General features: G+C 36.1%; 1 non-coding gene and 1 pseudogene across 1 annotated transcript; both read right to left on the bottom strand.

Annotated features, from left to right (window-relative positions):
- Positions 1–12,250: 12,250 nt before the first annotated feature.
- Positions 12,251–13,512, bottom strand: LOC123943174 (annotated as a pseudogene).
- Positions 13,513–75,595: 62,083 nt separating this feature from the next.
- On the bottom strand, positions 75,596–75,702 carry LOC123945340. The gene has a single exon (XR_006819182.1). It is a non-coding gene; the product is annotated as a U6 spliceosomal RNA (small nuclear RNA).
- Between the last annotated feature and the right edge of the window lie 212,656 nt (positions 75,703–288,358).

Raw genomic sequence — 288,358 nt, 5'->3', positions numbered from 1 at the left:
TTGTTCCAGCTCAGCTGTAGTGAACTAGTGTGCATGTGATTTACAATTCTATCTCATGCCTTCTTCTCTTCATGGGAAATTTCACTCTTTCCTTCCCATAATATTTCCAGGACATGTGTTCCATAAGCTAGGTTTTACATGGTTATCTGCAGGAATCAGTTTTATTTACTTTATTTTCTTTTAGTTTTTTGTATACGTGTGGGTATGTGTGTATACATACGTGTGTGCCCTTCTTCCTAACATGTGACTTTCCATCCCTCAGTCCAAGAGCATTTGTTCTATCTGACCACTGGATGGTGATTAAGTTTCTTCTCCATGAGCAGGTAGATCATTAAGGAGCCAGTAGCCAGTGCAGATTGCTTTTGATTCAAGGACAAGATTCCAAGAGACCTTATTAACAAGAAAACAGAGAAGCATTTCACCTTGTCTTCATCAATGAAATGATTTATTAACAAAGCTCACAACTTTGTTTATTACCAAATGCAAGAAATCAGTAATTTATACAATATGTTTAATTCAAGTACCTGGTTGTACCTTTGAAATAAACTTGAAGCTTTTTCTCCTGACAATCCCTACCTTCTATGCCTTCTGCCAAATCTTAGTCTAAAGAAAAACTTTGGGAAATACATTGAGAAATGTACATAATCTCTCATGATACTGCATATAATTGTGTAAGATCTATTAGTTTTGCTTCTCACTGAATCTGGAACACTTTGGAACCTGGTAGTTGGTAAATACTAGTTGAGTAAATGGAAACAACAAATGATTTTTCCTTTCTTCCTGGTTATCCTTACCCATTTGGGAACTAAGATGAAGCTCAAGTCCATGAAATAAAGGTCTTCTGCACATGAAGATCTCCAGGCATTGAAGGAGGGGACAGGTGTATCTCAGCTAGTTAACTGATCTATCTACTCTTCCCCTACTTGAAGAACACCCCCACTATGAAGTATAGTGTTGGAATGACTTCCCTTCCTCTGAGTTTACAGAAAAACTTGCTTTCCCTTATTCTGGCCCTTCTCAATCATACTAGTCTTTAGCTCAAAAGACGAATACTCTAAAAAATTCAAGCTTGCTTACCAAGAAATGCATATGGGCTTTAAAATCCTATTGTCTATACATCAAAAGACCACATTGGACTGAGATGATGTTTTCCATTTTTTAACAAATTTGGACATTTATTTGAGAACATTTCAATTCACTTATCAATTGAAAAAATATTAATGCAAGTTTTTCAGAGTCTGTGTGCTCATTGTTTTCTCTATAGCCAAGCTATAAATTGTACTTACACCACTGGCCTTAATGAAAGACAGAAAAGCAGTGGCAGCAGGTAATGTTGTTAGGATCTCAGAGTGTAACAGGAGGCAGAAGCATATGGATTCTGGAAGGAGACACGAAGTTCCCAGGAGAATTTTGAGTGAACCATGGGAGCCACACTGAAAGAAATCAGGGACTGATCAAGGTCTGTTTGCCCAATGATATAGCAGTCAATCCATGGAATGTGCTCAATGAAAGATACTTTTACTAAAAGAAAATGCTTTTTTTGTCTTGTCCTCAACATCAGGTTCCTGTGCTATTTTTGGTTTCAAAGCCAAAGCTGGGCTCCAATGTGTGGAACATTTCATGCTGAATGATTTCTCTCTTTCTTCTCCCCGCCCCCACCCCCCACTGGCTGGTAGAATGAAAATGGTATGTTAGTCTGGTTGTCTGTATTGGTTCACTAAGGCTGCCTTACCCACTGGGTGACTTAAACAGCAGGAATATATTTTCTTAGTGTTCTTGTGTCTAGAAGTCTAAGATCATGGTGTTCACTCTGCTGATCCTTCTGGGGGCTGAGAGGGAGGAGAGTGTCTGTTCTAGATTCTCTCCCTGGCATGAAGATGGCCATCTCCTCTTTATGCCTTCACATCATCTATTTTCTATATATGTTTCTTTCCTTTTACATGGCATTCTTTTATAAATTCACAAGTAATAGTGGATTAGGACCCACCCTACCAGCCTCATTTTAATTTAACTAATTTCATCTGCAATGACCCTGTTTCCAAATCAGGTCATATTCTCAAGTACTACAGATTATGACTTTCAACATATGAATTTAGCAAGGGGACATACCAAGATCCATTTTCTCTCTACCATGCTGCTTTTCCTCCCCTGTTTTTCCATTACCAGAAGGTGCACTGGTTAAGCTCCACACAGTGGAGCAGGACTGCTGAGGCACATAACTTAGTGGTTATATTCATTTGTTCTGGAAGCATACAACCTGGATTTGCATCTCATTGTCGTCACTTCTGGTGCTGTGAACTGTATTTCTTCATTGATAAAATGGAGAAAATGACATATATCATGTAATGTGCTCAGCCACTTTGTCAAATGGTACACTTAAAAAATATTTATTATAAATATTACCGAAGAAGTAAACTGCCTTCTAAGTACAGGAAGTAATCCATATGCTTTGACTATGAATGCTTGCAATTCCAGCAAAGAATACAGGGCAAGTTTGGAAGATAGTTAGACACAAGTTCACCTCTAGAATATGAGGATAATCCTGTCAAAATTGGCAATGGTTCAAGTCATTCAGATGCCACAAGTAATCATAAAAGACATTTCAATTTCAACTCTTTTGTATCTCTGAAATTAGGTCCCAGAATCATTAGGGAGTCATTTGGACACTTGTGTCTCTCAAAGGTGGTCTCACCAAAAAATCCCAGATACAAAGTAGGGGAACCAGTCCCCAAGAAGTGAATAGCACTGGGACATTGTTCTGCGTGTGCCAGCCAGGTCCTTGCTCTGTTACCTAAGGACTTCAAAAACATGGACCAGATGTCAACTCAACCTAATATGTTCTTCTCCACATTTTCACAGTAAGAACATGCTCATTTCTGCCTGCTTCTTTCTATTATTTGGGCACTTAATTTACAGTCAACCGCTACTGATTGTCAGCTCCTGACTGAGAGCTGGGTGAACTTGGGTCTGGGCTCCTCTTCGTCAGGATAATAACACTGCAGATGTCATCTAAGTATTTGACATGTACTATCGGATTTAATATTCAGAACACATTTTTTAGGGAAGTATTCGTGTTATCATTAAAACTTAAGGGACAAAAGATTTAGAGTAAGTTCATATTACTCGACGTCACAAAGTCAGTAGGTGGGATAAAACCTGAATCTTGATCAGTATGACTCTAGTGCCTGAGCTCTGTGACAAATCTATTCTCCTACACAAATAAACAAGGAAGTCAAATCCCTAATAGTGCCTTTTATGACAATGTGGTGGGGCTCAAATCAACAATTGGACAACTTTGATAACGAGATTGTCTCAATTTCCAATCCTAGATTCTCTTAATCTGAAACAGTCTCAAGTCATAGCCAGATATGGGTATGAAACCAGTGGGTCAACACAAGGTTTCTTCTCATACATTTGAAACACAGCCTCAGATTAATTAAAAATAAAGACATCTTCTGTAGACAATTCTTAAATGTATATTCACATATATTCCAAAGATATCAATGACTAACTACACAAACGAAATTCACATCCTAAGGTTCTGGCATTATTTGCTTTGAACTAAAATCTGTGATGAAACTGAGCTTTTTGTAAGTTCTCAGATATACTTGATTTACTCCAAAATTTTTCTTTAAATTGGCTTTTTAATATCTAATCACATTTTACATTTATGGAAGGGCTTACCAATTCTGGATTTTGTACTCTTTGAATAGTGTGTCCTAACTCAATTTTTATAATTTTCTATACTTGAATTCAAGTTCTCTGAAAGTGGGGCTTATGTTTAAAATACAGCCAAAGTATAAAATTGAATTTAAATAAACACGTACACATTAAGGAACTAGAGGAACTACCATGTGTTGAGTTTTAAAGATGTAGATAGATCAGTAGATATCTGTATAGATATAGATATGATTTGAGAATGATGTAGATAGATATATCTGTGTGTCCATCCATTTGACATTGAACTTTGGACAAATATGATGATCTTTCCATTGTAGCGGAGGTTAGCATTATGTGAAGGATGGTCTTTAAATAACGTCTTTATTCTTGTGAAAATACAGAGCATAGAACTAAGAAATCTTGGGTAAGTTGAAAGCAAAGTGAGAAGATTTTAATGGAATCCTGAGGTTTTTTTGTTTTTTTGTTTGTTTCTCCTCATTTTCCTTTGTAAAACAAAGTGGATTCATAAAGTAAAATCATTGTTACTAAGAATATAATGAAGGGTTATTATGAAACAGAATTATGTTTTCTGAGGAAATGAGAAATGATAAAGGTTAATAGAAAATAGTAGGTAATACTGGTACCACCTTCTCCAAAGCTTTATATTATATTCCCATTTATTTTTTATACAATAAGAGTATACTCAATCTAAAATTATAACTATTAATCATAAGTAATAACAAACTGTAGTTCTAAAGCACACCTAGAATGTGATTTCCCTATTATTTTGCCTTTTGTCTTATTTACAGTTTTCACTCCTAAGCTATGAAGACATATTTATAATTAAGAGTCTCAATCTTCAGAGTTTAATCAACACATTTGACATATTTTATGTCGGAATTGTTTTCTCTGTCTAACTTAGATTGTATGCCTTAAGGGTAGGGACTGTGCCCATGATGATTTATATAGTACTGCATACTGGTGTTCAATAAATAATAAACAAAAAAGAAAGATTGCATAGCAAAGCTACAACTTTCATGCTAAGGACAAATTGGTTAAATGACTTGGAATTATTATTTTTTTATATTGGAAAGCAATGACAAGATATTGCCTTTGAATGGTGTAACACTTTCCATTTTCATATCTCAAATTAATCTACTTGTGTATGCTCTCTTGCTCTCATTTGAAGCTTTAAATCCAGCTTTATACGTATTTTTAAATGCTATCATTTTATTGAATACACACTTTTGAGTAAGATTTAATGAGAACATCAGTGAATTAGCAAATGATATACTCTAGTTCATCTGCTGAGCACAGTATAGACAACAATGTTTGGAGCCATTCCAAATTAAACTTATGTAATGAAGGTGAAAATATTTCATTTGCACTTACTTGTATTTCTGGCTGTCATGCACCATTGCCTTTCAGATCATGAACTATTCAGTCTTTTGCGTTGTTCTCAGTGTTCAAGTCTTTGGCATGCTATACAGTCATTGGGATGTCAACTGGAGAAGAACAGCCCGTGCTCTTGCTTCATTATGAAATCCATCTGTGCTCAAGTTTGATGGAAGAAGAACCTCATGAAGCAGCAGACTATCTTGTTCCGTCCCACCTCAGGGCCTCTGACAAGTGTCTTCTGCATGGAACCCCTTTTTCACTTCTTTTATAATTTTCTCTTCTTCTCTTTAGCAATTTATTTACCATCCTTCAAGTTTCAGAATAAATGACTGCCCCTCAAGAAAACCTTCTCTTCTTCCTCAATGTTCTACTTGATTAGGTTAGTACCCTGGGATCAATACCCCTAGTTTCTATACTATCCTTAACACTGCATTCATTGGATGCCATTTCTTATCTGACATGCATCTTCTGGATCAGACCAAACAAACAAACAAACAAATCCATAAAGGAATTTATTCCTTCCTGAGTCAACCCCTGTTGTACCCAGAATACCAATCTCAGTGCCTGGCACATAGTAATCATTCAATAAAAATTTGCTGAACAATTAAAAGACCATGGTTTAGACTTTCAAGACCTGTATACAAGAAAATCACAAACTCTCAGAGCAAAGTAAAGTTTACTTTGGAATTTGGCTTGTAAATCTTACAAAGCATTCTATCCTCACAAAAAACTTCGAGACTCAATCAGTGTTTGGCACAAATCATGTGCTTTTCTTGAGCAAAGGTAATATAGCAATACAAAATGTTCTATAAATTTTTATTTTTTTTTAATTTTTTTAAAAGATTTTATTTATTTATTTAACAGACAGAGATCACAAGTAGGCAGAGAGGCAGGCAGAGAGATAGAGGGAGCAGGGTAGAAGCAGGCTCTTTGCTGAGCAGAGAGCCCGATGTGTGACTCGATCCCAGGACCCTGGGATCATGACCCGAGCCGAAGGCAGCGGCTTAACCCACTGAGCCACCCAGGCGCCCCTGTTCTATAAATTTTTATACAGACTGCACGTTTCTAGGTTGACAACCTGTTCTTAGCTGATCTTATGAAGTTAACTTTGATTTTTTTCTTAAAATCGATATGGGGTATAATGTGTTGGCAACCTAGGTAGGAAAAAAAATTTCATCAACTATCTCCATTTAAACTTAGCACACACTGAGAACAATCCAAGATGAAGCTTTCTTTTTATTCTTTTGGGAGACCCCCAGAACAGCTCTGTGCTGGTTAAGGGAAAGGGTTCTACAGATAAGAAGAAATGGCTACAGATGTTTGGGAGGGAGGGCTGAATGTCAAGCCTGGAGCTGCTGAACACAAGGGGAAAGAGCTTTTCAATCTGAGATAAAAACATGAGCTGCAGTATTGAGTCCCATAAACTTATCCTTAATAATCCATCAGAAGACAGACTACCAAGAGGCACCTGGAATGCCTGGGGCACAATAAAAATGTGTGTAATTGGCAGAGTCACGTGTAAATTGTCTTATGCATGTGTTTGTTTGTTTGTTTGTTTTGGTGATTTAAAAAATCTCCAGGCCCCAGGAAGTTTAGAATTCTTCTAGACCTGTAAATATTTTACGAGGAGAAAAACAAAGTGTCAATACAAATTGGTATTTCAGGATGACACAGATCTGGATTCTCTCACTCTCCATCCATGGCTGCAGGTTTTCAGAAATTTAATCTTATTTGTTTATTTTTAAATACTTTTTTCTTGTATCCAAAATTTAATATGAAGGATCAAGTAGGCCTCCTGTCCTAGGAGATATAGGAAATTGTCTCTACATTTTAAAAAAATCCTATGTCTACCTATAAGAAATCTAATTTAATTTATTTACTTTAAGGGAAGATTAAATTATTGCAGGGCTTTCTGTAATTCAAACCACCTGTCTTTTTTTTTTTTAAATAAGTATAGCTTTAACAAGAAAAAGCTTTCACTAATGTGAGAGTATGAATAATCCATAGATTTAAACTATCTGAGAATAATGCACGTCTTGCACTTAGCCCCATTTTAGCCCACCAAACAGTTATTTTAGAAGGAGAATTCATGTTTGATTTATGGGCCATCATGATTTAGTAATAAAATCAAATTTAAAAGTTTCTATTAAAAAAACAAAACAAAACTGGAAAAACAACTGGTTGGCCCAAGCATTAAAAATATTTGCTCTTTTCTTTTCCCCCGCCTAAAATGTTAGCCTTGGTTGAAATCAGTGGAAAAGATTCTCCCACTCTTTTCACTTTATTCCCCCATTGCAAACTTCATCTGACAATATTTCCAGTACAGTGGTATGGGTTAAACTAAAAGGGTAGTATCTTTAATTATATTTAGGCAGTCACTAGTCTCTGTTGATTTCATCTCATTAAATGCCAAACATTTATGCAAACTGTTAGTGCATTTTGAGGATATTATAAATACACGGAATTGAAAAAACACATTTTAAAAATGTGAAACACAGCCTTGAATTTCATTTTATTGTGCCATCTCTGTCTTTGTACTGTTTCATATCATTTCACAGTATTCAATATTGTGTGTTTGCAAAACAAAGACTACTTTTGAATAATCCTATAATTTTAGTTTCAGAGTGAAATGCAGTTGGAAGAAAAGCTAAACCTTCTACTAATTACTTTGAGGTATAGCAGTAGTTTAGATTGTTCCAGAAAAATAGTTATTCTCCTGAGGAGTTACAGCTTCCAGAATGCTGAATGCAAGACTAACCAAGCATAAAGTCTTTTATTTTTGGTCTTCTGAGCACTTGGGAAATGGAACCAGTTGCTTTAGAAGTAAAGCCCTTTTTAAACAAATCAAATTTAAAGGAAATTGAAACCTAAATGCTATAGAGGGAATCTGTGAAGAATGTTTGAGCTCAAGAACACTGGAATTCTAGTGTGAAATCCATTATTCAACCATGATTAAGGCAGTTCATCACCAATTACAGGAGGGTGTTCCTAGGTGATCAATGGAGGTTAAAGAGGTTTTTCTTTTCTTTTTTTTTTTTTTTTTTTTTCTTTCTTGAATAAGCTTCCTAATTAATAAAAGTGAATTTTACAATGACCTCTGTGGAACAGCTGTGTTATCTATTGTTTATGAAATAGGCTTATACTCATGCTTATTTTTTGGTATTGAAATAGAAATGAGAATGATTTGCATAAGTGGAATATGAGTAACCTTGTTGATTATTTTACTCCCTTTTCTCTTGTTGTACATTCTTCATTTCTATTATTCTAATGATAAGTGACCTTTAGGCAAAAAACAAAAACAAAAACACCTGCTATTTTTTTTTTGACCTTTCAAAACAGGCTAAAAATATGTTCATATAAAATTAATATTAGATTAAACTTAGTCTTAATTTAACCACAATATGTTCATTGAACAAGAGTTAAATTTAGCCTAAATCAGTTCAAGATATATAGAGAGCACATAATATTAACATACAGAGAATTACATTTTCATTTGAAATTGGACTTTACAGAGTAGTTTTAATAGCAAAATATGATTTTTGAAGGACTTACTATCATTAACTCCCTTAAAATCTAGGCGTTTTAAATACTGTTTATTTAAAATTTCAAATGGATATTCATTCAGACTATACTTCTTTTTTTTTTAATTTCTATTTTAAAAATTTAATTTAATTTTTTTTCAGTGTTCCAAAATTTGTTGTTTATGGACCTTACCCAGTGCTCCATGTAATACCTGCCCTCCTTAATACCCACCACCAGGCTCACCCAACCCCCCACCCTCCTCCCTTCCAAAACCCTCAGTTTGTTTCTTAGAGTCCACAGTCTCTCATGGTTTGTCTCCGCCTCCGATTTCCCCCAGCTCACTTCTCCTCTCCATCTCCCCATGTCTTCCATGTTATTCCTTATGATCCACAAGTAAGTGAAACCATATGATAACTGACTCTCTCTGTTTGACTTATTTCACTCAGCATGATCTCTTCCAGTCCCACCCATGCTGATACAAAAGTTGGGTATTCATCCTTTCTGATGGAAGCATAATAGTCCATTGCACACATGGACCATATCATCTTTATCCATTTGTCTGTTGAAGGACATCTTGGTTCTTTCCACAGTTTGGCGAGTATGGACATTGCTGCTATGAACATTGTGGTACAGATGGCCCTTCTTTTCACCACATCTGTATCTTTGTAAATATCCAGTAGTGCAATTGTAGGGTCATAAAGTAGTTCTATTTTTAATTTCTTAAGGAATCTCCACACTGTTTTCCAAAGTGGCTGCACCAACTTGCATTCCCACCAACAGTGTATGAGAGTTCTCCTTTCTCCATATCCTCTCCAAAACTTATTGTTTACTGTCTTGCTGATTTTTGTCCATGCTTACTGGTATAAGATGGCATCTCAATGTGGTTTTGATTTGAATCTCCCTGATGACTAGCGATGATGAATATTTTTTCGTATGTTTGTTACCCATCTCTATATCTTCTTCTACCCATCTCTATGAAGTGTCTGTTCATGTCTTCTGCCCATTTTTTGACGATACTATCTGTTTTGTGTGTGTTAAGTTTGAGGAGTTCTTTATAGATCTTGGATACCAGTGCTTTGTCCGTAGCATCATTTGCAAACATCTTCTCCCATTCTGCGGGTTGCCTGTTTGTTTTGCTGACTGTTCCCTTTGCTGTGCAGAAACTTTTGATCTTGAAGAAGTCTCAGAAGTTGATTTTCAATTGTTTCCTTTGTCTTTGGGGACATGTCTTGAAAGAAGCTGGTGTGGCCAATGTTGAAGAGGTTACTGCCTGTGTTCTCCTCTAGGATTTTGATAGATTCCTGCCTCATGTTCAGGTCTTCTATCCCATTCAGACTGTACTTCTTAAAAAATGAATATTCCCTTTAAAAGAAACACAAATTTCAATCTAAACTTCACTAACGTATTGTTTATTCTTTACTCATGGCAAGTGTTATGAATTAAATTGTTTTCCTCAAAATTCATATATTGAGGTCCCAACCCTCAGAATATGGCCTTATTTGGAGATAGGATCTCTATAGAGGTAATCAGTGTAATGTGAGGTCATTAGAATTAACACTAATTCAATAAGACTGATGTCATTATAAAAAAGATGAAATTAAGATATGGAAGAATACACATAGAGGAAAGATCATGTGAAAATACAGAGAGAGGACAGCCCTCTGCAAGCCACAGAGAAATGTTGGAACAGATCCTTCCCTCACAACCCTCAGAAGGAACCAACGTTGCCAACTCCTTGATCTTGGGCTTCTATTCTCAAGAGCTGTGAGATGATAACTTTCTGTTGTTTAAGTCCTCCAGTGATAGTACTTTGTTGTGGAAGCTCTAGAAAACTAGTTAAGAGATATACTTACTGCCAAGTAATCTATTTTTAATCAAAATATTTTAAAACTGTCCCTTAGTTGTCAGTTAAATGATGCTGTTCAAATGTATGATGCAAATGCACAGAAATCAGTTGCATTTCTATACACCAACAGCAAGACAGAAGCAACAGAAATTAAGGAGTTGATCCCATTTACAATTGCAGCTAAAACCATAAGATACCTAGGAATAAACCTAAACAAAGAGGCAAAGTGTCTGGACTCAGAAAACTATGAAGTACCCATGAAAGAAATTGAGGAAGACACAAAGAAATGGAAAAATGTTATATGCTTATGGATTGGAAGGACAAGCATTGTGAAAATGTCTATGCTACCTAAAGCAATCTGTACATTTAATGCGATCCTTATCAAAATATCATCTTTTTTTTTCCAAAGAAATGGAACAAATAATCTTAAAATTTGTATGGAACCAGAAAAGACCCCAAAAGAGGAATGTTGAAAAAGAAAGCCAAAGTTGGTGGCATCACAATTCCAGACTTCAAGCTCTGTAACAAATCTGTAATCATCAAGACAATATAGTATTGGAACAAAAACAGATACATAGATCAATGGAACAGAATAGAGAGCCCAGAAATAGACCCTCAGCTCTATGGTCAACTATTCTTCGACAAGCAGGAAAGAATGTCCAATGGCAAAAAGACAGCCTCTTCAAAAAATGGTGTGTGGAAAATTGGACAGCTACATGCAGAAGAATGAATCTGGACCATTTCCTTACACCACACACAAAAATAGACTCAAAATGGATGAAAGACCTCAATATGAGACAGGAATCCATCAAAATCCTTGAGGAGAACACAGGCAGCAACCTCTTTGACCTCAGCCACAGCAAGTTCTTCCTAGAAACATCGCCAAAGGCAAGGGAAGCAAGGGCAAAAATGAGTTATTGGGATTTCATCACGATCAAAAGCTTTTGCACAGCAAAGGTAACAGTCAACAAAACCAAAAGACAACTGACAGAATGGGAAGAGATATTCACAAATTACATATCTGTTAAAGAGCTAGTATCGAAAATCTATAAAGATCTTATCAAACTCAACACACAAAGAACAAATAACCCAATCAAGAAATGGGCAAAGGACATGAACAGACATTTCTGCAAAGAAGACTTCCAGATGGCCAACAGACACATGGAAAAGTGCTCCACATCACTCTGCATCATGGAAATACAAATCAAAACCACAATGAGATACCACCTCACACAGGTCAGAATGGCTAAAATTAACAAGTCAGGAAATGACAGATGCTGGCAAGGATGCCGAGAAAGGGGAACCCTCCTACACTGTTGATGGGAATGCAAGCTGGTGCAACCACTCTGGTACAGCATAGAGGTACCTCAAAAAGTTGAAAATAGAGCTACCTTACGACCCAGCAATCACACACTGGGTATTTACCCTCAAGATAAAAATGTAGTGATCCGAAGGGGCACATGCACCCAGATGTTTATAGCACCAATGTCCAAAATAGCCAAACCCTGGTAAGAACCTAGATGTCCATCAACAGATGAATGGATAAAGAAGATGTGGTATATATACACAATGGAATACTGTGCAGCCATCAAAAGAAACAAAATCTTGCCATTTGCAACAACATGGATGGAACTTGAGGGTATTATGCTGAGTGAAATAAGTCAATCAGAGAAAGACAATTATTGTATGATCTCTCTGATATGAGAAATTTGAGAGGGAGGGCACGGGGTTGTGGGGGGTAGGGAAGGAAAATGAAACAAGGTGGGATCAGGATCAGGAGAAAGATAAACCATAAAAGACTCTTTTTTTTTTTTTTTTTTTTTGGCTGGGTACAGTATACTTTATTGATGGTACATGACAAGGTAGGGCTCCCCAAGCCCCTCCCCTTCTTTGGGGGTCTGGGATGGAAATAGTGGAGGTTGGGAGATTCTCAGTGTTTTGGGGGATAAGTTGGGGCAGGGATTCCCCAGCAGCTGAGGGCCTCTCTCTTCCTCTTGCTCTGGCTGGGGCTGGTGGTCCAGGGGGCTCTTACTCCTTGGAGGCCATGTGGACCATGAGGTCCACCACCCGGTTGCTGTAGCCAAATTCATTGTCATACCAGGAAATGAGCTTGACAAAGTGGTCATTGAGAGCAATGCCGGCCCCAGCATCAAAGGTAGAGGAGTGGGTGTCACTGTTGAAGTCGCAAGAGACAACCTGGTCCTCAGTGTACCCCAGGATGCCCTTGAGGGGGCCCTCTGATGCCTGCTTCACCACCTTCTTGATGTCATCATATTTGGCAGCTTTCTCCAGGTGGCAGGTCAGATCCACGACAGACACGTTGGGGGTGGGGACACGGAAGGTCATGCCAGTGAGTTTCCCATTCAGCTCAGGGATGACCTTGCCTACAGCCTTGGCTGCACCAGTGGAAGCAGGGATGATATTCTGGGCAGCTCCTCAGCCGTCACGCCACAGCTTCCCAGAGGGGCCATCCACAGTCTTCTGGGTGGCAGTGATGGCATGGACGGTGGTCATGAGTCCCTCCACGATGCCGAAGTTGTCATGGATGACCTTGTCCAGAGGAGCCAAGCAGTTGGTGGTACAGGAGGCATTGCTGACAATCTTGAGAGAGTTATCATACTTCTCATGGTTCACACCCATCACAAACATGGGGGCGTCAGCAGAAGGAGCGGAGATGATGACCCTCTTGGCCCCGCCCTTCAAGTGAGCCCCAGCCTTCTCCATGGTGGTGAAGACCCCAGTGGACTCCACAACATACTAAGCACCAGCATCGCCCCATTTGATGTTGGCGGGATCTCGCTCCTGGAAGATGGAGATGGACTTCCCATTGATGACAAGCTTCCCGTTCTCAGCTTTGACTGTGCCGTGGAATTTGCCATGGGTAGAATCATACTGGAACATGTAGACCATGTAGTTGAGATCAATGAAAGGGTCTTTGATGGCGACAATATCCACTTTACCAGAGTTAAAAGCAGCCCTGGTGACCAAGCGCCCAATTCGGCCAAATCCGTTCACTCCGACCTTCACCATCGTGTCTCGGGCACGCGGCTGGCACTGCACCTGAAGATCCGGCTGTCTGTCCAACGGGGAAGAGCAGAGAGCCCATAAAAGACTCTTAATCTCACTAAACAAACTGAGGGTTGCTGGGATGTGGGAGAGTAGGGATAGGGTAGTTGGGTTATGGACATTGTGGAGGGTATGTCCTATGGTGAGTGCTATGAAGTGTGTAAGCCTGATGATTCACAGACCTGTACCCCTGGGGCAAATAATAAATTATATGTTAATAAAAGTAATTTAAAAAAAGAACAAATGATGCATTTTAGAAGTAAATCCAAGCAATAAGAGTTTAGGTTTTAGTATCCAATACTTTCAACCTCTAGCTCTAATACACTGGGCAATGTGTTCAACTTCCTTGTGTGTCTGTTTCATCATTGGTAACACAGGAATAATAATGTTCCCAACTCAACACAGTGGGAAGTACACAAAGTGCTGATTACATGTGCATGGTCTCATCAAGGTGAAAATTCATCAATATAAATTACTGTTGGAGTTTTCACCATTGTGAAACATAGCTAGAGATCTGTTTGTATTTCCAATGTACACCTCGCAGATGCACCACTTCCGTGGGATAGACATTACCAGTACTTTGTGCCATACTATCAACTTTAACCAATACTCCTGCAAAGTTTTCTTCATTGAACAATATATGTGAGCTACATACCATTCTGCATGGTCTCAAGGACAAAAGATGCATCAGTTATTCATTCTGATGATGAGATACTGCAGTCTAGTTAGAGTGATAACACAAGGATACACACAGTTCTAATAAAAAAAAAAGAAACAGCAACGACAACAACAACAACTTCCTGCTATAAGACAACTGTTGTTGAAGATGAATCCCACATCTAGATTGTAGTTGCCTGTTACCTGTGACTGCATCATGATCCTGACTTTCCCAGTCTTGCTTGTTCTCCTAAGAGAACACTTTTCTAAATTACATTTCACACACACTTCGATCCTTTAGCAAGTCATCCTTTTTGAATTAATATATTCATTCACCATATCTTTATATACATCATGTATGTCAGGTTTTATGCTAGGCTCACACTAGGCATGTAGGAGGAAAGGGTAAGGCACAGGGGTGTGCTTAGTACTCTCTCCTTGAATTGTTTTTGTGTACTTCCCTTGTTTAATAACTATTGAAATATTAGAACAGAGAAAAATGTTCCTAGGTACCCCCCAAACAGAATTAGTCCCACTTGTTTACATTTGCATAGAGCTGTGCTTACTTTAGTCATTGCATTTAATTATTCTATATTACAACTAGTTCACAAGGAACCTGTCTTTCTACCACATTCTCTAATATGTGAATTCTTACAAGAAACATGTTATTCTGCATATGTGCTCAGAACCTAGCATAGTGCCCAGCATGAATCAGGTGCAATAAAAATAAAAGAGTGAATTAATTACTATAAAAGAGGGAAGGTGAGGAGTAGGCAAATAATCATGAAGAACTCAGTATTCATGCAGAGCTTTGAATAAGGGAGGATAGAAACAAGGAAAATATGATGGGAGAACAAAATTCCAGGCAGATGGAAAATCAAGAGCTAAAGCACACACGTGGGGAAAGGAATATGTACTGAAATTGCAAACAAGTCAATTTGGCTAGGGTTTAGTGTATATGAACATGAATAAGGTAGAATTTAAAAAGGCAAATCCCATCTGCATTGTGGAGGCTCATAAATGCAAGGCTAGGGAATCTAGACCTTAATCGTTACAGCTCTGAAAACAACACTCCATGATTCTCCATTGCCTCTGGCATAATCTGTTAACAGTGTGTAATTTGGAAAAGGCATGGGAGAGAATTTTGTTGATGTCTTCATATATTAACTCAAATTACTCCATGTTTAATTCAACCTGAATATGCTTTAATCCACTAATAGAATTTTTTTTCTTAGTTGCTTTATGATATTTGGAATGTATCACTTAGTTGAATATATTAATTACCATATCTTAGGTTCTTTTTTCTTAAGCGGACATTAACATTTACCTGATAAATGTCCTAGAGATGCTGATAACTTTAATCCATTTATGCACATTGAAATCTCCTGAGAAATGTGAGACTTATGAAACATAAATACATAACCAGTAAGAAAGTAGGATCAAATATGCTATCCATGAGGTCAAAAATAATATTTATTTACTTAAATATTCATCTAGTTCTCTATAAGGCTTTAAGTAAAATGAAATTGGAATGCAAAAGTTGAGCTAAAGCTATCTAGTGCCAAGATCATTTCAAGACGGTAATACAGAAACTCAGTATAGAGTTGAATATAAACGTGGACACCTCATTGCAAGATACACTTCTCCCAGCGTGTCAGTAAAAAAAAATTCTCTGAAACAACAAAATGCTGCATGATTCAGGCATTTCAAAACACATATATATGTTTATATGGAATAAAATTTTGAGGGCTGTCATGGGAAAATGCTCATAATACTTTAACTATATATGTCAATAACGATAAATTTCAAAAATATAATGCTGCATTAAGAAAAAGTTGAAAACTATTCCTAAACTGAGATGCCATATAAAGTGTCATCTAAATTCTATTTATTTATTTATTTATTTATTTATTTATTTATTTTAAAGATTTTATTTATTTATTTGACAGACAGAGATCACAAGTAGGCAGAGAGGCAGGCAGAGAGAGAGGAGGAAGCAGGCTCCCTGCTGAGCAGAGAGCCGGATGCGGGGCTCGATCCCAGGACCCTGGGATCATGACCTGAGCCTAAGGCAGAGGTTTTAACCCACTGAGTCACCCAGGTGCCCCAAATTTTAATATGCGTAAAGCAAAATGTGTATTCTTTATTGATAGGGACATATGTACTAAAATTATACAATTCTCCTTGTATGATCTACACTAACCTCAGGGAATGATCTACGCTAACCTCAGATCATAAATTTCTATAAGCAAGGTGGAAGAAATATTACAGAAGGTACTGAGGTTCTAGGGGTATTGACATGTATGTTCTTAAAGCAGATATCTGCATTTAAAAAAATAAAAAAGGTATTTGAAGGTAATATGAGTCACTGGGATGAGCATCTTTGTCAAGACAAAACACTAACCCTTAACACTTTTGCTCACCTAAAATAGGGGCCTAGTTGCTTTAAATTAAATCGCATCCCAAGACATTTTACCCAGATTACAGCAATAAAGTGAATATCTCAATAAAGAAAGTCAAATTAATTTCTTGGATTCCCAGTACCTATAATACCATAGTCTACAAATTGTGCAATAACATTTTGTCTAGAAAAACAATGTACATACCTTAATTTAAAAATACTTTGTTGCTAAAAATTGCTATTATCTGGGCTTTCAGCAAATTGTAATCACTGGTCACAAGTAACCATAACAAATGTAAAAATAATGGAAAGGGTTGAAATATTGTGAGAATTACTAAATATGACATACAGACACTAAGTGAATGAATGTTGGAAAATTGGTTCCCATAGACTTGATTGATGCAGGGTGGCCACAAATCTGTAATTTATAAGAAATACAGTATCTCTGAAGAACAGTAAAATGAAGGCTGGTGAAACTGGGTTTGCTAGGAAGGGTAAATATGAGAGAGTCCTTTCTCTGCACAAGCTCCGGATGCAGTAGGGAAGACCACAATGTACACAAATAAATGACAGTGGGATAGAGCTTATATGGTAATAAAATCTTTATGTTGAATGCTGATCTCCTAAATGGGTCAATAGGGGTGAAGATCAATTTAAAATATGAATGCAGAAATGCCAAAGAATACCCTACTAACAAAATCCTTGTTTTGGAGTGCCTGGGTGGCTCAGTTGTTAAGCCTCTGCCTTTGTCTGGGGGCATGGTTCCAGGTTCCTAGGATTGAGCCCTGCATTGGGCTCCCTGCTCTGCAGGAAGCCTGCTTCTCCTTCTTCCACTCCCCCTGCTTTTGTTCCCTCCTTTGCTGTATCTCTCTCTGTCAAAAAAATAAAATCTTTAAAAAAAAAAAATCTTGTTTTGGTATAAACTAGCAGAACCACTCTCATACATGCCTAACACCTATCCCTTTCCACAAAGTAGGTAATTTGGGGAGTACTGAATGTTTATACTTCCTTCTATTTATTTCATTTTAAATTTATTTTTATTCCCTTATTTATTTATTTGGTGGGAGATCAGCCAAACCAAAAGAAGGGGAAAAAAAAAGGAAAAAATATATTTTTTCCTTTATATATATATTATATATATATATATATATATATATATATATATAATATATATATAATATATATTTCTTTTTTTTTTCTCCTTTTCATGCAAAATTTTGGGCTAACCAAGTCTGGATCAGAAAATCTACAATTTCTTAAGGGCCACTGGTTCCCTCTGTCTTTTTATTTCATCACCCTTCATGTGTGGCTCCTGTGTTCAAGATCAGCTCATGGTTATCAGATGGTCTTACAACTTCAGCCACCACATCTTCTTTCTGGACAAAAGCAAAAGAACAGAGGCACCAAGGAGCTTTCTTTTTAAATACACTGTTATTAACTATATCATATACATAAAATAAAACACACACATCGAAGTATGCTGCTTCAGTTTATTTTCCGAGATTACATGCTCCATGTAACCAGCCTCAAATCAAGAAATAGAACATTATCAGCTTCCAGAAGACCCTCATTCCCTTTGCAAATAATGATCTCTAAAGGAAACTACTGCCTTGTAAAACACTATTCTGATTTCTGAAAGCACAAATTAATTTTACCTGTTTTTAAAATAAAATATATGAAATCTTACAATATATGCTCATCTGTGTTTTCTTTTATGCAATATGATGATAATGGGATTTAGTCATGCTGTTGAATAGACCCTTTACTATTTTTTGCCATTGTTGTGTAATATCCCATTGTGTGCTGCAAAATTAATTATTTTACTGTTGATAGGCACTTAGATAATTTCTACTTTTAGGATAAAAACTTTTTTGCCCATGTCTTTTAGTGAACCTATTTATTTATTCCTGTTTGACATATGACCTCAAGTAGAATTCCTGAGCCATGGGCATATGCCAATTTTCTCAAGAGATTGTACCAATTCATATTACCACCTACAATAGAGAATTCCAGTTGCTTCTCATTCTGATGAATACTTCTAATACTATTACATTTCTTTCTTCTATTTTATTTTATTTTATTTTAGTCTTCTGGTAGAAGGGTGATAGTATCCCATTATGATTTTAAATTTTCATTTCCAATAAACTTAAGCACTTTGTTAATGTTTAAGGTTCATATCTACACTCTCTTGTAAAATGACCCAGTATTTTGCCTATTTTCTGTCAGGCTGTCTGATTTTTCTTGTTGATCTGTAGGGTTTTTCTAGGATTCTGCATATGAACGTTTCATCACATATATGTGTTAAAATGTTTCTCTCACAATGTAGGTTATTTTTCACCTTCTTTATTGTAGTAGGTCTTCAGAAAAATCAACATTTTTCTAAAATAAGGCAATACATACAAAATAAATATTAAAAACAGGCAATCAACATTGGAAAACCAAGTGCTCACAATAAACAATTAATATTTTCTACAACTTGAAACAGAACAAACATTTAAAACATTTAAATGGAGGGGCACTTGGGTGGCTCAGTGGTTTGGGTGATCAACTCTTGATCTCAGCTCAGGTCTGGATCTCACGGTCCTGAGTTCAAGCCCTACACTGGGCTCCAGGCTAGGCAAGCAGCCTACTTAAAATCAATCAAACAACTAATCAATCAATCAATCTATCATTTAAATGGAATAGCTCATTGAAAGCTAATTAAAATATTAAATGGAATAGGCTGGTTGAAAGTGGAAACAAAACAATCAAGAGTTATATAGGCATGTGAGTTTTTATTCATTTGATTAGGTCCATCTCTTTATGCAACTATAAAAATTTGGTGAAGTTGGCAATAAGAAGGCATGAGAATCCTGATTATAGTTATGCACTTTCTTTCTAAAAACTATATGTATATGTACACACATATTTTGATGTGTAACTTTAGAGATTTTTTTTAAACCTGGAGACACATTAGACACAAGAGTAAAACCTGTGAATCTAGTATATCCAAGTTGAAGCCATCTTCTTACCTCTAGAAAAAAAAAAAAATGTACCTTGCAATCCTACACAGATGGTTCCTTCTTAATTATGATTTCTGTCCATCTGTGTTGTTTACTAGATAACGTGAAACAAATTATCTCAAGCCTATGGCAAAGCATGCACTTATAAAACCATTTCACAGGTAATCAGTGAAAAGAAACAATTTTTTTGGAAACATTTTACCCCACGTTTTACTCATGTCATGTGCTATCTCTCTGCTGCTCATTCACATTCTAACTTCCCCGGCAAAATCATTGAAAGACGGGAGAAAATGTCTTTCCTAGAAACAGTGTTATGAGTGACTATCTTTTACAACTCCCTCCCTGTCTGTAAATTGTACATTTTAGGCTATGAAATATTCAACAAACACAATTTTGATGCCCTCTCTTCTAGAGGCCTCTGTTTTACAAACAGATTGTTTACAACTGTGCTCCCCTTCTGCCTAATGGGTACCCTGGGGGAATGTTGTTGGCTTTGAGATTCAACCACATATTTTCCACAAATAACAGTGTTGAAGCCAATGAAATCTGAGACTAGCAAACATTATTCAGTAATCTCTGAATAGAAGAAGCTCATATTTCTCTTCCCTTTGGGGTATGTATGAAAGAAAAGGACACAGTGGGATATGTGAACTGCAGCATATAAGCAAATGATTTCAAAAAGTAGTGGGGCATTTCATGTCCTTTGGAGTCAAATGGGAGTCCTAAACTGTCAAGCTTAGCTACAGTGGAAATGGGTTTCTCTTTGGGGACAAAGATACACATTCACTTGCTTCCCATTTGGTTTGCTGATGCAGCAGCCATCCCATGGCAGGTGCTGCCTGGGACTGCCAGAGGGATGAAAGCACAAATATATCACCTTGCTCTGTCGGGTTCTCAGACCAATAGCAGGACTTAGTGTTGTTCCATGAAGACCAAAGTGCTTCCAAGGAACCTGGGAAAGCCAATACATCACTGATGATACAAACAGTGTTCATGCTGAAAACAAAACTTAGCCCAGAGCAAGATGAGAAGGGACAAGGAAGGAAACTGCTAGTAAGGAACTGGAAATGTCATGAATACTGAGACTAACAATTTTAACCAAGCTGATTTAACTAGATTAGGAAATATGTGCTTTCAGTTCAATGTCATTTTTTAATTTAAAAAAACAAAGATTTTATTTATTTATTTGACAGACAGAGATCACAAGTAGGCAGAGAGGCAGGTAGAGAGAGAGAGGGAAGCAGGCTCCCCGCTGAGCAGAGAGCCGGATATGGGGCTCCATCCCAGGACCCTGAGATGATGATCTGAGCCAAAGGCAGAGGTTTTAACCCACTGAAACACCCAGGCGCCCCTCAATGTCATTTTTTTTTTAATTTTTTTTAAATTTTTTTTTTAAAGATTTTTAAATTTATTTATTTGACAGAGAGAGATCACAAGTAGATAGAGAGGCAGGCAGAGAGAGAGAGAGAGAGGGAAGCAGGCTCCCTGCTGAGCAGAGAGCCCGATGCGGGACTTGATCCCAGGACCCTGAGATCATGACCTGAGCCGAAGGCAGCGGCTTAACCCACTGAGCCACCCAGGTGCCCTCAATGTCATTTTTTAAACTTAGCATCTACTCCCTGTTTATCTATTATGTGCCATACATTAGGAGTATCGTGCACAAAACACAGTTTCTGATATCTAAAGCTTGAAGTCTATTTGGGGGGAAAAATAAGGTATAAAAATAGTTGCTGGATGGTATATTCGATAAAAGGTCAAGCAAAGAACGTTGTGAGAGTGACAGGAGGAACACTGCTCAGAATCTCAAGAAAACTCAAAGAAAAGACTCAGAGGTGGTTACTGCTAAGTCAAGTTCTAATAGAAGATCTGGGATAAACCAAAGTGGTGGGAAGAAGTGAGGCAACCATGGTAATGATTTAAGAGTTATTATGATGGTACAGTTAACAGAGTATATGAAATGAGTGGATGTTAAAGGGAAAAAGAAAAAAAAAAGGGAGAATCTAGTAATGACCTAGCTATAAAGGAAGTCTAAAATTAAATCTACTGCTATATATGCCTTGACATCCAGAGGAAACCAAGGGCCTTAGAATGTCCTAACCACAAGTTCATCTCATCACTGTACTCCTATTGATAAGGCTCTGTAGCCAGTCTTCTTTTTTTTTTTTTTTTTGTATTTTTTTTCCATTTTATTTATTTTTTCAGCGTAACAGTATTCATTCTTTTTGCACAACACCCAGTGCTCCATGCAAAACGTGCCCTCCCCATTACCCACCACCTGTTCCCCCAACCTCCCACCCCTGATCCTTCAAAACCCTCAGGTTGTTTTTCAGAGTCCATAGTCTCTTATGGTTTGCCTCCCCTCCCCAATGTCCATAGCCCGCTCCCCCTCTCCCAATCCCACCTCCCCCCAGCAACCCCCAGTTTGTTTTGTGAGATTAAGAGTCATTTATGGTTTGTCTCCCTCCCAATCCCATCTTGTTTCATTTATTCTTCTCCTATCCCCCTAACCCCCCATGTTGCTTCTCCATGTCCTCATATCAGGGAGATCATATGATAGTTGTCTTTCTCCGATTGACTTATTTCACTAAGCATGATACGCTCTAGTTCCATCCACGTCGTCGCAAATGGCAAGATTTCATTTCTTTTGATGGCTGCATAGTATTCCATTGTGTATATATACCACATCTTCTTGATCCATTCATCTGTTGATGGACATCTAGGTTCTTTCCATAGTCTGGCCATTGTAGACATTGCTGCTATAAACATTCGGGTACACGTGCCCCTTCGGATCACTATGTTTGTATCTTTAGGGTAAATACCCAGTAGTGCAATTGCTGGGTCATAGGGTAGTTCTATTTTCAACATTTTGAGGAACCTCCATGCTGTTTTCCAGAGTGGTTGCACCAGCTTGCATTCCCACCAACAGTGGAGGAGGGTTCCCCTTTCTCCACATCCTCTCCAGCATCTGTCATTTCCTGACTTGTTAATTTTAGCCATTCTGACTGGTGTGAGGTGATATCTCATTGTGGTTTTGATTTGTATTTCCCTGATGCCGAGTGACGTGGAGCACTTTTTCATGTGTCTGTTGGCCATCTGGATGTCTTCTTTGCAGAAATGTCTGTTCATGTCCTCTGCCCATTTCTTGATTGGATTGTTTGTTCTTTGGGTGTTGAGTTTGCTAAGTTCCTTATAGATTTTGGATACTAGCCCTTTATCTGATATGTCGTTTGCAAATATCTTCTCCCATTCTGTCAGCTGTCTTTTGGTTTTGTTAACTGTTTCCTTTGCTGTGCAAAAGCTTTTGATCTTGATGAAATCCCAATAGTTCATTTTTGCCCTTGCTTCCCTTGCCTTTGCCGTTGTTCCTAGGAAGATGTTGCTGCGGCTGAGGTCGAAGAGGTTGCTGCCTGCATTCTCCTCAAGGATTTTGATGGATTCCTTTCTCACATTGAGGTCCTTCATCCATTTGGAGTCTATTTTCGTGTGTGGTGTAAGGAAGTGGTCCAATTTCATTTTTCTGCATGTGGCTGTCCAATTTTCCCAGCACCATTTATTGAAGAGGCTGTCTTTTTTCCATTGGACATTCTTTCCTGCTTTGTCGAAGATGAGTTGGCCATAGAGTTGAGGGTCGATTTCTGGGCTCTCTATTCTGTTCCACTGATCTATGTGTCTGTTTTTGTGCCAGTACCATGCTGTCTTGATGATGACAGCTTTGTAATAGAGCTAGGCTATCATTGAAAATAGAAGGAGAGATCAAAAGCTTCCAGGACAAACAAAAACTGAAAGAATTTGCAAACACCAAACCAGGTCTCCAGGAAATATTGAAAGGGGTCCTCTAAGCAAAGAGAGAGCCTAAAAGTAGTAGATCAGAAAGGTACAGAGACAATATACAGTAACAGTCACCTTACAGGCTACTAATGGCACTAAATTCATATCTCTCAATAGTTACCCTGAATGTTAATGGGCTAAATGCCCCAATCAAAAGACACAGGGTATCAGAATGGATAAAAAAACAAAACCTATCAGTATGTTGCCTACAAGAAACTCATTTTAGACGCGAAGACACCTCCAGATTGAAAGTGAGGGGGTGGAAAACAATTTACCATGCTAATGGGCATCAGAAGAAAGCTGGAGTGGCAATCCTTATATCAGATCAATTAGATTTTAAGCCAAAGACTATAATAAGAGATGAGGAAGGACACTATATCCTACTCAAAGGGTCTGTCCAACAAGAAGATCTAACAATTTTAAATATCTATGCCCCTAACGTGGGAGCAGCCAACTATATCAACCAATTAATAACAAAATCAAAGAAACACATCAATAATAATACAATAATAGGAGGGGACTTTAACACTCCCCTCACTGAAATGGACAGATCATCCAAGCAAAAGATCAACAAGGAAATAAAGGCCTTAAATGACACACTGGACCAGATGGACATCACAGATATATTCAGAACATTTCATCCCAAAGCAACAGAATACACATTCTTCTCTAGTGCACATGGAACCTTCTCCAGAATAGATCACATCCTGGGTCACAAATCAGGTCTCAACCGGTATCAAAAGATTAGGACTATTCCCTGCATATTTTCAGACCACAATGCTCTGATGCTAGAACTCAATCACAAGACGAAAGCTGGAAAGAACCCAAATACATGGAGACTAAACAGCATCCTTCTAAAGAATGAATGGGCTAACCAGGAAATTAAAGAAGAATTGAAAAAATTCATGGAAACAAATGATAATGAAAACACAACAGTTCAAAATCTGTGGGACACAGCAAAGGCAGTCCTGAGAGGAAAATATATAGCGGTACAAGCCTTTCTCAAGAAACAAGAAAGGTCTCAAGTACACAACCTAACCCTACGCGTAAAGGAGCTGGAGAAAGAACAAGAAAGAAACCCTAAACCCAGCAGGAGAAGAGAAATCATAAAGATCAGAGCAGAAATCAATGAAATAGAAACCAAAAAAACAATAGAAAAAATCAATGAAACTAGGAGCTGGTTCTTTGAAAGAATCAATAAGATTGATAAACCCCTGGCCAGACTCATCAAAAAGAAAAGAGAAAGGACCCAAATCAATAAAATCATGAATGAAAGAGGAGAGATCACAACTAACACCAAAGAAATACAGACAATTATAAGAACATACTATGAGCAACTCTACGCCAACAAATTGGACAATCTGGAAGAAATGGATGCATTCCTAGAGACATATAAACTACCACAACTGAACCAGGAAGAAATAGAAAACCTGAACAGGCCCATAACCAGTAAGGAGATTGAAACAGTCATCAAAAATCTCCAAACAAACAAAAGCCCAGGGCCAGATGGCTTCCCAGGGGAATTCTACCAAACATTTAAAGAAGAACTCATTCCTATTCTCCTGAAACTGTTCCAAAAAATAGAAATGGAAGGAAAACTTCCAAACTCATTCTATGAGGCCAGCATCACCTTGATCCCAAAACCAGACAAGGATCCCACCAAAAAAGAGAACTACAGACCAATATCCTTGATGAACACAGACGCAAAAATTCTCGCCAAAATACTAGCCAATAGGATTCAACAGTACATTAAAAGGATTATTCACCACGATAAAGTGGGATTTATTCCAGGGCTGCAGGGTTGGTTCAACATCCGCAAATCAATCAATGTGATAGAACACATTAATAAAAGAAAGAACAAGAACCATATGATACTCTCAATAGATGCTGAAAAAGCATTTGACAAAGTACAGCATCCCTTCCTGATCAAAACTCTTCAAAGTGTAGGGATAGAGGGCACATACCTCAATATTATCAAAGCCATCTATGAAAAACCCACCACAAATATCATTCTCAATGGAGAAAAACTGAAAGCTTTTCCATTAAGGTCAGGAACACGGCAGGGATGTCCATTATCACCACTGCTATTCAACATAGTATTAGAAGTCCTAGCCTCAGCAATCAGACAACAAAAAGAAATTAAAGGCATCCAAATTGGTAAAGAAGAAGTCAAACTATCACTCTTCGCAGATGATATGATACTATATGTGGAAAACCCAAAAGACTCCACTCCAAAACTGCTAGAACTTGTACAGGAATTCAGTAAAGTGTCAGGATATAAAATCAATGCACAGAAATCAGTTGCATTTCTGTACACCAACAACAAGACTGAAGAAAGAGAAATTAAGGAGTCAATCCCATTCACAATTGTACCCAAAACTATAAGATACCTAGGAATAAACCTAACCAAAGAGACTAAGAATCTATACACAGAAAATTATAAAGTACTCATGAAAGAAATTGAGGAAGACACAAAAAAATGGAAAAATGTTCCATGCTCCTGGATTGGAAGAATAAATATTGTGAAAATGTCTATGCTACCTAAAGCAATCTACACATTTAATGCAATCCCTATCAAAATACCATCCATTTTTTTCAAAGAAATGGAACAAATAATCCTAAAATTTATATGGAACCAGAAAAGACCTCGAATAGCCAAAGGAATATTGAAGAACAAAGCCAAAGTTGGTGGCATCACAATTCCGGACTTCAAGCCAGTCTTCTTTATCACGAAAGTTTAAGGGCACAGCCTGCTTATCTCTGAGTGGAAGATTTTAGTTTCCTACCAGCCCACAGAATTATTCAAACAGGCTAATCCCATTTCCTCACAACAATTAGGTGTCTCTCCAACATCTTTTTACTGACTGTATGTTAACCTCTCACAGCCTCTGCTGATTCAGTTATATCCCAAAAGCAAGCACTGGGAGGCCCTACATGACATGATGTCCTCATCCCCCAGCTGGGATTATATGTGACAAAAGAACTGCTGCTGATCTCCTCTGCTGATGTTGGGTATTATGTTTTTAGCTATTTCCATAATCCCAGCGCAGAGATTTCTCCTTCACCAGTGGGATGAAGAGAAGATATGTAACACACTAGCTTGAGCAATGTTTTTGTCTGTTTGAACTGCTATAACAGAATACCATAAACTGGGTGGCTTAACCAATAAACATTTATTTCTTATAATTCTGGAGGCTGAGAAGTCCAAGATCAAGGTATCAGTAGATTGAGTGTTTGGTGAGACCTGCTTCTTGTTTCATAAACAGCCATTTTCTTATTGTGTCCTCGCACAGTAGAAGGGAAAGTGCTAGAGAACTTTCTGGAGTCTCTATTTTAAGAGCATTAATCTAACTCATGAGGGCTCCAGTCTCATGACCTAATCACTTCCCAACAGCCCCACCTCCAAATTATATCACTTTGGAGCTTAAGATTTCAACATATATAAAAAAAAAAAAAAATCAGCATATGAATTTTGAGGAAACAAAATTATTCCATGAAATTCTCCCCCTGCTCCCTCCTAAACTCATGTTCTTCTGGCAAGCAAAATATATTCACTACATCCCAACAGTCCCCAAAATCTTAATTCATTTTAACATTGACCCTAAAGTTTATGTCTAAAATCTCTTCTAAAGATAGTCTAAATTAGGGGCACCTGAGTGGCACAGTTGGTTAAGGGTCCAACTTGTGATTTCAGGTCAGGTCATGATCTCAAGGTCATGAGACTTAACCCTGTGCCTAGCTCTGCACCCCACACCCAGCTCTGTTCTCAGGAGGAATCTGCTCAAGTATTCCTCTCCCTCTTCCCCTCACCTCCTTCTGTCTCTCTCCAATAAATAAATAAATCCTTAAAAAATAGAGATCATCTAAATCAGATATAAGTGGGATTCAAATACTAGGCAATTTTTTTTCCTATTATTGATCAAAGGTACACTTAAGGAAGAGTAGGTTTCTTTTGGTTTGTTCACTTGGTGAAGGCAAGAGCATGGGTAAATGGGCAATGTAGCAAATTCAGTTTTGGAGAAAATGAAAACAGGGAGCCATCCAGTCTACTATATGTATGAGGAAGGAGGAAGGATAAAAGGAAAGGAGCATGCACATGGAATCAAAACATTTTCAGGTCGCTTGGCATAAAATCAAGCAAGATCCCACCTAACAACTTCCATTTTCTACTTATGGGAGGAATTAATGAAATCCTTGAGAGTGATGGAGATGGTTAGGTAGGAGATTTGGGGAGAATTGATAAATTTGGATATAGGTGAATAACTATAGATATAAAAGACATTTGGAAAACTTCCCGTTTCATTGGAAGATCTCCTCTTACTATGTGTGTTACTTTCCATGTTTCCACTCTCACTCTATCATGAGATCCTGCATCAAAAGTTGTTTTTTAATTTTTAATTTTTTAATGACATGTGAATTTTCTTTCTTTCTCTTTTTTAAAAAGATTTATTTATTTGTCAGAGAGAGAGAGGGAGCATGAACCGTGGGAGCACCAGATAGAGGGAGAAGCAGGCTCCCTGCTGAGCAAGGAGCCTGATGCCTGACTGATCCCAGGACTCTGGGATCATGACCTGAGCCAAAGGCTGACACTTAACAGACTGAGCCACCCAGGCATCACAACATGATAATTTTCTAAATGGCATGTAGTAAGTGGCAAAGGATACAACATTTCCCTGAAAATGCAAGTGGGTTATTCTGTTTTTATTGGGTTTCAAGGAGTATCTAGAAGTATCATTGGCCATAATTGTGGGCTAAATTATTGACACTAAGCTAAAACTTCTTAGAAAGATTAGATGGAATTTAATTTAGTTTTTCCAACTCAGCTCCTTGACTCCTACTGGGAGATATGTTTGCCTTTTAAAATGAACCTAAATTTGTGAATCACCCACTTGACACTTAATCATGTAAATTAATGACACTTGATAAACGCATCTTTTGCAATTGCAATGATGACTAAACTGTGTGTTTTGTTAATTGTGCTTTTATAGCTCAGTGACTTTGGAATGAGCAGAATACAAGTTCATTTGTTCTATAAGTGTTTATAATGCCATTGTTCCGTCTTTGAGTTGAAAATAACTTTGATTATCTATTCAGGGGACTTTTTTATTTTAAATTGTTGATCAAATATCATCTCTTATCTACTTCTAATATAATTGATGTGCCCTGCTTAGTACAGACACAGCCAGACAGAACTCAGAACTGGAAGTCTGTCAAGTACATCTAGCTCCGACAGCTTGGACAGTACTGTAACTTTCCTCTCCACAAAATAAACAATATGATAATAGCTGAAACACCATTGTTTGGTGGACTCTGTCACCTTTCTTACAGAAAAAGTTCTTATTCCTTTGGATTTAACTTCAGCCAATCAACTTTTGGCATCTTCTCACTGGTTACCCCCTGAGATGCAGGTCATTCCTCCTTAGTCATCAGCTGGCTTTGTTTTAGAAAGACAGTGTTTCTTTCCAAGCCCTTCCTACCATTATTCTGACAGATGTCCCCATTCATGACAATAGCACATAGTTTTCTAGCTTCATCTGTACCTTAGGAATCACACTCACCCTCCCCGCACTGGCCCAAAACCTTCACCTCTAATCTTTTGCAACATCCCTCCCCATAATGACTATTAGCTGCACCATCTCTAAAACCCAAAACCTCATTCATTGACTACTTTTTACTTATCATTTTATTATCATTATATTATAATCTCTGATTCAGTCAATGGTAACATTTAATTCTTCTCTCTGAGAAATAGAGAAAGGAAAATGTTTGCATAGATTGGCATCACAGAAAATGTTTCTTTTCTAATCTTGGGTGGATCTTCATTGCCCATTTGGCTAGATTCTTGCGTATCCCTCATCGATACTCCCATTCTTCTCAGAAGACAGATTTTTATCACAATCTTCAAAATACCCATACTAACATTTGGTATATTAATATATAATATGTAATAGATGTATTTGCAAAGGATGATGAAGACATTGGGATATTATACATTTATCTTCTCCTTACCTATAATAGACTCCTTTTCATCTATACTTATAACATCTTCTTTCTTGTGGAACCAGTATCTTCTGTCTTTTCTCTGCTACTCTCTTCTGTCTGTTTACTCCTCCTTTCTGAATATAAGAGTAGATTCATATCCCTTGAATAAAAGGATAAGATGTCTCCTTTTAAAACCATGTGTCCCTATCTGGACTGATACTTTAAAATCAAGGTTCTGAATAGTTTCAGTCAATCATGGTTTCAGCATTTCTGTGATTTTATCCCCTCCCAAGGCTTGCTGGACTCTGATTTTTATTATTCCTATTCAATGGAAAATGATAATAAATATTTTATAATTTCCTGAACTGACATTGTTATGCCAGAGTTTCCGTGTCCGAGAGACCACCAAGGAGCCAAGCACTGATGCAATCACACCACACGAGGGTTTATTTGACAAGCTTAAGCTTGGGCCCAAGTATACCCGACACAGCAGAGTAGGGACTTGGACCCCCAGCCAGATTACAGTCAGAGTTGTTTTTTTTTTCCCCCCCTCATCTTTTATTTATTTATTTTTTTTTCCAGCGTAACAGTATTCATTGTTTTTGCACAACACCCAGTGCTCCATGCAAAACGTGCCCTCCCTATTACCCACCACCTGTTCCCCCAACCTCCCACCCCTGACCCTTCAAAACCCTCAGGTTGTTTTTCAAAGTCCATAGTCTCTTATGGTTTGCCTCCCCTTCCAATTTTTTTTTTTTTTTTTTTATAAACATGTAATGTATTTTTATCCCCAGGGGTACAGGTCTGTGAATCGCCAGGTTTACACACTTCACAGCAGAGTTTTTAAAGACAGAGTAGGTGTGGACTCGGTGGTGGGTGAAGACAAAGGGGATTAGGGATGGCGTAAGTTTCTAAGGACTTTTGGAAGCAAGGTCTCCAGGACCTTGAGGGGCTAGCTATTGTTGGGAGAGAGGCTATTTATTACCAATAATAAAAATCTCTTCGTGAGACCCTTTAGATGTATATCAGTGGGCCATATACTTGGGAATGATTCTCGACACTATCCTGGAGGTTTCCTAAAGGAATTGTTAAAGTAGACTTACAGGATTCTGGTTGGACCTGTTGGGGTAGGGGGTCAGTCAGGCTATGATTGTCCTTAGCAAAATCTCAAGATGAGGGCAGTTAAGTCCCCAGGGGAGAGCCACTCTTTCTGTTTCAAGGGCTTGTCAATAGGAGAGGAATTTTAATGATTTTCTTCTGCCTCTGTTTCCCACATCAGCTAAACTTGAGGTGGGATGGCCTTAATTTTCTCGGCCTCAACAACATATATTCACATGTCACTTTCATAACCTTAGACACAGCTGACATTTCATTTTTCCTCAAAATTCTTGCTGCTCTTCAACAGCAGTTTGTTTTTGTTTGTTTGTTTTGTTTTTGTTTACTTCTAGCGTAATGACTATTACTTTTTTTTTTTTTTTTTATTTTATTTTTTTTTTTTTTTTATTTTATTTATTTCACAGAGAGAAATCACAACTAGGCAGAGGGGCAGGCAGAGAGAGAGGAGGAAGCAGGCTCCCCGCAGAGCAGAGAGCCAGATGTGGGGCTCGATCCCAGGACCCCGGGATCACGACCCGAACCGAAGGCAGAGGCTTTAACCCACTGAGCCACCCAGGCGCCCCTGACTATTACTTTTTAATACATTTGTTAGGTTCTCTCTCTATTCACTGACTCTGTGAGATTGATTTTGGGGGGTCTGAACAAAGTTCTTTTGTTTATTCACTGGCAAATGAATGTCCTTCCTCCCTTCAACTGTCTTTTGCCAAACACCTTATATTTACTCAAGATCCTCATTTCCATCTACCTACTGCACACCTTTACTTGAATATGTATATCTCAGTCAAAGCTTCATCTTCTCTCTATACTTCCATCTTCCTCCTAACCCTACTGTGAGAAAAAAAATAATTCCTCCACCTTCTGTATTTCATATGAAGGTGTTTGCCACAATCCTATAACTACCATATTAACCACGGTGGTAATATGTTGAGAAATATCTAATTCATGGTGGGAGGAAGATGACTGGAAGTAGTGGTTGGAAAGCAAACAATTTCCAGCCACCCTTAACAGAAGATAGCAAGATACCAATTTTTCTAGTATGATTGTTCAATAATTTCTTGACTAGGCCCTAGAAACCACAGCTCAACATCTTTAGAGGAGAGAGTATAGTAAAGGGCCTTACATTGGTCAAGGCTATCTAGTCAAGGAGTTAATGGTTTTGTATTTAAGTGTTATCCAGGGTGAGCATGGCCACAAGGGAGCATGGACTTACAGTAATGTCAATATAAAGTCTTTATGCTAGAGGTCAGAGCCTCCTGTGCAGGCAGGAAGCAAGTTTCATCCAGTTTAATCTTATTTGAAATCAATCAGATACCACATAGAACCAGACTAAGATGGTGAGGCCTAGAGTATCTGAAGTGTTGCATTAGAGTTGTTTATATCAGCTGTCTTTACCCAACAACCGTATACTTCTCCTGTGTTTATAGCACATGAGGAGCAAAAGGGAAGAAGAGCAAGAATCACCCTTCCTGACTATATGGTTGTAGTGACTTAGCCCTAGTGTGCTCTGGAGACAGTAATGTGAGAAACTTATAGATACTACTATAAATTCTATAGATATTAAAAGATAAAGAAATACTATCAATGATTGTATGTCAATAATTTTCATTCTAGAGATTTAAAATATTTTCAAAAGAATTCATATTATCTGAAGTGTCGCAAAAATAAATAAGAAATCTAAAAACCTCTTTATCTATCAGAAATTCAATTCTAGATTATATACCATTCCACAACTGAAAGTTGCAGACGTAGGTAGACTCAGTGCACAATCCCACCAAATATCTTAAGAAAGAAATAACATTAATATCTAATTTTTTTCCCAGCATAAGTAGGTATTATCTAAATTTTCTTGTAATGATTGCTTTATAATTACTCTAAAATGTTTGATGTGTTTTAATTATAATTTAACTCAAAATGTTCTAAGTTTTCTTGTAATTTCTTCTTTGACTTGTAGATTGTTTTGAAGAGTATTTTTTAAATACTTTGGGAGATGTTACAGACACTTGTTTTCTAATTTTCTTTTCCAAATTTAATTCTGTTGTAGTAAAAATAAATAGTTTTTATTATTTAATTCTTTTGAAATTCATCAAGACATTATATGACCCAGCATATGGTATACCTTATAGATATTCCACGTACATTTGGAATAAATGTATATTCTAAAAATGTGGGATGTATTGCCCTATGAGTGTCAGTAAGATTAAAGTGTAGGGAATAGTATTCATACTTTTTAATAGCTTTACTGATTTAATTTTTTCTATGAAATACTGAGAAAAGGGTATTAAGATTTCAAAAATAATTCTCAATATATCTATTACTGCATTTAATTCTTCTCTTTCATTGCTTCTTATATTTTGAGACTCTGTTTTTTGGTACATATGCATTTAAGACTGTTATATATTCCTGATGAATTGACCTTTTCTCACCTTTGACCTTTTCTCACATTTGATGAATTGGCCTTTTCATTTCTCTTAAAATGTTCTTCATCTTTGGCAATATTCCTTATCTTGAAAGCGACTATGCCGTTAATCAATGTAGCCCTCCATCTTTCTTAACTTGTTGGAATTACATATCTTTTTTTCTTTCTTTGTACTTTCACTCAATCACATGATTTACATTTAAAATGTGCTTTTTAAAGACAGCATTTATGTGTCATATTTTATGTCTCATATTTTATCCTATTAAGATGTGGGTATAATTCTTTTGCTATGCAAGCAAAATGTATACCTTCAAATCTTTTCAAAGCAGACTTCTTGGGTACTTGGGTGGTTCAGTCGTTAAGCGTCTACCTTAGGCTCAGGTCATGGTCCCAGGGTCCTGGGATCCAGCCTTGCGTTGGGCTCCTTGCTGGAGGGGTAGCCTACCTTCTCTCTCTCCCACTCTCCTGTGCTCCCTCTCTAGCTGTGTCACTCTCTGTCAAATAATAAGATCTAAAACAAAACAAAATAAAACAAACCAGACTTCCCCCTGCCTTTGGCTAAAAGTCAGGGTCTTTTGGAAAAATTCCTTAGAGAATCTTAGAATATTTATTAGCTAGCCAAAAGACAGAAAAAAAATAAGATCTAAGGATTATTTGGGGAAGATTTCCTACTCAGCTGGGAGAGCCTATGTGGTCCTAGTTTAAACCTTTATGGGATTTTAACAAAGGACTTTGTAACTCCACCCTTGAAATCTTTACCTTGAAACCAAGTTTTTCCTAGTCAAACTCTGGATTTGATCTTTGCCTGAAGCCATTTCTTCTTCCTGAAAAGCTGAGAATGAGAATTAGTTTTAGTCTTTCAACTCAGTAAATCATTGTTTCATGATGTTTCCTCTAGATTCTGCTTGAAAACTGAATAACCCTTCTTTAATTCATCTCTCAATATCCATACTTCATCATATGCCACTAATATAAACCAGTTGTAACTTTAAACATTTTTCCTGGAAATGTCTTCAGCCACATCACCAATTTTACCATTTTTGCCCTTTTTCCCCTATTATTGACATCTCACAAGATAAGTAGTCTTTTATTCTGGCCGCCAATAAAAATATTATTTCTTCCCCAAACCATCCTTAAGACTTCTCAAGATCTTCCATGTCCTTCCAATGTCCAGTCCCAAAGCCATTATTTTAGTTTGACTTTTTTTTAAATTTTTATTTATTTACTTGATAGACAGGGATTGCAACTAGTCAGAGAGGCAGACAGGGAGAGAGAGGAGGAAGCAGGCTCCCTGCTGAGCAGAGTCCGATGTGGGGCTTGATCCTAGGACCCTGGGATCATGACCTGAGCTGAAGGCAGAGGCTTTAACACACTGAGCCACCCAGGCGCCCCTTTAGTTTGATTTTTATTATGACATTACTTCTTGATATTTATTTTATATTTTAGTTATTTTATGTTGTGGGGGAAAAACAAACAAACAAAAAACTTCAATAGATTTGTAAAAATAAAAAATGCATGGAACAAAATTAAGCAGAGAAGGAAGATTTTATTCAAGATTGTTGCAATATGGGACACAGACTAAACTCGACTGCCTTGAAACAAAGGTCAGTAGAGCTTTTATTTTGATTTTTTAAAAAGATTTATGCATTTATTAGAGAGAGAATGGGAGAGAGCCTGTGAGTGTGGGGAAGGGCAGAAGGAGAGGGAGAGAGAGAATCCCTAAACATACTCCCTGCTGAGTGTGAAGCCTGTTGCAGGCTGGATCCCAGGACCCTGAGATCATGACCTGAGCTACAATCAAGAGTTAGAAGTTTAACCAACTGAGCGACCCAGGTGGCCCAGGAAAGTTTTTACGAATGGGACAGGGGATGGTGGGGGTGGTATTTTAGGCTGCCCATGCTTTCTAGTTGGCCTTAACCAAAGGAAAACTAATCCTTCTCTTATCTCCATGAGAGGAGATAGTTTTACAACTTGCATCAAGGCATGACTGAAGTTAGGAGCCTATTCTCCTGCAGACTTGGTGATTACATTAATTAAGGAATGTAGATCCTTGAGAAAGACATTCCCTGGGTGTTAAACTGATACGAGGCTTTTAAGGAAAGAGATATATATTTCAGGTGGGTAGAAAGAATTTGCAATTACAAGGTTTCTTACATAAATATTCTAAGAAAACGGAAGTCAAGGGTTATGATGTGGAATAAATCTATCTACAGTTTAGTCAGGTTAAGGACAATGTTAAGGCTGTCTTGATCAGATTACAGCAACAAGCTTCTTTTCTCACTCTATTCTATCGGTTGACGTGGAACAACTAGGTGGTTCTTCTTTTTCATATGCTGGGGGATAGTGTTGCAGTCGTCTGGTGGTTTGACTGTCATGTGAAGATGTCACAGTTGCCTCTCTGCTGCCACAGTGGGACAGTTGGTAGGCTGAACTCAGAGGGTAGTTGGAATAGCTGGTCCCCACAATTTCACTATGTGGGCTTAGGCATTCCTTGTCTTCATGCAGTTTGCCACTGTAATCCCTCAGCAGAGGGGCCAGAATTCCTATATGGTGTCTCCAGGCACTGCTAAGACTTCTATCTGGGGCTGTCATTGCATCATTTCCACTGATTCTACTAGACAATGGAGGCACAAAGCCATCAGAAAATTGATCCAGAAGTGTGAAAATAAGGAAGCATAGTTTATTGGGGGCCATCTGGCAAAACAGCTACAATACATATAGTAAGCACATACAACACAACAATCATTTATATTGATAATGAAAAATGAAAAATATAAAACATGAAAAATAATAAAACATCCAAAAACAAAATTTTCATTTTTAAAAAATTTTCTGTTTAGAAATATATGCACCAGTGAGGCAAACAATGTATTCACTTTCACATCAGCAGCATTATGAATGTTGTTTGAGGTCAGTCCTTTGAATATAAAATATTGATTAGGTGAGTAGCAAGAGGTACTGTTCTTGGGCAGCTTAAAGGTCTTTAGGTACTGTCTAAACATGTCTTCTTGATGGCACTTTAATATTGTTGATGCCTAACAAGAAAGTCTTCAAACTTATGAAAAAAAAATAGTTATGCCTGTAGGAAATTAGTTCTGAGAAAATATTTTGTGGAAAAAAAGTTTGAAGTTCTAATGTAAAAAGATAATTGTGATTGCTAAATCAGGTCAGCTGTTCACAGCACAGCACACTTATCTCTCAAAATTCCTCAGATAGCCAACATAAAGTGAGAATATGCAGTTGACACTATGTAACTCTCATGACTATGACAATTATAATTATTCCTTACCAGCTATGATTAAAATTGATCTGATTCATCTTTTCAATTAATCTCAATTTTCAACTGCTATTCAATATGAACTTTATATAACACACACAAATACACATAATACAGAATCATATAGCACAGTATAAAGGCAATGATTTTAGAAAGGACTAATTTGTATAGAACCACATTTGTACATTGGAATAAAAAACCACATGAATAAAAACATTTCCTTATGAACTTGTCACATGTTACATTTTAATGCCAGATCTGGTATTACCCTATAAACAGACCACAGCATGACATTGGCATTACTTGCTGTCTGGAAATAAAGCAACCACCAAGAGAGATCTAAGATTAGAATGCCTGTGTGTGCCAAAGTGGAATTCTGGTATAAGACTTATAGAAGAAATGTTATTTCCATGATCAGAAGTCTGGAATTAAAGTTTCTGTTCTTTCTCATGTTTGCCACTATAATAGTTGTGCTATCTCGGGAATATCATTAAAAACTATCTTTTCCAAAATTTTATTTAACATCCTTAAATATTGTCATAATGGCATAACCATACCTGGGACTTAAAAAGTTTAATGGTTATATATATGCATTATCTAACTAGAAAACCATAACCATGCTTTCAAACAGTTACAGTTTATTATATTAATCTTCTTTCAGATGCCATTCAGCTTCAAGGCTTTCTGAGCCATTTGCAGTTAACTTATGAGCTCAAGACACATTTCTTCATGAATAAGATATGATCTAGAAAAATCTCAACTAAAATAATTGCACTAAATGATTTCTTGCCTTTTCCATTAGAGATTTCCCTTTTCTCCTCCCCAAAAATGATTAAACCATGGACCATAATAATATATCGTTTAGATTAACCTTAGATTTCTAATCATGTAATAATTATTGGAATTACTGAACCAAACTAGGTAAAATCTTACCACCTTATAGATAGAAAATTAAAAAAAAAATAAAATGAAATGAAATAAAAATTCTAGGGTGTTTTGCAATTAAATACAAAGAATTAACAATGTTTTTAAACATATTTCAACAATCCTTTAAAAATGTATTATTTATATAATTGACTATAATGCTATTTCGCAGTTCCTGAATCTATTTTTTAAGTAGACGTAAAAGGAATTCTAAAGTTAATCTGAAATAATTATTATGATCCATGAAAGAAATAACTGTTCATGTGAAAACCCTCAGGTTATTTCAATTAAAAAGCATGAAATGTACACATATATTGGAAGCTGAATTTTAAGTAAATATCTTAGTTGATTGTTGTTTCTCTATCATACCCCAAAGGTACAAATTCGCATTATGCAATCTAGAAATTGTCAGTTTGAACAATGGAGTAATTTGTGAGTTCATGGAATGCCATAAAAAGGAAAAAAAAATATGAGATTAAAAATGGCTAACTTGGGGCACCTGGGTGGCTCAGTGGTTAAAGCCTCTGCCTTCGGCTCAGGTCATGATCCCAGGGTCCTGGGATCGAGCCCCACATCGGGCTCTCTGCTCATCGGGGAGTCTGCTTCATCCTCTCTCTCTCGCTCTCTGCCTGCCTCTCTGCCTACTTGTGATCTCTGCCTGTCAAATAAATAAATAAAATCTTTAAAAAAAAATGGCTAACTTGTAAGAAATTCAACATAATGCACACTTGCTAAACCAACTTTTTAAAGAACGGATGGACTCCTACATGTGCCATTATGAAACGGCAAAAATTTACAAAGAAATCTAAGCACTGACAATTCAACAGTCACGAAAAATTTTTGGAAATAACTGCTGAATCTTTTATCCCTATTGAATTCACTCATCCTTTGATATTCTAAGAATAGATTAGTCACTTAATTTTCTCAACTCCCTAACCTACTGTTATCATGATCTTAACCATTAACTAATCTTTCATAGGTGATGTTTAGCAGTTTTATATATACCATTGCCTTGTGTAGAAGCTTTTTTTCATTGCATAACACATTACCATTATCAATTTTTTTCATACGCTAGAGTATTTTTTTAATTAATTGATTTTTTTTTTTTTTTTTTTTTTTTTAAGAGAGAAAGAGTGAGTGGGTGAGCAGAAAGGGGCGGAGGGAGGAAGAGAGAGAATCTCAAGCAAGCTCCATGCTCAGCACAGATCTCAACACAGGGCTCTATCTGATAATCCTAAGATCATGACCTGAGCCAGTAACAAGGGTCAGATGCTTAATGGACTGAGCCACCCAGCTGCCCCTACATGAACTTATGTAACTGCTCATTTTAATTCTTATTTCTGCCTGGACAACCAATATTTTTCCAGTTTACAATGGGAACTTGGAATTGACTCCTTTCTTACGGTTACCTCTATACAATTGTTTTTTGTTTGTTTGTTTGTTTGTTTGTTTTTTAAGATTTTATTTATTTGATGGAGAGAGATCACAAGTAGGCAGAGAGGCAAGCAGAGAGAGAGAGGAAAGCAGGCTCCTTGCTGAGCAGAGAGCCTGATGGGGGACTCAATCCCAGGACACCAAGATCATGACCTGAGCTGAAGGCAGAGACTTAACCCACTGAGCAACCCAGGTGCCCCACCTCTATACAGTTTTAAAACAAAGTTTGCTTCTCTTTATTTAAAATATCTTGTACTTTGCCTCTTTTCTCTAGCTGACTTGTCATCGCCATAAACTTTATAATCACTGTCATTATCATGTGATGATAACACATAACATAACAGCAGTTATGAGTTAAGAACTTTCTAGTACTTTAGAAATAATGAAGTTGAATCAGGAAAGTTGGGTGGAATTTGTGCAACCTCTGGTAAATTGCTCAAATTTTCTGATTTCTTTTAAATTTCTTCTATTTTTTCATCTGCAAATAAAGATAACTGCAACCCCCTCTTCAGGGTGTTTTGAAAATTAAAACTTAATTCACATCAAGTCCTGAGAACATTGGCACAGAGTTTAACAGTTTGATTTATTTTGTTTGTTTTGCCCGAAGTTTGGCTAAGAATATCAAGCTTATTTAATACAACCAACAAAAAAAAAAAAAAATAAAAAAAAAAAAATAAAAAAAAAAAATACAACCAACAAAACAATTTCATGAGACGGATACTGTTCCTATTCCACAAATGATGAAATAATATTGAAAAAGCATTTTGCTCAATGACACCAGTCAGAGATGGGAATCATATCTGGGTATATGCAGTTGCAAAGTCTAAATTCTTTTTTTTTTTTTTTTTTTTTTTTTTTTTTTTAAGATTTTATTTATTCATTTGACAGAGAGAGAGATCACAAGTCGGCAGAGAGGCAGGCAGAGAGAGAGGAGGAAGCAGGCTCCCTGCGGAGCAGAGAGCCCGATGCGGGGCTTGATCCCAGGACGCTGAGATCATGACCTGAGCCCAAGGCCGAAGGCAGCGGCTTAATCCACTGAGCCACCCAGGCGCCCCGCAAAGTCTAAATTCTTAATGTGTTTACTTATTCATCTGCATCTCAATCATATTCCTTAGCCTTGACACTGACTTATAGCAAAGTCTGTACTCTTAAGTGGTTCTCCTGTTTCCATTACCTGCTTTCCAATAATTTCTCATATTATTAAATAACCTTCAATTAATGCTGCTCCTTTATGACTTCCATATACAAGACTCTTAAGCATGTTAATTGATATCTAATTTTAATACTAATTATAATCTCATTTTATAAACCTTGGAGTCGGGTGTAAGCTAACAGCTAAGTAACTCGTTATGTTGAGAAATTACACAACATCCCTGACAGTGAGCCTCAGTTTTCTCATGTGTAAAATATGAGTAGTCCTGTAGCATTTAAATGGAGATAATTCCATTTTATTACTGAGGAAAAGTATCTAGCATGGTATCAGACACAGAGTATGAGGAAATTAGGTGCCATGGTGTTTCTCTCTACTTCCAGCTCACGAATTCTATCTATTCCTGTGAGTCTGATCTAATAATACCAGGATATTATTCTCTCAGACTTTGATTATCGATTTGCTCAAGAATCCTTACTGATCAGTTATTGTCCTAGTGACTCTATGAATATGTAGATATTTCCTTAAACCCCACTTCCTTGAACTTACCACTGTTAATATTTTAGAGTATATTTTTCCAGATATTTTTCAATTCATATAGCATTAAAAAACGGATACCATGGACACACTATTTTTTAACTGAAATTCAATTATACTATAATTATTTGAAACATTCTTAGTTAAAGAAAATCCTAAGGAAGGTCTTCTGCATTTCTATTCATGTCACTACATTCAGATACATTCCTTGTGTCAGGTGCACAATGTTTATATAAAAAATTTTACAACATTTTGACCAACCCAGGTACTTATTTATTTATTTATTTATTTATTTATTTTTTCCAGGTACTTATTTATTATGGATACCAAATGTATACATCCTTGTGTATATAATTTTGTGACAGCTTTGTTGATATATAATTCATAAAATTTACCTTTTTGAAGTTATAATTCATTGTGTTTAGGATATTAGCAGAGTTGTTCAACCATCATTGCAATCAATTTTAGAACATTTATATCATCTCAAATAAATATTCTACATCAATTAGCAGTCACTCCCCATTCCCTGTCCAAACTCCCTAGCCCTAGGCCAATACTAAGCCATTTTTTATTATTATAGTAATGTCTAAACTGGGCATTTCATGTAAATGGGATATGCATTATGTGGTCTTTTATGATTACCTTCTTCTATTTTGCAAAACATTTTAAAGATTCATCTATGAGGTACATATACCAGTACTTAATTTATTTTTATGGCTGGGTAGTAGTCCATTAAATGGGTATACCACTTTTATTTATGTATTCAGTTGTTGATGGACATTTGTTGTTGAATTTTGTCTGTTTTATGGCTATTTTGAATAACGTTGTTATACACAATCATGCTTTGTGTAGGCAAATATGTATATGTACATACTGTGGTTTTAGTTTACATCTCCCCGATGACTAATGATGTTAAACATTTTTCATGTTCTTATTGGCCATTTGTATGTCTTATTTGGATAAATGACTATTGAGATCTTTAACCATATTTTTTTATTGTGTTGTCATTTTATTATTGACTTTTAAGAATTATTTTTGGGGGGAAAGTTTTGGAGTTCTCTATTCTTAAGAACTCCTTCTCTCTGGGCAGTTTCTGAACTACTGTCCAGGGCATTTGATGAGGATTGGTTTCTTCTGGTTTTCTCATCTTATTTTTCCCTGCATAGAACTTCTGCCTTGTGAGCAAACTAGAGTGAAGGACGCTGGGTCACAGTAATCTTAAACTCTTATGTCTGAGATAGAGTCTCTAACCTTTGAGTAGGGCTTGGTGGTGGAAGGGAGCTCCTCACTTCTCAGCTGCTTTTGTCAGGATGTATCTTCTTCAACTCAGAGATTAAGTAAATGATACTCAATATACTTATCGAATGATACTTAAATCCTGACTACACATCTCTCAGTGAGAATCCATAGCCTCTGATTGGAGCTGAGAGGAGAAGCAGGCCAGTCTTCTTGCTACACCTGGCCCGATTAGAGCTTCTGTCAATCTGAGTTGGGTAGTGGGGAAGGGGTGGGACATGGTTCAAGTGCCATAGATTTGCTCTTCCTACTGAGTTTCAGACAGTCTTAAATAAATATGTCTTCATTTGCTGTATGCCCGTAGGGCACTTTTCAGAGACATTTAATCATTGTTTTTTAAGTAATTTTCACCTGTTGTGGTTGTTTCACTATGGAATGGGTCCATGGATCTCCTCACACTGTAATTCTGGGGGTACATATAAGTTATGTAAATAATATAGAATAATTATTTCTAAATATTTCTAAATATTTTTTATTTATTAAATAAAATTTATTAGTATATTTATTAAATATACTCTAAATAATTTTCTAAATATTTCTAAAATAATATAGAAATAGAATTCCTGCGCAAAAATTAGTGATGAGTTTAAATTTTAATAAATATAGCTAGATCAACCTCCAAATGTTGAAGGAATGTATATTTATATTAAGAGTGGGGAAATCTTTTGAGGGAGGGGGGAATGTTTGTTTGTGATGAAAATGTATCCACCTCCGAGATATGAGAAAGAAACTGTAGAGAGTTACTACTTGAAGCTAGCTATATTAAAAAAGATCATGGATAAACCATCTGGGGAAGCATTTTGAGAATGAATACAAGTATAAATAGGTAATTGATCTTGGATTAGAAGGCTGAAGGAATGGAGAAAAGGTTGTGGCCAGTAAATACCTCTTGTATTGAAGTTCTAAACATTTTCATGGTTTAGAACTTGCATGGCTCCCATTTTCGCTCTTGTGAACAGTGCATGATCCCTGTCATTAATAAATATGGAACTTAGTGATTTTGTAAACATAGCACACTGATGTCTCTAACGATTTATAACCATATATGATCATAAGGTTTTGTTTTATTTTGTTTTCCTAGAAATAAAGAAAGCAAACTATGAGTCTTGGCCATCTGGCAGATTGAGATTTAGAAAAAGTTCTACAATGTTCTTAGAGATCTGAAAGCTGCCTTAGAGATATTAAACACTGTTGTCATATTTGTTGGCTTTCATTAGAAAATCTCTCAATAGATCCCATTGATGTCATTAATGAAAATGCCATTTTATGAACACAGAGATTGCAAATAATGGCAAACTTAGATGGGCAAAGTAGATGGGGCATCTATTTCCCAGCATAACTGTTCATTTAAGGTTTTTAATTTTACTTTAATGTGTTTCATTCAATCCTTGTCTTCCATCTTTAGTAGTAGGATGTGACTGTGTAACACTATGATTTGAAACTCTAATTTAGGCAATTTCAATACAAAATATGCATAAAATGCTGCATTTTACACAACAGGAGTTAAATCTATTACTGATACGTGCTATACTAGCCTGTTTTATTTTCAAAAATTTGCATGTTGAGCACTTAATATGCTGCTTTCAAATATATTAAGTATTCCACTTCTCCGTATTTTGGAGTTGGGCAATCACCAACTGGAGAACATCCAGAAAAAGGCAATCGGAAGACTGAATGATGTAGAAATGATCTTTTTAAGCACAGAATTTAAGAAACAGCAAATATTTATCCTGGAGAAGAGAAAGCTAGTGGTGAGCATTAAAATTGTCCTTAGATGCTATGGGGTAAAAAAACCATTTGATTTAGTCTTTATAGAACCGGAAAGTTCAACAAAGTTATTGAAAACCTACTTTAAGTTAAAGCATTTTTAGATGTGTATCTTTTACTAAATAGTTCTTCACTCTGGGTAGAAGTTTTAATAAAACCAAACTTCTGTCCACACCACCCACTGCTGTACCAAAAGGCATGTGCAGCTTTAAATGCTCAATTCCTGTAAGGGTTTTCATTAGACAATAATGAAAAAGGATACCATTATGCACTTACTTGGTTGGTGCAGTACTTTAGTGAAGCAAGATGTTATGTAAGTCATCTGTTCCACTTACCCCTACCTCTACTAACAACAAAACTAAAAACAATGGCTAAGGTAACAAGAGCAACAAAAAGTCAATCCTTTGTTTAATTCCCTATTCAATCCCATCGTCCTTTCAAGTTCTTTCCAACTAACTGCCTTTTGGAATTATGGTTCCACACTTATTGAGTCACTGATGAAGCATATTATTACAAATTATTAATTTAGCCAGTTCAAAGGAACTATATATACACAGATTAATGTCTAACAGAATAGATGTTAATAGTGATAAATATAAACTCCTGACAGCTATTTTTTTTTTATTTTAAACAAAGATCTTCATGAGTGCAGGCTTATTTATTATTTATTATTATTATTAACATTATTATTATTATTATTTTTATTAACAGCCTATGGAGGAGAAGACCTAAGGGTAATAGCTGATGATAAAATCAATGAGAATCTATAATGGAGTGTGGCAACCAAGATAATTAATCTTAGATTTTACATGTGCTCTAAGTATAGTGCTTAAAACAAGATAAATTCTGGCCACATGCTACCCTTATTTATTACACCATATTGAATTATTATGAGCAATTTAGGGAACTTTTCTTTAGAGACTATAAATACATACATTTTAAAAAGGTAATGAAGAGACTGCAAAACCATGCCTCATAAGGAACAATTGAGAGAAATAAGACTGTTTGTTTCCAAAAGAGAAGACTTTGGTAGGAAAGAAAGGGAGAAGTTCATAATAGTCATTTTTGTGAAGTTATATGGAATGTAAATTGTTCTGTAAGGCCTTAAAGAACAGAAATAAAATCATTTTATAGTTTTAGAATGGTTTGAATTTATTTCCATAAAATTCAGGTGTATAGGAAAAAAAATCTTTATTTTCTTTCGTTTAATTTACAAATTAAACCCTTAATCATAAATCATACATTTATTTTCATTCATTTCAGAAAACTACAATATATCCCACATTTGTCAAGAACTCTGTTTAAATTCCAGGAGCTTTTATGGATTTAGGGTGCTGCAGGAGGTGGAATGCTTTGCTGTGTGATTCTTGGTAAACTGTCCAACCAGGTAGCCCCTAGAACTCTTGTCCCATGTGGTCTTTGATCTGAATGTGTAAAGACCCACAAGTGAGGTATGGCTTCTTTCTAGCTGCTTGGCCCCCTCACCTCAGCTCTGATAACTCTTTGTACTGCATCCTTAACATTTTTTTTTTAATTTTTTTTTTTCTTTTTTACAGATTGAGAGAGAGAGAGAGATTACAAGTAGGCAGAGCAGCAGCCAGAGAGGGGAGGAAGCAGGCTCCCTGCCAAGCAGAGAGCCCGATATGGGGCTCGATCCCAGGACCCTGAGATCATGACCTGAGCTGAAGGCAGAAGCTTAACCCACTGAGCCACCCAGGCGCCCCCATCCTTAACATTTTTAAAAGATCACTTTGTTCTCTCTAATGCATCTGTGCTGGGCTGGGGCACAAAGGTTTCTGCAAGGCTAGGAATGATCCTATCATTCTAGTAACACCAGACATTTATTCCATTTCTGTAATCTTGTTACCTCCCTGTTCTCCAATCTAGAAATAGGTACAACATTGATCCCCTTCTACTTTTCTGCTCTGGGATGCTTTGAATATTCCAGGGAGCATCTCGCCTGAGAGTCTCAACATGGTGATATCTTTCATAAAATATATTCTATTTTTTCCCTTCAATTTGGAGAAATCATTTCTATTCTCACCAGAGAAGTCTCTTCTCTCTTCTTTGAGAATTATCCCTTAGAGACACTTTCTTTGGCCTTAGAAATATTGAAATGCCTAAAGATCCTGGCCAGTTTCTGAATGAATTGAGAAATGAAAAGCAGATGAACCAAAATATGCCTATTATTACCGATAAAGGCTAAATAGGAAGACATAGCTTAATGCAAGAGACAAATGAATATCCTAACTTCATCCCAAATTAGACTCTATTACAACCTAATCAAAATCACATTGGACAGAAGAGCCTCACTTGAAGACTTGCCAAAGAAAAACTTGAGAACGTGGAGAAGTAGAGGGGAATGCCAGCTCTCTGTGAGCATGCTCAGTTGCAAGAGAAGTATAAATGAAGATCTTGGTTTTAGTCTTACAGGATATATATCAGTCTGTGCTGATTATCAGGAATCCAATTATTACATTTAAATTTAACAGGGAAAAACTTCCCCATAAGTGTTTAATTTAGCCTACTGCTTTTAATTTGTCTGAGAATAAGACTCATCTATACAAAAAAATCTTCATTTGTATTTTCCCTTTGAATCTATATTTCTGGTTTCCAATTATTAATCAAAATGTGTGTTCTAACTAGTGACATAATATCACTGCCTTTTTTTTTTTTTTCAGTAGGCATTTTCAGTTTTGTTCCAGTGGTAGATTTCATTGTTTTTTCTCTGAAATTGCTTGGACCTAAGGAGGCTGCTTCCTAAGCATAAGATCATCTCTTAATGTGAAATTAACACAACCAGAAAGCATATTTGGGCTTTGTGTACACAGTGACTCCTAAGTCTGGAGACAGAGAAATATAATATAAACTCTATGGTACCCCTTTTGGCCCTAAATGCAAAAAATGTGTTTTGGGAACAGATCCCGATTAGCCTAGCTAGGTATATGAACTAAGAATGAAAGCCAAATTCTCTGTGATTTGAATGTAAACATGAGGTCACGTTCATAATTATTCAGATGGAGATTATATGGCTGGAAAATCTTTGGATATAAAGTCATAAAGAAATGAAATAAAGATTCCTGAAAGGACTGGTCTGAAGTAGGAAACCCTTCTCTGCGATTTGAGCAAAATCCTAACCCACAAAAACAAAAGGTTGGCTATAATTATAGAAGAGGAGCACAACTAGAGGCCCTAACATATGTCTGTTTTTGAATAAACCAAAGTTCCAAATTACATAGACTGCTTGAATCAAAATAGACTTTTTTTAGAGGAGTCTTAGGTTCACAGCAAAATTGAGTGAAAGATACAAAGATTTCCAATATACTTCATTTCCCCACATACATACAACCTTTCCCCATCAATATCCCTTATGAAAGTGTAATTTGTTAAAATCAATAAACCTACATTGACACATCATTATCACCCTAAGTACATAGTTTACATTGAGATTCACTCTTGGTGTTGTACATTCTATTAGTTTTAACAGTTTTATACACAATTATAGTATTCCACAGAATAGTTTCATGGCTTTAAAAATACTCAGTGTTCTATCTATTTATCCCTCCTTTCCCCTCTACCACGTAAGAACTATTGATCCTTTTGCTGTTAGCATCCTTAGACCCATCCCAGAATAATGCCATAGAGTTGGAATCACACAGCATGTTGCCTTTTCAGATTGGCTTCTTTTGGTTTCTCCCTTTGAATACAAGATTCTTCTAAGTGTTTTCACAGACTTTTTGGTCTGTTAGTTTGTGTTAGCAGTGAGATTATTCCCTTGTGTGACCCTTTTGTTATCTATTTGCCTATCAAGGTATCTTGATTTTTTCCCAGTTTGGATAATTAAGGATAAAGTTGCTATAAACATCTATGTGTAGGATTTTGTAAGGACATAAGTTTCCATCTCCTTTAATAAATACCAAGGAGGAGGGGCGCCTGGGTGGCTCAGTGGGTTAATGCCTCTGCCTTCGGCTCAGGTCATTATCTCAGGGTCCTGGGATTGAGCCCTGCATTGGGCTCTCTGCTCAGCAGGGAACCTGCTTCCTCCTCTCTCTCTGCCTGCCTCTTGCCTACTGTGATCTCTGTCAAGTAAACAAATAAAATCTTAAAAAAAATATATATACAAATAAATACTAAGGAGTATGATTTCTGGGTTGCATGGTAAGACGATATTTAGGATTGTAAGAAACTGGTGAATTGTCTTCCAAAGTGGCTCTACCTCCTTGTATTCTCACCAGCAATAAATGAGGGTCCCTGTCCCCACCTTCTCACCAACATTTGCTGTCATCAGTGTTTTGGATTATGGTCATTCTAATAATTGCATGCTGGTATTTTTGGTTGCATGTAAATATAGACTTTTTGTTTCCAAATACAAACCAAGGCTTTGATAAGAGCCAACTTCAGATCTTTTAATTAGGGCATTCTGTTACATAGGAAGTGAAAAACAAAATGGGAAAAATATGTAGGAGAGCAGGTGTTTTATTTTTAATGTCAGTTTGAAAGGTGAATGTTATAATTGCTAGACATTATGCACATTCTCATTGAGAAGCTATAACATTGTGGGTCTATAGACTTTAAAAATAAAATAGCTTATGACTTGTAGAGTTGTAACATTGTGTTCTTGACTGGTTATGATATTTTAAAAATTCAATGAAATATTTACATTTATTTATTTTAGATTTATTTATTTTATTTTAGAGTGAGAGACAGAGTAGGGGCTAAGGGCAGAGGAAGAAGAGAATCGAGCAGACTTCCTGCTCAGGATCAAGCACACTCCCCACATGAAAGGCTCTATTTCACAATGCTAAGATCATGACCTGACTGAAACCAAGAGTAGGAAGACTGAGCCACCCAGCTGCCCCTGAACTATGTAAATTTAAAGGTACAGATTACCAATTTAATTTTGCATTTGTTGCATGTTATAGATAAATACAAACAAAAGGAATGAATCTGTTCAAACAAACAAAAGTGTTGCTACTCTTTCTAAATAATGTGCTACACTCACCACAATCCTGTGACATAGAAAATATAATTTTCCCAGTTTAATGGCCAAAATAATTTTTCTCTGTTAAATCACCTGTGACTTGTCTTTAATCAAATATTTTATAGTTGATATTCTTTAATCTTATTTTTGTTGGTATTTAAAACACAATTATTTGTGATCTACTTAATCTTGTTTTGATATTCAATACAATGTTTCTTCTCAGTTTCCTTAAACAATATAATTTAAGTAATTTTATTTATTAACTTTGAGGTTTACTTAATTTATATTATATTGTTGATTTTTACCACTGCCCAGTATAAACACATTTCTTTTAGTTTTTAGTTTAAAAAACTGAAGTTTATTTTAAGGAAATTTGGTGACAAACTGGAATTTCTAAAATTGTATTCCTCATTTCTTTAGGTCTATTTCTACATTTCTGAAAACAGAATAGTTCAAGTAAATATCCTAATGTCAGTGTTAGATTAAAGTGCTCATGTTGGCCTGTCTCCATTGCTATTTGTTCGGAGCACCTGAAACACTGGATTTTTGCTGACCTTGACAATGACCCAAAATGCACACTTTGAGGGAAAAAAAAAGCATAATGAAAATGGAGAAACTGTTCGCTGCAGAGCTTAACATATAAATTGACCACTTTCTTCCAAAAGAATGTTTTATGAATATGAGTGATGGTGTTATTTATTATGACCTAAAATCAATTGGTTATAACATTTATTATTCAGTAAATGTAGGGTAATTTAGTTTTACTTATATCCTTCCAAGTGATTGATCAATTGTTGCACTATAGTAAACAATGCCTTAAACAAGGTTAGATAAGAGTGATAAGTTACAAATTCAGTGAAAACCGATACGAACCCCAAATGGGAATAGAAACAGAGCCAGGATTGATAAGGCATGCAACTCTGAGTACAGAAAGATTCAAAATATTGTTTTGGTCTTAACATTCATTCCCTTGAAAATGGCATGTTGTAAACCCTTACCTTAGTGGTACAGTTTGCCCTAAGATTTCAGAAAGGGGTTAATGAAAAGGATCAACAGTAGCAATAAATAACATTGGGTGACAAAGGCGGCATGCAGGTAGAAAGGAGCGATCAGCATGCACTAGGGAACAGCCTCTTTCTGCTGTGTGTGCAATGGGGTACAGGTCAGTGAATATAAATAATGTATGAAAGAGTCCCAACAGAGCCTGAGATTGTCCTTTTTGCCAAAGTAGTAGCTGGATGCTTGGGAGAATTTACGTTTGATTTTAGTGGAAAAGCATGTTTGTAGCATGTTTTGGCTTTCAAAATTACTGACTCATTTTTATACTCACTAGTGCAACTTCCCGTGAAGATTTGTCACTGTTACTGATGACGGTAGATAAAACCAAAATATGTTAGTTCCTTACAGTCAATCAAAATTAACCATTTCCTAAGGAGAAAATTAATATCATACTTGATTTGGACCTTATAGTTTGAATTTTTTCTTGAATTTTCATCAATCTATAATATAAATTTACCTGGGAAATTTATCATTGTGTGTTAAAATATTTCAAGTTATACTGATGTTATGATCTCTGTGTTTTCCGAAGAAGGTTACCATTGAAGATAAAGTCAAATGTACTTGAGTGAAAAAAGTGAAAGATACAATGAGCGTAAGAGTCAATTATTTCAGTGGAAGTGTCAAAACATAATACATACACCGTATGATTCCATTTATATAAAATTTTAGAAAAGGCAAATCTGTTTTTGGGTGACAGAGGGCATCAGTGACTGGTGGGTGGGGAGGTAGGTAGAGCATTGCCTCAGAATGAAGCTGGAGGGATCTTTTGTGGGTAATGGAAAAACTTTTTATCTTGATTATGGTTATATTTTCATGCATGCATAAATTTCTAATCAAAATATGCTTACATTATTATATGTAAATAATATTTTGATAAAGTTAGGAAGAAGATATAAATCACTATACTTTTTTCCTATCTTTTTTTTTTTTAAAGATTTTATTTATTTATTTGACTGACAGAGAGAAATCACAACAAGGCAGAGAGGCAGGCAGAGAGAGAGAGAGGGAAGCAGGCTCCCTGCTGAGCAGAGAGCCCGATGCGGGACTCGATCCCAGGACCCTGAGATCATGACCTGAGCCGAAGGCAGCGGCTTAACCCACTGAGCCACCCAGGCGCCCCACTTTTTTCCTATCTTTTTAATTATTCTTCATTCATCCTCTAGCATTTGTAGTGAAAATATTTCTTTAAAACTGTTATATTTCCTAGTATACTCAAATTTCACTTATAGTGTATGTCCACATAACTATTGCAAAATATGCATTTATATTTATACACAAAAACTGGCATCAAACCCATGCTATCAGATATGTAAGTATCTAACTTCTAAATCCTCATTTTCCTACACAAGCATGGATTTGTAATCTTGTGGCTATCAGCTACAGGTTTCTCCCAACGCTATTTCTTAAACTAGAATTAAAGGGCCTACTCCTTTGAGAAATACATGATGCACACTTCTGATGCTTCTTAATATTAATATTAATAATAAATACATTTTTTACATATTTTTAAAGACTTTTTAAAGTAATCTCTACACCCAATGTGAGGCTTGGACTCGAAACCCAAGATGAAGAGTCACATGATCTGAGCCAATTGAGCCAGTCAGAGTTCCCTATACACAACCTATTAGATAACGAATAACAGCAACAATAAATATAATACAATATGTCATATTATTATTTGTGTTAGTAGATGCAACCTATATATACATATATATATGTGTGTGTGTGTGTGTGTGTGTTTGTGTATATATATATATATATATTTTTTTTTTTTTCTCTAACGGGGATAAACAATGACTCTTTTTATTGGGTACCTGAAGTTATGAGAACCACATATTATTGATATTTGCATCTAAATTAGTAAATACAGAATAAGCCCTTACAACAAATGTACTGAATGATTAAAGTCAAATAATAGGGGAGCCTGGGTGGCTCAGTGGGTTAAAGCCTCTGCCTTTCGCTCAGGTCATGATCCCAGGGTCCTGGAATCGAGCCCCGCATCAGGCTCTCTGCTTGGCAGGGAGCCTGCTTCCTCCTCTCTCTCTCTCTGCCTGCTTCTCTCCCTACTTGTGATCTCTATCTGTCAAATAAATAAATAAAATCTTTAAAAAAAAAAGTCGAATAATATATATTCTTTGAAAGGTAGCATATTCATTAAGAGTATGCCTTCTGCAATTATCTCCCTTTTAGTATCCTAAGGATTTGTAAATCTTACTGACATAAAACTTAAAGAAGAGTAAAACCATACTGATGCACTGTTCATCATATTACCAATCTTAAACTTAGGGGAAACTGAAAATAATATAATCTCATCTACAGCATGTATATCTATCTATCCATCTGCATATATAAGGAAATAAGACTCCTTGAAGATATGCCAGGTTGTAAGGGGCACTTAAAAAGTAAGACAAGTCTGGAATATCTTGAAGTACTAGAAAGTAAAGAAATATGAGGGTATGTCAAAGGGACACAGGAACCAAACTAACAGAACTCCCAATGACCAACAGTGGAGCAATTGCAGCAAAAGATGTATAGCATAACAGTAAATTAAAACCCAAAGTATCTAATTTAATAAACATATATTAGTCCACACTGATATAAATAAATTATTGAATAAATATATAGATGGGGGAGAAGATACAATTAATTTTATAGAAAAATTCCAATTAGTATATCTAAATACTCATGTCCAATAGGAGATTCAACTTAACCCTTCCCCCCAGGTTTGCTAGGTGTCCATTCCTTAGTTGATAATTTAAGGTGTTAAAAATGGGGAAACCTGAATAAAGGCGTATAGGATGTCTCTTTACCATCTTTGCAACTTTACTGAAAGTTTAATATTATTCATAGTTTTAAAAATTAGTAAAAAAAATCTACATAACACCTGTGATAAAATGTAAAGATAAGCATAGAGAAATATTTTAGAAATGTGGATATATTGATAGAAGACTATGCATACACACATATATATTTATATACACATATATTATACACATTTATATACACATATATTATATACACACATATATATATAAATAAACATATATATATATGCATACATATATACCAGAGAGAGAAAGAGAGAGAGAGATAATGGATATTTATATCTGCATCTATGTATGTATGTATGCATGTGTGTTTTTATGTTTGTGTATGCAGAGATTAAGAGAAGTGAATTCAATAAGAATTTTTTTAAATCAAGAGAAAAGTGAAATAATTTACTTCTGGTAATAAATAAATAAGGATTTTTTTTTTTTTTTAAGTAAAGTTACAACATATGGATGGGTCCTGCCTTTTTATCCAGTCTGCAACCCTATGCTGTTTTATTGGGAGCATTTAGACCATTCACATTGAGAGTGATTATTGAAAGATATATAATATAATAAACAAGCAGACGAATAAGTGTGAATTTACCATTAATTATAAAAAAAAGAACAAATCTCACTTGTAATGACTGAAGTGCTAATTAACACACTAATCTTAACAAAAATTGACTGTAATCTAGCCCATAAAACAAATCACATATAAGAGATGTAAATGGTAATTAGAAGTGTTAAGAACCAGTTCCCCTATGGAGGGACTTTTGGGGTATATCAAGTGGGAAAAGATTACAATCTTAAAGGGATGGTTTGGATTATGTGATGGATACTGAATCCATTAACAAACATCATGCTTACTGAAGACCCATTTTATTACTGCAGACATACTGTTTTCCTCACTACAACTATTTAAGCCCATTGCTGAAAAGACAAGACCGCAGGATAGGTGAATAATCCAAATATCATTAACATTAAAGTGATGCTGCTGGGGCACTTGGGCTGCACAGTGGGTTAGGATTCTGGCTCTTGGTTTTGGCTTAGGTTATGATCTCAGGGTTCAGAGATCAAACCCCACATGAGGCTCCTCACTCAGTGTGAGTCTGCTTAAGACTTCATCTCCCTCTCCCTTTGCCCCTCCCTACCCCCTTCTCTCTAAAATAAATAAATAAATCTTTAAAAAGTAAATAAAACGATGCTGTTAAAAAATAAGAAAAGGAAAGTGTTGACATATTCTGAAATTCATAGGTAATGTATTAGAATTCTTGTATTCTTGCATGATAGCTACCAGTAGACATTGCTAATCTTTTAAAATTTATGTATTATTTTTAATAGTTTATTAGCTTTAGAATAATACTTTTATATAATCTTAACTATAAAATAGTTGTAAACACAGGAAAAGTATTAATGCAGAACCATTTATAAACTATAAAAAATGACTTTAAAAAATAATGAACTAAAGCACCAGAATAAAGTAAAACATGGGTAGTAGTTCTTTAGATATAAAATAAGATATAAAGGGGGTTATAGGTGGTTCACTCAGTTAAGCGTTTGCCTGGGTCTCAGTCATGATCCCAGGGTCTTGGCATCTAGCCCCATCGGCTCCCTGCCCAGTGGCAAGTCTGCATCTTCTTCTTCCTGGTCTGCTCCTGGCCCACCCCCATACTCTCTCTTGCCAGGTCTCACTCTCTTTCAAATTAAAAAAAAAATGAATCTTAAAAAAATAAAGGCATAGAAACTTACACACATATCCCTAGAATATTTTATTTTTATTCTTTACTTGATATTGTACATTTACTCAGATTAGTAAATATTCTCTCATATTGTGATCTTTATTGGTGGCATAGTTTTCCACTTAATACAATGGTATAATTTGACCATTCTTACATAGTAAGATTTATTATAATATTTTTGTTATTATGACTACAGTAGCAATTAATGCACTTCTTTTACCAATAACAGCTTCTAAATAACCACAATGAGTAACAATTTTAATGACACATAAGAATATTATAAGAGATACTGTAATAATAACATACTACATTATTCTTTTTCAAATAAGTAATTAGTTTACTTTCAAAATATATGGCTATTTTAAAGGTTTCTAGCATAAATGATTAGGTTAATTTTGAAAGTTAGCTTTAATTTACATTTACTAATACTGAATATTATTTTTATTAAGTATTAAACTTCTGTGAATTACCTTTTCCACAAAGTTACATTTCTTTTTTTTTCTCTCCTCTTCTTATCCTCCCCTCTCCCTACTCATTCTTCCATATATGTGTGTATATAAATATATATGTATGTATATATGTATGTACATATAAACATATATGTATATATAAACATATAAATATATGTGTATATATGTAATCCCCAATCATAGATTGTTTGAAAATTTGCCTGTTTGCTAAAATGTCTTTATAATTTCAAAATCAGCACTCATAGAACATTTGCAGTCATTCCTGATTGAAAAATTTGAGCTGTCCCACTTGTAAATTCCAGCTGAAGCTACACACTCTACTTTCTTATTTCAGTTCTCCCACTGTAAGCTAGTATCTTTTTCCAGTTTATTTAGTGCAAAGCTTTTGGCATTTTGTGCTTTTTGCTGTTTAAAATGGTTCCCAAGCATAGTGTAAAGTGCTGTCTAGTGTTGGCCAACTCAAGAAGGTTATGATACCGTGAAGAAAGTACATTTGTTACATAAACTTCGTCTGATCATGAATTGAGTTGTTGGTCATCAATCCAATGTTAACAAATCAATGATATGTATTAAATAAGGCATCTTTAAAAAGAAACACACATAAATAGTTATGAATTGTTACCAGAGGCTTGAAAAAAGCTAATTCTACAAACAGTGGTTCAGTACATATTCCTATACATACATATGTGGTGTGAATGTATGTATGTGTATAATAGTTACTGTGTATTCCACCATTTTTAACAGTTGTTTCTTGATTTTCTTGTTTGTTTGTTTTTTTAAAATTTTTTATATGTTATTCTTTGATGACTAGAAAAACTTGCTGATTTTTTAAAAATTTGCTTTACATACAGGAAATTTCTGTCTCATGAACTAATACATATATGCCCATATTTTTATAGTTGAATGATTTATTACATTCAACTCTTTAATACATCTGGATTTTATTTTTTCATGTAAGGTGCATTACACTGTCATTGAAGAAACCTGCTCTGTAATTAAAATGTTTCCTTTGTTTCATATGCCAAAGGCAAATGGAACTAATACCCATGGGTCCTGTCACATATATTACTCCTTTTGAAGATATGTCTCTGTTAATTAAATAAAGACACTATGATTGGTAAAAGATGGCTACCAAGCTCTCTCTTTCCAGAAGAGTCCAGTTGGTAGCTAACTTCACTTGAAAACAACCAGATAAAATATTTTAGTTTTTGTTTATTGTTTGCATGGACATATTTTGATTGTTTTTATTTTGCTTGGAACATTTTATTTGTTATTTAGCTGTATGGAAAATTCTGAAGCCTTCCTTTGCATTTTAATGATGAGACTAAGTCTTCAGCCATTAAGGGAAAGCTTTTTGCCTGGGTGGTCTTGGGAATGTGACCCTGGTGTGCTGCCTCAGACATTAAAGTGTCCCTGGCAGGTAAGACAGGAATTGACATTGACCACATTCTTTGAGTCTGGCTACAGAGCAGAGACAAGACTCATTCCCACTCATCTGCCTAGTTCATGGATCAGCCTATCAAAATTCTGAGTTTGTTCTTAGAAATAAACAAGCTAATCCACTTAATCCTTGTTTCTCCCTCCCCAATGAGTCCCTCCTTTGGAACAACAAAGGCAAGATGAAAAAGTACTTGAGAGAAGTCTTTAAGACATGCTGCCTAAGATCAAAAGCCAAAGAACACTGTGGTCTCCTTTTGAATGTGTATGTCAACTTGCACTTGGCAATTACTATAAACACCTCTGTGTGCTAAGAAACCAGTCTTCGGAGAACAGCATGAGCATCAGTGTATATACTTTGCAGGACATGAAAGTTCTCCTGCAATGCACAATATTGTCACTGTGTATCTAGAAATCTTCCACACATTAAAACATTCTTACTTCAGTGCGTTTTAACTTGTCATTATAATGCAGGAATTCTCCTTTTAATGTTCTTAATCTTTTCTCTTCATAGAAAAGGGGGAAAATGTGCTTTATCTCAAGTTTTTAAACTACCCAAGACAACAAATCCTAAGTAGGGAATAAAGACTCTGGATATACAGAATATAATTTTAGTATTTCTCAGAGAAAAAGGTCACTATATGATTAAAATAAGGTATCAAAACAAGATAACTACTCAAATGTCAGTAAGAAACTATCTGCTGTCTTTGAAGACTCTCAGGCTGGCTTACTATAACTGGGAGAGAACCATATTGGAGTTTTGGTCTGTTTCTGCATTTTTTCAGCTCGAGCTTATCTCCAACAGCTTTCTTGCTGACCAACATTGATTTAAACTCTTACTCCTTCAGACTATCAGACTACTCTTACTGAACACCACATTCTTCATGTTGTTCCACTACACACAAAAAATCTACAACAGATGCCAATTATCTAGGGCATTAATTCTAAAATCTTCTGACTACATGTCACTGCGCATCACAATACAGATCCCCTCTCCTGACCCTTCTAATTTTCCACAACCTCAAAACTGTGTCCTCTCGTGAGTCTCCTCCTATTCTATCCATTCCCTGTACTCGTTTATTTGTCCTGATCTCTGGTAATCTGATTTCCATCTTTAGTTGGTGTGCCACTTACTTTCTCTGCCCCTTTTCACCATCAAACACTGGGGTGCTTGCGTGGCTCAGTGGGTTGGGCCTCTGCCTTCTGCTGGGGTCATGATCTCAGGGTCCTGGGATTGAGCCCCTCCTTGGCCTCTCTGCTCAGCAGGGGGCCTACTTCCTCCTCTCTCTCTCTCTGCCTGCCTCTCTGCCTACTTGTGATCTCTGTCTGTCAAATAAATAAATAAAATCTTGACCATCAAACGCTAATCACTAATCGCTTTACAATTTGGTAGTGACAGGATTTGTTATTGTTATGGGAATTGGGTGTGCTTCTCCAAATGAATTAAGTGCTCTGAAGGTGTGAATTACATACTATAATTTCTCATTTCTAAAACACATTGACATCTTTCATTTAGGAAAATAGAGAAGAGGGTACATGATAATTGATGATGATGGTAAGAATTGACAAATAAAATTAATTTTTATTATAAAGCAATTATCAGTAACAAAAAATCTTTCTGGAAACAACTTTTCAAAAATCAGTTCTGATATTTTAAAATTTGCTCATCAAGGGTACTTTGGACAGAGTTAGGGCAAGATGGAAAGAGTTACTAAGGATGATGATATAAGTGAGATAGCCCAGAAGATTTATTTAGTTTTTCCCCAACTCCTTGTGTTGTTTTTCACTAATAAAAATGCATAGATATTTAGTAAGTAAATGAGATTACTTCAACCAAAAGAATGTCATATAGAAATTGTTCCTTTGGCTGGTTGTAGCAATTAGAGGAGTACACGGTGGGCTGGGAGGATGCAAAGGAGATGTGTCCAAGTGTCTATCCTCTATCCCACTTGAATCTATTTTTGCCTTCCATTAAGTCCAGTCTTTCACAGAGACTTGAAGGTGAGGATTGGCCATATTCACCACAAAAGAATTAATATTTGGAAGGGTTAATGGAAGAAGCCCTTACCCCAGCTATAAATTGACTTGAAATCATAGTTGATATCCTCTCACTCCTCTGTCATTGACCACGTACCCATTGGGGTCATCCCATACTTGCATCATTGAGTATTACAAGTCCTTGGATGCTTTGCTCTTGTCAGGTTGTGATTATTACAGTCGACAATTATAACTGGGCACTGAAACAATAATAGATACACAGTGGATCTCATGAGTTCCAGATTAACCCAGGGATCATTACCCACTTCTGTTTTCCTGCCACTCTGCTGACATGAGGAGACCAAAATTATCATGGAGGGATTTTTAGCTGCAAGATTAGTAGAACTCTTCCTGTGTTATTTCTTGGGAATATTTCCTCTTCAGGAGCTGTGATCTCAAAATGAGCTGATGGTCACAAGGTCCAACAATACAAATCCTGAAAATGAAACTCTGAAAGTTCTGGTTAGAATGCCCAATTCTACTTCAAACTCTTGGTTTGGGGACTTGTGTGTTCTAGCAATTGAGGACACAGCATCATCCATTAGATACTGGTTCAATATAGACACTGGTTCAATATAAGCACTGCACCCCAGAGAACAATGCCCAGGGTTTTGCTGGAACCAGATCATACTGCATTAGGAAAGGTCATCTCATACATCTCTCAACTGCACCAAGCTTTGCCCAACTGATAACTTTCAGTGATACAGGATTGGTGGCTTAAAATCAGCCATGCTGGAAGCATTAACACTACAAAAATTTGTTAAGTATACAAATTAAGGTTTTATCTACCTATCATCGATCTGTCTGTCTATCAATCTATCTTTCTATCTATTGGAAAGCCAGTTCCTAAACCTTTTGTTTTGTTGTGTTGTATTTTCTCAATTGTTAAACTTTTACCAGCATACCACTTGTATGGCTTCAATTACATATGGAATTGTGGTGCTGGCAATTTATCTGATCCTCATTTCATCATTCTACCAGGCTTAACAGCTTCTGGATAATAGAGTATATTCTGGAGCAGTAGATCTAATGGCAAAGTACCTTTTTCCATGTCTCCTTAGCTATGAAAAAGGTCACATGGTCTGGGTAAATGATGTGCAGAATCCAGTGTTAGAAAATCAGGAAATTTATAAGTGATACTGATAAATATCCAGAGAAGTATTAGTTCTGGTAAGGACAAATCACAGTCTCCTTTTAGATAGAACATATGCGGTGCAATCAACCTGCTCTTAAGTGGCTAGTTGAACAATTCTGCAGTGCTGCCTTATCAAGACACAGCTTTGGCTTCTGCTGCTGGCAGGCTTGGTTGGGAATTCAGCAGTGGTGGTAGCTTGGCAAGAATTAATGATAGGGAACCCATTGATTCGGCTGATGCATACCCATCCTTTCCATCTTAGTCATTTCATATCTGGCCGCAGTAGCTAGATTTTGTGATCCCAAGGAGAGAGGTTGGTTGATTTCCCCTGGAGTGATTCTGCCTAACTGGCTTTTTTTTTTTTTTTTTTAAACATAAAATGTATTATTAGCCCCAGGGGTACAGGTCTGTGAATCGTCAGGTTTACACACTTCACTGTGCTTTGAAGGTTATTACTATGAAACTCTAAGATCAGTGAATATTTAACTCACTTCCATATATTCATCCACATCCCTCTTCCTCAAAGCTTTTTTACCTCTGATCTTTCAATCCTGTTCCTTCCAGAGCCCTAGGACAAGTCAAGCTTTATTCTATTGCTTAGGATTCTGTGTACATGCATGTCCTTAGGCTACTTCTATCTTTCTCTAAAGTGCATACAACTAAGTTCTTTGCTTAGAATTTAGCTAAATGTAAAGATCCCCTTTCATCTTTGTCCTTAAGACAAAGGCCCCAGGAATGAAGAGTGATGGAATATTCACATGGGAGCAAAGAAGCCAGTGTGGTGAGAACTAAGGGGAAGGAGGAAGAGAAGTTGAAACATAGTTAGAAAGAAGACAGGCCCTCAAATTATAAACAGTCTAAAATATTATGAGTATTTTTTCAAATTTTAAATATTATGAATGCCATTTCAATGTTTTTTTATAGTACTTTTTAACCCTCCTTTTATCCCTCATGTGTTTAGAATTTTCTCTCCTTCAGTCCTTCCCTCCTTCTTCCTACCCCCATCTTTCTTTCTTATCCCTTTTTTTTTTTTTTTTTTGAAATGTTTTTGTAATACCTGACACTAAAACCCGGGGTATGAATAACAAAGCCTTCCTGAATGGGCCACCATAATGGCTGCTTTAAGAGTTACAAGCAACTTTGGGTTATACTGTTGAAATCAACTAGACCAATTTAAGTATCACAAGCATCTTATAGCCAGGACAAAATGGAGAGTTAGCTTAGGCATCACCTTCTCCATCTTTTCATCTGCAAAAATCTCAAATAGATGGATAGTCAACTTCTATGTGAAATTTAACAACGTAAATCCTATTGCTTTATTGAAATGTTATTGTCATTGTTTATTGAAATACTACTGCATTTGAGAATGGCTTCGGTTGCTCTAAACTTTTTGTTTTGACTTAAAATCTATATTCTTGAAAATTTTGTCTACTGGTGGTATTCATGTTCCCTGGGTTGGGGGGAAAAAAAAAAACCTGATTCCAAATCAGGTAGTCCTTCATGTATTCCCGTACCTTTCTCCTTCAGTATGAATTATGAAACACACTACCACTTATATATCATCTTGTTTTTAACTTATTTTACAGTCCCCATGGAGACTGGTGACAAGAATGTATATAGAAGTTGAAATAGATCCAACACATTTCCCCATCCACCCAAAACCTGCTTTTCTGAAGGAAGCCATGACTCTGAATCTTAATATTCCATGAATTATGTCTTAATGCCTTTAGGTGTGTCATCATCCGCCAAACGGAAGAGTCAAAATGATATGTAGGAAAGCTTTTCCAACCATGCTAGTTAACTTAATTCCTCAACAGAAAGAACAAGTTCATGGTATCTTAGAACAAAGGTGACCTTTAATGATCACTTAAAGCATGTTTAGAGACTATTGTTATGAATATGGCTTTAAAGCATATCAGTGGTTCAATGGACCAAAACAGTTGGCCCCATCTGACCATATAGTTAGGGCAAATCCATTAGAATGTTCAGCTTTCTTTATTAATAAAATATTCAATTTATATGTTCATTAGCCTTGTGTCTACCAAGTTCTGTTTTTCAGACTCAACTTTTAAAGAAAAAGATGAAAGAGACAAACACTTATTTTTATACCACCAGAAATTTAAGAACATTCAAAAGTATATCCATTTATTGTGTATCAGGCACTGTATTATGCACTTCAGGTAGGTAATGAACAAGATCCAAAGGTCCTCTGTTAACAGATGTCTAAAGAACAGTAGATTATATTCATCTGCAGTTTTGCTTAGAGGTCAGAGCTAAAATTAAAAATGTGAGAGTCTTTGAAGCTGACAAATGCTTCTTACTTTTCAGAACATTTTCAAACTGTGTTCTGGAAACTCTAGCTCTTTGAGACCTTTCTATGCATTCGATCTTAAATCACTGAGAAATGTTGCAGAAAAGCAACTAGTTGACCATGTTAACACAACATTTGCTAATTATTTACTGTGAGTCCTCGTCTCACTGAAAACCTGACAATATCTCACAGAACTGGTTTTACAGAAAAGAAGATTAGAAGACTGAATTATAGCACATGTCATTATTCAAACAACTTCCCTAAAATGTCAGTAGTACCAACAATCTCATGAATGGTCATATCTTTTACTATTAAAGCATGGGATAGAAGGCAAATATGACCATAATAAAAGTGTGATCACTAGATTTTATAAAAGTTTTCTCTCTTTGTTTTATCCACAGGAAATGCTAAAGGCAGCTGCATACTCTTTAAGACTTTTCTAGCAAAAACTAGAAAGGCAATACATGTTGGCATTGAATTTTAAATCTATTAATTCTCTGTATATTTCCCTATGCACCATATCAATGGCCATAGGAAAACTAAAATAGAAATCAATGTGGCCTATGCAGACACAACAGGCACATGGATGTGTGTAAGGATGTGTGTTCAATTGCATGATGAATTTACTTTATTTTACTATTAATTTACTATTTAATTTACTGCTTTCTCTGACCCTTGAGACACAACATACACCAATTTTTGAGCTGTGAAGATGAATCCTTTGTGGCCATCACCTTGTTTATAAAAACCTAGAGGTTTTAAGAAAACACTGTCAAATAATTATTAAAAACAAAACAAAACAAAACAAAAACGCATTCAGTTATTCTGACCTTGCCAGGCTTGGGAGCTCAATGGTTGGAGAAGAAAAGAAGCAGAGGCTAGGACTGCCAAGCAATGCTTGCAGTGAGCAAGAGCCTTTTTCTGGATCACTAACAACACAGACCACGCTTATTTAGGCATGCGGGCTTTTGATGGCTGCTGTTATTTCTCTGGCTTTTATAAAAATATGTTTTACAGGTGGATCAAAGCTTGTAAAATGAGAAAGAAGGGATGAGGAGGAGCTGGTGTAGAGTATTTGAGCAGTATTCAAATAAAAATAAGGAAAACAAATGAGAGACTGATGTCCTTAGAAACCAAGGAATGGGGGTGGGTAGAATCACTGCTACTGACCAACTGGATCTGCTGGTAATAATTAGGTCAGGGTGCTGAGAAAATGAAACACTGTGTATTGTTAAATTTATATTTCTTAATTTTTTATGCAAGTGGGCACTAAGCACGTGCCTCCATCCAGCATATGGCTGCCACGTGCCTGGTTTTTGCACAGGAATGTTGCACCTTTGGACTCACAGGGAAGCTGGATTTTATGGTGATTTTTGGGCTCTGGTTCATCCCTCCTGCTGGTTCTAGGTAAGTGCTTATTGGCATCAAACCGATTTGACCACCTGCAGCATGTGAGGCTGGGATAAGGTTATGAATTTAGGGCATTCTTTCCCATATAAAGTCAACTGTTTAAAAAACTTTCATCATATCAGCAAATTTGACGTATAGCAACACCTTGATGGGTCTTTGATTGAATAACTGTGGAAATGTATCCTAACCTAGCTGACACATCAAGAAAGCCATCACAACTTCCCAAATAAAAAACTTTTCACCCATTTTCAGTCCTAAGATCAACAGTGGAAGAACCCAACTTAACACAAGGCCCTTGACGACGTAATGAAAATGTGCTCTTGTCATATTTTTCTCCCACTACATCTATCCTCATTCTTTTTGATCATGCACAAATATTTCCCATTTACCAAAAAAATTGCTATCACTGTTTTCCAGGGTTTTTCCCACTTTTTTGAGCATTCTGCCCTTAGCACAAATTCCACTTTCTAAAATTCTAGCTCTCATCTTGCAAATGACAGCAGTGATAGTCATTTGGATGCATGCCAATTATTTCCACACTCTCCAGCTTCTGGGCACACTATACAATACCTCCACTCTCATCCCTCACACATTTTATATTTTGTCATGGTCTCATGAATTGACTTGGCCAGAGAAATTTGAGCAGAATTGCTATGTGTCCTTCTGGATAGAAGCTTAAGTGTGGTTCCATTGAGTGATTCCCATGTTTCTCTGTCTTTTCTTGTATCTTATTGCTTATGAGAGCACCAATGCAGCTTAAGTGCTACAATGAGTACAGCTTAATCCACGCTGAACATGTATCATGAATTAGGAATGTGTTTGTGTGTGTGTGTGCATGTGTGTGTGTGTGTGTGTGTGTGTGTGTGTGTTAAGCTACTGAGATTTTGGAACGGTTTGGTAGCCTAGCCTAACCTATCTTAACTCTTGTACCTTCTGATTCTCTGATCCAACCAGTGCAAATTAAGTTCTCTTTGCCTTTGTTCAGTATCACTGCATTTGTGTTATGAATAAAATATATATTATAGGCTATTTTAAAAAGTTCTATACATGTACCTATGAAATTATAGTTTATGGAAAATAAAGAAGTGTTTTACTCCATTTTTCTTTGTAACCCCAGTATCAAACAATGCCTTGAATATAATAGTAAATTATGGCTAAAATTAATTAACTGGACAGTCCAAAATTTCTAGTACTTCATTAGGATTTTTATCTCACCCTATATGAAATAAAAAATTCACTCATATGAATTTTTCTATTGTCAAAAAATGCTGACAGCATCACAGAATTGACTGAAGGGTTGGACATTTTAAGCAAATTTCCCATTAGACTAGTAGAAAATTATGACAATATTTAATCATAACCTACTGGTAGCCAGTGGATTATCTGTAACAAAATGAAAAGAAAAAATGAATTCCAGAAAATCAGAAATGTAACATTTCATAGTGTAAATTGTATTCTGCCCTTTGCCTTCCTAAGTAACATAAGTGCGTAATGATCTCTCTTGTTCCAGAGAAGCACCCTGACATCTTTATTATATTTGCCTTTATCTGGCATTTGATCTGTTCAGACCAACAATGTCTCTGTTTCATACTTCAGTTAAGCATATCCAATTAAACTTTATACTGACCTTCTTAAACAAGGCATCTCAACTAATTCCAAACCTGAGAATATTATACGAGATGACTTTTTTTTTCCTATTTGCCTATGGTTTGGGAAAGTTTAAAAAGTAGAGAATGCTTGCACAGGAATAAATGTCAAGGATAAATTTTTACTATGTGTGTTCACTATTACCATGACTGCCCCGCTGAAGGTACAACAGAAGTAATTTTTGCTTAAAATTTATTAAAAATCCAATCTATCTATATGTCATTATTGACTAACCGTTTGTACGTAACATTATATGCAGTTATACCTAGTGCCTGTACATTACCTGTCATGGGCTGAATTGTGTTCCTCCCAAAAAAAGATATGTGGAAGGTCTAACCCCCAGTATGTCAGGATGTGACCTTATTAGGAAATGGAGTCACTGCAGATGAAATTAGTTAATGAAGTCATACTGGAATAATGTGGGCCCCTTTCCGATATGGTTTACATCCTTATAAGTAGACTGCCATGTAAAGACAGGGGGCATGAAGGAGAATGACACATGATAACAAAGGCAAAGATTGAAGCTGTGTAGCTGTAAACCAAGAAATACCAAACACTGTCAGTAAACCTCCAGAACCTGGGAAGAGGCAAGGAGTAATTCCCCACAGGTTTCCAATGGAACATGGCCTTGCAACACTATGATTTCAGACTGAGAACCTCCAGAAATGTGATATAATTAAGCTCTGCTTTAAGCTACCCAGTTTATGGTACCTTGATAAAGCAGCCCTAGGGATGTGATACACTCCCTAACCATCTAAAGTACCCACAGTGGGATGGCAGGAGTGAGAACCAGACAGGAGGAAAGCAAGATAAAGATATGACATCTACCAGCACATGAAAGTATGGAATGCATTAGTCTGATCTTCAAATCTATGGTCAACTAATCTTCGACAAAATGTCCAATGGAAAGAATGTCCAATGGAAAAAAGACAGTCCCTTCTACAAATAGCGTTGGGAAAATCGGACAGCCACATGCAGAAAACTGAAACTGGACCATTTCCTTACATCTTATATAAAAATAGACTAAAAATATATGAACGACCTAAATGTGAGATGGGAATCCATCAAAATCCTTGAGGAAAACACACACAACAACTTTTTTGGCCTCATACACAGCAATTTCTTGCTAGACGTGTCTTCAAAGGCAAAAGAAGCAAAGGCAAAAATGAACTATCGGGACTTCATCAAGATAAGAATCTTTTGCACAGCAAAGGAAACAGTTAACAAAACCAAAAGACAACTGACAGAATGGGAGAAACTATTTGCAAATGACATATCAGGTAAAGGGCTTGTACCCAAAATCTATAAAGAACTTATCAAATTCAACACCCAAAGAAGAAATAATCCAATCAAGAAATGGACAGAAGACATGCACAGACATTTCTGCAAAGAAGACATCTAAATGACCAACAGACACATGAAATAGTGCTCCATATCACTCGGCATCAGGGAAATACAAATCAAAACCATAATGAGATACCATCTCACACTGGTCAGAATGGCTAAAATTAACAAGTCGGGAAACAACAGATGCTGGCGAGGATGCAGAGAAAGGGGAACCCTCCTACACTGTTGGTGGGAATGCAAACTGGTGCAGTGACTCTGGAAACAGCATGGAGGTTCCTTAAAGAAATTAAAAATAAAATAGAGCTAACATATGACCCAGCAATTGCACTACTCGATATTTACCACAAAGATACAAATGTAGGGATCTGAAGAGGCACCTACACCCCAATGTTTATAGCAGCAATGTCCATAATAGCCAAAGTATAGAAAGAACCCAGAAGCCCACTGACACATGAATGGATAAAGAAGATGTGGTATATATACACAATGGTATATTACACAGTCATCAAAAAATGAAATCTTGCCATTTACAATAACATGGATGGAACTAGAGAGTATTATACTAAGTGAAATAAGTCAATCAGAGAAAGATGATTATCATATGATCTCACTCATATGTGAAATTTAAGAAATAAGGCAGAGGATCATAGGGAAAGAGAGATAAAAATGAAACAAGATGAAACCAGAAAGGGAGATAAACCATAAGAGACTCCTGATCTTATGAAACAAACTGAGGGTTGTGGGAGGGGAGGAGGGTGGGAGATGGGATAATTGGGTGATAGACTTCAGGGGGGTATATGTTGTAATGAGCACTGGGTATTATATAAGACGATGAATCACAGACATGCACCCCTGAAACAAATAATGCATTATATGTTAATTAATTAAATTTTAATTAAAAAAATAAAAACTCCCATTCCTTGCCAAAAAAATAAAGAAATAAAAAATTAAAAAATAGTTAAAGCTTTCAGAGTACGGGTTAAAAAAAAAAAAAAAAAAGGAAATGTGTTAGTCCAGAATGGCAGTAGTGCTGTTTCTGCCTGGTAAAGTATTCGAAAAGTTCAGATTCAGAGTCACTCTGTAAAAAAAGGAAAGCATGGCTAAAAAGATCATGTGAGAAGGAGGAGGAAGCCCTCAATCTTGAGGGATAAGCCTGCCTCTCAGTAGTTACTTACATTCTCCCTATGTCTTTGCCTCCTTCATGCACAGAATTCTCACATAATATTCCTATTCCTTAGAGCAAATGCAACATTCATTAGGCAATGTAAAGATGCAAGTCAGGACGCAGAAGTACAGGTTCTTTTGTATTTTTACAAACAGCTAATTCTTTTTTTGCTTTTGCTTTTGTTTTTGTTTTGTTTTTGTTTTTGTTTCCTGGCTTTTAGGAAAATTGCAAAAGCATACATTCTAAACATAGTCTAAATTAGAAAACCTGATCTCTGCTCTCACATTCAGATTCAGCAGCTTCTAATCAGCTCAATACATTAATTTCCAGAAAACATTTCCTAAAATGTTCTTAATTGGAATATGAACAGCCTTAAGAATAACATGAAAATGAGAAGAAAAAGATTTGGATAAAGTACAAGCCTAAAACATAAGACCAGATGAGCTATGAACAGTTTACTTTATTTTATTTTTTTTTAAAGATTTTATTTATTTTTTGACAGAGAGAAATCACAACAAGGCAGAGAGGCAAGCAGAGAGAGAGAGAGAGGGAAGCAGGCTCCCCGCTGAGCAGAGAGCCGGATGCGGGACTCAATCCCAGGACCCTGAGATCATGACCTGAGCCGAAGGCAGCGGCTTAACCCACTGAGCCACCCAGGTGCCCTGAACAGTTTACTTTAAATAAGTGTATTATTAAAGGAAATTGCTTAATATTCAAACTCGTTAAGTCAAGTTTAGTAATTATTTTTTCTCTTTAACTCTTTTCGAATCAAGGCAAACCACACTGAGCTGTTTCATCAGACCGTGTTTGATTTGTAAATACAGGGTAAAAGAATAAAAACAATAGAAACATCCTATTAAAAAATCAGACTAATTGGCAAAATGCCCTTTTAGCTCTTTCAACAGATTTAAAAATCTCAGCCAAGCATCTGAATTTATGGTGGTTTTATCTTTCATCACTGTTGTTAGGTGACCTTGATCTGTTCCCTCAGAATTTAGTTCTCTGCAGACTTCCAAAGTGTAAATCAGCCCTTGAACTTGGTCATGAAAGGACATTTGACACAGAGAGACTAAAATATGTCTCTTTTGTGGAAATGTTTACCCTGAGTTGATACCGAATTCTTCTTCTTCCAATTACTCACACATTAATTTCAACTTTGTTTTTCTAGTCTCCTGCTCGCCTCCCTTGACTGACAGGTATATTAGCTAAGTTTGTCAGGCCAGTTGCCTGGCCCCCAGAGAAAACCCAGGAAGGGCTGACCTCATGCTCACAGCAGGGACGGCCAGCTCAGACTTCTCTATCAGTCAGCGCCTGCGAAGACCAGGCGGCAGGGTCTCAGCGGCCTTCCTGAGTGAGCTCGTTGATAAAGTTGATCCCATCAGGAAGGAGAATATTGGGCAGAGTCCAGTTGTATGGCTTATGTTGAGAGTGAACTTTTTGACATTTCAAATCTGCCATATCAAATTAAGCAGAATAAAGCCGGCTGTTTGCCCGATTATTTATAACATCACAGGAAACTTGGAATGACTTATAAAAGAATGGAAATATTTCTCTTTCTTCAGAAAGAAGCTTGCCTCTGCCAAGATACACAGCAACCGGCTGGGTATGGGAATGGTGCAAAAGAGTTCCCACTTCCAAGGTTATTAAAACATACCTGGGCTCATTTTTAAAAGCCCGAACCGAGTGTGAGGATGAACAACGTGGGGACAGCCTGAGGTGCCACAGTGAACTCTCACACAGGCCCTGTTTCACAGACATGAAAAAGCAAAGGTAACAGGAGTCTTTGATTTTGCTGAGAATGTTGCTGACCATAAGCTTTGGCCAAAGGTGTTTATCACCTTAATAAGCCCCAAGGGATGCAGCTGAAGAGGGTGACTTTGAAAGTGGTTTTAACATCCTTGCACATTTACCGAACCACACTGAGACCAGAAATCACTGATGAAAGCTGGCAACGGACTTTGGAAATATAAATGCTGCACACATGAGAACCGTGTGGGTATAATTTCACTGGTTCATTGCAAGGCAATGTGGGATTCATGTAAATAATTTGAGAATGTGGAAATAATAGGAAGCTTTTAGTTACCCAGAATCTTAACCATCCAGAGATATCAATTATTAACATTGGAGTGTATTTCTTATTAGTCTTCTGTTCTATGCAAAATAATGCCCGCACTCAGAAATCATCTATGAAAAAATTACATTGTTAACTAATGTGTTTTTTAACTAAACTACATACATACATACACACATACACTCGCACACACACACATATATATATACATAGATACACACATCTATATATCTATTTCATATTCTTCATTATCTTTGAAAACCTGGTGTTTACTGAAAGCATCGTATTCAATCACTTGGATATTTCATGATTGTTGAAAAAATTCTTTTCTGTTTATTATTTGTTTACCATTTTTCCTTTCTTCTTGCTGTTACAAAAAAAATGCCATAGTGTATATCCTCATATAGGAACTGTCTTGCTTTGATATTGCTTTAGGGTAAGTTTTTAAAAATGTTTTTAATTGGGTCAAAAAAATCTAAAACTTTCAGACTTTTTTTATTTTATTTATTTATTTGAGAGAGAGAACATGAGCGGAGGGAGTGGGATAGGGAGAAGCAGCAAAAACTCTCCACTGAGCAAGGATTCAGATGAGGGGTTTGATCCCATGACTCCAAGATCATGTCCTGAGCCAAAGGCAGACGCTTAACCGATTGAGCCACCCAGGCTCTTTATGACTTTTAAAATACATTTCCCAAATGCTTTCCAGAATGTTCTCACAAATTAACACTGTCCTAGGGTAGATGTTACCCTGAACAGCAATTTTCAAGGTTATGAATCAAGATTCCCATGTCATCACCTTGAAATCCTTGAACACACTTTTTTCTGGCATCTCCTTTCTATGCAAACCTCAATTAAGTATGTAAGATAAGTTGCTATTCTTTGTTCAGGGCAGATAGAAGGAATATGATTATATTTCACAAAATATGTATATTCATGTATAAACCTTATCCATTTATATTATGTATGATCCTCAAAATGTGTTTCTATAGTTACAAAATTTTCTGGTCTCTATCTGATTATGTAATAGTGGTGATTGTTTAAAAATATATATAATTTAAAACTGGAACATCAAAACCATTTGTATGCTTATTATTTTGAGGACTCACTTATTTGCTGAGATAGCACACAAATTTGCACAAAAGGCTGATCAGTGTGTTTATGGCTGTGAGTCTTATGCCCGTTACCTTCTGTGTATGGTTCCTTACTGAGGGAGTATGGCTCCTCCAGGTGGGAGGGACCAAAAACCCCATTAAATCGAGTTCCTCAAGCACAATCAGACCAAAGACAGAGGAGAGCTGAGGGAAAATGAATAGATATCTAGGTATCGAGTTACCTACATAGATAGATAGAGAGAGAGAGAATAAGACAGGAGATTAGAGGAAGAAGATAAAAGAGGACTGAAGTAAGGAGAAAGCATAGCAGATGAAGAGAGAAAAAGAATGAACACAGGAAGGGGCACTATGCTCTGCAAAGTGCTTTTAGCCATTTGTGACAAATCTGCCTTTACCTGTGCTTTTTCACCTCCTGAAAAGGGCCACATGAATTCGGACAGAGAGACGAGGGCTGATGGCGTAATTTTCCACCAGAACTTATTCTGGGTTATTTTTATGACGTCTTCTCCTTCTGATTCTCCCCTCTCCAACCAGCCCCTTCTTCCTCCTCTTTATCTCCCTCCTCCTCTTCATCCTTCCCCTTCTCCTCCTTCTTCTTCCCTCTCTACCTTATTTCTCCCAGGATAGAAAGGAGGCATGTGTTACTTTTCACATGTGTTCACATTTCACAGCACTGGTTTTGGGAGTCATAGGGTAATAGAGCTGAAAAAAAATCAGCTCGTCCATACGTATTATTTTCTGTACACTTTCAACATCTGGATTCTTTCTTTATTTTCTTAAAAAAAAAAAAAGAGAACAGAACCATCATATCTAGAGCTTATTTGAGGCACTGTATCATGATATAAAATAAAATATTTTAAAAATGACTCTTTTCTTATAAATTCACCAAGTTCATTATCTTGTATTTAGGAAGAAGCTAGCTTGAGACTACTTTTTGGTTGCAGGAACAAAACAGAAGAACAACCTGCTTCATTTTCTGTATACAGACATACAGACACAATGAATATATATGTATATGTACACACACACACACACACACACATATATATATATCTGCATGTACACATGTATACACACATATAGATTGATATTCCATTCACAGGTAAGTTATATTTGTCTCATAAAACCTAATGATGCTATTTTGTAAAATATTCCCCTTAAACATTTACACATTTGATTTTTTTAACTTCTTTTTAAATTCTAAAGCAAAGGCTTATAAAATAATATTGTGTTACTTAACTTTTCCCGCATTTTACATTTTACATTATAAATTGGAAAACATTGTAAAAAAAGTCATCATAGAGTTAATATGAACATTGCTGCCACTTTAATTTTCTTAAAAAGAATTTCACTAAGTGAAAAAAGGATTTTTAAAATGTGTTCCTTTTTTTTTAACTACATGTCTGTGGAATGCCAAATTTTCTTCATATATCTCAACCAAAATATTAAAACAGAAAATGCAGAAGATATGATAATCCAGTTGTCTTATTAAAACATATATTGAAGAAATTTACATTAACGTAAAGAAAAACTCTGTAGGAATTCTTCTCACTAAATTATTTTTTTTTTACTTTGGAAAATGTAATTATTTTTATGTTTTTATTCTTACATCAGTGGTGTCATTGTTATTTCAAAAGATTGTTTTTCTGTTTTGATTTATAGTACAATAAGTATTAATAGATTAGAATATTATTTTATATCTTTGGGCAGTTATCTTACATTTTTTTTAAAAAAAGGTTGGACTAGATATTTTTCTTCTCAAAATGTAGTTTGAAATGATCTATAATAGATCTACTTGAAGTACTGGTTAAAATATAGATACTGAGATTTGCCCCAGATGCACCAAGTCAGAATCTACAAAAGAGAGGCTTTTCAAAAGAGGGACCTTGGAGATTTTTCAGGTTCCTTTAAAATTTGAGTATTACCTATCAGATGACCTCTGTTGATTTTGCTCCAGGTGAGTAAATACCAGAATCTCTGAACCCCTGGCTCCTGCAAGGGCAAGCTTGGATGCCTAGGTTACTCCTGGCCCCAAGACCATCTATATATTTCTCCTTTACAAGGTTGGCAGACAAAAATAGAGTACACCCAGTTAAATATGAAATTCAGATAAACAATGAATTCTTTTAGTATAAATATGCTGTATTTAGAAGATTGACTATATATATATCTCCAATTATTAGATAAATATTCAATATTTGGGTTACATATATTCCAAATATATCCAAATATTGTGTGGAACATATTTGTCCTATTTTCTGTTTGTGCGCTTTGTTTTGCTAAATCTGTCAGGCCTATCATTTTTCCACCATTACTTCTAGATGGTACTATCCGTAAATAGACTAAGTGAGACAATATGGGAAAGTCTTCACAAAATTTATTAATTGCCTAGACTTAGGGTCAGGTGGGAAATGGCTGAACCCAGAAACACTCTTATAATAACAGTTAAGCCTTTATCCATGATCTCACACTCTTATAAAGCAAACCCCTCTAAACTTTCCCCAAATTTCTTTCAGAAAGCATCTCCGTGGAGCTCACGTGGCTCTGCTTCCAATTACTGCTTACTTCATTTCACTGTGGTATTTCTCATTTTAAAGTCACTGGCACGTTGGAAGCAACCTCATTGCCAGAGTGACTCGGAGGAGAGAACATGCAGTTTAATCTCTAATGAAGCCTTGTTCCGTTATGTCAAAATTCACCTCTCTTTTACTTGTCCTTACATGTGTCATCTTATGAATGTAAACATCTTTGGGCTCCCTTTTATTTTGTCTGCCTCTCCAGGTCTCAGGGACCTCTGTTCACACTGGTAATGTTCCGGGCTCTTGCTATTTCTAGTAACCGATATGTTCTCCTCTTCCAAAAATACAGATTTCCCTCTGAACAATATTGCCCACTCAACAATCTTTCTAACCTTTTCTGATTCTACCTGCTGCACAGAACAAGATTGTTCCCAAATTTTGTTGTCAAAGGATTCTGTTTTAAAGAAAGTTTTCGAAAATAAGATAAAGAAATGTTTTAATATCAACTTACCAGTTAATACTTGCCTTTTCTACCAACATCAGCTGCAACTGAACAACCTGTAAAAATGGTCTTTCATTTTTTAATTTATTCTTCTTTGAGTAGAGGGTGGTTCTGATTTTCTCATATCTGGCGTTCTTCTCAAATGACTTTCATAGCTGATTCCTACTTTGACAACTGCCATACTAGGTTTCCACATATAACATGGTATTTGGCCTTATTTAGGGTCCAAACGAGAAACAAGATGCTGCCTTCAAATACCGAAGTCACATCTTATAGTAACAAGGGATGTTCTCTTGAATTTCAAAAGGTAAGTGTTCCTGTTTCCATTCAACCCAGAAGCTTAGGCTAGAACTTGATTTTGGGAAACATCTTACTAAAAAAATATCTTAGTAAATAACTTGAGTGGGAACTATGTTTGTGATTGGTGAATTATGTCAGATTTTTTTCAGGTAATTAATTGACTACCCCCAGAAAACTCCACTGTGATCTATTTATTTTTAAAACTGATGGTTTTAACTGATGCAAAGAAAGTATCAAGTTCTCACAGCCAGATTGCAGAAAGAAAAATTAAATGAACCATTTACATTTGTCTACACTGCATAAGATGATTCTCTAGTGGAGCTATGTTGTTTTCTTTAAAACAGAAGTTTTCCTTTTTTTTTAATTTTTTATTATTTACTGTCTAAAAGTCTGTGTCTGCTGTCATTACCCACACTTGTCTGATAACCATTGTAGGCTTCTTTTAAGAACAGTACTTTTACCAGGTTCATATTTCTCTAAGCTTATTTTTTCCTCATACTGTAAAAATAAGACTACAAGAATATTAAAGGGAATTTTGAGAGAAAAAATCGCATTGCTAACATTACTTAGCAAAACTATTTTTATTTATTTAGGTTGCTTTTCATTCCTTTTTTTTTTCCAAACAATATGTACATATTTGTTACAGTTTGTAATAAAATTTGGTGCATGTTTTAGTTTTGGAAAATTTTTACTTTATATGGTTATTTTAAGAATTACATGGCAATATAAATGTGAACGTATTCGGCATTCCACCTATCAGATAGGTACTTAAACTGATCTTTGAAGCTGTGACTCTAAGTTAACTTCTTTTTTTTTTTTTTTTAATATTGTAAAGTATATAGTATCTAATCAGAATGATGCCTCAAAACTCAGGTAAGACATTGTGGTTGCACATTTTTTCCTTTTCTTTTTTTTTCCCCTTTTTTTATTATAGATAATGAGAACGAATGTTAACCTTTTTGGGACTGGAATTCCTATATCAGAAGATCTGAACACTGAACTATCAAAAAATTATGTCAGTTCCCATTGCCATCAAGATAGTTACAGCATCATCATATTATCAGGATAGTTTCTTATTAACCTAAAAACTGGTAATAAAACAACCCTATAAAATATTGTTTATTTTTATTAAGTGTCTTTCTTTTGTTTCTTGCATGACCATGAAGGCCAGACCTTTTCCAAAATTCTATATGCTATTTAGTTTTTACTACTTATTACCTATGTCTGTTATCTGTTTTCATCTTTTCTTAAATACTTTTTTAAATAGGTTTAAGTTATAGACTACCAAGGTTTTTTGCTGGGGGTGGAGAAATAATACAGTTCGGTGGATCCAAGAAAGGACTGGGAGGCTGGGAGCTCCAAAGGCAGGGACTCAGGAACCTCACAGGACACCATGGGATTTGATGGAGTCTCCAGTGATGGCTGTGGATGCCAGAGACTTTGCCAGAGAAGGCAGATGAAGTACCACGGTGGAGAGAGGATGACGGTAAAGTAACAATTCCCACTCTCAATACTTGTCTCCTTAGGTACGTTAGCCATTCATTTCTTATTGCCCATAATTTTTTTTTTATTGGATCCTTTAGGAATGCTAAACCACACCATCAAACTTCTCTTTGACCAAGATTTTCCCAACTATGTCTGGTTAAAAAATCTTTGGTAGAAAGAAAGGACAGTGAAAAACCTAAATTTGATGCAGTTGGACACTATTTTTAGCCTGTGAGAATGTTCACAATCCCCTTTGCTTCAAAAAGGAAAATTGACAAACAAATAAATAGAAAAATAGTTAAATAGACAAGTAAAGAAGCACTTTATGAATCCTTGGGTCGGAGGTTGTGATTGTGGATTCCTTAGGAAATAAAAACAGGCAATTTGAGATATTCACTTCTTCCTAGTGCCTCTTCCTCTTTTCTCCCTCTTTATTTTTATTGCCATCAATTTAAAGACTCAAGAAAAGAAACAGAAATATATATATATATATATATAAAATACACTATGATAAGAAATATTTTATTTATTTTTAGAAATAAATCGAAATTTATAAAATTTCTAAATAGAAATTTAGAAAACATTGTATTTATTTACATATATTTAAGAAAGATTAAATATATATAATCTACTTCAGATGATTATCAGAAAGTGGTTGTTGACCTCTGATACCAAGACAGAGAAAGAGACTCAAGCCTGAATACTTGACAAGTGAACCCAAAGAAGTGATAGCAGTTTACTATTTTGAACAGAAAAAGGATATGATGAGTTAAGCACCTAAAGGATATAGATATTTCACGAATTTGCATGTCATCCTTGCCCACGGGCCATGTTAATCTACTCTGTATCCTTCCGATTTTAGTATACGTGCTGCTGAAGTGAGCACAGGATGTAGATATTTCAAAAAACAGTATATTACCACCCCAAGCATCACCTAATAATTAATTAACATATGCTTGATTCATGCTCACAATCTGCTTGTGTATTAATAAGCTTGTGCTGTTTTCCTGCATGTGAAAAATGGGGGATGCAAAGTGGGTTTCCTTTCTTTTGACTCTTCACGAGGCATGATGAGTAAAGGACAATAACTGGACTTTCTAATATCTCCTGGCCCTTTGAGAAAAAAAAGCAGCACTAAAAGGAATAAATTAATTTAAAATGGAGGGGGAATTGGTTGCAAAATAGGTGTAAAACTTTACTTAAAAGCTATTTCTAGTCGTGGCATTTTTCTCTGCATACTGTAATAGAGTTATAGTTGCAGTAATGGTTTGCTTACGGGCAAGCAATTAGGCACCTGCCGTCACTCCACAGGATGTAGATTTCACATGAATAGCTCTTTTATAAATAAACAAATAGAAACTCATATATGTAATGGCACAAGCAAACACTGCTTGGATTTTAAGTTTTAAAAAGACAGTTCCACACTTTTTCGAAATCATTTGTTTCCATATATAATTGGATTCAACTCAGTCTTTTCATTTTCCACATGAATAATTAATAATATCATTATTATCCTTACAATCTTCTATTGCAATTTAACCATAAGAGGGCTGTAATGAGTCACTGCATTAAGGTAAATATAAGCAATATATGAGCCATGCAAATAGTCAATGTAAGTGTACAATTTCTCAGATGTGGGTGGAAGTTTGTTTTTGATTATCCGTCCCCTCTTCATAGGCTTGGTGCTCTCTCTTGCGGGAGCACGATTACTGCCTCAGACTCCTTCATATGTTCTCTGGATTTTGAATTGCTCCCTGTTTTAACATGTCTTCTGCAGCCTATGGAGTTCTTTGCAGTTTATTTGAAGTCGTAAACAGTTGATCTGGACTCTGAGCTCTGCCGTTTACCACCTAAGTGACCCTACTACATTAGCTGCATTACTTTCCAGACCCTGAATATCTTCACATGAAAAACGGGGCTAGAAATAGTAATCATCTCAAAGGTGAGGGTAGAGAATCTTCACTCAGACAGTTGGGTAATGGGTCTCATGAGCAGGATGGCTTCTCTGAGATTGAGCTACAAGGTAACAGTAAGCTGTCCTTATACTGGCCTGGGAGGTTGTACCTTCTCTATCTGTGATTGATTTGCTCTGGACCCAAAGAGCCTGGACCTCAGCTATCTGCAGCAGAGCTGGGCAACTGGGCTGGAATGACAAATGGTTTCACCAAAACCTGTGGGTAAGAAGGGAAATTAGTTTATGAAGTTTACGTGATAAAGTCTTGTAAGACTTAAGAAGAGCCAAATGATGCTAGGAGGGAAGATTGTAGAAAATAAACTAGTGAAAGACAAGGGATTTCATTAGTTTAGAAAACTTAACATGTAGTTTAAAGCATGCAAAGGTGTACAAGTTGTTTTATTTGGAGAGTTCTCAGTTCTCAAATTTTATGCAAATAATGTGTTAAAATAAGACTGAAAACTTCAGCAGATAGAGTTGTAGAGCAGTGAAAGCCTGGACTTTGGAAAAAGGTGTATCTGATCTTCAATATCAGGTTCACTGTTTAACTTTGAGACTTAAAGAAATTGCTTGGCCTCTCAAAGATCACTGTCCTTATTGGTAAAAGAATGATAATGATAGCTGTCTTAGGGTCAGCAACCAGTCACTTAGAAGATTATCTGCCTGAAATAAAATCTCAATAAATTTTAGGTATAATATTGAGACAAGTAAGAAATGAAGCCAAGGAACATGGGAGAGGGTGACAGATGAAATTGAAGGTCTCCTGGAAAGATAGACTTGGTTTCTAAAGATAAATTGATAATAACTCAGAAAGGAAATCATATCAGACCATTTTTTATAAAGGTTGAAATGCTCTTAATTCTACCAAATTTCCCCCCAAAGATATTTATCAAAATTTACCCCCCCCAAAATTGAGTTCTGAATTCTTTAACTCTGATTTAAAAAAATCTCTTTGATTTACAGTGTTAAAATTAGGGCAAGATTTATGAAAGGATAGGTAAGAATTTTATATCATAAATTATGATGCAGTCTCAGGTTAGAATAAGGTTATTGGTGGTCCTTATTTAATAGATTAATATTTGCTATATAGTATAAAAATTTGAGTTCATGTAAGATAAATATGGCATTTGTGGTAATTTCTATACAGAACACCAGGTCTTTACTCTAGTCAGGGTTATAATGTAAAATTATTTCTAAAGGAAATCCCAGGTACAATTTATATGATTCTGACCTATTGTGAACTTCAGGCACATAACCAAAAGCAGACAAGGGATCTTACTTCTTCTAGAGGCCTGAGTTTTAGTTTTGAAAATCCAAACTCTGCTGAAACATTTTCATAAAACACTGCTCTATCACCTAACTTTTCTTTGATTGTATTGTGCATGATAATACTAGATAAAATGAACTGTTGTATTCAGAAAACATACAAAGCAATGACTTTAACTCCTGTTCGATATTTACCTCCTACACATGGATTTTTTCTGTGCTGTTTCTTACCTAAAGGCTCACTTTCAGCAAGATTCTGAGCACATCTCCTTCCCACAAACAACAGTCACAATTGATGTTGACACACCTCTTGCTGTCTTTATTGCTTCCAAAGGAATTCCACAAAAACAAGAGGGATTAATGAAGGCAGTTGAGGCTCATATGCACTCAAAAACTTGCCAAGTTTGAAGCCAAATTAGGAATTGACATTAAACCTTGAAAAGTTGGTTGTAAAGAATAGGATAGCAACTAAAATTTACAGCAGAATAAAATGTTAGAGTCCTAATAAATGTTCAAGGAGAATATATACTCTAAAAGAGTAGATTCATTCCAAGGTTATGTTGGATTTCAGAGATACATTTCTGTAAGTTCCTACATAAAAAGTGGAGAAAGAGAATATTTTAACAATTCATGGAAAAAAATAGTTCTCTTAAATTACTGTAAAACTACCTATAGCTTTTGTCAATTATAATATATTTCCATTATGAGACTCTGAAAGTCATTGTAATACAATTGGAATTGTGAGATGTACAAAAACCAGCAAGTAACATTCTGTATCCAAAGCAGAAGCACCATACCCAAGAAGAGACTGGCCATTTTTCTACTAGTTCATTTCCTGCCAGCCCCCATGACATTTAATAAATCCCAGAATCCTAGAGCCACACCTACCTCACCTACACGTTATTAGCTATCAAATGGTTAGATGGAAACAGCACTAGTTAGATGCAGTTAAAGCTTATGTTTGATAGCAACACACAGAGGGTAGATTTTCAATAACTTCAATAATTTCAATAAAGAAACATATGAAAACTTTACTCAGACTGTCATAACAATTGAGAAAGCCGCTCTAACACTACCTCCACCTCCCAAATTCTAGAGCAATTTATCCTCTCCAATGGTCAAAGCTAGAATGGATCATAGATACAGTAACACAAATTTAAAAGTGTGTTTGATTCTCATAATAATGTAGCTACCTCTGGTATTTTTCAGAGCATACTGCCAGAAATCTCCCTATACTCCCACATCGTGTAGCTCTGTCTAAATAGAAATCAGAATGGCCAGAGTTATAGAAATTGATTTGATGAGAACTGAGACGTATTTAGCATTGGAAATGTGAGCAATTGTTGCATAAAGAAATTTAAGAACTTTCTGCAAGTAGTGGTGAATGTCCTGGCTCAAGAATATGGCCTCTCAGCACAGACAGACTGACAGGGACAAACTGTAACACCAGTGAACAGAGCAAAGAAGAGCATTAAGGTGGAGATATTTCATCTGTACCTGGTTAGCACTGATGAGATGTGGAGTTTGGTGGAGCATCCCATTTATTAAGAAGCATGCATACTGTAGAATTTGCTAGGTGGCAGGCAATAATCCAAGCTCATTAAGAATATTAATTATCATTATCTTCATAACAATCTATGAGATAGGAACATTCACCCATGTTTTGCAGATGAGAACGCTGAAGCACAGAGTGGTTGAGCAGCTTGCCTAAGGACACGGAGACCGTAAATGGTGTGCTCAGGATTGGGAGCCAGGCACTATACCTCTAAGCTGATGCTGTGTTGTCAACTACAGTGATGAGTATTTGCAGAAAGTTCAGTGGGGCTCTTCGCCTCAGTTTCAGCAAAGATCTCAACTGTAAGAGAATAAAAAAAAGAAATTAGTACAAGTGCCCCCACATTCCAAAGAGGGGCCTTTTGCAAAAATCCAAAATCAATCAAAGTTGATTAGGTTATGCTGCCATAAAGTGACCCTTCTCCCAGGGGCTCAATCACAGAAAAATGTTTCTTGTTCAAGCTATAGAGTATCACATGTTGACTGGGGCTTCTCCCCATCTCCACTCCGAGACCCAGGCTGAGGGTGAAGCCTTCATCCAGAGCACTGTCACTTGTTCTGTCAGAGAGAAAGAAGGTCCTGGCACATTTTGCATCTGTGTTTTATATGCCTATATGTAATGGTTGTTACTTCTACTTACAATTTATTGGCCAGAGTTAGTTACACAGTCCTTCCAACCAGCAGAGGAACTAGAAGGACAATCTTACCATGCATGTGGAAAGGTATGGGGAGAAGGAACCATGTGAAAGATTTGGAGAACAAGAATGTTGTGCAAATAGCAGTTCTTATCTCCACTACCAAAGTAGCTTAAACCTTCTTTTTAAATACTTAGCCCCTCACCTACTCAATGACCTAAAAGTATCCAAGTATAATGGTCATGGACATTGAAACTGGTGAGATAATATCTTTAGAAGAAATTGTTGGAGTTCCTGGTATTGTCTTTACTGTCTTCCATGAAGAGAGGAAAAACATGCTCACTTTCTTCACCTCAAATCTAAGGCACTACTTGCAGAGGTGTTTGTTCCTCTGGAATTTGGGGACCCACTGAACTGATGCCTGAGTCCCAGCTGAGCAATCATGTGACAGGCTAACCGCAGTCCTTTCTGCAGAGTATATGATGTTTGCTTCAGTTATGGGTCATGATGAAAGTTTCTTGTGAAATAGAAAGAAGGGAGAGAGAGATTCAGAGATAGTGAGAAAGAAAGAGACAGACACAGGTCAAGATAGAAGACTGAGAGGGGTGCCTGGGTGGCTCAGTGGGTCAAAGCCTCTGCCTTTGGCTCAGGTCATGATCTTGGGGTCCTGGGATCGAGTCCTGCATTGGACTCTCTGCTCAGCAGGGAGCCTGCTTCCCCTTCTCTCTCTCCCTGCTGCTCTGCCTACTTGTGATCTCTCTCTCTCTGTCAAATAAATAAATAAAATCTTAAAAAAAAAATAGAAGACTGAGAAAGAGACAAAATGAAACAGAAACAGAGAAAGGAGGGGGATGTAGGAGCAAGTGAGTCACTCTAGAGCCTCCTTCAAGGGCTCCCCCCCCGCCCACCCAGAGCTGCTTACATGAAAACATGCTCAATTGACTGATACTTTGGGAAATGCAAATTAAAGCCACCTGTCAGAGTAGCTAAAATCAAAAACACAAGAAATAATGAGTGTTGGGGAGGATGTGGAGAAAAAGGAACCCTTGTGCAATGTTGGTGGGAATACAAATTTGGTATAGCCATTGTGGAAAACAGTATGGAGGGTTCTCAGAAAAGTAAAAATGGAATTACCTTATGATCTCTATGATCTCGTAATTCCACTTCTGGGTATTTACCAAAAGAAAACAAAAACACTAATTCAAAAAGCCCCCCCCCACTATTTATTGCACAATTATTTATAATTACTTACAATAACCAAGATACAGAATATATATATATGGAATTTATGGAAGTTATGGAATTTATGGAATTTATGGAAGTTATGGAATTTATGGAATTTATGGAAGTTAGAGGTATATATCCATATTTGGTAGGAGTCTTAAGGAAAGGTGATATTACTAGTTAGATGGACTTACATAATACTATGGCCTTACAGAGAGACAGCTCCCTCTCTGGAGCTGACGTAGTATTTGTGGAGGGGAGGTGTTAGACTTGGTGATCTTAAAGTCCTTTTTCATTATTAACATTACTTTGATTTGAAGATCAAATAAAAAAGCAATTTATTTTTCTCCCCTAGATTTTTTTTTTTTTCCAAATAGGTACATTGCCCAGCAACAATGCATTCGTTGTCTTACTAATAGATCCATTAAAGAAAGCGCTGTGACCCAGAGCACAACCCACCTTATATTTCCACGGGAAAGCTTTTAAGCACTAAATTTCTACATGTATTATTTACTTTAACTTCCCATCTCTCATGGAACCAGACATGCCCTCTGTATCCTAACTTCTCCATCACCCATGAAAACACTTTTATGTGGTTAGATTTAACTTTTTAATGTAAGGAAAAAGATTTCTGCTTTAAAAAAAAAAAAATGTATGTCCTGGGATTGTTTTACAATTTGGGTTTCTCAGTGTCCTAAAAAGCAGATTTCTCCAAACTGAAAATCTAGTCACATTATTCATAGTGAGGAGATCACCAATTACTTTTAAGATTTAACCCCAAAGAAGCTTGATTTATTTATTTATTTATTTATTTATTTATTTTTGGTCAGCATAATGGAACTCAGAAGCAAAAAGAAATCAAATTGTCTTTGAGAGGAAAAATATCTGTGGCATAGATTTTGGTAGCAGAAAATACAGTCCTCTTCAGGGTAAGAACTATCTACTTTGCTTTAGATTGGGATTTTCAAAGTAATCAACAGCTGCCTGTGTGTGTAGACAAGGCTGAAGGGATAGGAAGGAAGAAACGAGAAGTTGTTATTCATAGCTGAGCCGGGTCCCTTACAGAGTCAAACACAATGCAATAGGGAGATAGTCCCATGGCCCATAGCATCAGCAGAGGTTCGAAGCTGTTGCTGGATTTCTCCATGGTCTTAGACAGCTTCATGCATCAGACTTGTCCTTCCAACTTAGAACTACATTTTGTTTTGTTTCCAAAGCATTTATTTTCAGTCCATTAGTTCACTTGATTTAAATCTGAATACATATTTCAGGTATAAATATCTGTGGGCACCTTCACCATGTGAGTGCTACAGAATCTTCTAGAACTTGAGCTTTCACAACTAATAATCGGCTAACAGTGGAGTCTTCTGCACCTCAGCCTGGAATCTGGGAAATGTGTGAAACTAAACACAATGTAATGGGGTCAGGCTTTCAAAATACTCTCTGTATTTCTTAGAACAAAGTGATGTTTCACATTATAAGGGTAAAAAATGTTTTTCCTTCTTCTTTCCTGCACTAACCCTTTTATAACCAATGTGAACGAATGCAAACTCTTTGATATATTTAATGGAACAAGAGGCAACAGGAGCCTGATCTCTGGAGACCCCCTACGCCAGGCTACATAATTAACTGTCCTGAATGCTTTAAGAATATTCAAGTATATTTTATCCAATGATGGTTTTGATGACCCAGAATATCCTTACTGACCTCTAAGTGGATGTATTTGATTTGTGCGTGTGTGTTAAAACAAATGGAAACTTTATAACTTATTAGCTTCAGCTATTAATATAAAATATATTTATATGTTTTTTAAAGATTTTATTTATTTATTTGAGAGAGAGCACAAGCAGGGGAAATAGCAGAGGGAGAGGGAGAAGCAGGTTCCCTGCTGAGTAGGGAGCCCAACATGGGGCTCAAACCCAGGACCCCGGGATCATGACCTGAGCAGAAGGCAGACACCTAATGAACTGAGCCGCCCAAGCACCCTTACCTATTTTTTTTAAAAGATTTATTTATTTATTTATTTGACAGACAAAGTTCACAAGTAGGCAGAGAAGCAGGCAGATAGAGAGGGAAGCGGGCTCCCTGCTGAGCAGAGAGCCAATGTGGGGCTGCGTCCCAGGACTCTGGGATCATGACCTGAGCTGAAGGCAGAGGCTTTAACCCACTGAGCCACACAGGCAGCCCCCACTTACCTATTTTTTTATATTTAATTTTTAAAATTTTAATTTAAAATAAAATTAAAATTAGCTTTAAATTTAAAATTTAAAAAAAAATTTAAAGAAGATTTTATTTATTTATTTATTTGAGAGAGAGAGGATGAGAGAGAATGAGCATTAGAGGATAGAGATCAGCAGGAGAAACAGACTGCCTGGCAAGCAGAGAGCCCAATGTGGGACTCAATTCCGGGACTCCAGGATCAAGACCTGAGCCGAAGGCAGTCACTTAAACAATTGAACCACCAAGGCACCCAATTTTTAAAATTTTTAGTTTAAAAATGTTTTTTAGTAATCTCACACCCAACCTGGGGCCCACTTGAACTCATGACTCAAGATTGAGAGTTGCATGCTCCACCCACTAAGCCAGCCAGGCTCCCCAAGAGAGTTATAATTTAATATTCTGAACATATCCATGTGAAATGTAAGTTATTAAAATAGGGTATACTTCAGTATTTCTCTACTTCAGGAAAACCGATAAGCTTTAAAAAGAAGAGATACTAAGCCCTAGTCCCAACTTGAAATCATCATGTCAAAAATCTATTTATACTTCTTGGAATATTGGTGTCCTCTCTCTCATTCTCTTGAATCGGATGTTAGTTGTATGCTGGATAGAATCATACTTAAACAATATCCCAGAAAGAAACACCAAATTATCCTTTTCCCCTAAGATTTTATTTATTTATTAGACAGCGAGAGAAGGAACATAAGCCAGGGGAGTGGAAGAGGGAGAAGCGGGCTTCCTGCTGAGCAAGGAGTCTGATGTGGGGCTCCATCCCAGGACCCTGGGATCATGACTTAGCAGAAGGCAGATGCTTAATGACTGAGCTATGCAGGTATCCCAGGAATACAAAATTATCTTAAAAGACAAAAATTTACTGAAGCAGAAAGAAAAACCTCCTGCTTCATACAACCTCACCTGGGAAGTTAGAGGTGAATGAAGCTAGTCCCAAGCAATCAGAACAAGAGACATAAAAATTCAAGCCAGATTTCACTCTTTCTCTCACTCCCGATTTTCTCTGTAGTTTGGTTTCTTTCGTTTGCATAGATTCTATGCTGAAGCCACAAAGCTGAAATCACCACACACATGCCCACGAAACTGGTAGTATCAAGTAGCAGGAGAATTATCATAGTTGTGTATTGGCGCATCTCTGAAACTGTGTGCCTGCTGAATTCAGAAGCCTGAAGAGTTAACTAGTGCCAGCACCAGGGGCTCAGAGGTGGCGTTTTTAGGAAAATATGACATATGTCTTCAGGAGTTTGTTATATGACCCAAAGTAGCAGCTTTTGTATATGAACCTGAGAAAAATAGCTTGTGCTAGAAAAGAAGTGAAGTACAGTACAGCAGGAGAGAGATAAATGATCTGCCCGTCTTTGAAGCCAAAAGAGCAAAGCTTCTGGTATCTCACCTTAGAGGAGTGCTTGACCTGTCCGGTGTTGAGGCCTGAGCACAACACTTGCTTGTGCCCAAGAGATTGTTACCAGCCAAGAGCAGATAACAATGACACCAATTATAGAAAAAGGCTTTAGTCTCTTTCTCCAATCCTTTATCATCTGTCCTAGAACTTGAGGGGACGGGAAAGAAAAGGCTGTGGGTCAAATGTGACATAAGAGCAAAGGGAAAATCTAGAGAGAATACGAACACAGAATAACTTCCAAATAGGATTCAGGCAGACTCATTAAAATTGGCAGAAAGTCATGGATTTGTGTTCTGACTATAGTGTTGTCAAGGGGAGGGCAATGAATATTAGGCAGCGAATGATTGAAGGCAGTGATAAAACAATAAATAAGGCCCCCTGTGGTGTACATTCCATCATGGTGACCAACGCCTGAACTGTTGGTCTAAAACATTGGCTTTGTAAACTTATGAAGGGCTTCCCCCAACCCTGAATCTTTGATGGTTAGCCTCTGATGGTCACCGGCAGAGAGGATACTGGCTTCTTCCTTTAACCCAAACTAAGAAAATCCTTGAAACCAATTCTGATTGGCCCACTTTCATTCAGAAGTCCACTTCAGTGCCTGGTGCATCATGTATGGATGAGAACTGTCACATATTTAGAACAGGGAGATCTTCCTCAAAGTGAAGAGGCTGCTGCTAATCCCTAAGGAATGAAGAGTTCTGAGCAGATGAAACCCTAAGTGACCTTGCCCCATGGCCTGAAAGAGAAGACTATAGCTTTTGAAAGAAGTGAGCTCACTATAGAACACTCCTCTGTTCAAAATCCTTTATTTTAGTTCAGTGAACACTTTCCTCTGGTCTTTCTTCAAATCCTTTCTTTGTCATTTTGCTTGCATTCATGAGGTATTGTTTATTGAAACAAGTTGAATTTTTAAAAAATTTTTAAATTAATTAATTAATTTTGGTTTATTTATTTGATGAAGAGAGAGACAGAGAGAGAGAACAGAAGCAGGACAAGTGGGAGAGGGAGAAGAAGGCATCCCACCCAGCAGGGAGCCCAATGTGGGGTTCCATCTCAGGATGCTGGGATAGTGACCTGAGCTGAAGGCAGACGCTTAATGACTGAGCTCCCAGGTGCCCCAAAACAAGTTGAATTATTAAATTAGAAGAAAAAAGACATCTCGAGGAAACCAAATACAGTTGACCCTTGAACAAGGTTGGGGTTAGATGCACTACCCCTGTACAGTCAAAAGTCCATGTATAACTTTTAGTTTCTCAGAAGCTTAATTACAAATGGCCTGCTGTTGACCAGAAGACTTACCTGTAATATAAATAGTTAACACATATTCTGTATGTTGTATGTATTATATACTACATTCTTTCAGTAAAGTCAGTTAAAAAGAGAAAATATTAAGAAAAACATACGGAGGGGCGCCTGGGTGGCTCAGTGGGTTAAAGCCTCTGCCTTCGGCTCAGGTCATGATCCCAGGGTCCTGGGATCGAGCCCCACATCGGGCTCTCTGCTCCGCGGGGAGCCTGCTTCCTCCTCTCTCTCTCTGCCTGCCTCTCTGCCTAGTTGTGATTTCTCTCTGTCAAATAAAAAAAAAAAAATTAAAAAAAAAATTTAAAAAAAAAAACATACGGAAAGTACATAGTACTGTATTGCATTTGTCAGGAAAAAAAAATCTGCATATAAGTAAACTGATACTGTTCAAATGGAATTATTCAAGGACTAACTGTATTTTCTTTTTCTTTAGGACTTTTTTAATCCATGAAATTTTCTTTATACTATGATTCTCTCTACTTTCTTTATGGAACACATTTTTCATAGAATATTCAGTTTTCTATTAAATCTGTGGGACCATGACATAGATTCTGCATACTGACAGTAGGTGTGTGTATGCAACGGATGCATATACTTAGATGCATAGGCATACCTATTTATACACATACACAAATATAGAGAGAGTCACATCTATGTAACATGCAAGCAGAGGAGTTAGACTTCACTGTTACTATAGGCTGTGCACCGCAGAGTTACATTTTTAGATTTTCTATTTTCCATTTGCTGATTTCAGATAGATTTTTTGTGATTTCAGAAAGAGTCTTGCTTGGAAATTGTTGCTTTCTTCTTTGTACTGTTCTGTATTATTTTAGTTTAATTATTTAATTTTTTATTAATTTGTTATATTATAGATCAGGTCTTATGTTGAAAACTTTCTTTGGTAAGTGGTTTCTCTTGTAATTTATCCAAGTCACTTTGAAATCAGACATTAAAGACCATGTGGGGGCCATCTGAAAACAAGAATTAGCTCCTCAATTCCAGTTCCTAAGGCAGTGGTAACATTGGAAGCAACCATTATGGTTTCTATTTTACTTTATGTTAGCCTCATCGATTCCTGTTGGGAAAACTTTCTTGACTTTTTTTGACTGGATGTTCTGTGTTCATTTCCATGGACCATATACTCTCCTAATAAAAGCTCCTCTCCTACTGCCAAGTCTTACCTTCGTGAAAGTAGCTCTTGGATGTTCATCCCTCTGTACCATTACTCTCCCAGTGACGGGGTTAAAGAGAATGACTTTCTCAATTGCCACCTTGTCCCAGCACATCATTCCAGGGAACATTTCCACTTTCCTAACTCACACATTTTTGAAACTATATTATGTGCATTGTAATGATTCATAGTCAGCTGAATTTAATCAGTGTAGACTCTGCAACTGTAACATCTTGCAATATATATACTTTGATAGACAGTGACAATGTGGAATAAATTCCTAGATGCAGCAAAAGAAGCAGACATTTTTATTTTTTTTCATCTGTTTTTTTTTTTTCATTTTATTTTTTTTTTCAGCGTAACAGTGTTCATTGTTTTTGCACAACACCTAGTGCTCCATGCAAAACGTGCCCTCCCTATTACCTACCACCTGCTCCCCCAACTTCCCACCCCTGACCCTTCAAAACCCTCAGGTTGTTTTTCAGAGTCCATAGTCTCTTATGGTTCGCCTGCCCTCCCCAATGTCCATAGCCCCCTCCCCCTCTCCCATCCCACCTCCCCCCAGCAACCCCCAGTTTGTTTTGTGAGATTAAGAGTCATTTATGATTTGTCTCCCTCCCAATCCCATCTTGTTATCTGTTTTGATATAATTCCTAGCATACTTGCATGCACAGAGAGGGCATTCATAAATGCTTGGGAATATTCTGAGCTCAGATAAATAGTGTTATAGAGCTCGATGTGTCCTTAGAAATCTGACTTCAGTGTTTTCAGTTTTCAGAAGAGAAACTAAGGACCATGGATGTTAACTTACTCTTTCAATACTTTGGCAATAACCTGCTGGCAGGGGAAAGATGAAGGCAGAGACAGCCTCAGTTTCATTCAAAACCCTTTTCCCCTCACGTAACCATGCTGCCTCTTCATTTTCTAAAGTCCTAGTTAATTCTGAACATATCCAGTGGAGGAGAAAATGAGGCAATTTGTCGCTTGCCTTCTCTAGATTTATAACATAAACATCTAGATGCCATGGTTGAATTTGTAAGGTGGATAAAACTTCCAGGGGACACAATTCCATGAATGTGCATTGAATGAGTTGCAGAGAAGGAATGCTGATTTCATTAAACACCTGACGTTATTTGCTTAATTGAACCACTCTCTTGGCAGTGTGTACTCCAAACAGGCAGCAGAACTGTGAGAATCTCACTGCATCCCAGAGGACAGTCACAAGAGAATAAGTAATATTCAGATGCCTTCAGAAATCACATAGAGGTTCTGATCATGAGCCCTTCTGGACCTACTGGGTCCACCTGCTTTGGTTTCCAGCCCTTGGTATCTGTTGTCTTCACTTTCTACTCTTTTATTTCCTTGATAATGACTTCCCTCCCCTCTCCCTCCAGCCTATTCCTAGTTGACTTCCCATCAAGGCTCTTCTTTATTAGGAACTCAAACCCCTGCCCCCACATCCTCCTTCTTTCTCTTCTTTAATGTTTCATCACTTGGCTGATCCACAAATATCTGTAGATTGTAAACTCCCTGAAGGCATAGATGAAGACATTCCTATTCCTGGTGCCAATGCAGAGTCTGGCTCCCAAAAGATGTTTTATAACTACTCTTTAGATTGACAAATAGTTAATGTGCCATGAAAATTAAGATATTTTGGTGTTTAAAAATGATCCAGGAGGGCTATGCTAATGGCTTTACTCTAAAACGTTGGTCTCTGGGGAAGAAAAAAACAGGGATCTTGGATTCCCTGTACCATTCTGAAGGATAAAGATTTCTTGAATGTGGAGAAATTTGACTATAATTTTTCCAATTATACCATTAAGGTGGCATCCTAATGTCCAAATATAAAGCTGGTACCAGTAGTAAGAAGCCCAGAAATAATATTAGCCAACATACCTAGGGAGAGTGCTATACATGATCCACTTCTCAAGACAATAGTTGACATTTATTTTTCCTCTCATTTTCTTTACCAGAAACATGTAAGTAACTCCAGAATCTTTCGGGTACAAAGGAAAGGACTATAGAGATCATTTGATCCTAGGGAATCCCTACCTAGTTCTTAAAATCCATGGGACCCATAACACTTTGCAGTATTTCAAAAACCCTGACAATGGTATAAGCTAACAAGATGTTTTTTACTTTTTCCTGAAATCATAGAACTCCCTGGTAATTCTCCTTGTACTAACAGTTTTGTGCTGAGCAAAAAGTTCTGATTGATAGCCATGCATTTTTTAAAATTCATAAATAAAACTTGGGTGTGCCTGAATGGCTCAGTTGGTTAAGCGTCAGACTTTTCCTTTCTGCTCAGGTCATGATCTCAGGGTTAAAGGATCCAGCCCCACATCGGGCTCCCTGCTCAGTGCAGCATTTGCTTGGCCCTATCCCTCTGCTCCTCCCCTCACCATCTTAAATAAATAAATAAATCTTTAAAAAATAAAATAACACTTGAATATATCACTTACAACCCAATAAGTAAATAAATGAATATTTAGAACTTGATTTTTTTTTTCCCCCAATTTTGGTACCTATTGGGAAGGAGGTAGGAATAACATATGCAATTGTTATTGGAGGAAACTTTGGGAAAACAGATCTAGTTCACACTCTTCAGTTCATCGATGAGAACGGTGGACTCTGGAATTATTAAATGACTTGCCTTGTGTGCCAAAGCAACGAAGAGCAACCTGAGGTCTTCCTCCTCCAGGACAGCACTCTTCCTCATTCTCACAGCTACCTCTGTAGGATTCAAGAAAGGCAGTGTGAGCTATTTCTTACACATACTCAATCCTGAAATACTTACAAAACATTCTGTAAGTCTTCTGGAGTTATCTCATATAACTAGACCATATTTGCTTGCACCTTGAGGGTTTTGAAACACATCTACAAATCTCTATGAGGTGTGTTCTTTGTTGCTTTGTGACCCAGTGGTGGTTTATTACTTCAATACTCTGAAAAGCCTGCAGAGACAAATGCCTCAGAGTATTTCAGGTTCTATAGTGTGTGCTAGACCAGATAAAACATGTTTGTGATACAGGTTGAACCTTAATAGTCTCCCTGCAGGATGACACTCCACTGTTCCCTCCCACTAAAGGGAAAGAGGAGATGTTAGATATAAATGCACATTAAGAGTTGAAAAGACTTTTAGTGAACAAGAGCAGTACAGGTTTAGTACTATAACAAAACCTAGCCAGCAGCAGCTTCAGAGATATGCACACTAGATCTTTCAGACTGGAAGACTGTACAAATGTAATGCATGATTTTAAAATACAAGGTCATTCTGACAGTTACTCTACAATGAGCTGAAACTGTAAAGATCACTTGACTTTCATTGGGTGAAAACTAAAAATTATCTTTCAATTTATCTGTATTATGTTTGTATTGTATTTCTCAACAGATTTAAAAATTCTGAAAGAAACGACACAGTTTATTCCATTGCCCAGATATTCAGCTCATGCTTTACCTCTTGTCTGAACACTTTCTCACACACACTTCACTTTGAAAGCTCGTTGTAATCATAGACCCCAAATATTTTTTAAATACTTTATTTATTTATTTTAGAGACAGAGAGAGAAAAGAGAGAAAGAGGGAGGGAGTGGGGGGAGGAGAGGGAGGCAGACTCCATGCTGAGCGCAGAGGCTGAGAGGGGGCTCGGTCCCATAACCCTGAGATCATGACCTGGGCCAAATTCAAGAATCAGATCCTTAACGAACTGAGCCACTTAGGTATTCCCATAATCCCCCAAAGTATGGACTATATTTATATTTTTAGTCAGAGGCAAGGAATCAGATGACACCCTACATCCTACTAAATTATAAATTATTTTTAGTCATTGGCTAGATTTCTCGTGCTTAAATACAGTATCTGTATGGGGTTCAGTAAAGTTATTGGGATTGTTGTCTTTAATATAAAGGCAATTTGGTGTGATAGAAAATTTGTTGGGATTAAAATCAATGATTTGTTAAGGGGCGTTTTTGAGCTTACCTACTGCCTTCACAAGTAAGTGCAACTTCCTAGTGAGATGTCTATCTGTGTTAGTCAGTCTGAGAGTGGTTGAAAACAACCTTGTTTTATGAGTAGAATTGTGTCTCCCAAAAATTTATATATTGAAATCTTAGTGCCTAATATCTCAGAATGTGACCTTTGGAAAAGGGTTATTCCAGACATGACTAGTTAATTTAAGACCATTAAGATGTGTCTGAAACTAATATGACTGGTGATGTCACACAAAGGCTAAATTTGGAGACAGGCAGGCACGCAGGAAGAATGCCATGTGACACTGAAGGCAGAGATCAGGGTTGTTTCTATAAGCCAAAGAATGCCAACAATTTCCAGCAGACCACCAGAAACTAGAGGAGAGACATGGAACAGGTGTTTTGTTGTTGTTGATTTTCCACAGCTCTCACAAGGAACCAACTTTACCTATGTCTTGATCTTGGATTTCTGGTTTCCAGGACCATGAAACAATATATTTCTGTTCTAAAACACCTAATTTGTGGCACTTTGTTACTGCAATCTGAGAAAACTAATCTACTTGCTGATACAGTTCTGTATTTAAAATGGTTATTCAATTAGCACTTCTCAATACATCTTGAGAACAAGTAAGTTACTTGTCCATGGGTAGCTTCAATGTCAATGGGAAGCCCAGCCATTCGATGCTTTAAATTCCTTAACATGAGTCAGTATTTTGCCAACTTGATAAATGAAGGATTTATTCATTATCCACAGTTTAGCTTACTGAGATGACAGAATTTTCAGAGCAAGATACTATCTTTCCATCCGCTTAGATGTGTTGATGTAAGGGTAGTCATTCTGGACTCTACAAGAGAGAACCCAATCTCCTGGGAACCCACTTATTTGAGAGTCATGCTGTCAATAATTTTCTGGCATCTTCATTTAGCAAATTCTGTCTAAAATAACAAAGAAACAGAAGTCTTAGTTCTTTTTTTGCTAAACATCCTTTCTTTTCCTATATATTCTATCTAGAGAGAGGATACAAATCAGTATCATAACTCTCTTGAGTTACATCCTTACACTGCAACATAATTCTTTTTGTGAAGAATGACTCATCTAGTGTCACTTCAGAAGCTGTAAACTCAGGAGCCAATGTTTGCCACAAATAAACTGTATGACCTTGTATAAGCCATTTAAGTTCTAAGGTTTTAATTTCTTCAGCAGGAAAATATATATAGAAAGATTTGGAACAAAATACCTGTAAACTAGTCTATCTCCAGCTTTTAAAAATGTCTGCATGAGCAATTCATTCAATCCTCCATACAGCAGATGAATGCTGAGCACCTGCTATATGGTGAGGATGCTGTGGGGCTCTGCCTTCATGAAGTTTTCATTCCAGTGGAAAAGACAAATAATAAACTTAAAATTTAATCCGTCTATGTGAAAGGATTAGATAAATATAAATTGTATATCTATATTTATATTTATAATGTACTCATCATGTGTTATAATTGATACAATATATTATAATTGGTACAATAAATCACTTGATATAATATATTACAATTACAATAACATATTGCAATTAATTTAATATATAATATAATGTAACATAATATAATGTGTAGGGATGGCGGCAGGGAAGGAGCACTGCTTTGTCTTCGTTGGGCGGTGAAGCACTTGTTGAGTGGGTGACATTGAACCCAAGACAGAATGATAAGATGGAGCCAGTGTGGGATGATTCCAGGCAGAGAACGGTGAATACCAAGACCCTCAGGAAGGAAAGTACTTACTTGTTAGAGGAGCCTGAAAGTAGTTGGTGTGGCTGGTAACCAAGGAGGACACAGATTAAGACAGGGTTGGAGAGAGAAATGGCTGGGCCACAAAGGCCATGCAGGCTTTGCACAAAAGTGTGAATTCTGCTTTGAAGTTCAGTGGCAGGCTCTTCGGGGATTTTTATTTGAAGAGTGAAATCATCTTATTTATTTCAGTGGTAGTAATCAATGCCTCCTTCACCAATGCAAAAAAAAAGAGTACTCAAAGAGACAGTTATAGACTTTCTTTTTCTTTTTGTTGCTTTGGGTTCTTTCTTTCTCTTTTGTATTGTTTTTCAGTTTGTTTTGTTTTGTTTTTTCTTTCCCCCTCTTACTTTACTGATTTTTACATTTATTTATCTTCCCTCCCCCTCCCAATTTGTTTTTGCCTTCATCAAACAGCACCTGAGAAATAATACCATAAAGATTATTTTAACTGAGCAGAAGAAATCTGCGGACCCCACTAGGGGTCACCTCTGACCCACTGATGAGTCCTTGATCCTGCAATTTTGTCTTAGGTTTATAGCCAACCAAGGAGACACTTATCCTCCTGTCTCTTATCTTTTTTTTACCTTTATGACCCTCCAAGGATCCAACTCAAATGCATTGTGGTCCACATCCTCTCTTGGACCCTAGCCACCCCAGGAGCCAGGCAGGCTATCAAAACAGGCCTGCCCCAGATGATTCCCTTTGTTCAGAGGAGATTGGTGCTCTTGAGCTGGGAACTTGGCTCATTGACAAAAGTGGCATCATTCTGCAAAGTGGAATGTCACCCGAAAGGCGGTGATTGTATGAGGAATGCCTTGACTGTCTGTCTGCCTCTTGCCATCAGGCTGCCTGAGGGTCTAGCAGCCAGGCTTCCTGGAGCTTCCTTCAATTGTCTTTACACAAAGAATTTAGTACCCACTTAAAGACATCCAGACCTGCCCTCAGCCTTCTGCTGAAAAAGAAATCTTCCTGTGATTTATTTCCAACCTAGTTGCTTTTGAACTGGCAGTCTTATTAATTGGAAAAAATTCATTATTTCACCAGGCCAGTTGAAGCATCAGGGACAAGTGGATTCCCCCGGTACTCTTCCTGTTGTACATTTCTCTGCGTATAGTAAAACATGCATATTCTCATAGTCTATGTGCACACATATATCTGACCTATCTGACGTGAAAAGGTGAAACACTTCTTGATACACATTTCACTCCACAAGTTGATGGCTAATTCTTTGAAAAGATCAAGGAAGTAGGGAGTTTGCTTCTGCTAGGTGAATTAATGAGTTGAATTTGTAATCTGTAAAATTTTCTCTTTTACTGTTTTTTTTTCTCCTTGTACCCAAATTGCTTCCTAAAATTAAATACATTTTTTGAAAAGTCTTGGCCAAATGATCATTGTCTGAATTGCTTGGCACAAATGGATGTCTGTGCCTAATAGAACCTTATCCTCCGTTTTACATTGTTTTACAGTTTAACATGCACTTTCACTATACTCTCCGTACATTCCACATTCCTATTCACCTCACGTTATGAGTAAGAATTCTGAGTCTCACTAGGATTAAAGACTTTCCCAAAAGTTACATGTCTAGCATGTAACAGATCAAGGACTAGGCCTAAGATCTCATGCATTTAGTTGAAATTCAGTGTGCCTTACACTCCAACAAGGTCTTCAAGCTTTTTCAGTAAAGGGCCACAGAGTAAATATTTTAGGCTTTTCAAGTCATATGTTCTGTGTCACAAATACTCAACTTTGCTGGTGTAGGACCAAAACAGTCATAGATCATACATGAATAAATGAATTTTGCTGTGTTCTAAAAAAAAAATATATTTATAGTCACTGAAGTCAGAATATCTTATAATTCTCATATGTCATGAAGCACCATCTTCCTTTAATTTTTATCCCCTAAATATGTAAAAAAAAATCATAGTTTATCTATGCTAACAAAATAGGCAGCAAGTGGGATTTGACTTATAAGCTGTAGTTTGTAGAACCATCTATGAATGAAATTATTAGCCAGACAGCTGAGACCTGAATTCATTTTAACCCCTCATGGAATGTGCAACATAAGGTCTCTGGAGTGATTGTCATCATTATTAATCATTAACTGAATTTCAGGGACCTGTCATCAGGGATTAATTTCCACCAAGATGCCTCATAATGGAAAATAAAGTTAAAACGTTAATGAATAGATACAGCCTCATAAGAGCAGCTCATATTCTTAAAAAATATGTAGTGTAGAAATGACTTGCTTCCCTATTGAAGAGTATTATAAATACTTTTATTTACAAAAATATAAAATACTTTTATATTCATTTTTATTCTATTATAGCTCAGTGTAGTTTAATAAAAATAAAACAATTAATTGGGTTTTATGGGTATAGATGGAAACATAACTCGGGATAGCCAGGAAAGCAAACCTCCCCTTTTTCTGATTATTTAAGCTAGAAAGAGTTTGCCAATAGTTGATCAAGATAAAACAATATACAGTCACAAAAGTGCAGATCCTGGAGCTAAAAGAAATGAAAAATTATCAACAATTAATTCCATAAAATAGATGCTCAAGTCATATTTGTTAATGATTATGTAAGAGTTTAAAAATAAGACAAATTTCTCCTGGATTAGCAGTTAGCTAGTGCTGGAAGAGAAATCTCTCATTTCCAAACTGGTCTCTAAATCAAGAGCAACTATGGGCTTTTAGTCAAACTAAATTGAAAACCAAGAAAGTAGAAGCTACTCCACTGACATTTCCTTTTATTCCTTTTTGAGATAACAATTTTGGAGCTTCGTTTCTATACCCATGCTTATGTTTAAAACAGAATAAACACTTAAAATAAAATATGGCTCATTAGATGCTCTTCTGGGGTAAGAACAGCTCCATTTTGGAGGTTGATGGTGGAATTAAGAATAGATCTGGCTGGATATTGAGTGTTGAGGAGATGAGGGAAATCACTGACTTGTTTGACTGCCAGGCTTCAAGTTTCTATATTTACAGAAAACTGAAATGTTCCAGCTTCTCCTCTGTCAATCCAAATTCTTCCCACCTTTAAGGTCTTCCTCAGTTTCTGCTTCCCCCAATGAGATTTCCTTAATTATATCCGCTGGTGAATCTATTTTACTTCTGAATAGTGTAACGCTTATTTAAGTACTCATTGTTGATAGATGTATTTCAATATTTTCTCTCAAAAAGAAACAAACTATTTGAGGCTTCATATGCTTAGAGTGCATCCCTTGTGTTGTTTCTACCATAAGTCATGCTTGGTCAACTGATGGCTTCTTTTCCAAACCCTGACAGAAGGAAACACCCTACAGGTTACACTCTCAGTAGAAAATAACACACTCTCAGTAGAGAGGAACACTCTCAGAGCCCACTCAAGGGATTGGGGTACAGGACTTTCAGATTTCCCACTGCATTCCTGAAAATAGATTTAGTATTAAGCACTATCAATAAATGGAATATGTACCTGCTACCTTATGTAAGGAAGGAAATACATGATGGAAAATGTCCAACGTCCATTCCTCAGAGCAGTGTCATCTTAATGGCCTTGAATTCTTCTCTATGACTTCCTTGTACCAGAATACTTCTATTCTCTTTTCATTCTAAGTTTCTGTTCTACTAACCCATCTTTTCTTAGTTTTGAGTTTTATGAGAAGTAGATTGGGAGATATGGATGCAAGTAGAGATAATTTTGTCGGTTTTGTAGTGAAAAATAAAGAAGCACTGGCAGGGGCATTGGGAAGTAATCTGGGCAAGTGACTGACCAATAATGCGTTCACGAGTAACCAAGTCACCGCTCTGGGTAGGTGGAGAAACTAAAGGCTAAAACAGAAGTGGCCTCTGAGATGCTTTGCAGTTCTAGGATTTTATATCCTGGAGGACATGACCCTGAAACCTCACTGAAGGCTTCCAAAAAATGAAATGAAAGATTCGTCAAAGTATCACCTATGTATATTGTGCTTAACATTAACTAATTTCTGGGAGTCCATGTAAAACACAAGTTTCTGAGCTACCATTCTCAAGCAGTGAGGGACAAATGAGCCAGCACATTTTGGCTGAGTGCAGCTCCTTAAGGATGTTGAATCCTCTGTACTTCTGGCCTGTTCTCAAAGCAGCAAAGTAGGATCTAGAAGCTTTAAAGAGTACGAAGAAGGAAGGGAGGGAGGGAGGAAGAAAGGAAGGATTGATGGAAGGAAGGAAGGAAAGAAGGAAAGAAGGAAGGGCAAGCACATGAAGTCGAGACTATGTTACTGATGTGATGAGGGCAAGGAACTTTAGGTGGGGAAAGAGAGCATCTTTCTCAGTCCCTAGCATGAGGGCTGCCATCTAAATCTTATTCCTATTCATTCTGTCTCTGGAGAGTAGAGACTGTCCCTTCACCTAACTGATGACTGAATCTTAACCACAGACAGTCTTGCCTTTGATCACTTCACTAATGTTAATTTTTGTTTCTGCCCCCTCACCACTTTCACTAGTTTGAGTAAATGGCCTCTGTATCAACCAGAGAAAGAGAACCCATAGAAAATATATATTAAGAGACTTATTGCCAGGAAGTGACTATGTCACAGTGGGAGCTGACTAGGTAAGTCTGACATCTGTAAGACAAGACTGACAGTGTGGAAGCCTTGGGATGAGCTGAAATTTCAGCCTACAAGTACAATTTCTTCTGGAAAGTCTCAGTTCTGTACTAAGGTCGTCCAATTGTTTGAATCAACCCCCAACCCCCAGTTTATCTACAGTAATCTCTCTTACTTAAAGGCAACCGATTATGGGCTTTAATCACATCTATAGAATACCTTTACAGAAATACCTAGATTACTATATGATTGACTATCTGGGGAATATAGCCCAGCCAAGTACTTAAAGTTAACACAATCCCATCTTAAACATAACTCATAAAATATGGTATTTTTCAAACCTAATCCTCTGTAGAATGTGAACATTTCTTCCACTTTTTTTTTCTAAAAGGGGCAATTTCCAAACTTCAGGAGAATAATTCCCTAAAATAAGAATGTATTATCAAGAAGGCTATAAATTTGAGCTGCCTCATGGAGCAGCCTAGACATTGGAATGAGATTTGAATTCTGATGGACACACGTAACAGTGTGATTTTGGGTAAATTCATACCTCAGATTTCTCATCTTTAAAAAGAGAAGCTATAATAATCATCATATACACCATATACAGTGGCTGGGAAATTTCACTGAGACAGAGAATTCTTGTTTTCCTGAGAACGTCCTGGCATATATTTTCAGGACAACTTTTAATAACACCCTTTTTGCTCTCCAAAGTGACCTAGTTTGGAAAGAGAAATAAAACAGTCATCTTATTTATATAACACTCTAAAAGCTGGCTATTTTAATGGCAGCTCATCTCTAGTGGGTAGCTATAATTTACCTCTCTGATTTATTTTATCTAACTCCAGAGGACAGATGGAAGACTGATATTGAAAGTTACAAAATGCCCTCTTAAGTTCAGTAAAGGAAGACATTTTCTAATTTTTGCAATATCTTCTTATGGTCGCTCTTCTAATATTTGCAACATTGCGAGATTTATCTTTTCCAAATGAAACATCCTCAGTGTCTTTAATCCTTTTCCATGTGATGTGGCTTCCAAGGCCTAGATCATCTTAATAATTATCTTTGGAAAAATCCATAGGTTTTGAGTGTCACCCTTAAAATATGGTGTCAGTGTTTTAAGTCCAAGTATTTTCTATTCAGTTCAGACTATATTCAATGGGATGGTCAATACCCTTTAACTAAGTTTTATCCATGCATCATTAGGTTACATCATTATAAACAGCAATGCCTGATTGTGTTGGCTGCTCTGAGCTTGCAGTCAACTAAATCCCTGGATCTTTTCAGTAGAAATGTAAAGTCAATCAAATCTGCTTTTTACTTATGCAGCCTCAATCCATTCCAGACTTAACAAAATTGTACCCTGCATAGTCAGTGACTAGATTTAATAGCCGCTTATCAATGCTAAGCTGTGCAGATCAAGGTTATTACTTGAATTGTTGAGGGGACAGAGTCAAATGGTAAAGTTTATCATTGATATGCTAATCAACATGTTTTATAAGTAGTTGTTCTATCTTCTATTAATATGATCATCTGGATTTTGACAACTTATAAACAAAGATATCATAATTCAAATATATGAGCAAGATAGAGGTAGAATTTATCTATGCCATGCACCTAATCTGCCATCAACAATGGGTAAAGAAATGTGTGACTTAGAAGTAGACAGACTTGGGCTGTAATCCAAACTTATTCACATAATAATTATATGACTTTGGCCAAGTCATTTAATCTAAATCTCATGAGTCTCTTCTTTAAGTATGTGGGGTGCCTGAGTGCTCAGTCAGTTTAGTGTCAGGTCAGATCATGATCTGGGATCCTGAGAGAGAACACAGACCCATGTCCCATGTCAGGCTCTGTCCTCAGCAGGGTGTCCATTTGTCCCTCTTCCTCTGACCCTCCTCTACTTGAGCACTATCTTTCTTTCTCTCAAATAAATAAATAAAATCTTAAAAAAGTTAAATAAAATATGAATGTAATTATGTATCAGGTAGCACACGGAAAGTATCTAGAATAATGCCTCATACATGGTTGATAATAAATATTTAATAGTAGTTGTTATCATTGCTACTGCTATTATTAGAGTTATTACTTCTGGAGTTGAGAGCAAGCACAGAATTAAGCTCTTGTTCATTTTACAGAACACACAATTGAATTCAAGAAAGTTGAAGACATTTATCTAACTAAGGACTAAGATTGTTGGGATTTGTTGTGGGTGTTTACCGAGAGAAAATGAAAATTATATTCATTGTCTTCATTTCCTTGCCACCATGTATTTCTCTGTGGTCAGAAATACATGTGTCCTCTTCAAGACTCCTCTCAAATTTTTCTTTTAAATTATTTCCCCTCAACTTGCAGGTGAGAGATCTGAAGGCCTCCTGTCCTTTTACAATTTGATTCTTTAACTGCATTTGACATTGTCGAAACCCTCCCACTGTGAGAAACTTTCTTATTTTGACGTCCTCCTAAGGTCACTATTTCATACTTGTCTGTTTCTATTCCCTTCCTTGGCTTTCTTTTCTGTAGTAAATGTGATTCTTCTTTCCTTAACCATCAGTCTCATCACAAATTATCTCATTTATTTCCACAGCCCCAGAAACAACGTTGTGTTAGTTATTCATAAATTAATTTCTCTAACCCTGATTTCTTGTGGTAGAGCTATGTTTTGTTCCCTGAGAATTCATGTGCTTTCCTGACATTTCCAGGCTTCCTTTCCATTAAGCAGGGCCATACAACTACTTCTGAACATTGGCTTGGAAGTTTAAATGACACATTTCATCTCTGCAGCAAAGCATAAGCAAGAAATTGAGATGCTTAAGTTGTCTCTTCCCTTGTTGCAGGACTGTTGGAGGCCTTGTGTTCTAAATGGTGAAGTTATATGATATTGGAGTTTTATCAGCACAAAACCTTGAGCCACAGAGAAGGGTCTCTCACTGATCTATGTTGGGTATGCAATGTGAGTGAGCACTAAACATTTATTATGTTAAATCACTGAAATTTGGTGACTATTTTTCTCTTTCTTTCTCTCTCTTTCTTTTTTTTTTCATTTTTTCTCTTTCCTGTTAGCTTATAGCATAAATGAGCCTATTAATACACCTTACAGTTTATTACCTTTGTTCCATCAATACACTAGAGGTTTCTATGCCAATAATCATCAAAAATGACCGTGTCCAAAAAAGATCTACTCAAACATATTTTTACTTGAATTTTCTAATGATTTAGCATATTCTGTCCTTTCTGCAAACTATCTCAGTGATGCCCCTTGTTTCCCCTTACCTCTTCCATCATCCAAGGCAGATGGTAATTAGCTCCAAAGTTGGTTATTACTTCAGTCTGCTCTTTCCCCATTTCAAACCACATGTCCTCAAAACATTTTCCCTCAAAACATGTCCTCAAAACTCAATCTACAATAAAACGCCTCTCAATCCACTCCCATAGTGTAAACCCTGAACAGGTTTTTGTTTTTGTTTTCCTTTTTGTACTGCAAGTGCCTGACTTAAGTTTTGATGCCAGGCCCATTTTAAAAGGCATCCCATAAACACTTTGCCAGCCAGCCAGCCATCTCTCCCCACTGAGGCCCCTTTGTTTGAGAGATCAAGGTTGATTTAGATAACTGACCATCTGGACCACTTGTTTTTTCTCTTCCCTGGGCTTTAAATTACCTCTTTTGTTTTAAATTCACCAATACAGACTGAGCCCATGAAACCCTAGGCCCCCATACTCAACCTCAATAAAAGCAGAACCCCAGACCCCTTTGTGCCTCTCCCCAACCTGCCTCAATCTTGACAACCTCCTTGTGTGGTCTATGGTGTGCCATGTAATTTCCAAGTCTTATAAGTAATAAATATTTATTTTTTTGAAGCTTGTTTTTTGAAGCTGATGACTTACTGAAGGGCATCTTTCAGTTATAGTAAGAACCACTAGCAAAGGTCCATCCAGTCACTGTTATGGAAAGAGCGTCCTTGAACACTACATCAAAAACTAAAGATGTACTATATGTTGGCTAACTGAACATGAAAATAAGTGTCTCTGGGGAGCTCATGGAGTGCCCCTTTCCTGGAATTTTTAGCGAACAGCATTACCATTCATGGGCTGATGGGAAAAAAACAAACAAACAAACAAACAAACAAAAAAACACACAAAAAACCCTTCTGCCCTTTTATGTTTTATTTCATAAAACTCAAACAAAAAGAGACTCTTAATGTCACAAAACAAACTGAAGGTGGCTGGGGGGAGGGGTCTAGGGAGAGGGTAGTGAGGTTATGGACATTGGGGAGGGTATGTGCTATGGTGAATGTTGTGAAGTGTGTAAACCTGGTGATTCACAGACCTGTACCCCTGAGGCTAATAATACATTATATGTTTATAAAAAAAAAATTTTTTTTATTAAAAAAAAAAAAAAAGAGTCAGGAAGCCTGTAACAGGAGTTCTCTTGTGCTCTACCATTCCGGAATTGTAGACCTCATACCTTGGAAGAGACATACATTGTAAATGATACAATTTTAGCTACTTTACTACACCAACATTAGGAAAGAAACGTTTTTCTCCTCCCCCAGGAACAGCCCAGCCAATGAGAGACTATCACAACTCAACCAATGAAAAGCCACTCTAATTCAAGCTCTCTGGGTTGACTCTGGGTTGACTCCAAAGGAGTTTTTGATTATAACGGCATTCTCAATGTCTCTGTAAGAGAATATTCCTGTTCTTTGTTCTCCAGATGTCTCTATGGTTTTGCCATAGCTTGCTTTTCCTAAATTTCAATTCTCTGCTTAATCCAAATAAACCCGTTTTTACTAGTTAAATAATTGATGATTTTATTTTTATAATAAATCATGGGGTGCCTAGGCTCAGTGGGTTAAAATGAAATATTATACAAAATGCATTGAGGTTTAAGGAGCATAATTTGTTATTACTATTTTCATTTATGTATTCGTTATTTTCATTTATATATCTTTTCCACTTACACTGCTCCTAAAATGATGCCTTTAAATGAATGTTTTATAACTGCTGTTTGAACTGAATCATGAATGTCTGTTCCCCTATCCACATCTCTATTTTCTTTGCCAACTACTCCCCAAACATCTACTTAATGAGTCTTTCAGGAATCCTTGAAATACTGACAACAAGATTACTGGTTTATGAGGTTCAAAATTAATCTCTTACTACTTTATTAAAATTCTGCATATTTGCTTATCTCTGGTATTTGATAGTGCCTTGAAATATTGACAGTGTATCAGTAATCCTAGCCACAAGTTATGTTAGTGTGTACTTGGCCCTTGAAATTGGAACTCATTAAAGGTACCTGTTGCTCTCTTACAAACATCTTTCTAATCCTGGGATTTACTTCCCCTTAAGTATTCGGTTTCCCTTTCTCATTATGAGGACCATTTTCTTTAAAGGGAAAGAGGATGGAAAAATCAGAGATAAGTAGTGCTGCTTACTCTATACGATCTTATTCTTCATATGGCCTAAAAGCAATGTTTTCCTTCATATCTTTATTTCCTCTTTTTCTCTTTCTCCTCTCTTATACAGATTCATTGGGCTGTAAAAAGCTTAGATTTCTAGCCTGGTAATTTTTAACTCCAGGCATTACACAATAAGGTTTTACTCTCTTCTGAAACAGGTAATCCTCCTTCTACTTCCATTACATCCCTACTTCATCTACAGCTCCCTTCCTAAGTGTTTGGTGTTCTAAGACAATGTTTGTAACTTTACTGTATAAACCAGTTGTATGACAGCACCTGATTTTTCCTAGTTTTAGTGTATTTAGCTTGGTGGTTACTATCCAAACATGACACAGTTTATAATTGGAATTTACACATGAAAATTTTGGGAAATTGTGTTACATAAATGAGCGTTGGCATGGGAAAGATGCATTTAAGGAAATATTTCTCCTGGATTTTAGTGATGCATTTTAATTGCAAATCATACAAAAATATGAAGAAATAAAAAGATATTATTGATATTAACAATTTGGTATATATTTTCTAGATATATGTGAGTAAATGTGTGTGCATTTTTCTGTATTTATATTAATGTACATACATATTTTACACTAGTGGGGTTATGTATTATCTATATATTGCTGTGTAGAGTGCTTTTACTTAATAGCATAATATATTGCAAATTATTATGCATGGTTGACAAAAATATCTATGCCAGCCACTTTTAAAATTATGTTTATTTTTAAATTATCACATATTAAAATTGACTTCTTTGTGTACAAATTCATAAATTTTAACACATGCATAGATTTATATAAACCCAGAATAATCAAGATACAGAACAGTGTCATTATCTATAAGGCTTGCACATACCACTTACTTCAGTCACATTCTACCCTCATGTCTAACTCCTGGCAAATACTGATCTGTTTTCTGTCCACTACAGTTTTGTATTATCAAGAACATAATTCAAATGAAAACATGAATTATTTTGAGAATGGCTTATTTCACATGACATAATGCCTTTAAGATTCGTCCAAGTTAGTGTATGTATCAATTGTTCACTTGTATTACTAAATAGTATTCCATTGTATGGGTGTGATACAGTTTCTTTTTCTTTTTTTTTTTTTTTTAAGATTTTATTTATTTATTTGACAGAGAGAGATCACAAGTGGGCAGAGAGGCAGGCAGAGAGAGAGAGAGAAGCAGGCTCCCTGCTGAGCAGAGAGCCAATGCGGGGATCTATCCCAGGACCCTGAGATCCTGACCTGAGCTGAAGGCAGAGGCTTTAACCCACTGAGACACCCAGGCGCCCTGTGACACAGTTTCTTCATGTGCCTTTCTTTGTTGAAGGGTGTAGGTTGGTTCCAGTTTTCGGGATTATGAATAGAGACACCATAGGCATTCATTTATAAATTTTTCTGTAACCAGAATTACCCCAGATAAATATCCTGGGATAAATAGCCAGGCATGCCACTACTCTGTACTATGCTTAATATATGTTTAATTTCATAAGAAACTGACAAACTGCTTTCCAGAATGGGTGTAACATTTTGCATTCCCGTCAGCAATGGATGAGGGTTCCAGTTGCTCTCCGTTTTTCTTAGCACTTAGTACTACCCACTTTAAAAAAATTATCATATCTTTTAATATACTTATTTGCTATCCTTATATCCTCTTTGGTAAAGTATAGGTTCAGTCTTTTGTCCGTTATTTAATTAGGTTATTTGATTTTTTTTTTCTCCTGTTGAATTTTGAAAGTTCTTTATATATTTGGAATACAAGTTATTAGTGAGAGATGCGATTTGTAAATATTTTCTCCCAGTTAGTGGCTTGCCATTTTAGTTCCTTTCTACTCTTTTCCATAGTGGAAAAAATAAGTTTTTATATGTTTTAAGTTCAATTTATTAATATTTTCTTTTATGAATCTTGTTTTGGTTTTATGTCTAGTATCTCTGTCTAGTTAGGGAAAGAAGGCTTGCTCTTATGTTTTCTTCTGGAAGTTTTATGGTTTTATCTTTTATATTTGGATACATGCTCTATTTTGATTTAATTCTGTAAGAGGAATGAGATTTAGGACAAAGTTTATTTTCTTGCATATGTACATTTGATTTTGTTATATTCATTCATCAAAATGAATCTTCTCTTGAATTGTTTTTGCAAATTTGTCAAAGGTCAATTGCCCATATTTATGTTTGTTTACATCTGGACTCTCTATCCTGTTTCATTCAGCAATATGTCTATTTCTTCAAAAATACCCGGTACCTTGACTACAGTTCAAATTAAGTCTTAAAATCAGATGGTATAATTTCTCCAAATGTATTGCTCTTTTTCAAGCCTGTTTTAGCTATTCTAGTTCTTTTGAAAGTCCATGTAAAGTTTAGAATTATTTTTGTTGTTGTTTGTTTTTTAAAGATTTTATTTATTTATTTGACAGAGAGAGAGACCACAAGCCAAGGGAGAAGCAGCGCAGAGGGAGAAACAGGCTTCCTGCTTAGCAGGGAATAGGGCAGGGTGCTTGATGCCATCATGACCTGAGCAGAAGGCAAATGCTTAATCAACTGAGCCACCCAGGTACCCCTATAATTGATTTCTTTTTTTCAAAGAAAAAAAATATATATATACATATATACATATGTATATATATATTTATATATATATATACATATGTATATATGTATATATATATTTTTTTTCTTTGAAAAAAAGAAATCAATTATAGGGGTACCTGGGTGGCTCAGTATATATATATATATGTACATATATATGTGTACATATATATATGTACATATATATGTGTACATATATATATCTACATATATATATATGTATATGTATATATATGTATGTGTGTGTGTATATATATATATGTATATATATATATATACACACATGTAAATATCTCCTTCTGGTGGTCATGTATTTAGGTCTTTGGCCATTCAGTATTCAGTCTGGTATTTGGATAGCTGTCTATCTGCTTATTAAATCCTCTAACTCTGTTGTACATTAATTAGAATTAGATTTATTCATGCACAGTTGTGGGTTATATCAGGTGGTTATTTTTAAGTAATCTCTACACCCAACATGGGGCTGAAACTCCAAAACCAGGAATCAAGAGTCACATGCTCCACTATCCCAGGTGTTTATAGGCTATGTTACAAGGACGCTTTTCTCAGTTTCTCCCTTTCCAGGATCTCCTTGATAGCAGTTCCCCAGGAATTCTCCTTTCCATACGTCATTTATAACATGTTGCTGCTCATTCTGCAGAAGATGTCATGTCTAGGACCCTGGAGCAAGAGGATAGAAGAGAAATAAAGCCACAGGGATTCCCCTGACTCTTTAGGAATCAATACCCTCTGGATCAAAGTGGAAGATATCCCTTGCTGAGAGGTTTTTCCCCCTCCCAGTGGGCCTCTTTCAAATGACCAAAGGATTGCTTGGGAACTGAGATAGTAGAGAATGGAAAGAAGTAAAACAAAATGAATAAAAAAGAAGCAAGGGATTTCCGTTTTCTCTTGGATCATTAAAAGTTCCCTTTCTTTCAACTAGATCCAGAACCAGAGGGCTTTCCCTGGACCTCTGTTTGCACCCGGGTTTAAGACTACCTGTGATCAGGCTGCAGGATATGAGAGGTGAGGGAAAAAGGTGAACCCCACTCTATTTGGGTGGCACCTGAATGAATTCTGGTCTTCTTCAACAACAGCCTGCTGCTATTTGTATTTTGGATTTTTTAAGTCATTCCTCCATGCACCCTGTACAAATTTTATAGTGTGTGAAAAAGGAAAGATAGAGTGTGCTTAACTCCCTCTTTCCAGGTACCTGAACTCCCCATTCTGCATTTCAAATAGCTGATTAATATTGTGTTATGTGGATTTGCCATATTTGTATAATTAGTCTAAAATTTAGATAGCAATTTAATTTCCAAAATTTTGCTATTTTAAATATTCCTATAGGGAGTGAAACCCATTTTTGTACAAATATGTGTTTATTACATCATTTTTTTTAAAGATTTTATTTATTTATTTGACAGAGAGAGATACAAGTAGGCAGAGAGGCAGGCAGAGAGAGTGAGAGGGAAGCAGGCTCCCTGCCGAGCAGAGAACCCGATGCGGGACTCGATCCCAGGACCCCGAGATCATGACCTGAGCCGAAGGCAGCGGCTTAAACCACTGAGCCACCCAGGCGCCCCTTATTACATCATTTTTAGAACAAATCACTGGAAGACTTTCTAACTCAATGTACATGCCCCCCCTTTTTTTTTTAAAGATTTTATTTATTTATTTGACAGAGAGAGATCACAAGTAGGCAGAGAGGCAGGCAGAGAGAGAGGGAGAAGCAGGCTCCCCTCTGAGCAGAGAGCCCTTTGCGGGACTCAAACTCAGGAACCTGAGATCATGACCTGAGCCAAAGGCAGAGGCTTAACCCACTGAGCCACCCAGGCGCCCCTGTACATGCCCTTTTGATTGTTGAAAAGAGAGGTTGAATAAATTGATTCTTACACCAAGACTGTCCATTTCCTGCCTCTGCCTCCAGTGAGTACTGTTATTTATTTTAATATTTTTTACTTTTATAGGAGAAAAATATTAGTTTTTATTTTTAAACATTTGGTCATGAATATTAAACCCTCTTTTTAAATTTTATAGGATATTTTCTTTTATTTATGTGAGCTTACTATGCTTTTTTTCTTTAAGCATTATTAGTATATTAGCTTTTTCTCACATATTTGTAATGAGTTTCTTACAATTATTGAGAAATACATACTTAATCTATGCACTGTGTGCTTTAAATATTTTCCCCAAATTATATTGTTTTGAAAATGATTTAAAAATTCTATAAAAAATATGACAGACTTATTGGCTAAGTAACATTTTAAAATATTTAAATTTCAATCAAAAATGTAAAATAAGAATTTTACAACACCTGACTTAGTGTTATTCTAGGAAAGCTACCCCATTTAAATTATAAGAAAATATCTTCCTAATATATTTGCTATTTTTGTCATCACTTAGAAATCTTTAATATACCCAGAAAATTATTATAAATGCTATATTACAATCATCTGAGTTACAACAACCTTAAAAATGCAATATGCATATATATTCATACTAGCATTTAAATTATTCTGAAAAAAGAATGTTAGTTTCAAGAATTTTTTGTTGATAACTAATATGATAATTTTGTTTTCCTTCTTTCAATCTTACAAAACTAGTAATTTGAACTAGGAGAGTTTAAATATAGAAATATCTTCTTGGGGCACCTGGGTAGGTAGCTCAGTTGGTTAAGTGTCCTACTTTTGATTTTGGCTCAGGTCATGATCTCAAGGTCCTGAGACTGAACCATGGGTTGGCACCAGTCTCAGTGGGGAGTCTGCTTGAGTTTCTCTCTTTCTCTTTCTCCCTCACACCCTCCCTCTACCCTTCTCCCAACCTGTTACCACACAAATGTTCTTTCTCTCTCTCTCAAATATAAATAAATAGGGGCGCCTGGGTAGCTCAGTTGGTTAAGTGGCTGCCTTTGGCTCAGGTCATGATACTGGGATACTGGGATCGAGCCCTGCATCCAGCTCTCTGCTCAGCGGAGAGCCTGCTTCTCCCTCTCCCTCTGCCTGCCAATCTGCTTACTTGTGCCCCCCACCTCTCTATCAAATAAATAAATATAATCTTTAAAATAGATAAATAAATATTTTAAGAAAGAAATATCTTCTCAAATTTAGCTCTTTTGCCACATATACTATTTTAAAAATTTCTGAGTTTGACACTCTATGATAACTAACTATAATTTAAATAAAAACTTAAAAAATAGAATAAAAAAATTCCTGAGCTTGAATTTGCAACATTTTACACAGAATTTTGCGTCTTTATTTCTTAAGTGATACCTGCTGATGACTCTGGTCTCCAGATCATGCTTAGAGCTCTCTCAGTGTCTTGGAAGTAAAGCAGTGCAAGTCCCAAAGCAAGGGAACTGATGACCTTTAGAACAAAGTGGATTGGGCTCTTGCCTATCACTCTTTTATTCAGAGCTGCTCTGCACATCCAGTGTGCAGATGGGTAAGATAAAGTACTGCTGGGTTTAGGGTTTCTTTCTTGTTCTTTCTCCAGCTCCTTTACGTGTAGGGTTAGGTTGTGTACTTGAGACCTTTCTTGTTTCTTGAGAAAGGCTTGTACTGCTATATATTTTCCTCTCAGGACTGTCTTTGCTGTGTCCCACAGATTTTGAACTGTTGTGTTTTCATTATCATTTGTTTCCATGAATTTTTTCAATTCTTCTTTAATTTCCTGGTTAACCCATTCATTCTTTAGAAGGATGCTGTTTAGTCTCCATGTATTTGGGTTCTTTCCAGCTTTCCTCTTGTGATTGAGTTCTAGCTTCAGAGCATTGTGGTCTGAAAATATGCAGGGAATAATCCTAATCTTTTGATACCGGTTGAGACCTGATTTGTGACCCAGGATGTGATCTATTCTGGAGAATGTTCCATGTGCACTAGTGAAGAATGTGTATTCTGTTGCTTTGGGATGAAATGTTCTGAATATATCTGTGATGTCCATCTGGTCCAGTGTGTCATTTAAGGCCTTTATTTCCTTGTTGATCTTTGGCTTGGATGATCTGTCCATTTCAGTGAGGGGTTGCTGGGGGGAGGTGGGATTGGGAGAGGGGGAGGGGGCTATGGACATTGGGGAGGGTAAGTGCTATCGTGAGTGCTGTGAAGTGTGTAAACCTGGCGATTCACAGACCTGTACCCCTGGGGATAAAAATACATTATATGTTTATTAAAAAAAAAAAATTTGGAAGGGGAGGCGAACCATAAGAGACTATGGACTCTGAAAAACAACCTGAGGGTTTTGAAGGGTCAGGGGTGGGAGGTTGGGGGAACAGGTGGTGGGTAATGGGGAGGGCACGTTTTGCATGGAGCACTGGGTGTTGTGCAAAAAGAATGAATACTGTTACGCTGAAAAAATAAATAAAATGGAAGAAGAGAGTAAAAAAAAAAAAAGTACTAAATGAGATACAGCAGTGTATCTAATTGCGTAATGTAAATAAAACCTAATGTGGGTAGTCATGGGAGTAAACGATCAGTGTGGAGTGAAGTTGTTACAGCCTGCGAAGATGAGGAAGAAAGGCAGAAGTATGTCTGTAATTCCCATGTAAATTCAGGATTACTGATCCTCATTGTTCTATGAGGCAGTTACAGATAGACACATTTACCATGCACACATTCATACAGCTGCTAAACTCAGATTTCTGATACCAATTGAAGTTCTCTTTCTACTGTATTATGTAATTTGACGAGTTTTACCAGTATTTATGGTGAAATCTATGTCTGTGCAAGAGTGTGTATGTTTGTATGTGAAGGAGGAGGCATGTGTGTAGCTCAGAGCTACATTTCCCCATGAAGGAGTTAAAGAATTGATAGAATTCAGAGTTGCAAATGTAAGGATAAGATTAAAGTAAACCTACTTTTTAACCTTCTGTTACTCTTCTTAAATGCATAAGAAAAAAAACCTGGAAAATTGAGGGGTCTTCTTTAATCCTACAGACAACCTTTGCAACCTAATTAGTTACTACCACCAAGTGTTCTAGAGAAGTTTTCCAAACCTATAATTAGTATTTCATGTGTAATGGTCATGCAGTTGTCCTGGGTTAAAGATAGAGGTGTGATCTTCATTTTGATATCATTTTTAAACTAAAAATATCCTACTCTCTACCAGCTCACTTCCCTGGCATTCAGAAACTTCTAGTGGGTGCCACGTTTCTCCATGCCTCAGACTGCAAGGCAGGCTCCTCACGTTTTGGCTGTGGGGACACTTTTCGGTTTTGGTTCTATTTTTTTAACATTTGTATGGCAGCAAGTAATTGCTTTCTTCCAGTAATGCTATAAAGTTTGCAATAGTTCACCTAATTGCACAATTAGGCACATTCGAGCTGGCAGTTTATTTCTTGACATACACTTTCTCCAAACTTCCACAGTAAACTGTAGAGAAAAATACCAGCTTAGCTTTGGGTCTGGAAATTCAACCGCCAAATGCCAGGGCTCTTATGCCAGGACATTCAGCCAATCCCAAACTCAGTTTGGCTTTGCATCCTGGTCTGGGGAGGGGATCATGAAATGCACTGGATGTATTTTCAGCTGAGCCTTCTTGTTTTCTCAATGTATTTTCAGGCTGATCTGATTTACTATTGAAAAAAAATGTATCCATAGATGGTCTTTAAAGTGACACAGAAAATAAAAACCAGAAGAGATTTCCCCTTTGGAATTCCCTATGTCAAGGGGAATTTTCATATGGCATTGCTGACTATTGTTCTCTGGTGACTAAAAATAAATGTACATAAAAGAGTAACAAATTAGCAAATATCACTAGGGAGCAATATATCTGGAACCTCTTCATCACAGAGTTACTATTCTTCTGGAGTCAAAGATTTTGCACTTTCCTTTCATTTTCTGACATTCCTGATCACACAGCCTCTAGCTTCAACTAAAACCAGGCTTTGACTAAAATAACGGTGGCATTACCTACAATGTTGGAATAAAAAAAATGTTTTTTTACTGAAAATATTCTGTAGCAAGCCATGGCAATTATTACTATGTTTATTTTACCCTTGAGAAAAATGTAACCAAATTAACCTAAGTAATGTCTTGGAAATTGTTCATATCTGAGTGCCGCTTTGTTCCGGATATTCCTCTGAAACCTTCAATAACTTCTTCCATTCATAGTTGGGTTGAGACCGACTTCGAAGAAAAGTCAAATTTCAATCTTGCACACTGAATTCAAAACCATATTGAAAACAAATGTGACCATTTGCTAGAATAACAACCTGGTGTTATTTTTTCCATATGCATTTTCCTCTCTAATTTTCCCCTATTCTTCTATCCCTAAAGCCTGAAGTTCACCACGTCTGACTTTATTAAGCATATAAAAAGACTGCTTAGGTTTTCTGAAATGAAAACTGAGGACATTGCCCAGGTGGCTCGGGAGATGCCAGAAACATAACAATGTAGGGCCGGTCCAAGAATCAGGAGGATTGACTTCTGTGAGGTGAAACTATGAAATGTCATTATTTTTCTTTCAGAAACATAATGAAGAATACGTGATATGTGAATGGAGCACTGGGTGTGATGCCAAAACAATGAACACTGTTATGCTGTAAATAAACAAAAAAAAATCCAAAAAAATAATAATAATGTCTTTCCCTCTGATCATTTTGTGTATCAGCCGAGGCGACTACAAATTAAGGAAGAGAACTTTTAGCACTGATGTTAAATTTTCAGTATTGACCTTCGAACACCCACAGTTTTTCTTCTCGGATCCTTGCTAACTCACCCCAAGTTCCACAGAAATGTCCTTGTGCTCATGTGGCTTTGAAAACTAAGTGAGGAGTAAGACAGATTTTGCAAACGTATTTGCTGACCCTTAAGATGTGTGCATAATAATACAACACTCTGAATGTCATGAAAATCCTCCAAAAGAGGAGGGAATGAAAATTGCCAGTGGAGTGAACACTGAGTAATTCCTATAGAACAGGCTTCACTAGACTGTGGTTACAGATAATGTCACTTTCCCGTCTTCTGAAAGACCACATTTTTGTAATTAGGGCTTCACATTTTAAACGCCTGGAAAGTAGGATTTTCCAGAAGGACTTAACAATTATTTTAGGATGTTCCTCACTTGCTCTCACAGACTGTTCTGTCAGCTGAAATTCATCATTAGCATCCAATCTGTTTTTCTTCATTTTCTGATCTCACTTGGTCCACCCACTGCTCAAGAATGTCCATGCCAATAATAATAATAATAACAACAATAATTTTAAAAAGAATGTTCATGCTAAAGGTACCAACCCAGGTGTTTCCATCAAATTCTGTCATGAGCCTGACAAAGCATTTTTCACTCCATACAAACATAGGGAAAGAGCCTCTTCTCCAGTTCCACGGTATGTGTTGTTACCTGTGACTTGAAGCTGGTCACATTCTCTCCCAGAGAGTTTCAGAATCCTTCTTACAACAGTTTTATAGAGTGTCCCAACTCCTAAGCCTAGAAGGAGGGTCAATGGAAAGTACTTTAAACATAAACATAATGTTGAGTTAAAAATATTTAAAAGGTCCCCAAATATACTATTTTACTACATTAAAATCACTCAAAGCAAGATTACATATGCTTATGAAGATGTAATTATTTTACTTATATAGAAAATATAAAGTAGACTGTAAGTAAAAACCAAACTCATGAGATAGGTACCTTTCAGAAGTGGTGGAGGAGATTATGTCTGAGGGTTATAGGCAGATACGACAGTTACTTCATCTCTAATGCTTTCTTTCTTTTTTTTTTTTTTAAAGATTTTTATTTATTTATTTGACAGGCAGAGATCTCAAGTAGGCAGAGTGGCAGGCAGAGAGAGGGGGAAGCAGGATCTCCTCTGAGCAGAGAGCCCAATGCAGGGCTTGATCCAAGGACCCTGGGATCATGACCTGAGCTGAAGGCAGAGGCTTTAGCCCACTGAGCCACCCAGGTGCCCCTCTAATGCTTTATTTCTTAACACCAGTAATGACATCTTTGAACCATGTCCAAACCTAAGAGTAGCTCATTCAAATTTTGTTTGCAGGAAAATAGTATGCCTCAGTGGGCCCTGAAGATGAAGCACTTGGGGCTTCAAAGTCACCTTGACCATTTAGCAGCTGTGTGATTTTGAATTAAGAGTTTAACCTCTCTGTGCCTAAAAATATCAAATAGAGACCATAATGGCTACTTCATAGGTACTGTGAGCCCACCAAACATACATGTTAAAAAAATGAGCAGGGCTCAGTGGGGTAAGACTCTGCCTTCGGCTCAGGTCATGGTCTCAGGGTCCTGGGATGGAAGCCAGCATTAGTCTCTCTGCTCAATGGGGAGCCTGCTTCCCCTGCTCTCTCTGCCTGCCTCTCTGCCTGCTTGTGACCTCTTGCTCTCTCTCTCTGCCAAATAAATAAATAAAATCTTTTAAAAAAATGAGAAATAACAGAAATCCCTTGTACTGGAATGTTTTTTAAAGATGGTAAAATAATTTGGTAGTAAGATGCACAGACCGGTAGTGTTCTCTCTTCAGAGAATGCAGTGGATTTTAGCTAGATGTAACTTCTTCACTTTCAAGATGAAATATTTGAGTTGAAATTCAGCTCCTCAAGCAAATAGAGAGAAAATATAAAGCATTGCTAGAGAAATACTTCTTGAAGTTTTTCAGCTTCAACAAGAATCAGAATAGGCGGTGAATATGGTAAGCATATCATTCTCATGAAATTTTCTTTTGAATCATGCCCATTTAAGAGCATGTTTCCTGGGGCACCTGGGTGGCTCAGTGGGTTAAAGCCTCTGCCTTCACTCAGGTCATGATCCCGGGGTCCTGGAATCAAGCCTCACATCGGGCTCTCTGCTCAGTGGGGAGCCTGTTTCCCCCTCTCTCTCTCTGCCTGCCTCTCTGCCTACTTGTGATCTCTGTCAGTCAAATAAATAAATAAAATCTTAAAAAAAAAAAAGAGCATGTTTCCTTCCTTTCTATATGTCTAACTTGACTCCAAGGTCACTCTTACCTGTATCACCAAGCTCACCCACTCACTTTTTGCATTCCCTTTAAAGCAAACACATATATATTCATAAAAGGATGGTCTACTTGGGATCATGATTTATGACCTCATGTTAAACAAATTCGGGTGGACCATATTGTATCAAAAAACGTGGGCAGTAGATAACCGAAAGGGTAGAAATATACTAATTAAAAGTCACTCTTCCATTAGGGAAATAGGGATGAACTTGGATGAATTATATATTATTCATATTTGGGGTTGTGGAGGTCTCCCAGTGTATCAATCATACAGAGTAGTTTTATCAAGAAGCCCACTAGTCAGCTTAAGACACCTAATCAGTAATTTCTTACTAATCTGAAACACCTGTGTTGTCATTTCCAGCAACTCAAATTAACTGAAATTTTAAAAATGGATCGATCATGATGGGAGTTAAATGTGGGGTGGGGGGCTGGGGAGAGAAAAAGAAAAAAAATAGTCTTTAGGACTTAGGTAATAGAGATATGTGCAAGTTTTGGGAAATTAATTTCAGCCTGGGACTGAATAGAAAATAGACAAGGAATGTAAGTAAAATGTTTTGTAGGAACAGCATATGCAAATCAGTGTAGGATAGTGTGCAAGGTAATAACTTCAGGTCTGATTTCTTAGTCACTCAGGAAAAACAGCAAAATTAGGGGTCTATATATTGGGGTTCCCAAATATGGAAGCAAAATAACCCCTAAGATTATTAAATCTACATGAATTACTTTCTCTTTTTTTTTTTTAAGATTTTTTATTTTATTTATTTGACAGAGAGAGAGATCACAAGTAGGCAGAGAGGCAGGCAGAGAGAGAGGAGGAAGCAGGCTCCCTGTGGAGCAGAGAGCCCAACGTGGGGCTCGATCCCAGGACCCTGAGATCATGACCTGAGCCAAAGGCAGAGGCTTAATCCACTGAGCCACCCAGGCGCCCCATGAATTAGTTTCTCTTAAACTATGCAAAAATCCTTAGGGGACTGGATGTTTCTCCAACCAAAACTATGAAATGAGGACAGTAAACTCTGGCCAAGTTAATTGGCTAACATTTTGAAGTGAGAATATGTTAAAGAAAGGGAGTAGAAGTGTGTAGTTGAAAAAAAAAATTGAACCATTAAGGAAGAATTTGGCAGCTTTTATTGTCACTTTCCAAGGAAGATATTTCCACCCATGAGAAGGACATTTGGTAGGCTGGGGACTATGTGAGCTATTTTGTAAGCTGCTCCAAAAGATTTTTGTTGTTGTTGTTGTTTGTTTTTTGTTTTTTCTTTTTGTCCCAAGGAGGACAGTGCTTTAGATGGCAGCTTATTGGAAAGATATAGTTAATAAAAGGGTGTCTTTTAAGGCAAAAAAGTTCTATGGTCCTTCTTCCATACTTAGTATTGGCAAAATAAGTCAGAAATTACTAAAAAGTATAATGAAATTAATCCCATCTCTGTATGCCACCATCCAGAGATAATTACTGTCAACATCTATTTTATCTTTTCAGCTGTTTTTATTATGTATGTGTGCTTAGTATCATAAATATTTTAACCAAGAAAGCTATGTTATATCTAGTAATATGCCATGCTTTTTGACTTAGCTCTAATGTTTTTTTTTCCTAAAAACATTTCCTAAATATTACAAAAATAAAGTATAATGAGCTCCCATTTTCTGATTTCAAAACTTCAACAATAATCAGTCTAATCATGTTTTACCCACACGCCACCTGCTCACCTCCATCCCCAGCACTGAATCGTTGTAAATAATTTCCAGATATTATAGTTGACCCTTGAAAAATACATGCCTCCCCATCCCCATAATATGGAAAATCCATGTATAACTTTGGTGTCCTCCCCCACCAAAATTTAACTGCTAATAGCCTGCTGCTGACTGGAAGTCTTACCAATAACATAAACAGTTCTCAAGTATTTTATATGTTATACATATTTCATATACTGTATTTTACACTAAAGTAAGTTAGAGAAAAGAAAGTCCTATTAAAATTACAGGTAAGAGAAAATGCATTTACAATAGTGTTCTGTATTTATTTTAAAAATCCACATATAAAATGGACCTGCACATTTCAAGCTCATGTTGTTCAAAGGTCAACTGTGTATTAATTTATCTGCAAATATCTCTAAAGATATGGATTCTCTTTTAAAGATATATCGATAGTATCATCACATTAGCAAATTAAATAAAATTCCATAATGTAATTAGGGGGGCCTGGGTGGTTCAGTCAGTTAAGCGTCCCACTCTTTGTTTTGGCTTAGGTCACGCTCTCAGGGTCTGAGATCAAGCCTTGTGTCAGTGTCAGGCTCCACTCTGGGCATGGAACCTGCTTAACATTCTCTCTCCCCCTTGTCCCCCTGCCCATCTCAGGGCAACCCACTCATTCTCAAAAAAAAAAAAAAAAAAAAAAAAAATCCATAATCTAATCAAGCATCATCCAGTAATTGAATCCCTCTGCTTACTGTATCAATATTTTCTTTTTGTCCTTTATTTGCATAATAATCCAAATAAGTTTCATGCTGGAAAATATATTTGTTAAATTATTATTAATCTGTTGGTTTGTATTCTCTCATTCTGTTTTCTTGCTTTGCAATTCGTTTGTTGATTATATCACGGTGGTGTCATTCAGTGTGTTCCTCTGGCTTTGTGTTTCCAATAAGTTAGAATTCAAATCTAAGGAAGCATCAGGTTCAGATTCAGCTGCACAGTATTTCACTGTTTAAAGGCTTGATGGACATTTATATCAATAAGTATTTTTAATATTTTACAGTTTTCTGTTGATATAAACAACACTGTAGTGAAGTCCCTTATGCATATATCTTTGCACATCTGTCTGATTACTTAAGATGACATTGGTAGAAGTTCCATTATATAATCAGAATTTTCAGTATTTGTTGCAGCATATTATCAAATTGGGATTCAGAAAAATGATGGTGCTGGGGCACCTGGGTGGCTCAATCTGTTCAGTGTTTGCCTTCGGCTCAAGTCATGATCTTGGGGTCCTGGGATGGAGACCTGAGTTGGGCTCCCTGTTCAGCTGGGAGCCTGCTTCTCCCTCTCCCTGTGCTCCTTCCCCTGCTTGTGTGCTCTCTCTCTCATGCTCACTCTCTCTCTCTCTTTCAAGTAAATAAATAAAGTCTTTGGGGAAAAAATTATGGTACTTTTGAACCACCTTTGACATATCTGAAGGTGTATTTCTGCACATTATTTTAAAAATTTATTTATGGCTTTTGTAAGATATTGTCAGACAGAATCTTTTTCTTTTATTAACTTGCATTTTTGTTATTGACGAGTTTCACAAAATTTCATTATGATTATAATGCAATATAAAAGCTAAAATATTGATATTGTGATCCCTGTGTCTGCCTCTTGTATAATGATTAGTATGATTGATCACTGGCAGTCTGATGAAATGCTAACATGGGGGTGGGAGGTCTGGATCCCGTAGACTTAAGATCAGGTTCCGATGAATAGTTACTTGATTACATTACATTTACTGGCATCCTGGGTCTCTTCTCTTACTTTAGCATTAACACTACTGGAATCAAATAATAAAAGTGAGGTTTGATAATGTATACATAATATGGAATGTATTTCATTCTATAAATTCAAAGTGATAGAGAAAATGCAAAGCCTAGAATTCTTTTTCTAGGCCTATCATTTTAATTTTTTTTCGATTCTTATTAAACAGGGATCTCAGAGCCTTTTGAATTTTCATTATCCTTGAAAATTGTTCAAATGCTTCAGTTGGAATACAATTTTTTTTTAACCTAAGATTGTGCTTTGTGCCCAAGAGATAATGTCTTCCTGCATTAATTCCCATGCAGCTGGAGTGGTCTTGAGTATAGTTTTAGAAAGTGATCATTCTCATTCTTACAGGAAAGTTCTGTAGCAGTGCATCTTCCCTTGTTGAATTTCATATTCCTTGGCAGCCTGTGGGGATGTTGTCAGGATAATATATGAGCTATTTCATATTATCACCTTGGGAGTTTTGCTATTTTTTTGGTATTTTTCTGACAAATTAGCAGTTAACATAAGACAGTGGCACACCCTACAGGGAATTTTTCTGTTTTTATTTCCATAATAACTTGGAAATCAATTGAAAAATTATTTTAGAAAATGAAATGTTTTTCTTTTATTAATCCACAGATTCCATGTTTATCAAGCAAGCTTTGTGCTGGGGTAAACGCAACGTGTATGAAACAGCTCGGTATAAGAAGATATGCTCATGGTGTCATGTCTACCCAATAAATCACAATATACTTTCTGTGGGTCAGAAGAGCAGTGCAGTGTTAGTCTTGTGTTTTATAGGCAAAGGAATATTAGTCACTGTTAGAGTTTGAATGGTTTCCCCCTCCCCTGAACAAAGATATCCTGAAATCCTAATCCTCAGTTCTTGTGTTCGGGACCTTGTTTGGAGATAAAATCTTTGCAGATTTAAAAAAAATTAAAATGTGAACAATTAGGGTGTACTCTAAAACAATATGACCGATATTTTTCTGAAAATGGGGAAATGTGGACACAGACATAGACACACAGGGAAACCATCATGTGAAGATAGAGATACAGATAAGAGGGAAGACAGGAAGCCACATGAACCTTAATCCCACTGCCACAAACCAGGGAATGCACGAGGCTTCCGGAAGCTGTGTGGAGCAAGGAAGCAACCTTTCCGGGAAGCTCCAAGGGCACAGGCCCTGCCAATACCTTGATTTTGAACTTTTACCCTGCAGATCTGTGACATCATAAATTTCTATTGTCTTAAATCATCCAATTTGTGGTACTTAGACCCAGCAATTTAATAAAGTGACTATTTTGGGGAACACAGAGACCACAGGGAATGGTATAGAAGAGGCAGGGATTTGTGGACTGAGTTTAAATAGAATACATGATGATTTAAAGTCCCTTTCTTCAGGAAGTGCTTTTTTTTTTTTTTTTTAAGACTGTATTTATTTTGAGAGAGAGAGAAAGAGAGCATGAGCTTGGTGGGGAGGGGCAAGGGGGAGGGAGAGAAGCAGACTCCCCACTAAAAGGAGCCAGCTGCAGGGCTTTATATCCCAGGACCCCGAAGGCATTAGCTGAAGGTAGACACTTAACTGATTGAACCACCCAGGGCCCCAGGAAGTACACTTTGATTCTTGCTAGAATAGTTTAGGGGCACATCCTATATATCTCCAGGGCATATTATAAGTTACCTGTTATACATATATGAATATTTACTGCAACCATTTAACTAATATCTTTGCTATTCATCTGGGTTCCACTATGAATTCTTTGAGAACAAGGATTAATTTTGCTTTATTTCTCCTTGAACATCCCTCTTGATGAGAAAGAGCAGTGCCTCTCATGGTTATGTAGTATCTTCCAAGTAAGATACACCTTCCAACTTCCCTGCTTACAACACACACGTGTACACACACATGCATGCACGCATGAAATGATGTGCATAGAATGACATCAGGTAAACCAAATTATATGCATATTGGTAAATTCTACTTTTCATGTAATTGCCAACTGGTTGCAATCATGTCTCCAAAATTAGTCTTAGTAAAAAACACAGTGAAAATTCCATAATATTAACCAGTAACATTTTATTGGTTAAGCCACTGTAAGGTAACTTGAAAGATCACCTAAAAAGTACTTCTCAGGAGATAAAACTCACAGAATACCTATGAGTTTCTAACTAAATAAACAAATAAAAGTATTGGTATCCAGTTATATAATTATCAGAAACTTGAAACGTACCTTTTATTCTGAATAGAAAAGCCAAAAAAAAAAAAAAAAAAAAAGACATTCTGGGAGCATGAAGAGTCATTCCATTATAAATCTCACATTTGAAAAATTGGCTTATTCTTTCCAAAAAGTTACTTACCTCTATTATCATGTTAATTCACAGATAGACCTCTGGTATCATACAAGAATACTGTACTTTCCACATTTTTTTTATTTTGTAAGGTTAATAAGGTTTCTCTTAAGGGTTCCCTCACTGAGCTCTCTGTCTTTCCTATATTTTATTATCACTACTGTGCATGGATTCAATTAACAGTAGATAATAGGTCCATAAAATAGCATGAAGACAGCTGTGTATTTCAGCCTTTTATTTTCCCTGATAAAGCTTTCATGTTTGAACTTTTCATTTTTCCACATTAACAAATAAATAAAAAATAAGAATGAGCTGAATTTCTGTGACATTGGAATAAGATGGAGGACAACTTTAGAAATAAAAGCAAAATATCTTAAAAGCTGGATCGCTAATGACAATTGTTACTGCGTTCTTAAAACAGAACTTCATGTCGTTGCCTGTTGCTGAACTCTTCATTTTGAACGAGCCTTTGAGGGGACAGAGGTAATTCAGTCTTTGGCAGTAAGTACCAGAAAGTAAGTGCTTAATCTGGAACTCTGGGTACCGACGTCCTGGTAGTTACAGAGCGATGTCTGGCAGCTGGTTATCATGAGACGGTTGCCAGTGGGACCCACCAGCCCTGCAAGTTCATCAGGAATAGTTACTGAGGTCAGTGAGACAGGAGCTAGACTTGGCTCCCAGAAGCAGCTGTCATCAACACAGAACAACCAAAAGGAACCACTTCCACCAAATCTCTTATCACAAATTTCTTTCAACTCCAGTGATATCGTCTATCTCAGAATTTACAGTGACGCGGGAGTTCTGTGTATTGACGGCATGCCATTCCTTTTCTTCAAGACCCAAGTTCTCTGTAGCTGCCAAGTTGTCCTCGGAGAAAAGCTATAGTCTTCAGTGTGTTTTTATTGCTTTCCTATATGTTCATATTGTGAGCGTTCATGTTTAACAGTAACGAGTGGTGATAAATCATAGTGAAATGACCCTGACCCTAGTGTTTCTTTATATGACTATAAACTTCCATTGATAATAGTAAATCATTCATTTAATGGCCTTCTCCCTGTCTTTTCCGCCATGTTTGTAGTACTGCTTTTCTTTTTTTTTTTAATTTTTCAGTTTTTATTTTGAATTTCACTGTCAGCTGTTAGAGAAACAAATGTAAATGAAACAAAAGTAATTCATAGATAAGATGAGGAACATGATTAGAATCTGATTTATATTATTGATCTATATATTTTTCAAGGTTCTTGCCCTCACAGTAGCGTCATTCATTGTCACAGAACACAGAGTTGATTCTTCGTGGATTAGTGCTGGCCAGACCCCAGGAAGGATTAGTTCCACCAGATTAGCATGTTTTTAGCTTGTGAAGCCAACCCCAACATAACAGGCAAAGTCAAGGAGTTCCTACAGTCCTTGGATGCATCTTTCTTGTGCAGAAATGCCAAGACGGCTTCCAGAATAAGGCAGACATATTCTTTAGAGGCAACGGTAAGCACATATTGGCAAACCCTGGGCACATTTGAAATGAAAAACAAGTTGGAGATTTCACTTGGAATTCCTGCAAATGGTTCCATTAGCTACTGCTTCATTAGGAAATATTTGCAGGTAGAAACTACATAAGTGTCCTCAATAGGATATAGGAGACCTAAGTGACACATTCACATGATGGAAAATAATAAAGGGAAGGAATTAAGTGCTTCCACATAATGATGTAAAGATAAAATATAGTATTAATTACATAAAACAAAACATGAAATGATCTGTACAATATGGTTTTGTGCAAATAAACTTGAAGAATGATTGATAGAAACCTGAGAATTTGTGTGCTAGCATATATATTTATTTACTTATCAGCTAATCAGTTTTTTTCTAGTGAGGAATGGGTCAAAAGAACCTGCTAACAATGACTGGCTTTGAAAAGGAAGAAAGGAAGTATACTTAAAAAAAAATTATTTTCTGTATCGCTTTTGCATTCTATACATGAACATGAGTTTATTTTCCCTTCCTTTTTGTAAAACCATGACACTATTTGGGAAGCTATTGGCAGGTTTGTGGCCTTCTTAACTCCATATGTAAAATAACAACACATTAACAACAGCGAATTTTATGAAGTTATATAGCCAGAAATTATTCATCTCTGGAAAGAAAATTCAGAGTTCACCAGGAATATGAAGTACTTTTATATATAAGCAATTTGGATGGCAAATTTGGGTGACAACTGAATGGAATTCAACTTCACATTAGGAATCAAACATTGTATTTCTGCTTACATTCTGAATTTGTTTTGTTAGATTTTCAACATATTGCAAAGAATAATGATTAAATTCATAGTCACAAAGAGCATAGAACTGCACTTTAGGAGATGAAATTTAGTGATTAACCATAGACCAAAAAAAAAAAAAGAAAAAAGAAAAAAGAAAAGAGTATTAAACTTAAGCCATGTGTATTATAAAAAACTTTCTTAGTGGAAGAATTAGTCATTTTAATCACTCCATATAAGCAGCACGAAAGTTGGCATTTTTATTCAATTTAGTTAATGCCGTTTCTTTACTGCTTAGACACCGCCTGCCAATTGTTAGATTTTTCAGTAGTTATTGTTGAACAAATGATTAAATAAATCAGTGAATTGTGTAAGCATTATGAAGGATAGCTTAGTGTCACTCTTTGCCTTTGAAATTTGAGACAATGAAAATTTAACAATTGCATTCTTCATAAAATACTTTACACTGAGAAGTGTACCAGTGACCAAATAAAAAATTAATTGCACATATGTATGAAAGGTGCATTTGAAATTCAACTTATTATCATATTTTACTGATGCTAGGAATTAATAATGTTAATTATCATAGAATTAATGACTACTCTGAGTTTAAAATCACACTTTGTTATAGATATATTGAAATGTAATTTGAGTGTGTCCATAGTGCCTATTTCAGGTGTATTTGAAATGTTAAAAACAAAACAAAACAAAAAACCTTGAACTCAGGGTCCTACGTTGGTACAAGGATTTAGTGCAACAGATTAAATAGTTGTGTACTGCCAGTAATACCTACAACCCTTCCCCTTCATCCAGCCATAGCACAGAGGCTGAAGAAAGTGGTCCAACTCCAGCACTCAAAATGATAGAAGAAAAATATATACATATAAGATTTATTTCTAAATCCGGGGCAGCATTCCAGCACCAAATCACTAGTCATCCCTAGAAATTATAACTGCCTCCATAATGACAGATACTACAATGTCCATCGCACCAGTAACAATGTATTTGTGAGAATATGTCAGGATATGCAAATCTAGGCAAACACACCCGAAGTCTAATGTAAAAACAGGGAAATTCCAGATTTGTTAGGTGTGTTGTGTACTCAAAAATATCACCTAGTGTATTTCTACAAGTTAAGTCCTCAATATCTAAAATTCAAGACACCCAGTTTTTGCTGAAGCCCTGCATTCTTATTTTCTGCTGAGAAAAATTCTGGGAAGCAGTTTATCCAAATTGATTGGGCAGGAAAAATGAGGTGTGTTTTTTGGAGAAACTGAACAAATCATGGAGCACAGCTGTTTTCTCTCTGCTGAGACAAATGGTCCCTGGTGTGCCTGTTCCTCAGGACCCCATGATGTGTAATTTTAGCACCTTGCTTAGTCCAAATCCAAGGACAAACTTTCTGTGAAGCCTTTTAATTTCCAAAGAGAATGGCTGGCTTTTTGGAAAGTCAGACGTTTTGAGTTGTTTTGTTTTAGCTCTAAAGTATTTGGTGAGCACCACGTACACCCAAAGTGTGGACCAGAATAGGCAGCTACATCATCAATGGTTCTCTGGAACCCCAGTGTAATAGCTCTGAGAGAACTGTGTGATTTCGTTCTCTAGAACTCAAAAAGGTTGAAATATACCCCAAAGTTAAGAAAACAGCTGAAGTGCTTTTTGCTCTGTACTTGTGTAAAATTTCATTTCAAACAATGGTACTTACACATGGCATAGGGTTGTTCTGGAGCTTATTAAAGTGTATACAGTAGAAAAAATAACAGAAAAGTTGTGACAATTAGAAGCATATGAAGCCTCTGGAGTAAATGCTTCTTCAACTATATCTGGTAAAGAACCACTTCAAAAAAATTCTAATTCATTATGGATATTTTTTGTAAAATGCAACAAAATGAATTGTTAGAACAATTAAATGTAAAAAAGATACAAAATACAAGTCCATTGATCATGTCAATTGAATGTCATAACAATGTAAAATTGCCGTGGGTTTTTAAAAATACTCTTTCTGCATTTTAGACAGAATACACATTCTACAAATGGACAGCAATCTCCAAACCAAACCACATTTTGAATAGTTCTCCTTTATGTTGACGTAAGAAACTTTGAGGTCTTATGTATAAAGAAAATCATATCTTAAAGTTCACCTTGAACATCTGTAAAAATATGGTTTCAACAGATGATTTTTTTTTTTTCTACCCCAAAGATTCCATGACTACTACAGTAATCACCAGAGTTAAAGGGACATTTAAAGCAGAGCTAAAGGGCGCCTGGGTGGCTCAGTGGTTTAAGCCGCTGCCTTCGGCTCAGGTCATGATCTCAGGGTCCTGGGATCGAGTCCCGCATCGGGCTCTCTGCTCGGCAGGGAGCCTGCTTCCCTCTCACTCTCTCTGCCTGCCTCTCTGCCTACTTGTGATCTCTCTCTGTCAAATAAATAAATAAAATCTTAAAAAAAAAAAAATATTTGTTAAAGCAGAGCTAAAGAAAACAATATTTGATGTTTGATAGCAGCAAAAATGCTTTATTACTAACAATAACTAACTTTTCATCTCTGGAATCTAGAGGTTGTATAACTAAACTTCTTTTTCTAAAGGCTTTTAAAAAATCTAAACTACATAGATCTTCCCCAAATGCACAAACTCTGAAACTATCAAAATTGTAGGTTTCATGTGTAACTGAAATTAACATCATTGCTTTCTTTTGAGATTTGCATTTAACTGCAAACTGATCTGGTAACTGCAAAATTTTTTCCTAGTAAATCTCTATTTCCAGACATCAAAGTATTTAATGTTCTGTTTGTTGTTAGCAACAGAATATTAAATTTATGAGGCCAGAGAATTTAGATTTACATTTAAACACATTGTCTTAAAATAACTACATTCCAGTGTTTGAGGAGTTAAAGAATGAAAAGAAAAAGATCAGTTTCCTTTTTTTAGATTATAAGAGTTCAAATACAGAAATGAGGGAACAGAAGAATAGAGTGTACATTGAGAGGTAAACAAATAGCTATTTATGAACAGTTTGTTACCTACACCTACAGACACTGGGTTTAAGAATTAACCCTCCTAGGTAGGAACCGACGGATGGTTCCAGCTATAAAACAATAGCATAAGTTATTAGAAATGTTATTATTGTATATTACATAGAATAATCATTTTTATTATCCACAGTTCATTATAGCCTTGTATGATGCATTAACAGATCTATATTTTTTTTCCTGAAAGCCCCTATTCATATGAATAAAAATTCTATTGTGGAAGCCTGAAATATAATCAGATTTTATTCTATATGTGAAAAAACGTGAGTTATAACTGTTGTAGCAACGAAGAAGTTTCAAACTGTTGATATAAATAATACAAATTGACTCAAGTAAGAGAGGGGAAAATATTAAAGGAGGGTTTTTTTGTTTGTTTGCTGTCGCCGTTTTTAAGTAGGCTCCATGTCCTGGCATGAGGCTCAATGTGGGGTTTGAACTCAGGATCCTGAGATTAAGACCTGAGCTGAGACCAAGACTGACACTTAACCAACTGAGCCACCCAGTCACCCTGAGGAGTGTTTTTAACTCTAATTGTGCATGGACACTCAGGGGGGAAAAAAAAATAGCTGTTGTTGTTCCACAAGCAGTTTAAAAATGAAGCTATTCATCCTGAAAGGTACTGTGTAAATTACACTCTTGGTAAGAATAACGCTCACCACACCATACTGGGAGTTTTAAGATCTAAGAACTGCTATCAGCCATTGCTAAATGGTATGATGTTCTAATATGTATTGCAGTTGTGGAGATATTTAAAAGGTGATGATGATGATAATGCATATGTGTTTGAATAGTAGACATTACAGGTTTTTTTTTTAATTTTAAGATTTTATTTATTTATTTGAGAGAGATAGAAAGTATGCAAGCACGAGGAAGGAGGGAGAGGGACAAACAGACTCCGTGCTGAGTGAAGACCCCGAGATCATGACCTGAGCCAAAAACAACAGTCAGATGCTTAACCAACTGAGCCACCAAGGTGCCCTGAAGTTACAGTTTCTAACTAAATATAGAAAATTGCAATGAATGGGTGTCAGATTTAAGACAAAATTGTAATCTCTGGCTGATTAATTGCAATATGATCATAGAAACAAGCAAATGGTGAAGAGATTGACTGGGCAACGTAAAAAATAATCAGAAACTTTCCACACCTTACAGAAGTTATGTGGTGTGTTCTCAGCCTGGAAAACTGTGGGCAGATTCAATTTAAGCTCCTAAACCTTAGCATGCTCAAGTGGAAACAGAAAGGAAACAACCACAAGATTACACCAGATTGGGAGGACTTGCAAAATGTCATCTGGATGTGATTCTTTTCTCACTATATTTTCAGCTGCACTAATTTCAAACTTTGAGGATGTGGTTATGTCACTTGTGATGAAACAGACCTGCCCCTTCCCAGTACCATTCAGTGATGTGACCTGCAGGGCATGGGAACCAGGCTCCATCACCGCGGCCTGCCATGTTAAGATGAAATCAAGGAAGCCAGTTAGATAAAAAAGAAAACATGCACACCCTGTCCTTCTGAGGAGTCCTGCCTCTACCTTCTTGGGAGGGTAAATTCAAAACAGAGAACATTTTGGAAGTTTCCTGTTGATGTTAATTAGGGACAATTACCTATGGAAACATAAACACACATGCAGATTGCTACCACTAATAAAAGAGGTGAAGTTTTTTGTTTTGTTTTGTTTTGTTTTTCAGATTTTATTCATTTACTAGAGAGAGAGAGAGAGAATGAGAGAGAGAAAGAGAGACCATGAGAAGGGGGAGGGTCAGAGGGAGAAGCAGACTCCCTACCAAGCAGGGAGCCTGATGCGGGACTTGATCCCAGGACTCCAGGATCATGACCTGAACCGAAGGCAGTCGCTTAACCAACTGAGCCACCCAATGCCCTAAGAGGTGAGTTTTTACACAATTTTTACCCAAAAAGATTTTTATTTTCCAACAAATCAAACATTCACGGTAATAGACCACATTACTAAGTACAGAATTATTTTGGCCTGTCAGGTTTCCCAAACTTTAGTTGTCCAGTTCAATGCTATTGCGTAAATTCAGATTATTTCAATTATCCTCAGTATCCTACAAACTGATGATACAAAACCAACTATATCTGGGAAGAAAATCATCTCTCAAAAGTAATATCATATATATAATTCTTTTAGATGAAGAATTTCTCCATGTCAGTATATTTAGAGATATATTTTCTCAGAGTAATAGATGAGTCGATCAGTTGCTAAAAACCAAACATTAATAGTAGGTGAGCAGGAGAAAACTTGTGAATTTATAATATTCTGTGGCAACCTTAGAGAGCTGTTAAGAGTGTTCTGTAAAAAATTTCCAGAAATTCTGACCTCATTTTCTTTATCTGAACCCTGCTTTGTAAATTTGTGCCTTGATGAGAAGCCAGGCACAGCTCTGCCATACGCTGGCATCATACCTTGACCCTGACAAGAGCAGAGGACCCAACAATATGGTGGCAGTGAGAAAGATGATCTCCTACTAACATGCGAAGGTTCCTGGGATTGGAATATATGTGTGCTCTTTCCTCCTAGAAATAATTTCTCGGATATTTAGCCAGGTCAATCATCTCTTTTGAGACAAAGACTTACAATGTGAGCTTGAATCTGGCAGATTTTGGTTTTGCATGTCTATTTCTTATTGCCTGTGCCATTTTAGCTGTTTCTTAAACCTCTCAAGTTAAAGTAACTCAATTATCCACACCTATTAAACTGGCATCACATGCAGAGAGCATATAAGAATGATCTTCAGAGGGACGCCTGGCTGGCTCAGTCGGCTAAGCAGCTTCCTTCGGCTCAGGTCATGATCCCAGGGTTCTAAGACAGAGTCCTTCATCGGGCTCCTTGCTCAACGAGTAGTCTGTTTCTTCCTCTCCCTCTGCCCCTCCCCCTGACTTGTGCTCTCTCTCTCTCTTTCCCTCTCAAATAAATACAAATCTTAAAAAGCTAAAATAAATAAATAAGTAGGTAAGTAAGTAAGTAAATAAATAAATAAATAAAATTATCTTTAGAATGAGAAAGTGGCATGTCCAGGGTCATGGTCATCATAGAGACAATTTGCTGTCTGTCAAGGCAAACAATAAAACAGAACACAAATAAAGAAAAAAGCAAAATACAAACAGAAAGCAACTCTAACTTATACATTTCAATAATATGCTCAATAGCCAGTGATATTTGATTATTCCTCACTGAACTGGAAAATACAGTCCAAAATACAACCTCCTGACAATCGCCACCCCTCATCTCAGCCTGAAGCCCGCACAGGGGATTACAACACACTGGTGCAGGCCTAGTCCATCGCAAAGAGAGGAAACTCAAGCAAGGATCAGCACTTCACCGCACAGAAGAACTAATCCAAAGGTGATTCCATTCCTCCACCTCCCTCTTCTCTGAAGGACATTACACATGCATAGGAACATTCACAAGTAATTTTACCTTGAAAATACGTTTTTGAAAATAGCGGTGGATACGGTACCTCGCCAAAACAGTTTCCGTCTTTGTTCTCTATTTTCCTTTCTGCTTTTGCATTCCTCTATACCTTCCTTGATTTATTTCTTAGGGATTTTGTAATTTTAATCAGAAGACAAGATACCTAGCCTTGGACTTCCCTGAGATGGACAAAGAATCCTAATTTTCTGACTTCATATAACACCAAGCAAGTTAATAGGAATAAGGTAGGAGAACGGGAGAGATTTTAAGGATTCTCAGCATCCAAGGGACTGTGGGGAACATTGGCACACACAAGCACGTGTGCACGCACGCACACGTGTGTGAACACACACACATTTCCTGGAATGTATTCAGCAGAATGTAAAATTAGGAGATTGTTATTTTATTGTCATCTCTATAGGAAAAATACATACTTTACCTAACCAAATCCTGGTCTTTTAAATGAATATAGCAGAAAGAAAAATAAAACAGACTTGAATATGTTTTTCCGATATAATTAAGACTATATTAAGGTATAAAGAGCGATCAGTTCTCTATTCTTAGTCCAACAAATGGTACAAAAGAAAATCTCATACCATCCGATTGTTCATTTGCAATTTACATCAACACAGAGACATTAACTCGAAACAGGGATCAGATCCATAAGCTGCTGATCAAAAGAGGCCTAATGACTCAGGTCTGGAGTCTCATGTTTGTGGTCTGTGATTCCCTCAGTGTACTGCAAAGAAAATGTCTGAGAGATGTATCAAACCAATGCCAACCAGCCGACAGTTTGATTGTGTTTGAAAGGAGAGTATGTGAAGCAGGAGAAACTCCTTGGTTCATAGCCAGTTTCTTCCATAAATACCGTCAAACACCAGGCACCAGACTCCAGTCTTATGCACATCAGCCCCGAGGAAGGCGGGCTGCTGGTGGTGCAATCAGGGAGAACTGGCTTAGAAGTTCTCTGTTTCATCTGGGCTGGCTTCCTGTATCAAGAAGGACAGAGTACATTTGGCTGTCTGTACCTTTATCAGCAATTGTTCCCCTTGGGTGCTTTGACTTGGCATGCATGCATTTCCACTATCTCATGATCCCAAACTTAACAATGTGCTCCAGACCGAATGCATCTTGTGCATTTTTTGTCCTTATTATACTAATTCAGGATCAGAGTTTGCTATACTTAGCTGCTAAAATAAAAATTTTGCTCAAGTTGACTTTTTAAAAGCATCTTGATCTTAAATGTCGAGAATGCCATGTTATTTTATTCTGGTCAAAACCCTTCTTGCCTCTCACCCCACCCCCTTCTCCAGTTGATCAGGAAGTAAAAGGTCAGAAAATGTTTACAACAGGCAGAGTGTCTTGTTAGTACTGCAAATACACACTGTGATTCCACACATGGCCACAGCATGTTTGCACGGAGCCTCACACAAAAGCCCAGGTTGGATAACTGGATATGCCCAGAGAGGAGTGGGTAAAGGAAGGAAACATCAGGAGAGCAAGCGTGTCCCGTCTTTTCTAGGGTGCGAAGTGTGTGAGTGTTGTGGGGGTGCCCCTCTAATGCCTAGAACTGACCATCTTGCTTAACAATCTCATTAGATTTGGCTTTAGGGGAGGAGAAAGGCTTTGAGTCAAAGGAATTCACAGAGAACAGTCAGCTTGCAGCAGGTGAGCATTTGGCCACACCCTGCTTTTTGGGGTGCTGTCATTCACTCTCACCAGTTAGCCATTGAGGCAAAAATAAGTGACAGCAGCACTTTCTTTAGTGGAAATTTTTTGTCCCTGTAAATGTTTCAGCTCTCTGCCATAAATGGACATCAAGGCAGATATGACCAACATTTGGCTCATGGGTAAATTGAGGGCTAATCTTGGAAGTAATATTATTTAGTCTGGATATTCATTGCATCCAGAAGACAAACTTTTTATGTTTTTAATTAACACTTAAAATTAGGATTTCAAAAGGGAAGAAATGAAAATGTCCTTTCGTTTTTTGTTTTTTTTTTTCATGGTCATGTCTACTATTTTAAACCACAGCATCATGGGGCACCTAGGTGGCTCATTCTCTTCAGTGGCTGCTTTTGGCTCAGGTCACGATCTTGGGTTCCTGGGTTAGGGTCAGGGGTCCTGGGATCAAGCCCCGTATCCAGCTCCTTACTCACTGGGGTATATGCTTCTCATTTTCTCTCTGCCTCTGACCCCGTCTTATGCTCTCGCTCTTGGTCTTAAATAAACTTAAAGAAGTAAATAAAATCATTAAATAAATAAATAAGCAGAGCATCTGAGGTCATTTTAAACTCAGCAAAAAATAGGACCCAGCATTTTGGGGGAAGGAAGGGGGAGAACATATACATCAGTAGCCATATACATGTATACCTCTTAAAATCACACATGTCATTCTGCCCACTTCTTTCTAAGAGCATAAATCACATGCAAATCTCCCTTCAAGGGACCAAGAGTCAGCGCTGCTCTCACCGTGGGCTGTCAATGGTGTCTCTGCACATTCAGCCTCATGACAAACCACTTTTGTTTATGAACAGCGTTCAGCAGGTATACAATCGACCTCAGTGATCCTTCTCTCCTCTCCCTTTCCTCTTGACTGGTTCGAAAAAATGATTCTTCTGTAGACGACACGCCAGCAGGGACTCGACAACACCTGTGTTTATTCAACATACTGATGCCTTGCAGTTACCGTTTCCTCAGCATAAACGTATCTGAAAGAGGTTAATGGTGCCCCATAGCACTATTATAATTAAGATTCTGTCAGTATTTTCATAACAAACTGAAGATTTCCAAAAACAATCTGGAAATGTTTGCGAACAATTCGGAGTCTAATACTAGAGATTATTTTCTAAGGCACAAACACACACAAAATTACTTTTGTCTAATTTGTGGTTCCTGGGATAAATGATTATAATCCATTTTTATTTGTTCTATTAAAAAAAAAGGGCCATTTTTGGGGGGAAGGGTCAGGTAAGATATCCAACCTACATGTAATTAACTAATGAGAAAATTTTTATATCTCTATAAAGCAATAGATTCTATGGCACAATCTTTCCGAGTATTCCTAAAAGGAAGTACTTAGGTAATAGGATGTTAAGTGGAATTTTCTGTTGTCTTACAGTTTTAGCTAATGCCTGAAGGTGAAACCAATTCTTTGAAAGCACATTTATTTTATTTTATTATTTTTTGGAAGTTTTAATTTTTATTGTGTTATGTTAGTCACCATTAGTTTTTGACGTGGTGTTCCAAGATTCATTGTTTATGTATAACACCCAGTGCTCCATGCAATACATGCCCACCTTAAAAGCACATTTGAAAAAGAGTAGCTGGACACAGCTTTAGAACCTATTGAGAAAACAAAAACTTCTCTGACACCCTTACCCAACACCCAATTACAACCTGTATATACAGGTTAGAGATTCATCAGGGTAACTGCAGCTCATTTTGAAGAATGTTGAGTTTGTAAGACAGGGGGTGGGCTGGCTTTTCCCTTACTTCCCAAATGAAGTGAGGAGGGCTTCAGTGAACCCCCTGTAAGAGAGCGGGGCTGCTTGCCCATGGAAGCAACCAGAAATGCTCTCTCCAGCTATATGCTTGCCTGATACTGAGGCTTGCAGTTATTCATTTTGCAAGTGCTCCCTGGAATCTGAAAGATATTTAGAAAATGTCTCTTACCCCTGTATGAAAATACCTATTATTTTTATATCTGCCTTGAAACATTACATATAATCAATACATCGCAGTACTAGCCGAAGGAGCTTTCTATTTATTTGGTTATTTAAACTTGATATCCCTCAACACAATTTTGGTATGAAAGAGCATGACCAGATATAGCCTGCTGTGGTGGGGGTGACTGCCAAGAAGAGGGAAAAAATAGGTGCTGAGACACAACCTCTCACACACTGAGATCACAAGTTAATAAAGTTCCAATGCCCCAAAGTGGCAAGAAGGTATGGGGATCTGCCTTACATGCTATCAAACATTGAGAAAAGAGATCCAAAAACTTTCTTGCAATCAGAGATGGAAGACGAAGTACCCATTCAATAAGTTTGTTCCATTAACAAGCCATGGCAAAAATAATTTGTATAGTTTAAAAATAAGTATGAATATCTGTATCTTCATACACACACACACACACACACACCAGCTTTTCTAAAATGATGCAAGTTTACAAATGGCACTTAGCTTTCTGGATCTTCCACTTCAAACCTAGGCAGAATTCTAAAGCCAGTCACAATTATTTAGAAAAACTGCCACAATCAGAAATTGTCAGGAGGGATCATGCTTGGGTTCATGAGAAAACATAGTAAACTAGAAATTAATAATGAAATGAGTAAATCTGAATTTAAGTTTCTACTCTAGCATTTAGTGTATGTTTGAGGTCCTATAACTTAATTATCTATATTTATAATTAGTCATTTTCAAATGAAAAATAATAAATATCCAAAAAGTTGTTGAAAAGATAAAACGAAATAACTCATAAAATAGGTATGTCTCTGGTGATAGTTTGATGCAACTTTTTTCCTTCCCTCCTCCCCTCCTTCCTTCTTGTTTTCCTTTCCTCCCTCCCTTCTTCCTTTTTCTTCCTTTCATTCTTTATTTCTCTCTCTCTCTTTCTTTCCTTCCTTCCTTCTCACTCTCTTTCTTTCTTTGCTTTTTTTTTTCTTTCCTCCCTTCCTTTGTGGTTTTCCCATTAATTTTCAAGAATTGCTAGTTCTTCTTCCCTTTCCCCTGGCTCTTTTGTCCCTGTATTACCTACATCTAAGTACCCTCAGCAAATACCTACTAAACTGAAGCAACAAGAACCAATCTGCCTCTAGTCAGAAGGGACTGTATACAGTTCAAATTACCCAGACCACAGAATTCTCAATTTTCTGAATCCACTAAGACACTGTGGTCTAAGACACTTTGGTCTGACTGCAGTCCTTAGGACCTGCGTTTTTCCAGGGATGAAACTCCCACCTCAGGTCCCAAGTGTAGTGAGTACATTCTTACCTTAGCTATAAACCTGTCTTTCCTTGACTTGAGAATCTTCAGAAGAACACATGTTTCTCTAGGATTGGCCCCTTCCTTGATCTTGTCAATCACTTGGGGATAAGAATACCTACATGAACCTTGTGCCACCCAGTGGTGAAAAGCATTACCCTTTCTGGATATTGTTCTGGGAGGTTGGTTGGAGGTACTGAGATAAGCACAGGCCAGTTTGTCTTTATAGTTCCAGTTTTTATTGTGGACCTCAGTCCGTCTGCACCCAGATCCAATTCTGAGTCTTGACCGCCATTCTGGCAGACCAAGAGTAATGTGAAATTCAGCCCTAGGCAGAGACAGCAGTCTTGTGTAGAGACCTCCACCAGCTCCCACTGTTATAAGATCTCCAATCCCTAAAATAAATACTGTTTCTACATCACTTATAAGGGCTCTGTTTTTGGTTTTGTTTTTTAATGAAACCCTCACTGATACATAAATCCAGTGCATCTTTTTATATTAATTCCTAAATATTTTATTTTTCTCTAGCTATGGTGAAAGGGCTTCATTTTTCCTTTTTAAATAATCATGTTTTTAATTCTAATCTTAAACCTCTGCCTTTGAAACTTTTCTAATGAAGGATTTATAGCAGAGAAAGAAAGTGAAAATTTTAGCAAAGAAGCATTTGTGAGATATAGGCAAGATCATAAAGACCTTAGGGGATTGAAACGTTCTTTTGAAGTTTAAATTTATCTTAACTTTTCATTCTATTTCATAGCATACCCTTATATATTTAAAATTTTAAAATACTTTATGTTTTCCAAGTCTTTAAATAAAATAAAATATCTGGAAAGACATGTGTCTATTCTGTGGTTTCTGTATTTGGTGGTGCATGTGTTAAGCTCCAAATAGGTTAGAGATAAAATGTGTAGTAACAACATTTTTTTAAAGTGGTTTTGTGATTAGTCCAAGGCTCTCCAAACTCTATTGTTACGTTATCCCTAATGAACACTGTATTCCTGTAGTTATAATTACTCAGAAAATTATCTCAGATCTTTCCCCTCTCTCTGTGCAGTAAGACACAGATATTCAGTATTCAAATCAAGTTACCTTAGAATTTTTCCTAAAGAATCTTTTGGACTTAGTTTGCTGAAATCACTTCAAGTCATCTTTTTCTATAAAGCTAGGTTCTAAGGCAATTCTGCAATTACATACATTAGTTACTTGTGTAAATAATCTGATTTACACCCAGAGACAACACCAAAGTTAAGGTCACATTTCACAGAGCACTGAAAACTAATCCTGGTAATTAATGGAAGAGAAAACATAATTCAAAGCAGAATAACATATCAGCACTTAAGAGGTTATTCTCTAACATGGAAGTATTTGTGGGTTTTTTTTTTTTGTTTTTTGTTTTTTTTGCTTTTTAAAGATTTTATTTATTTACGTGGCACAGAGAGAGAGGGAACACAAGCAGAGGGAGTGGGAGAGGGAGAAGCAGGCTTCCCACCGGACCCCGACGGAGGCCTGGTGCCCCATGGGGGCCTTGATCTCAGGACCCTGGGATCATGACCTGAGCTGAAGGCAGCTGCCTAACTACTGAGACACCCAGGCACCCTAACATGGAAGTATTTGTAACTATGTGCTGTCAATATCATTGCGACCCTGAAATCTCTCTTTGCTTTTTGGGAAGTGAATGCTATTGGACACCAGAGAAGCCAGCCTGGGAATAAAAGAATATATGATACTGGAAGTTTTCAGACACATGTTAACAAAAGTTTCCCATCTACATTGATAATGCTTTGAATCTACTATTAAGTCATTTTTTTTTTCCCTGACAAAATAACTTATGTGGCTGGGTAGCCAGGTCAAATATTAAATTCTAACATCAAATATGTCTATAGAATCACCTTCTATCCATGTGTAATGGAAATATATGTTTCAAAATGTAAACATCCTTTTGGAAAGATAATAAGATTGTTAGAAATTAGATGAAAAAAGAGGAAAATAATCAGTTTGGATTAATAAAAATGGCTACAGAGAAATGGGCTAAAAAAAAAAGCAGGCTTTATCAAGGGAACAAAAAGAATTTACTAGATGCCTTTAACATACATTAACAACTTCAAAGACAAAGGGTGTCCTTTGAGAAAATACTGCAGTTTCTTTGCTAGTTAGGAGACTGAAATTGGATAAAAAAGACCTTATCCTTATCACACCTGAGAGATGGTAAGGAAAAGAAAAGTGATGGAAGAAAAGATGCAGAGGAAATAGGTAGTCATCTGTGCATCCACAGCCTGGAGGTCTAACTTCCTAAAACGTCATGGAGGTGGTTACTGGGTAGGTTGAGAGAACTCTCCAGAACAGAGGAATTCTTTTTAAAATTTTTATTATATCTCTGGGAGGAATCAATATTGGGATTTCCTTGAGGCCACATAAAAGGCAACAAAAGAGCTAAGAAAAAAAAATGCAGCTTAAACAGACAGACAGAAATCTAATTTTCACCCCCAAAGTTCAATAATTTTTTGTATGGAAGAAACCTGTATTGGAAGCCAAGAGGTCAACATGGGGACTTCTATGGAAGGGGCGTGCTGATTTTTTAAGATATACTGTAAGATGAAAGACAGGAAGAATGATAGACACATGCACAATAGTCAGAGGTACTGGTAAAATCAAGGACCACCTATGGAGGGCAAACAAGCAGGAGGGGCTTCTGGATTCTGACAGAGCTAAGAAATAATATAAGTTAATTAATCAAAAACAGAAAAGAGAAGGCCACCCCTGCTTCAGCAGATACCATCCAGCATACATACGAGATAAAGATAATCATAGATGCCCCCTCCTCTCCCACCAAAGCCATGAGTTTCTGCAAAGCACCATCCCCACAATTCTGCTGTCATCTGATAGTGGAATTATAGGAAAAACCTGAAAAATAAAATTTATAACTCAAAGAGACATAGCTAAACTTAAGTATAGGAGCACACTAGTGACTCAGTTGGTTAAACATCTGCCTTCAGCTCAGGTCATGATTTTGGGGTCCTGGGATGGAACCCCCCCAATATGGGCTCCCTGCTCAGCAGGGAATCTGTGTCTCCCTCTCCTTCTACCCCCCCCCACTTCTGCTCTCTATGTTTCTCTAACTCACTCTCTCTTAAATACATAAATATTTTTTAAAAAGAGTCCTAAATATACCATATAAAATAATAGGTATAAATAAATTCTATCCCGATTGAACTAATTTGGTTGCTGTTGCTTTTGTTCCTACTGTCCAGTAGTTCCAGTGGTCACATATGAGACATCACAGAACTTTCGGAAGGTAAAAAATGGCAGATTCTATGTATAATTGCATATAGTGTGAATAAATTTTAAATTAAAATTGTGATTATAATGATAATAAATTATGGTCATTTAATGCATTAAATATTTTGGATATCATATTTAAGTTATGTGAATATACTCATATATTTCAACTTAAGTTACATGTCATTTAAATGTAAATTCTCTATTATTTTAGAGAGAAGTTCAATTTCTGAAATCAATATAAAAATAATAGTGGACTAAAGTAGATAGACTTCCTATAATCTCCTTGCAGTCATCAAACCTGATGGGGCAGCACTGGTATTAGGTTTTAGATTCTGGCTTATTGTTTTGCTATCCTTAAAAACTGGGCTCTATTAGTAGTCTACGTCCAGGTTCTGTCATTGGATCTACATTCCATCCAGTGGGATAAGGATAAGAAATGAAAATCATATCTCTTTCCTTTAAGGACACTTTCCAGTATTTGTGCACATTCCTCTTTTTATCCTATTGGCCAGAAATTAGTCAAATAGCTCATATTGAAAGGGAAGCATGGAAATAAATTCTTTATCTGAGCAACCATGGACTAAGATAAAACTTGGACACCTTACTACTAAAGGGAAACAGGAGAGGGTGAATATTGCAGGATAACCAGCAGTTTCTGCCATGCCTGCTGATAAATAAATATAGCCAATATATATTACATATTTAAGTGCATGCATTGCAATGTATCTCAATAAATAATATCTATAAACTGGTCTAATATTTTTAAAGTTCTTTTAAATTTGTTGATTGATCTGTTCTCTTTCCAACAGAATTACTCATATAGAACACAAACACGCTACCTGTCTATTTTCAAAGAAAGAATCAAATGTCAGATGAAAAACAGTAGTAGACTGTGGATTATTATAACATCTCCTTCCTGGATTAGATAATTATTTATCATAATGTGTCTCGAAGCAGAATAGATCTCATTCACTTTTAGATATTTGCAAAAATAAGTGTGGTAACCTAAAAATAGACCCATATAACCATATTGGAGATGAAGTCATATAGGTACACAAGTGAATATTTCCTACTACTTTAAATTCCAGTGATAGAGTAGAAAATATTGTTTTAGGGGAAAAACAGATTTATAGCAGTTTTGGTAGTCAGGAAAGAAAGGTGTGACTGATTTTGAAACTCTTTGCTGAGGTGGACAGCTGACTTACGAGATGTTAGCGAGATTGAGTTAGAAGCTAATCACTTGGGTGTCAGGATACTTGCTAGAAATGTGCTCAGTGGGTGCTGGCCACACCTGCTGGAGGTCACATAGCATTGGCTCTCGTGCACACCATTGACCAAAAAGTGCCCATTGGCTTCCAAGCCATAGAAGCCAGAAGAAACACTTCCAACCCAAGAAGAGAAGCTCCTGTCTCTTATCATCTTCCTCTACTGGGAAGACATAGTATTTTGTCACTTGGCACAGGAAAATGTTTACAGAGTCCTGCTCTATCACAAAACAAGGCTAAAGAAGGAGGATTTGAACTGAGAAGCATTAATTTTATAACCAGCACAGATGCTATGGTCCTTTCTGTTTTGAAGAAAAAGATATACTTTCTAATTAACTATAGGAAGTGACAGAAAAGAATATTCTAAAGTGTGTTAAAAATTTAAGTGTAAGACTCTGGTTTCAGCTATGAATTTTAAAGAGTTTGGGAACTGTCACTCCTGTATTTAGAAGAAGAAAAATCTGGAAAAGCTGAAAATCGTGACATCTCATGGACCTGTCAGAGAAGTGAGGTTTCAAGGCAAGCCGCTACCCCAAAATGTGGAAGACAAACATATCCAGGGAGAAATGGTCAGCATCTGTTTCCCTGGAACAGAAGCCAATGAAACCACCAACTAGGAAATATACTGAGACAGAAAATAAAATCTTCTGTTCTTAATTTATTAAAAATAATTATCTTAAAGCAAGGATAGTAACAATGTGCTGGGTAGTAGTAGCATATGGATAAATGAAATAAATGTTAACAATATCACAAGGGAGAAGAAAAAGGGATGGAGAGTATTCTAAGGTACTTGCGCCAAATATAAAGCAAAATAGTATTATTAGAAGGCAGGCAAAAAAATAAATAAACAAACTTAACCAAATAAATAAATAGAAAGCAGGCACAGATCAGTTAAAAATGCATAATGTAAACTCTAGGGCAACTACTAGAATCACTAAAAAACAGGTATAGTTGGTACACTAAATAAAGGGGAGACAAATGGAATCATATAATTGCTCATTTAAATTTAGAAATAGAGGTGGCAGAAAAAGTGGAAGAAAAAAATAATGTCAGTGAATAGAATGACATTTTAAATATGGCAGATGATAATATTACATCAATAATCATTTTAAATGTGAATGGTGCAAATATCTGAATGAAAAGATGGAAATTGATAGAGTGAATTAAAAAAATCCTGGACTAGGGGGCGCCTGGGTGACTCAGTGGGTTAAGATTCTGCCTTCCACTCAGGTCATGATCCCACGGTCCTAGGATGGAGGCCCACATTGGGCTCTCTGCTCAGCAGAGAGCCTGCTTCCCCCTCTCTCTCTGCCTGCTTCTCTGCCTACTTGTGATCTCTCTGTCAATTAAAAAAAATAAAATAAAATTAAATTAAATTTTTAAAAAATCCTGGACTATATGTAGTTCTGAAGAAGATTCCTTTAAATGTAAATCCAAATAGGTTAAAAGTAAAGGGGGTGGTGAAAGAATCATTTTAATACTAATCAAGTAAAATAGATGTAGCTGTATTAATTTCACACAAAGATGACTTCAGAATAAGAAATATTTTGAAGGATAAATAGGAGCATGAAAACATGTTAAACAAACAGAACAAAGAGTTAACCTTAATGGAAATCTATATAAAAAAAATCATTTAGGAGGTACTTGGGTGGCGCAATCAGTTAAGCATCCAACCCTTGTTTTTGGTTAAGGCCATGATCTCAGGTTTGTGAGATCGAGCTCTGGGACATGCTCCATGATCAGCACGGAGTCTGCTTGAGACTTTCTCCCTCTCCCTCTGCTCCTCTCCCCAATCTCTCTCTCTTTCTCTCTAAAATAAGTAAATAAGTCTTTAAACAAATCACTTAGGAGATCAAGGTATCACAGGAGAGAACGCAGACTGTGACAAAATAATGTAATTGTATTACAAATGTACAAAACAACCTAACTGAAGGCTATGTGGGAGAAAGTTTCTTACATTTGTAACTGGAAATGCATGGAGTCTATAAGACTGAAGGCCAAGAGAACCATGGAACTGAGACTAAGAGCCACAGAAGAAGTATTATGATCAAAATAAAAACACAGTGATGGGGTATGTCAAAGGAACACAAGCTTCAACTGACAAAGTTTCCAATGACCAACAGAATAACATCATATTGGGTTACACATTAAAATATAAAATAAGTACCTATGGACTGCTATGAATAAACATTTGAATAACTAAAATGGGGAGAAAAGACAAATCTTCTATGTAGAATTGAAATAATTTATGTAGATAATCCTCCTTCAAGGAGGCAGACCATACCTCCCTACTTTTCAAGTGTGTGATGTACATAGTGTCTTCCTTACATGAATTCAGCTTGGAAAGAGAGGAAAAGGGAGTCAATAATTAATGTGGAGAAACCTAACTAAACTCTGCCGCAGCCAGGCAAGACTCACATCGACAGTGAACGTTATGTTGAGTATATACCATTGATATACAATTGCTGTGATGTGCAGATAATGACATTTTACCCTGATGGTCTTTCTCCCAAAAACCTCTAATTTCAATCTAATAATGAGAAAAACATGAGGCAAATCCCAAATGTGAGACCATCTACAAGATACATAACCAGTCTTCCATAAAACTGTCAAGGTCATTAAAGGCAGAGAGATTCCAAGAGGCTGTCACAGTCCCAAGGAGCTCAAGGAGATCAAGTGATTAAATGTGATATAGTGTCCTGGACTTTATTCTGGGATAGAGAAACACATTAGGTAAAAACTAAGGATATCTGCATACTGTAAGGAGTTTAGTTAATAACTATGTGTCAGGATTGGTTCATGAATTATTACCAATTAACTATGCTAAAATAAGATGTTAGTGAAGAGGAAACTGAGTGAGGGTGAAATGGGAAACCCCTGTACTATTTTCACAATATTTCTGTAAATCTAAATCTATTCTTTTTTTTTAAAAGATTTTATTTATTTATTTGACAGACAGAGATCACAAGTAGGCAGAGAGGCAGGCAGAGAGAGAGGGGGAAGCAGGGTCCCCGCTGAGCAGAGAACCCGATGTGGGGCTCGATCCCAGGACCCTGAGATGATGATCTGAGCCGAAGGCAGAAGCTTTAACCCACTGAGCCACCCAGGCGCCCCCTAAATCTATTCTAACATAAAAGCTTCTTAAATAACTAAGACATTCCTTATAAAGTCTTAATAAATAGTAATAGGATGCATAAATTCTAAACTACAAAGGATAGAATCAGGGAAATATTGAACACAGAAAACTAGTTGAAACTAAAAAAGAAATAAGAATAAAATTTAAGCGCTAACATGTTAAAACTTCTGGAGAGTAGCTGAAGTTATACTCCAAAGAGGTTTTATAGCCTTAGAAGTGATTTTATGGAGGGGCGCCTGAGTGGCTCAGTGGTTTAGGCAGCTGCCTTCGGCTCAGGTCATGATCTCAGGGTCCTGGGATCGAGTCCCGCATCGGGCTCTCTGCTCGACAGGGAGCCTGCTTCCCTCTCTCTCTCTGACTGCCTCTCTGCCTATTTGTGATCTCTCTCTGTCAAAATAAATAAGTAAAATCTTTAAAAAAAAAAAAGAAGTGATTTTATGGAAAAACAAAACATACAATTGCATGAAAAGAAGTGGTAAGATGCAATGCTGATGAGAGTACGTGCAAATATCCACTTTCATATATTGTTATATAATATTATAATATTACATAAATTGGTTATAAGTTGCCATAATATTGCAAATGCATGTAAGAATAATGTTTATTTTTTAAAAAATATTACTGTCTTTGGCCATAGAATTTTACTTGAAGGATATATACTGCATAAAATCTTATTAATATATAATAATTTGTGAGCAGAAGTACACATTTTAGGATTTCAATAACAAAAAGATTATAAACAAGCTAAATGTCTTCTGATATTGGACCTAGTTGTGATGTATTCAGATCTAGTGATATTATGTGGCAAGGGTAAATGAGCTAGTCCTATATTTATGGATGTGTAAAGTTTGTTTCAGGTATGCTGTAAAATAACTTTAGGGTGATTTTTTAAAAAAATGATACCTTTCTCTGGCTAAGAACAAAAGAGAAGAGAGAGACAGAGAGAGAGGAGGACAAAGAAGAATAAGAAAAAGGAGGAGTGGGGGAGGAGGAGGAAAAAAATTTGAGGTGAGGAGAGGGAAAGAGAAAAAGAAAGGCATTCTAATGGATATGATATATTTTGTGAGTATACGAAAGGTGGGATGATAGAAAAATATTGATTGCTTACCTAAAGTTGGAAGTGGATTGGAAAAGGAGAGACTATTATTTATTTGCATAAATAAATAAATAAATAAATAAATAAATGCTATTGCCAAGAGAGTTTTTTAAATAATGTGAAAAATATCTTAAAGGAGCTATGATTTCATATTAAGAATTAGAAAAAGGAGAAGGTGATTAGTAAAGGAAGAAATTAATGGAGTGGACCAGCTCTGACCATTCTCAATTACATTCAGGAACGTGAATATGAAAACAATGTATATGTGCAAAGTTTAATTATTTTGAAAACACTTAGAGACACTGAAAACAAATATGGAAATATTTTATTCATATCGTTGCAATGATGGGTACATTGGTGTCTATTATTCTCCGTGATTTCTTACCTGTTTAAGGTACTTTGTAGTTAAAATACTGTGAAGTTTAATAATTTTTGACAAAAGAAACACAACTTTATACTTCCCTCTTTGTTTATAATTTTGAGATACATAAGCAAGTAAAACATAATATTTTTATGTTAATCAAGTTTCTAGAATAATTACCATGCATAGTCATAGGACATATATTTAAACAGTCATTCTGGAAGAGAATTTGACAATGTATGACAACGGTATACCAAAGGTCATATATTCAATCAAGTAAGTCTTTTAAGGATATGTATTAAACAAATAATCATGAATGATTATAAGCTTTAACTATAGTGTATTCCATGGAATTTTGAATGTAATGGTAAAAGCTAAAATAGAATATGCAAATAAACCTTAAAGAATTAGTTAAAGGGGTGCCTGGGTGGCTCAGTGGGTTGAGCCGCTGCCTTCGGCTCAGGTCATGATCTCAGGGTCCTGGGATCGAGTCCCGCATTGGGCTCTCTGCTCAACAGGGGGCCTGCTTCTCTCTCTCTCTCTCTCTGCGCCTCTCTGCCTACTTGTGATCTCTTTCTGTCAAGTAAATAAAATCTTTAAAAAAAAAAAAAAGAATTAGTTAAATAAACCACACCAATAATTGAAATAAAATACCATGTAGAAATTTGGAATTAAAGAACAGTAATTAAAGGTATAGAAAAAGTTATGGTGTATTGAAATTTTTAAATTTCAGATTTTTGATTTAAATTTTTAGAGTTTTTTGAAGATTTTATTTATTTGACAGATAGAGATCACAAGGAGGCAGAGAGGCAGTCAGAGAGAGAGGCGGAAGGAGGCTTCACCCTGAGCAGAGAGCCCGACGTGCGGCTCAATCCCAGGACCCTTTGATCATGACCTGAGCCACCCAGGTGCCCTTAAATTTTTAAACTTTTTAAATAGCAAATTACAAGCCAATCTATATTATATTATCATCTGTGTTTTATATATACATATTATATGTATATATATAATATATATGTTATAAATACACACACATATATATATACAAGTACACCCACATACACACACACACACACACACACATATACCATCATATAATAAATGCCCTCTATCTCCCCTTTTCTCTCTATACCTTCAAATTACTAATATCTTCTTTCGAGTCAATTAAATTAAGACCCATATGATTTTTCCACATTTAATTTTAAACTCTTTCCAACCAACAAATATTTCCTTCATGATAAGAAAAAAAAAAAAATAAATGTGTGAAATAGTAACCCTGCTCTGTTGCAGGAAACACACAAAATGTTACACAATATGAAAACAAACAAACAACTCTGTGTGCAGCCCAGGAATTCATCACTACAACAGTACAAATGAAACTAATTCTACTCTGGGTACTTTCCCAAATCCCCACCTGTTAACAACCCTTTAAACGGAAAATATCCCATTCTTTACTTCTATCCAAGAATTGCTGAGCTCTGTTAGAGAGTCACGTAACTAGGCTAAGTGGATCCTCTGAAAATGCCCTCTCTCTCCACTCAGCGCTTCTCGGTAACCCTTTTATTCACTCACGGCTGAATCCCTATACAATTTCCCAGAGGAGCTATTCCAAAGCATACTCAATTTACTCAAGCCCCGGAATTCACCCTGCCTCCCCCATTCTCATCAGGTGATGCTGTCATCTGTTTCACTCAGATTAAGCCTGGCAGGTTTGAACTTCCTAACCCTCCGGAGCCAGCACTTGAGGGGAACAAAGAGATGCCCTGGGAGCAAATAAAAATAAGAGTAACAAGTTCAAATACAATGGTTCATGTATTAAATCCATATCTCCTATATCCATCTCTCATTTCTATTTTCCCACTGATAACCTTTCATCTTTTCTTGCTTCTCTCTCTTTTTGCTTTATTTTAAAATTCTGGAAGTGAACCCTCAAATATAAAGAAACTTATTATAAGAAATTCTTTGAAAATTAGCATGAAGGCAAATCAAATGAATCATTGGGGAAAAAAAAGTACAGAAGTGGCTTATGAGATGTTTGCTTCAGAAAGGACATTCATCCAAATATTGCTTTCATTAGTGATGATGAGGAGGAGGAGGAGAAGTGAGATTTACTGAGAACTCTGCCTTTTAATTATTTTAATCCTTCTTTTTTTAAAAAAAAAAAAAAAAGATTTTATTTACTTATTTGAGAGAGAGTGTGAGTGAGCTGAGGGGTGGGGGGCTGCAGAGGGAGAGGGAGAAGCAGACACCCCTGAGCAGGGAGCCTAAAGTGGGCCTGGATCCCATGACCCTGAGATCATGACCAGAGCCTAAGGCATCCGCCCAACTGAGTCACTCAGACACCCCTATTTTAATCTTTTCAACACCACAATGAGATGGTATTGTTATTATCCTCGTAAGACCAAAGAATAAACTGAGATTTTTATATTCTTATTTATTTACTCAAGGTATTAAGGTAATCAAATTAATAAAGTGAATATTCAAACACAATTCTGTCTGATACAAAAGTTCATATTCTTATCACTATTCTTTATTGTTTTGCTAATCACACATTTGCACCGAAAACCTCCCTAGGACCTTATGTAAATGTACTAAATTCAAGTAATGAAATCTTAGAGGAAGATGTTTCTATGAATGACATAATAGTGAAAAAGATAGTTGATGCACTGACAGCGAGGGAAAAGATAGTTGATGCACTGACAGCGAGGGAAAATTCCCAGGGAACAAGACACACATCTGCACAGATTCAGAACTAAAAAAAAAAAAAAAAAAAAAAAAAAAGGAAAGAAAGAAAAAAAAAAGGAAAGGAAGAAAGAGTATGCTTTTAAACAGTTTAACAAATGCACTGGAAATGCATTTCAGAGTGGGGTATTTTCTCCGTGCTTGCTACTTTCTTTCTGCCTTGGTCGTTTTCCTTGTGCTCAGCATACTCTTGTGCTTACAGATCTGGAATATCTATTATCCATTACCCAGAGTTTCGGGTAATATCATCCTTGTGTAGGTTGTAAATCATGAATCTTAATATATGCTATAAACTATATTTGTCTATATGTTCTTAAGAAATCAAAGCCAGGAATCTAGGTCTAAATGGGTTATGCGTTTGTTATTAAGTGCAGATTTAAAGTCTGTTAAATGATGTTTGGCATATGTCATTGCTTTCACTGTTGAACATGCTGTCAATTAGTTGAAAAATCCCATGGACTCCTGCTTATGGCTTCCTATTATGAAATGCCCATTTATTTCCCCATAACAGATTGCTCTCTTTAACCTGTACATACTATGTTTTGATTTAAAAGTTTTTATATACATATCTTTAGTCATGTTTCCTGAATTAAAATGATAAATACCAGATTTTTTACTTGCTTTCCTTGAACCTCCTATAAATTTCCATTTACTCACTTTGATGTTGGGTGAGTTCCCTGAATTCCTTTCATCTGTTGTGTAAAATGATCAACAGAGTATTGTAGTAAGATTCAGAAGACCTAGGTTTCAGTAAAGTTTTGCCACCAACTAGTTGTGTTTTCTTTTGCCAATTACTTCACTTCTCTGGGATTCAATTCCTTGTGTTGGAAGAGGCTGTTATAGTGGATGAGTTAGAATGATCAGATGCCCCCCCTTTTTTTTCATAAAGGACATATACTAAAATATGATTTTATTTATTTATTTTTTTTTAACTTTCAAGAAAAGAAGCTTAAAATCAAAATCAAGATCCAGTTCAGGCATCTCTCCAAGAATGTGCGGTTTGGGGTTTGTCTTTTTATCCTGTGTTTCCAAATCTCCCTATATTTTAATATAATTTTCAAAGTATCAATTTATGTTGTCATCTCTTACACTAAAGTGAAAGCTTTTGAAAAGTTCAAGGCTCCCTGACCCCTGTCTCCCCCACCTATCCCCAACGTTAAGCACCGTATCTGGCTGTAGCAGGTTTTTTTATTTCTGTCTCCCTTGCATGTCTTCCCGGGTGAAACTGCTCAACCCTCCGTCCATGCAATTATGGGAGGTTGTCACTCAGAGGATTCCACCCCCACGATCTTTTCTAGGGCAGAGTCTTCCTCCTCATCATTTGAATTTCAAGTAAAGAGGCAGTTAGGGAGACAGCAGTATCTTCCAACCGGTAGAGACACTCTTAGAATCCAGAGTCTGTCTCTAATCCTGGCTCCCACCTCCTCAATCTTAGTCACGGAGATCTTTCTTTGATTCTGTGAGGAACTGGATGTTCTTATAATAAACCTGTCCTTTTTCTGAAATTAAACACACACCAGGTTTCTGTTGCTTGTACTCAAAGAACTATATGTAGGTAGGGACAGATCCATGTTTTCAGGAGCCTGAAGCTTGTCTTATTTTACAGTCTCATTTTAAGAAAAAGAATGTAGGTTATGAAACATAAAATTAGGTAGAAAACTATATATACATATATAGTTTATATATATATGTGTGTGTATATATATATAAAGTGTGTATACACACTACATATATGTACCTATATAGTGTGTATTTATAGTGTGTATATATACATGTAGTGTATTATGCAAATTTTAAATGTGCAAATTTTAAAAAGTTGACAAATACCACAAAGATAAAAATCTAAATAACTCAAATTTTTTATTCCTAATTTTTTTTGATATGCCTCTGTAATATTTCTTTTTATATACATTTTTAACAGTTTTCTTTATTAGATAGTTTCATCTTATGATAAGAATTTTAATATCGTATCTTTCCTATCTATAGTAAGAATAGAAAGATAATTCAGTTTTTCATCAGTCAGGGTTGATTGAATTTTTGTTACTACAGTTGAACATGTAGACAAGTTTCTTTCAGCTACACACCTATTTGTAATCGCGTAAGTTCTAGTATGGTCGATTTGGGGATTTAACTGATTTCAGAGCATTTAAAGCGTGTATATAGGTTTGTGTGTATGTGTGTGTGTGTATTGACAAAACCTACATTTTCTTTCATTTTTTGATACATATCACCAGTTTTGGATCAAAATCTGTATTGTACTTATATATTATGAATTTTACCCTATTTTTTGTTGGTATTAGTACTTTTTTGTAAAATCAGCAAAATAATTAAATCTTTACCATGTATTCACCTAATAGTTTCCTTTTTATTAAGTCAATTAGTAACAATAAAAAAATTATTACTTGTATTTGAAACTCATCTCTTTCTCATAATAAGTTACTACTTTTGGTATAATGTGAAAACTTCTGGTTACAATTTCCTTCTCAGTATTAAAATGATAACTATCAAGTTCACCACTCATATTTATAACTTGTATTTCATGTTTCATTCACTTTACCTTAAAATTTTCTCAACTATGTGAAAAATGTAAAGTGATACAAGGAGGTACACAACATATATGTCCAAATAAAGGGTCCATACTTTCTTGTTTTACTAAAATATTCCAAGACATCTTTCCACTTAAGAAGGCATATTAAACTTTTGCAAATATGCTACTCCCATTAAATAAGAAAAGTCAAATTCATTGTACGTACTTTATATGTGCCAAAAATTTTAATATATTCTTTTACTGTATTCCTGACTAACATTTTACACATTAGATCCTTGAAAAATTTGTCACAAACTAGCTTCTGGTTGCATATATTTTGAACATTTATCTACCCCATTATGCAGGTTCTTGCCATGCCAAGCTTTGTGGGACACTTTCTTTTGTATTGTGATAAGCATGAGTCTGCATAGGTATGGCCAGCGATAACTATACATGAAACTTACTGTGAACTAAATAAACATCATCTCCAAACCCTAAAAGTACACTCAAACTCACTTTCTGCTCCACCAAAGCCTAAAACTGCCTCTGATAACCCTATGGGCACCTGGCATGAGGGGACGTGCGAGCTAGGGGAAACTAAAGTGATAAAAGCTGAGGTCTTGATCAATTGTGGTGAAACTATCTTTCTTTGGGACAATATACAAAAGCATGATATTATGAACACATTGGTAGGGTTTCTCCCAGGACCTGGAAGAGGACCTTACAAGTTGGAGTCCCTGAATCGTTGTTTCCTGAATTTCACAGGGAATCCTTGGTGTAAAGCTGGTATACAAAAATTTCATTGCTGTTTGTTGTTAAAGGGCAGAAAGAGTCCATAGTCTGCTAAGCATATCCAAAGACAGAAACTAATACACTGTACTTTTCATTTACAAGCAGACTCTGTCTGGGGAGTTTTGGTCCAGGAAAGTCTTCACTAACTGCATCAGTGGGGATGTTTTTTAGAGGACCAGGAAATTCTCCAGCAGGGTGACTGGGATACAGCTTTGTCCTTAAAGCAGAAGAGGCCGGTCTCCTTCTTCAGGAGAAGCTGTGAAAAGATAACAAAGCCCAGTGAATAAGATGTGCTCTTAAAGTCAAGTAAGAGTCTATCAGCCAAACCTTCAGGCATCTTCTGCTGCTTAATCCATTTTCCTCTTCCTTGACACTGACAGGTTGAAGGATTAAGTGCCTAATTCCGATTGTTCTACAAGGCTTTGAAAAGATACGAGGGCACCAAATCTGAAAGCACTGTAAAAAAACAAAGCTCCTGATGCAAATAACAGTTGTGTTAAAAAGCTAATGGCAAAGTCACCGCTCTGTTTTAGTCTTACCATAAATTCACTTCCATTTAAAACTCTGATTTTTCATATTTTCACAGCATTTCATACCTATCCTAATCCCCTCCCTGCTTGCTCCACTTCACAAATGTAGCTAATATTAGGCAGGAAATGAGACCACCTGAGTGATGGTGTTTGCCGTATTTGTAGATTAGAAATGTTTAGGTAACTGATTTTTGGAAATTGAAGCATTCCATCTTACCTTTAAAAAAATCATAACCTTAATAGTATAAATCTAATTATAGATTTCTGTGTGTGTGTGTGTGTGTGTGTGTGTGTGTGCGCGCACGCACATGTGAGGGAGACAGAGACAGGGAGATGGTTTAAAAACAAACATTCAAAAGCTACTTTGCCCAGGTGTACACCATGCCTAGAGATCATGTAATATGCTTGTGAATGAATGAGGAATCCTAGAAAATAATTCAAACATTGAACTTCTGCAGTAATCATTAGACACAAGACTTCTAAAAGTATTGCTCTCAAAGGCAATACTGTTTGAACCGTATGGTCATACAGCATGGGAATTTTTCCCCACTGTAATACACAGGAAAAAATGTACATTCCTTTTCTTACCCACCCCAGAACATGGACATAGAAGTGGAAAAAAAAATTAAACTCTAAAATTTCGTCAATAAACCAAAATATACTGCTACCCTTTAACTGATTTGCAAGTCTCCAAAACTCTGATCAGAGTTCAAGTCAGTGGTATGGTAAACTGTAGAAGGATGTTAAGAGATACAAAACAAATTCCTGAAAATATCTATTCCCTCCCCAGAGCATTTCCTCCGACACACAGGAGATTTTATTTTTTAGTCTCTCTAGTCCTGTCTGTATTTACACTCATGCACATGCACCTACAAATAATGGCATTTATGTGAGCTAACTCACATCTTTAATTCCAGAAGTTTCCTGCTCATTTAAGCAGGATCCTGGAGGCAGAATTCATGGGGGATTAACACTCTAAAGCATCCTTTCACCATGAATCTCAAGTCATTTTGCACATTTTAATTCATTCTTGGAAAGCCATGGAGAGGAAGTTAACTGCCATGCCTGTTTTTCAGTAAGATTTCCTTAAATAAGGAGAGAGTCAAGTAGGCTGAGTATGTTTATTTCAAGCACAACAAATCAAACACAAAGTATTTTAAAAGGTGAAATGTTTGAATTTTGACCTAAAAAAAATTCTCTTTAAAAGAGGTATCATAAAAACCCCAAACAGCATTATAATCAACTATGTCAAGTAAATCACACTTTGACAAATAAATATTTTATTTAAATGACTGTGTTGATACAGGCTAAAACAAGAGAACCATAAAGGGGAATAAATCTACTTATGATTTAAATTTAAAACACGTATTTTTCATGTGGTTTAGAACACAAGGGTCAACAAGAACCTTTCATTATTTGTATGAGAAAATAGAGCACACTGTAACTATAAATTAAATATAGTACATTCGTTTTATCTTTTCTCATAATACCACAAAATGTATTTTCAAATTAAACAAAACAAAAATGAATGTAGTATAGGGTAATTAATAAATTGTGGGGTTAACTGTACACTTTTCCCTAGGGCATTAGAAATTTAAACATATGAGGATGTAACCTTAGGAAAATTAGACTATGAATGCTAATATCCCAAATCGAGAACAGAGTGCTTTGGTTTGATAAGGTTGATGGCTTGTCAACTTCCAGTCACTGACCAAAGCAGCCGAAATCCAATTTATTTTGAAGATAAATGTTTTCAGGAAGTGAACCACTTCTCTCTGCTTTCCCATAGTTCAAACTGGAAAAAAATAAATGTTCAAAGAAAGTTGAAGGAAAATGATAAATAAAATACTTATATTTGAATGTATTTTCAATGACAATTAGAAAATTTTAAAATGGAAAAAATGTAATTAGGTTTGCTTTCTGTGTAATTAAAAGATTCATAAAAAAATAGGATACAGGGGCGTCTGGATGGCTCAATGGGTTAAGGCCTCTGCCTTTGCCTCAGGTCATGATCTCAGGGTCCTGGGATCCAGTCCAGGATCAGGCTTTCTGCTCAGCAGGGAGCCTGCTTCCTCCTCTCTCTCTGCCTGTCTCTCTGCCTACTTGTGTGTGATCTCTGTCTGTCAAATAAATAAATAAAATCTTAAAAAAAATAAGATATACACACACATATATGTGTGTGCCTCACAATCAAGTCACAGAAGAATCTGTGGTTTGGAAACATAGTTCAGGTGATTATACACGATTATTTTAGACTATCCTTAAATATGGTCACACAAGTTTAAATAGCCTCAATTATCCTTCCTTGACCTGGTAATCTTTCAATAATAATTTGAAAGATTAATTAAAATAAAACACATATATTTTAAAAAGCCTTTTTCATGTATATGAATTTGTGTATGTGAATATATGTATTTGTGTATATGAATATATATATATTCACATACATGCATACTGACATGTTCAATGGTTTTTACTATATTTACATGATTATGTAACCATCCCCATAATCAATGTTCACACATTCTTATCACTTCTAAAAGAACCTAATTGCCCATTAGCTAAAAGATTTATGTGTATTCCTACTTTTTATCTCTCAGTTTGGACCATTCAAGTGTTCTAACTGTGTATAACTTGTAATGTCCTCTTTTACTGCGCCTGAGAGGGTAGGATGTCACAATCCATGGTTTAATTTTTTATCTCTGCAACTAAGTGGATTGTGTTTATTTTATTTTATTTTTTTAAAGATCTCATGTATTTATTTGAGAAAGTGAGAGAGAGAGCATGAGAGAAAGTGAGAGCACAGGCAAGGGGGGAGGAGTAGAAGAAGAAGCAGAGTCCCCACAGAACAGGGAACCCAATGTAGAACTTGATCCCAAGATCCTGGGATCATGACCTGAGCCAAAGGCAGAGGCTTAACCCACTGAGCCACCCAGGCACCCAATGTGTTTAAATACTGGTTCTATTTTGTGCAATTCTGGCCTCTCCATAAACCTCTCAGTGCCTCACTTTTCTCATCTGTAGAATGGGAGTGAAGTTAATAATATTAACTTCATCATAGCATTATTGGAAAAGTTAAATTAAATAAGAAATAGAAAGTATTTGAACAGTTCCTAGTATATAAGCTAATTATTTTCATCAATGCAAATAGTTTTAGATTCTGGTCTATCAAGAGAAAATCATTGTGTTATCAAATTTCAGCTATAACAGATAAAGCTGGAAAGAAGAAAGTCATCTGTTTCAGATTTGTGATTTTTTTTAATGTAAAAAAAGATGACATTTTCTCAGTAGGATCCATGAAATAATTCAAAGTTCTTTTGAATTATGTAAATCATGCTAAAAGTGGATAGTAATTGAGAAGATAAGGATATTTCTTTTTATGCCATTCGATTTAGCTCTTAGTCAGAATTGAATGAATGATTGCTTAAAATCACAAGTGTCTCTCCATGATGCAGATCAATGCTGTGTTGGTCAACATATACATTGTGAACCGACAGTGAGCATGTTGGTCATGAGGCAGTTGCTAGATTTATCCTCAGGTGGATCAAATTAACTTCATCCGGCAGGATGTCAGCCACTGCTGGAATGCCCTTGTTTGTGTATATAATGTCACCTTTGGAAGCCAGAAGACGTCCCCGGGAGGTCCCACCCACAGCAGACATGACATTGTGCCCGGCTCCTCTCCCCACTTCACACCAGCATGAACTCACTGAACTTTTGTTGAACTTTCCTGCTCAGTCGAGCACATTTTGAATGCAATCTATCCTGTTTAAGCCCAATTTGTATTTCATTTCACAACCTTGCCATTTAACACAAGCCCATCAAGATAGAGTTTAGGGCAGCAGCTAATCTAAAGCCTAAATGACACTCATTCCCCTCACCAAGGACATGCTTTCTGTTTCCAAAACACATTCTTCAGGGAAGCAAATGGGCAAGCAATGTCATTTCTCAATTGCTGTCTGTTCTTACAGTGCAAACCTACTAATATATTGTTTTTGCAATTGTTTAAGTTGTTTTTTTTTCCCCCTTCAAAATGAGAATCATTTGTTCTTTTAAGAATGTATAACTGGAAGAAGATAACCAATATTGTCCATCTCCAAGAAATAGTGTTTTCATTTAAAGACTCACCAGTAGTGCATTTTTGCAGTCTTGGCCATGACAGATTATATGTGAAGGCAACTTTCTTGTCGAAGAAGAGGGTAACACGCCTAAGAGATTTACAAATTTTTATTTTAAGAAAGGATTCTTTGCATACCAAAATATAAGTTTCCATTAACCCAATTGCAGGGAAGATAAATCTTAGCAGGGCAATTATTTCTTGAAGTTCAGATGGCCACACATAAATTCTTTTCTTGGATTCAGCACATTTTTTAGTTATCTGCTAAAAACATTAAATCCCTCAGTATAGACCAACTTTTTGGGGGAGGAAGGGTGAATGTTCTCTCTTTTTTCTTCAAATGTATTTCAAGTTTATTGTGTTTGGATAGGTCTTTTGGAATAGTTGCCACTTGTTTCCAAAGTGCTTCTGGAAATCTAACTCCTAATTAAATATAAATTGTACAGAATACACGTTTCTATAAAGGACATAAAACTTTATTCTTGGATTTAAGCAGCATACTGTGAATACAATTCTTAGGTTGAATCCATTTGTTAAATAAATGTTAGGTACGATACATACTAGGTATTATGGGAGAGATGAGAAGATGATAAATAAAACAGGACCATTTACTCCATGAGTTTATCGAACTTTAGGGCAGATAACAATAATCACTGATATTTACTAAATATTTACTAAGCATTCAGCATTGTGGGTTGTAAATATAAGATTGCCACCTCAACACACAACAGTATTTGTACAAAATAGACCTTAGTGCAGGTCAAATGATTTTATTGAGCACCTAGTTATAAACAAACCCTCTGAATATTCATGGTGCCAGTTGAAAAGATCCTTGCTTTAATGGACCAGACAGTGATTAAGTGCTCTACGGAAGGAATAAGCCAGCTTCCATGTTATGAATTTCAGCACAGAGCAAGATTATTTGATTCTTTGTGGATGAGGCAGCATTTGAAGAAAGACGTGGGTTTGGAAATGCAGACATGAGAAAGAAAAGTAATACATCTAAATTACTTTCATCTTGAGGTCTAGAAAGAGGTTGTTGTTAAGGAGAACTTGTAAGGATGGGGAACTTTTGTCAAAAGTTTGGAGTTTATATTTCTTAGTCATAAACTATTCCAAACTACTAATTCCAGCTAGGATCACATAGAGAAGTATTCATACAACAGAGCTATTTTTGTTATATTTATAGACTCCTTGAAACTAAGAGAAAGAGAAACATAATTTAAGTCAAACAAACCCAGAATGTTCTGAGAGATTGCCAGCCAGAGATTACCGCTGTAATGCTACCCATATACAATACATGCATATTCACAACGTAGCCAAAATAAGCCTGAAAATACGTTGTGGTTTGAAATTGCTGGAGCATAAGGGGCCATAAGCATAGAATAATATTGTTTGCCTATATTCTAAATAATACAGTCCTGATTGGTAGGGAATCATCCAAAAGACATGGGGAGTGTATATATGCACAGCCAAGCATCTGATAGCCGAGGAACACACTACAGCCAGTCAATAGATACTCTTTGTCGTATATATACGTTGAGATGTATATACATTCTCATTATATATACATTATATGTATAATGTATATATATACATTAGAACATGGTCCTGAAAGAATTTCCTTTTGCCTAAAAGCTAAAAAATCTATAAGTTTCCTTGGCCATTATTTGTGTTTTTAACAACTTGGGGTATCTTATGGTAATCTAAGTCTTTTTCTGTTTCCACTCAATTCTTACAAATTATTTTTATTTTTTGACATTAATTAAATTCATTCTTCTGAATAACAACTGTTTGGAAAAACTGGAAGCTAGAAGGAAAAGAGATGCCATCTTTTTCACTCTCGAGATGTCTGCATTTCAGTAGCAAAGTGACTCGTGTCTATGGTTTGTATTCCCTTTCTAAGGAGTTGGAGGATTCACTGGAGAGGCAGCACCATATAATTGTGAGTATAAGTGCTATGATAATTATTATAATTACTATTATTAAAATGATGTGGGTCTCCTGCAGCAAGAATGAATTTCTGAATAATAGAAGTGATTTTTATAATCTAACAGAGCAAAAGTCATTTAGCTGTCTGTCTGCCTTGAATCTCTAGTCAACAACATGGCAACTAAAAACCCCATTAAATCTCTTCAGACAGAAAAGTTTTGCAAAAACATATTATCTTGGAGTGGATATGGATGTGTTCCCAATATTACTTTTGATTATCAGATCCTTTAACTCTGTGTCGCTTATTTTCATTGGTATTAATGTTGCAGTTATTATAATTGCACATATAAACCAAACCAAATGTGAAACACAACCTCACAGAGAAAGATGGCATATATTTGCAGAGATTTCTTGACTTGTTAACAGCCAAACATCTTTAAGGAAAAAGAAATCTAGATTTCAGCTTGCCATTAAAAATCATCCTTGAGGCTATAAATCTTCTTGAATAGGATTTCCTTTTCTTGAATTTCAACATAAACAAGCTTTCAGGCACCATCTCAGTCATTTATAAGCATTAGTGATAATCCTCATCTTTATGATAGCCAATAAGGGTTCAGTTGCTATATCCACGGGATACAAAGGGTTTGTAGACTTCTGGAGATACCAGATATGGAAGGTAGACTTACCTTCAGCGTAGAACATTTCCCTCCGAGATATGGTTCTGTGATCAGGCTTAAGAGGAGCAGCTGAAAACAACTGGAGCAGAATCCATATTTGAAATGTGATACCAACTGGTATTATTTTTAGTCTCACTATATATGACCTAACAAATTACATAAAATATTTAAGAGAATGGAGAGGTAACTGACAAAAGAATCACACCATTCAATGGAAAGACTTCTGCATATCTTGCTTTAAAAAATCAATATTTATAGCTTTCACCATCCAGCTGTTAAAGCAGTAGAAATAGCATCATGTTCATCATTAGCATTTATATTAAGAAGTGGCCACCACTACTATTATTTTAAAACAAAAGAAGATCTGCACTGATGGTCTCACAGTCATAATTCTTTACTTAAAGGGAATAGGATTTTGAACAGAAACAGTTAATAGTTTGTACACTATCTAGTCCCATCTTTCTTTTCATCTGAGAGGAGAAAAAGTATTTTTGTATTTCCATGACCAGCAATTAGATCACTTTTTTTTAGTCCATTAATAGTGATAGATAAGGGTAATGGAGTACCACTTTGAGACAATCTACAGTCCATCAAAGAATCACAAAAAAAGCTAGTAAATTGCAGACACTTACAGTCTCGTCCCTGAGTAAGCCATCTAGTGAGAATGTGCATTAAATCCCGATTCTCATCATTTCTACAGTTGCTCGCTTATCAATTTTAAAAAAACATTTTCTTTTTGTTCCTGAATTTCCCAGGCATTATCTGTCACCCAATGAATTAGAAGACCATTATTAAAAGTACAACAGAATGCATTCCCTGAAAATCTTCCCCCTTTGCCTTCCTGCCTGGAAAAGTTGACCAAAAAAAAAAAAAAACACAAAACAAACAAACAAACAAACAAATAAAAAAAACAAAGAACAACAACAACAAAAAAGCAAAGCAAAACAAAATAAAAAAAAAATCCTTTCTGAGCACATTTGTCCAATCTACATGTATGACCACCACCAGGTAACATCATTTTCTTGAAGATGAATTGCCCTGGGCAAGTCAATTGAAATTTGTGAGGAAAAAAAAAAGAGAAGAAAAAACTGTTTGGCTTGGAAAGCTAATACAAAACAAAACAAGAATCTGAATTGAAAGTCATTTGAACCATAAAAATTCAGCAATGCTTTGGATTTTTAAATTTCTTTCCTGGAAAGGGAATAAATCTATTATTATTTAGCATTTTTTGTATATCCTATCTTGTTTCACAACCTGTAAAACAATTAAGTGGTGCACATATCTTAGTGACAGCAGAGATCCCTACTTTATTTTCTTCGCTACGTAGTCCGTGTCTATAACCTGTTCGGGTCAAGGCTGGGATTGGGAAGCTGTTAGTAACAAGAGGCCAAGGCCAGGCTCAGTGACCGCTCTGCTGGACCACTGAGATTCATTCTTTTGTGAGCTCACTTGTCCACTGCTGTCATCATTCTTTTTTTTTTTTTCTTTCTTTTTTTTTAAATGTAATTTTATTTTTTTTTTAAAGATTTTATTTATTTATTTATTTGACAGAGAGAGAGAGATCACAAGTAGGCAGAGAGGCAGGCAGAGAGAGAGGAGGAAGCAGGCTCCCTGAGGAGCAGAGAGCCTGATGTGGGGCTCGATCCCAGGACCCTGAGATCTTGACCTGAGCCGAAGGCAGTGGCTTAATCCACTGAGCCACCCAGGTGTCCCTGCTGTCATCATTCTTGCAAACAAACGCTGATGTCACTTGTTCTTCATCTCATTCTGCAAAACCCGCAAAACTCATTTTCAGCTTCTGCAGTGTTGTGATATTTATATTTTTGGTCTCTGCCCATTTTTCCAGTAAGCAGCTCAAACTTCATAAATCCTTTTTTACTAACTATTCCCTTCTGCTTAATATTTTCTGTTCATATCTTCCCTTCATCCCGACCCTGCCTAAAACTAGACAGAGTATTTTCTGATCCTTCCTACTTGTGAATTAATTTGTGCTCACAGAATATACCAGCCTGTCTCTTATGCAAATCTGGCAGCTAAGAGACTTCACTATGAACTGGAAAGTGTCAGATAAGGTTTAGAGACAGATAGATTTGGGTGACTGTTCCAGCTCAGATGTTCTCATTGTCAGTATACACTTAGGAGAGTCACTAAATCTCTCAGTTTGCATTTTCTCATTTGCAAAAATCATTTAAAAATATCTACCTTATGTACAAAAGGAATCCACACACTGTACAATCGTGATCACTACCCTTCTCACCCCCACCTCTTTCCAGACACCTCTATAAACCTAAATTCCTATGTGTTTCATTAGAGGAACAGTGCAAAATGAAGCTTTCAGTGGAAGTTCAGGCAAAAGGTACCACGGTGTCTCACTTGTGAAAACAAGTTTCACAGTCTAAAAGGAGCATTATTTTGTTGTTGTTTTTTATTTTGTTGTCACTGTTGTTTTCTGCCCAGTTTTCGAAATAAGTTTTCAGGCTGCTGGAGGAAACAAGCTTATAGGGGGTATCTACTTCATCTCTCATTAGCCTCCCACACACTTTCTCTGTCCCAACCCCAGCCCGCTTCCCGCCTGTAAATAGAACCACACAATACACTGCAGTCTCAGGGTCTTGTAAGAACTGTCCTTCCTTCCTGCCTGGCTTGTGCCTCAGAAACACCTATGACTCAGACTTTCCATTTTCAGCTCATTATTCAATTGACGTGCACTATGATGTCCTCACTTTAAAACTGTCACTGCATCACCTTCCCTTATCGCTGCACAGCATGTCTTCCTTTCTTAGGGGTTCCTGCTCCTACTGTCTATTTTGTGGGTGGTCTGTGTTCCCCACTGGCATATCAGCTCCTACCAAGCATGGCAGGGGGTTTAGGTCGGTATTGTGCCTAGGAAAAAAGCCTGGGTGTCTGTTAGGTGCTCAGTAACCACTGGTGGACTATACAAATCCAATAGCTCTATCTAGCTAAATGAGGTGACTTACTAAAAAAGTTCCTCTGGGACTAGAAAACTGTATGTAGCCTTTTAGACCTAGATTCAGCTCTGCTCAATGCATTACTTCACATATTGCAATAAACAGGAAAAGAGCATTAAAAATCTATATTGCTTGATGATATTTTTCTTTTCCTGAATAGCAAACAAACAAAAAACAAAACAAAACAAAACAAAAAACATTAATTTAACTTAATTTAAAAGAACTAAAGTCATATGGCCATCCAACTAAAAGTAATTCTCTTACCTTAGGAGAGAGGAAGGAAGTGACAATTATGTTCACCAGAGGCAAATAGCCCACACCTTAAAAATTCTTTTTATACCTTTATAAATTTACTATCAATTTTTGATTCTATTCTGATTCTATATTTCTCTGGCTATGGGTGTTAAGAAGAACACCCATCTCAAAAAACAAAAAACAAAAAACAAACAACACTGTATTTCTAGATATCATTTATTATTCATGATAAAAATGACCTCTATTTTTTTCATATTCATTTATACCTGGGCATTATGAAAATTGTTTGGTTTGATTTTGTCTTAAAAAAATATGCTGCTTATAATGGCACTGTCACTAATGGGATCTTCACACTAATTCCATGCGCATAAGGAGAACAAAATGGAAATAATGGTTCGTGATAGTAATTTGTAGCTCAATGTGAAATCTCTTGGCAGGATGTGTGTTCCTGTATCCCATAAACAGAGGTAAAAGCTGCATTGTATTCATATCCAGAGGGACCAAACTGATGTATTAGCAAATTACAATAAAAGGGAAAATGGAAAGAGAGGGCTAATGTTGGCAACTAAGAATCCCAGAAATCAGAGAAGTTATATGTGGGTTTCTAGACTAATGGGTGTTAGATTTAGATAACAATAGGCCAATTACTTGAAAAGAGTAATAAATGTTCTGAAAACAAATTAATCTAAATAACCTTTTTAAGAGTGACTTAAAAACTTTATTACTTTTTAAGTAATAAATGTTTTGAAAACAAATTAATCTAAATAACCTTTTTAAGTTTGACTCACCATTAAATGTAGTTCATTGTACATTTTCATGCCTTGTGGTGTCTCAGTTGTTAAAGATGCAAAGTGCTTAAAATCAATAGGACACATTGGTCTCATTCTGCTTCTAATCTATGCCCAGAGGCAATGATACTATTATTATTTGAACTGTAATTGTCTTTATTCAGTCGTCATAATCTTGTATACAGGTGTGTACAAGATAGATCTGAAATGGGAAATACACAGATATAAAATTAAACGCTACCAAGGCAATATTTACTATTCTTCATGCATCGCCTGACTTAAAAAAGTGTACCCAATTTGTATTAGCCCAAACTTGGCTGGGAAATAATGCACTCTCTTTCCTCTACAGCATGTGCTTTCTCATGTGGAGGCTCCACTCACTCTTTCTTGCTGTGCAGTCATTAAAGTGTTCTACAAATAGTTGATTCTCTCTCTTTTTCTGGGCACCTAGTAAGATTGCCCTTTTCTCCTGGATGGCATTTGCCCTTGACCATGCGTCTGGGATTGGCCAAGAGAACCTACTTAGAAGCTGTCTGGTGTCACCTACGGAAGAGAGATTTAAAGATCAATGCAGACTTTGCTATCTGCAAAGGCTTCTTTTTTTTCCTTCTGTGGGGACAAAATGGACTTTTCCACCTGGATCATGCAGAATGATCAAAGAAAACGTGACACTGACTTTGATGCACATGGCATGAGTGAAAAATAAACCTTTCTTGGTGTGTTACTATTGTTTGTTATCTCTACCTATCTTAGCTTGTCCTGAATGATTCATTTGGTTACTTCAAGTCATCTAAATCTTGCCCAGAAGCTTCTGGAATGCCTATCGTTCCCTCTTCTTTTCTCATCTTCTCTCCAATTGTTCTTGTATTTTGTTCCATTTTTGAGCAAAAATGTATCATCATAACTATTATGCATATGAATAGTCCTAATAACAGACTGATGGCATATGCAGGGGGACATTTTTGAAGGCCAGTAAACAGATTTAGTATCTACCATCCAGAAAATATCAAACTAATTCAAAAGACCACATCAAAATGTGAAGAAACATCTCTGTGTTGATTTCTGTCCCTAATTAAAAACTTTTTTTTCATCAACTACCAACTTTGAATATCCATAAGGTTTTATTTTCCCCAATTGTATTTTTTGTTTGTTTGTTTCAATAGAGTTCAAGTAGCATACTTATTATAAATACAGACTTTGAAAATACGGTATTTTCTGATTACATAGTAATTTGTCTATATTGAAGAATTCTTTCAACAATATTTATTGCATGCCTTCTACATTCCAGGAAATTTGTCTAGGTGCCTAGAAATAAAGCAGTAACCCAACCAGCCTTTGCCTCCATAGAATGAACTTTCTAGAACAATGAGAGTCATTAAACAGATATGTAATATGCCTGGTGATGATGAATGCAATGAGGGAAAATATGGCATGTTAATGAGGATAATGTGTCTTCTTGATAGAACATGGTGGAAGAAATAGAATGGTTATTTTTGATAAAGATTGTTCATGTAAGGTTTCTCTGAAAAGTGACATTTAAGTCAACTCTTGAAGAAAATTTATTCTAAAATTTGGGAAAGTCACAAATATATAAATAATTTCAGGAAAGTAAAAAGTTAAAAATAAAATTTTCCATTGTTTAACTACCATTAAAACTCTTTTATATTAATTCTAAGGGTTTCAAAAATTAATAAATCATACTTTAATAATAATATACCATTATATTTTTCCATTTATATTAGTAATTTTCTTTTAAAAGTCTGGAATGCATGCTCAACTATTAACACAGGATGGCTCTTGAAAGTGAAATGGTAAGAAACTTCTGTATTTTGCTTTTTACATTTTTTGTGTTACTGAATGCTTTAAATCAGAAAACTTATAAGTTCTGAAAATATTATTTTGCAGGCTAATCATCAATGAATTTACAATATTCCATTATACAGCTAATTAGCTAAAACAAAATTTATTTTATTAAGCCACCATTATTGAATACTTAATCTTTCCAATTTTTTGGTGAATAATACAGTTTTAATGATTTTCATGATAAATATATAATACACTAGCTACATTATAAGCTAATTAGACTTTCATGGGCTGGCTAGTAACATATGGTTTTGTATTCTATGGGAAATTGTATTATGCATTCCAAACTATTTATATTAGGAGTAAACTTTGGAGCATAATCCATGTTTTAATTGTGTTCCTATTCTACAATTTTATATTTTTACATCTTGAGCTCCTTGTATACATTGCTTGAATATGGATATGATATTTGTTAACATTTAAAGGTGCTGTGCTCTTTTAGGCATTGTATTAATCAGGGGTTATTATTATTTAAATGTTTATAGCACAAAGTAATTAATAATAACTTAGACACTCAAATCACTTGCTGGGTGGGAGTGAGATTTAAACTGAAGAAACACATTGGGAAATCCATGATCAATGAAACTTTATGGTTTGCCAGCTTCAATGAACTAGAGAAGTTCCTATGATAACCAGCCCTCCACGCTGGCTGATTTGATTGCTCATCTTTGGGTTCAAACACACCAGGAACTACTTTTAACACAGTGCTGGTCACATTGCACTGACTTTGCTGGGTTTCAGTGTCTCCCAGTCATCTGCAAACTTCTTCAAAGCAGGGCCACATATTTATGTGTCAAATCAGTGCCTGTTAGTCCAGTGTCTGGAGCATGTAGGTCTGCAGGAAGTGTTCACTGACCTGAAATAAGACCACTCGAGGATGTCATGGAAGATAGTATGAATACTGTTGTTTGAATAATGTTAACCCACCCAGAGAGAAGCAAAATAGGAAGAGAAAGAAAAATAGGAAGAATGGCATCATTAGGTCTGGGAAAGTGCACTCCTGACAAACTGAGTTCACTTCTGTAGGCAGGACTAAAAGAGAGTTGGAATTGTGTCCACACTTCTACCATGCTCAAGGGATCTCTCTTTTCCAAAATGAAGTATAGCCCTACCTTCTCTATGAAGCAGGGCATGTAAATAGAGTCCAGCTAATAACCTGAACCTTCCATTTTTCTTCCTTACTCCCCTTCCACCATCCCTGGCCCTTTGATCTGGACAAATTAAAGATAGTTAAGAAACGTGAAAAATAATTCCATGACAATGAGGAGCACAGGATAGCCGCCAGGTGTGCAAAGGCAAGACTACTCCTTCCCTATCATTACACCCTAAGGGAACCATGAGTATGCAACTCTCAGGTCTCAACTTCAGTGAGTAATTGACAGTCCCGATGGCTGTATAAAAACAGTTTATCACTGTGTTTGCACTGAAATTATGCTTCTTGTGGATTATTCCCAGGCAATGACCATATGTGGTAGAGGCAGAAACATGTTTGGAAGATGAAAAATTCTCCCATGGCATTTTAATTTGAAGACTCCTTGTGGCCTTGAAAGTTCTAACACACGGTCCTTTTTTTCTCTTTTTCACTCAGGGTCAGACCTGCAGCATGGTCTGATGGTTCTCCCAACTCTTCTGACTCGCTCTCCATTTTCTTTCACATACATTTCTCCTAATACTATTTTTGCATATTTAACCCCATCGGGCATCTGCTTCTTCAGAGAAATTGAAGAACAAAATAATAAAACACAACATGGATGGGTGCCATAAGGTCTTATTCTATATTGTACATACAGCAGTCCCCTCTTATCTATGAAGGATACATTCCAAGATCCCTAAGTGGATGCCTGAAACCACAGAGAGCATTGAACCCTATCTATACTATTTTTTCTATGTATATACTATGACAATATGTAATCTATAGATTAGGCACAATAAAATATTATTAGCAAAAACATAATGAAGTAGAACAACAACAATATATTGTAATAAAAGTTATGCAAATGAGGTCTTTCTCAAAATATCTTATTGTACTACACTCACCCTTCTTGTGATGATGTGAGATGACAAAATGCCTACATGATAAGATGAAGTGAGGCGATTGATGTAGGCATTGTGATGTAGCATGAGGCTGCTACTGACCTTCTGATTGTACATCAAAAGGAGGATCATATGTTTTCAGCTCCCATTTGACCATGGGTGACTAAAAGTATGGAAAGTGATAATGGGAGGTAGGGGGCTACAGTACGTCTTATATCTCTATTTCTATATACCATCTATCATCTATCTATATCTATTATCATCATCTATCCATCCATCTATCCATCCATCCATCCATCCATCCATCCATCCACTTATCTTGTTGTTTAAATGTATGCATAATGAAACTAAATACTTTGACAATGCCTGATTGATCATGTGCAGCAATTCTTTGAAGTTAAGTGTATTAGTTTTCTGAGCTGCCATAAAACAAGACCACAGACTCTGTAGTTTAACAAAACAACAGAAATGTATTTTCTCACAGTCCCAGAGACTAGGATCTGAATTCAGGTCGTCAGCAGGGCCACAGTTTCTATGAAAGTGTAGTGGGGGATCTTTCTTTGCTCTTCCTACTTTGAGTGGTGGCCAAAAATTATTGGTGTTCCTTGGCTTAAAGATGCATCATTCTGTCTCTGACTTCATGTGGCCTTCTTCTATGTGTCTTCTATCTCTGTTTCTAAGTGTTCCTCTTTTTTATATAGTCAGTGGTCATTGGATTAGGGCCTAATCTAATCCAATGTGACTCATCTTAATTTGATTACTTCTGTAAAAATCCTGTTTCCAAATACAGCTGAGTTCATAGGTGCCACCAGTTAGGACCTTGAATACATCTTTTGGACTTAGCATTTACTGCACCAAAACCATGTGACTTGGCTTCCCTGTTGTTACTGGTGTTGCCCCAGTTGTTGCAATGCCCTTATACTTCAAGGAATCTCTGCTCCCCTGTTGCTAACTCCTCACTCTCTCATATCAGTCTAGTGACCTCAAAGTCCTCAAAATTAATCCCAATCACCTTTAATTCAGATTTAATCATAGACAGCATGTGTAACAGTTTGGGGATGTCATTCTGTTGGGGGGGACGGTATGTATCATGTATAACAACTTAGGAAGCTCAACCGATAGTGAAATTATGTCATTCCTGAACTCATCAGCCAACTGTCCCTGGAATCCTACATGGTCTTTCCAAACATGATACGGGCTAGGAAGATAGTCCGGACAGTACTCATGACACTCTCCTTTTGTTGCTCCTTTTTCAATGTGTTATCAGTGGGAAAATAATAAAAGGAAAACCACAGGTTTAAGGCATTTAAGCAGGAAAAGTAGACATTTAAGGCTCATGGACTACATATAATGGTTACATTGGGTGTACAATCTTTCTAACCCAGCACACCGTGGTGGTTTTCCAGGGATTGGCACAACATACACATAAAGGTGATGAGTGTTAAACTTACAAGGAGGGGAAAAAAAAAAAAAAAACAAACAAAAACAACAACAAAAAAATCAGTTGATTTAATCACATATAATTCTTATAATTTAATAAATGTGTTAGTATCTGTATTTCTGTAATTATATGATGGGGAAAAAAAACATCTGTTACATGAAAGATACTATGCTAGTTGCTAAAATACAAAGAGAAGAAGATCAGTGTTATATTTAATTCCCTGCTACATGACAGGCACTGATCTTGGTGTTTTCCAAACATTTGTTTTTTAATTTTTAAGGCCACAGCTTTCAGTAGTTAATATTATGTATATTTTTTAGAAACTATATGGTGTGTGAAACAGAATTGAAAGGCAATTCAAAGCTTAGACTTTAAAACACATACCTTCTTTATCAAGGTAAAATTAGTCTGGTCTTTGGCCATAAGGAGCTCATTTTATCGTGTGGAGGATTCCAAACTCATGTGGTTTCAAACTGATGTGAAAAGTTCCTCTGTTCACCTTCCTAAACCTGCTTATTCCCAATTTCCTCTGCCTCATTTAGTGTCATCACTAAAAACTAGGTGAAAACATTTCACATCAATTCTTTTCTTTCCCTCTACTCCCTATTCCAATTCAAGGCAAAGCCTTTGAATTTACCTTTAAAATCTATTATAAATATGATCACTTCTTATCTCTCCCTGGTGACCACTCCATCCCATGCCTTCACTGTTATCCTGCCAGGATTACAACAACAGCCATACATACTGGTCTCTCTTGTTTAATCTTCTTTCTACTACAACAAAAACATATAATGGTATTTCAAAAATAAAAGGTACGAGATAACTCCTTTTTTAACAAATTCCATTGACTTTCCATTGTGATCAGTTTAAGATTCCAAATCTTTACTTTGCGCCACAGGTTCCACAAGAGTCTATTACTATTTCTCCACCTTTACTACTCTCCTTATACAAAGTTCATGGTCCAGCCTCAATGGCCCTCTATCTGTGCATCAAACAAATCAAGTGTTTTCTTGCCCCAGGGAAGATCTACTGTACTTTACTTTTCCTGCATATAACTTTTTATAGGTTTAGACATGACTATTTCTCATTCATCCTTCCTGATTCCACTCATATATGAGCTCCTCAGAAATGAATAAGCACACAACTAAAGTAATCCATAGTCCAATGAGGCTAAGCTTTATCCCATAACCTATTTGGTTATTTTCATAATATCATTACTGCCTAAAATTAATTAACGTATTTTTTGAATTTGCTCTTTTTTATTATCTACATTTCCTTAGTAGAAATAATTTAAGTTCTGCAAGGGCAGATTTATCATGTTTACTTCCCTATTGCCAATATTCCAACTATGCCTGGCACATAGAAACTATTCAAAAAATTGTGTTGAATGGACTCACTTACAACACATTATGTAAAGACAGATGTAAGCAACTGACTGCCTGGGGGAATCGGGAAAGATTGAATATTTGAGCTTGACCATGAAAGGCTTGTTTCTTCAATGAATATGTATTAGAGGTCTACTATACACTAAGTGTCACATTTGAAGGAAGGGGTTCCTCAGCAGAGTAAGGTATTTCACATATGGAACAACACAAAAGTGTATTATGAAGGATCTAAGGATGATAGACAGCAAGTATGATTTAAATTCAGAAAATGAAAATATCACAGCAGGCTAGAGTAATCAATGAATGTTTACCTAACATTGAATGAAGATCTCATCTCCCCACCAAAGGAAGAAGGGAAATTAATTAGTGTAAAGGTTAGATAGAAGTCTGTAACTATAGGGATGATACTGCAGATATTAGAGCACCTAAATGTCTTACCAAGTGCCTTGGAGTACATTGTTTCATAGTAGTGTGGTGGGGGATGGGCAGTTCATCCTGAGTAGATCCTGGAAGCATGCAAAGGCCAGGTACTCAGCAAGGTTTTCACTGTGGACCTATCAGAAGTGCTTTTTAGCCAATCTCTTCAGTTCTCATAAAGAAGCCATTGCACATCATTCTGTTTAAAATTTAGTATATTCCAGCAATATATATTAAGAGGAATGAAAACCAAATTCATCTTTGCATTCTTAGTCTTTACATTCTTAGGCTAGACTTTTTGAAAAAATAATGGTAGAATTTGAAATAATTTTATAACATACTTTATTCTTTTGCTAATGAAAATTAATATCTTGTACATATATCCATATCTACATGTACATCTACATCTGTATATCTGTATGACCAAAAAACAACAGTCTCTTGTTTCCCAAAGCACCATTTCCAAAAACAACAATAGAATTCTAGAGCTGGAAAAGACATGTTAATCATATCATAACAACCATATAATTTAAAGATTGGAATTCTAATATTTTAATCCTTTATGATGAATGCAATAGAACTATTATTTTGAAAGCCCATGGGAGAGAAAAAGACCTTCTGACTACTAGTGACTTCATATGAGAGATTGCAAGATTCCCTATACTGAGGAATTTAATCACTAATAAATTATTTTCAACTTTAGTTTCTGCCAATTTTATACAGAGGTATATTGGCCAACTACTGTATGTGTGTATGCTTGTGCATGTATGTATGTATGTCTCCTTGTTTTTTATTTGCCTATTTTATGTGCACACACGCATACATATACATACCCATATAAACATAGTAAACATATATACATATACAAATACATGTGCATCTATAACATATTTGTATATGTATATGTGAGAGCATACATCTGTAAGTGAGTATAAAAAAGAAAAACAAAAAGCAAGGACACTAATGGTTTATTAAACTAGGTTATCTATATAAAATCTAAACCTATCTATATTTGAGTTAGTATTTTCTTTCTTTTTGAATTACTCTCCCAATCCTGTGTTTAGTTATTAAGTTAAAAAAAAGTTAAATTCTCATAAATCTAAACATGTGCAGAAAAGTAATCATAATACTTTATCTTCTGGGCCAAGAAATCGGACTAAGTTAGCACTTTTTTTGTGAGCTGGGTTTGTCTGCAATACTAGATCTGCATGTCCTTTCAGCTCCGTGCTCTATACAAATATTTCCGGAATATTTTAAAAGCTGCTGAACTGGCATAGATGCCTAGGTTTTTAGAATAATTTTTGCTTTCTTAATTGACTCTCATGGTTTTAAATACCCAGGGCTCACTCGAATATGGTGGATTTATTCTCTAGGTCTCTAGCTAACATGTTGAGAAGAGATGAAATGACGTTGATCTTTTGGGAAAAGGAAAGAGTACACAGTCCCCTTTGGGCAGCAAGGCCCTAGGGAACCATGCATACCACAGCAACTCTAATTAAGTTCAGAATATTAAAAAAAGTAAAGAAGAAGAAGAAGAACTAGAAAAATATAAATAAAACTCTTTGGTATTTTTTTTCCAGAGAGAACATTATGAACAAATACATATATAGTATCATGGTAGAAATTATATCTACGCAGTAGAACTTCTAAATTACTTTTCTTTGGCAAAAATGTACAAAAAAAAAAGAGAAAAGGGAGAGTGTTTAAACTTAAATTCATACTTTATTAAAAGAATTAGGCACCATCCATTAGAGTTCCTAGCCCATGGGAAGCAATTTTATTTCAGAATGTGATTTGCTGTTGATAATAAAAATTGTGTCAACAATATTAAAAGAATAATCATGCAATGAGGCTCTCAGAGATTACTATGAATTTTTTAAAAGTCAAATGATGTTGCTTGCTTCTGTTAGATAACCTCAGTACCCTGGATGTCTATCAAATTCACAAAAGGTTGGTGGCAAATTACTTAAGTGCTCCATCTGCCAATTATACAAACAAAGTTTTCAAGATGATATAATTTCCCTGGGTATAGGTTATCAGAGCTAAGGAAGCAGCACATCTATGGTGTTGTCAACAGACCATCAATTTGTGCTCTGCCTATTGGTGGAGGAAGGAAGATGAAGAGCTATCAGACAGGTGAGACCCAGGAGATCAAACATTCTACTCTCTTTGCTCATACAAACCTCAGTTTCCTTAAGTGACAGGTAGGATTTTTACTTACTACAGTTAAGCAGGTTAAAAGCTTGAAGAGCTGAAGGAAAAAAAAAATAAAGTTGTAACCTGTTAGCACATAGATTTTCAGGTAGTGAAGAGGAGAGGTTATGATCGGTACCAATTATTAAGTCTCTGAGCACTCTGTTGCCTCAAGATGCTCCACATGTGTTTGATTGCATTTAATATTTTCAACAAGGAGGTGTATGTTATTTCCGCCATCTTAAGAATGAGGAAACCAAGTTGCAAATTGTTTGTGTCACTACTGAATAGTGTAAGAATTCAAACCTAAAGTCCTTTTCATTGCCAAAGACAGTATTCTTGCTGGCACACTACAGTCTCCCTGCGAACATACGTACTAATAAAAAGTGAATACTCATACCAACAATTAGGCTAGATTTTTCTTACTGAAGTGAAGCTCTGTGTTAGCTTGGACTGGGGTGACCAACTATTTGAGAGTCATGCACACATAGCCGAAAACAAACACTAATGACAGAAATAGATGAGTTTTCCATGGTTTATGCATTTTGTTTTTTGAAAGGAATATGTGAAAAAAAATTGTTTAACTTGGCCAGAATCAGTAAGAAAACCACTAACACAGTCATATTAAAATCACTATTCTTAACTCTCAAAGATCAGTGTGAAAACTTGACTCTTGTTATTATTGTTTATAACATCAAAAATAATATTAAACATTGTTAACTTCCTATGATGTGATGTGTGATAGATCTTCTTCTACACAGTAGTATTGCTGGGCACAACCAAATGTACCTGATATTTTAGGAGAACAGAGCAGTCAGTTGTACAGAAAGATCTTAAATATTATTTTAATATATGTGGTTTTTCTTATAATGTAAAATCCACATAGTCCTACTGTATATCTTACATAGTCCTACTGTATATCCTAAATAATGGCACAAATTGTTTAAGTTACTAAAACCTTATTCTGACTTTTTTGTTGATTATTTGACCGATACTAGCCTCACAATAGGATAGGAAGAGAAATATGCTCTTCCTTGGGAAAGTCCTGCAGTGTTATGAAAACAAGAATATGGTAGAGGTCGTAAGTTAACTTTGAAAGTGCACTGATAAACTTTGAATTATTTATCTGTGAAATTCAAAACATGTGTGGGTCATTGCTTGTTGGACAACTCTGCTAAATTTTTAGTCCAATATCTCTGAGCATTGTACTCAGTGATTTGGAGAAATTAAAAGGTAAGACTTCTCTTACTGGAAATAAGCCATAGCTGGCTTTGCATGTCTCTATTTTGGTCTGGCATACACATTTACTGGAAGGCCTAATAGCAATCCCTAAAGAAATTCAGAATAAGGAAACAATGTGATATTATTTCCATTTCAGATACTGATCTAAATGGCATGATAATGATATCTTGATGCTATGAGTGCTTGTTTGTCTGTGCATGTGTGTGTGTGCATACACACTTATATGTATAGACAAACAACCATCATCTGTAGGTATGTGATATATTAATATATATTTCAAGGAAGCATCTGTGTATGCATTTCAGAATAACATGGTCTTAAGATTATATCTACATAGGAGAGAAAACAAAAAAAATAACCTTTGAAAATTTGGACAGATCACAAATCAGTAATCATATACTGTTTAAAATTTTTTTTTTTGAGACTTCTTTCATTTTATTTATTTTTTCAGTGTAACAGTATTCATTCTTTTTGCACAACACCCAGTGCTCCATGCAAAACGTGCCCTCCCCATTACCCACCACCTGTTCCCCCAACCTCCCACCCCTGACCCTTCAAAACCCTCAGGTTGCCCCAACCTCCCACCCCTGACAGTTAACAAAACCAAAAGACAACTGACAGAATGGGAGAAGATATTTGCAAACGACATATCAGATAAAGGGCTAGTATCCAAAATCTATAAGGAACTTAGCAAACTCAACACCCAAAGAACAAACAATCCAATCAAGAAATGGGCAGAGGACATGGACAGACATTTCTGCAAAGAAGACATCCAGATGGCCAACAGACACATGAAAAAGTGCTCCACGTCACTCGGCATCAGGGAAATACAAATCAAAACCACAATGAGATATCACCTCACACCAGTCAGAATAGCTAAAATTAACAAGTCAGGAAATGACAGATGCTGGAGAGGATGTGGAGAAAGGGGAACCCTCCTCCACTGTTGGTGGGAATGCAAGCTGGTGCAACCACTCTGGAAAACAGCATGGAGGTTCCTCAAAATGTTGAAAATAGAACTACCCTATGACCCAGCAATTGCACTACTGGGTATTTACCCTAAAGATACAAACATAGTGATCCGAAGGGGCACGTGTACCCGAATGTTTATAGCAGCAATGTCTACAATAGCCAGACTATGGAAAGAACCTAGATGTCCATCAACAGATGAATGGATCAAGAAGATGTGGTATATATACACAATGGAATACTATGCAGCCATCAAAAGAAATGAAATCATGCCATTTGCGACGACGTGGATGGAACTAGAGCGTATCATGGGTACTGTTTAAAATTTTTAAAAGATTCTATTTTATTGGTTTCCATTTTGATGCTGGGCTTTATTTAAAATAGTTCTGCCCACATAGAATCATAAAAAACAGTTACAGTCAGAGAACTTCTTGCTACTTAATGGTCCCTCGGTCCACGTCATCACCATCTGGACTATATGAATGGTCAAGTGAAGGACGCCTCTTAACACGTAATATGTTATTTGCCTGGCTTCTTAGGCCAGTTTGGTCTAACTGACATTTTTTCCCACCAACACTTCCTTCAACAAAATAAGTATGTCTAGAAAGAACCAGACTCATAGATCTCTAAATTTCTAAAGAAATTTCCTTTTGTTGTGGTTCCTGCAAAACTCACACATATGAGCTTACTTCAGTTCCTTTGAGCTCTTAGTCCTTTAGAAATCAACAGGCTTGGACAGAAGTAATCAACAAGCCATCTCAGAGAAGAGAAAGAGCAGGACAAAATGAAAAGATTCAAGGCCATCTCTTTGTATGCTTACAATCCAACCATTCTCTGCCATGGTCTTTCATGTGTTTTGACAGTGAAGACTACTGACAAATTCTAACAGAACCACCACGTAGAGAATTTGTTCTAGAGAAAATACAGGTTGCTTTAAATAATGGAGAGCTCCATCCCAGGACCTGGGCCAAAGGCAGGAACTTAACCTACTGAGCCACCCAGGCCCTCTTCAGATCACTTAGTCTTTAAATTTTCTCATCTCTAAGAGCTCATGCAGATTGCGAAACAGTCTACAACATCTGTCAGATCCCAAAGACTGTTTTATAGTGCTTTGTTGTTTCAGTTAAGAAGTGATTGTCTTTAGAGTTAGGAGCTCTTTACTAAATGTCCTTTACATATCCCAACCCGCTCCATCTCCAACAGGGGGTATATGATAGGCATATAATAAATGTAATTGGTACTATTTATGTAACTTTTCCAATATAAGTATTTTTGACAATTTTATATAATATTTATTACTACTTAAAAAGGAATAGATACAGGAAAAATAATTTCTTGTCATGACACTGCTGCTAATATCTAGTGAGTCCTAGATGAGTCAGACAGATTTTTAAGGCCTGAGTTTTGTCAGGGGAATGGATATTCTATTATATCTCCTATCTTTTTTCCCAATAATAGTATAATCAGTCCATTTGATTTTTCCCATTGGATAACTCCCATTTGATTCTTTTTTTTCTTTTTTTCTTTTTTTTTTAAGATTTTTTATTTATTTATTTGACAGAGAGAGATCACAAGTAGGCAGAGAGGCAGGCAGAGAGAGTGAGAGGGAAGCAGGCTCCCCGCGGAGCAGAGAGTCCGATGCGGGACTCGATCCCAGGACCCTGAGATCATGACCTGAGCCGAAGGCAGCGGCTTAAACCACTGAGCCACCCAGGCGCCCCTCATTTGATTCTTTTAATAAACAGGAGGTTGGGGGGGATCCAAATGGAGAAAAATCCAAATGCTTTCCAGAATGTTCATCATATGTTAGCACAGTTCCTAAGCCTACGCTCATTTAATTGTGGGTGCTGTGTTAGTGCAAGATGAGGGACAAATACGCTCATTATTTTGTGTTTCTATTTCCACTTACGCACATGGGAACAACAGTATATTTGCTCTGTAATGTAGAAATTAATAAAATAACATAATTCAGAAACAATTGACATTGGGACTTAAAATCTACTCAGTTCTTTATTTCTTTTAAAGGAAAAGATCAGTAAAGAAATTAAAGACTTTCTCTTTGTATTTCTGTGTCCACATGTGTTCATTTCTTTCTTTCTAATTCTTCTTCTCATGTCTATAATTACTTATGTCCTTGCTCCTTGACTGTTCCATAGCTTATTTTTTCACCAACTTCGATACATGTAAATATTCCTTATTTTTAGCTATTTAGTATTTTATATATGTTGGTCTCCTTTCTAGATCATTAATCAACATGAATTAAAACTCACCTAAGTGTGTCTATGGTATCTTCCCTTCGGTAATTTTTTGGTGGTTATTGCTCTTGTCTGCTAATCCTTCAGAAAGATTGCTTTCCAACATTCTGTATCCATGAAAACAATAATTAAATTTTCTTTTTATATTAGAAGAGTCTCACTACACATATCTTATGCATCTGTAAAGCATGATTTTCTTCTATCTTGCTATTTTTTGGGTAACAAAACACTTGGCAATTAATTTGATCTACTATGATTTACTACTGTTAAAAATTTCAGTTCAGAATTCAACACCACTCTATGATGTTTCTTTTGTACTTGGAATGAACACCCTGTTATACACTCTTAAAGGTAATCTTTTAGTCCATTATCATGTGCAATGCTTACTGAAAAATAGACTGCCTTTCTCTTCTTTTTCTAAGACACTAAGAGTTAGACCCAATGAAGTTGCTTCCTTAGTTAAGACTTCAATGGCAACACCAACACACAAAGGAAGGTTTTGCCCTTGGCTGTCCCTATTTCCATACTTGTCCAGTCAGTGACCTCCATATCTCTACCACTGTATTTAGAATTTCTGTTTCAAATATTTAGTGTTGTCTATGAATCTGGAGTGAACTGAGCATTTTTATCCGCTAAAATGTGATTGAGAAGTGATCATGATATTTGCATCTTTTTTTGTGTCTTTAAAATGTCAACAGATCATATTTAAGTACTCTATTTCCATTTTCATCAAATATATGGTATTGAACTGCAGTTTAAATTCTTTTTCTTTTCTTATTTCTTCTTTCCTTTATTTCTCTCTTTGACTTTCTACCTTTCATTCTCTCTCCCTCCCCCTCTCTTGTCCTTTCTTACTTTGTCCTCTTTCTTTCCATGAAAGACTATGTGTTCGTGTGTGTTTGTCTATGTGTGCATTTTCATCAAGGCAACATAAACACAAAGATTAAATTAAAATAGATTCAAGCATAGAGTAATAAACTGATGCTCAGCCCCCTGATTCTTTTTATTAAGGTATATTATGCACTTCATTTCATTTCACTTTTTTTTTTTTCCATTTCAATTATTGCTGAATTTCTTAAGTTCAAGTGTGGATCCTTTATACAACCTTTGTAATAGAGTAGATGAGAGTTTACAAAGTGGGTTTGGAATGTATTTTATGTAAAGGGATTAAACATTTTTCAAAGAGCCAAAAACTCATATAATCTCACTTGAACTGTAGCTGGAGATTTTTTTTTTTTCCAAATTAATTCCCATTTTAAAAACCTCTTAAGGAAATTCCAAAGTACCCATTTATCCTCTAGACTTTCTGGAAGAGGATTAAGAATCTAAAGGAAATAAATGAAATTTAGCCACTCCATAAAAGAATATAGCTTGGATGTTATTCTCACAGCATATGAAAACACACGCATGGGCACACACACACACATAAACAGGGGTACTTTTAATTTCACAACCTTCCTCTTAAACTCAAAAATTTTTACTTTCACTAAACCATTATGAAAGATGTTTCAACCTGCAGAACTCTCTCTCTCTTTTTTATTTTTTATTTTATTATTATTATTATTATTTTTGTAAATCACCTAGAGCTGGACATTGTCTGAGCCTAAACAAATACTTTAAGCAGCAAGGCCAGACATTTCTTACTGACTTCCTGAAAACTCAGACTTCATGAAGATTTGGCTTTCATTCATTCCATCCTTGGTAAAGTTCCAAAACTTTTAGATTTATATCTCCCATTGAAGACAAAGTAGCAGCATATCAGATTTTTCTTCTCTAGAGAAGAACAGTTTCTAATTAGGGGCTTTGCAACTATAAACGACTTGGAAAAATATTTAGACCAACTCCTACAACTCCTGGCATTTTTCCTTCAGTTGAGATCAGGCTTCCTCAGTTAAGGAGAATAAACACTATCTCTGCTCATGAGTGAAGGCTCCACTCCAAGCCCTGGGATTTCCAACTCCCTCATTATAAAATGTGACCCCAGTCACAGTCTTCCCAGGAATGCTTTTCTATCTTGATCAAATATTCTCCTACGTGTCAGGGTCGTCAACAGGGACATATTTTTCAATTCTGGCTCTCTATGTTATCTACCTTATCTAGAAATGTGGAAGAAGTCATTCTAGTTTATCCTCAACTATGATTTAATATTTTCCTTGAAAAAGCCAATTGTGTTTATAGATGTGGAAAAAGGATTTATAGGTTTAGAGAAGAGATAATGACAATGATAGTTGATATTTATTGATCATTTGTCCTGTGCCAGTCACTGTCTTAAGTGGGTATAATAATCTATCTTTCATTTAAATGCACCCAACAACCCTACAAATAAGATGTTATCTTTCTCATTTTCTAGAGAACACTTAGATTTACAGAGTTTATGAAATTATGCCAGAGTTTCCCAATAAGAGGAGGGTAGATTAGAATTAAAACATAAATTGATTTGGTTTCAGAAAGTTTAACCTTAAATATTACATCATATAGCTGGATCGCAAATATACTTGCTTTGCAGTATCTGAGACCATATAGATTCCACATCAGTCAACTTAAAAAATGATATGAGAGGAAAATATGAACTAATTTTGAAAAATATTGTCCTCACTGATACTGGATCCATTTAAAAGGCCAAAATAGCTATTAAAGGAAAATAATAAATGGATTTAACTTGGGAATGTTTCAGTGAATTCCCCAGAGAATCACTGAATATATTCCTTATTTAAAAAAATATAATACTATCACTCTTTATAATAAGACAATATACTTAAGCAAAATATTTCAAATTATTTTAAGACTATCTGACACAAATATGAAAGACTTACAGTCATCTCATTGTTGTCTGCCAAATCTGTGATGAAACAGAATGGGAAACTACCTCCTTCCCTATACAAAAATATAAAAAAAGTTTCAAGATACAGGGAAAAATAATATATTTTTAGAAATTATTTTCAAAGGAACCACTTATATGAAACCAACATTGCTTAGAAGCACAAAAGGTCAAAATAATAGTTTCTGAGCCATAATTTTCCTAGGGGAATGGGGTTAGGGTTTCCACATTACTCTCTTAAATAGAACAGAATGCCCAAGAAATGGCAGATGTGTTCTTAATATTTTCTTTTCACAATTTCCATCTTAGTTTGGAACTTTTCCATTCCTTTCTGTGAAAACTTTAAGATCCATTAGAAAGCATCTGATATTATAAGCACTTAGCAGCTAGAAAGAGTGAAATTATCTCCATCCATCAACTCATATACAAAACAGTAGCTCCCATTAGAAGATAGTGCAAAAAGAATAGATCAAAGCAAACCTACTTCAGAGATGTAGTCCAGGTGACAAATAAGGTTTCCTTCATTTGTACATCAGAGTTACAACTGATTGACCAATATCGACCATCAACTCCCTAAAGGCCACTATTATAACCAATGGATCAAGCAGATCTGTATCAAGAAGGGTTGAAATTATTACTTAATAGAGTAAAGGAAAGAACTGATTGAGGGAGCCTTAGATGGATCTCCTAAGGGAAGAGAAGAGGGATAAATATTTTAGGCTTTTAGAGTCTGTGTTCTAGTGGTTTAACGCAGGTTTCCCGATACAGAGATCAGATTGAGATTGATCAACATTCTTGACATAAGAGTTTAAAACTAATGGACAGTGGGGTGATTGTTGAAAAGTGATTTCAGAAACAAGCACTGGCCCACTTGAGCCATTTTTTGTCTTTGGAAAGAGACTAATTACCTTGATGAGCAATATGTTGTCTTGAAAAAGAAGCTAGTTTAGTAGTATATTATTCAGGTAAACTCATTTTCAGAATTTCTTGAAGCAACCAAAGAAATTATTGTTCTGAGGAAGACTTTGCAAAAGTCTTAACTTTTTGGCAAAAGTTTCAGGAGAAAAGAACAATGTCAAATCACTATGAGTGGCCTGCCTCAGTCAATCTGGCCTACTATAACAAAAATACCATAGATTCGGTGGTATAAACAATAGAAAAATTTCTCTCATAGTTCTGAAACCTGAGAATTCCAAATCAAGGTATTAGGTGATTTTTTTTTAAGTTTTTTTTTGTTTGTTTGTTTGTTTTGTTTAGTTTTTTGTTGTTTTTTTGTTTTTTGTTTTTTGGGTTTTTTTTTTTTGTTGTTGTTTTTTTCATTTGAGAGAGAGAATACAATCAGCCCGGAGGGTCAGAGGGAGAAGAAGATCCCCTGCTGAGCAGGGAACCAGATGTGGGACTGGATCCAGGTACTCAAGGATCATGACCTGAGCTGAAGGCTTAACCAACTGAGCCACCCAGGTGACCCAGGTATTAGATGATTTGCTCCCTAATGAGTCCTCTCCCTGGTTTGTTGACTGACACCCTCTTGCTTTGTCTGTCCTTCATCTTTACACTTCACCAATGTCTTCTTCTAAGAACATTATTCCATTCATGAGAACTTCACCCACCTAATTACCTCCCAAAGGCCCACCTCCAAAAACCATCATATTGGAAACTAGAGTTTCAACACATGAATTTGGGGGAAGAAAAATTTCAGTCCATAGCATAGCCTTGATTCTTAGCCTAATGGCTGTGTTATGGGACTACAGTCTTGGCTCACAACTTACTGTCTCACAATGTTTCTATTTTCACATTTGAAACATTCTAAAGATTATAGTTAGACTCTCAAGAAAAAGTAGAGAATATGAAAAAAAAAAGCAAATAATAACCAGAAACAATCTGTTAATAGCAATAAATATTTGTTGACTTTTAAGTATTCTCTTAAAGGGCATTCTCCCAACAAACTACTTAATCTTTACAAATAGTAATGGGACAAGTACTATTAGAATCCTCATTTTAAAAAAATGAAAGATCTGACTTAAAGGAAACTTAAATAATGCTCCCATGGTCAGTAGTTAAAAAGTCCCGGAACTAGAATTATATCTAGGATCCCTGGCTCCAAACCACACATCCATTCAGACACTGAAAATATTATTTTGGTGTTCCAAGCCCAAACATTGATACAATAACAGCAAAGGATATGTTTGAATAGCTTAAAAATATTAAATACTGTTATGACTCATTTGATGCAAATATACTCCCATGATTCTTTTGCCAATAAGTTTCACATTTTAACTATTAGTTATTCTTAAACTCTACACATCTAGCACAATTGATAAATTGCTAATCATAATAAATAAATGATAATAAATCAAGGCATTTAAATTGAAATTTAAAGGTAAAATTTTATTAACAAACCTCTAATAAGACAACTAATTTTATTTTTAAGTTCTTATTTAAATTCTAGTTAGTTAACATACAGTGTAATATTAGTTTTAGATGACTATTCAGTGACTCAACACTTATATACAATATTCCATGCTCATCACAAGTGCACTTCTTAATCCCCATCATCTATTTAACCCATCAAAACAATCAACAAAACTAAAAAGCAACCTATAGAATGGGAGAAGATATTTACAAGTAACATGTCTGATAAAGGGTTAATATCCAAAATATATAAAGAACTGATAAGAATCAAAGCTCAAAAATGAGTAATCCAATTTAAAAAAAAATGGGCAGAAGATATAAATAGACATTTTCCCAAAGGAGCCATCCAGATGGCTAATCATCACATGAGAAGATGCTCAACATCACTTATCATCAGGGAAATACAAATCAAAACTACTATGAGATACCACTTCACACCTGTCTGAATGGCTAAAATCAACAACACAAGAATAACAGGTGTTGGTGAGGTTGTTGGAGAAAGGAGAATCCTATTGCAAAGTTGGTGGGAATGCAAACTGGTACAGCCTCTCTGGAAAACAGTGTGGAGTTTCCTCAAAAGTTAAAAATAAAACTACCCTATGATTGAGCAGTTGCACTACTAGGTACTTACCCAAAGGATACAAAAATACTAGTTCAAAGGGAAACATGCTCCCCCGTGTTTATAGCAGCATTATCTATGATAGCCAAGACACAATAGCCCAAGTGTCTGTGGAATGATGAATGGATAAAAGAGGTGTGAGAATATCACTAATCCATAAAAAGGAGTGATATCTTGCCATTTGCAACAACGTGGATGGAGATAGAGAGATAGAGAGTATTATGCTAAGTGAAATAAGTCAGAGAAAAACAAATAGCATGTGATTTCACCCATATATGGAATTTAAGAAACAAAACAAATGATCATGGTGTAAAAAAAGAGAGAGAGAGGCAAACCCTGAAACAGACTCTTAACTATAGAAAACAACCTCTCTCAGAGTTTGTTGTTGTTGTTGTTGTTGTGCTTTGTTTTGTTTTAATCAGTTAAGGTTATCTAGCCAATTCAGACCACATTTTAGGAGTCATGGTTGGTAAGTGATCAAAGACTACATACAAAAGGAAAAAAAAAAATAAAAGAGGAATATTTCAGGATTAGAGGGAAATTGAATATGAACCATTGCATTTTGGATGTCATAGAAAATTTTTAAAGTAAAAGGTAGAGAGGAGAGCACCTGGGTGGCTCAGTGAGTTAAGCCTCTGCCTTTGGCTCAGGTTATGATCCTGGGTCCTGGAATCAAGGCCCGAGTTGGGCTCTCTGCTCAGCAGAGAGCCTGCTTCCCTCTCTCTCTGCCTACTTGTGATCTCTCTCTCTGTCAAATAAATAAATAAAATCTTAAAAAAAAAAAGGTAGCGAGAAATGGAGTACTAATATCTATTTTTTCTAGATAATGTGTATTAACAAAATGGTTGTCTCTTATAACACTAAAACTTACTGATTAAAACAAAAACAAAAGCAAAGAAAACACACCTAACCAAGCCTAAGTTATTCATGAAAAGCAGAAACATCCACCAGCCCAACATCAATCAGATTCAAATACATAATTTATTCTCTCCCAAACTGTCTGCATCGTTCTTAGTGCACAGACACTGCCAATCAACAAAGCGAATAATGATCTAAGAACAGCACAAAACACAAGATTCACCTGACTGATTGAGTTTTGACTGATAAATTCAATCCTGATAATTCATTATTATTCTCAAATCAATAAACTGGAGTTAATTCATATTCTTCCTAAACCTAATATAAGTGTAACTGGCTCAGATGCTTTTGCTTGAGGACAGAAAGTTATATAGATGACCATTACTAGAAATTATATTTAATTAATATCTCTATTTTTATTCATAATTTAAAAGATAAGCTTAAGCATCAAGCTGGTAATATATATGAGATATATGTACAATTATATGCCATAAGTAAGCCTGAATAAGCCTGTCCTTGCTGTAATCAAATATAAAAATTGCTAAAGGAAATGAAAATTTGAACCACTTGAGTATTACTTGCTATTCTCTAATTGTTTAGAGATGAGACATATTTAGAGTACTTTAAAAAAAATCAGTGCACATTTGTTTATAATAACTAAAAAAGTGTAGTAGTTGAAAAGGACACAATGTAACAGTATAGTATAAAAAGTCTACTCTAACATATGCAAGTACTGAAGACAAAGATAGAGGAAATGCTATTTCTTTCTTTAAGAACGTATTGATACTCGACCCCAAACACATTAACTTGAAAATAAATTAGTTCAAGTGGCTGCCATCAAGCAGTACTTATCAGTAAAAATTAGCAAACAAACAAACAAAAGTCATTTGCACAGTTTGCAATGAAAGAATGTGCTCTAATGTAGTTTGTAGGAGATTAAGATGGTAACTTAAAGATATTAATATGTTAATTTCAACTTATTCAATATCTTTCATCATTGCAAGAGAGAAAGAAATACACATTGAATTGTTTATTTTTTTTCCTCTGTCCCCCCTTTCCAAACAGTATTCTAAATTTTTGTCATGGCAGGCTAATGAGGATAAATGAAATTCAATTCTGGGACTTTTCTTAAGCCACATAAAGGCAATGTTCTCTTTTCTGTTGACTATGAATGAAGGATACAGTTCTGAGTTCTCTTGGGGTATAGGAGGGGAGATGGCTTAAACAAGGAGCCAGCACTGTGGAGGCCATGACAAAAACCAAAGAAAGAAACTAGGTCCAGTTCATAGTGTTTAAGCCCTCTATTAAGATTCACCCAGAGGTGAGGAAGTGGGTGGCTGGGGGGCTCAGTCCTCTCATCAGTCTCCCTGATGAGCTGGGAACCTGCTTCTTCTTTTCCCTCTTGCCCCTCACCCTGCTCCTACTCTCTCTCTCTTTCTCTGTGTCTCAAATAAATGAAAAAAAAAAAAAATCTTAAAAAAAAAAAAAGTCTCACCCCAAGCTAGGAGTACCTCTGGAAAGATCATGTACATGAATTAATACCTGCTTCTTTTTTCATTTTCTTTCTTTCTTTCTTTCTTTCTTTCTTTCTTTCTTTCTTTCTTTCTTTCTTTCTTCTTTCTTTATTCTCTCCTGTTATAAACATTATTTTAATCAAGTTACAGAAACAATTAATCATGAAACTTAGACTTTTAACATTTGGACGTTGATTAATTTTCTTTATAAGCGTTGTGGACTGGAAGTGTCTTCCCAAATTACATATGCTGAAATCCCAACCCACAGTGTGGTGGTATTGGGAGGTGATTAGTTTGTGAGGGTAGAGCCCTCATGAATGGGATTAGTGGCCTTACAAAAGAGATCCCAGAGAAATTCATTGCCCCTCCTGCCATGTAGGGATACAACAAGAGGAGAGGCCATTTATAAACCAAAAAAACAGTCCTCAATTGGACACCAAATCTGTTGGCACCTTGAGTTTTGACTTTCCAGTCTCCAGAATTGTGAGAAATAAATTTCTTTTGTTGACACTACCCAGTCTATGCTATTTTTGTTATAGCAACCTGAACAAACTAAGATAATGTGTTTACTTTTTATTTTTTTTATATTATTCTGAGTAACAGTAACATTATGCAATTTTTGAGGATGGCCATGTCAACCTCACAGAAAAGATAGATTTATGGGAAAACAAACAAACAAAAAATAACAGTTGGCCTTGAGAATCCATGGAGAAGACTATTTCAGGCAGAAGGAGTAGCAAATGAAGCTCCTGGGTTGTTCAGTCAGTTAAGCATCCAACTCTTAATTTTAGCTCAGGTCATGATCTCAGGGTTGTGAGATTGAACCCCATGCTGGGCTCTGGGCTGGGTGTGGAGTGGGCTGAAGATTCTCTCACCCTTTCCCTCTATCTCTATCTCCCCTTTTCACTTTCAAAAAAAAAAAAAAAAAGAGGAAGAAGAAGGAGGAGGAGGAGGGGGAGGAAAAAGGAAGAAGGGGAGGAAAAGGTGAATCAATGGCAAATGCAATCGATTTCAAATGATGGGTAGCCTTGACTGCTCAGAGATTATTAGTAAAGAGCCCAGAGTTGCTGGAGTGGAGGGAATAGAAGGAAAAATAGTTAGGTAACAGGAGGCCTAATGGCATAGCAATAATCAACATTCAGATAACATCTAATCCATAAGCAAAATTATTAGACAATGAAGGCATTAGCAGTCAAAGTAAGATCGTTTGACTGGATTCAAATAATTGTAAATCAGACTCCAGAGAAAAAAGCAAGGGAACTGATTGCAAGAAACAAAAGTGATATCAAGATTTAAATTTGGCATAGAAACTTACGGTGTATCAACAGCAATACACAGGTCACTTGTCCAGGACAAAAGAAAGTCAGAGCTAAGTTGTCAGTTCATTATTACAAGGGTGGTTGTAGTTCTTCAAAGGAAAGGCAAGTAGTTAGGTATCTCAAGAAATGCCATAGGTCAGATCAGAAATAGTGGAATTCTATAAGTATAAACTGGATGAAAAGTAAGGGCCTCAAAAGTTTTCTTGTTAAGTATATTTTACCTACACCTGGCATGAAGTAACATGTGTTATTTCTTTTTCTTTTTTTTTTAAGATTTTATTTATTTATTTGAGAGAGAGAGAGCATGAGAGGGGAGAAAGTCAGAGAGAGAAGCAGACTCCCCATGGAGCTGGGACCCCGATGCAGGATTTGATCCCAGGACTCCAGGATGATGACCTGAGCTGAAGTCAGTCGCTCAACCAACTGAGCCATCCAGGCACCTAACATGTTCTGTTTTTACCAGTTTATTTACAGGATATTAATGGTAGAATTTAGAGGAAAAATCCATAGATCTACCCCCACATTTTTCAGATCTTTGTCAGTGTAGACTTTATATGAAACAAATGTGTTTCCTGACATCACTTAGTATCTTAATAGAATCAAAAGAAGAGGCATTGATTTGACAGGAAAGGAAATGAAAGAAGCATCTATAGAACTTCAGTACCTTTGAAACTGGCAATCTCTCCAATATTTATAACTTTCTTGACATAGTCTTTTCAGATGAGCCATTGTTAATGGAGGCAGTAGGAAAAAGAAAAACTTCATATGGGAATCAACTATAAAATTTTCAAAACAGAGAGATAGGAAAAATGATGTGATGCCTTATAAAGTAATATCTATTCTTTGTCGGATAAAACCAACCAAAGGAACAGATCAACGGTAAGAGACAATTACTGTGTAGGAGTATAACCTGTGGTGAAGGTAGGGAATAGATAATAAAGATGTTTTATACATAACTAGTCTTAGCAGGCTTAAGAAAGGTGCACAGGAATATATAAAGAGTGAAGCAATTTGAATTGTGTCAGTAAGTAACATGAGATTTTTAAAATTATTAGCAGACGTGAAATTATCTTCTAGAGGTAGACACAACTATGACTTGATTTGACTAATGAAATCAAGCAGAAGTGGTATTCCATGTTTCTTTAAGAACTTTTAGTGTGGTTTTTAAGAAATCATGTGATTTGCCATCTCTCCCTCCCTCCCTCCCCCCCATCCTTTCTTCCCCCTCCCCCTTTCTTTTTCTTTCATGGTAACCACCACTATTTTGGATGTGACCCCTCAATCAGATTATATCCCAGAATAATGATCACATGAAAAAGAGCAGGAATCCACCTGCAATGGAAAAGTCAGAGGAAGGAAAACACTCTCCGGCCATTTTTGGCCACTGACACTTTAGGGTTGTCTGTGACTGCAGCATAACCAAGTCTTCACTCAACAAGAAACCAATATACTCATCCTAAGGTGAATATCACTTAGCATTGAAATAATTAAAATGGAAAGACTATAAGAGAAAGATCATCTAAAAATAAGAATAAACAAATCTGATTCCTAAAATGGCCATTCTTTGGTTTAATAAATGCATCTTTCCACTCAGGCTGGTGTACATCACACCACACACATGGGTACACATAGGTACCACAGGACAGAATAACAATGAAAACAGAAAGACTGAAAGGATAATTCTCTTGATTACAATTTTTGTTTGTTTGTTTGTTTCTTTTTTTATTAAAGAAGCAAAGTGAAAGAGCATGAGCAATGCTGTAAACTAAGAAAGAGATTAGATTCAGTGCCAGGAATATTAGAATTGTCATCCAATATAGTCAAACATGTGTGTGGTGTGTATAGAAAAATAATGGAGGAAGGGGAAAAAAGAAAAATAAAATGATGTCCTGAACAAATGTTTCTGTCTACTTTTTGTTTTATGTACTAGTTCTCAAGTATCAAGATTACTGCTTTCTTTCTCCAATATTTATAGAAAATTCATACAGTTCTAGCTGCAAAGCTGTAAAATTTTGAAAACATAATATAAAACTTCCCAGATCTCTGTATCACTAAGACACATACACACAGAGCTAAACTAGCAAGTTTTGTGGTATTGAGAGTTAGAATATATCCACATTGGTCTAATGAAAGATAAATAAAATGGATGTGCCATATAATTTTCCTAATACTATGAATAAAATAAGGCACTGACATCCCCAGCGCAGACAAAACAAAACTTCAGTCCTAAAGTTTATAGGCATTCGTCCTGGCAGTTGTCCTTTGGAACTCATGAAAATATATTCTAACTGATAACATAGAGGAAAATAGCTTTTTCCTCATAAAACATTTTAAGAGTTTCATTAGAGGAAAAGATGTCAGAGTAAGACTGTGATTGTCAGAGAAGTCTTCTCTTCTATGTATGTCCCTCTTCTCTTGTCCAGGGAGTATGAAGTTTACTGCTGAGGGCTGTTTACTGTGTTTTATTTAAGAATTCAATGATTTTAAATGTATCCTACTTTTCCAAATCCAATCTGGAAAATTTTCATCAAATTTCTTTGTAGGAACTCACCCAGCAACAAGAATAAATGGATATGAGAAATACAATATTTTCTAATCCTTTAAATTTTTCTAGGATGAGATAAGAATTCAATGACTTGATGAGCTCATATCAAATGAAACCATTGTCAACTTGAAACATTAAACTCCTTAAGATTCAAGATTTGCTTTCTTTTTTCTTTCTTTCTTTCATTACTTTTTTATTTCTTTCTTTTCTCCATGAATCACAATTTTTAGAACTAGCCTTGTTATCAGGAAGAATAGAAGAAAATTGTGGTCATTAAACTTATATGATATTCAGAATGATTGGTTTCTGTAGTTGGAGGTAGAGTTTTCCTTAAAGAAAAAACATTAGGATTAGTAAATGATCATTAAAAAAAGAAACAAACAGTTCTTCTTTCTTTATTTGTACTACATGCAGAGAAGAAATTTAAGTCTGACTACTTCATGCTAAAGGATAGCTTGACTCTTGAAAAGCACCTAACTACCTAACTACTGTCTGTGATTTTGGATTTTGGGGGGATTTAAAAAAGAAAACAGAATTTGTTGTTTATTTATTCATATTGAAGTTAATTTCCATTGTATTGTAGGCAGAATACAGTACTCACAAAGATGTTCAGATTCCAATCTCTGGAATCTGGGAATATGTTAATTTAACAGGGAAATAGGGAATTCTCAGCTGTGAGTAAAATAGGGATACTGAGTGGGGAAAGTTTCATTTATTATCCACGTGACGATAACATAAGGTCCTTGTAAGAGAGAGGCAGGAAGATCAGTGAGAGAGAAGATAAAATGGAAGCAGAGGTCCCAGAGATAGAGCCAAGAACCAAAGTATGTGAACAGTCTCTAGAAGCTGACAAAGTCAAGGAACAGATTCTACCCTAAAACTTCAAGAAGGATAGTCTTTGATCTTAGCTCCATAGAAAGCATTTCAAAAGTCAGACCTTCAGAACTTAAAATCAGTCTATACTGTTTTAAGCTCCTAAATGTCTGGTTATTTGTTACAATAGCAATAGAAAACAGATACATATATAGTAATATGTACAACCTTAATAAAGGTTAATACAACAGCTTAATAAAGGTGTGTGGGGGTGCACATTTTAATTTCAGTTCTGCTCAGGGGCAGGTATGATAGAATATTTCCAGTGTCCCACACAAAAAAGCATTATTAGTATTATTTAATAAATAAAAAGGAGTATCAAAATACTATCAATTAACAAAACATTAGTTTGAATCACCAGGCAGAAATGTAAATGTTTAATTTAAATAATTATTTAAGTTAATAATTAAATTTAGAAATTTTAATGATTACTATAGAAAAAAATAATGGAATAGTATCTATATTAGACTTATCTAAAAAGAGCATTATACAAGACTGACTTAAAAATATTTTGGGGGCACCTCAGTCAATTAAGCATCCGGCCCTTGATTTTGGCTCACCTCATGATCTCAGGGCTGTGAGGTCAAGCCTGATATAATGCCCCACACTGCTTAATATTCTCTCTCTCCCTCTACCCCACCAAATATACTATTTTTTGAAATGCAGCAAGGAAACATATAGAAAATATGCAAACAAGTTGACAAGAAAATGAGAATATAACAATACTTACTTACATTTCTTTTTTTTTTTTTTAAAGATTTTATTTATTTATTTGACAGACAGAGATCACAAGTAGGCAGAGAGGCAGGCAGAGAGAGAGGAGGAAACAAGGCTCCCCGCTGAGCAGGGAGCCCGACATGGGGCTCGATCCCAAGACCCTGGGATCATGACCTGAGCTGAAGGCAGAGGCTTTAACCCACTGAGCCACCCAGGCACCCCTACATTTCTAAGTGAGTATACACACATATAGGGCATTGCTGAGCAAGAAATAAAGAATGAGAAATAAGTAATATTTTAAAAGATAAGGGCTGAACTGGTTGAAATCAGATATTCTTATTTTCAGTAATTCAGCTAAACCTAAATGGTATAGATAAAATAAATCCTCACCAAACTCATATTTTAGTGAATTGGCAGAACACCAAAGAAAAAGAGCAGACCTTAAATAAAAGTAGGACCAAAAGATTGTCTGAAAAAGAAAGACAGGAAAACAACTTGCTTTTATAAAAGCAAAATGTGAAGCCAGAAAACAGTGAAAGGTGTAAAAGGTGAAAAACAAAACAGTTATCAATTAAGCGGAAAAGACCTCTTCCCCCAAACCATTTCCTTCTTTCTTTAACTTAGAAGACGCTAGACTTTATTTCCTTATCCCAGTCATTGTTACGTGATACAGTCTGAGTAGTTCTGGTCAGTGGAACGTGGGACAAGATGAGGTATATCACCTCTAGACAAAGCCTTTTAAAAAGCCTATCTTCCAGGGCGCCTGGGGGGCTCAGTTGGTTAAGTGACTGCCTTCAGCTCAGATCATGACCCTGGAGTTCCAGGATCTCCTGCATCAGACTCCCAGCTCTGCAGAGAGTCCACTTCTCCTCTGTCTCCCTCTCTCTCCATCCCCCCAACACAATCAATATTGTTTCTTTTAATAAATATCACTGAAAAGTTAACATATTACAGACACTCTTTTAGATATAAGGATAATACATTTAAAAAACCCAAGCAAAGTCTTTGCCTGAATGGCACTGACATTCTAGTTGTAAGCTGTTTTTCTAGGGCAACCCTTAAACAGAACAGAAATGGGTTATATAGCTTTCTGCTAATAGAGAAATAAGAGCATAATTGAAGTAAAAATCCTGTCATTTCAACTTATACAAAATAAGGCCAAAAAAATAAATAAATAAAAGAGAGAGAGAGATGAATGGGAAAATCAGGGCAATTATGAAATAATAGATGAGGGACACAACAGTAATCATGATAAAAGCAAATGGACTAAAATTTGTTTTAATAAAAGGTGTCAAAGTAAGTAAAATAAAACAAATCCAGGTATATGCTACTTAAAAAGGAAACACCTAAATTTTTGAAACAAAAGACTAAAAATTATATATATATATACATATATATATATATATATCTCCACACACACACGTGTATGTGCACATATACAAATGTTCAAACAGATGTGTATTCACACACATGCACACCCCAACACTAAACATACACAAATAAAAATGAGGAGAGCTATATCAATATCTGGAAAAACAATTGACTTTAACACAAACAAGTTTTACAAGTGATATAAGGGTCACATTTTATGTTGCTATCATTTCCCCAAAGGACCAAAACCTTTTATATGTTAGTAAGAGAAGTTACATCTTTTTCTACCTACCTCCCACTAAAAATGGATACAGCATAATAGATCTGAATGCTCACTCTCCAGAAGTAATAAGTAAACTCCAAGTTTATTTTATAAATAATAACTCATGTTAGTGTGCTTGCTTCATAACTCATTGTTCTTTCACTGAAAATTTTGGTATTTTCCATTTGTATGGATTTTAAGACATTGCAATCAAACAGAGGTAGCTTGAGCCTACTTCAACATCTACAAATTGAGGGATCATGATCATGTCATTTAAGCATTCTGAGCCTCAGTGTCCTTATCACTAAAATGGGAATAACCTCAACATTTATTGAGTATTAAATGAGATTGTATATGAAGGGTGGCTGGGTGGCTCAGTGGGTAAAGCCTCTGACTTCAGCTCAGGTCATGATCCCAGGATCCTGGGATCAGCCCCATATCGGGCTCTCTGCTCAACAGGGAGCCTGCTCCCTCCCACTTGTGATCTCTGTCTGTCAAATAAATAAATAAAATCTTTAAAAAATAAAAAAAATTGTATATGAAAACAGTGTAGTGCAGTGCAGCATACAGAGAAAAAAAGAACACTATAGTTAATTTTATTATGAGATTACAATTTTTTTTCTTTTACTTTGAGAGGTTGCTTTTCTTAAGCTAAAATATCCAGATAATTTCAGAGTCACTTGGAAGAAAAGGGTTGCTGAGAGGAGGGTGGGTAGGGAGAGGGTGGTTGGGTTATGGGCATTTGAGAAGGTATGTACTATGGTGAGTGTTGTGAAGTGTGTAAACCTGGCTATTCACAGACCTGTACCCCTGGGGCTAATAATACATTATATGTTAATAAAAATTTTTTTAAAAAAATTAAAAATAGCTAAATAAAATAAGATGATTTTAAAGTGATGCTCTCCTCATCAAATACCAAATTTTAAAAAGTTAGAATATATTTAAATTGTGTTTCAAAAATATCATTATAAAAATTGAAGAACACAAACTGACAAACATTACTGAAGGATTATAACACTACCACTTTGTTATTATTCCCATATTTAAAGAAAATATTAGTAAATCTATAATAATAATACTGTACATGGTATTGGAGTACAGTAAACAAATTCCTACTGTTTATTATAGAGCTGCAGAATGAAATTTCTCCTGTACAGATATAAAAGTTTTAGTAAGTTAAGTAGTTATCACAAGATTGAGTGAACCTGCTTCAGTAGGACGCATGATGTTAGGATTAAAATATAGTGTCTATATACTTCAATGCCTTTGGAATTGCTGAACTCTGTTTAGATGCCCCTTAAATGATAAAAACACAGGCAAGCTTTTCACAAAACACTTTTCCTTTCATGTACAATATTCCTACTATAGCAAATAAATTGCTACCTGTATCTTTCTGCATTATTTCCTAACAGACAATCTAAATCATCAAAATAGTGCTTTTGAAAGAACCATGTGATGTCCAGAAAGCCCTATGAAACTTTTTCTATCTTATTTAAGCACTTCTGAGCAATGAGAATATGAATGAAAACCACTAAAACCTTTGTGTTTTGGCTTGAATGCTGAACTCATGAATTTCAAGTGACATGAAATTGGTCCGGATAATACCATAGCTAGTAAATGCAACTCATTCACCCTTGTAAGTACAACGTTTTTGCTTGTTCCTAAAAAAATCCCTGCTGCCATGAAAAACAAAAATCCTCATCTTTGTCCACAATAAACAGCTCTGATGGATTTCTGTACTTGGTCCTGCGTACCTATGTGCTTCATTGTCTTTCAATCCTAAGAGAAGACGTCTTACACAGAGACAGATGCAGGGACCTGAGAAAGCAATGCTCAAGCCTGCATAATGGCTGATAATCATGGTTATTTCCCATTAATTTGGCAGCCTGTACATTGCACAACACTTTAAAATAATGAACAATATTTATTTTGCTGTCAGTCATATTGATCTGTCCATAAAAAAGTCAAATTTAATGTTCGTTGTGGCAATAATTAAGTTCATTTAAGAAAGAGAGGCACTGACATCTGGCCAATAACACATTAAACAGGTAAGTTAGAAGAGTCTAATCAACCAAAAAAATCAGTTTATCATACATCAAATGGAAGTTTATTAAATCAGCATATCTCTGCTGATTTTCTGACATGGTAATAGTTAATTATATTTCTGAGGTTGGAGATGAATATTCTAAATGTGAGGAAAATATGGGGCTGAATCGGAGAAGGAAATTTGAAAGCAGAAGTGATCATTGATGTCCTGGATCTACTTGATTAATCCTTTTCCATCTATTAATTCACTCTGCTACTTTGCCCCCTTAGTGTAAGATATGCTGAGAAAACCTCTTTAAAAGGAAAAATATCTTTCCTAGAAGGTTTTCCCATTGAGCATGGTGTAAAAGAGAATTTCTAACTCGTTATAGTATGTTAGTCACAAGGAACTCTAATCCTGGGGTGTACAATTTTATTCCTGGAGTTGTTTACATCTATGAATTTTTCCTCCCTCAAGACCACAAAGGGGGTGAGCAAAGGGGAATGAATTTGTATCTAAGCAAGGCACTCACATGTGTGTATAAAGATGATTTTGGAAGAAATTATCTAAAAATTTGACAAAGGAAAATTATTCCTTACTTTTTTTTTTCTCAAAGATCTGGAGATTTCATGCATTGTAAGATTTGGAATAATCTAAGCACACTCATGATTGATTGATTGATTGATTGATTTTTTTTTTTTTTTTTTTTTTTTTTTTTTTTTTTTTTTTGCTATTGAGCAAGAAATCTGTCTCCACGATGCATATTGCATAGACTGCCAGGGTATCAGCAGCTCCGTGAGTGATAACTAAAGCTGTGGGAGGGAGGCTGATGAGAGTAAGGTGGGCGTGGTGATGGCAATAATGAATTGTTGACCATTTTTTTTTTTTTTATCTAAGTGGGAGGATTTAAGTAAAATCCTCACTGAACAAACTTGGGAAATGATCCTTTAAAAAGTGAAAATCTACTATGAGTGTATGAATTGGAGCCTAGATTCCTTATTTATAGATGCATGGGCATTTTGCTGGTTTGTGATGAGTGAACCACAGCATGCATCAAAATCAAAGAAAAGTCAAAAATTAAATTGTTGAAACTTTGAAGGTATTTGAACCAGAAACTTAAGCTTGGAAGATTTGGACATGAAGGTGTCATGGGTGAAATGAAGGAGAATTTGTCAGCAGAGGGATGCCTGGGTGGCCCAGTTGGTTAAACATCTGACTCTTAATTGCAGATCAGGTCATGATCTCAGAGTTGTGAGATTGAGCCCCACCTAGGGCTCGGTACTGGGTGTGAAGCCTGCTTAAGATTCTTTCTCTCTCTCCCTTTGCCCCACTCCTCCCTCACTCTCTAAATTAATTAGCTAAATTAAAAAAAGAAAAAAGAATTTGCCAGCAGAATATCACCAACAGAGTGCTGAATGAGATCTAAAAATACTGTCGCTTTATATTTTTATCATGCATTATGGTTACAAAGCTGCTTCCAACACATCATTCCCTCATGCAACATCACACTGAGGCAGTTTATTCTTGCTACTTTAAAGATGGGGAAGATTGAGGCTTTTATATTTTAGTCACTAAATTTTGGTGGGACAGTTTGAAGTTATTTGGTTTGGAATTTTTTTCTCTCCAGTATGTTGGTAAATCTAGGTGATACTCTACTGGGATTCTGCAGGAGCTTTCATGATGTAGAGGCACAAGTAAACTTACATTTATAAGGGCACGTACTGCATGGAGCACTGGGTGTGATGCCAAAACAATGAACACTGTTATGCTGTAAATAAACAAATAATAAAAAAAAAAGAATGTATCCACATTAATCTTAAGTATGGACTAATTCTTTTCCTTTGGACCCTCTGGATTTCGGTCCCTTTATCAGAAAACTCAAGAATAGAATACCTACACAATGAAGATTTTAATTATATGAGATAACATAAGATTTGTGAACAAGTATTGCATATTTCAGAGTGATTTGTAATATTGAAAGATACTTGCAAATATCCTATAAAAAGAATAAGAGCACATGGGTCCCAGAACACATCTGATCAGGCCATCTGAACCAGTCCCATCATTCTTACACTTCTTTTTATCCCTGTGTCTCTCAGGAGTCCAAGCCTTGGTGCTCACCTGTTTTCATCTGATTTCTCCTCCTTATAATGGCCTATATACATTTATATAGGCCATTATAAGGAAGATACACACACACACACACACACACACACCAATCTATAATCCACTGTATTGTTAATAACACTAATGCATCTCAGGGCTTTCCAACCATTTATATGACTTTAACTGAAAGCTGGCTGTCGGCTTGAGCATACTTCCCCTGTAGACTTTGGAGGTAGGGGCTTGTGCTTTGTTTTTATTGTTGTTGTGAGTTTTAAATAGGCATTATTATTTAGAGAAGTTTTAGATTCACAGCAAATTGAATAGAAGGTATAACGCTGTCTCATCTCTCCCCTTCCACCACTCATGCATAACCTCCCCCATTATCAACATCCCTAGCAAATGGTATAAATGGTCAGAATTGACAAACCTACAATGACCCCTTATTACCACTCAAAGTTCGTGGTTCCCTCTTGGTGTCATGCCTTCTACGAGTTTGGATAAACACATAAATGACATGTATTCTCCATTAGAGTATCCTACAGAATATTCTCACTATCCTAAAACTCCTCTTGCCCCATCTAATCATTCCTCCCTCCCCACTTAACTCTTGGAAACCATTGATCTTTTCAGTTTGCCAACAGTTTGGCCTTTTTACTTGCTTTAATTTTTTTTTGTTCAGTCAGACTTTTCCTACTTCAAGGCCAGATCATTGGAGACATGTTCCTTACTTACAGATTGTGGTTCTAGCAGGCTACTTTCCTCCTTGCTTGTAGAAAAAAAGGGTAAACAGAAATGGTAAGTGCTATACATTGCTATGTATTGTGATATATATTTCTCGAATCTTCCACCATGATCCCACCATGAGTTCTATCATCTGCTCTGCCCTCCCAGTAGTCCTGCCAGCTGTCCTCCTGATAATCACTAAAGACTAGCATGTTTGTTTCACAGTATATTACACATGCTTTCTCCTATCTTCATTCTCAGAAATGTCTATAACCAAGGTCTTGCTCTCCAAATTCTCCAGTATTTTTTTCATCCCCTATACTCCAAAAACTTTACCAATTGCCAAGATAACCACTTAGCCTCCCAATCTTCACCTGCATTTGCTTTCTTTTTAATTCAACAACTGTAGTGCCCTTTTTGCTGTAATGTCTCCACATTTTCTAGACTGGAGGTAGACATTTTATTTAACAGGGAACAGAGAAAATATTTCAGTCTTTGTAAAGCCGTAGTTACCAATGCAGCTACCCAACTTCATTGTAGCATGAAGGCATACATAGATTTATTACATACATGTAATAAATAAGTATAATTGTGTGATTTGAAATTGGTGTCAGGTGTTAGCCTGACACCCAGTCACCCTTAATGTATGTCATATCTAAATCAGTGGCCCGTATCTCCCATGTAGGTATTGAAAGTTAGGTAGGTTTAACTATGGATGGCCATAGGCAAAAAATGACAGGAGGCCAGGTCATAGGATTTGAGAATGTTGGTTGAAAACAAAGAAAGCAATTGTAGTGATGGATCATGGGATCTAAGGTACACAAAAGCCCATGAGTGAGTCAGTAAACCTGAGTGGATTTTATAGTTACAAGAGACTTTATTTTCAGAACCAAAAATAGAATGTTATATTTTCATAGTCAGTTGGAACCCTTTCAAAGAGCGCTCAGACCTTCCCTGCTAGCCTTGGAGAAGCAAGCCACCATGAGTTCAACAGCTGCAGAGAAATGAATGAATTCTGCCAGCAGCCACATGTGCTCAGAAGAGCACCTGGAGTTTCAGATGAGATTGCATCCCCAGCTAGCATCCTGAAACCTTGTGAAACCCTGAGTAGAGGAACCAGCTAAGCTGTGCCGAGAGTCCTGATCTGTTTGAACTATGAGATGATAAATGTAATTTTTATTCCAGTATAATTACATATGGTGTCATATTGGTTTCAGGTGTACAATATAATGATTCAACATTTCTATACACTTCACAGTGCTCATCAAGATAAATGTCCTCTTAATCCTCTTTATCTATTTCACCCATCCCCCACCCCCACCCCCTTGCAACCACCAGTTTGTTCTCTGTAGTTAAGAGTCTTTTATTGGGGGCACCTGGGTGGCTCAGTGGGTTAAAGCCTCTGCCTTCAGCTCAGGTCATGATCCCAGGGTCCTGGGATTGAGCCCCACATGGAGCCCCACATCGGGCTCTCTGCTCAGCAGGGAGTCTTCTTCCTTCTCTCTCTCTACCTACTTGTGATCTCTCTCTCTGTCAAAAAAAAAAAAAATGAGTCTTTTATTGTTGTTATTTATCTTTTCCTCTGAGTATTCATTTGTTTTTTTCTTAAATTGTACATATGAGTGACGTCTGGTATGTCTTTGACTGACTTATTTCACTTAGCCTTATATATCTAAATATATATTGTTTTAAGTGCATATATATAATATATATAATATATTGTGCAACAGAAAAAGCTAATATAACTATCAATGATTCTATAATTAGTTTTATGAACAGAAATACTATTTGAATTGTCTCTTCTGTCCTCATACCTCTACATTCCTTTCTCACCCTCACTTCAGTGACACCTCCTACTTAAATGAGAAAAAAAAGGAAATTAACAGAGATGAATTATCCATCACTTTTTATCACAAGTCGGTAATTCCACCTGTATTTGAAGACATCTACTTCCCTCTTGAAATGTTCTGCTCCTGGAGTGTATCCATCTATAACAGATGTTTGTGCCTATACATATTAAGACATATAATATGTTATCCAATATAGACTAGATACACTATATGATGTATTGTGAAAATTAGTAAAAAACAAAACAAAAACTTAATTTAAAATGAAGCCTGGAAGCCCTGAAGAGGGAACTCTCAGGCCCATATCATTTGCTGCAGAGGGCATAACCAACAGAAAGAAGGAATTATCTTAACAAGAGACGATATTTTTTACATAGGAATTTTATCTCCTGTTTTTAAGAAAAAGAAAGAAAATCTTTTCCTGCTCTAGTAACCATGCCCTAACCACTGCTTACAGCTAATGAGATATGACCACAGTCTCAAACTCTTGTTCTTCTCCAGTGAACTTTTGTTCTAGCATTTCTCTCCAGTTTCCTTCTAAAACCTAATAAAAGCTGACCTTCCCTTTGTCTTTTCAGATTTGCCCATGGTTTGCCATAACTTGCTTGTCCTGAATTACAATTCCTGTGAAATTCCTGAATAAACTCATTTTGTTAGCAAAATTACTGGCTATGTTATTTTTGGGGTTAATGTTACATTTCTATTTATTCATGGAAATGTCTATCTGCTATGTCCACTCCCACCTGGTATCTCTCTAACATGCATTAGACACCATTTACTGAACCTTCTCTAGACCAGTCCATCAAGGACTTTACTCCTGCTAAACTTAACGGAAAGATTTTTTACTTCATATTGTCATATTCACTTCATTTCTTAGACACATGTGGCAATAAAGACTATCCTTCCTTCTCTACCCTCACATTACTAGTTTTTGAAACAGTCTCTTTTGGGGGGTTCTCATGACATCAAATATCCCTAGGTTTAGTCAAATTTATTAAGTTTTGTTGTCTTTTTCCTCTATACCCAACTGCCAACTTTGGGAGTATCTCTGGGCTCAATCCTAGGTTCTCTCATCCTATCCCTCCTACACTTTCTTCTAGAAGATCTCTTTAATTCTCATGACTTTACTTACCCTAATCCCAGTCCTGATGTTATGGCTTAGATTCACACTTGTCTCTCTCAAGCTATTTGAAAGTCTATATCTGTCTGGCTCCTGGATATCTCAAAATCATCATGTATCTCTTACATACACACCCCCAACAATAGAGATAACTTTTGATCCTCTCTCATTCTCCCATCTCAGGAAAAAATGGCATCATCCAGGTTACTAAAGATAAAAAAAGTAAAATAAAAGTATAAATTAATTAAACTAAAAGAAAATGCTATTTGTATTTAAATAAATGTGATTGTATTGAATGTTTCTTATTTAAATAAATAAGATATTTAGAATGTTTCTTTTTCTTCAAGCTCCTTTCTGTTCACTTCAAGAAAGAATTCAGGGGCACCTATGTGGCACAGTCAGTTAAACATCTGACTCCTGATTTCAGCTCCAGTCATGATCTCAGGGTCATGAGATCAAGCCCTGCATAAAGCTCAAAGCTCATCGTGGAGTTTGCTTGAGATTCTGTCTCTCTCTCTCCCTTGCACTTCCCCCACTAGCTTGCACTGCCTCTCTCTCAAATAAATAAATGAATCTTAAAAAAAGAAAAAAAAAAGATTTCATATTCATCCAATTCCATTCATCACTGCATCTACCCTGTGATAGCAATGTAATAGCTAGCCTAGACTGAACTTCTTATTTCCACTTGTCTATTTGATGTCGATTTTACATCATATTGCTGGGATATTTTTTGTGAAGATAAAGCCTGAACTTCAACAATAATCTGGATTCCAATATTGTCCGATTTCCCCTGAAATTTTCTAAAAATAGTCACTGTAACAAAAAATATGCTTAGTAGCCATATAAAATAAAAACTTAAACCCATAAAATAATGCATTTACATTGCTCATTTACACAAGTTACCTTATCTAATCTTCATTAAACCTCAATGTGATAGACTTTTATTTTTCTCATATTAAAGATTAAGAAATAAGCTCAAGTTTATAAATTACCTGCATAAGCATACCAAGGCCTTCTGTCTCTTAGATCTTTGAAGTACTCATTGAAACTAAGAAAGGATTTAAGAGCAATGTCCATGTCATCAGTAGAGTAAATGCTGTTGCAACAAAACACATATTAATAACATGTATCTACACAATTATTAATGATTATTCAGAGATATAAATAAACAATGCAGATAATAATATAAGAAATCAACTCACTTTTTCCAACTAAAACTGAAATATACTCAGAGATAGATCTGAATAAAAATTATAAAGCAAATAACTTTTCATGACTCTTTTTATCAACTTTCTGTAACTTGACTTCCCTTGCACATATACTCATAATGCTTTTCCTTTATGCCATTAGGACTTGGATATTTCTTCTCTCAAATTCTCTTTGCTTTCATCTACCCTAGCGTGTGATCATTCCAGACCACCTACTTGAGTACAGATTTAAATGTGTGTGTGTGTGTGTGTGTGTGTGTGTGAGAGAGAGAGAGAGAGAGAGAGAGATTTTGTGTTTCATTTACTCCAAGTTCAACAGCTAACTTTTTCAATGAGGCTACTTTACCAGGGGAATATTTTTATTATACCAATTTAAAATGATAGAATGGCTCTCAACATAATAAATAGAAACTTGCCATTTATAATTATTCTTGTGAATAGAGTTTTAAATAAGTTCTCTATGACCTTTCTAAATGTGTGGAATATTGGTTATGGGTACAATCATTTCTACCTAGGCATAGCCTTTGATTTTTCAAGTACTCTGTTATGCTAATGTGATATGTTCCTTGTTCTCTCAAGTTATTCTAAGAATCACTTGAAACAGTGATGAGCAAAATCAGTCTTCTATCAAGCACTCTGTATGGGAATTTAGAGGAAGAGAGGGAAGGTAAAGGGTTCATGATTTTATAATAAAAGAAGCTATATTCTGTATCAGAACTGAAGAGAAATTCATTCCTGAAAGCAAATGATAATGAGATCTTGTGCTGAAAATCTGTAAGTTAAAAAGGCAATTAGCTTGTCTATCTTATTCACCTACAGGGGCAAAAACAATTCAGTCCTCACTGTTAAAATGGATTGCAGTCATATTGGATTTGAAAACCTGACTTTTTAAATATTTATGAATATCTAAACCCTGCATAAAAGTAGAAAAGAGGGCACATATAATTTAGAAAACTTTCATTCAGCTGAATGACTCCATTGTAGAATTTCTATTTCATTTGAAACACAGGTTGAAACACAATGTTTACTATCTCTTTTACAAAAGTAACAAAAAATCTTAAATGAAAATGTTATACTGTATCATTTTTAAATGAAACAACAGAGCAATTCCTTAAGATTTATTCTTTTATTAGAAAATTCCATTCTGTGCATTGCCTCTTTGTTTTGTTGACTGTTTCCTTTGCTGTGCAAAAACTTTTGATCTTGATGAAGTCCCAAAAGTTCATTTTTGCTTTTGTTTCCTTTGCATTTGGGGACATGTCTTGAAAGAAGTTGCTGTGGCCAGTGTCGAAGAGGTTACTGCCTGTGTTCTCCTCTATGATTTTGATAGATTCCTGCCTCACGTTGAGGTCTTTCATCCATTTCGAGTTTATCTTTGTGTATGGTATAAGAGAATGGTCGAGTTTCATTCTTCTATACATAGCTGTCCAATTTTCTCAGCACCATTTATTTGAAGAGATTGTCTTTTTTCCAAGTTATATTTTTTCCTGCTTTGTTGAAGATAATTTAACCATAGAGTTGAGGGTCCATGTCTGGGGTCTCTACTCTGTTCCACTGGTCTATGTGTCTATTTTTGTGCCAATACCATGCTGTCTTGGTGATCACAGCTTTGTAGTAAAGCTTGAAATCAGGCAACATGATGCCCCAGTTTTGTTTCTCTTTTTCAACATTTCATTAGCAATTTGGGGTCTCTTCTCATTCCATACAAATTTTAGGATTGTTTATTCCAGCTCTTTGAAAAATGCCAGTGGGATGGCATTGAAAATATAGATTGCTCTAGGCAGTACAGACATTTTAACAATGTGTATTCTTCTGATCCATGAGCATGGAATGCTCTTCCATCTTTTTGTGTCTTCTTCAATTTCTTTCATGAGTATTCTATAGTTCCTCGAGTACACATCCTTTACCTCTTTAGTTAGGTTTATTCCCAGGTATCTTATAGTTCTTGGTGCTATAGTAAGTGGAATCAATTCCCTAATTTCCCTTTCTGTATTTTCACTGTGTATAAGAACTGTATAAGTGTATAAGAAAGTGAATAAGAAAGCAACTGATTTCCTTACATTGATTTTGTATCCTGCCACATTACTGAATTCTTGTATGAGTTCTAGTAGTTTGGGAGTGGAGTCTTTTGGGTTTTCCATATAAAGTATCATGTCATTTGTGAAGAAAGAAAGTTTGACTTTTTATTTGTCCATTTGAATACCCTTTATTTCTTTTTGTTGTCTGATTGCTGTTGCTAGGACTTTTAGTACTATGCTGAAAAACAGTGGTGAGAGTGGACATCCTTGTCATGTTCCTGATCTCAAAGGGAAGGCTGTCAGCTTTTCACCATTGAGGATGATATTCGCTGTGAGTTTTTCATAGGTAGATTTTATGAAGTTGAGGAATATTCCCTCTATCTCTATACTTTGAAGAGTTTTAATCAGGAACAGATGCTGTACCTTATCAAATGCTTTTCTGCATCAGTTGAGAGGTCTATGTGATTCCCCATGGAATGGGAGAAGATATTCACAAATGACACTACAGTCAAAGGGCTGATATCCAAGATCTATAAAGAACTCCTCAAACTCAACACACACAAAACAAATAATCACATCAAAAAATGGGCAGAAGACATGAACAGACACTTCTCCAAAGAAGACATACAAATGGATAACAGAAACATGAAAAAATGGTCATCATCATTAGCCATCAGGGAGATTCAAATCAAAACCACATTGAGATACCACCTTACACCAGTTAGCATGGCCAAAGTCAACTAAAGAGTAAACAACAAGTGTTGGAGAGAATGTGGAGAAAGGGAAATGCTCTTACACTGTTGGTGGGAATACAAATTGGTGCAGCCACTTTGGAGAACAGTGTGGAGATTCTTTAAGAAATTAAAAATAGAGCTATCTTAGGACCCTGCAATTGCACTACTGGGTATTTACCCCAAAGATACAGATATAGTGAAAAGAAGGGCCACTTGTACCACAATGTTCATAGCAACAATGGCCACAGTTGCCAAACTGTGGAAAGAACCAAGATGCCCTTCAACAGACAAATGGATGAAGAAGATATGGTCCATTTTTACAGTGGAGTATTATGCCTCCATCAGAAAGGATGAATACCCAATTTTTGTATCAAAAGTTATCAACATGGATGGGACTGGAGGAACTTCTGCCGAGTGAAATAAGTCAAGCAGAGAGTCAATTATCATATGGTTTCACTTACATGTGGAACATAAGGAATAACACAGAGGACATTGGGAGATGGAGAGGAGAAGTGAGTTGGGGGAAATCAGAGGTGAAGACAAACCATGAGAGACTGTGGACTCTAAGAAACAAACGGAAGGTTTTGGAAGGGGGTGGGGGATGAGTGAGCCTGGTGGTGGGTATTAAGGAGGGCACATATTGCATGGAACACTGGGTGTGGTGCATAAACAATGAATTTTGGAACACACAAAAAATAAATTAAATTAAATTAAAAAATAAAGAACAATAAAAGAAAAAAAGAAAGAAAATTCCAAATTAAAAATACTTTATATTATGCATTCTTAAAGCCATCTTGATTAGAACATAGGAACCACTGTTCTTAAACAGATCACAGAGAGTTTTGTGCTATGTGAACTCATAGCCAATCACCAGGAAAATATAATTTGTTTAGTGTTAATGAAAATATTCATAAATAAAATTGTTTCTCAATTATTAAGGGTTTATATACTATTATACTTTAAAAAACCATCAGTATAGAGATGTTGTTTCAAACCTCTGCTATTTATAGGCAAATAATGCAAGTCAGCCTTACATGGCCTCATAATTTTATTTTTTTAAACTTTTTTTATTTTTATTACATAAAATAATCATTATGTTTTTGGGATAATACTTGGATACTTTGCCAAAATCATATGGACAGTTCAAATAGGCTTCTAGACCAGAGGTCAGCAAGCACTTTTTTGTAAAGAACCAGATAGTAAATCTTCTTGGCTTTGAGAAGCCACATGATCTCAATTGCAAACAGGCCAATTAATTATGACTGTGTAGTGAAACAGCATAGAGAATACACAAACAAATGAGCAATTGTGTTACAATGAAACTTTGTTGACAAACACTGATAGCAGGTTAGTCTTGCTACAGGATATGACTAGTTACTCCTAAAATGCAAAATATTTCCAAGTTGTAAAAGAAGAAAGTTATGCAATCAGCCCTCAACTCCATCTATCTCTCTAATCTGGATAAGGAAAGAAATAGAAGAGAAGTGAGCAAATGATAAAATACATGTGTCAAAAGGAGTTGTTAGAAGGTGGAAGAGGGACAGTAAATACCCTCCAGACTGAGAAGGTACTTGGAGACCTGAAAACAAAGCAAGCCACCCCATAATAGTTGCAAAGAATTTTACTTAGGGTAACTTACTGCAGGGGACATTGGGCAGATGATCCAACCATTATGCAACTATAATCCGTGAAGCCCACACCTAGATCCACAGTTTTTTCACAATGAGGAGCATTGTGATGAGGTCAAAGAGTAGTTATCTCTTGGGAAGCCCTCTCTGTGCCACTTTAGCATTCAGAACAAGAATTCTCACATTCCCTTCAGGGCCTACAGGAACATGTAGCCCCAAGGAAGGTCATTGTGTAGGAAATAAATAAAATGAAGGGTCAAAGGTACATTCAGCGTTGTCAGCAAACCTACAGGAGTTTAAAAGCCAACTGACAAATTATTCCCATCCAAAGTTTACATATTCCAATCCATTCTCAAAGACAATCATCTCACTTTGGCTTGACTACCTCAAGTGATAGAGAACTCAGTACTAGAGTATCGTGTAGGTGCTATGTTCAATTTTTGGACAGTTCTAAATATTAAACACTTCATTTATATTGTGTTTTGAGGAAACTTGCAGGTATTGACTTTGATTTAGTATGGACTTATCTGTGATATTATTCTTGCTTAAGATATGTATAGGCTAATTTTAATTATTTAGCGTCTTTAAAATTAAGAGCATACATAGATGAATGGTTTTAGGCATTTTTTTTTAAATTTAGGATTTCCATGAGGTAAAAACTGTTTAAGAGCATTAATTATGTGTCACACTCTGCACTGGGGATCAAGGGTAGAAAGGTATCCTAGGATCTCGCTGTTTAAAGTTTTTGACCTATTGTGAAGTCTTATAATCATTCATGGCACCTACATGGATATAACTGTGATCCTCTGGGAAGATCTCTGCCTGATACTATTTCACAATGATGTCTTGCTTATTTCTTCATCACCTTGTTTCTCATGTCACAGTCTTTGTCTCTCAAAATCCTCTTCCACTTATTATAAATGTTACCCGCTAGAGAAATTGGACTCATCACCTGTGATAAGCTTTTACTGCTTGGCTCACATCGCTTGTGTCCCATTTTAAGCAAATTTAGCAGGATCAAATATGTTCTAGATGTCCCCTCTCTACTTTACCAGTTATATCAAGCAGAGTTTAGAAATAGATTTTTGCCAGAATTGACAGTGTACAGCTCTGGTTACACATTATAATTTTAGGTTGGTTGGTTTTAGATATTTTCATTTCTTCTTAGGATTTTATTGATAGTCCTTCAACACAGGCAGTTTTAATTTGCCACTCTGTTCTACTAATTTCATTTTGTTTATTTTGGCATCAAATTGAGACCTGATAATATCTAAAGAATTACCTATAATTTCAAGTTATCACACAGGGCTAAAGGGCCATCACAGAAACATGAAGAAAAGAATTGCCCAGCTTCAAGTCTAGGAGGATATGCATTGTCTAGTTTTTCTGAAGTATGAAAAGAAACACACCCAGACTGTGTTATCTTCAGAAATGAGAAGGAAAAATAGGGTGGGGAGTTGGAGGCATTAATATTTGGCAAAGATAAGGTGCTATTTTAGGAATTCTACCCTTCTTGTTTTAAAGCCCAGCCAACATACACTCATCACTCTCACATTCATTTCTAAAAAATTGTAAGACGGAGCATAATTTGGAAACTTGATTTCTTTTCACCATCAGAACGGAAAAAAAAAAAACCAAAATTATTTTTAGTTATTTAATTTGACATTACCACTTTCAGGCACCATGACTTTTTCTGCTCTGCAGAGGTTATTGTAAATGTGACACCCATTCCTGAGACAGTGTAATGAAGCCTTTAAAAAAAAAAAAAAAAAGACTATATTTTATTTTGTCTGAATGCTTGTGTTTGTTTGGTTTCTCCTGTCTCTTAACTTCCAGTCCCTGTTCCATGGAACGTTTCCCCCATAATCAGTGAAAAGACAACATATTTAAGAAAGAATAACACCTATTATTTTTCTTGTTACATACTGCATTTTGGGAGTGAAAATGCATACAGAGAAATGAATTTATTTTCATATGAAATTTGAATTTGAAAGAAAAGTCTTGTGCCTCCTTCTTGGTTTTTGCTTGTTTCTTTTTTTCATATGCAATCTGTTCTTTTATAATCTTTTACTCAACCCAAACTGAGTGTGTTCTATTAAGGCAGAAATCCTTTCAGTGAATTTGGAAACTTTCTCTATTCTAGTCGAAAATGCTCTCCAGGAGCCATAGCATTCACCGTTTAGGGCTTTGACTCTTAACCAACCACAAGATAAAGGCTGTGTGTGTGTCTGCATGTCATGAATTCAGAGAAAAAGAGGAAAAAAAAAAAGGTGAGATCTATCTCAGTATGCGTTGTAAGAACCTTTCCTGGGTAGAAGGAACACATTTTCAGCCCATTTGCACCACTCAGAGATGTCCTTTTCTTCTTCTTTGAAAGACATCTCTAGCTGTGCCTCATTATAGCGTGCAGTGGAGAAGGAGAGACGGAGTGAGTAAGAGGGAGGGCTGGAGAGCGATGGAGCTATGGAATCAAAGGAAAGGTGCTGTGCCGTTAAAGTAGAAAGTAAATTGCCCCTTACACTTTAGGACCAAACCCTTTTTTGCAGCTTGTAGTAATTGTCAGCCTTTATTGCTACTATACACACCAGCAGGGTTATGAGCTTTTGTGTACAGAAACAGATACACCTGTGCACGCCGCATGTTCATCCACTAACCACGGGCTAACCACCCAAATCAGCCAGCTTGTCAAGCCATCTGTATTCACATACCTCCACTGAAGGATTTATTTTCTGCCTTCATAAAAGACTCTATCCTCATTACAACAGAGTTTGTACATCCTGGAAAATGTAATAAATCATACATGTGTTGACACTTCTGCTCTCACTTATTTTATTATTTATTTATTTAGTATTTTAAGTTTTCTTTACAAGCTGTTAATGAGAAAAGCTGTTTTGTTGTTGTTGTTGTTTTGTTTTGTTTTTGTCTGGTTTTGGTGTGTGTGTTTGTTTGTTTTAATGCAAGGCTATTATCTATATTAACTGAAACATACCAAAAAGTTATTTTGGTGATTCTCGTTGGAAATCTTCAAAGTGAAATGTGTACTTTTAAAACAAGATGTTATTTATTAGCAAATTATATAATCCTGCTTAAATACTAAAGAGACTTATTTTCCTTTCATAAAAAGACCAAAACTTGTTATAATCACACAAAATTCTTAAATTTATGACAAGGATTATAATTTTTCTGTTTAAATGAATAGGATCAGAATTATGATCTATATATTCGTTATGGGAGCTTTCACATCTCTGAGTATAGATTATGCAATTTTTAAGGTAGTTTTTCAACCAAAAGTCCTAAACATTAACGAAAATAATGACACTGTCCCGATCTTGTATTTCTTGACATGACAAATAAGCTGATGCCTTGCAATGGTAAAGCATCAGCTACATCCCAAGATCTGTATCTGCTGGTGGACAAGACTGTTTGATTCCATCTAGTCTTTCTCATAGACTAACTGATGTATGTGGAACTGGGAGGACTTGTAATTCCAAATGCCTTCCCTGTATTATGCATAAGGAAAAGGAAGCTCTTCAATCTATCAATTAAAACAAACCTGAGTGAATGGACTTTAGAAAAAACAAACTGAATTAATAAAAAATCACTGGTAATAGAGTAAAGTAAAAGTCAAGAGCTATGTCAGCTTATTACAAGGAAGTGCATCTGAGTGGAAAATAGTTCTTCTCTTGGGGACCTGTCATGGGGAACACTCAGACCTCCTGCAGAGGGTTTAGGTGATGGTTAGAAAGGGTCCGGCTAGGTAGGCAAGCACGTTAAAGTCCCCCCCATGTTACATTTACTGCCACCATTATGACATCAGCCTTAAATGAAGAAAAATGAATGATAACAGTGAGAACTTACCCAGATGCCTCTGCATTCCATGGGTCGTTTCTAACCTCACCCTGCAGCCACCCCAACTGTAAATGAGCATGCAGTTGTATTCCAACAAAAGAATCCAACTTTAAAAGGCAAATGTTAGTCATACAAATTTTACTGAAAATTTTGTGAATGAGCAGGAAATAGGATTTATTCCATAATCCACTAAGTGAAATTTAGCAATTCATTACTACTACCTCTGATTTTCCCCCAAATCATTCTCCAAGTATAGAAGCTTCATTCTGTTTTTCCCTTCCTCCCTTATACCCCATTTAAAATTCCATCTATCATCTCACACAATTTCGGTTGTGACTTAAGTTTTAAAATCCAATATACTAAAACATCACACTGGTCATTTGTTATTTGACTCCATGCATCTTAGAAAGAAATTTGGTGTCCAAAGTTTGCTTCCAAGGGCCAAATTATTTAACTCCTCTATTAAATGTAATTCTTATAACCGTAATAATGATATGTTATTGGCATTATTCCAAAAAAATAATAAAAGCCTCCATAAAAGGAAAAGTGGGTATTACAACAAAACAAAGCAAGATGTCTTCCTTTGCTTTGCAGACTCAATAAATAGTGACAAAGAAGAGCAGTTGAATGCCAAACCAGTGTTGGAAAAAGTCTACAATATAAATCACTCTTTAGAAATCAAGCTTCAATATTTTAAACTGTGGCACACTGTAATAAAAATGTTCAAATTGTAGGAAAATATTAACAAACACTTGGTAGATGAAGAAACATTGTGAATGATACAATCCCCCCCCCCCCCACCCCAGTCGTCATTCAGTTTGGTGGATCTTTGCTCATTCACTTTTGTTCATTCTTCATTTAAATGCTTGCACGAAAGACTTCACACACATTTCAGGTACTCTGAAAACCAAGATGAATACCATATTGTACTGCCTTTTGGTTTTTAAAGATGGCTGGCAAGAGAAGAGTTGTGGTATTCAGCATTTATTTACATTAAACGGGGTGCATCAGGAGAGGAATTTCAGTTAGTTATTAGAGACAAAATTGGATGAGACCTGAGCCTGGTAAACTGAATTAGACTTTGACAAGGGAGAGGTCACAAAAGGACACAGGAGGAAGAGCTGAGGACAAGGGTGAGTGAAAGAACATGGTGAGTTACAAGAATTCCCAATAAATTGATGCATGCAGAGTAAGAAGTTTGTGAGTACACCCTTCTGAATTAGATACTATCAAGATTTCCTTAAGAGTTGAATGACTAAAGAAAAGTTACTTAATATCTCTAATTTACAGTTGGCTCATTTTACAATTGGTGATGATCATGGCCACTTTCTAATTATGAGATGATTTAATTTATACACTTGACATAGTGTTTGCAATGCTAGACGATCAATAAATATTAGTACACCTCTCTCTTTCACCTTGAATTTTCCTTCACCTCCTTCTTCTAAAGGTATGATTAGATATGAAACTTGAAATACTGAAAGGGGAAGATGTCATGACAAATACTGTTTTCTATACAAAGGAGATTTAAAAAAGAGTAAGTAATTTTTCTAGAGCCTTACTCCTATTAGTTTTGTACAAAAGTAGTATTTTTTCTATGTTGTTAGAAAGTTTCAAGGATGGTTTTAATATATAAATAGAGTTTCTATATATTTAGTAACAGAGATACATAGTTTCTGTATAGTTCTAAATATGCAGTTTATATATATTTAGAAATAGAAAAAAAAAATCAATTAGCCAAAGGAAAGATCAAGCTAATGGCTTCCATAACTTTACTATAAAACCAAGTCTTGGATTAAAAGTGCAAGAATAAATAATGACATACAGATAACTTAACATTTTGGTTGTTTCTGAAAGCAGGGAGAAAGGATTCTTGAGAAATGTTTTATTTTGAATTATCCATCTAACAATATCATCAAGTTAATAGGAATATAAATTAAGAAGAAATTAAATATTATAAAGCTATTTCCAGTAGAGGTAATGTGTAATTTATTTGCCCTGTTACCTTTTGTAGGCTACATTTTAAAATCAAAACCAATGATACTAAGGCATCTGTGTTTCCAACCTCTTATCTGAAGTTTTCTTCTAATTGCATCAAGTAAATCTTCTTGGCTTGGAAATATTTATTTAAGAATAATATTCTTGTATTAGAGATTTCTTTTTTGGTTCAATCAAGATTGATTGGTTTGAAGGGATGATCTGGTCAAGTTCTTCTCAGATTTAATGGGAATTATAAACAATTATCATTCCATGCATATTGGATAATGTAACTGGAAAGGAATATAACTGTTCCTACCCAGTTCTTCAATGGCAGAAGTTTATATATAATATTTTCATCACAGGATGGCCAACAAATGATATCAGCTGCCAGGTTCATTCTATCCAGGAGTTCAGAGGTTGACATGAAATAGTCACATTGACTCTGACTCATCATTCAGTGAATGAAGAGGTTGACTTTGATGTGCTTACTGGTTTTCAACTTCTGGATTTTTCTTCATGTGTCAGGTAAAGGGAAAAAAAAAGAAGTAACATTAATGATGGCCATTGTAACTTTAGAAGTTTTTTTTTTTTTCCCAAGTTTGATTATATATCAAATGAATTGGTAAAATAATCATTGAACATAACTTACTTCATTCATTCTTGTAATTCCAGTAGTCTTTATTCACAAACTTCATTAAAGAATTCAAAGTGTTTATTTTCTTCCTCTCAGTAGGTTCTTTACAGCAATTTATAAGAAGCATGAACTACTTCTCTGATACAAATAAGTGCATTTATTAATAGAATCATAAAATGAATGGAATAAAAAATAATGTTGAAATAATATCTAATAATTCTTTTATCATGGATGTCTAGAAAAATCTTATAAATATTACTATGTTCTAAAAGCCTCCATTTTCAACTTCTTCCTTTTATATTCTCATCATCTAGGATTACTTACATAAAGATTTATTTATTTATTTTAGAGAAAGAGAGAGAGTGTGCATGTGCATTAAGGGAGGAGCAGAGGGAGAGAGGGAGGAAGAGAATCTTTAACCAGACTGACTCCCTGCTGAGCATGGAGCCCAAAGCAGGGCTCAGTTTTACTACCCATAAGATTATGACCTGAGCCAAAATGAAGAGTTGGACACTTAACAGACTGAGCCACCCACAAGCCCCATCTCACTGAGGATTATAAAATCTGGAACCAAATTATGTGTAAATTCCACACAAATAATCATGACTTCAATTTATATAACATGCTTTTACATATGTAATTATTTTCAATCTAAGAATAGCATAGTTCAGAATAGTATTATATTTATATCCATTCTATTATGAATGAGGATATAATATTTAAATAATAAAGTGTCATATTTGAATTTTCTTCATTTTGAGTAATTTCATTATTAATATAAAACAGAAAATTGTCAAGATTATCTTTCACATTAAGTATAGTAACAAGTCATGAACCAAAAAGAACTGTCCTTGGTATGATATGTGAGCCAAGGCATTAGTATTGAGATATAGAGATAAAGCAAACACATGGAGATAATATATAATAGACCCAGTAAACTTTTTCACACCCATGTCTGAAACATACAATTGGAAAAAAATGGCAAAATCCAGACAATCCAAATAAATTACTAAACCAAGCATTTTTCTTATGAGTGCAAGATAAAATTACCTATTTATGAATAACAGTTTGTGGGAGATGAGAGAAAACAGAGATCAGAGCCACTGATTTATCCAGTGCTTGGCGGGGGTGTCCCCATTTACCCTAATAGGGAGTGGGATAATAAGTATGCACTGGAGGTTATTTGTACCTACAGGGTAGAGGAATACAGTGTAGTTTGTGGCAGTTTGAAAGAGTTGCTTAGTAAGAAACTCTTTAAAGGAAGCAGTAAGATGATAACTTGTGCGCAAAGGTGTGTATGTGTGTGTGTGTGTGTGTGTGTGTGTGAGTGTGTATGCAGTGGGAAATGTTGAGATGGGGAGAAGTGTTCAGAGTCAGAGGGAAATAGATATTTGGTTCAAGAGATTCTTCTAATTGTCTAAATCAATGTTGCCTTTTGAGGCAGCTTTAACTTAAAAGCTTGCTCAACTTTTAAAAGTTTTAAGATGTCAATATACCAGTCCCTATTCTTTGCACTGATCTTAGGCCAAAGGGATTCTTGGATACCAGAAGTATTCTTGTTGGTCAGTAATGTATCTCCATTAAACCATCTCCATTAAAACCAGGGACCATAACTCATGCTAAAAGATGACAAATGTAGTCTAGGAAACTTAGATTGAAAGGTTTTTAGATATCAGCTTTATTTGAAAATGTCAGTGAAAAAGGGCTGGTTGTTCTTGATTTTTCTCCAGAATTAAGATGAAAAGAGCAGCCTTCTGGCATTTTGAAAGAACAGAGAACCCACCAAAAAAAAAAAAAATACTGATGACATATAGGATCACAGAAAAGAGAGTTTATTTTCCTAGCAGAACAGAAATAAAGTCATCATCAGAAATAGGAATAGGAGTGGACCATGAGGCCATAGTTGGAGAAATTTATTTTAAAGTTGCTGAGGTCAACACTATGCATTGTACTTCAGAGCCAAGTTTTATACTTTCAGAGTCCAAATTGATTAATACATTAAGTTGTAAGAGTAAATCCCTACTCTTTAAGTGTTGGTTGTACATAATGACTTCCTTCCATAGAGCTAGAGAAGGAGGGAAAATACTAACTTTCCAGTGTAGATAGTTTGCAAATACTGCCTCATCCAGATGACCAAGGTCAATATAAGCAGTGATAAATCATGTTGATAGTATGTACTCTTGATAAGATGTGATCAGGAGGACACACTGTAACTCTGGTCTTCCTTTCAACAACTCAGGACCCCAGGATTGGTATGAGAAACACATCTTTCCAATTCCACTAGATGACATTCTACAAAATACCTGACAAGTATTCCTCAAAATTAAAAAAAAAAAGTCAAAAACAAGGGAACTAAAATAAATTCCCTGTTATGAGGATCATAAGGAATATCTAATGTAGTATGATATCCTCACTATGGTCCAAGAACAGAAAAAAGATACTGAATGAAAACACGGTAATCTGAATAAGATAGGGACTTCAGTATTGGTTACTTCATTGTAAAAAATGTATCATATTAATGTAAGATGTCAATAATAATGAAAACAGGGTTCCAACTATTTGGAAATTCTTTGAACTCTCTTCACAATTTTTTGTGTCTATCTAAAATTATGCTAAAAAATGAATTCTGTTTTGAAAAGCCAAGAAAATGGTTTATATAACTGAATTGAAATGGCTGAAAATCAGCTCGCTTATCAGGAGTGGCAGTTAAGTGAATGTCAGAGGACCTAGTTCAGGATTCAAAGGCAGGAGCATTATTATTTAAAAAGCTAAACCTAGGAGATCTCTGATCTGTTTATAAGAGAGCATGAGAGGATTTCAAAGATGAACTGTAGGAATAATAACAACAATAACAGCAACAAAAATAGGGGACTATTTTATTAAATAGGATAATACCCAATATAATAAAAGACTGTAACATTAAATGGTTCTTAACTTCACATATCTGGATGAAATTTATAATTGCTAAGAATACAGAGACTATCCTAATGTTTACAGAAAACAACAACATCGAAGCAATTTAAAGGAACTAAAACAGCTGCCCTATGCACTTCAGCTTAGACAGGTTTCTTCCTGCCCTTTTCTTAGGGCATTTACTTTAGAAAACATGCAATTGTAAATCTTTTCTCTGCTCTTTTAAGATGTGAATCATCTACTACTGACAAATATCTTCCCAAGGACTTGGGTACCATCCCTTTAAAGTGTAATTATCAAGAAAGATATGGCCTCTACGTTCCAGTCTCTACAGGAGATCCCCCTCATGTCTTCCAGTGCTTTTTTGCTAGCTCACCCAACACTCAAAAATTCTTCAACCTTTTGTTTCTACAGGACTGAGTTCTCTCTTCCCTTTATAGTAGTATTCAATAGAATCTTCAACCATTTGTTTCTATAAGATTGAGTTCTCTCTCCCCTTTGCAGTAGCATTAAATAGAATCTTCCTTGCCTATTTAATTGGTCTGGTTCATGTCTTCTTTTACAGAGTGCAAGTAAAATTTCCAGAAATTGATGATGAAATGTTAAAGGTAGAAGAACCTGACTCTAGATGTAGATACAACTATAATAACATATTACTCTAGTTAATATGTTATTAATTCTTACTTTTAAAGTCTTTGTGTAGTTGTTGATGTTCTCATTTAATTCTTACTGTAAGAATTAAGGATTGAGCCCTAGTTTGGGGGCTTGGTCTAAGTGCTGTCATTTTGAGCCTGTGGTTTTATTTTTAACACTTTATTATAAGAATGTAATAGATGGGGCGCCTGGGTGGCTCAGTGGGTTAAAGCCTCTGCCTTTCGCTCAGGTCATGATCCCAGGGTCCTGGGATCGAGCCCCGCATCGGGCTCTCTGCTTGGCGGGGAGCCTGCTTCCTCCTCTCTCTCTGCCTGCCTCTCTCCCTACTTGTGATCTCTATCTGTCAAATAAATAAATAAAATCTTAAAAAAAAAAAAAAGAATGTAATAGATAATACATATAACATAAAAGTGTGGGTTAATTGACCATTTATGTTATAGGGATGGCTTTTGGTTGACAATAGGCTAATTAAGTTTGGAAGCGGCAGTTAAATGTTACACATGAACTTTTGACTGTGCAAAGAGTCAACCGTATACACAACATAAATGGACATATGCTTTCCTAGAATTTGAAGGCATATTGATGTAAGACAATTTTAAAGCTGTATTATGTGTAAGTAACTTTCTATTTGTTGGCCTAGAAATTAAAATGTCACATAGAATACTGTGCTATGTGAAGTTATTGTTAAATTACCAAACTAAGGATAAATTTTTGGAATACAAAACACTTAATAATTCATGACTATCTCTATGATTGAAAAAATTTCAAAAATTATTTCTCTCACTAGGTTCATATAATTCTTCAAAAACATTTTTTTCTAATAATTTAGTCTTGTTTAATGCTACATAAGAATTTTTATTGGGGGTATTTTAATGGATATTTTTTACATTTATTTTCTTGTTACCTTCTATTTCAAAGGAAGAAAACTCACAGAATGTCTCTTTAAACATGTTATTAAGAACAGATAATTTAATATTTTGGAGAAGGTCATTCTTCAGAATATGCCCCTCTGACCACACACACACACACACACACGGTGCTTGTCCTTTGTTTTAGTTTTTATTTCATCACTCATCAAAATTTGTAATGACTGAGTTTAAAAACAAGAAAATTTCTCTTCTTTCCCCCTCAGGATTACTTTGCTGAACCCTTGTGTCTTTCATGGAATTTGAGAACATGGATCAAAATTTAAAATACCATTTCCTTGTGTTCTTCTTTTTAGGGAAACTTTCACCAGTGGTGTCTGGAACCTCAACAATGGGAAATGACTCATTTATTATGTCTGTCTTATTGAGAAAAAAGAAGATATTTCTTGCCTCAAAGAGGAGACTGTCTCTATTCACCAATGGACACTTTTTTTTTTCTTTATCCAAAATGTTTAAGGTCCAATATATCCTCTTACTTCTAGGCCTATGAAAATACAGCTCTGTCTATTAACTCCCTCTGAAATAAGCCAACTGCAAGGTTATATGCAGTCAGCCATTAACAACAGCTCAAGGAATTCTAAGGCACTAACTATGCAGGTGAGCAAATGACAGGTGTGCAGTAGAGATAAAAATTCAATCCCAGGGGCTTCTCTCTCTACTTCCCAGAGAACCAAGTTGTTTTTCTATTTCCAAATTGTCTCTACAGTTAGCATAGATGGGATTGCTGCTAAATATTTAAAAAATAAAGTAACATTGTGAGAAACTTCAAGTATAAATGATGAAATCATTAATGATTTGGTGTGAGGAATCATAAACTTCTTTCTATTCACAGATGGATGGACAAATTGACAGTTACAGCTACAGACTGACAATACTTTAGTGCTCAGGGTCCTGGCATAGCTGAAGGAAACCTAAGGGGTAAAGGTGAAAATGTTGGATTTAGAAAAAATCACCAATCTAAAAGTGGAACCAAGGGTGCCTGGGTGGCTCAGTCAGTTAGGTGTCTACCTTCGACTCAGGTCATGATCCCAGGGTCCTGGAATCAGTCCTGTGTGAGGTTCCATGCTCCATGGGGAGTCGACTTCTCCCTCTCCCTCTGTGCTTCCCCCGCCCCCACTTGTGCTATCTTACTCTCTCTCAAATAAGTAAACAAAATCTTTAAAAAAATAAATTAAAAATTTTAAAAAAGGTGGAACTAATAGGTCTTACCCCATCCTACATCCAGATTGCAACTTATTTATTTGAGAATCTAAAAAAGAAAGAGGAAAAAAAAAAGTCATTTATAAAAAAAAAAGAAAGTCATTTATAGGTATTGTCATTTCATGTGGCTCTCTGAAATATATGATTCATTGCCTAGCATGCCACAAGCTGTCCATTTTGCCTATGCCTGCTGAGTTTCCAATCCATGTATACTACTTTATTCCAAATTATGAACATTAAGTATCACAACATTTGAACAGATTCTTCATTATAAAAGATAAACTAACACAGAAAGGGAATTTGGAAGAAACAGTATATGGAAGAAAATATGTGGACACCCAACACAATTACTATTAATATTTTCAGAGACTAACAAATATATTGTACCCATTTTTAAAAATTAGAGGAAATTATGTAAATGGATCAGAGAAAAAGAAACAAGATGTTAATGTTCTTGTGTAGTAAAAATAAATTAAAATTCCACAAAAGTTTTGGAGGATAATTTAGGAAATCTCCAGGTGGGTAGAGAGAAAAACAACAGGGTGGGAGGAAAATGAGAAGACAAAAAATAGTCAGCAGTCAATGTATCTAACTAATATGAAGTTTTGTTTAAGATAGTAAAGAAAGTGAAATGAAAGAAATATCAAAATATGATACATAAACATTTCCTGAGACTGAAGGTGTGGGTTTCTAGGTTATAAGAGTCATCATAGTGTCCCATGCAATGAATGAAGCACATATGCAAACACTCAGCAACGAAAGTCATTGGCTAATCTCAGAAAAGCAGATGTGGTAGTTAGTGTCCAAGTACAATTCTCACACTAGGAGTGGATATCTTACCCTTCAATCAAATCTGGTTCTATAACAAATAGAAGGTGCCAAAAATGGTGTTAAGGGACTTGCAAGGCTAGGTCACAAGAAACTGTCTAGTTTCTGACTAGGATCTTCTGAAATCAATTGCCATGTAATGAAAGGTTCATAGCACTTGCAAAGGCTATATGTAGGCACTCTAATGAACAGTCCCAACTGACTGGGCAACTAATATTCAGCATCCCATGCAACCCTTGCAAATGAGCTATCTTGAATACCCTATGCAATCAAAGGATCAAGTGACCTAATCTCCAACCACCATCTTACTGCAACCTCATGAGGGACCCAGACAAGTTTAGTCAACCCACAGAACCCTGAAGGATACCAACATTTTGTTTAAAGCACCGAATTTTGGGGAGGTATTTCAGATTCCTGTGTCAATTCCAATGTGTGTTGTGGGAGGGGGAGCTTCCCATATAATACTAAACAATTCTAGCAGGATTAGATACTAGCAGGATTTCCAAGAATTCAACTCAGTTTTGATGCTATCTATGATAGCATCAGGCTCCACAGGATGAAGGCTCTAGAAGACCACCTCCAATCAACTAGTCACGGGTCTAGATCATTACTTGTGCTTCTGATATATAAATTAGAGCTTACTTCAACCTCCTCCTCAGGTTTGATCAATTTTCTAGAGCATCTCACAGAACTCAGAAAAACATTTTACTTACTAAATCACCAGTTTCTCATAATGGGCTATAATTCAGGAACAGTCAGACAGAAGAGATGTACCGGGCAATGTAGAGGGGAAGGACCAGGAGTTTCCATGTGGACACCAAATGTCATTCTTCACAAATCTCTGTGTGTTTCACCAACCCAGAAGTTCTCTAAAACCAGTATTTTTGGAGATTTATGGAGGCTTTATTACATAGGCATGTTTGATTAAATCATTGGCAGCAGAACAGAATCAACCTCCTGTCTCTTTCCATTCCCTGGAGGTCAGGTTCTGAAACTAAAAGTTCCTACTCTAATCATGTGTTTGGTTTCTCTGGCAACCAACACTCCATCCTTAGGTGATCTAGGGGCATTCCAAAAGTCACTTCCTTAACATAACAAAAGAACTCTTTACTAAAATCATCACTTAGGAAATTCCAAGGATTTTAGGAGCTCTGGGCCAGAAATGGAGATAAAGACCAAACATACATTTCTTAGTGTAAGTCAATTCACAGGATGATTGCTTTTTGCAGCAATGTATCCATACAGTGTTGGAATACTAAATACTTTGAGAGGAAAAAAAGAAAAGAAAGAAAAAAAAAACACAAAGAAGAAGCAAACAGGGACACTTAGAAAAGTGTTGGGACTGTTGGAATCAGAATAGCGGATTTGTCAAAGGCAACTCTAAAACCAAAAAGATAGTGGAATACACCTTCAAAATTCTAAGGAAAAAAATATTATTATTTTTTAAAGATTTTATTTATTTATTTGACAGAGAGATCACAAGTAGGCAGAGAGGCAGGCAGAGAGAGAGGCAGAAGCCAGCTCCCTGCTGAGCAGAGAGCCTGATGCAGGACTCAATCCCAGGACCCTGAGAACATGACAGGAGCCAAAGGCAGCAGCTTAACCCACTGAGCCACCCAGGCACCCAGGAAAAATTATTTTTATCCTCAAATTATGTATTGCTTAAACTATTAACAAATGTGAAGTTTAAAAACAAAAAAAATGCAAAATCTGCTTGAGACATACAAAGGCTTAAAATATTTACTTCTCAAACATGGCCATTATGAATGAAAGAAGTAAATAAGCGGTTCAGGAAAAGGGAAAAACAACCAGGATACCATAAAAAATTTTAGTAACATGAAAACACTATATAGGCCTGGAGTATTTCAATGTAAATCGCAAATCAAATCAGGAAAGGAAGAGCATCAGGACTATGACCTATAGAAAAGGAAAAAAAAAAAACAGTAGATAACTAAATATTTTGAACTTTTGGATAGGAATACTAATAGACTTATGATGGATTTGTTAGTCTGTTTGGGATACTGATAAGTTCCTGGAAAGAAATACTTATACACTATTAGGTTGAACATAGGGATTATTGATTGAATAAATCTTTGTGATATAAATACATAATGAAGTTGGTTAAGCAACTGCCTTCAGCTCAGGTCTTCCTGAGCTCAGTATCAAGTCCCACATTGGGCTCCCAGCCCCACAGGGAGTCTGCTTCTCCTGCTGACCTTCTTCCCTCTCATGCTCTCTCTCACTTTCCTCTCTTTCTCAAATACATAAATAAAATCTTAAAAAAAAAAAGTAAATACATACATAATGAAGAGATAGAGATACTGGAAGACAGAAAAACTCAGATTAGCATTTCAGAGTTAAATAACAGAAGAAACATTAACAAAGATAAAAGTTGATGCCTCCAAGGAATGCGAGTAGGCGATGAAGAAGACACAGATGGGTTCCACTGTGTTGTTATAAAATGTTTAATATGAATTTGCTTTTTAAACTATGTACAAATTTTATTAAAGACCTTAATAAAATGCCCAGAAGAAAGATCTTTAAAAGTAAACATCTTTACATGGTTTTAAGCTATAAATGCAAATGAACACACAAATCTACAAACTGTGAACCCAGAGAAAGGGGCATATGACTGGGTTCTTCTCCACATACCACAGAAAAAAAACAACAACAAAATAACAACAACAAAAAGAACAACAACAACAACAAAAACAAGTAAAAACCAGTATCCTTTTTTTTTTAATTTCAGCCCATTTAATAGGTGTAAAATAGCAATAAAATATTGACTTAATTTATATTTGTCCCATCATTACTGAGCCTAGACATTTTTTCCAAAGTTTACTGGCATGTTTCCTCCTGGAAACTTCTTGTTTATTTCCTTCTCCCACTTTCTCATGAGTTGCTTATCTCTGGGGGGGTAGGTGTGAGTAGAGGTATAGATTGTGCTTTAGTTCTCGACTATACCTTAGAATTGCCTGCCTGTCCAGATTTTTCTTCCTCAACAGATACATAAAAATCTCACTCTCAACTAAATGTCATATTTTTGTAACTTCTTAACTGAGCCTTCATTATTTCTCTCTCTTTTTTTTTCCTTCTTCAGCTACCTGGAAGATAAATACTTGATTGTTGTGCCTGCAGAATGGCTCAAACACAGTTACACTGCAGTGTTCATTGGAAACCTCACACACAGGAGAAGTTCACACATCAGAAAATTCATCTGATGAGGCCACAGGTTGCTCAGGTTGTTCTCCTGTCACTCCTTGCCATCTGTGTATTCTCTTTTACCCTGCTTGGGACTGTTAGGAGTGAATCAGACAGTTAGTCAGGGCCAAGGTCCCCAACAAGAAAATATGGAGTCAGGATACTTAGGATAAGACTGCACTAACATCTGCTTTACAGCTTAGACAGAACCGCACTAGCATTCTGTTTTGTAGTCCTAAATGTTATAAGATAAAACAATCACAGAGCTTTTGTCACCATCATGGGCAAGGGGCAGTTAAGACCTAAGCCTCTGGAGGCAGTCAAAAAAGATTATCACCACATAGACTTTAACCAAGTAGGTAGACAGACACATGATCAAAACCCTAATTGGCATGATCCACACAACTTGATTACTTAAGACAGTTCCACAAAAGAACTCATAAAAAACCCCTAACCTTAGAGACTCTGGTGGCAACTCTTCTCCATCCCCTCCCTCTTTGGGAGGTTTGTACTATCACTCAATTACCTGGCTTTGCTGCCCGCCACTCTTCTGGTCTACCCAATCATTCTCTGAAGTGACATGACCAAGAACTTCAGGTACTAAAGGAAAAGAAACCCTGCCAGGGTAGGCACAGGGTAACAACAATTAAGTCTACTCTTTAAGAAGACATTCAGTGGATGAATGAACTATTAGCCTCCCATTCTTTGTAGTCAACACCACCTCAGCAAGCAATTTTCTTAGAGAGTCACATTTGTGTTTTAAATAAAATTGTATGTATTTAAGATATAAAACATTGTGTTTTGGTATTACATTTCTACTTATTCCTTTGCTAAGTTACCTCTCCTAGGGACTCTGGTAGGAGTGTGTAGGCTGGTCATGGAGTGGGGGAGTGGTAGTGGTGGTGGTTGTTGGTGGATATTAAGTCATCAGAATACAAATGTACTCCCAGGTGTTAAATTCATTTTTTAAAAATGTGTATTTAGTTGTTTGTCACCACCATTTTTCCCTACCTTGGGACTACAGAACAAGAGGTCATATTCTACTTAGTATACTATTAAATAAATGTTTTAAGTGTACAAACTGAAGATTAAAATGGGTAAAAATCTTGTATTCAAGGAGAATGCCTGAATTCAATATTCTAAAATGTACACTAAAATAAGGGTTTGGGTATAGAGGAGTCATTTCAGTAAGTACGAGTGTGGGGAGCATGTAACAGTAAAGACAAAATATTCCTATAACGTTTTCATTAATGTGTAATCTATTGCTGTGGGCTCAGGCTCACTGGAGATTCTAGGCAGCATTATCTCGGCATTGTTCCATTGAGGAACAGGGACAGGGCAGCTGACATGTTGACCTTAACACCATTCCCATCCTCACCAGATCAGTATTGAACCTAGGAACATTAAATGCCAGCCTCTATAGGGCTTCTTTTCCTATGATTTTTAGCAAGCTTTGAAGATACTAGATAACATGTCCATGCAGAGAGACAAAAAGGCACAGGTAGTTAAAAAAAGATAACACTAGTAAGACCCTTATATTTTTGCCAGTGAACTTCGAGGTGGACTGAGATACAGGGCAGAGTCCCAATACCAGCTATGGTGAAGCCATAGCCATTCAGCTAAGTTTTTTTATTCTAAATTCAGTTGTCTGTGTACTTCCAATCATCTACATTTCAGTTACAGGAGGAAGATGGGTCGTTTCCACGGAAACCTCAGAGACAAAAAAGTACAGAAGAATTTCAGTCTTCTAAGCTTTTTATTTTTATTTTTGGTTATCAGCTATTTAAGTTTCACTAGTATATATCTAACTGTCCACAGTCCTGAGTGGAAAGAAAGAAATTATATCTTGTGCTAAACTGATCTTGCGTCTGTGGATAAAATGAGAAATTTCATAGACTACCTTATGTTTCTCTTCAACTAATCCAAACTGATAAGCATTGTTGTTCAATTATCATAATGGATAATAAAATAGTTAAATTGTAACAATTTCACAGGTTTAGGTTAGCAGGAAAAATCTTGGAGAAATCTTGGCCATTGAAAAACCATCTTTGACACGGGCCCATACCTGAAAGTGTCTATTTATCGCCATATGAGGACATTCTGTAAATAGCTTTGAAATGCATTTGATAATTCAGTGGACATATTCCATAGATAGCATATTTCATTATAACTATAGAACATTCTTTAGACCTAAACTATGAAGATGATTAACCAAGTTTTGTGCCATATATTTTGGCTAAAGGAATTGTTCTTGTCCCCTGTAAGAACAAGCAAATGGAAAAAAAAAAATTAAAAAATGGATAAGCTGGAAGCAGGCAAGGATGAAAAAAGAGATAATGGTGACCATGTTGGAAAGAAATGGAACATTTCATGCCCTGGGTATCTGAAGCATTTGAAGACAATTTAGGATAATTGAAGGGTTTATGATGAAGATGTCTGGGAGAATAGAGTCAGAGGGAGTACAATGACAGGGAACAATAAGAAACCCCCTTTTCTAAAGTCCTCCTTGTCTGCATAATGGAGACAGCTCTTGTTATGAAGACTCCCTTAGACTGGATTTTTGTAAGGTTCTGATTTTTTATAAGCAAACTGCAAAATTAATATAATTTGCATTCATGTATTTTATGTTAATTATAATTATCAAAATGCATTTGAGTTCCTAAGAGGCTATTGGGAATCTGTATTGTTCAGTGTCTCATAAATTCTAAGATGTGCTTAATGAAGACTAAGTGAAGTGGGGAAATGCTAAACAGTGAATAGAATCCTCAGGGTATTCAGGAAATGGGTAGGAGATTCTTAGTCTGGGGAGTGGGGATGAGTTCATGACCCTAAATTCAAGATATGAAAGAAATTGGGTTTGACAGTAGGGAGTAAGTCTAGCATCACCTTTATACCTATGGAAACTGTAGTTAGATTTATAAATTGGGATATGGATGGGAGCTTACTCTACTCAAATCCAGGATAGCAATAAGATTGCAAAAAGAAACTCCTGGCTCAGAAAACACATAGAGAAGGAAAAAATTGAATTGTGTATCAAAATAAGAGCAATTTAAAAGAAAAACAAAAAGAACAACAAATAAAAAAGAAAAAACAGACTCCTTTTTCTGTCATTGAGATAAAGAAGAGATCATGAATCGATAATGGACATTTCTAGATGGATTAAGCTTTATTTATTTATTAATTATTTATCTTATTATCTTACTATCTTTGTTTATTTTTTTAAAGATTTTATTTATTTATTTGACAGAGATCACAAGTAGGCAGAGAGGTAGGCAGGCAGAGAGAGAGGGAGAAACAGGCTCCCTGCTGAGCAGAGAGCCCTTATGTGAGGCTCGAACCCAGGACCCTGGGATCATGACCGATTGGAAGGTAGAGGCTTTAACCCACTGAGCCATCCAGCTGCCCCTTAGCTAGGATATTCTTTAATTTCTTAATTCATTTATTTACTCAACAGACATTAATTGAGCAAATGCCATCTGAAAATTCTGTGTCAGTCAGATCCAAAACTGTAAAATCTCCAAAATATCTTTAAATGCTGCATATTTAAATTAAACATCAGTTTCCTTTCTACATTTGCTGACATGATTATTATTTATATTATGATAAATCTTCATGTTCTTAAAATCATTTCACTCCCTCAATTATATTGACTTGATAGAATGTTATAATACACACCTGATTTTTAGCTAAGACCTAATGAAAGATGTTAAGGGAGATAATCTACTCTTGCTGTGCAAAAATCATTTTCACATACATTATTTATTTTATTAATAGTTCAGTATCCGTTGAATAGTTCAGTATTTATAATTGGCCAAATGGATTTGAACTATATTAAATGATCACTGTGTCTCAAGTTTTGTGCTAGGCTAGGTACTATAGATTTTCTTCTAAGTGTAAGTTGTGATATTTGCCCTCATAGAACTTAAACTGTGAGAGATAAGTTCAGACATATTATTTTGATCCATTACATGTTAACTATAACAACTGGGTACAATGACTTCAAAATACATTTGACATGGGTCAAGGTAATATTATTATCTCATTCCAGATGATAGAAGTGAAATTCACGATAAGACAACTTATGCAGAGGTAACTGATAATAGATGACTACATGCCAAAGAGTACAGGGGACCACCATATGAGTGCAAGTCAAGTGTTCTCCACTGGACTGGGAAATGCTTCGCAGAAGGATTGGTTAGTGCACTGGGGTGGGTCAGATGAACAATAGAAAAATCAGGTAAGTTGAATAGAAATATTACCACCTAAACCTCGTTGAGTTACAGCATTTTTCTACTTCCTTAACATTATTTTTGTCTTTCCATGCTAGAGCTGTGGTGAAGGAAAAGATCATCCACCGAAGTCATATTTCTAAATGTTCTCATTTCTTTACAACTTGCATCAGACTGGGGGATGGAAAACAAATGGTCCCGTTGTATTCTAACTGGTCCAAAGCCTTAGATCCAATACTCACTGCTTCATCTGATTTGTGCCCTTGTGTGCAAGTAATAATGAATCCTGATGTTTGTACTACTGAGGAAAAATTGTTTTGAAAGAACAGCTGCCATCTACATAAGAAAAACCAAAAACAAAAACAAACAATGTCTTAACTAATGTTCCCTGAAACTTTTTACCTTGGTTATTTGATGCTTATTTGGTTTTCTTTTCTCTTTGTGTTTATCTATTCCTCTATCCCCCAAGGCTCTTTCTAGAAAGACTTCACCAGAGAAATTGGTAATTCTGCTAAATAATAAATGGTGATAAAAGTATTAGATTTTCCTGGGAATAAAAATAGGTCCAGCTTCACTTTTAGGTTTGATAATTTTATTATTAAATTAAATTCACTTACTGAATTTGAAATAAATTCAAAGCAAAGAATCCCTTAATTCTCCTGAAACATCTGGTAATCAAAAATCCAATATCCAGGAAACACAGTGATGACCCAAGACTCTCTGGAACTCATGTCTGGATTAGCTTTAACATCCACAGAATGGATGCAAGTTCCAAATCTCCATTAATTGCAAAGTGAAACCAGTGGGCCATAGAGCATAAAAGGAAAACTTTGTGGAATGTGGCTAATTCCTCCTAGGACAATTTCAAGGGTCTGACACTGGTTTTGGGAGCACTTGAACATCAAATTCTAAATAATAGATCTTAGCAACCTGCAAATCTCCAAAGCCCTATTTGACTCCTTTTTTTTTTTTTTTTTTTTTTTTAATCATCTACAGCATGAAGATAAATGCTAAAGAATTATATTCTCTCTGGGAAAAGTGAAACAAAATAATTTCAAATAAAATATGAAGACACCTTTGCCTAAAATCTGAAACTTCTTTCCTGCTTCTGTAGAACATGATTAAGAGCTTTAGTCAGTGTTATGATGGATTAGCTTAATTCAGGCGGGTCTTGTTCCCCCCACAGGCCACCCTCGAGTGGCTACAAAAACTCAGATTTAAATCAATAGAATCTTGAATTGTTTGTACTAGAGATATTTACTCTTGGAATTGGGTACTTATTTGCCTAGGAGATTTCTAAAGTATCATATCTTAGTGGGAGGTCAATATGGTTTATTGTCCTGTCAGTGACTAGAAACCTGTGCTAAAATACAAGCTTCTTGCGTCTGCTATTTTTCAAGTGTTTGGGGAAATGTTAATTGGATACAAACCGGTATTTTCATAACTCAGGAGCCTAAGAGGACCTCAGCAATGATAGATGTCTCTATTTCAATGGAGAACTGACGTACAATTTGAAAGTAAAAAAAATATATATATTAAGTGCTATTGTGACAGGTACAATGAAACCTTTAAAGAAGCATAAACCTATTCCTTGTCACCAAGACCTTACCATCTTTGTAAGGAGAGAGCACAAGGAATACAGTAATAAATAATAGAGAAATAAATGAAATACTGTGTTTTACAGTGCATATTACAAGTGCAGCAAAACATAAAAGAAAGGGGAGTTCTTACAGATTTGGATATGAAGGAAAATCTTAGGATACCAGTGGGGCCTCAAGAGGAACTTGAAAGGATAAATCAGATTTGATTGGCACAAAAGAGTAAGGAGGTTCAGCAGTGTTTCAAGGAGGTGTGAGAGCAATGGCAAAGGGGCGGAAAGAGCAAGATACATGAAGGAACAGTTAGTTCAGAGAAATGAAGGGTGAACTTGAGTAGCTGGGTTTTTCTGTTTTGTAGGATCTTGAAAGCCAGACTTAGCAATCCAATCTACAATCCCTGGTAGTGAAGAACTCTTCTATATTTTTAAGGGAATGTTGGGAAAAAGCCTATGTGCACAAGTATGTAACATATATGTATATATGAATATGTACTATACATATGTATACTATGTATATGGTGTCTATAACTATAATGTTTACATATATAATATACACATATTTATAGTGTGTTTTTAATATACAGGAGGGAGAAAGAAAGATGGGAGGGACAGAGTCAGGGGAGAAGGAAGGAAGGACTGAAGGAAAGAAGGGAGGGAGGGAGGAAGCTTGAAGGGGGAAGAAAAACTTGGAGGAGTCAACAAGCTGGTTTAGAAGGAAAGGAGATTGAAGGCAGACAGGGAATTAAAAAAAAACTCTTAAATGTATTCAGTGAAGGGGTCGATGAGAAGCTACAGAGAGAGTAGCCGTGGGGACACCTCCACAGACTGGTTCTTTAGGCCAGCTTGTTTAAATAAATACAATGTGGGAGGGAAATGAATGAAGAAAAAGATAATAGCGTTTCAATTCTGTTTTATAACTTTTTTGCTGGATGCATGAATAATAACATTGTGTACTATTCACAAAAAGATAATGTGCTGAGAAATGTGATGGTTCCCTTGTCATCTTGTGGCAATCTGGCATATATTTAGAACCCCTAACAATGTGGCCATCACATTTATTCTCTGAGGAATGTCAAAGAAAAATGCCATCCCTCATTACAGTTAGCACAAAATGATCTTTGCAATTAAAAAAAAAATACTACAACATTCTTCTTTAGCTTTGCCCTTTGAAGTAATTTTACATTAATATTGGGTTACAAAAGGGGTACAGAGAGTTCCCCAGTGACAGCATCTTACATAACCATGTACAATGGCCAAATCATTGTTAACCCTGCTGTAATCCCATTAGCTAAATCACTTACCTCATTTGGATTTTACCATACACTCAATTTTGTCACATAAATTTTTACTACATGTATGGCAGCCTCACAATCAGGATGCTCTCCATATATTCTGATATAAAACTGCAGATGTATATTTTAAGCAGCTAATGGTAAGTTTATATTATTTTTAATTTTAATTTATCACACTTATTATTTTTGCATTTCTGTATCCTAAATTTTTCTTCTCTGAACCTTATAAAGATATGATTCTGTATTTTCTTCTAACACATTTCGAGTTTTATTTTCTACATCTATTTAATTAGTACAGCTTAAATTTATGCTGTGTATTGTGCAAGATAATCAGATATTATTCTTTTTCCACATGGAGAGTCAATTTCCTCAATGTTGCTTATTTTAAAATATCTACTCTTCTCCAGTAATTCATGTTATCAAGTTGTTAAATATCCTGAGCTTTCTCTGTATTCTTTTCCTCATTACTCAGTTTTGTTCAACTCATATATTTGTGTACTTTAATGGATATTTATGTTTTTATGTATTTATGTTTTCCTCTTTTTGCAATTTCTTTAGCTACTTTCTCTCTCTCTCTTTTATTTTGTCATACAAATTTTGAGATAAGCTTGTCAAACCTTTGTGAAAATATACTAGTTTCACTACAACTACATTGAATATCTTAATTTCTCTGAATAGAAACAACATATTTCCTTACCTAAGAAAAATATTTATTTTCATCTTCCTTTAAGGCTTTCAGTACAAATATAGAAAAATCTTGTATGTCTTTACATTTTTCTTAATTTATTTTTATTCTCTTAATTGGTTATTATTAAATTATAAATGTGCCATTGATTGTTCTTGTGGGGAAAGAGGAGATATGTAGTTGTATCCGAAAGGAGAACTGAGCCAAGATAGACAGAACTTGTTTTCTCACCCACTAAATCTTTATATTGTTACTATTGCTTTTTCTCCTCCTACCCATTATGTTTATTTTTCTCTTTTCAATCTGTGGTTTCTTCCTCTCTCTCTCTCTCTCTCTCTCTTTTGCATGGACTGGGACATCCCATGAAATCTGGAACAAAATGGCTATGAAAGGGATTCTTATCATTTTCTACCTTAAAGGAAATAATTCCAACTTTCTAATCATTAAAAGTGATATGTAACTTTTTTATATCATATGTTAAGTCAATGAAACCTTTTTCATTAGCTTGGTCTAGATATTTGGTTATGATAATGGGAATTAAATGTTAACAGGTATTTTCCTATTTATAATCATTTATTTTTATCCTTTATATTAATAACAAGCAATTGAGTTAAATAGATTTCTTTATTTTAAGCCATCTTTATATATTATATTCCTGGGATAATTCTAACTTGTCATAATGTGAAATTATTTTCAAATACTGAGGGGGTGCCTGGGTGGCTCAGTGGGTTAAAGTCTCTGTCTTGGGCTGAGGTCATGGTCCCAGGGTCCTGGGATTGAGCCCCGCATCAGGTTCTTTTCTCGGCGGGGAGTCTGCTTCTCCCTCTCTCTCTGCCTGCCTCTCTGCATACTTGTGATCTCCATCAAATAAATAAATAATTTATTTATTTAATTTATTTATTTATAAATAAAAATATTGCTGGGTAAAAGTTATAATTTTTTTTTGGCAACTAAATTCTTAGGTGAGGTTTGGTTTTAAATTTCCATTTTCATATTGTGCTTGTCCTGTTTTGGAATCAGTGTTCACCAAATTGAGTTAGTGTCTTCCACTTTTCCTACTATACTTAAAAGTCTGTATAACCCTGGGGTTATTATTCCCTAAAGATTTGACTTATCAAAAAACAACAAGAAGTGTTTTCCTATGGAATAGACATGAAGTAGAATTACGGGGTAATAATGTCTTATTTTAGTTTTTAATTTGTATATTTAAAAATGAAGAATGAAACTGAAGGATGTTTCACAAATTTATCCTTCTTTTTCCTTTTTAGCAAAATTTTTCAATTGTCTTTGCTGAATTTGTTTCTTTCACGGGTTATTCCTGTTTATGTAAAAGGATTCTTTGCCTTTATTTCCTATTTTGCCTATATTTGCAGTGCTTTGGTAGTAATAATAGTAGTAGTAGTAGTAGTAGTAGCAGCAGCAGTAATAGTAGTAATAACACTATTGTTGTCCATGGACTTTCTGGCAAAAAGTATATTTAACATTTTATGTACTTGAGTTCATCATATTTTTCTTTGGTTTCTATTTAAGATATATATAAAATCTCTATATATTTGATTCTAAAACCGGTAGCATTTTCTTTTCTTTTTTTTTAAGTGATTAAATCTTTGATCTATCATTTATTTTTATATGAGCACTGAGAGAAGAATCCAATAATATTTTTCTCCCAAATGACCCATTAGTTTTGTGAAAAGGAGGGCTGTTTACTCTTACACCACTTAATGAACAATTGCTCTCTTCCCCACTACAACTGGCAAGTAAGGCTAACTTTTGCTGAGTAACCACAGTTGAAAACCACTAAGACTTAAAACAACAAGGTTTTATGTTTCACTGTCATTATATGTCTATTATGGCCATTTTCTATCCTGGGATTCAACTAAGGATACCATGCAGTATGTATTTATTAAGTCTCCTTAATATCCCCTCCTCCAGTTTTTCTCAATTTTTTTTGTTTTTCTCGACCTCAAGCGTTCTGAAGAGCACTGGTCAGGTGTTTTGTAGAATACTCCTCACCTTGAGTCTAGCCTGTGCATTCTCATGGATTAGACTGGGATTTGTGTTTGGGGAGGGGGAGAATATCACAGAGATAAAGTTTCCTTCTCAATCCTTTACTTTAGGGGCACATGATATCAATATGACAAGTTGCTCCATTGTAAAATTATGATTCTTTTCTCTCCATTCTTTGTAAACAATTTGATAAGTCAGCCCTCAGTTGAGAGCAGGTGAGTTAAGTTCACCTCTTGGAGGGGAGATTACATATACTATATGGCATTCTTTTGTAAGGATAATTTATTCTTTCTCTCCCATTTATTTATTCAATAATTTACATCACTATGGACTCACGGGTGTTTATTTTATAATAGTTTCCTTTATTTTTTGTGCGTTTTTTTTTATGTTTTTATCAATGGGATATCAATTCTTTCACTATACACCAAAACTATAAAACAAACAAACAAAAACATTGGAAATATCCAGTTGTGAAAAGTTTGAAAAAATTCATCTGGGCAACTGTCTAAAAAGCTGGGTAGGTAGCACTTTGATAATTTTCCTTCTTTCTTTCTTTTTTCTTTTCTTTCTCTCTCTCTCTCTCTCTCTTTTTTTTTTTTGCTTCCCTTATTTCTATTAATGTGTTTGACATTTGTGACTCAATGAGGCGTATCACTGACACACCCAAGTGGGTAATACATGACTTGTGTGTCCTAAAATGAGACATTTTTGTTTTAATCTGAAGACATTTGAATTTAGGATCAAACTTTTCCTCTCCTTTTAAATGTGTATTCACTGAACTTTCATTTTATAAGTTTAATTTTGCTTTTCTTTTATGGCTCTTTTAGAGTTCTCAAATAATGAACAGAACTATGATGTTTGTGTCATTTATTACAGATTTTTACATTCAGGCTATCCTTTCTTACTGTAGCATGAAGTGTAAACTCAAACTGTACCTAGTATGGACACATTCACACGCTCTTATCCAAAAAATGATAATGCCATTCCTTCTCTACTCAATGATACTAATTACCAGGCAAACTGGTGTATGCCCAGTGGTAGGCAGGTTATCTCTTCCTCAGGAGTTTTGTGACTTACATATCTGTGTTGACAGGCTTTTCCTAAGATAATATCGTATCACAGTGTTTTAGTATATTATCTTCCAGACAGAATTACCCTTCCTTGACAGTAATCTGTCTTTCAGAATCTCAGTGTCTCCTGATTTAAAATCCCTTACACCTGTCATCATATCCATATTGGTCCTTTCATTAGATTTTTCTGAAGTTTGAACAATATTTAACTTATGTCTCAGAGAGATATTGAAATTAGCCCCCTCCTTCTCCTCCCATCCTTTCCTATTAGCTTTCTTGAAGCTGAGTAGAAGTTCTTTGATTACTTTATTCCCCATCAAAGTGGTTTGTTTATGTGGATCTGTGGAAGGCACAGACATGGTCTGGTATTTCCCATTATAATGATTTTATTAGTAGGAAGGCTTCCCCTTTCATGGTCTTCTTAATAGTCAAAAACTTGAGGGGTGCCTGGGTGGCTCAGTGGATTAAGCCGCTGCCTTCAGCTCAGGTCATGATCTCAGGATCCTGGGATCGAGCCCTGCATCGGGCTCTCTGCTCCACAGGGAGCCTGCTTCCTCCTCTCTGCCTGCCTCTCTGCCTACTTGTGATCTCTCTCTCTGTCAAAAAAAAAAAAAAAAATCTATAAAAAAACAAAACAACTTGCATTTGTCAATCTCAGAAAAGAAAAACAAAGTGTAAGTTGTCACAAAGACTTAATATATCATTCAAGACAAAAACTACTAATTTCAAGAGAAAGGCACAGAAGACTTAAATTACCTGCTGCCTCTTGGAGACTTTGCTAGAGAAGATATGATAAAAGATGGCACCAGACCTATTCTAGCCAAGAGTGATAATTCTCCCTATTTTAGTACAGAACCATATACTATACAAAACTATACATGATTTTTTTTATTCTTCTATGATTACTTTGTGCAAATTAGAACTGTAGCCATCTTTGAACTAGTCTAGAATTCACAAAAGCTTTCCTGATGGAAAGCTGTCCTGTTCTACCAGAGAAACATAATTATGTAGCTGGAATCAGTTTTAATCATTTTACACAGATGAAGGAAAGATACCAGATAGTCAAAAAAATAGAATTTATTTAAAACCTAGTGAAGATGCTATAAGTTACACACACATTGAAGACCTAATGTTAGGGGAAGAAGAATGCACGTACCTCCCAATACTTTTCTTTTTGTTGGTTGTAAAGATAGTTTTAAACTTAAGAAGTCCAGGGGCCCTTGGGTGGCTCAGTAGGTTAAAGCCTTTGCCTTTGGCTCAGGTCATGATTTCAGAGTCCTGGGATCGAGCCCTGCATCAGGCTTTGTGCTCAGCAGGGAGCCTGCTTCCCCCTCTCTCTCTGCCTGCCTCTCTGCCTACTTGTGATCTCTCTATCACATAAATAAATTAAAAATGTTAAACTTAAGAAGGCCAAAATAACATAGAGTAGTGGGAATTGGATAAAGGTCTATTTCATCCTGACCCTATCTATATTGGTATTGGTTTATGCGTGCCAATGAAGCCATTTAGAGAAATACACTCTGCTGATTCTGGAGGAATAAAGCAAAATCTACTTAAAAAGTCTGAGTTACATAATAGAAAACATTACACCACTTTGATGGAGTATCTATGTGACCTTTAACAAGCCAGTTCCTATATCTGGTCTACGATCTGCGAGATCCCTTCCAATTCAAAATCTTCAATGACTCTCTGACAATGCTAGTTGATATGTGGTCTCAGAACCAGAAGCATCATCAGCTGAAATGCAAATTATTAGACTGCATTTCAGACTTACAGAATCAGAGTCTCTGAGGGTGGGAGGTTGGTTTTAACAAGCTTCCTGGGGGACACCTTGATGGCTCAGTGGGTTAAAGCCTCTGCCTTTGGCTCAGGTCATGATCCCAGGGTCCTGGAATAGAGCCCCACATCGGGCTCTCTGATCAGCAGGGAGCCTGCTTCCCTCTCTCTCTCTGCCTGCCTCCCTGCCTACTTGTGATCTCTCTCTCTGTCAAATAAATAAGTAAAATCTTTAAAACAAACAAACAAACAAAAGCTCTCCTGGTGATTCTTTTGAAAACTCAAGGTGAAAAGTACTATTCTGAGACATTTTAGTGACAACTGGAAATAAGTAAGAACACACAAACAAGTAGGCTACAGGGAACGACAGGAAGTTCTGAAGGAAGATGTGGTTTCTCTCTGGGTGTAGGAGCAACCAATAGATAAAGTTTAGGATGCATTTCTTGTTGTGGTAGAACACACTTTGGCTCAGTCTAAACAGCCATGAATGGTGGTGGTTGTCCATTATGGGGAATTCTTTTTCTTTGTTTTGTAAAAATAGTGGTGTCACTAGAGCGTAGTCTCACTCTGACTCCAGAACCAAGGAAGGTGGAAAGCCTTGGGGGAAAAAAAAAAAAAAAATCCTTGGCAAACAATACTTGCTTACATGCTCACGGTGAACTTTTCCCTCTGTGGCACTCTGGAGGCTGGTGCTGCTGCCATGAACTTGTTCCAGTTTCTGGTCTCCAAATGCACAAAAGCCCATTTTTCTTTATGACACCCAAGATCACAATACAGACTATAACACTGCCAGTCTTCTAGTCCTGACACAGGCCCTTGCAAGGAAAAGACCCTATGGTGATAACAATAATCACTTTCCTATCACACAAAGAAAACTCATGATTCAAACAAGACTTTCCCTCGGCACTTATAATATCAGCTTTACTGTACCTGTGGCCATATAAACAAAGCCATGGAGAGAGAAAAGAATCAACCACAAAAATATGCCAGGAGCAGAATAAAAAGATGTTGGCCTCCAGAAGGCAAAAGAATGGCACTATCCAAGAAAAGGGATCCGATGCCCTGCAAGGACATTCAGCACAGCTGAAACCAAGGAGAAGGCCCATGGCCACGCTACCCAAAACTTCCTAGCATGTTCTTATAGAAACCTGGTTTACTCCATCAGCAGTTCAAGAGTTTAAGTCTAGCCGGGGGGAGCTGGGATTTTAAAAAAAGAGTAACTTTTGAAATCTTGAAGGTGGCCAGAATACCAAGCGTTACTGCCACAAGAAGCCCACAATAAATCTTTACTGAATATGGGAATAAATGAGTAAATAAACCAATGAAATAAGAAATAACAGCTTGTGCAATTAATTTTTTTCAAATATGAAATGCAATGCAGAGGAAGGAGATTCAATCTCAGTTATTCAAGCAGGCCAACCACTATTACTTTCCCAGTAGATTGTTTGAAGAAAAAGGGAACTTTGAGAACTATAGTACACCAACAGAATAAATATTCCAATGAGAAGGTGTCATATCATTGTAAAGAGCTCAGGCTTTGGTGTCACACTGATTATGTTCAAATCCTCACTTTGCATTTGGTAGACAGATGTTTTAACTTCGATAAGTCCATAAAGGGGGAAAAATATCCCCATCCCATGGACTTTATTTGTAGATCAAATAAGCCAATCTGATAAAATACTTTGATAGAGCTCACTTAATTATTAACTGATTATTATTAACACTTTAAGTATTAAACACCATATGTCACCAAGTAATTTTAGGTTGATGCACTTGTCTGAGAGACAGGACAAATACTGCTTGTTTCTCTTTTGCTTAATATTTCAATGGTTAACCAGAGAAAATTGAGAGAATGTTAAGGTAAGGAGACAGCTTGGTCAGACCCTATTGCCCATATGACAATGAGCACTAAATATTTTAGGAGTTAAAACTCCAGCAATGCTGAAACCCATGACTTTCAACAGAAATTTTTTCCCAGACTATAAAAGTTTCCTGCTGTATACACAAACATACACACGCGCGCATGAAAATTATTATGTCTTGGCGAAGAAAAAAAGGGTCCTAAAATGAAAGTCACAATTCAGAGAATATAGAGTGCTCAGATTAAAGAGAAAATGCTATAACAAAATGCAAATCCTACAATGCACCCCAGATCCTATGAAAGAGGGCTTTCAGAATGAGCAATTAATTGCAAAAGGGAAGGGAGGAAGGAAAGGAGGGAGGGAGAGAGGGAAGGAAGGAAGGAGGAAAGAAAGAAGGGGGGAAGGGAGGGAGGGAGGGAGGAAAGAAGGAAGGAAAGATGAACAGAAAGAAAGGAGGGAAGGAAAGGAAGGAGAGAAGAAAAAAAAAAAACTGGCTTAAAAAGTAAATAGTGCCGAGAGTTTGCAAAGTTAATAAGAGAGAAGCAATCTCCTCCTAACAATATATTGATAAAAACATGGTATTGAGAGGGAACTTTTAATTAAGTATGCAAGCAAGGGCTTATTTTTTTTTTCCTGCAGAAAAGTAATTAGATTCACACAAAGACCTGACATTCCAAAATAGTAAGGGTGGGAAACAGAGTAGGAGAAAGAGAAGGAAGGGTACCAGAGACTGAACAGAGGAGAAAATGAGACTCAAACCAGCAGATTTTAAAAATCTATTATTTTATGAGAAATAAAATTTGGAATTATTGTCAGAATAGTTTGACATGCCAGGTTTTATGTAGAATTATAGTTATGATGGTGTGTAATCGTTACAAAATAACTCTGTGGTACTCTTTCCTTGATGTGGATTCCTCCATCTTTTTTAAACCAGTTTTTGATTATGTGAACCATTCTGTGTCAAAGAAACCTTCCAAATAATGCCATAGGTATTTATCTGATAAGGTGATTCTTTCCTGAAAATTAGAGACAAGAGTGAGCTGACTATAGAAAGTTGAACACACTAGAAGGGATCCTCCAATAAGATTCTCTTATGCTTATTATTACTTACTACATATTAGACTTTCACAATTAATATGCCCTTTTGTTTGTAGACCTCCAATTCTGTGGCATAGAAATAGTCCTAATGTCAGGAATTGGACTTTCTGATGCTAAGAACTTGTATCTTAACTTCTATCTCAGGGTATACTTCAGAAATTAGTGTTAATAGTTGGGAGAGCACCTAATATTTTCTGAAATGAACTTGTGTCAAATTATATGCTTCCTATGAATTATTAGTACTTAATTCTGGAAAACCCTTTATGATTTTGGTATTTTTATCCCTTATAACTTATAAAGAAACTGAGGCTAGAGGTGCCTGGGTGGCTCAGTCAGATGGGCATCTGACTCTTGGTTTTGGCTCAGGTCCTGATCTTAGGGTCCTGGGATCCAGGCTGGGATGGACTCTGTGCCCAGCGGAGAGTTGGCTTGAAGAGCTACCCCCCCTTCCCCCACTTGCATGCTATCTCTCCCTCTAAAATAAATAAATAAATCTTTTAAAAAATAGAAACTGAGGCAAATACAGATTGACTAAGTTGCCTGAGGTCACAGTGATCCAGGAGCTAAGTCTCTAAAACACACACTCAACATATGCATAAAGGCATATAAAAATTTGCTTCAGTGTATAAGTTGCTTTCCTAATTTATTTATTTATTTAACTTAATATCTTTTGCAACTTGTATGCTTAGTCATAATATAAAATAATTCTAGAGCATCTATGTTGAGTATCAACTTCAGATTTTTGCCCTAAATTTAAATTGGATTGCTCACAGTGAATTAAAAATCAAAAAGCCAGATTGTACTCAGTAAACAAAACAAAACAAAAAAGCTCATTCTGTACATTTATCATCTCTAATTCTGGTAAAGAAATCAAATAGATTAAAGCACCATTAAGAATACCTTAATGTGAGCTTTTGCCCTTGACTAATTACAAGAAATATTTTTTAGCACTGAAAATGTGTCTACTTTGTATCAAATGGGCATACTTTCCAGTCTTAGAAGAGTTCACTCTCTTTGACGTATTTCGGCCAAATGAAATGCATTATCCATCAACTGCTAAAAGCCCTTGTAATTTTTTATCAAAAACACAAACTATGATGTAAGTCAGAGTTGACGGATTAAGAAATAAAAATAAGGGGTACATGGTTAAATTTGAATTTTAGATAGACAAATAATTTTGTTTAGTGTTAAGGATGGGTTCTGCAATACTTGTGGGGACATACACTAAAAAATTATTGGTTGCCTATCTAAAATCTAAAACTGACTCAACATCCTGTATTTGGCAGCTATAGTATAAGAAATCAAAATAAATCAAATAATTGGTAAAATTTTTGAAGATAGACATGTCAGAGGTAAGTTTTGTCCAGTGATAAGTTGACCTCTGTTGAAAATAAAAATACAATGTACACACATCTTTACTTTTCATATTGTAGCTTCATTAGCTGCTCAAATGCCTCCTGATGAGCTCCCTTTTCATCTTTTTTTTAAAATAATTTTACCCTTTATTTTTTTCTCCTGGATTATCATATTTAATGTGGTGACACTGAAATATTTTTGTTTCATGTTTATGAAAGGGAAGTACTCTGATGAATAATTAAATCTGGGATGAGAAATTTTTAGAATTGCCTTAGAGGAAACACTGTTGTGCTGTTTTACTTTACTTTTTAAAGGGTGTAGGTACAGACATTAGCCTTCCTTCCTCAAATCCTATTAAGATGAGATAAACTAAAGGCAGGTGGGAAGTCTCCATCTTGTCCCTCACACAAATTCTGTTTAGAAAATGCCAGATCTATTCTTTGCAAGATTATTAAAGGAGGAAGTCAACCCAAAAAGATGTAATTGAATTATCAATATCTGGAACAAAAGGTAACTGATGGGGCACCTGGATGGCTCAGTTGGTTATGCAGCTGCCTTTGGCTCAGGTCATGATCCCAGGGTCCTTGAGGTCCACCTTGAGCTCCTTGCTCAGTGGGGAGACTACTCTCCCTCTCCCTCTGCCTGCCTGCTTGCTGCTCCTCCTGCTTGTGTTCTCTCTCTCTCACTATCTCTCTGTGTTGACACACAGATAAATAAATAAAATCTTTAAAAAACAAAAACAAATGTAACAATGTTTCCAGAGTCATTGTTATGTGAGAAAGAGAAACTCACTTTATATTCCATATATTTAACTATAAAATGTTCTAATGCATTTTTCTGACAAGTTAAATTGAAAATGGTGGTAGTTCAGCAGCTAGGATCACATTTGTATTTGTTTTAATATTCCAAATGCCCAACTTTGGGTCATACTGATAATAATAACTAATATTAACTGAGTTTCCTTTTTATGTCAGCTTTCTTGTGCTAATTGCTTAATAGGAATTATCTCCTTAAACCCACTAGCAGTATGAAACAGGTGGTGATATTATCCTCACTTTATTGATTAGGATACTTGCCTAAAGTCATATAAATAATAAGTACCAGAACTTATACAAGATACTGTCCTAGGTGAAGAAAACATCCTGAACCACTACAGAATGGGGACAAGAGTGACAAAAATCTACAGAGGACCCTGAATTAAGTTGTCATACATCTTTCCATTTTTGATTGATTAGTCCCAATCCCAATACATACATTAAAAATAATTATATTTTTTAAATCATGATTTAAGACATTGCCTTATGGAAATAAAATAAGCTGTAGAAGCTAAACATAAGCAGCCAGCTTTGTCTTTAAAGAACTAATGGAGACTCCGTCCATAGTGATTCTTGTCTTGGCTGCCTTTGGGAAATCCTGGAAAATTTTTAAAAATACTGATGATGCATGAGTCCCCTCCTGGAGACCATGATTGAATCTATCTGGGTTACAGACTGAGTATCAGGATATTTCAAAGCTCGCTAATTGCTGGGGGTGTGGGGGGCAGTGTGCAAAAAAACCAAAAGGCACTGTCACTACGTGCAGCATTTATAGGCTAAACATTAATGCAGCTGTTTACAGTAGTCTTTTCAACTGTCTGAGCAACATTCAAGTTGGTCCTGACCACTTTTCTAGCTAGTATATAGGCATGATTCTTAAAATATATTACTTTGAACAGACATCTATCCCAGATTCTCATTGGAAAACAGAACTAGAAAAGTAGGTTTTATCTGTTCCCAGAAGATGGTGAGAAAGAGGGAAGCTATAAGTGTATGGGGATACAAAAGTTGCTTAAAATTTCAACAACAACAACAACAATAACAATAATCATAAAATGGGAAGATATATTCTCAAAGACCGACATTTCAGAAGACTGCCTCGTTTCTCAGTGTCTGAGGATAATACTGCAGTAATTAGTGTCCCCAGCCCCCAGTTCCCTAACTCCAAATTGCCCTAACAATTGGCATTCTTCTGAGAAAAGCAAACATACCCAGGCATAAAGCCTTTAGTCCCTGGAGGTCCCCAGAAAGCAAATTAGTCCACATAGTAGATTAGAAATAGAAAAAGAAAAGTAGGCGGTGGCGACTTTTGGTGGTGGCAGGAATAGCAACCGATGATTGAAGAATGTGTGAGTGGCTGTTGGCAACAGGGATTGGCTGTGAGCTTTGAGCCCCTCTGGGTTTGTTGGCTGTGGGAGTCCTAATTATGAGCATAATAGATAAACTCATCATGGCCACAACAAGCTACTTAATCTAGCTCTGCTAATAACAGCCAATTAAATTTGCATTATGAAATGATTTCTAGAATTGAAGGTAGGTGGACTTTTAATTATGTATTGTTTGAAAACACTAAAGATTTTGAATCACGGGCTTGAAACATTATCTTTGGTATGTGGTAATAGTTCTGATCATACCAGAATCGTCTGCTGTACCTAAAATAGCAAATCAATGATAAATGGAGTCAAACTGTTATGTAATTTGGATATAGGAGATTAGTATTATGTGTTTATATTATTTCTTCCTCTAGACGTCCCATTATTTCTGGTTAATTTTAATCAAGATACCAAATGGCCTTTTATCTCTATTTTTTACCCCAGAACTGATTCTAACTACCTAACATTTGTTTGAATTTGGATTTAATAAATGCCTTCTCCTCAACCCTTACAGCTAAGCTTTTGAACTAGTGGGTTGGTAATGAAGATATATAAAGATAAAGAGGAAAAAGGAACATTGGAATTACATATATTAGGTCTGCAGCGCTTTGATTTCATCCTAGCTGCCTGTGGAAGTGGAGATGAGTGAATATCAAACAACTTAAATCATAGTCTAAGATCATAAGAGGAAGAGCCTCAGTTTTGCTACAGCTCCCTTACTGTAAACACAATTTCCAACTAACAGAACTAAAAGAATGCCTGCTTTCTACATTCAAATGTTGGAATCCCTTTACTTACTTACTTATTGGTGTTTGTTTGATTGTTGGCTTAGTTATTATTTTTTTTTTTTAGTTTCTATTTTTAGAGAAATATGGAGAAGAGTGCAGTATGTTTTTCTGTAGATGTTTAATAGACGAATTTTTATTGGACGAGTGGATTCAGGTGTGAATCAGAGTATCAGTCTACAGCACTGATTCTCAGACTCTAGCATGATCAGAATCTCCTGGAGAGCCTGTGAAGACAAGGATTGCTGCTTTTCATTCCCAACATTTCTCATTCAGTATTCTTAGGGGAGCACTCAAGAATTGGTATTGATAGCAAGTTCCTAGGTGATGTGGATGCTGCTGGGCTAGGGACCATATTTGGAACCACAGATCTATTAACACTAATAAAATAGTAACATTGCATTGTATAACACACAAAACATAGCCAATTTAGTCACGACCTAAAGTCTCATTTGATTCAGTTAAAAATATGAATCCACATGAAACAGAAACATGTTTATGACTTCCCTCATCAAGCACATCAGATTTCGTAACTTCGCCAGCCCCACTGGGGAACCAGACCCAAAAAAGAGAATGTATTCTGGGCTAGTACCCAATTTCCATCCTTCTCTCTAAATTTCACTGACATTAATGGTATTTATATATTTTATCCTCCCACTTTTCCTTTATTATCATTAGTACTGTTATTATGTCTACACCATCATGAGGAACAATCAAGTTAACTTTTTAAAAAATTTATTTAATTAGGGTCTGAAAGGTAAGCTTAGTGTTAGTGACCATGCATCTGTTCCTAAATGCTTAAATCTCGAGGTCACTGGGTCAAATAAAACTCATCCTCTAACCCAAATATGATATTTATAACCCCAATGATGGGCATAAACGAGCTTTTATCACAGTTCTTAAAACCACATTTTGAAAGAAATCCCAGATTTTTGAACAGAGCTTTTGCAGAACTAGAGTTGAAAATGATGCAAAAGGTCAAGGTTTGCGTCATAGGAATCCAGACAAGGGATGCAGAGCCATAAATCCTTTTGCCTCTGACAGCAACAGGATCATTGAGGAAGTTAGACCTGACACATTAAATACCCAAGCAAAAAGACAACAGAGCCCTTCATCTGGGGCAGATGGATACCAGGGTTTCTATGACTTTTATCACCTTAATCAAACAATCAAATCTCTTTTGTATACATATGCACTATAAATATATATATATATATAGTCTATATGTCTATATATACTGATGTGTGTGTATATATATACACACACACATATATGTGTGTGTGTATGTATGTATGTGTGTATATATATATATATGTATGTATGTCTATATATATGTGTATATATATATAAAATTCCTGGTCAGTCCATTCTTACCTTACGCTTAGAAGATTTCCCTAGCAAATGTTCCCTGCCTATGCCAGACATATGTTACTAGAAGGAGGTCTTCGTAGAGCTTGGTCATTCTGGAGATAGTAACCACAAATAATGGATCAGGGAGATCATGTAAGTGTCTGTGAAGATGAGCTAACCTAATTTTGTCATTTTACAGATGAATACATTTAGGTGGAGTTAGAGAAATTCCCAGGGCCGGTTACCAACAGCTGATTTAGGACTGCTGAATAGGGCTTCTCTGCACGGTGCACTTTCTCTTATTCAATACAGCTTCTTAAGGAATTCAGTTATCCTAGAAGATGCCTGTCAAGACTAGCATTATTTCAAAGTCTGCAAATTGAAAATGGGTCTACTTTTTTTGTTTATTGCTTTGGGTATTATGATTCTAGTTCACAGAGGAGTGGAACCAATAGGATATATTGATACAGATATATAGGTATAGATGTCAATATGGAAAGGTTTGCTTTAAGGAATTGGTCCACATGATGGTAGTGGCTGGCAAGTTTGCAATCTGTAGGGCAGCCCTGAATATTGGAAATTGAGATAAAAATTTATATTGCTCTCTTGACTCTGAAATCTGTAGTGCAAGCCAGCAGCCTGGAAATTCAGGCCAGGCTTATAATTTGCAGTCTTGAAGCAGAATTGCTTCTCTATCTGGAAACCTCAATTTTTGCTTCTAAGACCTTCAATTGACTGGATGAGTTCCCCCCACATTATAGAGGGCATTCTGCTTCACTGTAAGTTTACTGATTATAAATCTAATCACATACACAATTACTTTCACAGCAACATCTAGCCTATTATTTGACCCAGCAAGTGGGCATGACAGCCTAGCCAAGTGTGCACGTAATAGTCACCATCACACATTGGTTTGTGATACCTAAACATGTGTTTCATTCAATTGTCTCCATGACTAGAAAGTCAGGTTGAAAGTAGCTTTCCCTTACCCACGGAGGATGGATCCAAGAATCCCAGTGGATGTCTACATCCACAGATAGTACCAAACCCCTTATACACTGTTTTTCCTATACACACATACCTATGATAAAGTTTAATTGATAAATTAGGCAGAGTAAGAGGTTAACCACAATCATTAATAATAAAATAATTATAACAATATACTCATAAAATTAATGTGAATGTGGTCTCTCTCTCAAAGTACCTTAGTGTACCATACTCATCCATTTTCTTGGGATAAAATGCCTGCGTGTTGAAATGAACTGAGGTAGGCGTTGTGACATAGTGTTAGGATACTAGTGTCCTTCTGATGTACTATCAGAAGGAGGAACATCTGCTTCCAGATGGCCCAAGAAGAAAGTGAAACCACAGATAAGTGGGGAATACTATATTTAGAAAGCACCAAGTTGAAACTGCCTAGGTTAAGCAATGTTTTCCAGGATGGCCTTAGCTGATGTTGTACTCTCATCAGTGTGACTTTGACTTGCACCAATCTTTGAGTGAAGATAAGTAGTTGGTTAGTTACCACTCTAAAGCCTCCATTCATATAAGGGGTTTTGATAGGGACAGAGTGGTATATCTAACTATCTTGATATGTAAAAATACTTTGTAAACTATACAAATCGACTCCTCATTAATTTTTAGGTGATCTTCAGGGTATGGGGTGTTGTCCAAGCTTTTGGTTTTTTTCTATCAGAAAGGCAAATAAAAGATTCTTTAGATTTAAGGAGAAATTGATATAGGCCATCTGATACCACAACAATAGAAGCCTAATTTATTGGTTTTCTTCTATGGAAATTATGAAGAATATTACCTTATCCTACATTTATATTCAGGTATACCTTAAAAATTGTCTTAAAGTATTTTTGATGTTTTCACAGACTCACGCATGTAGAGATTATTGTTACATGTAGAGTTCTTGCTTTCTCTGATATCCTTCTTCCCATCACTTCCTGACACTGCCCCAGCTGTCCCTCCAACCGCACTGCTTCCTCCAGAATTTATAACCATGAACTCTGTGGGAATAGCATGCAATCTAGAAATAATGAAGAAATTGTTCTATCTATTCAATGGGAGCCTATTAAAAATTTAAAGAACATTGTCTCAAATAAACCTAATAGTAATGATTGATTTACCTACATCTATCAGCTTCTTTCCTATTAAAAAAAATAAACTCAAAAGGCCTCTTCTAAATTAAGAAATCATATATTTGCTACTGTTCTTTGGTTAAAAATGTGTGGATATAACCGTACAAAAATAAATGTTTATGTCACTATATCAACACATTGGTGGAGGGAAAGGTTCATATTAGGAAATATATATAAATATATAAATATAGGTCTGGAAATTATAGTCATAATTTATTCTAAGTTTAGCAAATTCAATAAAAAATCAACTGGATTTTTAACTTTCCAGAGTTTTAATTTTTTAATCACCCCAAATTTAGATTTGGGGTTTACAGTTTTAAATTTACAAATTTACAGTCGTTAAGAGATTAATTTACCTGAAATGTTGAAATCTCACACCTTGGTCTTGGCACCTACATCTCATTGCTTAGAAAATGCCTACTTGTTGCTGAAACACTGTATTAAGTGTCGTGACTTTGAAGAGGACACCAATGATTGTACTTGTTACCAAGTCTCATCCAACTCACTCCCCTAACAGCATTCTGTTTGCTGAACTGCAGCATCTCATTGGGGAAAATCGGACGTGTTGGCCACTGACTCTGTCTCAGGCACTTGCTCAACCGTGAAACCTCAGAAAAGCCCTAAGAAGCTGAGATAAAGAGGGTCATTTTACAGATTAAGAACTGAATATTAAATTATGGAAAGAACCCAAGGCTTGGCAGTTTGTAATATACAAATACAGGATTTAAACCACTTACTAGCTAGCTGTTTATATTTATTCATCCACTTAGAGCTCTGTCAGCACTAAATAAAGTGTTCCATTTATCTGTTTATCCTCAACTCCAAGTGCAGCCCAGAGCACATAATAATTACTTGATGAATCTTGACTGATTGAAGGAATGAATGAGTATTTTTTTTCCTAAATTCAAGTCTTTCACAGTAAATTTATAGGGATTTACAAAGTGATAAACCTCACACAGATAAGAAGATTTATTTCCAGTTCCCCTATCCATCCTATTTCAAGGATTCCTCTAGAAGTTAGTAGTTTTTTACCTTTGACACCAGGTTAACACACATAATTATCTTCTTATTGTGAAAAAAATGGAACGGTTATCATGACGTTTGATGGAAAAAGTCAAATGAAATAATACATTCTGTGAAATACAACTGTCAGAGAAGAAATCCAACCCTGTTCTCTCATTTCTCTGCAAAACGTATATATGTTTTGCTACAGATAATTAACATTTATAAAAGCCGTAAAAGCCCACCTGAAACTTTTGGCAGGTAATTAGTTGGAGGAGTTGATTAATGTGCATCTTAATCAGTTATAATAGAGTGGCTTCGTGTGGGTATGAGCTCTTGTTTTGCAAACTTGTACAGAAAATCTGTCACTAGTTTAACACTATGTCAGTCCAGCATCTCAAAGAAAACCATAAAGTCTTCTGTAATTATGATTCATTGCATAAATATCCTTTCAAACATAATAAATTTGGGATATAAAATTTGAAGTGATATGTGCTATTAGAATTCCAAGTTAATAGTGAACATAAAATGATTGTATCTGAGAGCATATATGTTAGATAATGTTACCAAGAATTAAGTGATATGTCACTTACCTGGTGTCATTTCCCATGAGAATTTAAGAATCTGTTATGTTCATATTCTATGGACTATTGAAGTCATGTTTAGGAATCCATTATGCTTATATGCTATGGACTACTGAAGACAGTTAAGATTATTTTTTAAAGTTGTTTGAGAAAGAAGTTCTTTGAAAATTCCTAAACTTTGTCTTGGACTTTCCAGATATTTTCCTAAAACTTAAAGATATTTGAAGATTCCTTATAGGCAAGTATAAATAAAGTATTTTATGGGAGGCTAATTATTGAGCAGATTTTTAGAAAACCAACATCTGGACTTTCATAAAAATATTCCTAAAACCTGGGCCAATGATTTTATCATATAATTAATTAATGAGGGAAACACTAAGATAGCTTAGCTGCTTCAGAGCAGGGAACCCAAAGGGCACAATTATATAGGCAGCCAGAAATTGTGACAGTGAATTTATGATTGTATCCATAATTAGATCAATATCTATAGGACAATAACCTATGATATTCCATCAGACAGAATTATTGCATTTCTTTGCACTGGAATTATCTACATTATTATCAGATTTCTACAACTGCAGAGTTGTAAATAACTCAAGGGCAACAAAAGATAAAATACGCCATATGGTAAGCTTGACAGAATAGGACAGTCCATGATGTTTCTACCCATTTCAAAATCTTTTACAGTATGCCCTGATACTTGAACAATGCATCTTGGAAAGATATTTTTGGTAAACTATTTGTTGAGTCTCCTTGGGATATGGGGTGTCAGACGCTGTGAAGGCTCTAGAGAAGACTATGAGGTCACTTTGCCTGAGATAAGGGGAAGACTGTCTGGCTTCTGAGACTAGAGTGTTTGAGGTAGAAGGAAGGGGGAGAGCAGGAATGGGGGAGATTGTAATCTTCAATGGGCACCCCATACCAACTTTTCTGACATCTGAGTTTCAACACACTGAATAAAATGTCAGTGGTTTGTGTGATTGGATTGGTAGGAAGAACTGGTAAAAGAACAGTTCCTAGTCATGAGGGTGTAGGAGAGGGTCAGCATGGGAGAGCTCAGAGATAAAGGACAGAGAGAACTTTGAGTGAAGGACTGGCAAAGATCTGGAGGAAATGTAAGGCTTACAAAAGGCATTGTGTAGTTAGAGCTGTGAGGTAAATTCTGCCTATATCCAAAGGATCAGAGAGGTGCCCTGTTTACATTGGCATTAAATATAAAATGTTGTGATCAATACCTATCACAAAAGTTATTCGAGTGATAAAAGCATGCATGCTTTTTATAGTTTTGAAGGGCTTCCATGGAAAGTAGCTCCAATAATCTTTGTACGTGGTTTGTTTTGTATATAGGAGGCCCTCAGTAGATGTAAATGGTCTCCCTGGCATCTGTTTTCTACTTTGATGCTTTCACTGTGACAGTTTCAGGGCCCTTGCAAATGCTTTGCCTTCTCCTCTCTGCTTACCTAGTATCTTTCAGCCAAATTCTGGAATTACTATGGAAGTCACTTTAGTGGACTTTAATCTTTCAATTGTCTGAAGATTTGCTGCCCTTAGAACAGTACAGGTAATGGTAAAATTGTGTTTGTCCCATTTAGACCATAAGCTCCTTAGGAGGCAAAAAAGTGCTTGAAATATTATTTTTGTTCTTCAATAATATGTGTTCATTTAGGGGGTATGAGTCTTTATGAATGGACTCTAAAGAAAATGAAAGTCATGGTCAAACAAATATGGTTTCTTTAATGATAAATATAACAAAATAAAGGGTTTGCTTTTGTGAATTTGCATCATAATCAGGTCATTCAACCTGATATTTTATTTTTATTTTTTATATTTTAAATATTTAAATTATGTTATTAAAATTATTTTATGTGATGTTTGTATACTAGACATTGTCCTATCCATTGTCTCATTTGATTCTGTTTATTTTCCTGGAAGTACAATTTTCAAGAGGTGAAAATAGATGCATAGTTCAAGCAGTCATTAAGGGGTCATGCCGCTGTTGACTGCCTGTGTCAGAAGTAGTAATCAACACCTTTTATTTCTGTTCCCTCCCAGCTATGTTTGGTTTAAGTTTAAATAAATCAGTGGAAATCTCAGGGCATGGTGGATTGTGTATCTAGTAGACAATCAGCAACCATAATAGATAACTTTGTATCTTTCTAGTTCCTTTTTTTTTTTTAATTCAATATGCCTCTTTCTTTTCCCTCCACCCACAAGATAGTGTGAATGAAAACAAAAGCAGGATTCTAATGATAAACTCTATATTTGACCTTAAACAAATCAATTAGCTTGTGTGATGTTACCTGGAGAGTTTCAGCATCCTTAGCTAGATCAGGATGCTAGTGATAAAACACATCTCAGGAGTGTGTTAATGATCAACAGATGTGTAGAAATCCAATGCATTATTTTTATTTTCCCATTTTCCCTTTACTTTCTTGTTTGCTGCTGTTTATAGCCCTGAAGTGGACTGCCTAGCTCTCTGCTGACACTTAGGACTTAAACAGTTTTGATGATGATCTAAATTAGCCTTTGGACTGTCTCAGTCCCTAGAAAGTGTTGAGGGTCTCCTCTAATTGTTGCATTTCACAGGATGTATTCTTTGAGTTGACTTCTTCCATCGATCATCATGATAACCTTCTCATTCTTCACAATGAGGAGATAATTATGTGTTAACCTGATGTCTAAGGTAAAAAGCTGCCAACTTTTAGACAGAGGCCTTGTTTTTATAGGATGTAAAGGAACCTGAAAATTAATGTTCTTATCAGTTTGAGACTAGACATTTTATAATCTTTAAGAAGTAACTTTGAAAAGACAGATTCAAAACACTGAACAAAAGTCACCTCAAATGCAGATATTGGAATTTTGTTTTTAAAACAGAAACTGGTTTATTTACACAGAAATGTTTCACCTATAGTAGGTTGTTTTTTTTTTTTTTTAAAGATTTTATTTATTTATTTTGACAGAGAGAGATCACAAGTAGGCAGAGAGGCAGTCAGAGAGAGAGAGAGAGGGAAGCAGGCTCCCTGCCGAGCAGAGAGCCCGATGTGGGACTCGATCCCAGAACCCTGAGATCATGACCTGAGCTGAAGGCAGCGGCTTAAACCACTGAGCCACCCAGGCGCCCCAGTAGGTGGTTGTTTTGACACACCTACCAAATCGTGCAAGCCATCATTCTGAAATCCAAAACAAATCAGGGCCCTGGACTCGTAGCATATGACCTCAACCCCGTCTCAGTTGGCTCTCCCGAATATCAGCCCTGTGGTTTAGGAAAAGTTAATCTAAGCTTTTGGGTCTCAGTTTCCTCGTCTGTAAAAATGAGTAACACCCTTAACTCTCAGATTTCAGCTCTAAATTCCCAGGCTGCGACACAAGAGGTTTTTTACGCCCTCAACTGTGAGTAGTTGAACATATGAAATAATACCCAGAGATTTGAGCTCTCAGTCTGTGTGACTTCACCATCACCCGGGGTGAGTGCTCCTTTTCCATCAAATGTCCCTTGGGGTTCCCATCTGCCATCTGATTGACAGATTTGCTTTTCTTTTCTTTTTTATTCTAATTACCTTCTTGCTCTCCTTCCAGGGTTATTCCACCCCCACATTAATGCCTCATCCTTTTAGCAAACACTTTCCAAATGAGCTCAAATTCTTGCTCTCTCTAAACATGTTTGTGCATATGTATGTTTGACTATAAGAAATGTCCCCCTGCTTCATATTTTTGATACCCAAATAAACAAATTTGCTCAAAATATTTCTTTTGAACTCTTAAAGCAATAGTAGCTTCATTACAAAGTATGGTGAGTGTATTAGTTTTCTATTGATGCATGAAATTACCAAAAATTTAGTAACATCAAACAACACAGGGGCACCTGGGTGGCTCAGTGGGTTAAGCGTCTGCCTTCAGATCAGGTCATAATCTCAGGGTCCTGGGATCGAGCCCCAAATCGGGCTCTCTGCTCTGCGGGAAGCCTGCTTCCCCCTCTCTCTCTGCCTGCCTCTCTGCCTACTTGTGATCTCTCTCTCTCTCTGTCAAACAAATAAATAAAGTCTTAAAACACACACACACACACACAATATTATATATATACACACATATATATATGTATATGCACGTGTGTGTGTGTGTGTGTGTGTGTGTGTGTATACAATCATAACCATCTCTATGAGTCTGTGAGTCAGAAATCCAGGCCTGGTTGGGTTGTTTGGCTGGGTTCCCTGCAAGGCTGCAGTCAAGGTGTCTGCCAAGACTGGATTCTCATCTGAGACTTTCCTAGGTCATGTGGAAATAATCCATGTCCAAGTTCATGTGGTTCCTGGCGGAATTCAGTTTTTTGTAGGCTGCTGAATTGGGAGCCCAGGTTTCTTTCTAGGGGTGGGCCAGAAGTCACCCACAGCCCTTTGCCACCTGATCCTATCTACAGGGTAGCCTGCACTGTGGCATGTTGCCTCTTTAAAAGCAGGAAAGGAGAACATCTTCTAGGAAGACAGATGTCAGTCTTATTTAACATAATCCTGTCTACCTAAGTGCATACATCCAGTTACCTTTACCATATTCTCTTGGTAAGAAGCAAGTCACAGATCTTGTTCACACTCAAAGGGAAAGGATTATGCAAGAATACAAGGCAGCTAGAGCCTGTCCACCACAATGAACAAAGATAGGACATCTTAGCCGTTACATGTTATTCACTGTATTTCTTTTTTATTGATCAGTGAAGGCCAGATTATTGATAATTTTGTAAATTTCATGGAATAGTATGAACTATATTAAAAAGACAATGACATGTCATTGAAAGTGTTAGATAGCAAGGTATTAACATAGGCCTACTTAGGAGGAATGTCAATTACTATCTGAAGGAAACAGTTGGAGGAGGACAAGACTGGCAATAGAAAAATCAGTCATGCTGCCCATCAATCCATGTAAGAGACAGTGTCACATCAGATTAGGGAGTGGTCACACAACTGACAAACAGCAGTCGGAGGTGAGATGTTGTTTTGAAAATAGAATTGACAGAGCTTGCTAAAGTAAAAAGAATTTTGAAAATGAGTTACCTGGAAGGGAAGTTGATGATGCTCATTTACTAATATTGAAATCACTAAAAGAGGAGAGGGTTAATTCACAATGGGGCAAGACATCACCCCCGTAGAAGGTTAAGTGAGGCCTTGGGACACAAAGTAAGAAGAGAAGAAGGGTGAACATGTTCCCAGGCTAACAAGGGCATTAAGATGAGTAAAGGGAACAAAGAGTCAGGAAAGGGAGTGAGAAGTGCCAGTCAGAGGGAGGAAGAAATCTTAGAATATGAAACCAATAGATGCTAGGGTTTTGAGGAGCAAATGCCACAATGGTTTACTGTGACTGAGATATAAGCAAGGTAAGTAGTGCAGAATCCATTGTTTTATCAATAAAGATATTTTAGGTAGACTTCATTAGGGAAGATGATTCTTACATTACATTTCTAAGGGTCTTCTGAAGTTATTTATAAATTCAAAAACCTAATATTGCAAATTAGTTCCTACAAGTACTGCCTCTTTTCTTCTACTTATGGTGAAATTTCACTGTAGGACAATTCCATCCAGCACTGAATCCTGAAGAAATTCAATCTGCATCGACATCTTGAAAAGTTGTAAATGCTGCACAACATTTTAGGAAACAGCACAGTTGAAACACAAATTATTTGTTCCTCTGGAGATTTATTGGAGATCGAAACTTCCATTTGTCCTATAGTGACAAGTACAAGTCTAGCATTTCTCTTTGAATTCTCTTGCAAGCTTTTATTTAAGCAATTACAATTGCAGCATAAGGCATTTCTGGAGATTAATGACTGCCTGGGAGGGGTTGCTCTCTGGTCCATTAACTCCAACCAGTCATTAATTTACATGAAAGGTCCTGCATGAAAGTTGTTATTACTAATATGAACTGAAAATAAAAGAAACATACAGTAGGTATATCGATTTCACACTCTCCCCCAGGACAATGCAAAGTCATTTCATTTGTATGAGGATCTTCAAGAAAAATGAGGTATCTGCCTATAAGCCAATCACTCAGCTTAGTGCTCTTCTTGGCAATCGAATTTTGCCTACATTGAAACCATGAACTTAAAAAGGAAATAGGAGAACAGAAGTCCCCTGACCTAATCCAAGCATCTTGATCTTACCAGCATGTGTTGATATTAACTATAATTTTTGTTAAACAGAGTAGATTAAAAAAAAAAACACACATTGTCCTAGTTTATACTGAGATCTGTCTTAAATTTTTCAGAAATATCTCTATAAGATGCATATTTTGTTTTTATTTTTTAAGAGCTATAAACTATTTACTCACCTTAAATATACTAAATCCTAAATTAACCTATGAACGCTTAAAATAACTTTTTGTCCTAAATATTTAAACACTTTTAACATGTTTTCCATAATATTTATTGTTAGAAATCATCAGGAGAAAGTACATCTAAAAAGCAGAATATAATAGTCGATAATAATCGAGTTTTATCCTTTAAATAGATCTTGAATATTTTTTGCACTACCAAGTATTTCAATATGGGATAAAATTCATGGACCAAAAAAAATGATCTCTTGTACCTGTGTGTGGGGGCTATGTGTTATATGCTATCTCATCTAAATGTATCATGATATATTTCAATAACATTCAACTTTCATCTTTCATTTCATAAAATATTTTATACTTTCAACCTTCTCTTTACAAAAATTACCATTAAGCTAACTACGTTAGATGCCAGAACACCCATTTTTAGTACTACATGCTTTTATCTTTTACATAGAAAAGTTTGATTATGAGACTCAATGATATTCATAAAATACACACATACACATATACATCTAACCCACAGAAGCATACAAGTATATCTGCACATAGAAACACACACATTCATGAATGCATCAATGTGTATATATGCACACATGTGGACACATGCATGTCCGTGGACACGTGTATCTATGTGCATACTCATGCATGCATATATGTGTGTGTGTTTGCATATATACACATATGGATACACATGTATGCAAATATGTACAATTAACCCCCAATTGCCCAACATACATAGCTACATATTCACTGAACTCGTATTAAGCTTTGCACCACTCATATTAAGCTTTTATACATAACTTAAAGTTACACTTGCACTGATTTATTACAACTCAGATAATCAAAAATAAACATACCTTTAATAATTTGTTATACAATATAGTTTTCATGACTGTATAACTTGAATTTGATACTTTCAATAATCTATCTTTTAAAATATGCTCTATAGGGATGCCTGGGTGGCTCAGTCATTAGGCGTCTGCATTCATATCTGGTCATGATCCCAGGCTCCTGGGATTGAGCCTCACATTAGGCTCCCTGCTCAGTGGGAAACCTGCTTCTTCCTCTCCCTCTCCCCCTGCTTGTGTTCCCTCTCTCATTGTGTCTCTCTGTTAAATAAATAAATAAAACCTTTAAATAAATAAATAGGTAAAATATGCTCTATATATTTTTTTAAATGCATATTAACATATTCGTTTTGATTAAAATATAGAATAAATTGTTTTCTAATGGAAAGTGAGTAGTATTTGTCTGATTGATTTAACAACAAAGATTTCCTTTGACCTATAGTTAATGTGACAATTATTCTCATGCATGGAACAACCTAAATCTGGAACTTCAAAGTATTGACAGAAATGTATGTGAAACCTGTGATAAGATAAAAATATTTCATCATAATATATCATGATGATAAAAGTCTATTGACATTAATGTTTAGATTTTCTAAGCCGTTTCTTATATAAGATTAAATAAAGTGCTCCAGAGTAAAAAAGTCACAGATGTAGTTAAATAGCCATTTGATAAGATTTTGTTAAGCATTTTTTATAGAATTTGCAGAATCTGAGGAAAGAAATGTCATTATTAACTTGGTAACAAATGATTTTGCAAATAATATGGCTTTCAATTTTCTTTCTGAATTATTAAAGGAGACTCTCATCAATTGTCTCTCAAAAGATCATTACAAAGAGTTGTGATGATAAATCATACTCATTTTGGCTTATAACTTGGAAAAAATTCAAAAACTTCATTGCTATAACAAAACTCATTCAGTTTGGATCCATTAATTTCCATAAATAACTTTTCTTAATATTTGTATCTATAAAAGTAAAGAAAAATCTCATTCTAAAAAATAAATAATAGGCAGCCAGGGGACATATCAATCCATAAAATAGAAAATAAAGATATAGTAAATGATTAAAGTGGAGAAAGTCTGCACAAAGTTATTTGAAATGAGTAACAAAATAGATAAGCCTCCAAAAAAAAAAATTGATCACAGAAATACAAATAAGTCCAAAAAAATTATCACAGACAAAAAATTGGACATGATGCCAAATTGGGCCTAGATGCTTATGTTCAGGCAAAATTTTATACAAATGTGATGATATAATGAAAAAAAGCCTCATGTATATAACTTTAGATGAGGCAAAGATTAAAGAAGGACACAACTGGAAGTAGCCAAGATTAAAATATAATAGATATTCTCTAAGGGTTTATCTCAACAATTTTGGAAACCTACATGATAAGAAATTTTAGAAAAAAGGAACTGACCGAAAGTCATTTAAAAATAATAGTATATATAAGAAATCAAAGCTATAATTAAAAACCTTCCCACAAAGAGAATACCCATCCATAGGTTTTACAGGACAGTGCTAACAAGTTTCAAAAGCTAAAAAGACATATAATGCTCATGTATGGGAAGAGTTAATAGAATTAATTTAATAAAGAGTACATGGAATAAATAAATCAAATGTCTTCACATTGATCTTAAATTTCAACATAGCTTCAATAAAAATCTCAAATTCATGGAATATTTCAAAATTAATTTAAAATGTGCATGGATGTCTCAAGGCCTAAGTAAAGCCCAGTTACATCTCTGGGGGGAATTATTAAAAAAACATAAAAAGAGGTATTTGTCTTATTGGTAGTGCTATTTATTACTAAACAACTACAGACATAGTGATAGACAAGGTGATGAATATAATGATAGAATTAAAAGCCCAGAAACAAATGTACACATTTATGGAACATTGATTTATGTGGGAAACATTGATTTATGTGGGAAGAGACAAGGTTAGTTCAGTGGGGAAAAGGAAGTCTATTCTACAAGTTGAGCTAACAAAACATCATTTTCATACAAAAATCCAAACAAACGATAATGATTCCTATCTTAAGACATACACAGGTATCAACTGCAAGCATATTACCAGTTAAATGTCAAAAGCAAAATATTTTAACATTTAGGAAAATACAAATAAATATCCTTCTAGCTTTAGGGTAAAGAAAACAATCTTAACATACAGGACAAAATACTAGAGAAAAGATAAACTTGACAATATTAAAATACAAACCTTGTCTCCATCAAAAAACACTTAAAATATCTAAAAATATATGATAAAACCTGAAAGAACATATTTATATAACATGTATAGCTACCAAAGGTTAACACTGAGGAGAAATGAGAAAGAGAACACAAGCAGGGGGAGAGGGAGAGGGGGAGGCAGGCTTCCCACTGAGCAGGGAGCCTAATGTGAGGCTCAGTCCCAGGAGCCTGGGATCATGACCAGATATGAAGGCAGACGCTTAACGACTGAGCCACCCAGGCACTCCTATAGAGCATATTTTAAAAGATAGATTATTGAAAGTATCAAATATCCAGCAAACTATTACAGAAAACTTAATGCCACAGAGAAAGGAAATGCACAAAAGTAAACATATACATTTCACAAAGGAGAAAACACAAATGACCAGTAGAACTATGATGAGATGTTCAATCTTGACAGTAATCAGGAAAATGAAAATCAGGATCATAGTAAGACATCATTTTATCATCACTCAGCTGGCATTAGCAAATATTGAATCTGACAATATGAAGGTTGGAGAAAATGTAAATCAACAGACTTTCTTAAGATAGCAGATAGAAACTTAAATGAGTCCAACTGGTTCTGGATAAGTATTTGACATTACCTGAAGTTCTATAATCATATGCTTTACAAACCAGCCTCTTTACTCCTGAAAGAAACCATTGCAAGGTTTTTATCAGGATACTTGTTCAAGAAAATTACAAGAATAATACGAAATGTGAAAATAACACACCTGCCATTGGTAATATAATGAATAACAAACCGTGATATATTTTTTCTTTTTTTTTTAATTATTTTTATTAACATATAATGTGCTATTTGCCCGAGGGGTACAGGTCTGTGAATCACAAGACTTATGCATTACATAGCACTCACCATAGCACATATCCTCCCCAATGTCCATAACACACTGTGATATATTAAATCAATGATGTTCAGTCCTTAGGGATTTTGCAACCCAGAAATATTTGGCAACATCTGGAGACATTTGTGTTTGTCACAACTGGAGGGTATGCTACTAGCAACTAGTGAGCAGAGGTCAAGGACACAGCTCAGTATCTTACTTTGTTGCAGGACAGCCACCCATAGCAAAGAGTTACCCAGTCCAAAATATCAGTTGTTCTGCCAACGTTGAGAAACCTTGTGTTAAAGCAATGAAATATACAGACAAGACAATAAATGAACTATAGTGAACTATACCTGCATAACATGATACGTATGAATCATGAAAATGTAATATGGAATGGGTGAATTGTAGACCTAAAGATTATTTATAATATGTTCACATTTTTTTGATAAATTTTAAAACATCAAAAACTAAATAATGCATGAGTATGTGTGAGTAATATATTCATGTAAAAACTGTATTAAACAAAAGCAGGAGAATTATGAATGTAATAAAAAATGTATCAGTTGTGAAAGGCAGAGAGATAGGATGGGAACACAGAGGTAGATATAAGCAATTTGCAAATATTGAAGCTCTCATTATCAGTGATAAACTCACAGGTGTTTATGAAAGAGACAGAAAACCACCCTAGACCTGTTAGGAGAGTACATTATGAACAAAGATCATGACTCATTCTAATTTTCATTGTATTTTATTAATATCCTTCCGCTTTCACAATAAATTCATACATTTATTCACTCTGCCTAACATCAAAACACAGAAACACTGACATCAAGAGCACTTTGTTAGCTTGGAAACAAAATAGATATTAGTGAGATGTTAGGTCCTTCAAGCATCAAATGGCTTTTCTAACAATTGTCTTCTCTTTAGTTTGTATATAAATTATTTTTGGAAATATAGTAGTTAGTAAGCTGACTAGCTAGTTTATACAGATAATGTCTATCATGTTTTTATTTATTTATTGAGTCAGTCAGTTAGTTAGGAAGGAGTTGTGACTTTCCATACATGCAGAATTGGAAACTGAAACTCTGGAAGTTAATTTATTTTTCCTCCCTAAAGATATCCCTTTGGTTCAGCACCAGTTGCTGGGAAGACCATAATTCCTCCACTCAGTTGCTTTTGCCCATTCGTCAAAAACCAAATGAGCATACTGGTGTGGGTTTATGGTTTTCTTTTAATAATACTAATAATCAATTAAAAGATACTAAAATTATGTCGACATATTTGTTTGTCACCAAACTAAAACTGTGTTAGTATTACAGTATTTTATTGAGTTCACTTAATGAAAATTCTGACAGAACCAGGATCAGAAAAGAATGGCACCTAACCTTTTTTATTTATGAATCAACAGCTAAAATATTCCAGGGTTTGTGGCCCTGAAATAACAACATTGTTATTTTCTCTATGTTAAGTGTCCGCACCATTAACCTATTCTTTCTTAATATTTGTAGGTTATGATTTTTTTTTGCTTTCTATTGAAAGGATAAACATACTTCTTCGTCAAAACTTATATTAAGATCATACAAAACATATTTTAATAGGTAATCAAAATTACTCCTCGCTAAGCAATTATTCACAGTGACTTGGAGAAACATAACAATTTTGAATTATCATAGACATGGAATCATACTTTCATAAAAGTTATTTATGCTTGGAATAGGATTTGGTCACTTAATTCATTTATTGTGTTCTTAGATTCCTCCTCCCCAGTAAACATTGGAAAGGTGACATATAACTGAGTTTTTTAACATTGAGCTCAACTTTATGAGAGAAAAACCACAGCCAAACTGGGATGTGAAGGCTGCTGGGAGGAACTCTGCTCTGATACATATCCTAGGCACAGGGATTTTTACATTTGTAAATTATTGTGGTTGTGTTGCCAAGTGCAGCATCTTTAATAGGGTAAGCATAGATTGTGGATTATAGGATGGAAGATTCCAGCTCTGACTGAAATCAAGCATTTCATCAAAGGCAAGGTTGTCTGTGGCTATATCTCCATACATGGAGATGTACAAGCAGGGGTTGGAAAAATCACATATTTGCCAAAATTGAAGGGGAATTCTGAGACCCTCTGACTTCCTACTGCAATTTATTTTCCTTCCTTGGGGGAAACAGATGGGGTTATGAAACTATTGTCTGCTTCACTTAAACAAAGCACATTATCTTCATTCTCCTACCTAGGTTAAGAGAGTGTCTGCTAATGAACTCTCTGCAGACTTTCTAAAATTGGCCTTCTTTGGTTAAACCTCAAACTTGATTTTTTTTTCCTTTTATTTTATTTTTTCAGTGTAACAGTATTCATTCCTTTTGCGCAACACCCAGTGCTCCATGCAAAACGTGCCCTCCCCATTACCCACCACCTGTTCCCCCAACCTCCCACCCCTGACCCTTCAAAACCCTCAGGTTGCCCCAACCTCCCACCCTTGACCCTTCAACACCCTCAGGTTGTTTTTCAGAGTACATAGTCTCTTATGGTTCGCCTCCCCTCCCCAATGTCCATAGCCCGCTCCCCCTCTCCCAATCCCACCTCCCCCCAGCAACCCCCAGTTTGTTTTGTGAGATTAAGAGTCATTTATGGTTTGTCTCCCTCCCAATCCCATCTTTTGTTGTGGCTCTTGCTGTTGCTGTTTATCAGTGGGGAGCAATGTCTTTGGTGTGCTGAATCAGGTAGAAGGGTTTTCACTGGATGCAACTCTGGTTGTACATGTTCGTCTCTACAGAACAAAACCTACAGTTGGGAGGTCACCACACAAATCCAAAATGACTGTCCCCATGAGGTTTTTGTTTAGGCTTCTGGCAAAATATTCAATGTCCACCTATCTAGATCCAAATCATCTTTCAGTGTCACAGTTACTGAAACATAAAAAAATTTGCCCTAGACAAAGGTCTGTAGACCTTAAATTTCGGTGATGAGCTACTGTGCCTTCCCAGACTGGGCCATGCTGACTCATAAATAAGATGCATTTCCTCTAAGAAAGAAAATGGGTTATTGCCTATGCCTAAAGGCAAAAGTACTAACCCCCTTCACAAAAGAACTACCTGTCCACCTTGGGTTTCTCAGACTGGAAATTCTTCGGATTCTTTGGTTTCTAAACTTTGTATTTTTAGCATTCTTTTATAAACTGTATGAGTTTCCTATTGCTGCTGTAAAAAATTACACCAAGTTTAGTGGCTTAGGACACACATTTATTCTAGTACAGTGCTGGAGGTCAAAAGTCTAAAATGGCTTCAAAGGTTTGCATTCCTTTTAGCTACTCCAGAGAATCATCCTTTTCCTCACCTTTTCTAGCTTCTAGAGGATGACTCCTTTCTTCGGCTCATAGCATTCCTTCACTTTCAAAGCCAGCAGCCTGGCATCTTTTCTCCTCTCTGATTTCTGTCCAAACAAGAGTCTTCTGACTCATCCTGTTCCATTCTTACAAAGACTCTTGTGGTTACATTGGGTCCACTCACATAATCCAGGATCATCTCCACCTCTCAAAATATTTAATTTATAAACATCTGCAAAATCTCCCATGTAAAGTTAGATAACTATCTTAATAAATTTTCTTCTCTCTTTTTTTAAAAATATGTATTTATTTTAGAGAAAATGAGAGAGAACATGGTGGTAGGGGAGAGTTTGAAGAAAGGAGTGGAGGGAGAGAGAGGGTCTCAAGCAGACTCCAGGTTGACCAAGGAGGTCCATGGGGGCCTCAACCTCATGATTCTGAGCTCAGGACCTGAGCTGAAACTAAAAGTTGGATGCTTAACCAACTGCACCACCCAGGCTTCCCAATAAGTTTTATTTTCAATACTGAGCTGTAATCAATGCAAACTGTTAGGTGCTAACAACATTATTTGATTACATGTGGGTAAGACCTTGTTAAGGTGTAAAACATATGCCCAAAGAAACTGAATTTCTCATGAGAAAATAAAATATTACTGACTCTAAATATAGTACTACCTTTACTTTTTAAAACCTGGAGAACCCTTTAGGGGAATATAAATAATCCATTTGGGAAGGGAGCACAGCATGGAGGAAAAGGATTCTGATTCTAAGAAGGAACTCTAGTTAAAGTCACTGAATGCAAAGAATTGCAGAGCATCTTGGAAACAAGAATTTCATGGCAAAGATGCCAGAGCAATGCCTTGAGGTGCTATACAGCTACTTATCTGTAAAAGTGTGATGAGAAAAGGAAAAAATGTGCTAGAAAAAAATTAAGTTTAAATAAAATTCAGCAAGGAGGCAAATTGTGCATGTCAAGATGTGACCCTTTAGCATTTTATGCAAACTTTCCTGTTTCCTAATGATAGGGTCTTCTGTAGAAAGTATTGCTATTAATGTGCTAATTTAAACCATGACAAACACATAGACATAAATAGAAATACTGCAGCCCCTACAAGGGAATTCCTGCATAATGCTTATATTACACTTTTAATTTTGTCCCTGAAACAATATTACAAGATGAGTATGTTTACTCTCTCCTGCTATTAGGCTGACACACATATAGTAAACATAAGCAACAAAAGGAACATTTTGTAACATCTCATATATGGTATGAGTGTACAGTAGTAAAGTGTCTTCCCTTAGTAGTGTCTAATATTTCATAAAATCAGCTAGTCTGAGTCTGTAACATAAAAGCAGGATTAACTAGTTAAGGTTTGCTAGTTGCAAGAAAATTACATTTAATTTCTTGACAATAGTCTGGAATCAGGGAGTGAGACATTTATTAGTTTTCTATGCAGCATAGCAGATGACCATACACTTAGAAGTCTTTTTATAGCAGATGATGATATGTAAGAAGTTCCTTCTCATTATCTCTAAACAAAATTCTCAGCCACATAAGAATATGATTAGCAAAAAACAAAAATAAAATATAATTTTAAAAAAGTATGATTAGCAGTCAATATGTTCATTTATTTATGCAACAAATGAGTCTAATGTGGGTAGTGAATATAATGTGGAATATTAACAGAAATTATAATTTAAGTACAAGGAGGTAAATGCAATCTCTGCTAGAATCCCTGCTGGGGACAATGAGATGAAAAAGAGTTAGTGGTACCTGGAAAATCTTCAGATGATGAGGACACACAGAATGGTCCAGCTGGTCATTCAGTGGAATGCAAACAAAATGAGCAATTGTTAACTTTACACTTGCACTGTCTATTCTCATGGTCTGGGAAATATCCCAGCATTCTGTCCTAAGTGTTCAATGGAGTTTTGTTGTTGTTGTTTATTTGTTTGTTTGTTTTGTTTTGTTTTTAGTCTCATAGAGGTAGATTCAATAGGCTCCTAGGGGCAGAATGAAGCTAAATCAGGCAACACAAACCTCTACATAGAAGTAGGATCTGACGTCAATGGGATTCTAAGACTAGACTTTCACTGTACTGTTCAGTGCACCAGCTTCTTAAATACTTTCAGACAAGATCAGAGAATCATGTAGAATACTTTTTAGTAGGTAACATAACTGGAACATGATTTCAACAATAAAAAAAAAATCAGTTCTAACATTCTTATGCTGATGATCATACCTTCTGGTATTTGTTTATGTAGCAAAATATCTTTTTTTTTAATTTTGTAAAGATTTTATTTATTTATTTGAGAGAGAGAGAGAGAGCATGAGTGGGGTGAGGAGCAGAGGAAGAAGCAGACCACCCCAATAAGCAGGAAGACCCGATGAGGGGCTTGATCTGGGACTCTGGATTCATGACCGGAGCTGAAGACCAACACTCAACTGACTGAGCCATCCAGGCACCCCAAGAGTGGAACTAGACTTTTCTGATATAGACACTTCTGAAGATTTTTTCTCCCAGTGGTATAATAGTCTTAAAGATAACAGGGTTGTTGTTTTTTGCTTTTTTTCCCCCATAGTTTTACATTTGCTAACAGAAAAATTAAAGAATCTATATTTTATAATTGTATAGAAAATATTTATTGCCTAATACAATGATATATATTCTCAATAGAAAATGAAGGAAAGGGGCGCCTGGATGGCTCAGTGGGTTAAAGCCTCTGCCTTTGGCTTGGGTCATGATCCTAGTGTCCTGGGATCAAGCCCTGCATCGGGCTCTCTGTTCAGCAGGGAGCCTGCTTCCTCTTCTCTCTCTCTCTCTCTGCCTACTTGTGATCTCTGTCTGTCAAATAAATAAATAAAATCTTAAAAAAAAAAAAAGAAAAGAAAAGAAAGGAAAAATAATCATTAGTTTCCATCTCTGTTAATGGTCATTTTCCACAATGTCATTCGACAAAAACAAAGACATTCGAAGATATCGAAACATTTATCTCAACAAATAAAAGGTAATTTCAGAACAGTTTTTCAAAGGGCTAACTGATTTTCTCAGCATAAGAAAATATAACAAACATCATAAATAATATGTACATTATACATTTAAAATTTATAGGAACTATACTTTAAATCATTAATTTTTGGTTTAACCAACTCACAATGCAGTTGTATTAACATAAACCTTAAAATTTCTGAATAAAATGTTATTCTTCTTTGAAGCAGTTGGCAGGGCAATGCATGACCTTAGCTGATGGTTGTTCCGTATACTGAATTGAGAACTCTAATTTTCCCATGTGATTCCATAAACAAAAGCCATCAAAAGTGGGGAGGGTAGTTATTTTTCAACTTTTAAAAGTCTACTGGCAGCATTTCACTGTTTAATTATGAACGTGTTTAACTTAATTCTATTCATAAATGTGTTTGAGGAAAACCTCAAAGGCAGAAATGAAGAACAATTTTGTTTCCTGTTTTAGTTTTCTTATCCCACCCCATACTTAACTGCCATTATCATTACTGACATGGTTCAGCTTGACATTTAGTCATGTAGGGAGCAATAAATCTGTGATTTGAATAGATTCTCTGAAAGCAAACATGAAGAATTTTTGTAACTTCACTGGGACAGGTATAAAGTGAATATCATCTTAAAATACTTGGGAAAGGACCAACTTATATCACGAAAGGGGAATGAGAAAATAGGAATGAGCCTTGGGTAAGCAGAGAACATCATAAATCATTTAAGATAGTTCTGTGCTTTTATCCTTAGATCCATATGTTCTCCTCAAAGAAAACTGGTGTATAACAATGTAGCATTATTTTACACAGCTCAAAGAGAACCCGGAAATTCCTTTATATCAGCTAAGTGACACCATTTATAAACAATATAAATACATTCTGGTTTTCTCTTATAAGTTTTATTCAATTCCATTTTAAATAATTAATCTTTTTCAAGAAATATCTTCATTTTGTGACTGAGGCACAGAAATTAAAATACTCTATTAGAAATTAATTATTCTAATTTTTAAACATCCTTCTTTAATGAACTAGAAGGACCTTGTGGCAAAGAAATTAAATTTGTATTTTGCTATAAACCTTCTACCTTGTTATCTTGTGTGTGTATGTGTGTGTGTGTGTGTGTGTAATATTGATTATTATTTGTATAATTGGTAATTTTAATGTATGGTATACACACATATATATGTATACATGCATATATGCTACACACAAATATACATTTTTAATAAAATTGATAATACTTCTTTCAATAACATCTGTCACATGTTTATCAGTGAAAGCCCAGATCCAATGGGTACTTATTCATGGTCATCATTAATATTTCTGTTTTTCCTCCTTCTGGACCCAGGGTCCAATTAGGCTTTTCTGCTCTCTTCAAATGGTCATGTGCTTGTTTTGGTCAGTGAAATAAGAAGAGAAGTAAAAACATATATCACTTAACAGAACAGAAATGATTGAACAATTATGTGATTCTCCATGTGCGTTTTCATCACCACAGCATCAATGACATTGTGATCAGTAACATGCTAGTCTTTATAAGCTAGTCTATGAATAAGATATGAATCAGAGCCGCTCATCAACCCAAGGTGAGCATGTAGGAAGATAGAAATTTTTCAATCTTTTTTTTTTTCCCTTGAGAATTCTCAACATTTTAACTTTAAGCTTCTGAAATATGTGGCTTTATTTTTGTGGCATAACTTAAACTATCCAATGACCAATTATCAATACATGAAAAAAAAAATCCAACCTGGTCTAAAATATATTACCTTTATTCCATTGATTTCTACAAATATTACCTCATGGTCCACTTTGAGCCTTGTATTCATCTCTAAAGTCTGTGAACAGGCTAATCTCTCATTTCAAGTTCTCATGTCTACCATTTTAACATTAATATAGTTTGACACTCACATGGTTGAGCTAGTTGGAAACCCACCAAATCACAGTATTTAGAAAGAAAACTCACTAGATTTGTTGGTAAACCTGGGTTAAACTAACATTTTCCTCATATTCTCAGCAGAAATTACTAGATTACTCACCCCAAGGAGATTTTACAGTATTACATACCTTTGTCTAGTCTCTATTTCTGATATATTTTCTTCCTTTGAACACTGACAAGGACTCACTCAAACTACTAAACCATATATGCAATGGGAGTTTAGAACTGCTCCAGAAAGCTCTCATCTTACCATCAACTGATCTCTCATTTGTTCCATATAGTTTGACTGTTTGTAAAATGATAGAGGTTTTAGAATTCTCGCCTGGGTTTATTGTTGTTATTATTTCCCTTAACATCTATCTTTTTTACATGTCTCCCTTTTTTAATTTTGTCATTTTTGACTCTTCAAATATTTTGCTTTTAATATGCATTGAATTCATTAACATTCAAAATTATTGTTAAATAATTGTTATAATTCACTGTGCCTGCTTCTTTATTCTGCTTTTAATTATAATGAAATATAAAGGAGCATCTAATTTTATGAAATCACCTGAAAGATTTATAATGGTAGACAATTTTAACATATACTTATTTTAAGAAGGAATAAACCTGGGACACCTGGCTGGCTCAGTCAGCAGAGTATGTGACTTTTGATCCCAGGGTAGTGAATTTGAACCCTATGTTGGACATAGACATTGCTTTCAAAATATTTAAATTAAAAAAAAATGTTTTAAGAGTCTCCTGGGTGACTCAGTCAGTTAAGCATCTGATTTTTGGTTTCCACTCAAGTTATGATTTCAGAGTCATGAGATGGAGCCCAACACTTGCTCAGCACAGAGTTTGCTTGAGATTCTCTCCCTCTCCCTTGGGCCTTCTCCTGCTCTCACATGCTGTCTCTCTCTCTCTCTCTCTCTCTCTCTCTCTTTCATAAATAAGTAAAATCTTCATTTTTTTAAAGGGGGGGTGAACTCTGATGACAACATGACGCTTAATATATTTAGACAAAAAATGAGGGGAAAAGAACACAACCAAGAACTTTAATAATTAGAAACCAGTTGAATTTCACCAAATTTCTAGCATTTTTCCTTTAACTAACTGAATGTGAGTTGATAATTATTGTCTTGTTTGTCACCAACCATGTGATATAATGCTTTTACAATGGTGAGTCCAAGTTAGAGGGCCAAAGGAGCTGGCAAGCTACCAGAATTAAATTTCCAAAAAAGTAATAATAAAGTAAGGAACCTACTGTAACAGTTACAAATATATTGTTAGAAAATGCAGGTACTTGATTCAAGGGATCAAAGAACTGGGTAGAAAGGTGCTGACAAATTGTTGGTCTTCAAAGAAGGTTGATCTTGTACTAAGTATGGAACACAAATGTTTCTGGTATCTCCACTTACATGTAGTAACCAAATTCAAACTTAAATGTCCAGGCCTGAAAATAGGTCCAGGACACTCTGAGAATTAATAGCCATGAGGTGAGAGTAAGGTTAGTTGTAGTTTTCCTAAGTAATTATTACATAAAACTGATTACTTAACCCAAATTTACAGGACCAGATATTTGAAGTTTCAGTTTTCTTGAACCATCTCTGCTATTGTCTTTGAAAAGTAAGCAAAATACCAATTAGGTAAATTCCATCTCACAAAAAGTTTATGATGTTCTTCCCTCATAAACTGACAAAAATTGTCTTTTATTTGTTCAGTGCGCAACCCCGCTAATAATAATCATTTGATTTGAAATCAAATCTCACCAAGGAGGTCAAAACATTCTATACAAATGAGTCAGTTCATCACAGGACCTTATAAATAGCTATTAAAAATGAAGTGCTCCAGAGTGGTTGGACCAGCTTGCATTCCCACCAACAGTGGAGGAGGGTTCCCCTTTCTCCACATCCTCTCCAGCATCTGTCATTTCCTGACTTGTTAATTTTAGCCATTCTGACTGGTGTGAGGTGATATCTCATTGTGGTTTTGATTTGTATTTCCCTGATGCTGAGTGACGTGGAGCACTTTTTCATGTGTCTGTTGGCCATCTGGATGTCTTCTTTGCAGAAATGTCTGTTCATGTCCTCTGCCCATTTCTTGATTGGATTGTTTGTTCTTTGGGTGTTGAGTTTGCTAAGTTCCTTATAGATTTTGGATACTAGCCCTTTATCTGATATGTCGTTTGCAAATATCTTCTCCCATTCTGTCAGCTGTCTTTTGGTTTTGTTAACAAAATGTTGAAAATAGAACTACCCTATGACCCAGCAATTGCACTACTGGGTATTTACCCTAAAGATACAAACATAGTGATCCGAAGGGGCACGTGTACCCGAATGTTTATAGCAGCAATGTCTACAATAGCCAGACTATGGAAAGAACCTAGATGTCCATCAACAGATGAATGGATCAAGAAGATGTGGTATATATACACAATGGAATACTATGCAGCCATCAAAAGAAATGAAATCTTGCCATTTGCGACGACGTGGATGGACTAGAGCATATCATGCTTAGTGAAATAAGTCAATCGGAGAAAGACAACTATCATATGATCTCCCTGATATGAGGACATGGAGAAGCAACATGGGGGGGTAGGGGGATAGGAGAAGAATCAATGAAACAAGATGGGATTGGGAGGGAGACAAACCATAAATGACTCTTAATCTCACAAAACAAACTGGGGGTTGCTGGGGGGAGGTGGGATTGGGAGAGGGGGAGCGGGCTATGGACATTGGGGAGGGGAGGCGAACCATAAGAGACTATGGACTCTGAAAAACAACCTGAGGGTTTTGAAGGGTCAGGGGTGGGAGGTTGGGGGAACAGGTGGTGGGTGATGGGGAGGGCACGTTTTGCATGGAGCACTGGGTGTTGTGCAAAAAGAATGAATACTGTTACGCTGAAAAAAAAAATAAATAAAAAGGGAAAAAAAAAAGTTAAAAAAAAAATGAAGTGCTCTAGTTAAAGTTAAAAGAAATTAAAACATCACTCAGCCAATACTTTTTGGGGTGTGTGTATGTGTGTGTGCATGTGTGTGTGATTTATATGCAAAATATGGTCTCCAGTTAAAGTTCTGATCCTTACGTGATCAACTTTAAGTTGAACATATGAGGGGTGCCTGGGTGGCTCAGTGGGTTACGCCTTTGCCTTTGGCTCAGGTCCTGGGTTGGAGCCCCAGCATCGGGCTCTCTGCTCAGCGAGGAGCCTGCTTCCCCCTCTCTCTCTGCCTGACTCTCTGCCTACTTAAGATCTCTCTATTTGCCAAATAAATAAATAAAATCTTAAAAATAAAAAAAAGGTGAACATATGATTTCTCCTATAGACATCAATTAAAAAAAAAACAGCTTATAACATATCTCTAGTTTTTCTTTTCTGTTTTCTAAAGCAGAATGAGCTCTATTACACCTTTATAACTCTCTCTGAGACCAATCCTGTCCTTCACTAAACATTCCACCAGAATACCTCAAGTCAGTGGTTATAACAACATATATCTGCCTCCCTCTGGGACTTTGGCATTCTAAATGGGAGCCCTTGAATTTGGGTCCATCATACATTATCAGATTTGCAAAACCACAATATATAACTGCACCTACCCAACCTACCAATTCTTATTTTTACATAGTTATAAAGTACTAGCCGAGCAGGGGCAAGGTATCTGGACGACTGAATCTTCAATTTATCACAATGTGCTGTCACATATGTGTCCTGTGACATGATGAATGGTAAGGATAATGTATTTTCATTTCTGTGGTTAAAAACAGTTGTTAAAAAATCACAAATAAAGACTTTCCAGGTGATTCTAATTCAAAATTTATTATGATGAGCCTGTTTTAGTTAAAAGAGACAGAAACCTCATTCGAGTTAGAAAACTAGTGAACAAGATATTTTAATGCCATTGTTAGAAAATCTGATTAAGGGGTGCCTGGGTGGCTCAGTGTGTTAAAGCCTCTGCCTTCGTCTCAGGTCATGATCCCAGCGTCCTGGGATAGAGCCCCGCATTGGGCTCTCTGCTCAGCGGGGAGCCTGCTTCCTCCTCTCTCTCTCTCTGCCTGTCTCTCTGCCTACTTGTGATCTCTGTCTGTCAGATGAATAAGTAAAACCTTAAAAAAAAAAAGAAAAGAAAATCTGATTAAAAATACATCAGTGTTTAGGTGAGTCTAAAGAGAAAAAATACACTTGAATGTATTTTTTTTTAAGATTTTATTAATTTATTTGACAGACAGAGTATGAGAGAGCACAAGCAAGCGGAGCAGCAGGCAGAGGGAGATGGAGAAGCAGGCTCTCCATGGAGTAGGGATCCCAATGGGGCACACTTGAGAGTATTTTTGAGTTTAGGTGAGTCTAAAGAGAAAAAATACACTTCATGAACTAGTTAAACTTAAGGTTTTGGGAACGGATTAGTCTTAGCATGAAAGCAGAATGGAGTGTCTAAGACTTAGAAGCAGCATGATTCCATTTGGAAAGTTCGAACTAACTAAATTCCCTAACCCCATAGTCACATAGACCTTTCTGAAATAGTTCATTTAGGTAAAAGGTTAATGAATGTTAGAATCTATACAACTCATTTGGGATACAATGTCATTTGTTTTACTTTCTGGTGCCATTGATCTAATGGTATGAAATTTAAATTTGGTTAAAATAAATGATAATGAAATTACATATTTCTAATTAAAGTGATGCACCTAGTAAACCTACATATGCCCCAAATGTTTTCTTGCAATTGAATTACACTTTCATTAATTAATTTTCATTATTGTAAGGTTAGAGAAATGTTATATTTTATTTGCCCTTTCAACACAAACAGAGACCCATGGTGTACTTCTCTTAAACTAGCATACTAAGTAATTACATGTTGATTAATCACATATTTGAATCTTTGCAAACAGCCTTTAATAGTTTACCAAAATTTTTAATAACTTCAGTCTTGGAAAGCTCCATATATTCTCCTTTAAAAAAATAGAATAACTCACAGAAAATGTGGCAAACAAGAAGTTAGAGGAACTTGTTCTGGTCCTATGTCTGCAATTGCTTTTGTGGTGTCAGCATCATCCAGTGTATTGAAACTCTCCTTAAATCTCCATTTTCTCATTTTGAAAGTGAGAGAGTCAGAACATGTGGTAGAGTCTGGTTTGGTTTGCTGGTCACCATATCCATTTATACTACCTACAGGGCTCAGCTAGACTGTGTTCCCCAGTCTCCCTGACATTAGGCATGACGATACTTGTTTATAGTCAAAGACATGTTGGCAGAAATTATGTAAACCAATTCCTGACACTGCTCACAAAATCTTCTCATGAGCAATGTTCTACCCATATCCGCCTTTTTTGGAATGTTCATAAATGAATTGAAAATGGTAGAGATTTAAGATTAAAAAACTCAGGATTTTCAATGTACATTGGTAAGAAAAATTCGTGTAGATCAGAACTGAGCATTTTGAACTTTATGTGAATGAGCTAAATGGCTACTGAGTAAGCTGTGGGTTTGTTTTTATTTATTACAGTTGTTATTATTACCCAAACTAATACAGGTTGTGTCAACACTTAGGTCCAAAATTTTATCATTATTTCTATATGGTTAAAGATCCAAAGGTGGGGCGCCTGGGTGGCTCAGTGTGTTAAGCCGCTGCCTTCGGCTCAGGTCATGATCTCGGCGTCCTGGGATCAAGTCCCGCATCGGGCTCTCTGCTCGGCAGGGAGCCTGCTTCCCTCTCTCTCTCTCTCTACCTGCCTCTCTATCTACTTGTGATCTCTCTCTGTCAAATAAATAAATAAATAAAATCTTTAAAAAAAAAAAACAATATCCAAAGGTGGATGTCCATGGAAGGGAAAAAAAAATTCATTTTAATTTCACTTACATTCCAGAATGCCAGAAATAACTGCATATTTATATAAAGTATCTTACTTTCGTTAAATTCATTTATGTCACAATGAGACAAAGCTGCCTTGGGATTTTGTCCTTTGAAGTCCATACCTTTTTCATCTTTGTGTCCTTGGCACCTATCAGTTGATGAGGAAGATAAAAGTTTTTTGTAAGATTTTATTTATTTATTTGACAGACAGAGATCACAGCAGGCAGAGAGTCAGGCAGAGAGAGAGGCGTGGGAAACAGGCTCCCCAGTGAGCAGGGCTCGATCTCAGGACCCTGGGATCATGATCTGAGCCGAAGGCAGAGACTTTAACCCACTGAGCCACCCAGGGGTCCGGAAGATAATTTCTTTTCAGAAAAATTTCTTTTTGAAATCTAAACTTTCAAAAAGAAAGTCCAATTACTTCCCAATTGCTGTGTAACAGATTACCACGTCAATAGTTTGAAACAGCACAGGTTTATTATCCCACAGTTTCTGTGAGTCAAGAAATTGCACATGGCTTTGCTGGTCCTCTATCACAATCTCTCTGAGCCAACAATCAAAGTGTATGCTGAGACTGGGGTCTCTTCCAAAGCGTCCATTATAGAAGGATCCATTTCCAAGGTAACTCATGCTGCTATTGGCAGTTCTCAGATTCTTCAGGGTTGTGAGAAGAAGGGCCTGCATTCTATGTTGGCTGATGACTGGAGTCTGCCCCCAAGTGCTTGGCACATGGACCTCTCCCACGTGGCAGCTTGTTCTATCAAAACCAGCAACGGAGAGAGAGAGAGTCTATCAGCAAGACAGAAATCACTGTCTCTTGTAACCTAATTACGGAAGTGACATTCTTTCAGTATTGCCATTTTGTATCGATCAGTAGCAAATTATAAGATGGGAGAGAATTATAGAAAGCTATAAATACCAAGAGCAAGATCACTGGGAGTATCTTAGAGGATTCCTGCTAGAGATCATTTTTTTTTTTTTAAAGATTTTATTTATTTATTTGACGGAGAGAGAGATCACAAGCAGGCAGAGAGGCAGGCAGAGAGAGAGGAGGAAGCAGGCTCCCTGCAGAGCAGAGAGCCCGATGCGGGGCTCGATCCCAGGACCCCGAGATCATGACCTGAGCCGAAGGCAGCAGCTTAATCCACTGAGCCACCCAGGCGCCCCAAGAGGTCATTTTTTTTAAAAGATTTTATTTATTTATTTGACAGAGATCACAAGTAGGCAGAGAGGCGGGGGGTAGGGGTGGGGGGAGGGAAGCAGGCTCCCGACAGCAGGGAGCCTGATGCGGGGCTAGATCCCAGGACCCTGAGATCAAATGACCCGAGCTGAAGGCAGAGGCTCAAACCACTAAACCACCCAGGTCCCCCAGAGGTCATTTTTAAAGTCACTTATGATTATACCTCACATGGAACACAAACAGATGTCACAGTTAGACTTTGGTAAGGGTTTCTTTCTTGTTCACTTTTCCTATTGCCATTAACCAGGTTCTGGAGAAAAGACAGGGAGAAGAGCAAGGAAGGAAAAGAAGATGAAGGAGAAGAGTGGGAAGAGAAAAGAGAAGTTGGGGGGAAAAATCTCTTTAAAAACCTGCATTGATTTCTATGTACTTTACTTTCTACCGTGCAGTTGTGTGTATCTGAATCAGCAACACGATGGGTACTGTGGTAGGTGCCAAAGCAGTATAAACCCCTGAGAAGGTTTTGGGACAGAGCTGGCTTAGCAGAGTGACAGATTTGCAATGTGAGTACATAACAAGACTCAGAAATAGAAACAGCTTTGGAGAGAACAAGAAATGGCACTTTTACAGAAATTAAAAAGCATAGGACTGAGCTTATTTAGGCGGACAGTAACAATGCATTAGATTATGGCAGATGAGCTTATCAAGCTTATCACTCTAATAAATCTCACTTGATATCAACCTATTTTAATGATGAAGCCTGATTTCTATGAAATAATAATGCTTAAACTTTATGTAGACTTTTATAAACTGCTTTCATGTGCATTATCTTATTTTGTTCTCATAAAGCACCCCCTCCTCCCAAAAAATACAGATTTGTAAAGTCATCCCACTATTAAAAATTCTTCCTTTGATCCCAGTTCTCTGGAGGATAAAGTTCAGAGTCCATTGACTAATGTACAAAATCATTCAGGAGTAGATCATCACTGCCTTACCACTCTCCTCTTTTGTGGTAAAACTCATTCCTCTGTTCTAAGCATTGGAACTACTTATTTTCTGTACTTGCCATTTTTCATGCCTCTGTGTATGGTTTAGTTTAGAGTTTCTCAGCTTTGGCACTACTGATATTTTGGACCAGATAATGTCTGTTGTGGATTTGTTGTGCATTGCAGGATGGAAAGTGGCGTTCCTGGCCTCTACCCACTAGAAGCCAGCAGCAACCACACATGGTGTGACAGGTAACAATGTCTCCAGACATTCCCAAATGCCCCTCAGGGGACAAAATTATCCCCTCTTGAGAAACATAGCTCTAAATAGTTTTCTTGTTCTGTTTCCTGGTATGGAAAATGCTAATCTGGTTTATACAATTGACGGACTCCAACATGTTCGCTAGAAGTTGCCTCTACTGGATGCAGTTACTATGGAAAACAGTATGGAGGTTCAGGGGAAAATTTAAAATGGATCTACCATAAAATCCAACGATACCATTTTTGTGTTTATATTAAATGGAATGAAAAGAAGATATCAAATTCTTCATAATAGCTAAAAAAAATGTCAGGATCCGTTAAGAGATGAATGGTACATATTCACAGGGGAATACTATTCAACCATGAGAAAGAAGTAAATCCTGCCATTTGTGACAACAGGGACAGAACTTGAATTATGCTATATGAAATAAGCCAGACAGAGAAAAACTACATACTGTCATTTACATGAGAAATAAACAAAGGAAGAAAGAGAAGAAGAGAAGGAAGAAAGGGAAAGATAGAAGGAAGGAGGGAGCAAATGAACTAATGAATGAATGGACCAACAAAAGAAGGAAAAAAGGAAGAGATCAAACTCACAGAAACAGAGACTAGAAAAGTGGTTTCCAAGGGCTGGGCAGAGGGAGTGGTAGGAATAGAGAGAGCTTAATAAGAGTACAAACTTTTAACTAGAACATGACTAAACCTGAAGATCTAATATAAAACATGGCTACTATCATAAATAAAAAACAAACAAGGGAATAAGTTACCTCTCTTGAAAAGCTTCTCTTTATTCTCTCCATGCTAAATAAGATGCCTTCTTCAGTTCCTGCCTCTCTCTGAGCCCCAAGCACAATGATCAGAAGGATTACTTCCATCTTAGTTTCACACGCATTAACCAAATGAACATTTTATTCAACCTATCTATGCTTCCCCCCACCTTATTTCTAAAATAGGAATGATAGTATTAAATAATTTACAGTGTCTGACACATATTCAATACTCAACATACATTAATTAATATTATTACCATTGTAACTTTATTACTTTATTTTGAGTAAGAGGATGGTGAATTCTAGTTCAATAGATGTTATAATATGAATTAATAAATTCAAAGTTGATATCATATTATAGAGACAAATCTAAATAATAATTGAATTATTTACCATTTCATATTTCTATAGAAACATGCTCAACTTGGGGGACAAAATCTTTGCTTAATTAAAAGATGGTATATATAATTTTGGATATATATTTATTCCATGACCCCACTGTTGCTAAACTTAGCCCCAAAATATAAAATACTCTCTTGGGACATGAATTTTCTTTTTCAATTCATCAACCAATATTGTGTGAAGGGTTCAATATGAACTGCTTGAGAGCAAACTATTTACATAAAGCAGCAAAAAGAAAATAAATGTCAAAACAAACATTAAAAATACCCATAAATTGACACCCTGTGTTAACACACTAAGTAGATCAATAAAAATACGTGCATAGAGTTGCAAAACTGTGTAAACATTCACATAGACAAATCCTGAAAAACTACAAAGAATATGTAAAATATGTGCTGCTTTAGACAAAGTGTAATGATACCGAATAACATTCTTTATTGAGAACCCAATAGAAAGTGACCCTTAAGAATAAATATCCTGTGGTTTACTTTGAAATGCAAAAAAAAAAAAAAAATGCAAAAAATGAAATGGAAAAAAAAGGATCAGTGGATAGAATGGATAGTGGTTGAATAGTGCAGTTGACAGAATAATGTGAAACTGTGAATGTTACATTACATGGCAATGGGGTTTTTGCTGATGTCATTAATTCAAGGATCTTAGAATAGGAAGATGATCTTGGCCTATCCTGGGTCCAATATTATTACAAGTGTCCTTAAAAAAATGAAAGAATGAAGCAGAAGGGTCAGAGAAGGAGATTTGGCAAGGGAAACATTGATTAGAGTCAGAAAAAGATTTGAAGATTCCTTGCTGCTGAACCTGAAGTTAGAAGAGGAGGACCAGGAGCCAAAGAATGCAGGTGACAACTAGCAGCTGGAAAAGTCAAAGGAATGGGTTTTTCCTTGGAGTCTCCAGAGAGCCAGATGAGAAGAACATAGCCTTGCCAACATCTTCATTCCTAGCTTCATGAAACCTGTTTTAACTTTCTGAGCTCCAGGTTTGTAAGATAATAAATTTGGTTGTCTTAAGCCACTGAATTTGTGGTAACTTATTATAGCACTAGTAAGAAAATAATAGGTTTATGTAATAAGGAAATTATAGCCAAATGCTAATTGTAAGGGGCAGAACATGGGTACGTGGGTCTGTCCTATATACTTTCAATTTAGCTGTGTGTTTGAAAATTCTTATAAAAATGTCTGGAGAAATAAATAAACATGGGATTACACCACAAAAATAAAGAAAAACTGATAGCACGTCATGGAAAACCACTCCTAAAAACTGGATTGATTTGAATTTCCCTGATGGCTAGTGATAATGAACATTTTTTCATGTGCCTGTTAGCTATTTGTATGTCTTCTTTGGAGAACTGTCTGTCCATGTCTTCTGCCCATTTTTGACATGATTATCTATTTTTTGAGTGTTGAGTTTGAGGAGTTCTTTATAGATCTTTGATATCAGTCCTTTGTCTGTAGTGTTATTTGCAAATATCTTCTCCCTTTCTGTGGACTGCCTTTTTGTTTTGTTGACTGTTTCCTTTGCTGTACAGAAGCTTTTTATCTTGATGAAGCCCCAAAAGTTCATTTTTGCTTTTGTTTCCTTTGCCTTTGGAGACATATCTTGAAAGAAGTTGCTGTGGCCAATGTTGAAGAGGTTAATGTTTACGTTCTCCTCTAGAATTTTGGTAGATTCCTGCCTCACGTTGAGGTCTTCCTTTCATTTCGAGTTTATCTTTGTGTATGCTATGAGAGAAGATGTGGTCTGTATATACAATGTAATATAGCAAAGCCATCAGAAAGGATGGATACCGGGCGCCTGGGTGGCTCAGTGGATTAAGCCGCTGCCTTCAGCTCAGGTCATGATCTCAGGGTCCTGGGATCAAGCCCCGCATCGGGCTCTCTGCTCTGCAGGGAGCCTGCTTCCTCCTCTCTCTCTGCCTGCCTCTCTGCCTACTTGTGATCTCTGTCTGTCAAATAAATAAATAAAATCTTTAAAAAAAAAAAAAAAAAAAAAAAAAAAAAAAAATTAAGACGTTAAAAAACAAACAAAAACCAAAACAAACAAACAAAAAAAAACGTGGATTGATTGGGAGCCTGAGTGGCTCAGATGGTTAAGCAACTGCCTTTGGCTCAGGTCATGATCCCAGAGTCCTGGGATTGAGTCCCACATGGGGATCCCTGCTTAGCAGGGAACCTGCTTCTCTTTCTCCCTCTCCCCACCACTCCCCCTGCTTATGTTTTCTCTCTGTCAAATAAATAAATAAATTCTTAAAAAGAAAAAGACTGGATTGATCAATAATTTATAAAAATTGTTTTAAAAATAAATTTCTACATAAGGGGCGCCTGGGTGGCTCAGTGGGTTAAGCCGCTGCCTTCGGCTCAGGTCATGATCTTGGGATCCTGGGATCGAGTCCCACATCGGGCTCTCTGCTCAGCAGGGAGCCTACTTCCTTCTCTCTCTCTCTGCCTGCCTCTCTATCTACTTGTGATCTCTCTCTGTCAAATAAATAAATAAAATCTTTAAAAAAAAATTTCTACATAGGCTGCTCATTTTATTATATATGTATTATATTATATATTATATATAACTCAATTTCTTGAGTTAATTTACCTTATTGATAAAGTCACATTCACATTTCAGATCATTAACACTCAGTAATTACTAACAGAATATAGTACAATCAATATACACTCCAACTAGAATTAAATTGTATGTTTGCTCTGAGTTGAGGTGAACACATCTATAAAGTTAGTGAAGTGACCATTAGAAGCACAACGTAGCTATGATCTTTCAGCTACCAAACACTTAATTGAATTATGAAATGCTACTTATTTATGACTTTCTGAAAGTTAGTCATAACATCACTGGTTCAATGTATGACTCATCACTGTTGGAAATGGAGCAGAGTAGACATTGGTTCCTTTTTGTCATCTTAGAGATTAGGAACACACACCAAAATAGATTAGTTTAATTCATTGTTTTTAATTTAAAATGCATTAACATATTTCCCAGGCCAATTAGCCCAGTAGATTTCTTTGTATTCTTGAAAAAAAAAAAAACTACATAAAATCTTTGCTCTAATTTCTATATGTAAAAAAAAGAAAAATGTTGATATACCTCTGTGGTAGATACTTTCACAGTCCCTCTTCTATCCCCCTAGAATAGCAATCTGATTTCCAACCTCCCAAATCTATGCTTTTTATGCCTGAGGGCCTCCTTCGACCACCAGAGTCTGCTCTGCTCTGGGCAGGACTGACTGGAAAGGGCTGGGATTTAGAGCCCAGGATAAGTCATTCCCACTGACAGAGAGCTGATGGAAAATAGTCTAGCTCCCTATCTCTCAGGTGGAATAATGCTGCAGCATACTTGACTCTGATTCTCCAGGGATTCAGCTCCAGTTGTCTATAGTGGTAATATGCTTGATAACACTTCCTTAATTGGCCTTCATCCTATCATTTCCCCCACCCTCTACTGGTGATTCCTTTGACTTACCTCTCAAATAAACTAGATTTTCCTGCTTTGAGAAAATTCTAACTAAAAACTTCCCCATCCTTGGGGCGCCTGGGTGGCTCAGCGGGTTAAAGCCTCTGCCTTCAGCTCAGGTCATGATCCCAGGGTCCTGGGATCGAGTCCCGCATCGGGCTCTCTGCTCCACAGGGAGCCTGCTTCCTCCTCTCTCTCTGCCTTCTTCTCTGCCTAGTTGTGGTTTCTCTCTGTCAAATAAATAAAATATTAAAAAAAAAAAACTTCCCCATCCTTAGAAAGGTAATTAAAAAAAAGAGCATATTTAAAAAATAAATTCTAAAAGACTTCATAATATACTGATATACTCTGAAAGCTTTTCTAATTGCCTGAGAATTTACTCCTATCAAAACTAAGTAGTACACAATACTTAGATCTTCATCCAATGAAAGTGAGTTTTAAATTCATCATTATCTGTTAGTACTTAAGCATCTGTGATCCACAAACAAAAAACCCTTTCAACATCTATCTTGACTTGGCTACTTAACCACATGGCTTGAGGTAATGGAATCCAGTGGAAGAGTTAGCTCTGATGATGGTCTCTGCATCTGAACTCAGTGACTTCAGATAGCAGTGCTAGAAAATTTCTGACATACCTTGGACCATCGCAGTGAGCTTTCCTCCCGTGCCTTTTCTTCTGGCACAATGACAGCAGCCGGTGAGACTAAGATGTCTGATCCTCCTGAGACTAATTCTGCAAAGTGTTGTTTGATGCCACACAATTGGGGACATGATGATATTTCTGTGTTTTAGCTCTGTAGCCTGTTTCATGTAGACGAGCCATGAAGAATCAGAATAATTGAATTTCGTGGCTCTTTTAACTTCTGCATATAGAAAAATGAAGAAAAAAGAAAGTCACACTTTCTAATGTACTTACCAAAGAGGTTTCAACAGTAGAAATTAAACCTGAAAAAAATGCTGAAGTTTAACAATGATGAAAATGAACCCAGGGTTAACTGCTGTACCTGATACCAGTTACTGGGTTACTGAGGGTGGCCAGTGAGTGAAGAATGGTTGTATGCTTTATTGGGAAGCAGCAGGGACCCTGATGTGCTTCATCAGAAAAAAAAAAAAAAAAACTATAGTGGATAGATACAGTGGATAGATAAACACAGCTAATTGTTAACATCCCAAGAATAGTCACCATCACGACAGGATGTTACCTCACTAACCCATCGTATTTCTTCAGAATGGCTAAAATTAACAAGTCAGGAAATGACAGATGCTGGCGAGGATGTGGAGAAAGGGGAACCCTCCTCCACTGTTGGTGGGAATGCAAGCTGGTGCAACCACTCTGAAAAACAGCATGGAGGTTCCTCAAAATGTTGAAAATAGAACTACCCTATGACCCAGCAATTGCACTACTGGGTATTTACCCTAAAGATACAAACATAGTGATCCGAAGGGGCACGTGTACCCGAATGTTTATAGCAGCAATGTCTACAATAGCCAAACTATGGAGAGAACCTAGATGTCCATCAACAGATGAATGGATCAAGAAGATGTGGTATATATACGCAATGGAATACTATGCAGCCATCAAAAGAAATGAAATCTTGCCATTTGCGACAACGTGGATGGAACCAGAGCGTATCATGCTTAGTGAAATAAGTCAATCAGAGAAAGACAACTATCATATGATCTCCCTGATATGAGGACATGGAGAAGCAACATGGGGGGGTAGGGGGATAGGAGAAGAATCAATGAAACAAGATGGGATTGGGAGGGAGACAAACCATCAATGACTCTTAATCTCACAAAACAAACTGGGGGTTGCTGGGGGGAGGTGGGATTGGGAGAGGGGGAGGGGGCTATGGACATTGGGGAGGGGAGGAGAACCATAAGAGACTATGGACTCTGAAAAATAACCTGAGGGTTTTGAAGTTTCAGGGGTGGGAAGTTGGGGGAACAGGTGGTGGGTAATAGGGAGGGCACGTTTTGCATGGAGCACTGGGTGTTGTGCAAAAACAATGAATACTGTTACGCTGAAAAAAATAAATAAAATGGAAAAAAATAATAATAACAATTAATAAATAAAAACAAATTAATAAATGCATCCACCCCCATCCCCTAGTCAAGTTTATGACTCAAACGAGATAGACAAGATTCTGCTGGGATAACACTGGAACGTGGAGACTGGAGCTGAGATGATAATCTAGGGATAAAAGTAAAAATAGAAGCTGCTCCTCATCCTGGAAGAGCCTGGATGGTCTCCTGACTTGATATTCCTCACCAGTCTCCACTAAATAAGGGGGCAAACTAGGCTGGCCCTGTTTCCTATTCATCCCAATCCTGGTTTCCTTTAATTTTGCAAGTTCATCCACATATTCAGAAAGTCATCAGGGCAATTTCTGTTGTGTGAAAAAAATTACTCCTAAACATTTATTTTTCCAATACATCACTTGATGTTTCCTTTTATTTAATTACTTGGTTTTAAAATAATCTCTCATTTTATTTATATTACTTTTTAGGTAAAAATATCATAGTTTCTCTTTATATTTCAGAAACAAAAATTAAATATAAGTATTTACTATGCTAAACACTGTGATTAGTCATTTTTATACATTATTTCCTTTGGCTTTCATAAAACCTGCAAGGAGGTATAGTTTGGTTTTAAATTTTTTTTTCTTAATTGCTATACATTCTTTTTTTTTTTTTTTAAGGAAAAGAGAACAGAAAAAAATGTAGAGTATTAACTAACAAAAGAGTTAAAGACACATAAGGTGTTAATCATACATATGATATACAAATAGGGACATATATGTTTGTTTATTTCAGTGCTTCTGATACATTCTAGTTACTACACAAAAAGTATATTTATACAGTTTTTCTAAGCCCATATATCATATAAACAGGAAATGGCAAAAAGAGGATTTGAACCCAGGTCTTTGTGACTATCAAACCTACTCTTGTTATTTCCAGTTTTTGCAAAAGGGCCTTCTGTAGAGGATTGTATTCTCTAGATATTTATTGTCTCTGGATTTGGTCATGAGACTTACATTTTTTTGACTATAGGACTATTTAAACTTAAGGAAAACAGCAAAGAAGATACTTTATAAATTCTCTATGACCTTTAAAGTAGAAACATCTGTTGGGTTACACTGATCTTGAATGAACATAGACGCATCTTGCAGTTGGATGGACTAGAGATTTCACATGCATTGTCATCTCACTCTTTGAAAAAATTTTGGAAAAAGCTCTGGGGAATAATTTATTGTATTTTTAATAAAAATAAATGTTATAATGTAATAATATGAAGTGACAGTTCTTGATTGCATTCTCTGTTGAACCTGGTTCCCGAATTTCTGTTAATAGTGATAAATAATCCCAAGGGAAGTCAGTGTTGGTCTTCACCTTTGAACAGTTTCCAAAAGTTGAGTAATATACGGATTCTTTTGGGGAGAATCTACTCATAAACTTCTAGTGTTGACTTAAAACAGGATACTGTTACATAAAAAAATACAGACATGGATCCAGTTTTAAATTCTTTATGCTTATAGTTCTTATATAACCAAAAAACAAAGACACATACAAACATTAACTACAAGTTGAACTACAAAGCCAATGCACTTCAGATTTATAACACTAATTTAAATCAAACAAGGAGACTGTTTTTACACAGGTTAAATTGCTGTCCATATGAATATGATACTAACTTCTGTAGTTAGAGGGATTCTTTTTCCTCTTTTTTACGGATTTATTTGGGGAGGGGTAGGAGCAGAGGGAGAGAAACTCAAACCAACTCCGTGCTGAATGCAGGAGATTACACAGGGTTGGATCTCAAGACCATGAGATCATGACCTGAGCTGAAATCAAGTCAGATGCTTAACAAGCTGAGCCACCCAGGTATCCCATAGAGGGACTCTTGACTTTGTTTTGTATTTACTACATAGCACTGGGGATAATGCAATTTCCCTTCATTTTTTTCTATTCAAATTCTTGGGCAATTTTAATTCAAATAAGCTGTAAAATCATATTTTCAATGACTTTCCAGGATTTTATCATTCTTGTAATAAGCCTGTTCTTAAAATTACTTTATTATTATTATTATTATTTTTTTTTTTTTTAGCCCTCTGCAATTTGATAGAACTATTTGGCAACTGAGAAGATTTTAAATAATAAGGAGATTCAGTGTCTTAGTCTGGGTTTTTTCAAAGCCAACTCTGCAACAAAGGCAAAGCTGTCCATGATTTCCTCAGAAATGTGATTTTAGGGAGCCGATAGTGTAACAGTAAAAACTTATCCAAAAATATGTTATTGAACTGGCTACCTCAAGAGAATATTGCTTGCTTGATCCAAAGGAGTTCTAAGAAGCCTTCTAGTGTGTTTCAGACCATCCAACACAGAGTAAAATGGGAAGTCATTTATCTGTTGGTTCACCTTCCAACACATAAGCCTTGTGCGTATGTGATGCCAAACCCTTCGTGGGACACATATACTCAGTGTCAGAGGATCTCTGGGCAAAAAGTCAGAGGACCCGCTGAGCATTGTGACGGCTCTGTCAGATTGCACGTGTGCCAGGCTGCTCAAAGTCTGTGTGAAACTGTCCACAGAAGCTGTAGCTAGAATGAGATAAGAGGCCAAGAAGTCTTAAAGTCAAGCATAAGAGGGTTTCCCATTCATTCATTAATGTAACATATCATAGCTAACTTATACATCTTTATATAATTAAAATAATCAGTAGACACTTGACAATTGTCATTAGAAAACACACAGACACCCTGTTGAGATACATTATTAGTATGTTTCATTTATGTATGTTTTAGAGAATCATTCTAGGAGTTTAACTATAGTCCTAGAGATATCTATACACCAATTGCTTTACCAATATTTTGTCAATGTAGTCTCTCAAAAAAAGGGATAGAATTTTTTTCCTAAGTAGCTGGTTCTCTTAATTTAATTCAACAAATTTTGTCAAATCCTTCTTTTCCATATTCTGCTACACTCTGGGAATTCAAATATAATCAGGCCACAAACACTAGAGGGTCCCAGAGTCTTTTGGGAAGCCAGGAAACTAATTCCCAAACCTAATAGAGTTCTACAGTTGACACATGTTCACATGTTTTCTACATATGAAGAGCATATTTCAGATACACAATTGGCATTCAGAATTGGATAGCTTAACTTCAAATGTGGTACAATAACAACAATCTAAGTGTGTTTACTGGAGGGAAAAATAATAGAATTTTCCACGGCCAATCTAGTTGGAATTTCTATTTGTGGCCCTTAAAGAAGTGACACAGTGGAATTGTCCCTTCAAACTAATGATATAGTAAGCCTGGGCATGTCATAAAAGGCTAGACGTTGAAAACAGCTCCTGAGTGCAAGTCAAATTAAATTAGAGTAAAAGAAATACATTGTAAATTCATTCTTAATCCATATTTCTACATGAAATTAGCTGAACTTGAAAAAAAATTGTTTAATTTTTGCTTCGAAAAGTTTTTCTGATGTTTGCATTCAGACAAATGTGTGTCATTCTTTTTAATATTATAAATTCATTCAGTAAAAGTGAGTTAATGAGTTACTATTAATAGTGAGTAATAAATGATAAAATAAGTTAATAATTCCTTTACCAAAAAAGGAACATTTTCTATCATACTCATGTTGGTTTTTTCAAGATACAAATAAATGCAGACACACACACTTACACATACACTCATGCTTATATATATGCATATACACACAAACACATGAAGACATATATGTAAGACCAGATTTCCAAGAAGTAATAATACTAAGGGCAAAAATGCTCTTTTGGGTATAATGATCTTTTATACAATATTTCCCAAAAATGGAACTATCCTGTCTCTGGCAACATTAAAGACTAAATAAAAAGCCTAATGAAGCATAAGAATATTGAATAAATTAATTCTGGTTGTGTTTTCTTTAATATGGATTTGACAGCCCACTGCTTTCAAATGCAGTCATTTGTCCTCACTATGTTACTTTGTACAAATAATATGGTGTTATTGCTATCACTCCACACTTTTTTGATGACATTTTTATGCATATAAAATAATCTTGATCAGAGCAAACTTCTATTATATTATATCTTAATAATGGAAGTATGACACACATTAAAATTGAACAATTTCATGATTTCTGAGCTGAGAATGCTCAGCCATTGAAATCCAGCTTCTATTACATATGTCAATTCTAGTTACCTCTGTTTCAAGAATCTAAAGGTATAATTATGTTTCTTACTATTTTTGTGTACTGTAGGTTGTGCATATATTTGTTTCTTTCTGTATCTGCTTACGCTAAAACAAACAAATAAGCAATTAGCCCTTAATGCTTCCTGTCTTCGTCTGCTTGAGCTGTCAAACAAAGCACTACAGACTGGGTTATTTAAACAACAGAGATTTACTTTCTCAGAGTTCTAAGGGCTGAGAGTCCAAGATTAAGATGTCATCCAATTTGATCCCTAGTGAGGCCTCTCTTCCTGGCCACCTTCCTGCTGTGCCCTCCTATGGCAAAGAGAATGAGCTCTGATGGGCACAACCTCATTCAGGTTAGGACCTCACCTGGAAGATCTCATGTAATCTCTATCACCTGCTCTCAGGCCCTGTCTGCAATGTCAGCCACCCTGGGGGCTAATGCTTCAACATACGGATTTGACAGGGGTGAAGGCCCAGTTCAGTCCATAGCATTTTCTTGGTTTTTTTTTTTTTTTGTTTTTTTTTTTTGAGAGGGACTGCATGAGGGAGGGGTCGGGGAGGGGCAGAGAGAGAGGGAGAGAGAATCTTAAGCAGGCTCCCTGCCAAGTGCAGACCTGAGCCGGGGCTCGATCTCACAACCTTGAGATTATGACCTGAGCCCAAAACAAGAGTCAGACCCTTAACTGACAGAGCTCCCCAAGTGCCCCATAGTCCTTTTTAAAATTTAAAATTATTTTCTAATAACTCTTGATACTTACCTCCTATATTATTCAGTCCATAGCACATAGTCTGTTCTCAAAAGACTTATTTTAGTAACAATTCATAATATTGAAGATGAAGATTTTGGTAACTATTCGGAAGACTCCCTTGAGTAAATACTGTTTATTTGGCACCTCTGGTCTGCCAGGTACTCTGTATCCAATGCCTCGTTTAAGCCTCAGCACCTCCCCATGATGTTTATGTTATTCTGCACATTTTCCAAATGGAGAATCTAAGGCTTAAAGAGGTTAATTGGCTTTTGCATAGTCTGAATCATGATATAATAAATAATTCTTCTCTTAGTGCTCTTTCTTTAACATTTCTGCCAACGCCAACATGTTTAAACAAGAAGAGATCTGGAACAATGTTTTGAACTCTTTTTGGAGGGAGGTTGATCCGCTAAATTATTTAGTTACATTTTTCACCTTCATACTGATTTTACAAATTGCTCCTCAGTCCACTTTAAAGAAGTAGTTATATTATAAAATATAATCGGTATTTAATACAAGAGTTTTAGAGATCACTCTTTTGTATCCTTTTAATGTTTTAGTATGTATAAAGAACTGGTATGTGTGTGAGGGGGTTGATTAGATTCGGCTGAGGCTGCTATGCCTAATGTTTGAAAACTCTTGACTTTGAACTTTCTCCCAAGAGGCGTTGGTTCTCCCAGGAATATGCTTCAGATGGCTCTCTCTGTGATGTGATAAAGTTAAATCATTTTCAACATCAATATGTGCCTTGAGATAAACTGCTTCTCTTCATTTTGAGGTAGTAGAACATGGCTTTTGGATTATTATTTCCTTGGTGAGATTTTTTTTTCTTTTCACTGGAATTTCTCCAATGCTTCATCCTTTGGGAGAAGGGAATTTGACAGTTCATTTTCCATCCCTATATTGCCTACTTCGACTCCCAAACAGAACAGCTGACAACTCACATTATACAACAATAGAATATCCTTTTTTTAAAATTTTTTTTTAAGATTTTATTTATTTATTTGAGAGAGAGAGTGTGAGAGAGAGAATGAGCATGAGAAGTGGGAGGTCAGGGCGCCTGGGTGGCTCAGTGGGTTAAGCCGCTGCCTTCGGCTCAGGTCATGATCTCAGGGCCCTGGGATCGAGTCCCGCATCGGGCTCTCTGCTCAGCAAGGAGCCTGCTTCCCTCTCTCTCTCTCTCTCTCTGCCTGCCTCTCTGCCAACTTGTGATCTCTCTCTGCCAAATAAATAAATAAAATCTTAAAAAAAAAAAAAAAGAAGTGGGAGGTCAGAGGGAGAAGCAGACTCCCTGACGGGCAGGGAGCCTAATATGGGACTCGATCCTGGGACTCCAGGATCATGACCTGAGCCGAAGTCAGTCGCTTAACCAACTGAGCCACCCAGGCGTCCCAACAATAGAATACGCAAACATGGAACCCACCCCTCAGGAGGGAAACCAAGCAAAAACTTTCCAGTGTAGGTGGGATTAATCACAAATGATAATTTGAGGTTTGAAATGAGTCATCAAGACATTTAGAGCCATTCTGGTATAAAATGAGATTAAAATGAGACTGTAATCACTATAGTACCAAAAATGGAAAGTAGATGCTAAGCACTCATTTGTAAAAATTAACTACTTTTCTCATTTTCCAAAGTTTAAGGGCTTCTGTGTCCTCCCAAATGTAATATTGTGATATGCTATGAAATTCCAGTATTGAGTTAAAATAAGATTTTCTAAAAAGCGGGATGCACGAAATTCTGTACTTTCTGATGCAAGAGTTAGATTTGGTTCCTTGTACCAAAGGGACCTTGCCTATTGGCTCTGTCTTCATACCCAGGACAAAATAATAAACAAACAAGCAAATAAAAACAAGAAACCTCTGTTTTTCAACTGCCATATTAGTCTGCTTCAGCTGTCATAACAAAATGTCATAGACTAGGTGGTTTACACAACAGAAATTTATTTTCTCATAGCTATGGAGACTGGAAATCCAAGATCAATGCCAGCACAGTTGGGGGCTGGTAAAGCTTCTCCCCTTGGTCTGTGGATGGCTGCCTTCTTCCTCTGTACTCACACGGCCTCTTTGTGCATACTTGGAAAGAGCAGGGACAAGCAAGTTCTTCCAGGTGTCTTATGAGAACACAAATCCTTTTGGATTACAGAATCTCCACACACACACCGCTTATGACCTCATTTACCTTAATTACTTCTTTAGAAGACTTATCTCAAAAATAGCCACACTTTAGGGCTTCAACATACAAACTGGGGGAGGGTTTGGTACAAGCATCCAGTCCAATACAACAACCAAGAATGGAATGCACAGCTAGTTAGTTTAGGAACCATCGACTTCATCTATTCTATCCCGACTTAGAGTTCTGTTCTAGATATGTGTACTCAGATATACACATGCAGTCAATTCATTTCCCCAAAGGTGGTGAGCACAGCTATAAATAATTTCATGACATGTCTGTAGCCACGTGGTGATTTATAGACAAAACTACCTCTGTAATCTTAGCCTCTGTGTGGACACTTAGCAATCCTAAACAGCTGTCTCTGTTTCTGTAACCCTGTGGAGGTGTGGACAGCTACATTTGTCCTTTTAAGAAGGAAAGAAAATCATAATTTTTTTTTTCAAAAGTGTTTACAACACAGATGCTTCTAATGAAGAGGTTTGTGTTTACACTTGGTCTGATGGCAGGCAAATATTTGGTTTGTTTAGGAAACCAAAGAATGGCTCAAACCCCCTAGTGTGGGAAGGAATTTAGAATAATGATGGCAGGCATTTTTTTCTAAGTATAATTGGGTTCTAATCTTGGTTCTGGTTTTAATTAATTGGGGAACATTGCTTTAGTTTTTCCTGATTCCTCTTTTGTCCCCGCTATACTCCACACAGCAACTGGAAAGTTGCTTTAAAAATATAACTGTGAGCACACTTACCTACTCAGAGGCCTCGAGTGCCTTCCCATCACCCTATGACAAAAGTCCTTATCACAGTCCCTGGAACCCAGTAGGATCTGGCTTTTGCCTGTCTCAACCACATCCCTAAGACTCTCCGCCTGGTTACGTGCACCATGGCCACGCTGGCTGTCCTGCTATCTCTTGAATGCATTTCTTCCCACCTCTGTTCTTTCTCTTTCTCTCTCTCTCTCTGGGATGTATACTGCTATTTTCCCAGTGCGGATAATAGTGCCTAGTGCCTACAGATATTCAGCTGACACTGAAGAAATGCTGAAATAATACTGTTGTTAATGAAAAGTATCAAAACTGAAGAGGCTAACGTAATTGGAGTTAATGTCATTTTAAGTATCCTTTAATTTAAAAGCTTCCTAACTGGCATAAATGGTTACCTTGTAACTGCCAACTGAAAAACATATTTTTCTTTATGTTTTTAAGTTTGCCTATTATTATTAAAAGACTCTTTAAGTAGAATATAAATGGGAAAATATATAGGCTGAATCTATACCTTTACATACTGTATATTGTTTATATAAAATTAGATAATATCTCAAGAAAGATTAGAATTGAGGTTCTATATTTACTCCAAAGAGCTCTGCTGAGAACTGACAGCTGCCATGTAATAAAGAGCAGTCCAATAAGAATGATTCATGGCCAGATGTTTCCATTTGTTGCCCCCAAAGAAAAGGATCAGGATCAGGGAGCAGGACATTTGCATCCCATCATACAGAAGCCTCGCATAAAACACTTAGCATTGGCATTCAGCTTGGCTGTCATGATGATTCAGTTAACTGAATCTGTGTGCAGTCAATGCCTTCATTTTCCCTATGTAAACGTGCAGTTCCCTAACCACCTGGTGGTTTGTTTTGTTTGTTTGTTTTTGTTTGTTGGTTGGTTGGTTTTGTTTTGTTTTTTAAAATATCCCTAGGGTGTGTCTGATCATCTGATTTCTTCACCACCTCACTGATACCAGGCTAGCTTTTGATAGAAGAGTAACCTTCCTTTTCTCAGCATCCCCTGTGCCCCTTCTTGATTCTTTCTCTGCCCTTTTCCAACTCCACTCTGTGTCCCAGGAGGCTCGTCTGTGTGGACTTCACCAATGGAATCCCTCTGCCTTCTGCTTTCCTTTTGGGTTCAGATCATGCAGAACAGCGCCAACGGAAGATTAGAGAAAGAGAAGGAGGATAAGAGCTTGATATGTCCTTCCCTCGCCCCCTCCCTCAAGTCACTGTTCCTGGTGATTTCTTCCACCAGAGGATAGAGTTATGGTCAGACCACCCCCTCCACATAGGTTTCTTAATTTCCAATAAGCCCTCAACTACTTAATCCCTCTGGCCCAGGGAAAAGAAACAGTTATATTGTTATTGTTGTTTCCTTTATCATAACCATTAAATTATCTCTTGTTGTTTCCCTTGTAATAAACATTAAATTATCCTCTTACTCAATTTCAGTGTACCAATTATGTCCTACTAGAATTATGATTATATATATATTCATAATCAAAAAGAAAATGGTAATCCTTCCATGCCTTCCCCCAAAGAGCATATGAAATTTGGAAGGAACTTGGTGGTATCATAAAGTAATACCACATAAAGGTTAACAGTGTACTTTTAAATCTTTGTTGTGTCTTTCACCAGGTATTAAAATTAAGTATGTTGTTTTCTTGTCTGACTTCAGTTTCTCACCTGTAAAACGTGGATGGTAATAATACTTAGCTGGCTGAATTCTTCTGAAAGATTATCTATATAAAATAGTTATCAAAAACAAGATGGGATTGGGAGGGAGACAAATCATAAGTGACTCTTAATCTCACAAAACAAACTGGGGGTTGCTGCGGGGAGGTGCGGTTGGGAGAGGGGGAGGGGGGTTATGGACATTGGGGAGGGTATGTGCTATGGTGAGTGCTGTGAAGTGTGTAAACCTGGCGATTCACAGACCTGTACCCCTGGGGATAAAAATACATTGTATGTTTTAAAAATAAGAAATAAAAAATAGTTATCAAAATGTCTGGCAAATACTAATTGTATACTAATAGTAGGACATACTTTTTATATTTTTCTTGACTGTGATAGTTAATTTTATGTGTCTACTTTGACCAGGACACAAAGTGCCCAGACAGTTGGCCAAACATTATTCTGGGTGTGTCTACAAGGGTGTTGTGGATGAGATTAACATTTCAAACACATGAGTAAAGTAGATTATCCTCCTTAATCTGGGTGGGCCTCGCCCAATCAGTTGAAAACCTGAATAAAACAAGTCTGCTTGATGGATGAACTGGACATTGGTCTTTTCCCATCTTTTAACTTCAGCTAAAAAGTCAACTCTCTTTGGTCTCAAGCTTGCTGGCTTTCAGACTGGAATTTACAGCATTGGCTCTCTTGGTCCTCAGACCTTCAGGCATAGACTGGAA

Source organism: Meles meles, chromosome 6 (assembly GCF_922984935.1).
Source record: "Meles meles chromosome 6, mMelMel3.1 paternal haplotype, whole genome shotgun sequence".
Lineage (NCBI taxonomy): Eukaryota > Metazoa > Chordata > Mammalia > Carnivora > Mustelidae > Meles > Meles meles.
The sequence above is the reverse complement of the archived record's forward strand: the minus strand, read 5'-3'. Positions and strand labels throughout refer to the sequence as shown.